General features: G+C 41.0%; 2 protein-coding genes and 3 non-coding genes across 6 annotated transcripts; 2 read left to right on the plus strand and 3 right to left on the minus strand.

The window, feature by feature from the left end:
- Nucleotides 1-43922: 43922 nt before the first annotated feature.
- LOC126023754 (U6 spliceosomal RNA) lies at nucleotides 43923-44026 on the minus strand. Its single transcript, XR_007500824.1, has one exon. It is a non-coding gene; the product is annotated as a U6 spliceosomal RNA (small nuclear RNA).
- A 51067-nt stretch (nucleotides 44027-95093) lies between these two features.
- On the plus strand, nucleotides 95094-168460 carry ELK3 (ETS transcription factor ELK3). Its single transcript, XM_049782834.1, has 5 exons — nucleotides 95094-95428; nucleotides 128115-128323; nucleotides 150066-150848; nucleotides 158646-158768; nucleotides 168224-168460. Exons 2-5 carry the CDS (start codon nucleotides 128117-128119, stop codon nucleotides 168320-168322), a joined length of 1212 nt encoding a protein of 403 aa, XP_049638791.1. The 5' UTR covers nucleotides 95094-95428; nucleotides 128115-128116; the 3' UTR covers nucleotides 168323-168460.
- LOC126023549 (U6 spliceosomal RNA) lies at nucleotides 98433-98536 on the plus strand. The gene has a single exon (XR_007500664.1). It is a non-coding gene; the product is annotated as a U6 spliceosomal RNA (small nuclear RNA).
- A 5053-nt stretch (nucleotides 168461-173513) lies between the features above and the next one.
- CDK17 (cyclin dependent kinase 17) lies at nucleotides 173514-217877 on the minus strand. 2 transcript variants are annotated; one of them, XM_049782813.1, is made up of 16 exons: nucleotides 217736-217877; nucleotides 209217-209381; nucleotides 201737-201870; nucleotides 200651-200776; nucleotides 191916-191972; nucleotides 190319-190433; nucleotides 189305-189399; nucleotides 189075-189137; nucleotides 187457-187580; nucleotides 185345-185465; nucleotides 183028-183125; nucleotides 181842-181947; nucleotides 180401-180443; nucleotides 178294-178384; nucleotides 175757-175834; nucleotides 173514-175223 (listed from the first exon to the last, which is right to left on the minus strand). In XM_049782813.1, exons 1-16 carry the CDS (start codon nucleotides 217851-217853, stop codon nucleotides 175186-175188), a joined length of 1572 nt encoding a protein of 523 aa, XP_049638770.1. In that variant the 5' UTR covers nucleotides 217854-217877; the 3' UTR covers nucleotides 173514-175185. The 2 variants fall into 2 exon arrangements, with proteins under 2 accessions (XP_049638770.1, XP_049638772.1); XM_049782815.1 differs by having other exon boundaries at nucleotides 173514-175576.
- Nucleotides 217878-258224: 40347 nt separating this feature from the next.
- On the minus strand, nucleotides 258225-258381 carry LOC126023302 (U1 spliceosomal RNA). The gene has a single exon (XR_007500475.1). It is a non-coding gene; the product is annotated as a U1 spliceosomal RNA (small nuclear RNA).
- Nucleotides 258382-288358: the final 29977 nt, after the last annotated feature.

A 288358-nucleotide genomic window follows, 5' to 3' on the forward strand; every position in this document is an offset into this window, starting at 1 on the left:
TGCTCATCACTCCAGCACCCATCAATCCCTAATTTTTTTTAGAAGTGTCTATATTTGTTTTCCCAAAAATGCTGGACCAGTCAATTTCCCACCAACATTCCTTTCTTCCACAAATATATGTCAACATAAGGTGTCACTACTATGAGTTAACATATCTCATTGTTTGTATATTGCATTTCCCTTGATGATAAGTGATACAGAGAATTTTTTATTGAGAAAGGCCTCTTTGAGGAAACTTCTATTGATCTCTTCACCTCATTATTTTTGTTTTGTTTTATAGGCCATGCCCAGCAGTGCTCAGGGGTTACTCAGGGTCGAACCTGGCAGTGCTCAGAGGACATATGGGATGCTGGGGATCAAACTTAGTTGGGAGACATGCAAAGCAAATGCTCTACCTGCTGTGCTATCACTCTGGCCCCTCTTCACCTCATTATTTTTGTTGTTGCCTTTTTGTTTTGTTTTGTTTTTTATTTTTGGGCCACAACAGGTGATGCTCAGGGGTTACTCCTAGATATGTGCTCAGAAATCTCTCCTGGTTTGGAGGACCATATGGGATACCGGGATTTGAACCACCATCCTTCTGCATGCAAGGCAAACGCCTTACCTCCATGCTATCTCTCTAGCTCCTCATTTTTTAAAAATAATTTTTATTTTGACCACAGTGGATTACAAATATTTCCTAGTAATATTTTAGGTACATAGTGACATTGAATCAGGGGCATTCCCACCACCAATGTTGTCCTCCCTCTACCCTTGTTCCCAAGCATGCATCCCCATATCCCCCTCTTTTGCCCCCCGGGCTGCTAGTATAAGTGGTCCCCTCTGTGTCTAGCTTGTTGTAGATTGGGTATCGATTCTGTTGTCGTTTGCTTTGGATTTGGTGTTTAAGTCTGATCATTTTTTATTTCTACTCAATGTTCATGCGACTGTTTGGTCTTGGTACCCTCCATACTTCTTCTCCCTCAATTTGTGAGGCAGAACAAGGAGTTTCAAGTATGTGCTTTGTTAGAAGGACAAGAAAGAAAGGTGGGGGGCAAAAATCAAACAAGCAAAAAATAAATAAAACCAGGAGGAGTCCTTCTAGAGACTATAAATATCAATTTAAGAGAAGGAAGGAAAAGAGGAAGAAAAACATAAGGGGATTTTCTTTACTTGTAAAGTTCTACACGTGCTTTTCTATCTTGGATATTAACCCTTCGTCAGATTATTTGAGCACAAATATTTTCTTCCAGTCTGTGGGAGTCTTTATATTCTACTCATTATTTCTTTTGTGATGAAGAAGCTTCTTGGTTTGATATAGTCTATTTTGGCTTCTGTTTGCTTTGCCAATGGTACTGAATTATTAAAGATCTCTCTAGATTCTATGTCATGAAGTGATCTACATATGTTTTCCCCAATATAATCTATGGATTCAGGTTTAATATTGAAGTTCTGAATCCATTTTCAAACATTATGCATGGTATTAGAGTTCTGAATTCATTTTCTTGTATGTGCTGGACTAGTTTTTAAACCATTTGTTTAAGAGACCTTTCTTTATTTCATACTTTTTGCTCCTTTAGGATTAACTCTCCATACAGCTGCATATTTGTCTCAATACTATTTCATTGGTCTGAAAGTCTATCCTTATTTTAGCGTCACACTGTCTTTATTACTACAGTTTTATGTATAGTATTAAGTTGGCAAAAGAGAAACTTTCTATTATTTTTCCCCCTATTCGGGAGGTTTTATAAATTTCAGAGGCATTTATTTATGCTTTTTTAAAATGTCATGGGTATTTTTATAGGGACTACATTAAATCAGTATACTGCTTTGGTTTGGGACAAGATCAATCATTTTTGACAGTATTAATCCTTCCAAATTAATAAAATGGGAGGAGCACAGCAAAAAACAAAGTACCCTACTAAGTAGCCTAAGTTCAGATAGATTACCTAGTGAGTTCTTCCAAAACTTGTACTTTTAATCCCTGTACTCTTCAGGCTCTTCAAAAAATTGAAGAAATAGAAATTGTCCCAATTTCTATGAGGGAAACATTGCCCCTGATACCAAAAGCAGATGAAGTTAACACAAATAAAAACAAAATTATAGAACATATATCACAGATGAGCAAAGATACAATGGTCCCAACAAAATAGTAACAAACCAAATACAATAATACATAAAAATACCATACATTATGACCAAGTAGGATTTAACCCATAGAAGCAAGTCAATCAATGCAATATGCCATATCAATACAAGGAAAATTAAAATTTATATAAACATATCAATATATATAAAGTATTTGATAATATAACACACATTCATGATTTAAAATGCTCAACAAAATGGGCATTAAAGAAAAATTTCTCAATAATGTTGAAACCATCTTACCCACAAGCTCACAGCAAATATTATACTCAAAGATGAAAAGTTGAAAGCTTCTCTCTAAAAATCAGGAATAAAAACAAAGTTGTCCACTTTCATCGACTAGTAGTCATATAGTATTTGGGAAGCCCTTATTATAGCATTAGTCAAAAATAAGAATATTAAATAGCTATCAGGTAGGAAAGAACACAAATCCACACTATTTGCAGAAGACAGGACACTGTACTTAAAAACCAAAGGATATGCAATAGAAAGTTTCTATAAAACAATAGGTTTATCCAGTAAAGTGTCAGGCTATAAAATCAGACACAAAAAATCCACGACTTCTATATATGCAAAATAATAACATATACGTGAGAAAAAAATTTAAGGAGCAACACCCAGTGAGGCTCAGAGGTTACTTACTCTGGCTCTGAGCTCAGAAATTGCTCCTGGCTGGGGGGGCCATATGGATGCTGGGGATCAAACTGAGGTTTGTCGGTGTAGTCAGCCAACATGTGCAAGGACAAGCCCTACCAACTGTGCTAATGCTCCCAGCCCCAATAAAGAGGAAATTTAAAAAAACAGTTTCATCCCATTTACACTGGTGCCTCAGAAAATTATGTACCTAAGAATCATCTTTAAAAATGAGGTGAAGGCCTATACTTCATTGCAGCACTATTTACCATAGCAAGACTATGGAAACAACCAAGATGCCCTTCAACAGATGAATGGCTAAAGAAACTGTGGGTACATATACACAATGGAAATTATGCACGCTGTCAAGAGAGATGAAGTCATGAAATTTTCCTATACATGGGTGTACACGGAATCTATTAAGACGAGTGAAAAAGTCAGGAGAGAGAGAAAAATGCAGAATGGTCTCACTCATCTATGGGTTTTAAGAAAAATGAAAGACATTCTTGCAATAATTATTTTCAGACACAAAAGAGAAAAGAGCTGGAAGTTACAGCTCACCTCAGGAAGCTCACCACAAAGAGTGATGAGTTTAGTTAGGGAAATAACTACATTTTGAACTGTCCTAATAATGAGAATGAATGAGGGAAATAGAAAGCCTGTCTAGAGTACAGGGGGGGTTGGGTGGGGAGGAGGGGAGATTTGGGACATTGGTGATGGGAATGTTGCACTGGCAATGGGTGGTGTTCTTTACATGACTGAAACCCAAACACAATAATGTATGTTCAAGGTGTTTAAATAAAAAATATAAAAAAGAAATAAAAAAATTACTCAAAAAAATGAGGTGAAAGACTTCTACAAAGAATACTATACATAACTACTGAAAGAAATAAAAACAGGCCTAACCTATGGCTTAAGTTCCCCCAGACCTTGAAGGCAATAAATGACCAATACTCAGCCCACAGCCCTGAAGAGAACCTGCAGGAGAATGACCAAGGGAGCATGGCAAGCTCCCCTTCAATCCTGCTCCATAGACACACACATATTCTCTAGTAAATGAACCCCAGAACAAAACATAGAAAACACCATGCTAAAAGGACACAACAGGGAAACAATGCAGAACATCACCATGCTTAGAGAATGATGACGGTAGCTCTGCAGACCCAACAAGTGCTGACTATATGTATGTGTGTATGTATATGTGTGTGTGTCTTCACCTCTCCAATAAAAACTTTAGAAAAGAAATGCTCAAAGAATTTAAATAAATCAAGGAACGAATTGAATGAACTACAAATAAGAATCACGAGAATATAAAAGTGAAATGAGAAAACTTCAAACTGAAATAATAGGACTGAAAAACTTGGTAGGCTAAATAAAAGCCTCACTGGAAAAACCTCTCCAACGAAATTACAGTGGTTGAGGACAGAATCAGTTAGTTGGAATATGAACACATAACAACTCCACACAACAAAATAGCTGAAAAAGAGCCTTAAAACAAACAAACAGATGATGGAAAAAATCCTCAGAGAATGTGAATAGACTAAAATACAAGTCTGGATAAACTCAATAGAAACAACGTAAGAATTAGTGGAGTCCCAGATATCCAGGAAGAAAATCCCCAGGAAGAATCAACAAAGACATAATTGCTGAGAAACTCCCAGAGCTAAAGAGTGCATGCAACCAAATTCTGAATGCCCAAAGAGTATCAGCTAAATGAAACTTGAAGAAAAGCACCTCAAGACATATTCTAGTCACAATGATGAATGTCACAGATAGGGATAAAATGCTGAAGACAGCAACATCAAAAACAGAAATTACATACAAAGGAGTATTCTTAAGATTCACAGCAGATTTGTCACAAGTAAACCTGAAAAAGCCTGAAGGCAGTGGTGGGATATAGTGACAAAACACAATGAAATTAATGTTTTGCCTGTTTTTTCAAGAGTGCTTCACCCAGCCAGACTCACATTCATGTTTGAAGGACATATACACAGCTTCACGAATAAACACTAGCTCAAAAACTTTAAACTCAAAACCAGCCTTTAAAAAATGAACTGAAAGGTCTACTTTAAGTCAAGACAGATTCAACAGATACACCATACTCTTACAAAAAGATGATCCCATGACAATCATCTCTCTCAATGTCCATGTACTAAATGTACCAGATAAGAAGCACAGAGTGACAAAATGGATCAAAAAGTTGAATCCAACGTTTTTCTGCCTACAAGAAACACATTTGAATAGTCAGGACAAATATAAACTCAAAGTCAAAGGTTGGAGAACAATCATTCAAGCAAACAACTTCCTTTAAAAGGCTGAGATGACCTTTCTAATATCAGGTGACACAAACTTTAGATATAAAAAAATTATAAGGGACATATACAGACATTTTATAATCAAGGGACATGTACAACAGAAAGAAATCACTCTCCTAAACATATATACACCCAATAAGGAACCAGCAAAATATTTTAAACAATTGCTGATAGATTTGAAGGAAGACATCAATAGCAATAAAATAATAGTCAGAGACTTCAATACCATCCTGTTACCCTTTGATAGGTCAACCAAGCTTAAGCCAAAAAGAATATACTGGCTCTGAAGGGAGAAATGCAAGAGAATGACTTAGTATATATATATATATATATATATATATATATATATATATATATATATATACACACACACATATACAGCTCTCCATCCCCAGAAAACATTCTTCTACAATGCACATGGGCTATTCTCCAAGACAGACCACATGCTATCCCATAAAACACACCTTCATAAAATCAAGAGGACAGAAAGTGTACTAACTAACTTCTCAGATCATGATGCACTGAAATTAGAAGTAAATTACAAACAGACACAGAGGAAAAACTTTAACACATGGAAATTAAACAGCCCAATACTGAACAACCAGTGGGTCAGAGACTAAATCAAAGAGGAAGTCAAAAATTGCTGGAAACAAACAAGAACAAAGACAAAAATTACCTGAACTTGTGGTATACATCATAAATGATACTAAGTGGAAAATTAAAATCTTTGCAAGCACTCATCAGGAAGGAAAAAGATACATTCATGAATAATTTAATGACAGAACTTATAAAATTGGAAAATGATAAAAAATGAACTAAAATATGCAGATAGAAGAAAATAATAAAGCTTAGAGCAGAAATTAATGAATTGTAAATCCTAAAATAAAACAATCTGAAAATCATTGAAAGTGAGTCAGTTATTTGAAAAAATAAACAAGATTGATAAGCCATTAGCAAAACTCAAAAGAAAGGGAGAAAGAAAAACTTAATAAACTGAATTAGAAATGAAAATGGGGAGATTACTACAGATACTACAGAAATTCCAGAGGCAATCAAAGATTTGAGAAACTCTGTGTCACAAAACAAGAGAACCTGGAAGAAATTGATACATTTTTGAACTCCCAAGTTTGAACTAAGATGATCTGGCATACTATAACTATTGATAAAATTAAAATAGTAATTAAAAGCCTTCTCAAAAACAAAAGCCCAAGCCCAGATGGATTTATAGCAAATTCTTTCAAACCTTTCAAGGGAACCTACTGTCAATTTTTTTCAGGCTCTTTCAGAAAATTGGAAAAACAGAAGCAGTCCCAAATAGTTTTTACAAAGTTAACATCACCTTGATACTAAAAGCAGACAAAGATGCTACAAGAAAGGGAACTACAGAGCAATAGTGTTGATGAGCACAGATGCAAAGATCTTCAACAATATTCTAGCAAATAGGATCCAATTTCTTATCAAGAAGGTCATACATACATCATGACCAAGTAATATTCATCTCAGAGATGCAAGGATGGTTTAACATATGCAAGTCAATCAATGCAATACAACATATCAATAAAAGGAAAAGTAAAAACCATATGATTATGTATCAATAGATGCAGAGAAAACATTAGATAAGGTCCAACAACCTTTCATTATAAAAACTCTCAACAAGATAAGAATAGAAGTAACATTTCTCAGTATAGTCAAGGCCATTTACTACAAGCCCATGACAAATATTTTACTCAGTGGGGTAAAACTGCTGAAAGCCTTTCTTCTAAAATCTGGTACAAGATAAGGCTGTCCCCTCTTGCCACTCCTATTCAACATTGTCCTACAAGTACAATGCCATAAGTAACTAAGCAAGAAAAAGATAGGAAAGAAAGTCAAGCTATCACCATTTGCAGATGACATGATACTATATTTAGAAAATCCTAAAAATCTCACTAAAATGCTTCCAGAAACAGTAGATTTGTATAGTAAAGTGTCAGGCTACAAAATTAACACTCAAAAATCAATGGCCTCCTTATACGCAAATAATGATAGAGAAGAAATGAACCTTATAAAACAATCTTATTCATAATAGTATCACAGAAACTCAAATACCTTGGAGTCAACTTAACTAAAGAGATGAAGAATCTATACAAAGAAAACTACAAAAACCTGCTTCAAGAAACGAAAGAGAAGGGCCGGGTACAATAGTACAGCAGTAGGGCATTTGCCTTGCATGCGGTCGATCCAGGTCAGACCTTGGTACAATCCTCAGTGTTCCATATGGTCCCCGAGCCAGGAGAGATTTCTGAGCACATAGCCAGGAGTAATTCCTGAGCGTCACTGGGTGTGCCCCCCACCACAAAAAAAGCAAAGAATAAAAAAATAAAAAAATAAAAAAGAGGACCCAAGGAAATGGAGACGCATACCCTGTTCATAAATTGGGAGAATTAACATCATTAAAATGGCAATAATACCCTAAAGCATTGTACAGTTTTAATTCTCTAAGGATACCCATGACATTCTTTAAAGAGGTAGATCAAACACTCCTGAAATTCATTTGGAATGATAAATGCCCACAAATAACTAAAGCAACAACCTTAGGAAAAAGAAGATGGGAGGCATCACTTTCTCCAACTTTAAATTGTACTACAAAGCAATAGTCATTAAAAAAGAATGATATTAAAATTAAAGATAGATTCTCAAATCAATACTATAGTATTCAGAAAATATATTTAGAGAATGAACTCCAGACATACAATCAATTAATCTTTGATATGGGGCAAGAAACGCAAAATGAAGAGGGGAATACCTCTTCAACAAGTGGTGTTAGAACAACTGGTCAGCCCACATGCAAAAAAACAAACTCAGATCTTTAACACCATACACAAAAGTCAAATCAAGTGGATTAAAGATTTTGATACCTGAAATTATAAGGTATATGGAAGAAAACATACACAAAACACTACATGACATTGAGACTACAGGCATCTTCAAGGAGGAAATACCACTGTCCAAGCAAGTGGAGGCAGAGATAAATAAATGGAACTATATTAGATGGAGAAGCTTCTGCACTTCAAAGGAAGCAGTGGATTGTGACTTTCTCTGCTCTAGGCTTGAACCATTTGGAACAGAAGTTCCCTGAGGGCACTTCTTCAGAGCTGAGTGTCCCACCCACTAAGGGCAGAACCTGATTTCTGTTGTGTGCTTTAGCACACAGCAGCCATTGTGACTTTCTCTGCTCAGCTGGATCTTGAACCATCTCATCCAGAAGTTCCCTGAGGGTACTTCAAAGAAAATAATGACTAGAGTGGCTGGAGAGATAGCACAGTGGTAAGGTGTTTGCCTTGCATGCAGCCAACCCAGGAGAGACCCAGTTCAATTCCCAGCATCCCATATGGTCCCCCAGCCTGTCAGGGGTGATTTCTGAATACAGAGCCAGAAATCATCCCTGAGTGCCCCTGGGTGTGGCTCAAAACCAATCAATCAATTAATAAATAAAAATATTTTTAAAAAGAAAAGAATGACTAGGATATAAAGGCCACCCATTGAATGGGAGAAACTATTCACTCAATACCCATCAGATAAGGGGCTACTATCTAAGATATATACAGTACTGACAGAACTTTAGAAGAAAAAAACTAACCTCATCAATAAATGGGTAAAATTAATGAACAGACATTTCCTCAAAAAAGAAATACAGATGACCAAAAGGCACATGAAAAAAAATGCTCCACATCACTAATCATCAGGGAGATGTAAATCAAAATAACTATGAGGTATCATCTCATGCCACAGAGACTGATACATGTCACAAAGAACAAGAACAACCAATGCTGGTGTGAATATAAAGAAAAAGGAATTCTAATTCACTGCTGGTGGGAATACTGTTTAGTCCAACCTTTTTGGAAAACAATATGGAGATTCCTCAAAAAAAAAAAAAAACTGAAAATTGAGCTTCCATATAATCCAGCAATACAATTCCTAGGAATATACCCTAAAACACAAAAGGTACAATACAAAAATGTCCTCTGCACTCCTATTTTCATTGCAGCACTATTTACAATAGCCAGAATCTGGAAACAACCCAGGGCCCAACAACAGATGAGTGGCTAAAGAAACAGTGGTACATCTACACAATGGAATACTATGCAACTGTTAGAAAAAATGAAGTCATGAAATTTGTCCATACATAGATAGACATGGAGATTATCATGCTGAGTGAAATGAGTCAAAAGGAGAAGAATAGACATACTCTCACTCATCCATGGGATATAAAAAAAAATAAATGTTTGGTAATAATATCCAGAGATAATATAGACAAGGACCTGAAGGACCAGTCCATGATATGAAGCTTACGACAAGGAGAGGTGAGTGTAATTAGAATACTAACTTCACTGACAACTATCATGACAATTATAGTAAGACAGAGAAGTAGAGTGCTTGTCCCAAAGAGAGGCAAGGGGCTAGGGAGTAGGGATATTGGTAGAGGGAACGTTCCAGTTACACTGGTGAAGGCAAGGGGTTAGGGAGTAGGGATATATGGAACATTGGTGGAGAGAAAGTTACACTGGTGAAGGCAGGTTGTAAAGACTGAAACCCAACTACAAATATTTCAATAACTGAGGTCAGAGCGGTGGCACAGCGGTAGGGCGTTTGCCTTGCACACAGCTGACCTAAAACGGACCACAGTTTGATCCCCCAGCATCTCATATGGTCCCCCAAGCCAGGAGCGATTTCTGAGTGCATAGCCAAGAGTAACCCCTGAGTGTCACCAGGTGTGGCCCAAAAAAAAAAACAAACAAAAAAACTTAGTAATAACTGTGCTTTAATAAAGAAATTAATAGAAAAAATAAAGAAATGAAAACAAACACTAGGAGATGGAAACAGACCTCTGTCTTTTATGTTGAGTTCCTGCGATTCTACTGGGAATCTCTAGTAGTCATTAAAAAAAAGGTCTAATAAATGAGAGTTTCTGAAAGTTAATCAACCTTCCAAGCTCAAGTTATATGGTTCTAAGTAAACCAACTTTCAAATGTATATTGGCAGTGATGATTTCATCCACCACCTACAGAAACTACTCCAATGAGAGACCAGAGGGTACAGCTTTTTAATTAATCCTGATATTTATCAAGCTTGATTTAGAAATTAATTAGCAAAAAACAAAATACAACAGTACAGTAGTTCAGATTCCTGGAGCATATGAATTAAAATTATTGAAGACAAGAGAGATAGGATGCAGCGAAGGTGTTTGTTTTACATGTGTACAAATCTAGTTCCATTTAACACTTTATACGTTCCTCAAAGCGCTGACTGGAGTGACCTTCTGAACAGAGTCAGAGTTAATCTTGAAAACAGTCACCTGTAGTTCCTAAATAAACAAAACAAAAATGATTGATTCAATAAAAAGGAATTTGATGGGGGAAGATGCTATTTTGGATACAATGTCTTGGTTAAGACTATGTGGAATATATATAAGTAGATCAAAGCAGCTTAGAAATATTCCACAAGTCACATTTCTTTCGCATTATCTACAATAAAGATGAACCAACAATATAGTAGAAACTAATATATGCCCTATGCTAAGCATATTCCAGGCAGTGTTCTAAGATCATTACAGTGTTCTAAGGTTATTACATAACCTCAAATAATCTTTAAGAAATGATGATTTGCCTATATATATGAAAGGGACAACTTGGACACTTGGAGCTCAGCGCTGGTCATTCATCTGAACCGCTTGGCTCCAGAGCATGTTATCTAGAACATTTTCAACAAGCCTCATTATTTCTCACTCTCTATCCTTTAATTCATTATATAAAAACCAAAATACATATTTCACACTACACACTTAGAGGGTCATTTATTTACAACAACCAAACAACCAAATACTTGCTTTGTTTATCTCTGTTTCTTAGTTAATAAATCTTTAAGTGATGTGTGTGTTTGTATGTGTAACTTGTCTGTCTCTGTCTTTATATATATATATATATATATATATATATATATATATATATATATATGAGAAAACATGCTTATTTTCTATTCAAAGCAAATCACCTTAATGTTATAAAGTTAAAGTATCAGTGTTAAGATGTAACTCACAATACCAGTTTGATTACTGTAACAAAAGTGAAAATAAATAGCATTCATTTAAACAAATAGAAGTTTGTTTCTCAGTCCAATAATAGTCAAAGCATAAATAATTTAAGGCCAATGTAGTGGCTCCTTTGGGTAGAATCAAGATCTTCCATCTTAATTCTCCATTGTCCTTTGTGGAGGACTCTTCCCTTGTAGTTGAAGGCAGCTGCCCCAGGTGATTTCTGCACCAGCTTACCTGAAAGGTAAAGAGATAGGGACGGTGGCAAAGAGCACCAGAAATGGTACATGTTACTTCTGTCCAAATCACTGCTGATGATATCCCATAAGTTAAAATTCACTGTTCATCTCACTAAAGTGCAATGGAAGCTGGGAAATGTAGTCTTTATTCAGTCTCAGGTTTGGATAAAGCCAAGGAGCTATATTCTCAGAAGAAGGAAGAGGCTAAGTGTTAGGGAGCATATAACTGCCACATGAACAAAACCAAATTAAAAGGATTTTGTGTACAATTTGTTTTTAATTATGTAATGATATTTTAATTATTTAATGAAATTTACTTCTCATTAAATATGCACAATATGTAGTGAATAGCAAAATCATAGTATAATACTAATTTTCCTCTACCTTTTAATAATAAAAGGCCAACTACTGTTTACTGTGCCATTAATGTGAATATTTGCATAATAACATTTTCTGACATAAAATGAAAAACTCAGCATATGTGAAGTCAATCTATATTTTTGCTACCACTTAGCATGTAAGATCAAAAATAGTTAGAAATAAATGCCTAGAAAAGTCTGAGTACTAGGCATATTAATTTTATCTGCACAATCAGCAAGATTGCATCTTCTTTACTCTTTACCCCCAACCCAACCTGCCACATTCAAATCAGATGTTGGCTTTCACATTAGTACAATAGTACACTCTGCAAAGAACAGGCATTTGGGGCAAATTCAAAACCTGGAACCACTTCCTCGCCTTGTTTGCTCTGGTCTGAAAAACTGGTTCAGGTTCAACTTCAAAGCATGTATTGGTATCAGCACTAAAAAATCCAATAGTTCCCAGGACTGAGTTACTAACCATTATGACTGATACAAGGCAGACCTAAAAACCCACAGACCTAATATAATTTATAGGTTCATATCCAATCTCAAGGGAGTAAAACAAATGTTATACAATTATAGGCTCTTTCCAAATGATTCTAAAACTACCAGTCAATTTAATAATCTAATCAATTAAAATCCATAAAATGGATCATTTAGGAAACTAGCTTATTTATATAGGCCATGCAGAAAGCCAATTGAATTTATCCTCATCAGCCAATTAGCTGGGCCTTGTAAAGTCATAGCAAAATAAATGATAAACCCAGAGGGGTTCATTTCTACATATGTCAGACAAGGTCCTGGCGGCTCTGCTGTCTGTAATCCTGGCACTGCCAAGAGACTTCAGCCACATTGTTGATGGGTATGGTTTAAACACTAAAAATTAGGGTGCAATCCCCAATTCAATCCAAAAACAAGCTCCATGGCCATCAAGTGTGACTGTGATCTGTAATGTGTGAGAGACTGTGACCCTTAGGGAGCATCACATCTCTGATGTGTGATCCTGATGAGTGCTGTGCAGGCACCATGACTTACTAAAAGGGCACAGACTTCTGAGAATGCTGGGGCTCCCTGTATAAGTGCAGTGACCTGAATGTGATTCACTAAAAGCACCACAGTTAAAAATGTGTGAGGGGCCAGAGCGGTGGCACAAGCAGTAAGGTGTCTGCCTTGCACGTGCTAACCTAGGATGGACCTCGGTTCAAACCCTCGGTGTCCCATATGGTTCCCCAAGCCAGGAGTGATTTCTGAGTGCATAGCCAGGAGTAACCCCTGAGCGTCAGCAGGTGAGGCCCCAAAACAAAACAAAACAAAACAAAAAATTGTGTGAGCACTACTACTACTAGTGTGTGTGTGTGTGTGTGCTCTTTCCCCCATCATTGCCACAACATCAATAACCATGAAGGGAAGGGGGTAGGGAATACAAACAAATAGAAAAAAAAAACATACTTTTTTTTTTTAAGTCAATTAACTTCTACAAAAAAGTGAAAAGCAAAGGGCTCAAGAAGTCCTCACGTCCTGTGCCCTGTCCATTGGTCAGGTCAGCGTGTAGGGCTATTTTTAGCAATCTTGAATAACGGGAATTGAACTGTCTTCCTCTGATGTCTGTTCCAGGGTCCAATTAGGAAATGCTTTAGTCTTCATAACCACCATTGTGCTGCAATCTCAGCCCATTTCCTATAATTTGCTCCTCCTTGGAGATGGGAAACAGCTGGCCATTTTTCTCTTTGGAATAACCTTTTTTATGGTCCAATCCAGGCCTACTCGGCCCTCTCTTTTCCAGGTTAAGAATCCCCAACTCCAGTCGCCTGTTCACAAAACTACCCCCAGCCCCACCCCCAACTCTGGATGTGGTTTTTCTATAATTATTTCCTGATATTTCTTTTAAAACATAAAGCTCTACCATTTATAGGGCCTTGCTCAGTCTAGGAATGCTGACTGACCCTGCCTTAACTTTCCCATCTCCTAGTCTGGACTCATGTTCAAATACCTCAAACTTGGCCACAGGCCATGTTTAAATGTCTGTTCTTGGGCAAGTCTTTGTAACCCTGAGTCCTGAGTCTTTCTTATTTTTCTCAGGAAGGATTTAATTCTGCTTTGGGAACCAACTTCTCTTGTTTGACAAGGATACTTAGAACATGATTTTCTTCCTTTAGAATGTTAACATGTGGGCCCCGGAGAGATAGCACAGCGGCGTTTGCCTTGCAAGCAGCCAATCCAGGACCAAAGGTGGTTGATTTGAATCCCAGTGTCCCATCTGGTCCCCCGTGCCTGCCAGGAGCTATTTCTGAGCAGACAGCTAGGAGTAACCCCTGAGCACCGCCGGGTGTGGCCCAAAAACAAAAACAAAAAACAAAACAAAACAAAACAAAAAGTTAACATGTCCACTAAACTGGTGTCCTCTGTGACCAATCACCATGTTATAAATGAATCACCACATCTCAGACTCAGCTTGTGAAAAGGCAGAATTAATTCACCAATGGCAGGTGAATCCTAGATACTATGGAAGGAACAACAGAGACCAGCTTTGGTCAAACTAAATGTTCTTCCCTGGGCACAGTTGATCCATGGACCTAGAAAACTGTGTCTTCTAACATGGTGACCTGTGCTGGTGGTCCTCCCCTCCCCACAGTGGCAGTTAAAGATGATGTCTCAAGACAGACCATAGATTCTGTTAAGAGCTACAGTCAACCCTCAGGTGAGAACCACTCTGTCCCGACATAAAACATTCCTCTCTGATTATCTTGTCTTTCCAGGCTAAAAATAAGTGTATTCAATATATTTGCTCATATAAGAGCTTATTTTTTTACCATTAGCACAATAGGAACTGATGTACTGAGCACCATTATTTTTTGTTTTGTTTTGTTTTGTTTTTTGTTTGTTTGTTTTGTTTTTTGGGTCACACCCGGCAGTGCTCAGGGGTTACTCCTGGCTCTAGGCTCAGAAATCGCTCGGGGGACCATATGGGATGCTGGAATTCAAACCACCGTCCTTCTGCATGCAAGCAAATGCCCTGCCTCCATGCTATCTCTCCAGCCCCTGAGCACCATTCTAATACCAAGGTATTTTTCCTCTGATCTGGTCTCATCCTTTGAGTTGCCTACAATCTCTCCATTGATCAGATGAGGAAGGGTCACCTATGAATTTAATGCCATGAAGGGCAAGAATATGACTCCAGACCAGCCAGCCCCAATATGCGGAAGGGTGTGTGAATCTCATATCTAAGATATCTGTCATATTCTTTTGTTTTGTTTTGGGCCACACCCATCAGCACTGTGCTATCTCTCCGGTCCCGTCTGTCATATTCTTAAAAGAGAATTTAATACTGTCATCTATGGTAGCCAATAAGAAAACTTCAGTGGAGAATCACCTGCCAGAGATAAGATCTGGGTTTATGTTATAAATGGGAATGGCAGTTCCCCCAATGCCCCTTTAAAACTCTCTTCTTCAGTTTCACTTCCTCTTGTACTTATCTCTCTTCACTTATTCTAGAGTCACTAGCTAGTCCCTGACAGATGGGAAGCATGACTCATTGCTGTCTACCTGACTGTATGTTTCCAGTATTGACACATCTGAAACCAGCCTGAGGGATCCTGGGTAATGGGGTGAAAAGGATGAAGAAAATAAATGTGCAGACAAGCCTTAGACCAGGGTTTCTCAATTAGAGGGGTGTTATGCCACTATGTGGGACCCCAGTGTTTTCCAAGGGGCCCACAAGTGGAAATTAGGAACATAGAGGGGCAAAGCTTGAGAGTAAGGGGGCTCCAATTGGCAGCAGAGGAAGCCCCAGCAAAGAAATAAAGTCAGAAGGGGACCACGGTCTGAAAACGTTGGAAAACACTGGCTTAGACCAGATAGCTGGAAAGTACCTGGATGGGGTCTGAAGAAGAGTATAACCCTGAAAGGGCCTCTCCAGCTCCCCAAGAATGTGATGCCAAATTCAGTCAAGCTGTAAAAGGGTGCCCTGTTTGTTCTCCAGACCTTTTGTCCCTCTAACTCTCTTGCCACTGGCAGTTTCTTTCTTTTTTTTTTTTTCTGCCAAAACCCTGAGCTTGAAGAAATGTACCTTCCTGTAACTCGCCTTCTTTATCACACTGATTTCTCTCCTTCCTTCCTTCAAATCCTGAATGTTATCATTTTACAGTCATTTCCACAGAAGTTCCTGGGGAAATTGTCCTCAAAGATGGGGAAAATGTAGATATATTAGTGGCTGGGTGGGACTCAGGAGAGAAGGAAAAATGGAAGACACTGGAGACATACCCCTTGTCTTCTCCTCACTCTTTTAGAACTTAGCTCTTTTAATATCCTTTATATCTCCAGTGTCTTCCATTTTTTCTTCTCTCCTGAGTCCCATTATTTATAATAGCAAAGGCACAAAGAAATAGTGGAAATGCCCAGTGAAGAATAATTGACTACTCAGCAATAGGAAAAAATGAGATCTTGCCTTTGGTGACCACTTGGATGGAACTAGAGGTGCTTATACTAAGTCAAAAAGTGAAAAAGGGACAGAAGTCATAGCACAGCGGGTAGGGCATTTACTTGCACATGACTGACCTGGATTCAGTCCCTGGCATCTTATATGTTCCTCCAAGCCTGTCAGGAGTGATTTCTTGGTGCAGAGCTAGGAGTAACCCCTGAGCACCATAGAGTGTGGTCCAAAAGCCAAAAAAAAAGTTAGATAAAAGCAAACATTTGATGATTTTATTTATGTATAAAATATTAAGAAACAAGCAAAGGACCAGAATAAAACAATGCAAAGACAATCCCTTGAACTCTGACAACATAACTGAGATTTTCAAAAAAGAGAAGGGATGTTAGAGCAAAAAGTTGAGTGACCAGTGGACCAGGGTAAAGAGCTGTTAACACCTTTGTGGTAAATCTGGTATGTAATAGCATAAACTTGAAGAAGTGTAAAGCCTGCACTCCTTTAACATAGTTTTATGAATTGTTACCTTAATTTTCAAAATAAACCAAGCAATTGTTCATAAGATTTAATCTATTTCTGCAGTTAAGTGCATAAAAAGCTAAAATTTTACAATTTTTAATTTTTCATATTTATAATATTCAGACACTAAATAGCCAGTAATTTTTCAGTTACATCTTACTACATTTTGAGAAGTTTGTGTATATTTTTACATCATTTTAGGTGAGTCCTTTATAAAGCCTGCTCTTTTAGGATATAATTAAAAAGCCAAGGCTTCTATGTAGTGAAAATAAAAAAATTATTTTTATAAGTATAAATAGGACCCTATGGAGGTGGGAAGAAGGTCATCAGTTAGATGAAGGTTGGCTGTTTGGAGAGAAGGTGTCAGCAGAGAGAGTTGAGAAGGACAAAGAGCACCAGTTCAAACTAAAGCCCAGAGCCCAGGCCCATCAAGAAGAAAGTGAAACCAAGGAATTTGTAGACTGGGAGGTCATCTTCATCAGGAGACCTGAGGGCTAGACTTTCAAAGCAAGGACAAAATTCAGCATGTGCTCGCACAAAGTGCTGCCCTAGGAAAAGAGAGTGGGGAGTCACCCACATGAGTCTGGAAAGACTTTGCCAGGTTTCTTGCCAGAATCACCTAAAATGGGGGGAACACTATGAGTTGCATCTCAGGAATCATCCTGATACCTCCCCTCTCATAATATCCTCCCTCCACAACCCCTCCATTTCCCCAGTTTTCTTTAGGCCTTTGCTGTCTCCTCAGATTTCTCACAGGGCTTTACTCTGCTTTCAGGAAGGACTTTTTCTGACTGCTTCTAAGAGTGTGTTTTCTTTCCAATCTCTTCAGGCATGCTCTGCATACCCTTCATCTTGGACTCCCAGAGTGGTTTACTAATCCTGCTGGTCTGGTGATCAGACCATGGAAATCAGACACTGGTGCTATCTGAGTGGAGAGAAAAATTCTAAGGTACATTCTGAGAACATCTGATTTCCCCTTATTGAATTGATTGCCAATTCCTACAGGCAAGAAAAAAAGCAAGTGAAGTCACTCTCTGTGGGTGACTTTGTGGAGGGCAAAAACTAGTAAGGCCCTCAAGTGGCACATCCCCTCTCTGTAGAGGAATGGGGCATGGTGCTGACTTTATCAACTTCAGGAAAGGATGTTCAACATTGTCAGGGCTTTTATTTTTTTTAATATCCAGCAGCAGCTAGAAATATTTTTTCCACAAAATCTCCCAGTTTTTAAGAGATACTTCATTAAAAAAAAAAGTGTAACTTGTGAAGGGTGTTGTACATTGCATGACTATTGAAACTCAAACATGAACAACTTTTATTTGTGAAAAAATATATTATAAACAACCTGTAACCATAAATAAAATAAAGTAGCGTATTGTTTTGTTTTGTTTTTAAAGAAAAGAAAAGAAAAGAACAGTGCAAGCACCTTGATAACCAAACCATTTCTGAAGGTTGTATTTTGCCTGAAATGTTGCCACTTGCCTGGGTTATGGTGTGGCCATGGCAGAGGGAATCAGAGAAATGTAGTCTAGGAAATTGAGAAGGGGGAAGAAGGGTGCAATCCCTCCACCCCTTGCCCTCCACTTTTAAGGTGAGACTAGCTACAATCCTAAACAAAGGTGTTCCCCCAATTTCTTCCTGGTAACCTCTTCCTTGATATGTAAAAGCTCACTGCATAGTTACTTTCGTGTTTCTCTCAACCTTCCCCCTCGTAGTATTGGGAGTTGGTTTGAAAAAAAGAAAGTTCTGGCTTTTGGCTCTAGCAAAGCAGAAAGGCTGCAAAGGCCACTTTTCATCTTTTTTTTTGACTGCTGGTATTATTTCTCTGCTGCTACTCTACTTTCTCAGACCCATCCACCTAAGGGGTTAGAAACATGGTGGCTGGGGCGATCTCATCACTCGTGTATTTTTATTTTACACCCACTAACCTCAAAAAATGAGCTAACAGCACATATGAAGGTTCTCAGATGTTTCCCAGTTCTTATCCTTTCATTCTTATTTTTAATTCTTGAGAAAAATCTGTTAAACCCACAGCACCTTAGTCAGTATGATTTAGAAAAATTGAAAAGTGAGAAATCAGTTTATGCTTAGCATTTGGGAAGCCATGGGTTCAATACCCTGCTCTCAGAACACCCCCAAGAGTGGATTCTACAAGCTGAAAGTCAAAAAAATAAAGGGGACCCCATTAGAGGTGGCTGTAATGGGGGAGAGGCAGCCACAGGAGTGGGGAACAGTGCCCATCCGGCAGAGAGAAGCAGGAAATGAGAAGGAATTAGCCAAGTCATGAGCCCGAGCATGGCCCCAGAGACGGAGTCACTGATGCCTGAGTTGCTGGAGACTGACACATGGAAAGTTCTTTACCGCGTGTTGCCAGGTGCTGAGGCAGCTCCTAAGAAAACACTTCAGTCTGATTCCTGTTGTGAGGAATAAGTGACTTTTCATATGCTCCTGTGTGCATATGGAGGCCGAAGAATCTCCTCTGTCAAGGGTGATAATTATCAAAGGGGACCTTTGGGGTGGGGATGAAGTGAGCTGGCACAGCTATTTCTGGGGACCCACACTGACTCTGCTCTTCTTTTCTGAGCACTTTATGAGTGACCTGACTCCATCTTCATTATGACCTTTGGGAGCTGCTACTATTATGATACCCACTTTATGATTGAAAGGAAGATGCAGTCTGAGGAAGTTTGTGACTTGTTCTAGATCATATGGTTAGTGATCCAGCACTTTCTGGGGTGCTATTGGGGGGTATGGATTTCCTGAACAGTGTTCTGAAAGCCTGGGGTGCCTTTTGGCAATTCTCTAACAACTGGGCTAGTGATTCAATGCGAGGGCCTGATGTTGTGATGCTGCAAATTTCCTGTACCTCCCTGGCTTGGAGGCCTCTAGGGCTGTACCTGATATATGCTGGGGATCCTGTGATGCCAAAGATTGAATCCTGAATCAGTTGCTTGCAAAACAAATAACTTAACTACTGTCCTATACCTATGATCACTAACAAATTCTTTTTAAATGATTGTTATGTTTTATTTTGTTATTGATATTGTTTGACCCATACCCAGCAGTGCTCAGGGTTTATTCCTAACTCTGTATTCAGAGTTCACTCCCAGCAGCTCCATATCTCCTCATGTCCCCCACCACCCAATTCTTGGGGTAGTTCAGAAATTAGAAATTTCACAACCCAGTCTAGTCTAACACAAACAAAATGCTCCTTTGTGAAAGTATTCACAATATTCCATCTCTCTTCCTAGTTGCTAATGGGTCAGCCACTCTTTTTAGTCCTTTCTTCAATCTCCATTGCTCACTCAAGTCTCTGTTTATGACCATGTATACAATTTTGAGGGCATTGGTGCACACGGAACAATCCTTAGGACTTTTCTTTTTCTGTTTGTTTTGGGGGCCACACTTGGTGGAGCTCAAAAATTACTCCTGGCTCTACACTCAGGAAGCATTCATTCCTGATGGTCCTGAGGGAACTGTATGGAAAGCCAGAGATCAAATCCAGGTTGACTGTGTATAAGGCAAGCACTCTACCCACTCTACTGTACTATCTCATTGGCTCCTCAGAGCTTATTCTTTGCTCTATAGTCAAAATTAACTCCTGTTGCTGCTCAGGGAACAATTTGGAGTGTTGGAGATTGAACCTAGGTGAGCAACTTACCTGCTGTGCAATCCTACCAGCCCCCAATGTACATGATACTTTTTAAAAAGGATCAGGTGAAGACCCAGCTATTACCACATATTGGCATCCCCCACTAGCCACATCTTGTACTCTCACCATGATTTGTCCATCTGAATATCTGTTGGTAAGCCTTCAGCTTAAGTTTATAAAGCACAGAGCAGTACATTGAGGCTCAAGCCAGGATTTGAACTCTTGTCTGCTTCCAGCTGTTATAAATGCCACACTCTACTGCTGGCTCTACCCAGCAGCAGAGCAAGGAATGAACAACTCTTTTGTCCTGGTCCTCAGAATCCTGTGACCATCCTTGAGGCTGTAGCCGTCTGCCTTCCCTGGCTGGCTCTATTACATTTGGCTAAAAACCATGGCAACCTAGAATAACCCAGGCCCCTGCAGCCCACATTCTTGGCATGTTTGCCAGGCCACTATGTCTCACTTATGCTGGTTACATCATTACTCTGGTTCAGAGCTGAAAAAGCAGAACCTTCTTTTCTCCACATTTATGTATAAACCTTTTCATTCAGTCTGTCAACATGAGTTTTCCTTTTTGCTTTCCATCTTCTGGAGCATGGTTTTCCTTTGGGCCAGGAAAACCTAGGGCTTTGATCAAATCCCTCTATTTCACTTGGCCTGCTGGCCTGCTCCTGGAAACATCTTTCTTTTTCATAGGACATAGGACCCTTTTCTTGGATCACATACCAGGAAAAATTGGAAGCATCTTTCTCCAAACTACTTGTCCATGGAGACATTTGGGTTATGCTCCCTTCTCCCTTCTGACAAAGATCCAGAGTGCATTGAGGAGATGCTTGTTGAGTTCAGATTAGTCAGTCTCAGTTAGGAACTGTGGACAGAAGTCAGTTCATTACTGGAGAAGTAGAGTGGAGTTGCGTGTGGTTAACCAACTTTCAGGGTTCCTTGGCCCAACTTTCCTCCAACTCTCTGTTTCTTGTTGGTTTTGTTTGTTTGTTTCTTAGTTTTATTTTGGGTATCAATCACATTCGATGAAGCTCTGGAGCTATTCCTGAGTTTGTGCTCAGGAATGATCCCTAGTGGTGCTTTTAGGTAGCACATGATTTATTGGGGATTGGCAAGCACTTTAACCCCATTACTATTTCTCCAGCTCTTTGGTTTTAGGCACCTTCTTTCTGATATAGGAAAAGGTATGCTCTTTTAAAGGCTCATTCCAATGGACCAAAAACATTTCTTCTTAGATACACTAATTTAGATCCTAACACTCCATCACTTAATTGGAAGTACTTTGATACAGTAGGACAAATCAAATAATGGTCAGAAGACTAGTCATAGCACCATTCTACTAGACAATCATGTGCTTTGAGGAATCACTTAAACCCTATGAGTCCACCTGTTGTTATTATAATTGCTGGTGATATCCTTATCTTGTTGCAAGTTAAAGTCATGAACACTGACAATGCAGAGATTAAATCAAATTAATTCACCCAACTTCCAGTCTTGAAGGTCTGCACTGAATACTCACTATATTCCTTCAAGTAGATATTCCTAAAGATCATTTTGCAAAAAGTAGAGTAGCAAGTGCTCATAATGAATTTTTAGATTCTCACTAGATTAGACCAACATGAATGCACAGCAGAATATCCATTACTAGGCAGCCGATGCAACTGTAATGTGATAAAATCAATGAGTTGTAGTTAATTAGTGAAAAAGAAATTGTTGGTCACCAAACTAGTAGGTGGGGAATGCAGTAGATGGTGAATTATAGGAACTCCAAAAGCAAATGGCTTACCCTAGATTTGTGGAGAAAGAAGAAAAGAAAGAAAGAAAGAAAGAAAGAGAAAAGAAAGAAAGAGAAGAAGAAAGAAAGAAAAAGAAAGAAAGAAAGAAAGAAAGAAAAAAGAAAGAAAGAAAGAAAGAAAGAAAGGAAGGAAGGAAGGAAGGAAGGAAGGAAGGAAGGAAGGAAGGAAGGAAGGAAGAAGGAAGAGAATGAAGAAAGAAAGAAAAGAAAGAAGAAAGGAATAAAAGAAAAAAGAAGGAAGGAAGGAAAAAAGAAAGAAGAAAGAAAGAAAGAAAAGAAAAAAGAAAAAGAAAGAAGAAAGAAAGAAAGAAAGAAAGAAGAAAGAAAGAAAAAGAAAAAAGAAAGAAAGAAAGAAGGAAGAGAACAAAGAAAGAAAGAAAAGAAAGAAAGAAAGAAAGAAGAAAGAAAGAAAAAGAAAAAAGAAAGAAAGAAAGAAGGAAGAGAACAAAGAAAGAAAGAAAAGAAAGAAAGAAAGAAAGAAGAAAGAAAAAGAAGAAAAAGAAAGGAAGGAAGGAAGGAAGAGAAAGAAAGAAAAATAAAGAAGAAAGAAAGAAAGAAAGAAAGAAAGAAAGGAAGGAAGGAAGGAAGGAAGGAAGGAAGGAAGGAAGGAAGAAGGAAGAGAATGAAGAAAGAAAGAAAAGAAAGAAGAAAGGAATAAAAGAAAAAAGAAGGAAGGAAGGAAAAAGAAAGAAGAAAGAAAGAAAGAAAAAAGAAAAAGAAAGAAGAAAGAAGAAAGGATGGAAAGAAAAGAAAGAAAGAAAGAAGAAAGAAAGAAAAAGAAAAAAAGAAAGAAAGAAAGAAAGGAAGAGAAAAGAAAGAAAGAAAAGAAAGAAGAAAGAAGAAAAAGAAAGAAGAAAGAAAGAAAGAAAGAAAGAAAGAAGAAAGAAGAAAGAAAGAAAGAAAGAAAAAAAAAAAGAGAAAAAGAGAAAGAAAGAAAGAAAGAAAGAAAGAAAGAAAGAAAGAAAGAAAGAAAGAAAGAAAGAAAGAAAGAAAGAAAGAAAGAAAGAAGAAAGAAAGAAGAAAGAAGAAAGAAAGAAAGAAAGAAAGAAAGAAAAGAAAAAGAGAGAAAAGAAAAAATAAAGAAAGAAAGAGAGAAAGAAAGAAAGAAAGAAAGAAAGAAAGAAGAAAAGAAGGAAGGAAGGAAGAAGAGAAAGAGAAAGAAAGAAAGAAAAAAAGAAAGAAAGAAAAAGAAAGAAAGAAAGAAAGAAAGAAAAGAAAGAAAGAAAGAAAAAGAAAGAAGAAAGAAAGAAGAAGAAAGAAAGAAAGAAAGGAAAGAAAGAAAGAAGAAAGAAAGAAAAAGAAAGAAAAAGAAAGGAAGGAAGGAAGGAAGGAAGGAAGAAGGAAGAAAGAAAGAAAGAAAAGAAAGAAGAAAGAAAGAAAGAAAGGAAGGAAGGAAGGAAGGAAGGAAGGAAGGAAGAAGGAAGAGAATGAAGAAAGAAAGAAAAGAAAGAAGAAAGGAATAAAAGAAAAAAGAAGGAAGGAAGGAAAAAAGAAAGAAGAAAGAAAGAAAGAAAGAAAAGAAAAAAAGAAAAAGAAAGAAGAAAGAAAGGAGATGGAAAGAAAGAAAGAAAGAAAGAAAAAGAAAGAAAAAGAAAAAAGAAAGAAAGAAAGAAGGAAGAGAACAAGAAAGAAGAAAAGAAAGAAGAAAGAAAGAAAAAAGAAGAAAGAAGAAGAAAGAAAGAAGAAAAGAAAGAAAGAAGAAAGAGAAGACAGAAAGAAGAAAGAAGAAAAAGAAAGAAAAAGAAAGAAAAGAAAGGAAGGAAGGAAGGAAGAGAAAGAAAAGAAAAAGAAAGAAAGAAAGAAAAAGAAAGAAAAGAAAGAAAGAAAGAAAGGAAGAAGGAAGGAAGGAAGGAAGGAAGGAAAGGAAAGAAAAAAGAGAATGAAGAAAGAAAGAAAAGAAAAGAAGAAAGGAATAAAAGAAAAAGAAGGAAGAAGGAAAAAGAAAGAAGAAAGAAAGAAAAGAAAAAAGAAAAAGAAAGAAGAAAGAAAGGGATGGAAAGAAAGAAAGAAAGAAGAAAGAAAGAAAGAAAAAGAAAAAAGAAAAGAAAGAAAGAAAGAAAGGAAGGAACAAAGAAGAAAGAAAAGAAAGAAGAAAGAAAGAAAAAGAAAGAAGAAAAGAAAGAAGAAAGAGAAGAAAGAAAAAAAGAAAGAAAGAAAGAAAGAAAGAAAGAAAGAAAAGAAAAAAGAAAAGAAAGAAAGAGAAGAAAGAAAGAAAGAAAGAAAAAGAAAGGAAGGAAGGAAGGAAGAGAAAGAAAGAAAGAAAGAAAGAAAAGAAAGAAAGAAAGAAAGAAAGAAGAAAAAGAAAGAAAGAAAGAAAGAAAGAAAAGAAAGAAAAAGAAAGAAAAGAAAGAAAGGAAAGAAAGAAAGAAAGAAAGAAAGAAAGAAAAGAAAGAAAGAAAGAAAGAAAGAAAGAAGAAAGAAAAAGAAAGAAAAAAGAAGGAAGGAAGAAAGAGAAAGAAAGAAAGAAAGAAAGAGAGAAAGAAGAAAGAAAGGAAGGAAGGAAGGAAGGAAGGAAGGAAGGAAGGAAGGAGAGAAAGAAGAAAGAAAGAAAAAAGAAAGAAGAAAGGAATAAAAGAAAAAAGAAGGAAGGAAGGAAAAAAGAAAGAAGAAAGAAAGAAAAAGAAAAAAGAAAAGAAAGAAGAAAGAAGGGATGGAAAGAAAGAAAGAAAGAAAAAGAAAAAAAAAGAAAAAAGGAAAAAAAGAAGAAGAAAGGGATGAAGAAAAGAAAGAAAGAAAGAAGAAAGAAAGATAGAAAGGAAAAAAGAAAAAAAAGAAGAAAGAAAGAAAAGAAAAGAGACAAAGAAAGAAAGAAAAGAAAGAAGAAAGAAAGAAAAAGAAAGAAGAAGAAAGAAAGAAAGAAAGAAAAAGAAAGAAAGAAAGAAAGAAAGAAAAAGAAAGAAAGAAAGAAAGAAAAAAGAAAGAAAGAAAGAAAGAAAGAAAAGAAGAAAGAAAGAGAAAGAAAAAGAAAGAAAGAAGAAGAGAAAGAAAAGAAGAAAGAAAGAAAGAAAGAAAGAAAGAAGAGAAAGAAAGAGAAGAAGAAAGAAAAAAGAAAGAAAGAAAGAAGAAAAGAGAAAAGAAAGAAAGAAAGAAAGAAAGAAAAGAAAGAAAAGAAAGAAAGAAAGAAAGAAAAGAGAGAAGAAAGAAAAAGAGAGAAAAAAAGAAAGAAGAAAGGATAAAGAAAGAAGAAAGGGAAAAGAGGAAGGAAGGAAGGAAGGAAGGAAGAAAGGAAGGAAGAGAAAGAAAGAAAGCAAGAAAGAAAGCAAGAAAGAAAGCAAGAAAGAAAGCAAGAAAGAAAGCAAGAAAGAAAGCAAGAAAGAAAGCAAGAAAGAAAGCAAGAAAGAAAGAAAGAAAGAAAGAAAGAAAGAAAGAAAAAGAAAGAAAAGAAAAGAAAGAAAGAAAGAAGAAAAGAAAGAAAGAAAGAAAGAAAGAAAGAAAGAAAGAAAGAAAGAAAGAAAGAAAGAAAGAAAGAAAGAGGCAAAAGCCGGCTCACTGTGTGTGACACCAGGCGGGGAAAATCCGCGAAAGTACACCGGCCCAGTGGGGCCCAACTGTGAAAAACTGTGAGTATGAACTGTCTATGCCTGTCTACTGTCCTCTTGCGTGAAACTCTTGCTCTGCTTCGCTACGCGGCCGTGCACTCTTTCTAAGGAAAGAACTCCATTTTAACAAGAAGGAAAAATCACACTAAGAATGGCGCTATATCACAGAAGCAAACATTTCTCTCCGGACTGTCTTCTCTGTTGCATGCTCGGGCCTAAGATTTGACCCAGTGTGAGGCTTCATCCACGGAGGACTACCCTCCCTTAGAGGCAAGTCAGCCCATCCAGAAAGGGAGGAGCCAGAGGAGTGTGCTGCCTGCTCATATAGACAATGAATACCACCACAACACGTAGAAAAACCCACAATACAAGTGTGACAATGGGGAAACAACGCAGGCCAGCATCAGACATAGAGAATGAAGATGACAATTCTGAGGACCAGATAATGACCAACCAACTAATCAACCTCTCAGATAAGGACTTTAGACTAGCAATATGGAAGATGCTCAACGGACTCCAAGAAACCATGGATCGAGTTGAACAGAACACTAATAAGAACCAAGAAAATATGAAGACAGAAATCACAAAACTCCAAACTGAAATAACATGTCAACTAACAGGACTGAAAAAGTCAGTAAACGAAATGAATGACAAAATGGATAAGCTCTGGGACAGGGTATCAGAAGCTGAGAATAGACTTGGTGCTGTGGAAGATGAGATACATAACAATTCTATACAGCAGGAGAGATTGGACAAAAACTTAAAGCAAATGAGCAGACAATGGAAAAATTAGTCAAAGAATGGGAACAGATGAAAATAGAAGTCTATGATAAGATCAACAGGAACAACTTAAGAATCATTGAGTCCCAGAGATGGAAGAAAATTTCCAGGAAGAATCAACGGTCAAGAACATCATTAAAGAGAAACTTCCAGAGCTAAAGAATATATGTGATCAAATCCTGCATGCCCGAAGAGTACCAACCAAAAGAGACCCCAGAAAAACCACCCCAAGACACATCCTAGTCACAATGACAAATCCCACAGATAGAGACAGAATTCTGAAAACAGCAAGATCAAAAGGGGAAATCACGTTCAAGCAAGCTTCCCTGAGATTTACAGCAGACCTGTCACCAGAAACACTCAATGCCAGAAAGCAGTGGTGGGATATTGTGACAAGACTGAATGAAATGAATGCTTCACCCAGAATACTATACCCAGCAAAACTCACTTTCCGGTTTGACAAAAGAATACATGGCTTCACAGACAAAAAACAGCTCAGAAACTTCACAGACACAAAACCAGTCTTAAGAGAAAAACTGAAAGACCTAATCTAAGACAAGACTACCCAAAAGACACACCAAATTTTGAAATAAAGATGGCGTTAAATCCCAGGACAATTCTTTCTCTCAACGTCAATGGACTAAATGCACCAGTTAAGAGACACAGAGTGGCTAAATGGATCAAAAAACTCAATCCAACCTTCTGCTGCCTACAAGAAACGCACCTGAATAGTCAGAACAAACATAGACTCAAAATAAAAGGCTGGAGAAAAATTATCCAAGCAAACAACACCCATAAAAAAGCTGGAGTGGCCATACTAATATCAGATAATGCAAACTTTATACTCAGGAAGGTTGTAAGGGACAAAGATGGACATTTTATATTAACCAAGGGGTACGTAGAGCAGGAAGAATTCACTCTCCTAAACATATATGCACTGAATGAGGGGCCAGCAAAATATTTAATACAACTGTTGACAAATCTGAAAAATAATATCAACAACAACACAATAATTGTGGGGGACCTTAACACGGCTTTGTCAACACTGGATAGGTCAACCAGACTGAAACCCAACAAGAATATACTAGACCTGAGGAGAGAAATGGAAGAAAGAGGCCTAGTGGATATATATAGGACACTCCATCCCCAGAAACCTGGATACACATTCTTCTCCAATGTACATGGGACATTCTCCAGGATAGACTACATGCTGGCACATAAAACATACCCATAAGATCAAGAGGATAGAAATTTTGCAGACTACCTTCGCTGACCACAAGGCTCTGAAATTATTTGTGAACTCCAAAGGGACTCAGAAGAAACACTTTAACACCTGGAAGTTAAACAGCCTCATGCTCAATAACCAGTGGGTCCGAGATGAAATCAAGGAGGAAATCAAAAGGTTCCTGGAAACAAATGACAATAAAGACACAAACTATCAGAACTTATGGGACACAGCAAAAGCAGTACTGAGAGGAAAATTTATAGCTTTGCAAGCACACATCAGGAAGGAAGAAGGAGCTTACCTGAGTAGTTTAATGACACAGCTAATAGAACTAGAAAATGCTCAACAAAAGGACCCAAGAATAGGAAGACAGAAGGAAATAACAAAGCTGAGAGCAGAAATCAATGAAGTGGAAACTCAAAAAACAATCCGAAAGATCAACGAAAGCAGAAGTTGGTTTTTTGAAAAAATAAACAAGATTGATAGACCACTGGCAAACCTAACAAAGAAAGAGAGAGAGAAACTTGATAACTCGTATCAGAAATGAAAAAGGAGAGATCACTACTGATATGACAGAGATTCAAAGGGTAATCAGAAACTACTTTGAAAAACTCTACGCCACTAAAAATGAGAACCTGGAAGAAATGGACAAATTCTTGGACTCTTATAATCTTCCACAGTTGAAGGAAGAGGATGTAGCATATCTAAACACCCCCATCACCATTGATGAAAAAAAAAACAGTAATAAAATGTCTGCCGAAAAACAAAAGCCCAGGTCCAGATGGATTCACTAATGAATTCTATCAAACTTTCCAAGAGGAACTACTGCCAATCTTGGCAAGACTCTTTCATGAAATTGAACAAACAGAAACACTTCCAAATAGCTTTTATGAAGCCAACATCACCTTGATACCTAAACCAGACAGAGACGCTACCAAAAAAGAAAATTACAGACCAATATCACTGATGAATGCAGATGCAAAGATCCTCAACAAAATCCTGGCAAATAGGATTCAATGTCTCGTTAAAAAGATCATCCACTACGATCAAGTAGGTTTCATCCCAGGAATGCAAGGCTGGTTTAACATCCGTAAATCTATCAACATAATACACAACATCAATAACAAGAAAAATAAAAACCACATGATCATATCAATAGATGCAGAGAAAGCATTTGATAAGTTCCAACACCCATTCTTGATCAAAACTCTCAGCAAGATGGGAATGGAGGGAACCTTTCTCAATATAGTGAAGGCCATCTACCACATGCCAGTGGCAAACATTATCCTCAATGGAGAAAAACTGAAAGCCTTCCCTCTAAATTCTGGCACAAGACAAGGCTGTCCTCTCTCACCACTCCTATTCAACATAGCACTGGAAGTACTTGCTATAGCGATTAGGCAAGAAAAGGATATCAAGGGAATCCAGATAGGAAAGGAAGAAGTCAAGCTCTCACTGTTTGCAGATGACATGATACTCTACTTAGAAAACCCTAAAGACTCTATCAAAAAGCTTCTAGAAACAATAGACTCATATAGCAAGGTGGCAGGCTACAAAATTAACACACAAAAATCAATGGCCTTGCTATACACCAATAGTAATAAGGAAGAAATGGACATTAAGAAAACAACCCCATTCACAATAGTGCCACACAAACTCAAATATCTTGGAATCAACTTGACTAAATATGTGAAGGACCTATACAAAGAAAACTATAAAACTCTGCTCCAAGAAATAAGAGAGGACACACGGAAATGGAAATGCATACCCTGCTCATGGATTGGCAGGATTAACATCATCAAAATGGCAATACTCCCCAAGGCATTATACAGATTTAATGCCATCCCTCTAAAGATACCCATGACATTCTTCAAAGAAGTGGATCAGACACTTTTGAAATTCATTTGGAACAATAAACACCCTCGAATAGCTAAAGCAATCATTGGGAAAGAGAATATGGGAGGAATTACTTTCCCCAACTTTAAACTGTACTACAAAGCAACAGTTATCAATACAGCATGGTATTGGAATAAGGATAGGTCCTCAGATCAGTGGAATAGGCTTGAATACTCAGAAAATGTTCCCCAGACATACAACCACCTAATTTTTGATAAAGGAGCAGGAAATCCTAAATGGAGCAGGGAAAGCCTCTTCAACAAGTGGTGTTGGCACAATTGGATAGCCACTTGCAAAAAATTGAACTTAGACCCCCAGCTAACATCATATACGAAGGTAAAATCCAAATGGATTAAAGACCTCGATATCAGCCCCAAAACCATAAGATATATAGAACAGCACATAGGCAAAACACTCCAGGACATTACAGGCATCTTCAAGGAGGAAACTGCACTCTCCAAGCAAGTGAAAGCAGAGATTAACAGATGGGAATATATTAAGCTGAGAAGCTTCTGCACCTCAAAGGAAATAGTGCCCAGGATACAAGAGCCACCCACTGAGTGGGAGAAACTATTCACCCAATACCCATGAGATAAGGGGCTAATCTCCAAAATATACAAGGCACTGACAGAACTTTACAAGAAAAAAACATCTAACCCCATCAAAAAATGGGGAGAAGAAATGAACAGACACTTTGACAAAGAAGAAATACACATGGCCAAAAGACACATGAAAAAATGCTCCACATCACTAATCATCAGGGAGATGCAAATCAAAACAACGATGAGATACCACCTCACACCCCAGAGAATGGCACACATCACAAAGAATGAGAATAAACAGTGTTGGCGGGGATGTGGAGAGAAAGGAACTCTTATCCACTGCTGGTGGGAATGCTGTCTAGTTCAACCTTTATAGAAAGCGATATGGAGATTCCTCCAAAAACTGGAAATCCCCGGAGAGATAGCACAGCGGCGTTTGCCTTGCAAGCAGCCGATCCAGGACCAAAGGTGGTTGGTTCGAATCCCGGTGTCCCATATGGTCCCCCGTGCCTGCCAGGAGCTATTTCTGAGCAGACAGCCAGGAGTGACCCCTGAGCAACGCCGGGTGTGGCCCAAAAACCAAAAAAAAAAACAAAAAACATAAAACAACTGGAAATCGAGCTCCCATACGATCCAGCTATACCACTCCTAGGAATATACCCTAGGAACACAAAAATACAATACAAAAACCCCTTCCTTACACCTATATTCATTGCAGCACTATTTACCATAGCAAGACTCTGGAAACAACCAAGATGCCCTTCAACAGAGGAATGGCTAAAGAAACTGTGGTACATATACACAATGGAATATTATGCAGCTGTCAGGAGAGATGAAGTCATGAAATTTTCCTATACATGGATGTACACGGAATCTATTATGCTGAGTGAAATAAGTCAGAGAGAGAGAAAAACGCAGAATGGTCTCACTCATCTATGGGTTTTAAGAAAATTGAAAGACACCCTTGTAATAATAATTTTCAGACACAAAAGAGAAAAGAGCTGGAAGTTCCAGCTCACCTCAGGAAGCTCACCACAAAGAGTGATGAGTTTAGTTAGGGAAATAACTACATTTTGAACTGTCCTAATAATGAGAATGTATGAGGGAAATGGAGAGCCTGTCTAGAGTACAGGCTGGGGTCGGGTGGGGCGAAGGGAGACTTCGGACATTGGTGATGGGAATGTTGCACTGGTGATGGGTGGTGTTCTTTACATGACTGAAACCCAAACACAATCATGTATGTAATTAAGGTGTTTAAATAAATTTAAAAAAGAAAGAAAGAAAAAGAAAGAAAGAAAGCAAAAGCAAAGAAAGAAAGAAAGAAAGAAAGAAAGAAAGAAAGAAAGAAAGAAAGAAAGAAAGAAAGAAAGAAAGAAAGAAAGAAAGAAAGAAAGAAAGAAAGAAAGAAAGAAAGAAAGAAAGAAAGAAAGAAAGAAAGAAAGAAAGAAAGAAAGAAGAAAGAAAGAAGAAAGAAAGAAAGAAAGAAAGAAAGAAAGAAAAGAAAGAAAGAAAGAAAGAAAGAAAGAAAGAAAAGAAAAAAAGAAGAAAGAAAGAAAGAAAGAAAGAAAAAAGAAAAGAAAGAAAGAAAGAAAGAAAGAAAGAAAGAATGACCTGTAGAGCACTCGGCCAACCCGGGACAGACCCAGGTTTGATCCCTGGTATTTCATATGAACCTCTGAGCCTGCCAGGAGTGATTTCTGGGTGCAGAGTCAGGAATAACCCGGGACAGGGAGATAGCACAGCGGAAAGGCATTTGCCTTGCATACAGAAGGACTGTGATTCAAACCCATCATCCCATATGGTCCCCTGAGCTTGCCCAGGGCGATTTCTGAGCATAGAGCCAGGAGTAGCCCCTGAGCACTGCCGGGTGTGACCCAAAACCCAAAAAACAAACAAACAAAGAAAGAAACAAAAAAACCAAACCAGCAAAGAACAACAACAACCAAAAAAACCCCTACTAAATGGGAGATTTTGGTCACAATAATCAGATAAAGAGTTTAACCAAGTAGTCACAAAACTTAGAAATTATAAAGTTTCGATGTCTCCATCCACAAACCAGGTGAGAAGATGTACAGACATTTTCCCAAGGAAGGCAAATGATGACCACCTACAGGTATACAAAAATGTGCTCATCATCACTCATGATCAGGGAATTTAAAACAATAATTATCATTTCAATTCCAATGAGAGATGAAACAGATTAAAAAATGTGGAAAAAAAGTTTGGAAACCTTCAATGTGGACAGCCTTGTGGTGAGAAAGGAACCCTTATCCACTGTTGGTGAGAATGTTGTCTTATTCAATCTCTGTGGAAAGTTATATGTAGATCTCTCTCCAAAATAGTGAATAGAACTACCATATACAACCAGCTATACTACTTCTTTGGCATCTATCCCTAAAAGACAAAAAATTCTATTAGAAAGGATGCATGTCATTGGTGAAGGGATGTACTTTTTATGACTGAAACCCAAGTACAAACAGTGTTTGTCCCCGTGGTGCTATAAATAAAGATGTTATTAAAAAATAAAAAAGAAAGGATGCATGCTTGTTTGTCACTGCATTTATTATAATAGCCAAGATATGGAAACACTCAAATGATCAAATACAGATGAAAAGATAAGAATAGTGTGGTATATATGCACAAGTGGAATAAAGTGCAGTTCCAAGAAACGACAACATCAAGAACACAGCAGCATGGATGGAGCTAGAGGATATCATACTGACAGAAACAAGGAAGAAAGAGATAGATGAAGAATGATCTGTCTCATATGTTGAACTTAAAGATACAGCAAAGTGGTTACATAGGGCCAAAGGCAACACAGCCAAAGAACAGATCCATCCACACTGTTAAGTTGGGAGAGGGGATGTTCAACAGAAAGCTTTTTGGAACTAGAAGCTAAGTTTCTACATGATTTAAGGTGCCCAAGGACACAATGCAGAAAAGGCATCTATACTCATATTCATTGCAGCATTATCCACAATAGCCAGAATCAAGAAAAACAACTCAAAAAAAAAAAAAAAAAAGAAAAGAAAAAGAAAAAAGAAACAACTCAAGTGTCCATGAACAAATGATGGGTAAAGAAACTATGCTACAACTACACAATGGAATACTAAGCAGCTGTTAGAGAAAATGAAGTAATTAAATCTACTTATACATGGATAGACATGGAGAGTACCATGAATTAAATAGAGTCAGAGGGAAAACATAGACTATGAAAAAGGTATAGGTATGGAGAATAATACTCAAAGGCAATAGAAATGAGAGTGGGTAGGGCAATTGGGACAGAAAAGAGTTTAACCAAGTAGTCACAAAACTTAGAAATTATAAAGTTTCGATGACTCCATTCACAAACCAGGTGAGAAGAGTGAGACAGACATTTCCCAAGGAAGGCATATGATGACCACCTACAGGTATTGTTTTTAAATTCCACTGTGACAATAGTTGTTGGGGAAATGATCAGATCTGGACAAGGAACTGGGGTGCTGAAAGGAGGTAAAAATGATTTGCATGATAAACTCAATAACAGCATTACAAATCCTGGTTCCTAAAAGGAAAACAGGAAAGAGAGAGTGAAGACAAGTACTGCCATAGAGATAGACAGGCAGGGTCGAGGTAAGGGGGAAGGAGGAAACTAGGAAAATTGGTGGCAGTAATGAACAATGGTAAAGTGATGGGTTTTGGAATATTATATGACTGAAACCCAACCATCAATAATTTGTATTCTATCTCACAGTGATCCAGTAAAAAAAATTTTTAAATGAAAGAAAAAAGAAAGAGCTGCATTGGAGTTCTTGAAGGAGGGAAGATGAGTACACTGTGATGGTGATAGATATTCTGCACACAAAGAAATCATTATAAATATGGAACTCAATCAATAAAATTTTTTCAATAAATATACATTTATTAGTAACTAAACCATAAAGAAAAATGGTTTAAATCATTGGGCCACAGAATTCACTTGAAAACTTAGAGTTTGTTTATATGCTACACTAATGAAATTAAAAACCAAAGCTTCTACATCTTCCACTCAACCACCTTCTGCATGTTGTCCCTTGTGTTTATATCACCTCATAGGTTACGAGAGGGCTGCCACATTTAAAGTGTCCTATCCCTAAGCTACAGTAGCTCCATGAAGAAAGAAGGAAAGGTTGCAAAAAAAAAAAAAAGAAAGAAAAAGAAAAAGAATAATTAAAATAAAAGATAAAGAGAAACAAAGAAAACAATTTTTCTCTATGTGACTCTCATCAGAAAGGGAAATATTTTCAAAAGTTCCCAGTAGACTTTTAATTATTTCTCATAGTCCCTGATATGGCTTACATGTCCTTTCTAGTCCAATCATGACTAAAGAGTGAGAAGCAGCCATTAAGATTCAACCCGGGGGCCGGGCGGTGGCGCGAAAGGTAAGGTGCCTGCCTTGCCTGCGCTAGGCCTTGGACGGACCGCGGTTCGGATCCGCACCGGTGTCCCATATGGTCCCCCAAGGCCAGGAGCAACTTCTGAGCGCATAGCCAGGAGTAACCCCTGAGCATCACTGGGTGTGGCCCAAAAAACCAAAAAAAAAAAAAAAAAAAAAAAAAAGATTCAACCCTGGGGCTCAGTGAATAGCAGCCCCAAGTGGCTGTTGGGTAGACAACCCACAGTGTTAGCCACAACAAAGCCAACCAAACGTGGGTTTACAAAAAACAAGGAATTTGGGTTAAGGCAAAGCACACATTATTCAAATGTAAAGTAGATTTATGTTTTATTTATGAGCTAGGAAATAAGAAGCAAATGTTTAAAAAAAAAAGTACTGGGACACATTAGGCAGAAAGGACATAAATCAGGGGGGTGGTGGAGGAAAAAAAAAAAGAAAGACATAGAACACATCTGTGGGCCCTAAAAGAAAGTGTCTGATACCTTAAATGGGTGAGACTTTTGAGTGGCTGTGAAACACTTAGGTGGAACCCTTGGGGATTGGAGAACAATTGACAAATTTTTCTGGAGATAGATATTGCTCTAGAGAGAAGACTTAATATCACCAACTGGCATAAGAAATTACTATGGTGCATGCAGTTGATGTCAGCCTTATAGTGTGTTTCCTTTGAAGCTCTGCCCTCAGAGCTCACCTCTGTATCCTTGTCAAGAATTCAACAATATAGCCTGGAGAATGGGCCACCACATGGCTGACCTTAGTACCTGAGTCAGAAGAGGGGAAAAAGGGAGTTGGAGCTCTCATTGCATGCAATGCCTACAAAGAAAGGTTAAACTACACCAAAAAAAAAAGAAATTGGGGAGGGGGCTGGAGAGATATCATAAAGGTGGGGCATTTGCCTTGCATGCAGAAAGATGGTGGTTCGAGATCCCGGCATCCATATGGTCCCCTGAGCTGTCAGGAGCGATTTCTGAGCATAGAGCCAGGAGTAAACCCTGAGCACTGTTGGGTGTGACCCCTCCCCCCCCAGAAAAGAAAGGAAAGAAAGAAAGAGAAGAAAGAAAGAAGAGAAAGAAAGAAAGAAGAAAGAAAGAAAGAAAAAAGAAAGAAAGAAAGAAAGAAAGGAAAGAAAGAAAGAAAGGAAAGAAAGAAAGGAAAGAAAGAGTAAGCTACATTGCATAGCTTTCTTTAATCACATTCCCTAATGCTTAAATTTTCACCTCCTCTTTTTGCTTATATATTTCTCCCATACATATGTCTTAATGTAGTTCATATGCTGACCACTATCCTAGGTTCCAAGATAGAGCTACAAACAGTCACAGTGATGTTCCTGCCCTCATGCAGCAGAGCTCGTGAGAAAGACCAAAGACAAGTAAGAAGATCAAATATCACTTAGTCAACAAGTGTTGTGAAATGAGTAGGGTGATGTGGCTGACATGAACTGAGGAGAGGAGAAAGTGTATTCACACTCTTATGTAGCTGGAGGTCTGTTTTTGTTGCAGGCAAATGCTTGTACAGCATACACAAGAAACACTAACATAGGACACTTATCAAGCCCTAAAATATTCTTCAAATGCAAATCACAGTATTATTTTGTGGATGGTGGGACCAGTTTAAAATAAATTTATGATCTGTTATCAGCAAATGTCTGATTTGTATGCCTATTTTGTATATTGAGGGTCACATAAAAATTTCTTGGCAAAAGGGGTGGCAAATAGAAAAAGTTTGAGAAACATTGCTTTAGATCATGTTTTGAATCTAGATCTCCAAGTCATCTCTTTATGTTTGTTTGTTTGTTTGTTTTGGGGCCACACCTGGTGATGCTCAAGGGTTACTCCTGGCTATGCACTCAGAAATCGCTCTTGGCTTGGGGGACCATATGAGACGCCGGGGGGATCAAACTGCTGTCTGTCCTAGGTCAGATGCATGCAAGGCAAACGCCGACCACTGTGCCACCACTCCAGCCCCCCAAGTCATCTCTTGATAAACCTAAATCTAAAGCTAAAGCTAAATCTCTAGCTGTTTTATGAACACATACTTAAAAAAAATCATCTATCATTGGGAAAAAGTGTTCTGAATAACAAATGAAGGTTTTCTGACCACTGCATATTCATAAGGAATTTTCTGGTACAAATCCAATATGTTTGTCTGGGCAGGATGAGTCAGTTGTCATCAGATGAGACCAGGGCCTGAAACTTCTCTCTGAAGGAGCACGTGACTTCCAATAAAAAAGGCTTAATGACCAGAGCTGATCCCTGAATACCTCTACTCAGTGCCTCTGTCCTAGAATTCTGACTTTGAAAATCTATTCACCCTATTTCATCATCTTCAATGCCAAAAGGTCATATTTGTTCTGTTCTTAATAATTTTTCAATTAATTATGGAATTATTGATTTAGAATAGGACAATTTTTTAATGCTTTGTGGGTGCAATGTTACCCACACCACATTCACTACCAGAGTGCCAATATCTCTCCCTCACCAGCCACAATGGCCATTATCAAGGGTCATTTGAAATTATCTGTACCTCCTAGAACTGATGTGAAAACATGGAATCAGAAAATTGAGGGTTGAGCAGGAGACACCTAGTTAGCCTAAAGTGGCTTTGGAATGATAACTGGGGGCAATGGATTTTATTGGGTCAGAAACTGCTTTTCATTTTGCTGACTTGGTAATGACGTCTAGTTACAGACATCACTGAACAAAGCATCTTAAGCCAACATTGCTTGTTTGCCTGTTTGTTTTTCAATATCAGTGACTGAACCCAGACCCTCATACATGCTGGGTAAGTACTCTTGCTTGTTAGCTGAGGAATAATTGAGCAGGAAGCAAAGAATTGAGTGAGGAGGTGAAGGGTTTTGTGCAGACTCTGCCATTAGGGGCCTAGGGACCATTAGAGAGGTTTAAGCAATGGATGCTCAGATTTATTTAAGAGCAAAGGTTCTTGCACTGAGTGATCACAACACTCTCCATGAACTCACCCCCCATGAACATGAGGATTACAAAAACATTTGACAGCAACAAAAAGTTTCTACATATACAGCGGCCAAAAAATGATTTCAAAAATTAAGCACATCATGAATCCATGTGGTTTTGGTGGTACACATGTTGTTTAATCATGAGATTCAGGAAGTGGTTGCCAGTGGGAAAAGTTTAGAGTCAAGACTAATGGGAGGGGAAGTGTCTGAAGATGCCAGGACAGGACTAGGAGGTATGAAAATGAGAGATGAAGTGAAAGATGAACAAAGCATAAATTAAGGCCATAGAAGCAAGAAAAGGATGTGGCCTTGGAGGATGGAGGAGATCGAGGTATCTTGGGATGTCCCAGAGGCAGATGAGGAGGGAGAGGACCAGAGAAGCTGTAATAGGAGTGAGAGAAATTGAGGAAGGAAGTAATGAATTTGGTTTTGTTTTATTTTGTTGGGTTTTGGGGCAGGGGGCACACCTGGCTGTGCCCAGGGCTTACTTCTGGCTCTATTTTCAGGGAATCACTCCTGGGGACCATAGAATGTACTGGGGATTGAACTCTGGTCTGCTACATGTAAGGTAGGCACCTTTCACCATGGTAGGTACCATCTCTCCTGCAAGAGGTTTGGGCCTAGACCAGTCCTAGGCTTATGAACCCCTGTATCTGGATGTGCAGCATGCCCCTTGCAGACTATAACATGGATTCTTTGAACTGAGAGATGCTGACTCTCAATCCTACTGAGAGCAAAGTGGAGAAGTCAAGGAAGTAAAATAGTGGTTTATATAAAGAGAACGCTTTTGGAGGTGGGGGTCAGGGAAAGAGAAACTCTTTGAAGCAGGAAACAGGAGTTACAGAAATGAACAGGTTAAAACAAGTCAGAAATAGACTTTCCTCTTCCCTCCTCCTCTCCCCTCCCCTCCCTACCTCTCCCCTCCCCTCCCTATCTCTCCCCTCCTCTCTCTACCTCTCCCCTCCTCTCTTCTCCTCCCCTCCACCTCTCCTCCCCTTTCCACCTCTCCCCTCCCTTTTCCTCCCCTTCTCTCTTCTCTTCTCTCCCTGCCTCTCTCCCCCTACCCTACCCTACCCTACCCTCTTCTCTCTTTCCCTCCTTTCCTCTCCTCTACTCTCCCCTCTTCTCCCTCCTCTCTCCTCCTCTCCTTTCCTTTTCTCCCCTCCCATTCTCTCCTCTCCCCTTCCCTCTCTCCTCTCTCCTCCTCTTCTCTTCCCTCCCTCCCCTTCTCTCCTCTCCTCTCCCCTCCCCTCCCTTTCCTTTATCTTTTCAACTTTTTTCTTCTTCCTTTCTTTCAGTGCTTTTCTTCTTCATTATTGCTTTCTTTCTTTCTCTCTTTCTTTCTTTCTTTCTTTCTTTCTTTCTTTCTTTCTTTCTTTCTTTCTTTCTTTCTTTCTTTCTTTCTTTCTTTCTTTCTTTCTTTCTTTCTTTCTTTCTTTCTTTCTTTCTTTTTCTTTCTTTCTTTCTTTCTTTCTTTCTTTATTCTTTCTTCCTGTCTTTTTTTTTTATTATTATTTTTGGCTCACACCCAGTGATGCTCAGGACTGGATCTGTATACTCAGGAGTTATGTCTACTGGTGCTTAGGGGACCTCTCTAGGTGCCAAGGATTGAACCTATGTAGGCTCCTTGCAAGGAAAGCATCTGCACTATTGTTCTAGCTCTGCTGAGTGCTTTTCAGTTTCTTCCAGCTCTCATGAGAAAGACTTGTCTTAATATTTGAAAGAAAAAAGTTTGTCATCAATAATGGTCAGCCTGATAGAATTCAGGCAAGAATTCAGGAGTGCCTCCTAGTTTCCTCAATGTCCTTTTGAAGCCTTTTAAAAATCTGCTTGTATCTCAACAATGTTGGGGGAGAAGCGCAGTAGCAGATATCAAAACTCCTGGTATTTTTCTTTATCATCTTCCTCCTCACCTTCCTTTAGGTTTCCCAGGTCAAAAGGGCAGAACTTCCAGTCTGAATTTTAAAGCCTCTGTAGCCTTGATTTTTGTTCCTGGCTTAATGATGACAAATTCCGACAAACAATTGAGCCTTGTGGACAGCCAGGGTGTGTGAAAAGACCCCCTTCCCGCCCCCCGAGGTGTTTTTATCAGCATAAGATAGCATTCTCAGTATGTGGGGGGAGCGAGGCTGGAGGATGTCTGCTCCATTTGTGGAGAGGAACCATCAAGGCTGAGCGTGTTCTGCTGCAGGGACATTCCTAAGTGAAAACCATCAAATAAAAAAAGAGGCAGAGTTGATTGCAAAGAGAGAAATAACATTCCTCTGAAACACTCCCCGGGTAACACTATTTCTCAACATTGGCGAAGTTATTCTCTAGTCTCAGCCTTTGTTGCTAGTTGGCCAGCCAGGGCATGGTGCCCAACAGGAGAGCTTTCTTTAGGAGCGTATGCAGGAGAAATCAGCAGACAGCGCGGGTAGGTGGGCGGTGAGTCCGACTGCGTGCTTCTGGCCCGGGTGCAAACCCACCTGTAGTGCCTTAGTCTAGATTCTCAAATTACTGTAGGAAAAAACAGAGATCCTGGTTTTCAGAAAAGAGGAATTAAAAAATCTCTGAAATTCCTTTTTCAGGAAAGCATTTTTCTCTACTCATATAATGACTTAGGCACAAGAAATATTCCGACAGCTACAGCCATATTTGCTCCCTTCATCAAGCCTTGGCAGTACAGAGAATACAAAAACTCTGACTCTCTCCTTTGTTTTTGCCTCATAGGTATAAAATATCACACTTATTATCATATTTATTGTGTATAGTATGTCATCTTAATGTGTTGGCACTTGTATATTTTTATGTATGTATGTATGTATGTATGTATGTATGTATGTATGTATGTATGTATGTATGTATGTATAAATCTGGGGTGGATTATACCCAGCAGTGTATGAGTTTCCTCCTATCTCTGTGCTCAGGGTCATTCCTAGTGGTGCTCAGGGAGCTGAACCATATGTGGTACTTAAACCAGATTGAACCAGATCTGCAGTGGGCAAGGAGTATATGCTGTACTATCTCTCCAGTCCCCAAACTAACTTTTTAAAAGTAGGTAACAATGATTTACAGGAATGTAAGGGTTTCAGGGTACAATATTCCCGTATCACACCCACACCAAAATACCAATATCCCTCCACTATTGTCCATTGGCTCTTCCTGTCTATGCCTGCCCTCTGCAAACTTCAATTCTCTAGTCAGAGCCTAAGTTTGTTTTTGTTGGCCAATGTTCCCTTGTTTTTTTTTTGTTTTTTTTTTGAATTATGAGAAGAAAAGATGCAAAGAAAGAGGACAAGATAAAGTTACAGTGGAAGGACAATCACCCATAACATAATTCTCAGAAGAAGTCCCCTTGCTGATATCTTAACTTTGAACTTTCAGCCAAAGAACGTTAAGATAAATAAAACAGAATCCATGTACAATTACTTTGTCCCTCAAGTCCCCAGATTGTAACACATTATAATATTTCTTAACAGCACACAAGGCAATCTAAAGCCATAAAACTTACATAACTTCTTAAACATTAGAGGCATAGTATTTTTTACATTTCCATGTACATGCATATTAGCTTAAGTTAACCTCAAATTTTAAGTGGTTTTTTTTTAAGGATTAGAGTCAAAGGAGCACAGTAAAAATGGTGTTAGAGTGGCAATTGTTGTTTGCATAGGCCCACCAAAATATGAGAGGCATGGAAAGGAATAACCTTGGCCTAAATACAAAGAGATCCTACCCCTGAAGTTTCCTGGCATAAGCCCAACTCTAGGCTCCAGGCAAGTTAGATTGTCTAATCCAAGACATTGTCCGTAGTGCCAACACACTTTTCTCACAGTCTCTGTTGTTGGTATCATGTTTCTGTATTAAAAATCCTGGAATCTGCATATCCTACATTGAAGTCATGATGTGGAGCGTCTTCTCGTTTCACCTCACCTTTAAAGGGCAATGCAGGAAGCCCTGTCCTGTAAGCAGGTCGTTCTTGTCTTCTCAGTGTTAAAGGAAGTCTCTTTTGAGCAGGTCGATGTCTGAGCAGTGGTAGGGTCTTCCGTGGTAGAGGATTGCTTCCAGGTGATGTTATAGACAAACCTCACCATTAAGGGGCAATACAGCAAGCCCTGTTCAGTAAGCAGGTCATTGTTCTTGTTAAGTCTTTTCAGTGTTAAGGGAAGTCTCTTTTGAGTAGATCGATGTCAGAGCAGCTGTAGGGTCTTCCCTGGTAGAGGAATGCCTCCAGGTGATGTTATATACAACCTTGGATGTTTTGTAGATGTCTTCTCTAGATCAGGGGTGAATGGAGAATGCCCATTCTTCTGAGGTCTGTGCCAGGTCTTTATGTCAATGTTCAGGGTCTAAGGTCCCTGAACAAGGGTACAATATTCCCGTATCACACCCACACCAAAATACCAATATCCCTCCACTATTGTCCATTGGCTCTTCCTGTCTATGCCTGCCCTCTGCAAACCTCAATTCTCTAGTCAGAGCCTAAGTTTGTTTTTGTTGGCCAATGTTCCCTTGTTTTTTTTTTTTTGAATTATGAGAAGAAATTGCACTACAAGATTTTTGTGTTTTTTTTTTGAATTATGAGAAGAAATTGCACTACAAGATTTGTGTGTTCCCATCTCTATTAGATAAGAACTTATTGGTATGTATAGTATTTTTCCATTTTAGTGTGCCTAAGCAAACAAGAAATAAAGCCATGTGGCGCTATCAGAGTATATGGGAGCGTAAGAACATTTCCAACAATACCCATGACTTGGTTCAAACATAAGCATTAAACTGAGGGATTCTTTCACACCAAATTCCATATTGAGCAGTTCACAAAGAGAAGATAAAAAAAAATGGGGGGGGGATCGTCACTGTATAAGAAAATATTCAGCAAAAGTTATAGCCGTCAAAGAAAACCCCCATAAAATGTTGAAAAGACATAAGTGTCCTTTTTATGCCTTTTAAAATAGTTGGGTGGGTGTTAACTCCAGGACACCACTTTGGTCTGTGACTTAGGACTCTACAGTACTTAAGTTAGAAAAGGTAAATGAGGGGCCGGGCGGTGGCGCTGGAGGTAAGGTGCCTGCCTTGCCTGCGCTAGCCTAGGACGGACCGCGGATCCCCCGGCGTCCCATATGGTCCCCCAAGAAGCCAGGAGCAACTTCTGAGCGCATAGCCAGGAGTAACCCCTGAGCTTCACAGGGTGTGGCCCAAAAACCAAAAAAAAAAAAAAAAAAAAAGAAAGGGGGGCCCGGAGAGATAGCACAGCGGCGTTTGCCTTGCAAGCAGCCGATCCAGGACCAAAGGTGGTTGGTTCAAATCCCGGTGTCCCATATGGTCCCCCGTGCCTGCCAGGAGCTATTTCTGAGCAGACAGCCAGGAGAAACCTCTGAGCACCGCCGGGTGTGGCCCAAAAACCAAAAAAAAAAAAAAAAAAAGAAAGGGTAAATGAGGAGTAATGATGATAGGGGTTAAGGAAGTTAAAGAGAAATATGATCTTTTGAAAGGGTATGCAAAAGGGCAGAGTACAAAATGGACATTCTGCATACATAAAAACATAATTCAATGATAGTGAGTACTATTAATGTTTCTTTTTTTTGTTTGTTTGTTTTGTTTTGTTTTTGGGCCACACCCGTTTGACGCTCAGGGGTTACTCCTGGCTATGTGCTCAGAAATCGCCCCTGGCTTGGGGGGACCATATGGGACGCCGGGGGATCGAACCGCGGTCCGTTCCTTGGTAGCGCGTACAAGGCAGACACCTTATCTCCAGCGCCACCTTCCCGGCCCCTATTAATGTTTCTTGTGCGCGCAGGGGCAGTAGCCTCCATGCGATTTTGAAAATATAGACTGGAAAGAGATTACCAGTGACTTCAAGAAGCTGGGAGGCCAGAAGTTCAGAGCCCCACCCAGACCCTCCCTAAGGAGCTGAATGGATAATGGGGGAAAGCCTAGGGTACCTTCAAGCTCCACCAAGGGGCCCAACTCACCGGCTTGCCCAGGCATGTGGCCCAGGGAAGGCCTGGAGATCTGGAGCAAGGTGGTAGAGGGGTGCTGGGGTTACCCAAGTCCCTCACCCCCCCCAGGCCTGGTTAAGAAGGCCTCCTGCCAAACCCCATACTGCTAGACTCCCGGCTCCCAGGAAGGAGAGAGATCCTTCAAGAAGCTGGGAGGCCAGAAGTTCAGAGCCCCACCCAGACCCTCCCTAAGGAGCTGAATGGATAATGGGGGAAAGCCTAGGGTACCTTCAAGCTCCACCAAGGGGCCCAACTCACCGGCTTGCCCAGGCATGTGGCCCAGGGAAGCCCTGGAGAACTGGACCAAGGCAGTAGAGGGGTGCTGGGGTTACCCAAGTCCCGAAACCCCCCCCAGGCCTGATTAAGAAGGCCTCCAGCATGGCGGGGGCCTGCCGAACCCCATACTGCTAGACTCCCGGAATGTTCCCTTGTTTTGAGAAGCACAAAACACTTGTCTAATTTGCGTGTCATTCTGGCACTGGGGCCACGGTAATCTTCTTTGAATCATTCAAATTTTAGCAGTTATACTACCTAAAGTGAGCCCTGAAAATTTTTTTTCATATCTTTCAAGTTATCTAGAAATGTAAATTTACATTTAGTTGTTGCATGATCTGAGGGAGGCATATACTTGGAGATGATAAATACTATCTTAAAAAAGAATGTTAGGGAACCACAGTGGGTAGGGGGCATTGCCTTGCACGCAGCAGACCCAGGTTTGATCCCCAGCATCCCATATAGTACCCAGAGCCTGCCAAGAGTGATTTCAAACCACAGAGCCAGGAGTGACTCCTTAGTGCTGCTGGGTGTGGCCTAAAAATTAAAAAAAAAAAAAAGAAGAACAGGGCCGGGCAGTGGTGCTAGAGGTAAGGTGCCTGCCTTGCCTGCGCTAGCCTTGGATGGACCGCGGTTCGATCCCCCGGCATCCCATATGGTCCCCCAAGCCAGGAGCGACTTCTGAGCGCATAGCCAGGAGTAACCCCTGAGCATCACCGGGTGTGACCCAAAAACCAAAAAAAAAAAAAAAAAAAGAACAACAACAACAACAACAACAACACAGGGATTCATTCTCTGTGCTTTTAGTTTTGAATTTTATTTTTTTTTGTTTTCGTTTTCGTTTTTGTTTTTTTGGGGGGGTCACACCCGGCAGTGCTCAGGGGTTACTCCTGGCTCTGACAGGCACGGGGGACCATATGGGAATCCAGGATTCGAACCACTGTCCTTCTGGATTAAGGCAAATGCCCTACCTCCAGGCTATCTCTCCAGCCCCTAGATTTGAATTTTCTGTTAACACCTTTGCTTAAGTCTGGGAATATTGTTCCCTGGTAAAAGCACCTGCTTCACAGGCATGAGGTCTTGAGTGGAATTCCTGACACCAGCCCATATGGTCAGGTATGATTCCAGAGCATTGTCAATGAGACCCCAGTTCCACACCATAAGCCCAATTTCCCACATACCTTAACCAAGTATGAAAACCCCCAGACAAGGCAGCAAAAGCAACATGAAAGGGAAGGGGAGGAGGGCATGTATTTCTTTATCTCACTCAACAAGTGCACCATGTATCAGATATCTGGGTGATGAAAAATCCAGTGACAGCTATAGTTAGTAGACATTGAGTATTTTCTGTGTATTCTGTTAAGCATTTTGTTAGAAGCATAATAAACATCAGTTACTAGATATTAATGTTTTAACAAATGCTTTTAACAAACACTAGAGTGTAAATGATTTTAATATTATATTTTAATATAAATTTTAAATGAGGAACCTAGGAGAACATAGAGAGGTTCATTTACTTGCTCCAAATCACACAGCTGGCTAGCTAGGAGCTAAGATTTAAGGGTCCAGAGACCCATATCTTAGCTTCTCTTGTTCATATAGAATTTTTTTTTGGAGGGGTTGGGTTACACCTGGCAGCGCTCAGGCATTACTCCTGGCTCTACACTCAGAAATCACTCCTGACAGGCTCAGGGGACCATATGGGATGCCAGTATTCAAACCACCGTCCTTCTGCATGTAAGGCAAACACCCTAACCCCATGCTATCTCTCCGGCCCCATATAGAATTTGTATTCCCAGTAACTCAAGACCTCCCAGGAGTCCATGCTCCATACAAACAAAGATGAGCATTGGCTTGAGTGTCAAGCCAGGTTTACTCAGTGAAGTCCAGTATTGTGCCAGCAGAACCCCCGCCCAGTCCCTAAGCATTACTGAGGTGTCCCTTCTACCTAATCTCTATTGAAATTATTTAATCTTTATGAGACTTAATATTATCACTGTAAATTGGAAATAATATCATAATTCTGATTGGGAAGTACTTATAAGTCCTTCTATTGGCATTAACACTAGGACCTTCACCATAGATGGAAGGAATTATTCTCATTTGTTATCAAACATAAGGACTTGGAAGGAAGTTGTTTCTCAGTGTGCAAACCTTTACTCATAAACCTTATAAACTAATTATTGTTAGTTCCAGTTACTGTTATTCCAGTTTTGTGTGATTTTGAAAAGTCCTCAAATTCTCAAGTCTCAGCTTCCTCATCTGTGACATGGAGAAATAATAGACACTACAAAGTTGTTGGGATAATTTGAAATCATCATGTGACATTTATTAGTTCAGGCCCCTAAACAAAATACCATAGTTGTGAAGGGCAGGGTAGTTGAAAAGTAGGCATGAATCTTTTATTTCTGAAGACTGGGAAGTCCAAGATTCAGGGACCAGCAGATTCTCTTGGCTTCCAGATGGCTTCCAGATGGCTGCCTCCTTGCTCACTTGGCCTAGAGGAAACAAAATCTCTAGTATCCTCTCTTATCAAGGCACTAATCATTTCATAGCAGCCCCACCCTTGTGATCTCATGTTAACTTCTCCAAAGTCCCATTTCCAAATTCTTTCACTTTGGAGGCTAGGACTTCAATTTATGATTCTAAGGAAGGGATACAATTCAGTCTGTAATACATGGAAAGAACTCAGCATAGTAACTGATCAGTGATTAGTAAATGTTTCTATTGTTGGAGGAAAACATCTAGATTTTTCTCCTTTTACCCAATCTCTAGTTAGGTTTGGGCTGCCTTTTAGGTTCAGCCTAAAGGCAGTTTCTATCATAGTTGTTAGCACTTTAGGAACACTCTAAATTAACACGAGCATATTTTAAAAGGGAAAAGTTTAAGAATTGATTTAGACTATTGTTTCCCAAAGGCAGATATGCAAAAAATTCTATACCAACTCCTAGGCCACTATCAAGTCAAAGTGAACTAAAAGCAAAATCAGCTGCCTGTTCAGTATAATCAGAGTAACATCAACAACATGAAAGAAGGTGCTTGCATTAACCTTAGTTACTGCTCACAAAGAGACTATAACTCTGGACTTTGAGGCCAATTCTTTCACATGCTACCCCCCCACACACTTTTCTAGTTTGTGCAGTGTATAAGGAGGTCACTTGGTTTTCATAAGCATCATTTATCAAACTCTTTTTTTTTTTTTTTGATTTTTGGGCCACACCCGGTAATGCTCAGGGGTTACTCCTGGCTACGTGCTCAGAAGTTGCTCCTGGCTTGGGGGACCATATGGGACACCGGGGGATCGAACTGTGGTCCATCCAAGGCTAGCGCAGGCAAGGCAGGCACCTTACCTTTAGCACCACCGCCCGGCCCCTCATTTATTAAACTCTTAAGATCTAAGTAATCCCGTGATTCTTTCTTATTAGCCAGGTATAATCTCCATGACACCATTTCATGCCAATTTAACTGAATGCAAATACAGGCACTGGAATCTCTCTATTTCCTCAGTTTATGGAACAGATGATCACCAAGAAATTCTGTGCTAACAGTTCACAAAATTTTGACCCTCAGGAATCTACAGAACTTGTAGGATCCCACTGACTTGTGAACAGTACCATCTATCTGGGTCAAATCCTACAGGGCCTTAATGGCACATGAGTGATCTTGGAAGCCTTCTCTCATTTAGTTATTCAACTACCTTGTGTAGTGAGTGCCAGTTACATTTCAGGATTTTCGGACACTCAGGATAAAGCTGGGTACAAAACAATAAAGTTCCTGCACCATAAAAACAGAGCCAGCAGTGTACACACAGAAAATCACACATACACAAGCACAGGTATACACGGGCACACGGAGAGATACAAGGCACACAAAGGTACACACAGGTGCACACACAGATGTACACAGGAACACAAAGGCACACACACACAAGACACATACTAGTACACAGACATACGCAAATGCACACAAAGACACGGAAACACAGATGCACACAAAGAGACATACACATGGATATACACCAAGACTTAGAGCAGGGGTCTCAAACTTGTGGCCCACGGGACATTTGCAGCCCTCTGTACAACATTTTGTGGCCCGTGGCCAGCCTTCAAATATCACAGTATTCGCGATTATTTGCTTACCGAATAATCACAATAAAAATCGCATTAGTGGGCCCGGAGAGATAGCACAGCGGCGTTTGCCTTGCAAGCAGCCGATCCAGGACCTAAGGTGGTTGGTTCAAATTCCGGTGTCCCATATGGTCCCCCGTGCCTGCCAGGAGCTATTTCTGAGCAGACAGCCAGGAGTGACCCCTGAGCAACGCTAGGTGTGGCCCAAAAACCAAAAAAAAATTAGTAAAAAAAAATCGCATTAAACATTTGCATACCCTGAGCAGTTCCGTTCGGGGTATGCACATGTTTAATGCGATTTTTTGTGATTTTTTTTCTTATTAATGCGATTTTTTATTGTGAATATTCGGTAAGCGAATAATCGCGAATACTTTGCGCCTAGCGCAGATGTCATTTCTGCTGCTCCTGCCTGCTGTCCCTTGCATTATCGGAGGCCTAAGGGAGAGAAGGGAGAGAAGTTTATTACAAAGTTAGATTTTGTCATACCTTCATCAAAGCCTGCAGTGAAGAGAAAGATTGATGACTAGCACAGACAATTTCAGGAAAAGTGGGAGACGCAGTATTTCTTTGTTGAGCACAGAGGCATCCCCACATGTCTTATTTGCTCAGATAAGTTGCAGTGCACAAGGAATACAACTTGAAACGCCATTATTCAATTAAACATGCTGAGGAATATGCAAAATATCAAGGAAATGAGAGAGTCAAGCAGGTTGCCAGTCTTAAAACATGTCTAATGAGGCAACAAGATTTCTTCAAGAAAGCAACCAAAGAGAATGTTGCATGAGTCGAAGCTAGTTACATGGTTAGTGAGATGATTGCTAAGGCAGGGAAACCATTCACAGAAGGAGAGTTTGTTAAAAAAAAAATGCATGTTACAGGATGCAAGTATTATCTGTCTGGAAAAGAAAAGTCAGTTTAGCAAAATCAGCCTTTCTGCCAACACTGTGGCAGAGGGCATTTCTGACATGTCAAGTGACATTTATCATCAACTGTGTGAGAAAGCCAAATATTTTGATGCATACTCAGTTGCTCTTGATGAGGGCACAGATATAACGGACACTGTGCAGCTCACAATTTATGTCTGTGGTGTTGATTGCAATTTTGAATTGACAGAGGAGCTACTCACAATAATTCCAATGCATGGCCAGACCACTGCTAATGAGATATTTCGGCATCTGTGTGATGCAATTGAGAATGCAGGTTTGCCATGGAAGAGATTTGTTGGAATAATAACTGATGGAGTGCCATCGATGACAGGGAGGAAAAATGAACTGTGGCACTTGTTCAAAAAACACTTGAAGAGGAGGCCATTGCCCTTCACTGAATTATCCATCAGCAGGCCCTTTGCAGTAAATGTCTGCCATGTGACAATGTGATGTCTGTTGTTGTGAAATGCATCAACCAAATCAGATACAGGGGCTTAAAACATGGAAGGTTCCATGCTTTTTTAGAGGAAATGGAGTCAGAATCTGGAGATGTGCTCTATTTCACTGAGGTACGTTGGCTCATCAAGGGAAATGTCCTGAAAAGATTTTTGAGTTGAGAAAAGAAGTGAAAGCCTTGGAGAAGGATGGGAATGCTGTTCCTGAGTTCAGTGATCACAAATGGCTCATGGACTTAGCTTTTCTTGTTGACATCACACATAAGCTGAATGTACTAAACAAGATGTTACAAGGCCCAGGGCAGCTTATCAGTGCTGCCTATGACAACGTGAGCGCTTTCTCCACAAAACTTGTGTTATGGTAATCCCAGCTTTCTCAGACAAACCTTTGCCATTTCCCAGCATGCAAGGAACTTGTGGATGCAGGCATACCATTCAGTGGTGAGAAATATGTTGATGCTATTCTTAAGCTAGAGAAGGAATTTGATCACAGATTTGCAGACTTCAAAAAGCACAGAGCCACTTTCCAAATTTTGGTGGACCCCTTTTCCTTTGATGTGCAAGATGCCCCTCCTGTGCTTCAAAATGAAGCTCATTGACCTGCAATGCAACACTGATCTCAAAGCCAAGTTCAGGGAGATTAGTGGAAAAGCAGACATGCATGGGCAATTTTTGAGAGAATTGCTCCCCCCACAGCTTCCCTGAGCTTTCCTGAATGTTCAAGCGCACCATGTGCCTTTTTGGGAGCACATATTTGTGTGAAAAGTTATTTTCCACATTGAACTTCAATAAGTCAAAGTACAGGTCTAGACTTAATGATGATCATCTTCAAGCCATACTGAGGGTCTCAACTGCTTCCTCTCTAAAGCCAAATGTGGTTCAGATTTGTGAGAAGACGTGCTGTCAAGTCTCTGGCAGCAAGGAATAGACAAAAGGTGCCATGTTCAGAAGAACTGTTCATGATCTTCACTCAATGTTCTATTCATGTTCAGAAGAAATAATGAAAAATCATTAATAATGATGTTTGAGGACTTTTTTTTTTTGTAAAATTCCTTATACAGCCCTGCCTCACCCCGACTTTGCCTCCTGCAGCCCCAGGTAAATTGAGTTTGAGACCCCTGACTTAGAGTGTCACAGAGAGACACTCATACAAGTGCACATAGGGACAAACATAGGCACACACAGGTGCACACAGGCTCACAGACACACAGGTATGCAAAGCAAGCCCTTCTATGCCTCCCTCCAAAATTGCTTTTTCAGGTGCCCAAGGCTTTCTGTAACCTGATAGAAGGAGGCAAACAGTGGAATTGGGTATGACTCTCAGCTATGTCTGCAGGGGCTCTGGAAGGCCTGGGTACAGGCATTCCCAAGGCACAGGACCTTGGGAATTTGGGAAAGTCCCATCTCCAAGCCCCAAGACCGGGCCCCTTGGAGCACAGAATTTATATACTTGAAGGTCTGGGGACAGAAAGTCCCTGGTGAAAATGCAGGCAGGTTGGTTTTCTTTGTGTTCTCTCTCCGGGCTTGCAAGCAACTGCTCCTTGCCCTGACCCCTCTGTACTGAGTAGATGTAAGGAAATGTGGGTGTCTCTTGTTCTTTTCCTGCCAGGACTCATGTCTTTAAGACTTTCTTTAACTGCCTTTTAGAAGACCCCATCTCAGAACACCCCATTCCAAGGTATGAGATAAGGGTTTCAGGCTATGAATCTGGGGATGTGGGGGCTTGATTCAGCTCTTACTAGTAATATAACAACTCAATAATAAATTATTTTATATGAAGAAGAGTTTTTTTTGGGGGGGGGGCTGGCTTTTATTGTTGTTCTCAGAGTACAAAGACAGTGCTCCAGGACTGTTCCTGACTCTGTGACCCCTGCACACAGTCAACCCTGGTTTGATCCCAGCATCCTAAGCGTGTGAGTCCCCTAAACCCTGCCAGGAGTGACCCTTGAGAGCAGAGTCAGGAGTAAGCTCCGAGGACTGCTGGAAATGACCCCAAAACCAAAGAGGAACAAAAACCAAATAAATCAAAGCCCTTCCATTAGGAGTGACCCCTGATGTGGTTCTGGGAATTAGTTCCATTCAGGGTAATAGGAATGACTTACAGCCCCATGCAAGTTTAAGACTCAACTCCTATACTGTCTCTCCACCTAGACACCATGTGGACTAGTACAGGCCCAGTTGCCAAGTTGTAAAGGTCAGTGATACCTATCACTGCTGGACCATGCTTGAGAACCACAAGCTTGTATTCCAGGAGGCAAGAACTAGTCTAGTCTCCTATGGGACACAGATTTTGCCTCCCTGGGATTCTTGTCAGGGAGTGGAGTTTTGTTTCTGTTCTCCAAAGGGCTTTTTGACCTTTTTCCTATTTGCAGTCTGGTGAGTTCCCACTAATTGTTCCCCTCTCACCTGCCTTTTCTTCTCTTCTCCCTTCTCCCCTTCAGTGAGATCCAGCATAATCTCTTCTGGAGCACAACAGCAGTGAAGCTAATGACAAATGAACTGGTCTCCATTCAGGTTGGATTTAGTGTGGCATAGGGGGAACCAAACAGTGCCCAGTGGTACCAAAGCTCACTCCTGGTGACCCTCAGCTCAACTGTGTGAGCCTGGTGGCTGAATAAAGATGTGCTTCTGGGGCCCAGTGATGATGTGCTTCAGGTCCCAGTGATAATGAGAGCCACCAGTGATGCTGGAGGATGGAACCCAGGACCTTTGCATGTACTTAAGCCTTTTAATTTTTAATCATAGGTTTGGGAGCCACACCTAGTAGTGCTCATCACCTTACTCTTAGACCTGTGCTCAGGGATTACTCCTGACAGTGCTCAGGGGACCATATGCAGGGCAGGAGATGAAACTCAGTCAGCAGGATGCAAGGCAAGTGCCTTCACCCTATACCATTTCTCTAGCCCTTAGTCTTTAGAATTGTTCTCAGCCCCTCTGATTTGACTGATTTGACTTCTGACCCTGCAACACCATCTGACCAGTGGCCTCTTTCCTCTTGAATTTAGAGGCTGGGAGGGGGAAGAAGAAAAAGAAAACTTATCAGTGAATGTATCTTCCAGACATGGGAAGACTTTTGCACAGCTCCTGGCAAAGTCATTTGAGCTCAACAATGTGAATCATCATCATTATTGCTAATGTAATTATTACTCTCATCAAAACCATAGAGGAAACAATGGAGTTTCTGGTCTGAGAAAAAGTACCAAGAAGAGGCCAAGTGGTAGCATAGCGGTAGAGTATTTTCCTTGCATGCAGCTGACCCAGGATCAACTTGAGTTCGATCCCTGGCGTCCCATATGGTCCCCGAGCCAGGAGTGATTTCTGAGCACAGAGCCAGGTGTAATCCCTGAGCACCACAGGGTGTGGCCCAAAAACCAAACCAAAACAAAAAAGAATACAGGGAAGTTGGTGTTGTAAGCAACATTGCCCTGAAGTAGAACTTTCCAGGGTAGCCTGTAGTCCAGTGAGCCTCTAGCCCAGGCTTTTGAGAACTTGAAATGTGCCTGATGTACGGCGAAACTCAAGTCATAATACAAGTAGCTACTACTATGGGCACAAATGGTTAATAAAAATTTTGTTGTACAAACAGGTAGTAGAAATAGTCGAACATTTTTATCCTAAGGAGCATAATAATCCCAATAGAGTTATGAACTTAACTTTTCTTCTCTGTCCATTTTAGAGGCAAGGCTGTAACTAAGCCAAATAAATAAATAAATAAAAATAAAAATAAGGAGGAAAGAAAGATTAATAGGTGAAGACTTTTGCATGTTGAAAAATTTTTTTATGGTTTGCTTGGTTTGGGGACAACACTAGGCAGTGTTCAGAAATTATTTTCAGCTCTTTACTCAAGAGTCACTCTTGTTGGTGCTTGGGAGGCCATAGAAGATGCCTAAAATTGGATCCAGGTTGAATGCATGTAAAGCAATGTAAGAATGCTGCTGTAAGATCGCTCTAGCCTCTCATGTTGAAATCTTGACATTTCCAAGTTCACACTGAATTGTAAAAATGTCATCAAGTGTTGCATCCTCTGGAGACTTCCTTTTGAATCACCCCTTCCCCAAGTTTTATGCATCTTCTTCCCAAAAGGAATTCAATAGGCCTTGGGTTTGTGCATCAGACAGACTTTCACACTGCCTCTCAGACCCACTGAGGGCTGACTGGCTGGCTGGCTTCTACCGGGCCAACATCTACCGGGCCACATTCCATGCTGGCTCCAAACTGCCAAGCTCAGTGAAAGTCCCTGGAGCATAATTAAGAGTTTTTACTAGATGCCTTAATGGTGTGCCCACTGGAAATGTGTACATTGGCACAAATGGGCCTCCAGACTCCTGTCACCTTCTCACTGCAGCAGAAGCTGGCATTACAGCCTCTGGAAAATGGGCACCTCTCATCAGTACATTCTGATGAATCGCCCCGTTCTGCTGGAGAAGCTGGGCTGCCCGAGGCGCCTGCAGACATAACAGACTAGCTGCTTTTCCGGCAGCAGACTTGTCTCAGGGGCTGGAAGGGAGCCTAGAGCCTCTCTTCCAGCTGCTGGAATTTTTCCTCCCTTCATTCTCTACCCTTTCCAAATTATAATTTCCAGTGCTTTAGAAATCTGTCACTCACACACCTTTGCGGATAGTCTCAGCTCTTGTGTGTGAGTCTCTGTGTGCCTTGAAGGTGTACATGGCAAATGCATAGAGCTGAAATCTGACAGTACCACTCTGTGAAAAGTGCACCATCCTCCTCCTACCCCCACCACCATCATTCACTGAATACAGGACAAGCTCTTTCATCAGAAGAAATGAGGCCCGTTATGATCTATGTATGCCCTCTAGCATGCTTGCCTTCACTCCTAATTTCCATATTTGCACAAGTAAAATCAAGTGATCCATAATGTGTTGATTAAGCTGTTGTTTCACTCTGCCACCTATTTGCCTCTGTTGTCCCTCTGCTGAGATCATACTTCTGTCCTTCAGGACACTTTTTCCTCTTCCACTCACAGAGAGACTCCTCTACAGTTTTGTTTTGTTTGTTCGTTTGTTTGGTCTCTTCCTTATGTCTCTTGTCTCCCTGCATTGTATTATATTTCCTTGCGCCTCTTTGTCCTTTTTGAGGTCACTATGTTCTTCTGTATCTGCACCCATTTCCATCTGAATTCCCAGAACCAGTCTTTGTGCCTGACTTGTCAATGCCAGTCAGAACCCATTGTTGAACTGTAACAAATAGGAAGAACCTATTTGTAGGAGACGGTCTTCTTTCCTCAATAAAGGTGTGTTGAATTGACCGGAATCTCCTTGGCTTTGATACAATTATCATCTGCACTTTCAAGCGTAAATCACCAACAAAATCCCATATGCCAAGCTCAACAAAGGAAAGGAAGTTAAGGAGAACGTAAAGCAGGAAGTGGGGGAAGAAAGAGCCTGCATGTGTGGAAACATTTGTTCAGGGTCAGTCCTAGAGGCTCCAAGGGACAAGTTGATTCTGCCAGATATCTCCATCCACGTAGGCAAATTCTGGTCCAGCCCCAGTTGTCTCTCACCAAAATTCTCCATCTCCCTTCCCCTCTATGAACTAAGTAGTAATGTGCCAATTCCCCCACCCCATTCCATCATACTCTGGAGCCCTAATACTCAATATAATGGATTTAGGAGATGGGACCTTTGGAATTGATCAGGGTTAAGTAAAGTCATGAAAATGAACCTCTAGGAAGGGGATTAGTGCCCTTATAGAAAAGAGATGACACAGGCTCTCTCACTTTCCTTTATCTCTCTTTCCTTTATCTCCTCTCTTTCTCTCACTCTAGCTCTCTCCCTGTCTCCTCTGTCCTTTTACCCCCAAGGAATAACAAGGAGACCATGGTACATATAAACCAGTGCTTGGGCCCTCCCCAAGCACTTGATTTTCAATCTTCCAGATATCATAACTTTAAGACATGCAGGTCTGTGACATTTGGGAGGAGCAGCCTGCATGGACCAAAACCCATTCCTCAACAACCCATGCTCTACTCATCTCTTAGAATCAGCTTTTACTAGTTTAAGTCAGTCCAAGTCATTCTGCCTCAACCACAGCAATCACTTCTAGCCACATTTGACTACAACCCATTCTCCTTTCTCCATGCCCAAAAGACCATCCACGATACTCCCCAATATGCCCAATACCAGAATTTTATCTTGTCCTCCCTCTCCCTTTGGCTCATTACATTCCAAACACATTCCAAACACATCACCTTCTTTGATCCCCTCACCACATAGACCAAACCCCATTTGCTGATCACTGATCAAAGAACTTTTCTACTATTATTTGAGTGACCAACTCTCAAAATATCAAGCCATGCCCTAACTCTCATATCTAGAGTCATTCCTGAGTCTGTCTGCATCATATCCCTGGTTAATGGTCTTCCTTGCATATTTCCAGATATGATCTACCTTCTTGGGCATTTCTTCCTTTATTTTCTGTTTTTCTTGTAGGCTTCTTGAGAACAGGAACCCAGCTTATTTCCTTCCTATTTTATTCTTTACTCTTACAACAGAACCATACTCAGCCAGTGCTCAGGAGTCACTAGTTTGAAAGATGAGCACCATAATCAGCTTATCATATAACCATTTCCAGTAATCATGTCCCAAAGGGTTTCTTGTAAAAATTAGCAGGGTCATGTCAATGACTTCCAATATTTTGCTCTACTTGAGGTAAGTTCATTCCTCATTAGTTTCTTTGAAGTGGACGTGAGTTGGAGAGTTCCTCACATCAAAGTTTTCACGGATGAATGCAAGGGCAGCAAAATGAATGGGGCCCAGAGTGGAAAGCACAGGAAGCTGCAACCCACTGTGCTGAGGTAGGAGGGGACAGAACCTGGGGGGGGTGGGATATGGAGGCTGCCCCCACTTCCACCCTGATCAGTCCAACTCTCCTGCTCCAGTAATGCCATCTGATGTCTATCTGCCAACAGATCAATTTCAGGACTGCCCTTCAGCCCCTTAGATGCTGGAAAAAGGGGTTTCTCAGAAACAAAATTTAGTAAGATGAGGATGTACTTTTAAAGAAAACACAGTCATGGTGAAGCCTGGAATTTTCTTCAGATGAAAAAGGAACCACAGGGCCACAGAGACAGATGGGGGGTCATATGCCTTGAATGCCACCAGCCGCAGTTTGATCCTCAGTTCCACATGGTTCCCCAAAAGCATTCCCCAAGTAAAGTAGCACCCAGTATTGTTGGGCATGATGTCCCAAATGAGTCAAACAATATACACATACATGTTACCAGATTGGGAATTGCTTTGAGCTCCTGATTTGGTCACTTACTTTCCTCCAATCTGTGTTCTTGTCTGTAAGAAGTGGTGCTTATTTTAGCCATCTATAATGGTTAGTCTAAAGATAAGAACTAAAATGGTCTGGGTGGGGAGTCACTCTGAAACTGTCATGCATGTAGCTTGTCACTCAACTTACTATCCAGCTTTCTATGTAATCAGAGAATGAGAAAATATTGGAAATATTTCATACTATCCATTTGGTGTGATCTTTGTGTACATATGTGTTTCAGTTTTTGTTTGTTTGCCTGATTACTTACTTTTGGTTTTGGTTTTTGGGCCATCTTTTGGCTATGCTTCAGGCTTGCTCCTGACACTATTTTCAGATCACTCCTGCCAGCTAACCATATGTGGTTCTGGGGATCAAACATTGGTCAGCTATGTGAAAGGCAAGCACCTTACCCACTGTACTATTATTCTGGCCCCCTGCACATTATAATTCCCTACATGGATTATAAAAATGTTACTTATTGTTTCTCTTCCTTTGAGAAGAGGGTGGTGATACACAAGCAAATAAAACAGCATAGAATGGAGGTTCACATGAACACTTTGAACAAAAGACTATTAGTGTTCATCTGGTGGCCAGAATAATGGAATTAGCCGCGGGACCAGCACCTTCCTATGCATCTAAGTGACCCATGGAATAACACCAAGGGCATTTCTGCGTGTGAATGGTAGAGGCTCTGAGATTTGGACCCCAGTGACTTGAAGTCAGTTCACTACTATGTCACTTCATAAAATGGTGACACCAGTTGTCTGTAAATTGAGGAGTGTCAGCTTTATTTCTCAGGATTCTTTCGAGGATCAAAAGAATGTTTATAAAGTACTTTGCATCCTAATTGATACCTTACAAATATTTACTATTGCTATTAGGTTTTTCCTCTGACCCTATCATTGTAGTCATATGTAGGGCAATTATACATGTGACTCTCATGGAGTCTCATATCCTACCCAATTAAGGCCAAAAATGTTAACCTGTTCTGAACACTGTGGAGACTCCTTTAGGCAAGACAGAAGCAGGCAATGAAGGGGGGAGAGCTGAAAATTTGGAGCACTTCCCTCAGAAGCCTAGGTCCTCGACCTTTCTTCTACCAAAGGTGGTTTGTGCAAGGACCTTAGCCCCCTAACCTTGTAGAGGTCACTGATTGGAAAGAAGCCAAAAAGAAAGCTCCATTGAAAGGGGATCAGCAGCCCCCAACCCAGGTTTTGGCCCAGACGACCTTGGCAGCCTAACACAGCAGAAGAAGGTGGAAATGAAGAAGCCCAGGCAAAGCTCAACTGTGAGGAAAAACTGTTTTTCAGAATCTCCTGCATCTTAACTGTGTTTCAGGTTAATCTCTTGACCCTATTTGCATTGGTTATTATCTTACTTGTTAAAATGTGTTTAACCTGTATGAATCTTACTGTGTGGTTCTAAGCCCCACTGCAAACAGAAAATTTTGTATCTAACTTTAGTGGTTAAATATTAGTTTGCACAATTCAGGAGAAATGCATACTATTGTTAGTTTTACGAGTTCTCAACTATCCTAGTGAATGTTTCCTAATTACTATGATGTTTTATTGTGTATCTTATGTAGCAACTTATTTTCAAACGGTATTATCTGCAAAAATGTTCTTGTTATTTTGTTTAGAGAAATTTATGGAAAGGAACTTGGATGTTCTAGACTTATTAACAGTGCTTGGTGTAATAATGCTAAGAATTTCAAACTATAAGTGTATCTGCAGAAAAGTTCTAATGTTTATGCTCAGAGATGTCTAGGAAAAAATTGTGATATGTATGGGATATGGAGAAGGCTGATTGTTTTGAAAGGAATTGTATACAATTTAAACTTTGATACTTTAAATTCTGATATGGAGTTCCCACCTCTGGCAGAGAACAGGAGAACAAAAGTTTTATAACTTTTCTCATTTTTTTTTGGTTTTGTTTTGTAAAAGCAAAGAAGGTGGAAAATGGAAGGTATCCCTCCCCCTTCGCCCTTACCTAAACTTCCTTTTGAGATGTTAATCCCACCTGGATGATGAGACCCATCCACAGGGTTGGGCAGGCTATTTTGAACAATAAGAGAGTCTGTCTGGGGAACAGGGGGAGGAGCAGAAATAGGCAGAGAGGCAGAAGAAAAGTATATAGCAGAAAGCTTAGCAGAGAAGTCATGTGAGGAAAAGCATATGGTGGACAGGGCTTTGGAATAACATGAGTTGACTCTGATGAAACTTTCACTGACTGTGAATTATTTCTCTGTTGTTATCCTACATCTTCAGACCCGTCTGCTGAAGGGGCTAGACTGTGCCATGCCATGACTGGGTTGACCTTACCCAACATGCTACCTCTGTACTGGGGATTGCTTGGAAATAGGTGAGGATGAGATGATTCAGCTAATCACTATTCGTCACAAAGGGATTCAGGCTGATTAACTTTTCACACCTGCAATGTTGTTGGCATCCAACTAGAGGCTAAGAGATGAATGGAAGGTCTTGCATTGACTTTTAAATGCTTCAGCCTGGGAGCAACATACATAGTCAGAATTGGCCACTTGATCCTTTCCAGTGCTCCAAAGCAAGAGAAGATCTGGGAATCCTTGAGAAGCATCACTATTACCATCTCCTCTCTATTATCTAAACTACTGTTTTCAGAAGATCCAATGATAACTAAAGAGAAGGACCACATGATACTGTGTGTTCAATATTGCTTCAAATTATTGACTAAAGATATGTCTGGAGAAACTCTAGTTTCATCATTCAAATCTTATGATATAGGCTTCAGACTAAGAGGAAAAGGATGGAAATGCTTTTGAAAGAGGTGGAATACATCCAAGAAATCAGTCATAGCAAATCCATTCTCTGCTTCTATTTCTGCTTTTCAATATCTTCTTTCTTGAATCATTAGAACTTGTGCAGAACTTTTATGGTGCATGTGCATTCTCTAATTAACTCCAAGAATTTTCCAAAGTAAAATGATAGCAATGATAACCATATTCATGATAGTGAACTCTGTAGTGCTATTTACCATGTGCTAGTGCTTTCCACATAATAATAATTTGTCTCACCAACTCTGTCAGATAGGTGAAACATCTCCTTTTTTTATTTTATTTTTAAATAATTTTTATTGTGACCAAAGTGAATAACAAATCTTTCACAGTAATATTTTAGGTACATAGTGACAATGAATCAGGGCCATTCCCACCACCAGGGTTGTCCTTCTTCACCCTTGTTCCCAGCATGTGTCCCATATCTCCCTCCTTTGCCCCCCAGAGTTCTAGAGTAAGTATTCCCCTTCTATGTACAGCTTGTTGTAGATTGAGTATCAATTCTGTTGTTGACTTTGGGCTTGGTGTTTAAGTCTGATCATTTTTTTATTTCCACTCAATGTTTGATATTGGTACCATTTATTTTTATTTTCCCCATCAATTCATGAGACAGAACAAGATGTTTCAAGTTGTATGGTTCTGTTGGAAGAAGACTAAACAAAAAAAAAAAAAGAAAAACATAACAAAAAACCAACAAACAACAAAAAAAGAAATAAAAAAAAAAAACAGTAACTACCCAAAAAAAAAAAAAAACACCCAGCATCTCCTTTTTATATGAGAAAACAAAAACATCAAACATCAAACATCTAAACTACCCCAAGATTCCCAAGTATTAAACTATGCAAAGAGGGATGCAAATGCTAAGGCAATTGGTGGAAAAAAATGTTCTAGAATTTCTCCTTTCCTCAACTGCAAGTATCTAAGCAACCTCAATTTACCTTCTAAATTTTGGAATGTTAAGAAAATGTATCCCAGGGGCTGGCAAGGTAGCGCTAGAGGTAAGGTGTCTGCCTTGCAAGCCCTAGCCAAGGAAGGACTGCGGTTCGATCCCCCGGTGTCCCATATGGTCCCCCCAAGCCAGGGGCAATTTCTGAGTGCTTAGCCAGGAGTAACCCCGAGCATCAAACGAGTGTGGTCCAAAAAACCAAAAAACCAAAAAAAAAAAAAAAAAAAAAAAAAAGAAAATATATCCCAGACCCAACCCATAACTGATTAATGTCAGCCAGTGTTCAACCCAGAGAAATTATGCCAAAGCAAGTTCACACTTGAGAAATCAATCACACTCTCCCTCTCACTGAGGACCTATTTTGTCTGTACTAAGGCATCTGCTCTCATGGTCACTCATAATTCCTAAATGTCTGCTTCTTTCTAATTTTTTTAAACTGACTACTTTTATCATTTTACCATGAAAAATTCCCTTTCATGCTGAATTACTTCTCTCCAGATAGTGACAGCCTTTGAAGCACACACTAGCATTCCTACACCTGTAAATGGAGTTTACACTCACTTGACTTCAAGCTGATTAGGGTCAGGGATGGATATCATTCCTGTGCTTTAATAATTGTTTCCATCTGAGGCCCGTGAAACAATTTATATACATTAATGAAGTCTCCCATCATGTCAGTGAGGCAGGAAAGTGCCAGAGGAAAGCACAGAGATGAAAACCGTGTGCCGTGACTTAAGGGCAAAGGGATTCCTCCTCTTAATAGTTCCCAAGTTCATCTTTTCAGTGTGGGACACGCTTAGTGTACCTTAGCATTAAAGATTTCTCTGGTTTCCCAAAACTCTCATTTCTCTAGTTTAAAACCGGAATTACTCAAGTTGGGCATATGGCTTAACTTTAGAGCATGTATCTTACCAGTTTAAGGTCTCATGTTTGACCCCCGATACTTCAAACAAACAAACAAGTAAACAACCTTCAAGTACTGACACTTGTTTTTGGGGAGCTTTCCATAACCCTCTGGACCCTTTGCCTAGACCACCAAAGAAGAGAGCTTTTTTAGGGCTTGTAACCAACCTATTAGTCATCCCTTAGTGACAAGAAGGTGGTCTAACATATCAGTTGCATGTAACGACAGAGAGTGAAGCAAGGTCAAGTATCTCTCTTTTTTTATGAGAAAGAACCCGAGCCAGCTGCATACTGGAACCCACTTCTTTTTTTATTTGTTTGTTGTTTGAACCCACTTCTAATATGTAATGCCCTAACTCACTCACAGTGGACATTCATGGTGACCCTGGGGACTTCATTTAATCTGTAACTCACTACTAGGAATAAGGGTGCAGGGGGTGTGAATTGAGGGTCTTAGAGAAACTCTCTCTGTGTGTTTGATGTGCCTATGAAGAAGAAGGCACCTATAGTGTTGAAACTGACACCCTAGTGATACTGACAAGATGATGCCTGCTACCAAGGAACTGGAAAAAGCAGGATCCTATTGTGAGGGGCATATGAACATGGAAAACCAGTCAGTCAATCTCAGGTTGAGGTGAAGGTCAAGGTTAACTTAGAAGCTGGAAAAACAACACAGAGTAGAGTGATGCAAATAAGCCAATCTCTATGGTTAATAGCTCAAAGATCTATAACACAGAAATGCAATATAGCTCCTTTCAGAAGGAGAGAGTCATAATGGGAGATGTAACCCATTTGGTTTGAGGGGTGTTATTTTGGAGCTGGTTTTATTCAACGTTCAGTTATGGATACAGGTGGTTTCCTTTCAGAGTACTACTCCACCCTCATTGGACTAAGTTCAATGGTGACAAAATTTGGAAGTACAGATAGTTGCAATTTCCATTAGTCAGTGAGTTCTCACTGAATATCTAGGTAGCTAGAATGCCTGGAGTCCTGTGAGTAGATATGAATAAAGCTGTTTCTGCTCATGTCCTCTTTTTTTTCTTTTTCTTTTTTTTTTTGAAACAAAAAAAATAAATAAATAAAAATCTTTATTTAAATACCGTGTTTACAAACATGATTATAGTTTGGTTTTAGTCATAAAAAGAACACCCCCCCCCTTTACCAGTGCAATATTCCATCACCAATGCCCCATCTCTCTTTTCCCACCCTGCCTGTATTCAAGACAGGCTTTCTACTTCCCTCACATATTGACATTGTTATGATAGTCCTCAGTGCAGTTATTTCTCTAACTGGTCCTTCTGAACCTCATCTCTGGGAATTATTTCAGTAATGTCTTTTATTTTTCTTAAAACCCATAGATCAGTGAGACTATTTTGTGTGTGTCTCTCTCCCTCTGACTTATTTCACTCAGCAAATAGATTCCATGTACATCCATGTATGGAAAATTTAATGACTTCATCTCTCCTGATGGCTGCATAATATTTCATTGTGTATATGTACCACAGTTTCTCTAGCCATTCATCTGTTGTCAGGCATCCGGGTTGTTTCCAGATTCTGGGCATTGTAAATAGCACTGCAAATAATATATACATGTGCATAAGGCATTTTTGTATTTTGTTTTTATGTTCCTAGGGTAGATCCCTAGGAGTGGTATAGCTGGATCATATGGGAGCTCAATTTCCAGTTTTTTTGAGCAATCTCCATATTGTTTTCCATTAGGGCTTGCTTTATTTAAAAAAAAAATTTACGGGGCCGGAGAGATAGCATGGAGTTAAGGTGTTAGTCTTGCATGCAAAAGGACAGTGGTTTGAATCCCAGCATCCCACATGGTCCCCTGGGCCTGCCAGGAGCGATTTCTGAGCATAGAGCCAGGAGTAACCCCTGAGCACTACTGGGTGTGACCCAAAACAAAACAAAAAAAAGTACAAGTTTTTTACAGTCGTATTTCAGTAACATAGTGATAGTGAATTACGGCTGTTCCCACCACCTGTATTGACCTCCCTCTACAATAGTTCCCAGCATGCATCCTGTACCACCACTCTTAGCCCCAGACTGCTAGCATAATAGGTCCATTTTGTGTTTAGCTTGTTATAGTTTGTTTGGGTCTCTTCATTTTACTGTCATTGACATTGGTTTGGGTATTTAGGCATGCCCCTTACTACTCTGTCTTGGCCTGCTTGATCACAAACTCCACCAATGTTTATTTCCCCCTCAGATTCTCCCCAATTCTTGAAGATTATGGGATAGGGCTAGTGAGGGTATAATTTTTGTTGTTCTCATTTGTGATATTTGTGCCAAATGTTTTATACGTTCTGTGGGTCTTTTCCATTTCCCTAATAGCCTGTGCTTTGAAACTCCACAGTCAGGAAGCATTTTTTCATGACTCTTTTCCATTGTAATATCCTTTCTCTGTGGCAGGCAGCATAGAATAGTCCAATGACTTCAAAGGAGCAGGTGCATGAGGAAAGCACCAAGGCATTAAAGGAGATATTGAAATTGAGTAAAGGCATTGGTTCATTTAATACAATAGCGGTAAAGATTTGTCTCCACAAATCCTATTCCTTAATGGCTGATCTAAAGTTGGATGCTTTACTTGTGTGGAAAATAAAGTAGCTTGGGGTGATTCTTAGCAGATATAATAGGTTTCTATATCTGAAACCTACTATTTGGGCATTCCAGGTTGAATACAGGAAGAGGGTATGGCTCTCAGCAAACATAGACAAAGAACAGAGGGACAGCAACCTGGAGCCACTTAAGACACATAAAAAGGAAATCTGGTTTTTCTCCCTGTTTCCAAATATTTTCACCTAGCAGAAGAGCCACAAATGACTGCCATGGGAAACAGTGGGGTTTGGAACTAGAAATTCTGTAATAATCCAAGGGAAGAGAAAAACAGTCTTGGATTGACAATGATTCAGCATGGGGAACCAAGATCTACTAGAATAGCATCAGAATGTTCTTTTTAATTCTCCCCCCCCCCCTTTTTTCTAATTCTTATGCTCATGAGGGTAGTTGAAAAATGGGTTGTTTCATAATTTCACCCAATAAATTCTGTACAAGCTACAAGGTAAAAAGGAAGTTGGAAGGAGAGCTCCTTCTGTTGCTTTAATATCATAGTTTGTAGAACTGTTATGTGTAAACTTCAGCTACATGCTGTAAAACAACTAAGTTCTTTTCAATTAAATCATTTAAGGTTGATATTTTTTATAGATGAAGCATTTAAATGGACTTGATTCTAGTCCAAAGTGGCTGAACTGTATGAAGAAGACCACAAAAAATACTATAGGATTCTGGAGAAAGTGACCTATTTTTTGTCTAGATTTTATGTTGTCTTTTCTATCATGTGCTCTCAGACAAGTTTCAAGGCAACTGTTTTATCAATAAATATGAAATCTATATAAAGTATCTCATAGTGTCTATGCCACACATACACGCACTCACACACACACACGCTGATTGTTCATTTGTCTGTGTCACCTCTCTATCTCTGTTTCTCTCTTTTTCTCTGTCTACCTCTCTTTCTGTCTCTGTCTCTCTATGTCTCTCTGTTTGTCTCTCTCTCTCTCTCTCTCTCTCTCTCACACACACACACACACACACACACACACACACACAGTACATGCACATGCATACACTCCTGTCTGAGTCCGTAGTCAACTTTCAAAGTCCCCAGTTGCACTTTCCAAAGAGACACTCATGAAGACAAAATATATCTAATGGAACAAGTGTGTGGGCCTCAGTGAGTACCACTATGTAGTTTACCAACATCACAACATGTGTGCCTCCAAGTCATTAAAGCAGCAAATAGGTAAAATAAAAAATATTTCAAATAAAAAAATATTTCACAGAGGGGAGAAAGGAAAGGAGAAAAATAAATATACATTTTTTAATTTAAAAACATTCTGTGAGGTCATTTACAGAATAGCCAATCTCAAAACTCCCCATGTAAATCTGACTCCTTTCCAGTTGAAAGATGTCATTTGTGTAAATCCAGGATACATTGGTTTTGGGGTGAGCGGAAATGTCCACAACTTCTGGTGGCAGCGGATACATCTGAAAAATGAAATTGACTCAATTTTGCTCCCAAGAGGGACAGGTAGAGGACTCCTATTTCCTGCCAATTCAGCTGGAAACAATGAGAGAGGGGAAAAAAATGGAGCCCTGACTTCTCTTTCTGGCCTTAGACATGAACTCTTGATAAGCTCCTGGAAAACAAGCAGTGTTTTTCACAGCCATTTGCCCTCTTCAGCTGAGAAAACAGCATAAGCCACAACGGGGAGAACTGGGGCCACTTCTATTGTGAACATGGCTGGGCTGCCTTATTGTCGCCAAGCAGCAAATCACAAAATGACTGAGATAAGGAGTATAATAACATTTTCACATGAACTTTACATTCTTACCTCCTCTATAAGAAAGGATTTCCCTGCAGGAAGGAGGAAGGTGGGGCCCTGCCCATGTCCTACAGCAGAACTGGGACTGCATTGTCCCAGTCTTTTGTAGGGACACAGGAAGAGGGTACGGAAGTTTCTACAGGAAAACAGAGAAAAGTTCAAACATAAACAGCATCCAAAAAAATTTACCAACAGTGAACTAGACTTCCTCTTTGGGCCTTCCGTGCTTCCATGCTCCACTGGGCTGGCAGATTTTAATCTTGGCTGTGTTCACCTTGGTAACCCCCAGCACATGTGATTGTGCTGTGTCTCTACTTAATAAGTTAAGAGGATGTGTTTTCTGTGGCATGGGAGACAAAAACAACCTCTTTCCAGAGACTGTATCCTGGCTTGGCCAGAGTCTGCTCTGTCTTTTCCATTTATCACTTCTGGGGAGGGCACAGCTTCCCTGAAGTCCCAAGTGGGACAGGGTGGCTCCCTTTCAGGAGGTTTTGAACAAAAGCTGAAAGGAGGAGCTAAGTCACTGCTTCCCACAACAAGGCAAGTATTCCTGGGGTTCAGCTCCCCCATCACAGCCAGAGACACGCCTGGAGAAACCAGCTGGCAGAGGAGGAAGGATCACAGGCTCTGCACCATTTTTCCCACTGTCCTTTGCCTTACCAGCACTCAGAAATCACCACAAGAATGCCTTCTGTCCAGCCCTGAGGTCACACCACTTTCTAGTTTTAGGGCTGAGTTAGGAAAACCACAACTATAACAGGGAGAAGGAATTTCCATGGTTCAGTGTAACAAAGAGAGGCCCAGATAAAAAACTAGAGCTGCTTTGGGGCTTGCCTGCCCCCACCTCAAGGGGACTAAACCAAAATCGCTTCCTTTGGCCCCCTTCTCTGGGTAGACACTAGGGACAAAGAAGGACAAGAAGACATTGCCAGAAGTCTGACCTGAGGCTTGAGGGAAAGTGTCTCCTCGAGGATGACCTCTGAAGTACACAGAATCTTTTCAATTGATTGAAATGCCTTCAGGTCAACCTAGGAAATGTGGGAGCCACTTCAACACTGACTCTAGTAGGTGGGCTGCCCAAGACTAAAAGGAATATTCATTATTTTTCAAATGGAGCAAATCACACACCACAGGGGCAAATGGTTACGATGAATAGGCCAACTTCCTACAAGATGCCTTTATAGGAAATTAAAGCACCCACCCACACACATACCCCAACTGCCAACAATAGCTCTTAAGCCAAAGTATCTTTCTTTGCTCCTCAGAAAAGAGTATTGAGAAGGCTGCTTTAACATTGAAGGTGTTATCATATTCTAATGGCTTTTTTTTTCTTCTTTAGAACACATCACCTCCATTATGTTCAGCCAAATGCCATTCTTCACTTCAGTTTGAAAAGCAAACTATGGTTTGCGTTCTGGATGGGCTTTCTTCTGACAGTTGGCCATCTGGGTGATGGAAACTGATTATGTAAGAGTCTGAGTACAAGTAATAGGGAGTCCTTACATTCTGAAAGCAATCTCAATGGCTGCTAAAGATGTATTTGGAATATTCTGCTGCAAATAAGGGATGCTACATTCTCAGGAAACAGTTTATGGATAACTCATTCACGCAACACAAATTTGTGGAACAGGCATTACCCACATGCTCTTTATAATTTATTTATTCATGTACTTATTCATTTAAATAATAAGGGCCAGGTGTTGGATTACATTTTTTTTAAAGACAGTCAGGGAGGAATTGCTTTTTTTTTTTCCAAAACATTTCTCAAAAGGTCTTGGTTCCTAGAGATCTTGCTCCTCCTCCTCACCCCACTCTACCCCGCCCTTTCCCGTACAATGCTGCCATGTACTAACCCCTGACTCACTTAGATATTTCAACAGTTTTGTAACCATTCTAGGTATGCTGTGAGTACCTGCTGTAGAAATCTCTGGTTAGGATGATGTTCAGAACCTAGTCTTCACCTTTTGCACATGGCAGTCCAGAAACTGCTGGTCTAAATCAGAAGCTACCCCTAGCTATTGGGTTTTGTTTATTTGGTTTGAGGGCCAGAACTGTGGATACTCAGGGATCACTCCTGGAAATACTCCTGCTGGAACCATTAGCAATGCCAGAGAGCAAAGCACAGCAGGCTACATGAAAGGCAAGCACCTTAACCTTTAGATAATCTCTCTGGCCCTACAGGTTAGCAATTCCCACTGAAGAAAATAACTGGAGCATGGAAGGGCCTCATCATTCAAAGTGCTGGTGGTAAGAAGGTTCTGAAAAATAAGGGTTTTCTGGAGCAGTGAACTTCAATGACCAATACACAGGCCCATGTGGGTTCTCAGATGTAGACAGGTTGAAAGCTACCGGTCTATTCCCTTGGTTATAATTACTGCTCTTCGGACAACAATTATGTTTAGGACAGGTCATTGGTCTGCTGAACTTGAGGATTTTGAACTAGGAAAGTATTTTCCATGCTCTCAATACTGTCCCAATTGGTGGGGATGTAGTTACTTGGGGACTCCCAAGCCTGTCATACTCCAAGACTGGCAGGTACTTGATGGAATCTCTAGAGCATCCCAGACACTTTGCTCAAATCTTCTACTGCACTGTTGGGATTTTCCACCAGCATTGAGATTTGTGTTTTGCTCTGTTTCTAGACCCTCACTCTCAACTGTTCTTTTTCATTCTGCCTTCCAATAAATTGAATTCAGAGCCCTTGATACCTGTCAGCCAATTAGCAGGCCCAGTACATATACCTGGCTCTTAGGTTTTCTACTTGCTCTATTTCCAGTATTCATTCTTCTGGCATGAATGAGCTTGCTAATAAACAGTCATTGAACACCTGTTATAACCAGGCATTCAGTAGTTATTGCGGATATAGCAATTGCCAGATGGACGTGGCCCTGCCCCCCAGGTGCTGTCAGGTTAAATGGCATGTGAAATGGTACTTAAGTCACTTGGCAATTTATTTTTAAATAGTCTATTTAAGTCTGATATTTAAAAACTAGTACTTGGTGAGATATTCATTTCTCCCCATGTTTCTTAGGCAAATAACTTGTAACATTTAACATATAAATCTATATACTATTGTCATGAACAAAATAAATGCTGATTACTGTTTTTAATTACTTATATTGAATATTTTGGACATAGTAATAAGTCTTCACAGAAAGTTCATCTAAACCAGATGTCATTTTCCTGAGGTTGAAGAAGTGAGGCATTATTTTAACCTGGTTGTAGAGAAGCTAAATAAATCATGATGGTAGCTTTTGGGTGAGAGAAGCACCATGTTTTAGCCACTGAGCCAAATGATTTATCTTATTAAAAAATTCCAGAGATAGCACTAATATTATCTGTCACATAAATAAGAAAATCAATTTGAACTGGAGAAATTTGTACAAGGGTTAATACATGTCTTGCTTGTGGCTGACCCCATTCAATTCCTAATACCAGATGGTCTTTCGACATCCCCTGTTTTAGCTCTCAGGGCTCCTGAGCACTGTCAAGATGGTCTGACATCTTCAACACTGTATTCTTGTGACTGTGCTAAACTGCAAGCCTAATTAACTGAGAGTCACTAAAACCCCCACCTCCCATTGAAGCTCCAAGAAGATCATCAAAGAAAATGAATTGGAAAGGTTAACATTTTAGGAGAACAAACCCCTTCAGGGTTCAACATGACACTTATTTGACTTTGCTACACTGAAGTGCAGATGTGGTTAAGAAAAGATTTAATAATCAATCTGGTAGGACACTAGCTAATGAGATCAAATGTCAGGCTAAGAACTGCAGCCAGGTCTGGGCCCACGGGATAGAAAGTCATGGAAGGGATTAGCTAGAACAATGGTATTTAGTGCCATTACAGAGACATTTCAATGTGCTCCTAACTTGGACAGCCATAGCTCAGGAGTCCTGTCCAGGTGGAATGGAAGCTTCCCCGTCAATGTAGGATACTGCCAAGAGACTATCAGTCTAATTATGGTCAAAGAGCTAGCAAAGATCAGAGTGAACTTCATAGCCTCTTCTGAAAACTCTGTGCTTTGGACTAGGCTGAACTGGTGAGTACAAATGTCTGCTTGCTTACTGTCTTACAGGGAGCTTTCACTCCTGATTAGAGTACCCAGATTGCCCATTCAATTCAGCCTGCAGATGTGTTTGATCTACCCCATAGAGTGATTTGTCATTTAAAATGATCAAAGCTAACATTTCTATAGTACTATTATGGACCAGGCATGAATATTCTTTGTATGTATATACTAAATTCTCATATCAGATTTGACTATGTAACTCAGTGACAGTGTAACTCAGTGCCTACCTTCTATGCATTAAGCTGTAAATTTGATCCCCCAAAACCCAGCACTTTAGTGAGTATGACCAGTGACTCTGCCAGTTATTTTCTCTGTCAAAAAACATGAACAGGAATGTAAACTCTGGATACTGAAACAACAAAAATGGGCATGGAGAGGAAAAAGAGCAAGCTATAAAGCTATAAAGAGCAAGCTATTCCATTATGATGAACCCCCTCCCCCACTATATAGATAAGAAAACCAAGACAGAGTGGTTGAATAAGTTGTCTCCAGTGGCACTGTGGATTAATAAATGGCAGAGGTGGAGTCTGAACCCAATGGAACTGGCTCCTTCTCAGGAAGGCCTTCTTGACTGTTATGCTACTCTGCCTTTCTGGAATGTTTGAATTATTTTCTAACATTTAGAAAGCAAGAGGAGTAAATACAAGGCCAGATTTGCATCTTGTCAACGTGGTAGACCAGAAATTCCAATAACTCTGGGCCTACAACTATCTGTGATGAGAACTAGCATCTTTACAGATATGGAGATTAATTTTATTTACTTTCCTCAGTCTCCACCATTCCCTAGTGCCTGCCAAAACTGTGTTGACAGTCTTTGTCATCAGGAACCATTTATTTTGTTTTTGTGGTGCAGGTGATTGAACCCAGAGCCTTATGTATATACAAGGTACATGATCTATCTTGGAGCCACATCCCCAGCCTGCTGTTCTCTTCTCATTTCTCTCTTTTATGTAACCTGTGTGCTCTCTATCACCATAGACATTTGTGACCCATCACCTAGACTCTTCCTAAAGACAAATTATATTTTTTAAAATAAATCTTTAATTGGAAGCTATTATTTTTATTTATTTTATTTATTTTGTTTTTATTTATTTTTATTTGGGAGTTGTGACCATACCCAGCAGCACTTAAGGGATACTACTGGCTCTGTGCTCAGAAATCACTTCTGGCAGGCTTGGGAGGGCCATATGGGATGACAGGGATCAAACCCTGGTTGGTCCCATCTGCCACAAGCAAGGCAAATGCCCTATGCTATCACTCTGGCCCTATAAATTGCATTTTTATCACTGATAACACATCTACTAGGAAAAGCAAAATTAGATGAAGAGCTCATTGTTTCTAAATGCCATGCAAATGAAGGAGAACTCTGAGGAGAGAAACAAAGTAATGATGGAAGAATTCAAAACAACTACAGGTGAAAGCTTGCCACAATTGGAGGGGAAAAAAAATCTATGGTCTCTCAAATTCAAATGATGAGATCTAAAATTTCTTTATTTTTTTTGAGATCTGAATTTTCTATATTAAGACCATCTATCAAGCTAAATTTCTTACAGTTCCAAGTAATTTTCTTTTACAATCCAATATGACACAAAATATTAATATATTGTCTTTTGAAATTTATATGCTGAAAATTTTATTAAAAGTCTATAAAAATAAGATGCAGAATGAGTGTAGTCTCTCACCTTCTGAACAATGTCCTTGGAATAAAAGCATCTTTTCTCATATTATTCAGACCAGAAAAATTTGGGGATGCCTCATGAGGACCAATCCTCAAAGCAATGGATGAGTCATACAATAAAAGTCAATTTAATTATTGTTACATTCACATTTTTTGGACACTTACTTTTTCCAGCATTATTCAGCTAACAAATGCTGTTCCAACATAAGTTTGTCAAAGGATGGCAAAGTTTGTCAAAGGAGGCAATTCTGTACATGTATTTACTAACAATGACATCATCAAAATAAGAATACAGCTTCCCAAGGCCTCCTCCTGGAAGGAATCACTGCTAATTTGAATGTACATCGTGGTTTGTTTGGGGGCCACACCCAGAAGTTCAGAGGTTCAGGAACACTCTTGGAGGGCAGGAGGGACCATATGGGATGCAGGGGATCAAGCCAGATAAGCCATGGACTTGCTATACTATTGCTCTGGCCCCTAATTTAAATGTATGTTTGCTGTGTTTAACAAGTCTATTGAGAAAAAAGATATCTAAATATATGTGTATATAGTTTGTTTGTGGGTCACACCCCTAGTGCTCAGGGCTTATGTCTGGCTCTGTGCTCAGAGATCACTCCTGGTGAGCTTGGAGGACTATAAGGACTTCCAGGAATCAACCCCAGGTAAACCATATACAAAGCAAGTGCCTTACATGCTATATTATCTCACTGCTCCCTTTAATTATAATTGAATGTGTGACCAGGTGTACAATAAATATATATTGAATAAAATGTTCACTATCTCCCAGCAGCATAAAAATAAAAAAACATGGACCCAGAGAGATAGCACAGCGGCATTTGCCTTGCAAGCAGCCGATCCAGGACCAAAGGTGGTTGGTTCGAATCCCGGTATCCCATATGGTCCCCTGTGCCTGCCAGGAGCTATTTCTAAGCAGACAGCCAGGAGTAACCCCTGAGCAACGCTGGGTGTGGCCCAAAAACAAAAACAAAAAAATATTTATTTTCTTCATTGACATTTATCTAATCAGAATTTAGTTCTTTGATTGGAATGATAACACTCTGAGAAAGGTATTTGCATTGGCCTTGACTGGCACAGACTTGATCTTAAGCACTGCATATTTGGGACCATTCAGTCTGGTCCTAAACTTTTCACACAAACAAAAAAAATGTTTTTAATCAAACTGTTTCAGTCCTGAAATTGAAATAGTTCAATATCTCAGAAGAAAATCTTCATGAGCCAATCCTTTAGATAAATCAGTTTTCTAAACAATGGCCTACTTTTGACTGGGGAACTAGCATCGAGTGCAATCCCAAACATGCAGAGAGAGCTGGGTGAAAGACAAAACAATTAAAGTGGATGCAGAAAACTAGAAGTTGAAGATATGTACTAGCCATTATTCATGTGACTTTGAAAAATAAGTCTGTAAAATAAAAGAATAGGACTGAAGGATCTCTCTGACCCTTTTTGACATATTTATAGCAGAGATAAATCATTTGTTTAAATCATGTGATAAAATATGCATGTTAGTCACTTCAACATGTGAGTCACAAAGAAAATGGCTTGTGTGAGCCAGCGAAGTGAGGAGAACTTCAGAAAGAATCTGACAAATGCTTCTGGTAGGAAGTTCATTGCTTAACCCCAGAGCTGAGCTGAGTTTTCTTTCTTGAAAACTCCTGCCTAAGGCTGGTTAGCTTCTGAGAAGATGGACTAGTTAGGAGTTAGGAGGAGGAGGTCACTGCTCAGAGTTGAGTGTCAGATACAATTTTTATGTCCTGAAGACAATAATCCTACAAAAGGTAGGCTTTGTTGAGGAAAAAGGAGGAGGAAAAGAAGGGAGCTATTTTTTGGGGGGGATGGAGAAGTGCACTTGGTTTTCCATGAAAAGGGGTAAACCTGGATATTAGGCTTTATTCAGTGTCATGTCAGTTGACAGAGATTATGTCACAGGGTCATGGAGACACAGAGGAGGGGAAAGGCAGCTGGGCAAAAGGGACACACCTTGGCTTTTGAGTCTCTCTGCACTGAGCAGAAGGGAGAGCAGGATCCAAGCATGATCAGGGTGAGAGTCAGAAGAACTAGTCAGAGACTTGCCTCTCATTTCTCCTTTGAACTTGAGAGAAATTGTCCCTGCGGGTGGGCCAATCACACTGGTGTGAATCTGATTTCCATGACAGTCTCTCTAAGGAGAAATGGAGATGGACCACATGATCTCTAGTTCTGACATGGGGGATGCCACTGACCCTTCCCTCACATACTGAGACATTAAGGCAATGGTGGCCCGTAGTGTCTATCCTAGTGATGGTAACAAGGGCTGAGCTAGACCTCAATGAGCAGAGTAAATGATTGGGCTCTCCTGGAGCATGAGGTGACACCTAGGTGGGAATCAACCTCTTCAGTTCAGAGCAGTGTATTCACGGATATGATCCTGGAACCCCTTCCTGCAAACTGGATCTTTCTTAGCAAGGAGTCCCTTCTCTCCCTTGACTCAAGATGCTGGAGAGAGAAGGAAGCAACCCAGATGAGTGCTGCAACTTTGAATTTGCAGATTATTGGGGGGCTGGGAGCTGTTTTAATCCAGAGAGGCCATTGCCTCTTGCTGGCAAGTAAAAAATTGTTGGTTTTTTCTTCTCACCATCACTAGTGGTGGGAGTGGATAAAATTCCATTCTAAAATTAAAAAATAAAACCTACCTTTAGGCAAGACCAGAGCTGCAGTGTGTATTCCCCCTCCCCTTACCATCCTCCCCTGCTGGGTAAACTATCCTGATTATTGGGAGTCCAAGCATACAGCAGTCCTAGAGCTTCATAGCAGTACCCAGTGATGCCTGGCAGGTGGCCAGTCAATTGGGGAAGAGAGCTTAGGACCAGGGCAGAGAAAGCAGGAGAGGTGGAGAGCTGGACATGCAGGTGAATGGGTCAGACAGAGCACCTCCTGACCCCCTTCTTACTAACTCCCTCCCATATGTTGTCAATCTCTAGGGTTGGAGCTGTAGGGTCACTGGAAGCAACCAGGCACAGATGCTATGAGGCAAGACAAGAGCAATTGTGTTGGTGATCTCAGCTAAGTATGCCATGGGATTTCTTAGAATGGAGCAGCCACCAGCACAAACACACCTGCAGCCCTGAGATTTCATCACTGTGATGCCTGTGGTTCCCCCACTCTTTGCATTCCCTCCAGCGATTTGCTCAGAAGCAGGTTTAATCTGCCCAAGGGGCTGTGCCTCACCAAAGGGACTAGGGAGGCAGGGAAAGAAATGAGACTCCTGGTCAACACTGAGGAGTCTCACCCAGGCATCTCCCCTGGTCAGTGCTAATGTGTCTCACCAGGGCCTCTACCCTGGCCAAGTGCCAGCTGTGTTTTGGGCTCAGAACTGGTGCCTCTTCTATAGTTCCTGGCTACTGGGAGCCCTGCTCAGACCATTATTCCAGGCATCTCCTGACCTTTGCGCTCCCTCTGCTGTCTTCATTTTTCTGAGAGCTATTTTTTACTGACTAAATCAGATTGTGCCTCTCCTCAGCAGAAGCTCCCTCAATGCCTCCCCTACTCCCCTTGATTCTAATACAATTAAAAAAAAAAACAAAACCTCCTAAGCCTGCAGGGTTCCATCCAACCTAGTTCCATTCACCTCTCTCTGACAATCTCGTTCTAGCCAATGCACATTCCATTCCTTCTGGTTTCTTGGATTAGTACCCTCACACGTTTGTCTCCTGTTCTAGGGCTGGGATCCTCCTTGCTCTTCTCTTTGTGTCTAAAGTCCTTCTTCAGGATATCATGGGTCTCTATTCTCTCTTAACATTATTCGGGGCCGGAGCGGTGGCGTGCAGAGCAGTAAGGCACTAGCCTAGGACAGACTGCAGTTCGATCCCCTGGCGTCTCATATGGTCCCCCAAGCCAGGAGGGATTTCTTTTTTTTTTTTTTTTTTTTTGGTTTTTGGGCCACACCCAGCGTTGCTCAGGGATGACTCCTGGCTGTCTGCTCAGAAATAGCTCCTGGTGGGCACGGGGGACCATATGGGACACCGGGATTCGAACCAACACCTTTGGTCCTGGATTGGCTGCTTGCAAGGCAAACACCGCTGTGCTATCTCTCCGGGCCCTCCAGGAGGGATTTCTGAGCACAAAGCCAGGAGTAACCCCTGGGTGTCACAGGGTGTGGCTCAAAAACAAAAGCAAGCAAGCAAGCAAGCAAACAAACAAAAAAACAAACAAAAACCTTATTTGGCCTTTTTATAGCTTTTATCTAGCTGGTATTTTTGCCTTTATTTATTTTTTGACTTTTCAATTTTTCACCAGTATTTAAATTCCTTGAGGACCATGACTTTGCCTTGAATGAAGCCTGGCTCCAATTAATACTTGTGAAATAAGTTTAGGAAGCCATGAATAGATGAACAAATAAGCCTCTGACCTAAGATGGATCAGTGTAATGGAACAACTAGACCACAAATGTCTTCGTTATATGTTTGGTGCAGAAAGGTTTAGTAGACAAAAGACAAAGAACATGTGGGATAGGTTCTCATTAGAAAGACTGATTTGCATGAGCTCTAATGGCATAGAGAAGAACACTTCAATAGTCCTCATGGAAAGGCAACAAGAAAGCTTGTGGTCTCATTGAAAGCATTGGTTTCAACTGATGAGTTCAAAGGTTTTCCTAGCTCCAGACTGAGTTCAATAGTTTAATAAATAGCAATTAACTGTTGACTGCTCTGAAAAACACAGGAACTAGTGAGATGAGCAAGACCATGTCCCAGTCTTCCAGGACACAGAATCTAGCAGAGAAAATAAACAAAGGCAAAGGAAGGAAGAAAAAACCTCTCTGTGCCTAAGATGGGTTACACCTGATAATCTTGTCCTTGGTAAAAGGAAAGGATTATAGGTCAAATATGCATTGAATGCCCCTAACATATTGATCAGCATGGTTCAGCCTACTTGGACATTTTTAGAACATGTCTGCTACATATAAAGTTGTACAACATAGCTAGCACAATGCCTAATTTAGACTGTGTTGCTTATCTCACGCCATTTATTGAATGCTTTACTCAGAGTGAAAAGTCTGCTGAGTTGATCCACAGTTGATTCCCCTCTGGAATTCTGGTTTGATGCCTCTGTTCAACATCTGGAGGGAGAACCACATAGTGTATGTCTAGGCTGGATAAAGCTAAGCACAGTTTTTATTGAATGTATATCATGTTTTTACTAACAAAAAAGTTGAGAAATCAAGTCCAATCTTCATTCTATAAGGTGATGATAAGCACAGGAGTAGTGAGAAGGGGTCTATTTGAGAAGATTTAATAAAAAGGAATGACTGACTCCATCAGGAGACAATAGGGCAGACATTGTGAAAGTATGGGCTGAGCTGTATTCTTGAAAGGAAATAAGATTTTACTGGTGAAAAAGGTTGGGGTAGTTGAGGACAAAACTAAAACTCAGCAAGCAGATAGCAGCAGCAGGTGTAGTTCTGGAATCTAGTATTGATTCTACTGTCCTGTCGGAGATTGGAAATAGGACAGCCTGGAGAAGAATTGTGGGAATCTTCAGTGTGAGCTAGAATCATAAAAGGTGAGGGTGATTCTTCAATTAAGAAGGATGGAGGGAAGAATCCACAGTCTGGGTGGGTGGGTGGGTGGAACCAGGGGTAAAGGCACTGGACCAATGAATTCATTGATGGACATAGAAAAGAAAACAGAAGGGAACAGATGCTTGGTGGATTTCATGTTAGGTTTTAAAGAGCCTAGAAAGGGAAAGGGAACAAGCAAAGAATGGTTAGAGAAATGGGAACAAATATCTGGAGACTTTTAACTCTTGTAAACCAAAGGTGGCTTTTTCTAGATATGCTCCCTACCTCCTTTTATTTATAATGACCACCCTATTAGGTCTACTTATGCAAGGCCTGCCCATCTCACTGGACAGGAATGTCCAGGAGGATACAAACAGACAGCAACTTCTGGGCTCAAGAGAGAAATCAATAGGCTGGAGCTCTTGGCTTGCAAGCAGGAGGCCCTATAACATGAACTGTACCACAGGTTTCCTTCTCCCATCCTCAAGCACAAGAAAGAAAACCTCTCATCCCTAATCACAAAAAATAGGAAGGGGAGGGAGGAGTGAGTGAGTGAGGGAGGGAGGGAGGAGGGAAGGAAGGAAGGAAGGAAGGAAGGAAGGAAGGAAGGAAGGAAGGAAGGAAGGAAGGAAGGAAGGAAGGAAGGAAGGAAGGAAGGAGGAAGGAAGGAAGGAAGCAAGAAAGGGAGGGAGGAAGCAAGCAAGAAAGGGAGGGAGGAAGAAAGGAACGAAAAAATAAAGAAAAGAAAGAAAGAAAGAAAGAGAAAGAAAGAAGAAAGAAAGAAAGAAGAAAGAAAGAAAGAAAGAAAGAAAGAAAGAAAGAAAGAAAGAAAGAAAGAAAAGTAAGTTTTTTTATTTATTTATTGCTCAACTGCCTCACCAGTTCTTTTTACCCTAATAGAATGCTTGGACAGACAAGTGAATATTTTCAGATTGTGAGAGTTAAAAGATGAAAGGTTATAGGGGCCAGATAGATAGTAAGTGGAAGGGGTATTGCCTTGCACATGATCAATCCAGATTTGATGTCCAGCACCAAAAATCTCTTAGGAATGATCCTTGAGAAAAGAGTCAGGAGTAAGCCCTGAGCAACACTAGGTGTGGCCCCTCCAAAACAAACCAAAAAATGAAAGACTGCAAATTAGACCATAGATTAGGCAATTAGACTCAAATCTGAAAGACCACTGTGAAGATTGGGAGTAGCAATCCTGTGCCTGTGAGAGTTGATCAAGCCAATATGGATAAACACTGAGTTTGGAGGCCAGCATACATGCATTTATGGAGACAGCATTTATATGAAATCAAAGCTCAATAAGTATTATATGATTATTATTAAACTTTCTAATAATCACTTCCAGAAATTATTTTGGTAGACAAATGTTTGATAGGCACAGTGTATCTAACAGATTGATTTGTAACTAACCAAGAAATAAGAAAGATGTGTGTGTTTTTTTTGTTTTTGTTTTTGTTTTTTTTTTTGGTGTTTGGGCCACACCCGGTAACGCTCAGGGATTACTCCTGGCTATGCGCTCAGAAGTCACTCCTGGCTTGGGGGACCATATGGGACACCGGGGGATCAAACTGCGGTCCATCCAAGGCTAGTGCAGGCAAGGCAGGCACCTTACCTTTAGCGCCACCGCCCGGCTGGAAAGATGTGTTTTGTGCCAGAGAAGTAGTTCAATGATTGAGTGCATGTGGGAGATCTGGGTTTGATAACCAGCACTACATAATCCCCTAAGTACCACCAGGAGCAATACCACTGAACCCCACAGGGGGTGGCCCAATAAAAGTAAAAAAGCATAATGCCTTTAAAAGTCTTCCAACTACAAAGATTACTTCATTAAATATCTATCGTGGAACCCAATGAAATGAGCTTTTGCAATCAAGATCTTCCCAGGCAACAAAAGATGAGGAAGAATCTCATTTCCTACTAAGGCGACTCTTAAAACTAAGTCAGCTGCCATTAACCCTGGTGGGAACGGGTCCCTGTGTATCTGAATCATAGAATTGCTAAATCTGAGATTAGTCATCCAGGGGAGGCTATCCAGGAGCTAGGGTGGCTTCAAGGATGAGCTCCGTCACTAAGTATGAAAGCATTGAGATACAGGAGACCTGGTCCTCATTCAGGATCTTCCTAGATTTAAACCTGACCCAGTTAACAGACTTGCCTATTTTTCAATTGATTAATTTGTCCAAAATGAGAATTACACACGCATCAAGATGTCTGACAGAAAATTAGTTGCAAAACTGAAACTATATATAGTTTCTTCCATCCCCTCATACTTGTCTCCCTGGCAATACAATTTTGACTTTTTCGGAAGTATCTGTTTCTTCTCTCCTTGAATCTGGGCTCACCTTGAGGCTTGCTTTGCTGAATAGCATACAGTGTAAATGACATTGGATTTAAGTTTAAGCGTAAGAGCTCTCTCTCTCTCTTAATAAGATGTGAATAAACCCAGGAGGAACTCTAAGAAGCAGCCTTGAGAAGAAAAGATCATGTGGAGAGAGGAACACAGCCAGTATCCAGCACCAACCACCAAACAAGTGTGGGACATTTGAGATCACTCTACTCCAGTGAAATTGCCACATGATTGATCCTAGTCAAGACCAGAAAGAGAAACTATTCCACTGGGCTCAGACCAAATTGCTGACACCAGAACCATGAGCAGATGAAATGACAGTTGCTTTACCAATACAGGGTGCTTTTCACACAGAACTAGAGTGATAATACGGTACCATTTAAAGCAGACATACTAGGATTTGACTGTAGTGGAAAAGAAATCAAGCCATACAATCTGATAGTTATGTGGGAGAGTATACTGTAAATCACTTACACTCAGACTAAAGGATTGTTTCATACCCTTCCCTTCCTCCCCTTCTTCTGACCTGAAGCTCCTCTTTTGTAGTCCAGGCCCACTAGAACTAAAATTTTTCACCTCCTTCTCACTCTGTTAGAACTTGGCCTGGAGGATAATGGGCAGATAGGAAGTGGCTCTGGACTGACTCAGCAGTCCTTCCTCTGAGTCAGAGGTATCTGTTCCCAGTCTGTGGTTCCAGAGGATGCTCATTTGTTCATTCATTCATTTCTTCAGCCATACCTTGGGAGCTGGCGTGTGCACAGTCATGCCCAGGAAGTGATGCAAAGAGGGAGTGTCTAGCTGTGATGAGTCTCTAGGTGGTTATGTACAGGCAAATAAAGAGGAACTCACCCAACTGCTTCTTTTCTCAGCATCTTTTTGTGGCATCCTACAAATCCTGGGCTTTTCTGGAAGTGGCTGGTACTTTAAATAAAGGAAATAAAAAGATGTTATAAATAAAAGGAATATAAATAAATATAATATATTATAAATATATGATATAATATAAATAAATATATTAATATATTTGAATAAATAAATATAAATAAAAGGAAATAAGGATTTTAGAGTGGCCAATGAGGAGAGGGGTAGACCCTAAAAGTGGCCAATAGACTCCCTCTTTTAAATGTTTTTATGAAGAAACTAATGTCTGAGAAGTTAAAGAACAGAGGTATTTTAGATATATTTTAGGTATATAACCTCCAACCATATTTATTAAGCACCTATGTGGTGTGTCAGGCATATCCTGAGTTTGAGAAATAGAGTGAAGAAGAGAAATGAGAAATCGGTGTCTAGGGATTCTACATATTCAAAGGATGCAAGACAACTAATATGATGCAAGACAAGAGTATATTTTGTTGTTAGAAAAACAAGACAGGTGGGGCCGGTGAGGTGGCAGAGGTAAGGTATCTGCCTTGCAAGCGCTAGCCAAGGAAGGACCGCAGTTCGATCCCCCGGTGTCCCATATGGTCCCCCTAAGCCAGGGGCAATTTCTGAGCACTTAGCCAGGAGTAACCCCTGAGCATCAAACAGGTGTGGTCCAAAAAACCGGAAAAAAAAGAAAGAAAGAAAGAAAAACAAGACAGGAAAGTGCGATAGGGGTGGCTGGATGTGGGGGAGAGTGATGAATGGCTAGGAAAAACCTCTTTGATGATATGGTCTTTGAACTGAGTTCGGACTCATGAGGAGCTAATAACACTTCAGAAAATTTGAAGAGTAAAAAAAAAAAAATAAATAAATAAAAAAAGAAAATTAGAACTGTAATTAAACAGCTAGAGGTGGGGGGGTTATTAAAGAAACAAGATGGGAAGCCTGGAAATGAGCAGTAAGGAGAAAAAGGGGATCACCAGGGAGAGAGGCTTGACCACCCAAGACTTTGTAAAACCATGATAAGGACCAAGTAATCTATATTTTGCAGAGTGCTTGTAGGGTAAGTCTAAAGTGATAAAGACATGATTGACAATGAGGAGGGTGGCAGGATATTAGGTCATATAAGTAATGCTCAGGACCTATTTTTAACTTTCTTGTTTGTTCTTGAAGAAACCATATGTATTGCCAGAGATCAAATCAATCTTAGCAACATGCAAGACAAGTGCCTTACCCCTAGACAATCTCTCCAGCCCCATGACTGACATTTACAAGGATCAATCTGGACTTAATGAAGACTGGATATCAAGGGTCAAGAGTGAAATGAGAAAGATAGTTTAGTAACTGTGAGAACTCTCACAGTTTATTAACATATGAGAACTCTCTATGATAGATTGCACTACTATGCCCGTTCTGTGGAGGAGTCCCCAGACTACAGAATTGAATATAAACATACAATCCCCAGACTTTTCAGTACAAATTCTCCCCACATAGTCCACAGTTTTGTTAAGATGCTCAGTCCTTTCCTATGTGATAATTTTCTTTTATTAGCATCCTATTTTGAATCATAAAGTTTCAAACCTGGAAGCTGTAGTAGATTGGAAGTTCCTTGAAGGCAGAAATGTATCTTATCATCTTAAGATTCTTAACCATTTGGATGTAAAATAGTCTCTAACATTTAGTCTTTTTTGTTTTGTTTTGTTTTTTGGGGGGCCACATCCGGTAATGCTCAGGGGTTACTCCTGGCTCTGAGCTTAGAAATCACCCCTGGCTTGGGGGACCATATGTGTCACTGGGGGATCGAACCATGGTCCATCCTAGGTTAGCACGTGCAAGGCAAACGCCTACCGCTTGTGTCACCACTCTAGCTCCAGTCTCTGACATTTAGAAGGTGCAGCTAACAACCTGATGAATGAATGAATCTCCAGTCACAGATATTTTTGTTCTTATTTTTTTCTTTTTTTTCTTTTTTAATATATTTTATTTAAACACCTTGATTACATACATGATTGTGTTTGGGTTTCAGTCATGTAAAGAACACCACCCATCACCAGTGCAACATTCTCATCACCAATGTCCCAAATCTCCCTCCTCCCCACCCAACCCCCACCTGTACTCTAGACAGGCTTTCTATTTCCCTCATACATTCTCATTAGTAGGATAGTTAAAAATATAGTTATTTCTCTAACTAAACTCATCCCTGTTTGTGGTGAGCTTCATGAGGTGAGCTGTAACTTCCAGCCCTTCTCTCTTTTGTGTCTGAAAATTACTATTGCAAGAATGTCTTTCATTTTTCTTAAAACCCATAGATGAGTGAGACCATTCTGCGTTTTTCTCTCTCTCTCTGACTTATTTCTCTCAGCATAATAGATTCCATGTACATCCATGTATAGGAAAATTTCATGACTTCATCTCTCCTGACAGCTGCATAATATTCCATTGTATATATGTACCACACTTTCTTTAGCCATTCGTCTGTTGAAGGGCATCTCGGTTGCTTCCAGAGTTTTGCTATGGTAAATGGTGCTGCAATGAATATAGGTGTAAGGAAGGGATTTTTGTATTGTATTTTTGTGTTGCTAGGGTATATTCCTAGGAGTGGTATAGCTGGATCTGGATCGTATGGGAGCTTGATTTCCAGTTTTTGGAGGAATCTCCATATCACCTTTCATAAAGGTTGAACTAGACGGCATTCCAGCAGTGGATAAGAGTTCCTTTCTCTCCACATCCCCGCCAACACTGTTTGTTCTCATTCTTTGTGATGTGTGCCAATCTCTGTGGTGTGAGGTGGTACCTCATAGTTGTTTTGATTTGCATCTCCCTAATGATTAGTGACGTGGAGCATTTTTTTTCATGTGTCTTTTGGCCATTTGTATTTCTTCTTTGTCAAAACATCTAATCCCATCAAAAAATGGGGAGAAGAAATGGACAGACTCTTATTTTTTTCTTTTCTTTAGAATAACAACTGATGGTGCTCAGGGGCTATTCCTGGTTCTGTATACAGGAGTGACCTCTGGTGGTGTTTGGAGGACCTGATAGAGCTGGGGATTCAAACCTGGGTTGGTAGAATGCAAGGCAAGTGTGTTAACCATACTATCTCCTTAGTCCCACAGAGGTTGTCTGACTTAATATCTACCCTCCCACCCACACACAACAGGCTAAACATTTTCAAGACAGGAAATGCCTTTCCCAAAGTCAGACAACAGAGTTTGAATGAAATGTAGGCATTTGAAATCTACCCAACTACTACGCCACCTTCAACTTATCTGTTTAAGACAGATTTCCTGGTTTTACCTTTCATTTAGTTTAACTGGCCCTCAGGGTTAGTCCCAAGGTCTAGTGTCTATATCCCAAGGTATAGTGTCCCAAGGTCTATGATGTTGGGAGTATGCAGAGCCAAATAGGCAGGTTCAACCTGAGGCTTGGAAATATGTTTTCACTTGGAAAATTAAATTGAGTAAATTAAATCCACATGTGATGGGAAGAAAAAATTCTGATGTCTTTTAGAACTTCTGGAATAGCTCTTTGACTAGAGTTTAATGTCTAAAGAAAGAATGTTCAGACTGTCCAGGGTGTGGTCAGGAGCCTTAAAGCACAGAGAGGCCATCTTGGGATTCAGCAGAAAATAATTTTGGAGGACACCATGGGAAATGAGCTTTCTGTTTCTAGTGAAAACCCTTTATAATTGGACAACCATCTTGTGGGGCTTTGCTCACTGACCACAGAAACAAATTTTTGTCCATGTCCAAACTTCTGGGGTACCCAAAGGTATATTCTAGATAGGAGAGACGAGCATTCCAGGAACTTTGGGGAAGGAATATGCTACTTTATAAATAAATTCTTTTGTGCTCCCTTATAAATGAATTAACTTGCTGATGTCTCAAGAAGGTTGTCACCAAGTCTTCCCAAGGGCTATGGTATCTCAAATCCGGTTTAACTACTGCCATCTTTGGAGGTGCTCGTTATAGTAATAGTTGAACCAATTTTGAAAGACAGTCATCAAACTTGTGACACAGGTGCTTAAGAGACAGTGCAAAGAGAAGCTCATGCTTGTTGTGTGAGGCTCGGAGTTGTCTCCCTTGGTATGTGAACCAATACCAGGAGATATTGCCCGTATAGGGTGCCAAGGACACTGTACTGCCCTACTGAATCCTAAGCACTAAATCTTCAGAAAGCACTGCTGTGGAGACCCCAAAAAACAAGCAAGCCAAATCACCACTCTGTAGTATATTTTAATTGTCTTATATCAATGATGCTTTTAATGAACAGAGTGGACTGAATTATATCCGATTATACCTGGTATATTATATATTATGCTTTCTCCTCACAGTTTTTTCTCTTTCCTCCTCCTTGTCCCCCGATTTCTTGTTTCCTAAAGCTATGTCAAGATACACTATGGGATCATGTGTGACTATGGGTATTGCAAAAATGTTTTTAAAATGTGTTTAAAAATATTTTTTTGTGATATGTGATCCAAAAATGCTTGCTATGTATACCTATTAAATACATTCACATACCAAGCATCCCATACAACTTTTTCTGGGAAAAGGACTCCCAAGGGGAAAACCTTTAAAAAGCCCCATTCTAGTGTAAGAAGGCAAAGAATTACAGAAAAAAAATTGTATATCAGGTGGAATTACAGTGAAGGCCTATAGAATATTAGTGCACTTCAAGTATGGTGGTTAGATGGCAGGGTGGAAATTTAAAGCAGTGCACAAGTCCAATTTTTTTAGCGTGTCTCTAACTGCAGGAATCAGATGGGTTAGTAATTGCATCAAGATTAAAGATGGGGTCTCATGTGGTGATAGTCTGGGTCAAAGAAAGAGGCTCCCCTTTCTGAACCTGTCAGTTCAGGCTCACTCCCAACTCCAACTCCAGCCAAATCTGCCTTCTTTGGTGACACTGAGCCTTGTCACGCACATTCTTCTTTACAGCATCACATGCTCCACCCATGGTTAGGACAGACCCTGGCTCTGCAACCTCTGAATACTCCCAAGGTCTGGAATTACTGACCAGAGTAAGCACGTTTACAGCATTTCATGTGGGAAAGGGGTTCCATGACTGGCAGGAATGTACTTAGTGAAGTAGTAAAAAAATATCAATCTGTCAGGGATGCTCAGAATAGAGACTCTCACAGATACAGTACAATAATCTTCACTTTAGACTATGCCATTTGTCCCAGTGGATCTCCCCTCTGGCTTCTGGGATTCTTACTTTTCATTCCCTGTGTCCACTATAACTCCCATTTCTAACTTTCCAATCTATATGTTCCAAACTGATCATGAGTTGGGAGACCAAATCATTGAGTTGTAACCAACAAGTTCCAGGGGTCTCAAACTCAATTTACCTGGGGGCCACAGGAGGCAAAGTCGGGGTGATCCTTGAGTGCAAAGTCAGTAGTAAGCCTTGAATATTGGGGGTGTGTGTGACCCAAACAACTAAAACAAAACAAAACAAAAAAAGATTCCTCTAGGGCAGTGCCACAAAGACCCCTGTTAGGCCAATACAACAGGGTAGATGGTATCAGATATATCACACATTGTAAACTATTTTGGGGGTGGGGGGCACACCGGCATTACTCCTGGCCTTACTCTGCCTTCAGATATCACTCCTGGCAGGCTCGGGGGACCATATGCGATGCGAGGGATTGAACCCAAGCCTGTCATGGGTTGGCTGCATGCAAGGCAGATGCCCTACCACTGTGCTATCACTCCAAGCCACTGTAAACTTTTTTTTAATGGTTTTATGAAAACGACTTCATTTTCATATAGGTATTGGGTTTCAGTGTAAAGTTCATTTCTGATATTGGGCTGGAGGAAACGATTTTAGTCTCCTGCGATAATTCTATGATCATGGGTGTCCCTGGCAGGCATGTATGAATAACTGCAGGCAGAGCTAGCTAATGCTGAGAGTCATCCTGAGTTCTCTCAGCTCTTCAGGCTTTTGGATTTTCTGTTAAACAATCTCACTTTGCAGTTTTATGGGAGGAAAGGCCAAGTCTAAGGACAGTAGATTGCAACAACAAAACAAAAGATGGTAGTACTTGTGCTTAACATTATTTCCCTCCCTGCCTTTCCATCATAGCTCTTTATCTTTCTTCCTCTGGTCTCCTGATGCATTGTTTCCTAAAGCTATTGCAAGAGTTTTTAAAATGTGTTTAAAATTATTTTTTTGTGATATGTGATCCCAAAATATTTCTATGTATACCTATTTTATACACTCATATACCCAGCATCACATAACTTTCTCTGGTGAAAGGGGTCCCAAATGGAAAACATTTAAAGAGACACCAATCTAGGGGCCAGAGCAATAGCACAATGGATAGAGCATTTGCCATGCATGCAACTGGCCTGGGTTCCATTCCCGACATCCAATATGGTCTCCAAAGCCTGTCAAGAGTGATTTCTGAGCACAGAGCCAAGAATAAACCCTGAGCACCACTGGATGTGGCCCAAAAACCAAGTGAGAAAAAAAGCCCCTATTCTAGGGTAAGATGGCAAAGAATTACAGAAAAAAAAATCAGCCAGAAAACCTGGGTTTTAAACATCACCCATTACTGACCATGTGACCATAAACAAACTGCCCACTAGCTCCTCTCTGCAGTTGTAAGTACTAAAAAAAGGTTACTCCATGGCCCATGAAGTTCATCTATTTCTTTCATGGCACTTTTGCATTGGCATGGCATCGGCAAATTTTCCTTTGCTTCTTAAATATCCTGACATTCAATCAAAAAATAAGCAGTGCTGGTGGACTAAAGGGAGGCGACTCTGCTCTTTTCTAAGATCTTTCCAGATGGAAGCCTAAGAGAATGAGGGAACTTCCAAGTCCAGGGAGGCACATCTGCTCCTGTTCTTCAATCTCTTCCTGGCACATTCAGGCCAACAAAAATATAAGGTTCCATCACGTCTCGGTCTTTTGCCTAATATCAAGTGAAGAATACAAGGTTCCATGCATGCTTTTTCCCCATCTCTGTGAGGGAGCCCCATGAAAGTCTAGAGCTCCCCTATCCAGAAGTTTGGCATGAGACAACTGTTCCGATTGTGCACCAGAATACCCCTTGGCTCCAGCTTCCAGAAATGCAAACTGACAAGCTGTGAAACTGGTCTTTGAGGCAGTATTGGGTCAGCATCTTACTCTACCTTGTCATTCTGGTCCCAGACTTACTTTTAAATTATTATTCTCAATTGCTTTTCAGAGTGCTTTAAACTTCACTATCACCCTCCAACTCCTTAGCTTCTTCCATTCTTAATGAATTGGTTCTGAACCCTCCCAACCTTCCCTTGACCATCTCTACATACATAGCACGACATCCTGCCCATCACACATTTCCTGAGCTTCCTGTAACTGTCTGATCATGCCTGATAAAGCAAGACTGCAATTTCCTACAAAGCCTTGTCCAACACCTTCAAGGATCAGAACAAGAGATAAAATGGTTTTTGATCTACCTATTTGAAATTCAAAAATAAAATCAAATAAAATTCAAAGCCAAAATTTGCACAGTGGGTATCACAGAGCAGGAAAAGGCCCAAGACCATTTGTATCTTTCTGGATGCACCAAATTTCCCTTTGGCAGAAGTCAATCATGACCAGTGACTTCCCAAGACAGTTTGTCCATTGTAGTTATCCTGAGATATCACAGCATAGACTCACAATTTTAGGAGATGCCACACTCCCAATACCCCTTCCCTTCACATGGTGTAAAATGGGAGTAGATATGAGTGTGAGCTAATACATATTCATGAATTTTAATCCACTGAGAATTAAAAATACAAAACTAGAATCAGTTTTGTAATCACTTAATTACAGTTACATAATCATGTAATTGATTGTAAATAATCAAAACTTTATTTATTGATTGATTCATTGATTGATTGATTTCTGGGCCACACCCAGTGGTGCTCAGGGATTATTCCTGGCTTTGTACTCAGAAATCACCCCTAGCAGGCTGGGGGGCCGTATGGGATGCCAGGAATTGAACCAGGTCTCTCCTGTATTGGCGTATGGAAGGCAAAAGCCCTATTGCTGTGCAATCTCTCCAGCCCCTGGAATCAGTCTTAATGTCTAGGGGCCGGGCGGTGGTGCTAAAGGTAAGGTGCCTGCCTTGCCTGCGCTAGCCTTGGACGGACCGCGGTTCTATCCCCCGGTGTCCCATATGGTCCCCCAAGCCAGGAGCAACTTCTGAGCACATAGCCAGGAGTAACCCCTGAGCATTACCGGGTGTGGCCCAAAAAACAAACAAAAAAAATGTCTCACCAATCTCATCCATTTCTCTACCTCCTGGTGATCTGAGGAGAAATGGCAGTTCTGCACATCAGTCTTTACAAACTATTGTGTAGGATTTCCTTTATTATCCCTAAGTGGATCAACAAATACTGGAAGCCTGAAGGTGGCAGTCGAAGGGGACAGGTATTACATATACAGAAATAAGGTGCCAGGGAACTAAATACAGAATTTAAATCCACATGTTCTGAGATTGAGGGTGCAGGAGAAATGGGCCAGATAGTTTGTCTACTGAATTCTGGAGGAAGTGGGCTTTGAGCCAAATCTAAAGGACAAGGAAGACATTGACAACAGCTTCGTAAAAAGAGAGGTTGTATGGGGGAGTTGGGAGACACATTCCTGTTCCTCAAAATTTCCCTAGTGAGGCCCTGAGTCTTTTGATCTGAATCAGCAGCTTGGAAGTGACAGGCGCAAAGGTTCAGGACTCCTTCGAGACCAGAGAAGGTCTGGAAAGACAATCTCGGGGGCTGAGACAGGGTAAAGGCTTCTCCAACTGAGCAGAAGAGCAAATGTAAGGAACTTAACGAGGCATGCTGGTTGGCTTCCTTTGAAGATGAATTTCCTGGATAAAACATTTGTTAAAGACACAAGCATTCTGCTGTACATGTGAGAATGAACCTTCTCCGGAACAAGAAAGAAAACACAATTAAAACCAAACTAAAGCTGCCTTTTCAAGGTGACAGAGGAAAGGTAATCCTGAAGCCTAGTTGCCTGGTGTCCTCTTTCCCCACCCTACCCTCGACTGGAGAAATTATAGAAGCTTGAGAGGCTATACTAGGGTTGGAGTTGGGGCTGGCATCAGGGTATATGGCCCAACCTCATCACTCACTGATCTCAAACTAGGACTGTGTTCAGAGACTAGAAGATTAGGTGCCTGGAGATCTTTCTTCTCTGAACATGAAGGAATCCGAGGTCATTGGGCTATGTGTAGGGCCACCCATCTCTAAAGAATGTTTTGAATTAGGAGTTTACACAAGCAGACACCTACAGGCTGAGGCATTGGTTGTCACTGGTAATGACAATGGGCACATGGGACTGGGCATGTGTGCTTCAAGTATGTAGCCGCTGGCCATATTTCTGACTCCTGTTTGCTGTTTGCTGGAGTGACAAAATGGGCAAGAACTTTGCCACTTGGCAAAATGGCATCTATGGGGGGCTGAACTGCTGTTTCATTCCCACTCCTGGGTTGTGGTCTCTGGGTGCAAGAAATGGCTGCTCCAGACCAGTATCAATGGCTGTACCTTGGCCTGAGCTTCACTGCCACCAGGCACCTTGTCCAAGGTCACCTAGTGTGCCATCTTGAGCTTACAGTTTTCTCATCCCTGGCCTCTACAAAGGTACTAGGTTTCCCTTCCAGGAACCCAGCACCCAGAATCTCCAGGTTCCAGTGTCTTGTCTAAGGCAGATGGCTTCCAAAGGTTGAAGAGACAGTACAGTTTTGGTGATAGCACATGCTACATATGCACCCAACCTGGTCCAATTCTCAGCACCATGTGGTTCATTACATGTGTACATGTGGTTCAATCACTGTGTACAGCCATGTACAGTTCTAGAGCTCCTGATCACCGCCACAAGGTGGTCTCAGTGACCCCAGAACCCTTGCTTCGAACCTCCTGCTCAGTTGGCTAAGAATCACTGGTGGGACCTTTGAGCCTCCTGAGCACTATATTTCAGAGGTCTTCCCCCAACAAAAGTGAAAGATCATCACTTTATATAAGAACAATACAATGAGCAAGTTTGGTAAAGAAATAACTAATTAGATAAGGGGCCAGTGAGAACCTATAGAGTATAAAGCTCTTTATTCTCTGTAGCCAGCCCCAGTTTCATCACTGGCACTGCATATGATCCCATGAGTACTTCTAAGAGTGACCCTTGAGTACAGAGCCAAGCTCCTGTGTACTTCTTGGTGTGGCCTCCCTCCAATAGAATAAGCAAATTTAAACCCTCACACAGGACCAAATCTTCTCAATCTCAAATTTCCTGGGACAGGAAGTGACAAACTTTTCTGGTAATGAGGCAGAAAAATATCTTTAGTTCTAGACACTTTAGCATTAGAGAATCCACCACCTCTGATCACCTCTGACATCATTATGCAGAAGTAGTTCTAGACAATGTGAAAATTAGTGGTGGGACTGTATCCTACCATGTCTTCATCCATGGGCAGTAGATGAAGGTCATTTTTATGTACCCCCAAAACAAAAATAATTTGGCTGGGTGCCTGTGCTCTATGACTGAGCTGCAGTTCCTGGCCAAAATCTTCTTCTGGCTTGCTTTTTTTTTTAACAACTTAAACCTGTAAATTCATTTTTTTTTGTATTTGTAAATTCTTATTCTGCACAATGGTCTAGAGGTGTTAGTAACCCAACTGTCCATCTGCAGATGAAGAGATTTAAATCAATATGATCTGTACAATTAATGGAATATTATTCAGCTTCAAAAAAGTCAGGAAATTCTGTCACCAGGTACAAACAGGAATATGCTTCGCATATGTGCTGCAAAGAGACAAACTAGTCATCTAGAGGTAAGTGCTGAGTCCATGGATATAAGACATCCAATGCAGTCCTGTTTATAGAAGAGAAAATAGCATGGCAGCTGCTAGCCCCTGTTGTGAGAAGGCATTGAGCTTATGGGGCATAGGGTTTCAGCTCTGCAAGACAAAAAGTAACAGAGATGAGTTGCACAATAATGTGAATATACTTAACATTGGTTAAGTTAAAATACTGTTTACTTAAAAGTGGTGAGGATGGTAACTTTTATGCTATGAGTTCTTACCACAATTAAAAAAAATTTAAAAGCAAATGCCAGTTCCTCATCATTTGAAAGTTGTGGGGGGGAAAGCAGTGGGCCCTGTGGATTACAGTTTGCCAATCTCTGGCCATAGGTGGTCAGTCTGAGGGGGAAGAAGATGGTCCCAACTGATGTTTCTCTAATGTCCCCTCTGAATGACCTACCCCTAAAGAGAGAACCATCTCCACAGGGGTCTGCCTGTAAGTCTATGAAAGTCTTTTAACATAGTCTGCAAATGAAATTCCTGGGCTTTTGGAATCACAGTCACCATTCATGTTGTTTTCATGTAAAATTTGTGTTCACTGGGGAAAAATCAGTGAACTGGTATTTGTACAGGCTCTGAGAGGGTGAGTCACTTAGTTGAGGTCGTCCAGCCAGAACAAATTAGGTGAGGGTCAGGATCCCTAAATTCTTGGATCCAAATTCCTTCTTTTCCATGAAGTCTTGACCTGGTTGGAGTTTTTCTTACCAGTACTCCCTGCTTGCACCCCGACCCCTTGCCCATACAGAAGTAATGACAAGTCACTTTTTACCTCCAATTCTTAAGTTTCAAATACTATTTGTTCTGTGATGTTCTGGAGCATTTTAGTTTGATATATTCTAAAAATTTATTTTCTTTTCTTACATTTTCTAATTAAATATATTTTAAACGTTTTATACCATCTCATTTTGTGGGACATTATGAAATGTTAAAAATTAGGAGCCAGAAAGATAGCATAGTAAGGTGTTTGCCTTTCATACAGAAGGTCATCGGTTCAAATCCCGGCGTCCCATATGGTCCCCCGTGCCTGCCAGGAGCAATTTCTGAGCATGGAGCCAGGAGTAACCCCTGAGCACTGCCGGGTGTGATCCAAAAACCACACACACACACACAAAAAAAAATGAGAGCACTGTCTTTGTTTAGGCACCATTTGTTTTTTTTCTGGCATCCCACTGTACTATGTGCTCTGAGTTACCTCTTCTTTCCCCTTCTTTTTCCCAGACCCACTTGACTGAATGCACTGTTGAATACATTGTGAATGAAGTGAGAACTTGCTAGTTCCATAGAGGTGTTAAGAGTCATTCTGAGGGGCCGGAGAGACAGCATAGCGGTGTTTGCCTTGCAAGCAGCTGATCCAGGACCTAAGGTGATTGGTTCTAATCCCAGCGTCCCATATGGTCCCCTGTGCCTGCCAGGAGTTATTTCTGAGCAGATAGCCAGCAGTAACCCCTGAACACCACCGCATGTGACTCAAAAACAAAACAAAACAAAAAAAAGAGTCATTCTGAGTCCTCTTTTACTGTACTCACTGCTGTCCTAGAGAACCATAGGTTCCAAGCTGTATCTGTCCCTTCAGCCCTGGACCCAGAGTAGAAAAATGAGAGGTAGACCTAACCCAGACAGCCCCTGTAATCTTGGAAGCTCCTGAGGGAGTATGTGCTTGTGATTGAGGGATTGTTTGTTACATAACACTCTAAGCAAAAGCTGACCAATACATTGTCTTCTTCTGAATGTCTTTTTTCTTCAACCATTGAATCTACAGCATTTGTCAAGGCAGCTCAAGTTTCCTTGAACATGTTTCCCTTAGAATACCAAGGCTAGAAATGGAAACACCTAAAAGTTATTCCCTGGACCTTCAGGAAGGGCAGTGTCAGATTTGAATTCATTTCTCATTCCTATGGAGAACTATGGAGAACTGGGAGTCCTGGGTTGGGATGACTTAAATACCTGAAAAACTGAGGCCAGACAAGACAATGGGAAGGCACTTGCCTTGCATAAACTGAACCCAGTTAAATTCCTGAAACCATATATAGTCCTTGAGCACAGCCTTAAGGGACCCCTGAGAATAGAGCCGGAAGAAAGCCCTGAGCACTGCTGGATGTGGCCCTTCCACACAAAATGCATCAGAAAAACTAAATAAGTCTTCACACTTTCCTGGAAACTATGGCCACAGGCAGGAGTTTCAAGAGTTCTTCAGAGATGGTGCTTCCGACAAACCGGGGGCAAAGCTCACATGCTCCTTTGCTCCTTTAAATGGAGGGTTCACCAAAGATTTGGATGTGAAAATAAAATCAAAAGCACACGAATCAGAAGCTTGTAATATACTTAAGCTCAACTTTAAATAAAAAGCATTCTTTAAAAAAAGCAACCTAGCGGGGCCTGAGCGACAGCACATCTGTAAGGCATTTGCCTTTTACGCGGCCAACACAGGACAGACCCAGGTTCGAATCCTGGCATCCCATATAGTCCTAGCTTGCTAGGAGCAAGGAGTAATCCTTGAGTGAGCACTGCCAGGTGTGACACCCCCCCCCCCCCCCAAATAGCAGCCTAGAGTTCTTAACACTGTATTGTGAGATTTTACGTTTATATTCTTCAGCCTATCCTGGGGACACTGGTGAACTTTGCTGAGTGACAAGGGAAATCCGGCTAGGGATTAAAATGACACTCTGTAAAGTGGAAAACTAGCTGTGAAGAATCAGGTGCTGATAAACAGCCGCCCAGGACCCAGGCCTGCTCCCTTGCCACCTTCTCCCACACCCGCATTCTTTGCACCGCTCAGCCTCTCAGTGAGCTATCCTTCCAACAGAAAGCCTGTGGTGCCAACTGAAATGTCCTCAGAGCTAGGAGCTCTTGGGAGGCAACCCAGAGTTGGGGGCCAGCTAGTAGGGGACGTCACACTTGCCTGCCCTTTGGAAGCCATTGTTTGAACCGGAGGTTTGTAAACTAATTACCTTTGGGAAAGATGGCAGAAGAAGGAAATGCAGTGGAGGGGCAAGCAGAAGAAGCCGCATGGCATGTCCTGCCCCAGGGAATCAGACTTAATTGGTTCATGTGGTTTGTGTTGTGTGTGTTTAAAAAGCAGCAAAGGTTTTCAAAATATTCCGCAGTCAGGGCTGGGATCTAGCCTGGAGGGATGGAGTATAGGGCTACAGAGGAGAAGGTGTGGAGCTGGAAGGTTCTAGGTGAACTCTTGAGTTGGGCTGGGGGCTGAGATTAGTTACAAACACGCCCCCCCCCCCCCCACCTCTCTCCTCTCAGCCTCAAGGAGTGAGCAGAGAAGGGATCCCAGCCTTGCTTGCAACCTCCCTAGGGAAGACTTGGGGAGGTCTCTGGAGCGAGAAGCTAGTCCCCAAAGCCCTTGACGGGTTCACCTCCAGCTTCAGGACAAGCGGGGAGGGCGGATTAGCACCCGATTTCGGACCCAGCGAACAGCCAAACGGGACTCTTCCCCCAGAGCATCCTGAACCCCGTTCTTCATCCATCCTCTTCCCCGAAGTGGGCCCCTAACTAAGTCTGAGTCTGGTTTTCCACAAGAATCCCAGATGGAAACTCCATCTCTCTCCGACTGCACAAGCCACATCTCATCCCTCCCAAGACCTCATACCCCCCACCCAACCAGAAAGCAGCTCCCTGCCTGGGTCACCCCAACACCCTGAAAAACTCCCCTGCGCATCCAACTCCTCCATCCCAGCTGACGCAAAAAAAAAAAAAAAAAAAAAAAAAAAAGCTGAGTAAAAAGTTGAGCAACCTTCCCATTTGGGGCCTCCCTCCCTCCCTCCCTCCCTCCCTCCCTCCCTCCCAGCCCTCAGGCCCACCAGGCCAGGCCAGGCCAGACACGACCACCCCTGATGGGGCCCGGCGCGGCGACTGTGACCCACGCCAGGCCCGGGGGTGGGGTGGTGATGGGGGGCGGGGGAGTCGGCCCCGTCCCCGTCCTCCGTGCTCCCCTCCTCCCCGGGTCCCCCCTACGCCTGGCCGGGCGGGGAGGGGCCGTGGCCGCGCGGAGTGGCTCCTCCCCGGGGTGGCCGAGCAGGAAGCGGGGCGCGCGGGGACGGCGCGGCGCGGCGCGGCGCGGTGCGGGGAGCGCGCGGGCTCAGCGGCCGAGTATGCGCGGGCCGGGGAGGACGGGGCCGGGGACGGGCGGGCAGCGGCCCCGGCGCACAGCCGCGGCCGGGGCGCGGGGCGGAAAAGCCTGTTTACACAGACTGCACACCGCCTGGGGAATAATGCAGGAAAGGAAGTGAGCCGGCTCGGCCCGACTGCTCCGACTTCCTGCTCTCACACACAGGAGGAAAAAAAAAAAAAAAAAAGAGGAGCGAGAGAAAGAAAAAAAAAAAAACGGGGGGAAATCAGGATCTCATTACAAGAGCCGCAGACCGTCTGCAGACGCCTGTCAGCATGGAAAGTTGGGGGCTTTCGCCCGGTTCCTCCTAGAAACCCCCCTGCAGCAGGAATCTTGAGCGTCCCCCCGCATCTGGGTAGGTTGGTGGCAAGCCTTGGCTGCCTGTTGCTCGGACAGTTGCAAACTTTGCCGGGGGTGCGTGGATCCGTGGGTGGGTGGGTGGGTGTCTGGGGGTCGGGCTCGCCAGCCTTTTGGGGGGCTGGTGGGGGCTGGGCGGTAAGCCCCGAGGGTGCGAGGCGGGATGCTGATGCGCCCGCCCCGAGCTCCTTCGGGCTGCGGCGTCCCCCGGCATCGCTGCACCCGCCCTGGGGCCAGCTCCGAGGAGGGGGCGGCTGCACGCGGCGCGGTGGGTGTGAAGGGGGAGGTGGCGACTATTGGGGACCCCGGAGGGGCGCGGGCGGGGTGCCTGGAGACTGGAGGGCCCGGCTGGGGCGCCCCTCGGAGTGGCGGTGGGAGCTGGGAGGGTCCCCCCGGGGCGCGGAGGGCGTCGCTGGGCAGGTGAACCCCCATCTGGGTCACCGGTGCCCCGCGGGGCTTGGAGGACCCGGTGTCGTCGTTCTTGGACGCGAGGTTTGGGGACAGGAGCTGGGCGCCCCGCGGCTCTTTTTTTGGGAAGGGCCTCTGCAGCGTCCAGCTGTGGGCTTGCTTTGCTACTGTAATTCTTTTAGGAAGGCTGGGAGGGGGGGGGGACGAACCTTCTGGAGGGTGGAAGGGAGCAAGCCCCCCCCCCCATAAAATAAAAGGAAAGGAAAGAGAAAAAGGTCTCTTTGGGGTTGGGTCTTTTTTTCTGGATCGACTCCTCTAGAGGACAAGCTGCAGTGAGGCGCGGGTGTGTGTGTGTGAGGGGGCGTCGGGGGAGCAAAAAGTGTTATTTCAGAAACTGCAAAAGGGGCTTTTTAGAAGGGGAAAAAAACGAGCGTCGGGAGAGTTTCTGGCTTGTCTGGAAACTGCAAGACTAATTGCCATGCGCTTCCGCTTTGAAACTGGCAGCATCTTGAAAATGACTCACTGGAGAAGCGCACAAAGAAACTGTGGTCCGCTCCTTCGCAGGTTTCTGCCTCCGTGCCTTTCGCAGTTTCCTTTGTCGTCTTCGAGGGGTTCCCCGGCCCCCCTGCCGCCCCCTCCCACCCTCTCGCCTTTGGAGAGAGCTCTTGGTGGGTCTTTAACGACACCTCCTTTCCTCCCTTTCGCTTTGCACCCCAAGCCGGGGAGGAGGGGCGGGGGAAGCTGAGTTGTTTTTGGAGCTGGCTGGAGAGAGGGGTAAAGGGATTCTGCTGCTTCAGGGGGAAAAAGTTCCTTGAAGTTTCCATTGGGCGCTGCAGGAGAGAGAGAGGAGGGAGAGAGAAAGAAGAGAGGGAGAGGGAAGAGAGAGAGAGGGGAGAGAGAGAGAGACAGACACAGAGAGATACAGACAGACAGACAGACAGAGACAGAGAGAACAGACAGAGACAGAGAAGAACGAGAGAGAGGGAGAGAAGAGCGAGGGGGAGAGAAAGAGAGAGAGCCCCTTTAGTCATTGCTAAGTAATGTCTGCACACACCAACTTAATCTCATTAGGAGTTTCCGCTGCTCTGCACAGGAGGGGTTTTGTACTGCGTCGGCTGCAGGAGGGGGAGACAAGTTACGGCTTTATTTACTTAGAGGGGCATTAAGAAGCCCTGCTTCCCTTGCAGTGGCAGCCTAGCGAAGAACCGCGACGTTGCTTTGCCATTTTTGCATTGCACATTTATAGGCTTGGCTTGGCTTGGGTCGAGGGGGAAGAACCAGTGTGTGTGCATATGCATGTAACAGGCGTACAACACATTTCTGTGCTCCCACCCATCGCATCTCCCCAGGTCTCTGCCTCGGACTTTGTTGAGAAGCAACAGGGTGTGGGGCTAGAGGTGGGGCTGGGACTTGAGAGACCAAGCCTGGTCCTTAGCCTGGTCCTAAGCCTATAGCTTAGTGTTCTCCAAGGCATCTCTGAACCTTGCTTCCCCCAGTCTTCCGACAAAGCACCCTGGGATGCTTTTCTCCACCCTGGATGCACAGATTTTGGGGAGGGAAGGTCACTGAAGAGATTTGATTTATGGGCATTTTACAGTTTTACATCAATTGTCTTAAGAGACTTGGGGTCAGACAGTTAAGAAGTTTTTAGTTTTTTTTTTTTTTTTTTTTTTTTAGTGTTTTTAGTTTTCAGTAAGGATCCTGCCTACAAAAATTCCTCCAGGTCTCTCTATGCCAAATATAACCACAACCTGGGGGGCTGCCCTTCCCCCTCCCCTGACATCTTTAAATGTTGGACATGTGTAGCGTTGCTAAAAAGGAGCCAGCATTTGAAAGGACCCGCTTGGGTCTGGAACTCTGGAACGCTGCCTGCATTGACAAAGACTTCTCATTTTCTTAAGGTCTCGGGCATTTCTTATATGGTGGCAGGGCATGTCCTAAAAACAGCCCATGGGGGCAGTGGGTCAGTGGACACAAGGACAGAACGTCCCTCATGCTGTGTCTGGCACTGGCTAGATGCTCAATAAATTGTTGCCTTGAAAGCTCTACGTAGGAGAGCAAACTTTATAGGAAACAGAAGAGCGAGATGTGCTCTGTGAGCCTCCCTTCAGAACAGAAAATGGCTGCTGTCTTTTCTCAGGCCAGCATTACTTTCAGAAAAAGGAGGTAATGAGCATTTTCTTTAGGATTATTTGACTGTAGATGACAGATTCATTTCTAGCCCTGCTTGCTTTCCAAGGGATTTTTGACAGTTTTGATGTAACTATAGGGGGCGCTGTTGGTATCTAGAGGTTGGAAGCCTGGTATGTTGTCTAAACAAACTCCCAAGGATAGCCCCTGCCCTCTCGAAATTTTCCAAAATGTCTGCAGTGCCCAGACCAAGAAACTTCTTATATCAACAGTGGTGATGACAGTTCTTTTAGGTGCATTTATTCAGCACATGGGTTTTCAAATGCCCTACATTTTCTGCCACATGTATAATACAGTACATGCATTTTCTTTCTTTGGGGTCAACCAGTTGCAGTAGAATGATGTGCAAATGATGGTGTTGTCGTGGTACATATCCTTGTGTACCAAGTTAAACCTTTGCTTTGGTGCTCGCTTCGGCAGCACATATACTAAAATTGGAACGATACAGAGATTAGCATGGCCCCTGCGCAAGGATGACACGCAAATTCGTGAAGCGTTCCATATTTTAAAAAAAAACAAAAACAAAAAAAAAAAAACCTTTGCTCTGTTTCTGCTTATGTTTTATTATACCATAATGGCTGTATCCCAGGTGGGAGAGCGGTGACTTTTATTTTGCCAGCCTCATTTAAATTTTAAAATTTATGGGGCATTTATGAGAAAAGACTATTTTTCTTATTTTTAAAAAATTAATGTTTCAAAACTAATATCTAGTAAATGTTACTCTGAGATCATGTATTGAAATTTATATTTATAATAACTTTGGGGAACTTGAATCTTTTCCTGAAACTGGTTTTAAAAGACTTCCAGGTAGCGTATATGAATAAAAATATGCCTCTTTTAGCTATCAGAGTTTTGTGTGTTTGATGCTATGTAATTATATTTATGTACATCCGATTTTTAAAAAACGCAGTAGGGTGCTGTGGAAAGTAACAATACTATATCAGCTCAAAATATTTACCTATTGACAAGCAAAAACACTAACTCAAAAATAATTCAAGGATGGGACTTGCTGGAGTAGGTCTTTTTGCTGATGGTGAGTTACTACTTCCAAAAAATAGCTTTGCTGTTTTCCAGCCCTAGAGGCTGAGTAGGACCCTGTATACTTTGTTTTCAGACTAAGGGTTCCTCCATTAAACTCTATAAGAAATGGGTTCTCTGGCCCTCCTGGCTGACCCCTGGCTGCAGGCAGTTAGTGTCTCCCTTCCCAAAGATTGTACCCCCCAAATCCACGCCAATGACATGACCATTTGAGCCAGTGATCCTTTACTTTTCTCTGTTTTTCGAGCCAAAAATTTTAGTCTTTATATTCTTTGTTTTTGTACATTGGATTTTAACATATTTGAAAGAACACTGGCATCACAGTATCTTCCATTTTATCTCTGTGACAAAAGACACTAATAATGTGTGCTACCTTTTAGGATTGATTCTGAAAACCGCAAAGGGAAAGATTTCTCTCCTAATCCTACTGTGAATGATTTAGTGTAGATTTTTCTGGGTTTTAAAGATGCAAATGTGTATGTATACACAAACATACATACACATGACACCGAGTTTTTAATTGGAAGCATACTATAGACTTTCTGTGTGTTACTGTCATTTACCATCTCCTGTAGCACAATTTAATTACTACCGGTCCTAGTGACTGAATTCGCCACACACAGAGCTTGTATTTATTAGTCTAATAAATGTGTTGGGTCCACACTAGATTGACATAATTTCTACATGGTCTTATTCAGTGTTTTTGTCTCCCTAGTGCTAAGTAATGTTCTAAGAATGCTGTCCTCTTGAAAGACTGAATTCATGTCTGCTATGAAATCTGGGATTTTGATGAGTTTCTCTATGACTTAAGAATGAGTCATGATTTGCAGTAGAATATCAAGATGTAGTAACAGGAAGTCCAGGGAACTATACATCAAAATAGAATGTGGAGTGATGAAAAAGAGAGAAACTTGTTAAACCAAAAATACACCTTGAAAATAGCTAAGGACGAGAGAGGCAGATGCCCTCTTGCTCATTTTGACAATTAGTGATTTATTACCGTTTTTATTTCATATAGGCAGAGTTTCCAGACTTTAAAATCGGAGGTTTCAGTTGACTTTCAACTCAAGACTGCTATATACTCCAGTCTAATGAGTTATCTCTGTGTGTATATGTAGCATGTTTACCTTTGTGTGTGTGTGTGTGTGTGTGTGTGTGTGTTTTGGGTCACACTCGGCTGTGCTCAGGGGTTACTCCTGGCTCCATGCTCAGAAATTGCTCCTGGCAGGCACAGGGGACCATATGGGACGCCGGGATTTGAACCGATGACCTTCTGTATGAAAGGCAAACGCCTTACCTCCATGCTATCTCTCCGGCCCCGCATGTTTACCTTTTGACCGTTTTTTTCTTCTTACTTTTGTTTTTGGATTAGACTATTCCTGTTGGTGCTCAAACCTTATATCTGACTCTATAGAGTCACTGGGGATTGAACCTGGATTGGCTGCATGCATGGCAAGCACCGTCCTACTGTACTGTGTCTCTGGTCCCTGTTTAACTTACCATTGTGTGTGTGTGTGTGTGTGTGTGTGTGTGTGTGTGTGTGTGTGTGTGATAGTTTTTATTGAGACTTTTTTTTTTTTAGAAAGATGTAAGGTGAGAGAAAGGAAGAAATCTCTGTTCAAGACAGAACAGAAGGGGCTGGGAAGGTGGCGCTAGAGGTAAGGTGTCTGCCTTCAAGAGCTAGCCAAGGAACCGCGGTTCGATCCCCGGCGTCCCATATGGTCCCCCCAAGCCAGGGGCGATTTCTGAGCACATTGGCAGGACTAACCCCTGAGCGTCAAACGGGTGTGGCCCAAAAACCAAAAAAAAAAAAAAAAAGACAGAACAGAAAATGGGCTTCTCCAGAGTGGAAATAGTCAAAGAAACATAAAGATAAGCAAGTGAGAACAGGGATTGAAGAGTGATCCTTTGTGAATTATCTTCAACCCTCAAAGCCTTCACAATGGTCTTTTTTTTTTTTTGGGCCACACCCGGTGGTGCTCAGGAGTTATTCCTGGCTGTCTGCTCAGAAATAGCTCCTGGCAGGCACGGGGGACCATATGGGACACCGGGATTCGAACCAACCACCTTTGGTCCTGGATCAGCTGCTTGCAAGGCAAACGTCGCTGTGCTATCTCTCCGGGCCCTTCACAATGGTCTTTTAACTCATCCTTTCTTGCTGAAATATGATTTAGCATAATTCCTTACCTCAACCAAAATAAAAATGAACTTTCTATTATTGGAAACGTACATATATATCAGCTGTTTTTTTTTTTTTTTTTAGGAGGGTCACACCCCACGGCGCTCAGGGGTTACTCCTGGCTTTGCACTCAGAAGTCGGTCCTGGAAGGCTCAGGGGGGCTATATGGGATGCTGGGATTCGAACCAGGGTCCATCCTGTGTTGGCCACTTGCAAGGCAAACGCCTTACCACTGTGCTATCGCTCTGGCCCCTATATAAACCATTTTAAGATAAAATTTGAACTGGTCTTTTTTTTTTTTTTTTTTTTTTTTTTGGTTTTTGGACCACAAAACTGTGCTGTGCTCAGGGGTTTCTCCTGGCTATCTGCTCAGAAATAGCTCCTGGCAGGCACGGGGGACCACATGGGACACCGGGATTCGAACGAACCACCTTAGGTCCTGGGTTGGCTGCTTGCAAGGCAAACGCCGCTGTGCTATCTCTCCGGGCCCTTAACTGGTCTTTTCAATACATTGTATTTTGGTTTGAATTACTACTGAGTATGAATTCAGGGACTGTTTTACATACACACACACACACACACACACACACACACACACACACACACACACACACACACATAAACTTACATTTCCTTAAAAGTATTATTAAATCATTCCAGAATTAAATAGGATTATTTTATCAACTGAATGGTCTGAGATACACACACACACACACACACACACACACACACACACACACACATATTCATGATGCTGGGATATCAAACCCATGAGTTTCAGACATGTAAGTGCCCCATTTTGATTTTTTAAATAATTATGATGATAGTTATACTAATGTAATCTAACTTCTACATTTGTTTTAAAAATGGATATTGGACTCCAGAGCATAGGAAGTGTTTTTAAAGTGATCATATTGAAAACAATGTCTAGTTTACTAAGTGTAAATATGGGAATCTGGAGTAGTTTATTAAACGCACTTTGCTAATGTATTTGGTCTTTTGGTAGGTTAAGTCCTTAACTCCAAGTGATGGAATAAAGAATCTAAGACTGGGCCAGAGCAGTGGTGCAGGGGTAGGGCGTCTTGCATGTGCAAACCTAGGACTGACCACGGTTCAATCCCCTGCCATCCCATATGGTCTCTTAAGCCAGGAGCAATTTCTGAGTATAGCCAGTAGTAATCCCTGAGCATCTTCGGGCGTGCCACTCCCCCAAATAAACCGAACAAATAAAAAGAATTTAAGACTGTTGGTGGGTTTTATTTTTAATTTGAGATATAATCTGCTTACATGTAACTGCACAGGTAGATCCTAAATGTTAATGTATCTTTCATCTGTTAACCCCAAAACCCTCCCCTAGTATCCAAATAGAAAAGATTTTTTATCTCTCCAAGATGTTCTCTGACTGTTGAATTCCATTATGGCCATTTCATGATTCTACCTTGTAGATTACCTTGGTAAGACACTGCAGTTGGACCTAAACGTTAACATTCTAAACTTAAATGGACCTGTTATATTGGCAGGCCAGAGGCAGAGGGTGGTGGTATAGGATGCACTCTGAGTTCATTTGTAGAGGGAGGTTGACACTGGTGGTGGGAATGCCCTGACTCATATATCTGAAATTCAACAATGAAAGGCTTTGTAAATCACAGTGGTTTCAATAAAATAAAATAAAAAGATACTGCAGTTTATTTAATCTGCTTGGTTAAAAAATGAATCACAGGGCCCGGAGAGATAGCACAGCGGCATTTGCCTTGCAGGCAGCCAATCCAGGACCAAAGGTGGTTGGTTCGAATCCCGGTGTCCCATATGGTCCCCCGTGCCTGCCAGGAGCTATTTCTGAGCAGACAGCCAGGAGTAACCTCTGAGCAATGCCGGGTGTGGCCCAAAAACCAAAAAAAAAAAAAAAAAAAAGAATCACAGAGGAAATATTTGTAATTTAGTATCATATAAACCAAAACTAACATAGTAATGTTAGAAAAAAAAAAATGGATTTTCTTAAAACTTACTCTGTTGTGAAAATATCACTTTAATCATCCTGGGCCTCATTTTCCCTCAAAGTGTAATAAAGTGAAGTCAAGAGACTGGGACAATCCTATCAAAACACAAATCCTGTTGTATTGCTTTGGGGGGATGAGGGTGGGATGGGGTGGATGAGGAACTTGGATTCTGCTAAGAATGGAGAAAGTAAAAAGTAAACCTGATTGGGGGCCACAACTAGTGATATTCTGTATACTTAGGTTACTTGTGGCTTTGTATTTAGGAATCACTCCTGGCAGGGCTTCAGGTGATAATATGGAGTGCTGGGATTGAACCTGGGTCTGCCATATGCAAGGCAAATGTCCTACCCTCTTTTGTATTAACTCCATCCCTGGAAAGTGAACTTTTTGCAGATATTCCAGACTGCCAGCTTTTACACAGATAGCAGCTTAGACAAAGGACTCTTGCTTTGGGGAAAGGGGTTCCCATATGTGCTACTTTGATCTCTTTTGATGTCCTTTATTGAATACAAAATCTCCAAGGGGTTTCCTTTGCTTCGCTTTTGAGTTTTATGATGAGCCCTACTCTTGTAGGAACTCACAGTTCTCTTAGTCTTGGGAACACCATGGACTGTGTCTCTGGTATGGGTTCCAGTTGGCCCCACAAAGATTCTGATAACCCGAACCCACTTCCCACCTCTTGTTTCTGAGAGTCTTGGAAAATGTTACCTCTCCTTTTCTGATGCTCCTGGTGCCTTACACTTGCTCTTCCCCCATCTATTTTTTCACCATCTCTTTGCTAGAACAGTCTTTTTGCTAGAACAGTCAGTGGTCCTGACTCCTTGGCACAGAATCTCTTAGTGGGGGCCAGAGAGAGAGAGAGAAAACAGTGAGGAAGGTACTTGCCATACATGTAACTAACCCCTAGGTCTCATACCTGGTACCCCAGATGTTTCCCTGAGCCAGCCAAGAGTTGACCCCTGACTGAACACAGTCAAGAGTAAGCTCTGAGCACTGCTGGGTATGTTCTCCAAACGGAAACAAAACAAAATTTTGGTCACAGTAGTTTGCACAGTGGTGATACAATTGTTGGAGATCACTGTCACCACACCATGCCCATCACCTCCATCTTCATCATGCACTATCTGGTCCTTTCTGTCAATCCTCCATCTTCTTCACCTCATTTCTGCTTTCAAATTCTAAGAATTTGTTTTCTCTGGATGTTCGAGAAAAATCCTTAATCTCTGTAGTAGGCTACAGTTCAGACAGCCAGTCCTGGAGTGCTGTTAGCCCTTTGACCTATAGGTTTCTTCTTCCAGTTGCTTGTCTTTGAGGATTTTCTTCCTTAGACTTTGCTCCCAGTGATGGCTCCCACTTTGTGCTAGTTTGTAGGTACAAGCACAATCCAGCCATTCTTGCCTTCCTTCCTGTCCTGGTGCCCCTTGCTCTTCCACACTATCCTCTGGCTTTCACAGCTCTGGCCGACATAACCACAGGTTTCTTGTGACCTGAGTTCTCCTTGGTCAGCTTTTTACGCAATAAAGGCAGGTGATTTGAGGTTTCTCATATTGCTGGGGGAGATAGGGATGGTGCCTTCCTTCATTCATACTGCTTGACCCTTGGCTTGGGAATCAAGTAGATTGATAGCACCATAATCCTCATTCTTGGCAGTCACTTCCAGACTCGTGACTGAACTGGGTGCAGAGCATGAGGGAAGCCCACATCTATGTGCACTAGGGAACCTTGCACATCAGTCCAGCACTTCCTCTGGAAGGCCCCTTTGGGCCTACTTCTTTTGTGGTTGTTTTAATCTATGCACTTAATACTGAATTAAAAAACCATAATGTCTTCCACCCCATTTTTCCACTGCTTTTGGTAAAAACACTTGGTTGTTACTTATAAACCATTTTCCTAGACACTTATTTGGGTTAATAAAGGCAAACTCTTAGTTATTAATCCATTAAAGGAAACTAACAAGATTCTGTATTAGAGGAGGCATCTTTACCCAGAACTTTTCAGCTTTTAGTTTTGCAAGAAAGTTAGATCTGTAGACACCAACTTTGTTAATATCTGAGAGGAACGACTCCAAGCTTTGTTGTTGGTATCAGTGTTGTATGGAGGACGGTCAGTTAACAGGCCAGTCATGGCATAGTGCTTCTTGGAAGAAAGCCAAAATCTGGTTCTTACCATGCTAAATTAATCATTCTCCAATACTCTTCATCAGTCCTTTATCAAGAATTCAGTGGGACAATTTTCATAGTTCCTGGATTGGGGTCTGTAGTTTTCTTTTGTTTGTTTGTTTGTTTTGTATTTTGGGCCACACCCGGCCGTGCTCAGGGGTTACTCCTGGCTGTCTGCTCAGAAATAGCTCCTGGCAGGCATGGGGGACCATATGAGACATGGGGATTCGAACCAACCACCTTTGGTCCTGGATCGGCTGCTTGCAAGGCAAACGCCGCTGTGCTATCTCTCCGGGCCCGGGTCTGTAGTTTTCTTAGCGAAACATTAAAGTCCATCATTTACACACACACCACTAGTGTGGTGTAGCTTTTACCTTAAAGTTTTGGTAATGAATAAGTAGCATTTGTGATTGGGATTTAGAATAAGAGGCTGTGTGTTATTATGAGAAGCTGAATACTTATTTAAGTTGTTTAGAGGGGAGTGGAGGGAAAGATCTGCTCTTAATTTCAGTTGTTAATTGTCCAGTGTTGATTTACCAGAGAGTATGTTGAAGCAGCTTTTTTCTCTTTGCACTTAAAGATCAAGGAAGATCTCTGAAAACAACAGCTACCACCATCACAACCAGAATTACAAAATAAGTCCTGGAATTTCTTCCTGCAATGTTCCTGGGTAACTCCAGGAATTCTCTCTAGGGAATCAGTTTTAGAAATCTTCACTTTGTACCTGCACACTATTATCTTTTAATGGATGAAAGTAAGAAGGTTCAAAGTAAGAAAAGGAGCAATAGATATTGTTAGGAACATGCAATCTGGTTCATTTAGGCAGTTCAAACTAAAAATGTTATCAAAGTTTGGGAGGTTTGCCTGTTGAGGCTAATGTGTAGACCAGAGCTGTTGGTAGATGCTGGTGCAGGTGTGACTGTACCTGCCTCCCTAGGCCCAGAGACTGTGTCCAAGAGAGCAGGACTTTAGTACGCGACCTCAGAGAACTCCCCTTGCTCTCCATCATCCATTTTAGGCAAGATCCTGCATCCTGGCTTTCTGCAAGGAAGGGCAGCATCAGGGAAGGTTGTTAAGCTTCTCCATTCCCGAGAATCACTGCTGTATTGTGAAAAAGCATAGAGAACTTGAAATTTTAGAAGATAATTTTGTGAGTGATGCAATTCCTGAAATTCTAGCCAGCTCTGTGGTGATCCTAGAAAGGAGAGATTGAGTGTTTGTAAGACTTGAGATGCAGCATCTCAATCTTCTTGAATGATATTGCTTGTTGAAATCCTCTGGAATCAAGAATTTATACATATCTCTGGAGAACTTGCTTTTGTGAATGTCCCTGCTGTTTCCCAAGTCCTGAATACTCATTTGGTCCAGAGAGCTCCAAATGTTCCAGGTGGCTTTCTCATCAGTATAGGAAGTGATGAAAGCGCAGGTAGGCCTCAATGATCATCTCTCTGCTGAGCATCTAATCATGGCTGGGGATGGGGAGAGCACCGAAGGCCCATTTATTACCACCATCACTACTCTGATTAGTTCTTTGTTCACTGAGGCCAAAGCAGAAGGCTGGTGCAATTCATTACTCTCTTTTCCCTGCCTTTGCCTTATTCATTTGGAGTGGCTTGAGCCCTTGATTCCAAATGCTGTGTCTGTGATTCTGGGACAAAGATAACCCCTTTGAAGGTGTTAACGTTGTCTTGCAAAATAAAGTTCATAAGACAAAAGTTTGATCAGAGATCTTGAATCATAAGAAATTGCTCCTGTCCCAGGCCTTGAATGCTGGGAGTAGGGGATATTCCAAGGAGGAGGCTGCCCCACTTTGATTTAAATCAGGGTCCAACCACAAGGTCTTTAACCTACCCTAATACACCCCCTATTTTGCCACTTCCTCTGCCTTTAAAAAAAAAAAAGAAAGAAAAAGCAAGCTATTAAGACCTACTAATTTGTCTTTAGGAAACTGGCAGCTTTAAAATGCTGATCTGGAAGATTAGAAAGATTAATCAGATGATTAAAATAGAGAGAGGGATGTTTCAGTTACAAGGGCAATGAGAGCAGGAACTGGCTTGTTTGCTGGATGCTGATATGCTCAGGTTGAACAGTTATTGGAAGAGGCAGATACACACATGTAACACACAGTTACACACAAATCGTGTGTAACATGAGTGCCAAAGTGAGCTGGTGGATGGCAGGTTCATGAAAGGGCCAGAGGAGCACCTAGTGGGAACCTGCACTTGAAGCTGATGCTCACAGCAGCCATTCTCTTCACTGCTCTTGGATGCCTGGTGGAAGGAATCACCGTGCACTGCAGGGATCCTGTGAATGCCCCTTTCTTGTATACTTTTAATTGATGCACATGATGATTCATTGAGAAGCAGATGTGAAGTATGAGACACCAGGAGAAGACAGGCTTAGAAATCCCCTCACTTAGTTCTTGCAGTACTTATCTTAGTATTTATCCAATTTGACAGGAACACTGAGGTATTTTTAAGTGTGTTCCACAGAGTAGTTTTTCTACCTCAGGCTCGACCTTATGCTAGATGCTCAGTGCAAAATGAGATATTTTGCTTGAGTCTCTCACCTTGGTATCATTTTATTTTTGTTAGAAAGGAACTTTATGAAAAAAAAATCTTTAAATTTAGAAGAAACTGGGTTGAGTGTAGAACTCATGCTCAGTTCCTGGATGTGTAGGCCCTGTCTCCTCTATCTCCTCTCTTTCTTTCTTTCTTTCTTTCTTTCTTTCTTTCTTTCTTTCTTTCTTTCTTTCTTTCTTTCTTTCTTTCTTTCTTTCTTTCTTTCTTTCTTTCTTTCTTTCTTTCTTTCTTTCTTTCTTTCTTTTCTTTCTTTCTTTTCTTTCTTTCTCTTTTTTCTTTCTTTCTTTCTTTCTTTCTTTTTCTTTCTTTCTTTTCTTTCTTTCTTTCTTTCTTTCTTTCTTTCTTTCTTTCTTTCTTTCTTTCTTTCTTTCTTTCTTTCTTTCTTTCTTTCCTCTCTCTCTTCTCTCTCTCTCTCTCTCTCTCTCTCTCTCTCTCTCTCTCTCTCTCTCTCTCTCTCACACACACACACACACACACACACACACACACACAGTACATTTAGAATATTTTGTGTCTGGCTCCATCATTGTTCTCTATAGTCTGCCTTCCTCAGACCCGTGGAGAATCAAGCAACCTTCATGCCTTTAGATGCAGCCACATTCCCCCAGATGGCCACCACATGAGCAGGTGATGAGCCTGAGAAGGCTGCACAGTCATTGCTTTTCTGATCTCTTCCCAGAGTGAATATATTATCATACCAGATTTGTGTGAACATTTATGCCTACTTTGCAAAAAAGACTTTAGCTAAGGACAGCACCAAAGGAAAGCAAAATAGCCAGTGATGCACTGTCTCTGGACACAGTAAAGAAATGGGTTTTTTAGGCCCTACCCCTGTGAAATGCCTATGCTCTTCTCAATCTCTAAAGACTACATTGCAAACACCATTAACTCAGCTTTTTCTGCAGCAACAATGTGTAGTCAGGTGACTTGACTGCAGATGAATCGTCAGAGGTATCCATTTTTGATCTTGATCTTGCCAGGATCTCCCACATTTTAAAAGATGGCAAAGCATAAAATGTTATTGACTGCTTGTAGATTATTCACACCCACATGCTCTGTTATCAGCTTGCCTCTCACACCCTGCACGTGTGTGGTCACCTCCATTTCCATGGCCAGCTGCTGAGAAAGCGGGGTCAGTGGATGGACCTTGACCGGAGGAAAGGTGACTTTCCCATGAGTGCTGATAAGCGCGGGGTGGGGGGATTGGCCTCTCGTGCTGTGCACACACAGTGGAAGAAGGGACCTTTCATTCTGCTCTACGGAAGTGGGAGAGTGCTTGGTTACCTGGCTCTTACAGCATCTCCACTTCCTCACTGCTTGCTAAGACTCCAGGTGCAGGGATGCTGTATACAAGAACCCCTCCAGTTCTGTCCTGTTCCCACAAGACCACTGGTGCCCACGTTTAGGCAGTCCCAGGGGAATCAAGGGCAGGAAATGAATGAGAGAGGTTATGGGTCTTGGGTGGGACCCAAATTATTGCTTGTGGGAGGGAGTTTTAGGAGAACCAGAGATGAGTACCAAAAGAGGGGGATGGAAATGGGCGTTGACACATTCCTGGATGGAACATTTTGGGGATGACCAGGTGGGGAGAAGGGCCAGTGAATACATGGTCACCTTTCTCTCCACATGCGCCTGGCCAGCCAGCTGTGGACATTTTCTGGCCCCTAATGTCCCTTGGGGATGCTTCTGAGAGGAAGGAATGGTGTCAGTACGCACACCTGATTCTCGGGGACTCCTTCCTCCCCAACCCTTCGGCTGTTGTGCGGTGGGTATGGACATAAGAAAGCAGGACCTCCCTTGGAAAAAAGCAAAAGAGATAAGATGATCACTCTCCAGGGGCACAGGGGCCAGTGTCTTTCTTAGTAGAGTTGAAACATGTTTTTTTCTTTCACTAAACCTATTTTCGTAGCTTTTCTCCCCCAGCCCCGCCTCCATGTAATGTTTCCACTGGGTGGTGCTGCAGGAATTCCTACCTTTTGCCTTGGATCTACCCTTTCCAGAAAGACGCCTCTGGAGCATAATAGGAGGAAGTCCTGGTTTAGAAAGATTTTACAGTTTCAACACAATAGACAAGTTTTGGAGGATGCTCTGGCAGGAAATGGCTCAATTTCTGGACATGGAAACACTGCCCTCATTCTGTAGTATGCATGAGTGGTCATTGCTTTGGGTCCTTACCTGCTTGTTACTCATGGTGAAAGACTCTCTCCAGTTGATCTGAGAGGTAATGGTTTCCTACTCATGGAGGTGCTGTATAAGACTACCATTCACTTTTCTTTTGGTAGTATTTTTTGTTTGTTTGTTTTTTGGGTCACACCTAGCAGCACTCAGGGACTACTCCTGGCTCTATGCTCTGAAATCACTCCCGGCAGGCTCGGGGACCATATAGGATACTGGGATTCGAACTAATGACCTTCTGCATGAAAGGCAAACACCTTACATCCATGCTATCTCTCCGGCCCCTGGTAGTATTTTCTTAAAGGATTTCAGCCAATGGTCTAAGTATCCAGAGATTCTAAAATCTTACCATTGGAGAAGGGATGTGTGTTGGACAGTATATGGCTGAAAGTCATACACTTTGTAACTGTGTGTCTCGATGTGATTCAATTAAAGCATTTATTTTAATTAAAGAAAATCTCAGCATTGGAGATGCTTGAAGGTCTGGAGTGTATCTTTGTGTATGCAAATCCCAGGTTTAACTCACAGTACCATACAGCTCCCTGAACATTGTCAGGTGCAATTCCAAATAATAACAATAATTAATAAAAGTTCAAATCTCACAGATAAAGTTTTATTTGAAGTTCCTGACTATTTTATTCTTCTTTATTTGTTATTTGTTTTTAGATCACATCTAGTGATGTTCAGAAGTTACTCCTAGCTCTGCAGTCAGGAATTGCTTCCGATAGGATGGATGCTGGTGATTGCTTTGCTCAAGCACCCAACTCACTGTACTGTCTTTCCAGACCAAATTCTTAGTTTAAAAGATTTTAGAATATTGGCCAGTATGGTAGTAGGCTTGGCATTTTTTTTTTCTGACTTCCAAAGTACTTTTAATTTAACTTTTAAAAATCATTTATATTTTGGTTTGGCCACACACAATGATGCTCAGGGATTACTCCTGTCTTCACTCAAGAATCTCTCCTGGCAGTGTCCAGGGGATCATATGGGATGCTGGGGAATGAAGCTGGGTTGAACATGTGCAAGACAAGCACCTTACCTGCTGAACTATCTCCCCAACCCCAGTACTTTTTTTTTGTTTTGTTTTGTTTTTTGGGCCACACCCGGTGACGCCCAGGGGTTACTCCTGGCTATGTGCTCAGAAGTCGCTCCTGGCTTAGGGGACCATATGGGACGCGGGGGGAATCGAACTGTGGTCCGTCCAAGGCTAGCGCAGGCAAGGCAGGCACCTTACCTCTTGTGCCACCGCCCGGCCCCCCCAGTACTTTTTATGATAGACTCATGGTGGGGGCTGGGCTGACTTTACTCCTCTGTGGAAAAAGAGGCAGAGCCCAGGAAGCAGGGGCCTGTGCCTGCATTTGAAGTTCCTTCAGGTTAGTCACAGAAAGAATTGACGTTCTGACTCCCAAAATCATTTCTTTCTGCACATGGAATTCTATTTGATTAACAACACTACTACAAGCATGCATATAAAAGTTGTCCTCCTACTCATATCTTCTTTGGTTTTTTGGAGGGGGAACAGCTAGGATCTCACCCTCTGTGCTTAGGGATGACTCCTGGCTCTATACTCAGAAATCACTCCTGGCAGGACTTAGGAGGAGCATATTTGTTGGTGGGGATTTAACTCAGATTGGTTACATGCAAGCCATGTACTTGCCTTTTGCCCTGGACGCCTCTCTGGCCCATCCACTCAGAGGTCTTTAAAGACCTAAGAACTGTCTGGAGCTGTAGCACAGCGGATAGGGCACTTGCCTTACCCAATTGCATCCAACCTGGGTTTGATCCCTGGCAATCCATATGGTACCCGGAACCCTCCAAGAGTAATTTCTGTGTAGAGCCAGGAGTAACCCCTGACTACTGCCGGCTGTGGTTTCAAAACCAAAAACAAACATATTTTTAAGAACCAGTGATAGAATGGGAGGGGAAAATCTACCTATTGGGAGCTTCATTCTTTTGAAATTCCAGGTAAGGAGTATGGGGACAATTGTACGGAAGCTGTACTGAGAGTGAAGCACATTGTCCCCTCATATGCACTTGTTGAGAAGATTCTGTGTGGGCTCCCCGGTGTTAGTTTTTCAAAACTGAAACTGGCCTTCCTTGGGAGGTGACTGTCACAGCACAGGACCCATTGAGGTGCCAGTATCCTAAATTTTCTGAGTTTATTCTCCCATGCAGGCTGAGCTCATGCCTCACTTCACTGGCACCTGATATCTGTGCGTACATCTGGTTGGCACTGGAAATATGTGCCTTTTTGGGGGGCCTCTTTTAAGGCTATGTTAGATCACCTGCATGTCATTTCTGACTTTTATCTCCTCTTTCCTCCTAACCTGTCCTGTGAACACACACACACACACACACACACACACACACACACACACACACACACACACACACACAATGTGGACCATTTAGGAAGAAAAGTAGGTCTTGAAAAAAATTCTGCTGGTATGGCCAGATTAATAGCACAGTGGGGAGTACATTTGCCTTGCATGCACCTGACCTATATTTGATCCTCAACATCCCATATGGGCCTCTTGAGTCCACTAGGAGTGATTTCTGAGCGCAGAACCAAGAGTGCCAATGGGTGGGGCCCCAAAACCAAAAGATAAAAAAAGATGTTGGGGTTGCTGGGAGATGCATGCTGAGTACTGAGTTCTGTCTTTATAATTGAGCACTGCTGGGGTGGCCCTGGACATCCCCAGCACCACCAACGCCCAAGCTGCTCTGGAGGACCCAACTGAGCAGACTCCATAAATGGGCTGGGTGTCCTCAGAAGGCAGCCCTGGGTCAGGAGCATCAGTTGGAGCCCCCTCCCACACCCAAATACTGAAGGGTTGGGCATGAGTTTTTACCTAAAGCAGAGCCTGGCTGTGAGGCTGGGGGCATGGACATGACAGGTGCATGCAAGGATACTTCTTAGCTTGCTTTCAGGTGGGACTGTGTGTTGAATGGCACTGTGAGCACAGGTGTTAATAGAACTTGGAACCAGGGGCCCCTAAAGCTGAGTTTCTGCCTTGTTATTCTCCTGCTCCCAGCATTGGACATTTTTTTCAAATTACTTTATTTAAACACTGTGCTTACAAGGTAGTTCATGATACAGTTTTTTCCCCCACAGTTTCAAAGTTGTTCATCATTAAGTGTATATAATGCGCATTATGTGTCACCAATGTCCCTAGTTTCTCTCCCACCTCCTTCCCTGCCTGCCTTCGGGGCAGACATCCCCCTCCTTTCTCTTTTGTATGTAACTCTCTGATATGTATCATGCACATCACTTTATCTCCTTTTAGCACCCATTTCTTTTTTTTTTCTTTTATAAAATCTTTATTTAAGCATCATGATTACAAGCATGATTGTAGTTGGATTTCAGTCATAAAGAGAATATCCCCCTTCACCAGTGCAACATTCCCACCACCAATGCCCACCAAAGGAAGGGTCAATCTCCTTCCCAATCCCTGCCTGTTTTCAAGACAGGCATCCTACTTCTCTCACTCATTAAGATTGTCATGATAGTTGTTAGTGTAGTTATCTCCCTAACTGCACTCACCACTCTTTGTGAGCCATATTGTGAGCCAGTCCTTCCGGCCCTCATCTTTATTGCCTCTGGGCTTTATTAAAATAATGTCCTTAATTTTTCTTAAAACCCATAGATGAGTGAGACTATTCTGTGTCTATCTTTCTCCCTCTGACTTATTTCACTCAGCATAATAGATTCCTTGTACATCCATGTATAGGAAAATTTCATGACTTCATCTTTCCTGATGGCTGCATAATATTCCATTGTGTGTATGTATCACAGTTTCTTTAGCCATTCATCTGTTAAAGGGCATCTTGGTTGTTTCCAGAGTCTGGAAACATAGTGCTACAATGAATATAGGTGTGAGAAAGGGATTTTTGAATTGTATTTTTGTATTCCTAGTGTATATCCCTAGGAGTGGTATAGCTGGATCATATGGGAGCTCAATTTCCAATTTTTTGAGGAATCTCCATATTGTTTTCCCTAAAGGCTGGACTAGATGGCATTGCCATCAGTAGTGAATAAGAGTTCCTTTCTCTCCACATCCCTGCCAGCACTGATTGTTCTTGTTCTTTGAGATATGCAGCACCCAATTCTTGTCCAGAGTGATCATTTTCAACTCTAAGAACTGACTTTTTTGTTATTGTTGTTCACACCTGGTGGCACTCAGGACTTATCTTTGGCAGGCTCAGGGAACCATATGGGATGCCGGGGAATCAAACCTGACTTGCTGCATATAAGGCAAATGCCCCTGAGCTGGCCTTGTGACTGAGCATTTGACTATTTTTTTCTAATAATATATTTATTTAAGCATAATGGTTACAAACATGTTTGTAGTAAAACCTCGCATTTGACACTTCAATAAAGCTACATGGGCCTCTTGAATATTCCGTGCAGACAGTAGTATATCTGGGGTAGACCACATAATGCACATCATAGTGATTTTAGGAGCATAAGCATAACTCCTCAGTTATGCATCTAAAAGATCTAAAAGATGCATAACTTAGCATCTAAAAGAAAAGGCTCCTCCTGAAAGAAACAATGGAGTTTGGCAGTTTGGAGGTATATATCCTGTTTTGAGAATCCATGGAACTCTCCATGTTGCTGGGAGGGGAGAAGATACCTGATATTTCTTCTCGAATAAGGTGTTTTAGTTGGGATTTATGTTATCTTTAGGGCTTTGTAAACTGTGGGGGTCATGTGTATTTTAAACGAATTGTCTCCCTTTCCCATGAGAAATTAGATTTCAAAAGGGTTCAGGGACCAAACACAGGAAGAAGGTAATGAATTGAGAAAGTGGTGTTGTGTGTGTTTGTGTGTGTGTGTGTGTGTGTGTGTATGTGTGTGTGTGTTATCTGTATGAGCTTTGGGTTGACTATATTCGCCTCTACTTGACCACTTGGTAGTCTGTAGAAAACAACAAATACATTTAATTCATCGTCAGAGTTGGTAATATAAGAAGAAAAATTGGAAACATACCAGGATCATAGCTTATAGCTGACTTTCATAGGTTCTTTTTTGTTTGTTTGTTTTGTTTTGTTTTTTGGACCATACCCAACAATGCTCAGAGGTTACCCTGTTTCTACACTCAGGAATTACTCCTGACGGTAATCGGGAAACAATATGGGATGCTGGGATTGAACCCAAGTCAGTTGCTGTAAGGTAAACATCCCACCTGATATACTGTTTCTGTGGCCCTTCATAGTTTTGTTGTGGTTGTTTTTGGGCCACACCTTATGGTGCTCAATGATTACTCTTGGCTCTGTGCTCAGGAATCAATCCTGACAGGCACTATATGGGATGGCTGGGATCGAACTCAGGTTGACTGTGTGCAAGGTAAATGCCCTACCTGCTGTAGTATGGCTCCGAACCCCTTCACAGGTTCTTTAACAAGAACCTATGTTACCATTTACCGGCAGCCTTGGAGGTGATATTTAACTGAGATAATGGTGTTGTGGTCTGTCCTTGGAAATAGGCTGGGGAATGGGTGAGTTGAATGGATCCTCTTAGCTCCACATGCTTTGGATCCAGGTGTTCTGAGAACAGCATCCTCTTACTGATTTCTTCCATGTTGGACTAGGCAGGTTAACACTCAGGGCAGGCCTGCCAACCCCTGGAGCCTTCTGGGGCTGTAAGAAGGGAGCCTGGCTATTGTGGGGAGGGTTAACCAGAGCTGACACACAGGCACAATGAAACCAGAGCTGCAGAGATAAAGTGGGACAGATGCCGGAGGCCAGCTTCCTGTGGCCCATTTTCCAGTTTCCTGCCTGCCTGCAACCTTCTGAAGAGGAAGCTGAGTGTTCATGGGTCTGAGCCTGGGGGTGGGGTGGGGCGTGTAGCACCCGGCACTGACACACGCGAACAGCACAGGCAATGAGGAGGAAAGTGGAGCGAGCCTGTTTCTGGAAAAGCCTCGTCAGCAGAGCTTCACTTCCGGGCAGCTGCTGGGCAGGGCGGGTGCTGGCTCTGGAGGGCCTGGAGGGGCTGTTGGAGCCTTTCGCATGATCCGATTCTGCATTCCCAGGGGAGGGGTCACCTGCAAAGCTTTAAAGCTTTTCTGACATGAGCAGTCTGGTTGGCAGCTTTGATCTACCAGGTGTGAGTGAGTGAGTGAGTGAGTGAGTGAGTGAGTGAGTGAGTGAGTGAGTGAGTGAGTGAGTGAGTGTGTGTGTGTGTGTGTGTGTGTGTGTGTGTATTTAACTGCCCAATAAAGTTCTGTGTGGTGTTTATTTTTTATTTATTTATTTTTGGTTTTGGGGTCACACCCAGCAGTGCTCAGGGGTCACTCCTGGCTCTACTCTCAGAAATCACTCCTGGCAGGCTTGGGGGACCGTATGGGATGCCGGGATTCGAACCACTGTCCTTCTGCATGCAAGGCAAATGCCGTACCTCCATGCTATCTCTCCAGCCCCTCTGTCTGGTGTTGTCCAAGAGGATATTTCACTGGGCCATGTATGATGAAGACTGTGGCTGAGTCAAGTCATGTGTATGGTTGTGTGGAGGTGCAGGGTTGGGCCGAGAAGTAGGTGAGCAATCCCTCTCCCAAAGCCAAGAGGAGTGGAGTGATCATTGCTCATTGGACTTGCTAAAGCCCTGGAGAGGGTCTCCAAGTTAGGGTACCACTAGCCAGACCTCACATGAAGGGTGAAGAAATTCAGAGCTGGTGCAGTTGAGATGCATTTAGATGCTTTTCTCTGGCACCTGCTGCTTGCCAGCCTCTGCTGGAATCACTGGACAATGCTAGTGAAATGGGGGAAGGCTTCATCTCAGGCTAGAGAAAGCAGCCTGTACAAGTGGCTATAGTGGTGCTGAACTCAGCTGTCCAACACTATCTCGTTTAAATGCCCTCGCTGCTCTGTGGTAGAGGCAAAATAGGGGTGTGCTTCGGGGAAAGCCATTTATTTCTTTTCGTGTGCTGGAGTCAAACTGGGAATCTCAAGGCATGCACTGTACCTCTGAGCCCAGCTCTGCCTAAAGCTAAAGTTACTTATTGTATTTTTGTGTTCCTAGGGTATATTCCTAGGAGTGGTATAGCTGGATCGTATGGGAGCTCGATTTCCAGTTTTTGGAGGAATCTCCATATCGCTTTCCATAAAGGTTGAACTAGACAGCATTCCCACCAGCAGTGGATAAGAGTTCCTTTCTCTCCACATCCCCGCCAACACTGTTTATTCTCAATACAAAAACCCCTTCCTTACACCTATATTCATTGCAGCTCTATTTACCATAGCAAGACTCTGGAAACAACCAAGATGCCCTTCAACAGACGAATGGCTAAAGAAACTGTGGTACATATACACAATGGAATATTATGCAGCTGTCAGGAGAGATGAAGTCATGAAATTTTCCTATACATGGATGTACATGGAATCTATTATGCTGAGTGAAATAAGTCAGAGAGAGAGAGAAAAACGCAGAATGGTCTCACTCATCTATGGGTTTTAAGAAAAATGAAAGACACCCTTGTAATAATAATTTTCAGACACAAAAGAGAAAAGAGCTGGAAGTTCCAGCTCACCTTAGGAAGCTCACCACAAAGAGTGATGAGTTTAGTTAGAGAAATAACTACATTTTGAACTGTCCTAATATTGAGAATGTATGAGGGAAATGTAGAGCCTGTTTAGGGTACAGGCGGGGGTTGGGGGGGGAGGAAGGAGATTTGGGACTTGGGTGATGGGAATGTTGCACTGGTGATGGGTGGTGTTCCTTTTATGACTGAAACCCAAACACAATCATGTATGTAATCAAGGTGTTTAAATAAAAAAAAATTAAAAAAAAACAAAAACATTAAAAAAAAAAAAACATGTACAATACCTTCATGATATGCTCATATGTCCCTGGATATATGAGTTGTTTTTAAATCCTGGCTATTGTATAAAGTGCTTAAATGAACATAAACAGTAATAAATCTTTTCAAATGACAAAAAAAAAAAAAATAAAGTTACTTATTGACCCTGTAGATTTATTTCTGTTGCTTCTCCAGGCCCCTGTCCTAGGGATGTTAGGAAGTTTGGGGACATCATGTGAATTATGAATCAAAGAGCTGACGGGCTGCAGCCTAGACTGGAGATAGATTCTTTCTCATCCTGTGTGGAACTAGCCTGGAAATGTAGGCTCACATAGGACTGAGTTGTGCGGTGGGTGCGGCGGGAAATGGCTTGAATCTACGGATGTGGGAGGAAGTCTAAGGGTCCAAAGACACTTTCCCAGCTGCAGCTCTTGTCACCGGCTATTTGCTTTTCCAGAGGGAACCCCCGCCCATCCCCATCCCCACTCCCCCCGAAAGTCAGCTCTAAACCAATGGAATGGCTAACCCAGCAACAACACAGGATTTCAGAAAGGGGGGGGGGGTGCAGACACCACTCTTAGGCCTAGGCTCTTGGATCTATGCCCTTACCCCTAAAGCCTCTTTCCTGAGGATGTTCGAAGGTCCCACAACATAAAGGGAGAGACTATGGAAGGCTGAGCCCGGTAGACTTTCTCTCTTTTTCCTGCTCGTTTGCACTTTAGAGAAGAAATGGTCTAGTGATTTGGAGTGATTTGGAGTCCATACATTGCTCACTAAAGGGAGTTTTGAGAGACATGAAGTTGACCACGCAGATTTTTTTCAAGTAACATGCTGTGGTTGGCTGACAATCATTTAAATAGTAAAAATCCTTGGAGAATGTTAATGATCTTAGTTCCATTACAAACATAATACAAAATGTTGCAGTGTTTCTGTGGGTCACTAAGTCACCACATGCAAACCTGATTTATTTAATGGCTTAAAGTTATCCTGTGCTGAATTGCTTCAGACCCTATGTGTGGTGCCAATGCTGGCTTGGCTTAATTCCTTGACTGAAGGATAGATGTCACTTTAGACGGTAAAGTAATTTCTTCTCTTAGGCCTTGCTAGTACAAGGGGATGGAGACATTGGCAGATGCTGCTCTAGACAGAATCTTTTTGTTTTTTGGGGCCACACCTGGCAATACTTGGAGGATACTTCTGACTTGTGTTCAGGAATTACTCCTGGTGGTGATCAGGGGACCATCTAGGGTTCTGGGAATCAAACTGGGTCAGCCACAAAGCAAATGCCTTTCTTATCCACTAGACAGAATTTTTTTTGGTTTTGTTTTGGGCTACACCCACTCTTGGCTCTTGTAATTCAGGGATCACTTCTGGCAGTGTTCAGGGGATCATATGGGGCATCTGCTGCATACAAGACTATCCACTGTGCTATTGCTCTAGCCTTAACAATCCTGAGAATATCAGGTATAAAATGTTAAGCTCCATCTTTGTTTCTCCCACCACGCAGACTTGAGCAAGCAGGAGCACATGTGCGAACTGCAACTGCTTTATTTCCTGAACAGGATTTTTTTTTTTTTACCTTTTCTTAAGCTCTTATTTATAATTTTTTTTGTTTTGTTTTGTTTTGTTTTGGTTCTTGGATCACACCCAGCAGCGCTCAGAGGTTACTCCTGACTCTGACTCTGCTCAGAAATCGCCCCTGGCAGGCTCAGGGGACCATATGGGAGGCCAGGATTCAAACCACTGACCTTCTACAAGCAAGGCAAACGCCTTACCTCCATGCTATCTCTCTGGCCCCTTGTTTTTATTTTTAAAATGCACTAATATTTTTCATTCTTTATACTAGAGAATATCAGATAATAATTTGGTCCCCTTCAACTCCCACCGTTGTGTGACTTTGAATAATGAAATAAGGAACACACAAAGAGAAGTTTTCAAATGCTGTTATAGGGAAAACAAAGAACAAGAGTCACGGAGTATTTTGATAGGCTGAATGGAATTAAAACCCTCCTGCTTTGCATTGTTGATGCTTCTCCTACTCACATTAAGGACGTCTTGCGCCACCTTGTGGCAGACAGGAAGAATGCCCGCTTCCGGGAAGGGCAAAGTCGTTTCTGGGAGAAAAAAGGTTTCTTCTTGCCACTGGGGCAAATCCCAAGTTTTGTGGAGGACTGAAGTATGAGCACTTTAGAGGAGTTCTTTTTGTATAAAAGAAAACCTGAATTAGTAATGAAGCATCATGGGCGCTCTTGGATTGTGCAAAGCAAAGATCCTTGAGGTTTTGCAGCTTCATTGAATCCCTCTTGGTGCCCGGGTGCCAAATAATGCTGGCCTTACCTCCACTGCGATGGCTACGCGCTCATTTGGAGGCTGTCCAGAGATACTGCGGCGCTCCTCATCCCAGCATCCCACGTTGACTCCTGCTTTGGTCTTTGCCAATTCCCCAATCTTTCCTTCCTGCTTATTGGGAAATTCTCTCTCCTCACCCTTTCAGATTAAACAAAAAATAATTGTTTTCTTTTTGGTTTTGGGACCATACCCTGCGGTGCTCAGGACTTATTCCTGGCTCTGTGCTCAGGCATCCCTTCAGATTTTATCTTTAGTAGAACCTTCTCCACCTGCCCCGACCAGTCCAGACCCTATGAAGTATGTGACCTGGTGATTACAGAGTGTGTAGGGGTGTGGCCCAAGGCATGTGCCAGCCCCAGTGGTTTGGTTCATGCATTTATCTGGCCAACTCTCACAGTACCTGCAATGACCTGGCCTTGCTGTAAGTTCAGGAAATGCCTTGGTGAGCTGGAGAGAGGTGGGGATTCAGGGAATTGGCATGAGAGAGAGAGAGAGAGTGAGAGAGAGAGAGAGACAGACAGACAGACAGACAGACAGACAGACAGAGACAGAGACAGAGAGACAGATGAGACACAGAGAGTAGAGAGAGAAGGTTTTCTCTTATCTATGAAAAAAGGAACCATTTCAGAAAAAATGTCCTACACATTGTGGACTATAATTTCGGGAAATACTTTAAAATAAGTTACTTTTAAAAAACATGAAAATAGAAAAATACATGTCTTGATAGTTTACTATAAATTTAACAAGCTTAATGTTACATGACAATTAATATAATTCTAATAATCATAATGGAGGGCTCATTGCAAAAACATGTGTTTCTTGACAATATCTGCAACAGCAGCACAAAAGATTACATTCAGTTTGGCAGCCTCTTGTGATTAAATAATTGTAACCAAACAAAAACATTTCACATGAAATAAGAGATTTCCCCATAATCAATACCCCAAAGATCTCTCTCCTTAAACAAAACTCATATTCATCATTGTTTTCTTTGAGCAGAGGGAAGATGGATTCTTGTATTGTGACTTCATCCAAGTTGAAAGCGCCATAACCCCCTTCTTGCACTGTTGATATTTATAGGCTTTTTCTGTCTTGTATTTTGTCCACTTATTGGGCAGGGTGGAATTGAGAGCATGTCAAAAACATTTCTGCAAACTAAGACATTCATTTGCTAATTTCCAAGTGAAGCAAAGATCAGATCGCAGCATTACAATCCATGGCCCAGGGACCAGAGCAGTAGCGTAGTGGGTAGGGCATTTGTAGTGACTTCTATGGTCCCAAGCACGGCTGAGTGCAAAGCTGGGAGTAACCCCTGGGCACTGCTTGGATGTGGCCTAAACCCCACCCCCCACAAAATTCAGTCCCATTTTTCACTAGCTGCCTGGGTCAATAGTCTCCCTTAGAAAGAAGAGAGTTAACCTTGCTATCACCTTTTAATGAAACCAGTCGATTCTGAATTTTTACACATTTGGTTTTTGGGAAGCAAACATCTGGCATCACCCTACATTCTCTCATCTTCCTGCCAAGGACCACAGGGTCTAGAACCAGCAAGGGCCATTGATGACTCATTTGGTCGTTGCGACTGGAGCACTGCAGCCGAACCCTCCATGCACTTATTATTTTTTGTTTGTTTGTTTGTTTTGTTTTTTGGGCCACACCTGGTGGTGCTCAGGGGTTACTCCTGGCTATCTTCTCAGAAATAGCTCCTGGCAGGCACGGGGGACCATATGGAATGCCGGGATTCGAATCAATCACCTTAGGTCCTGGATCGGCTGCTTGCAAGGCAAACGCCGCTGTGCTATCTCTTCGGCTCCCATGCACTTATTCTTGCTCTCTGCGCTTATTGGCGCTCACGTGAACATCTGTGTGTGGTGCCATGTTGGTTGGAGATTCAGAGGACTATTCTAAAAGGCCATCTGCTTTTTTTGCAAGTGGGCCTCAGTTTTATTTTAAGCAAAGTGGGGACACTTGTATGCCTTTAACTCTTAGAGTTATTCTAGAAATTAAATGACATAAAGCTGAAGAAAGTGCTTGGTAGATGGTAAAGGTTTAACGAAGCCCAGTTTGTACAGAGATGATAAAGATAGACCTTTTCTAATAAAAAAAATCAAGGATTAATGGGTGGTAAACATTAGGAAACCCTCCTTCAGTGCTGGAAGGCCCTCAGATGAATGTGTTTGCACAGTGTGAATGCCAAGTGTGTGGCTAGCCCTTTACGCCACCCCCGGACTAGTAACAGTAATGGGATGGGCGGATATGGCTCCTGGTGATTCTTAGCCAGAGAACCTGAGAAGTCAGTGCCCCTGGGGCCTTATAGTGCTGGTGATTACCTGGGCCATTTTGGCCATGCAAAGGCACCTCCCAGTCCACATCCAACAGTGCTTGGGGCTTCTGGGGCTACCGTATTTTCCGGCGTATAAGATGACTGGGCATATAAGACGACCCCCTAATTTTGCAGTTAAAACATAGGTTTAGGCCTATATTCGCTGTATCAGACAGAATGTTCCTGTGCTGCAACTGTATGTACCACAGTGAGCCAATCACAACAAGCAAAGGTTCAAAGGTTATACTGTAATAGACTTCCTCTCTGACTCTGGCCAATCTGAGCAGGCTTTTTACAGTGTAGATTCGGGTCCAGAACATTGTCTAATTTGCATGCATAAAAAGCCTGCTTGGATTGGCTTAGAGAGGTGGTCCGAGCAGCCTTGTGGTGATTGGTCCCTTATCATAGGCACCTTTTCTGGCAATTCCCTAGTGGCTCAGTTAATCTCCCCCACTACATGAACCAAACAACACACCATCCTCGGACCCTAGCACTGAACCACCAACACGGTTAGCTGGGTTTTGCCAGAAGTGGCCCCCAGATCTCCTGAGTACTGTTTGGGAGCCCCCAAGAAAGAGATTTGGAAACTCTGTGGCCTGATTTTTTTGTTTGTTTCATTTAGCGGCATATTGAAATATTTTTCGGGATATACTCGGCGTATAAGACGACCCCCCGATTTTTTGGTTGACTTTTTTGTTTCAAAAGTCGTCTTATATGCTGGAAAATAGGGTACATCCAATGATGCTTGGTGATATTGGGCATGGAACTGGGATTGGCCATGTGCAAGGCAAGTGCCTTAATCCTTGTTCTATCCATCCAGTCCCAGACTAGCATTTCTTAAACTGGAGTGAGTGAATATATATGGGCTCAGGGATCTGAATTTTCTACTGTCATTTAATAAAGAAAAAAATGGTTCTTTGGTGATAGTCTAGATACATATATCAAGTGGCCCAGGTGGCTACCACATTGTTGAGGATTCTCCCTGAATACCAGGGTTTCCAGGTAGGGTTCTTGCCATGAACCCAGAGGGACATAGAGTCTAACCAATGCCATTGTTTTGGCTCACCCTTGTGTTCTGGTATAATGTTTACCAATTGTTTTTAGAATATTAGGGGCTGGTCCTGAGCCACAGTATAGCAGATTAGGCACCTGCTTGGCATGCAGATAGCCTGGATTTGATCCCTAGCATCACATTTGGTTCCTCGAGCACCACCAAGAGTGATCTCTGAGTGCAGAGCCAGGAGTAACCCTTAGCATCACTAGGTGTGGTCCCAAAACCAAGGGAATAAAAGATAAGAACAATATCAGTGGTTGGAGAGGGGACAGAGGTTAAGGCCCTTGCCTTGCAAGTGCCCTACCCACTGTTATGTCTGTCCTGCTACCAGTGCTTCCATTTGTACCCAGGGCCAGCTGTCTGTCACCTCTGCTTATCTGTATTTCAGACTTCCAGGTAGAGCAAGAAGACTTCCCTCTCTTCTCTACTGCAGTGGAAGAAACAGTTGCATTTCAGCAAGACATAGCTGCTGTCTAGACTGTAGCAAACCCCTGAGCCTGACAAGACTGGGATTATCTGGGGATGTGGTTTTATCATCACGTGTGGTTAATTACACATAAATGAGCACTTCTGCGAGCTTATCTATAGATATGCAAATGTAACCTGGGACTTGAGTGGCATCTCTCCCCTTCTCCCCTCCCTAGTCTTCCTTGGTGCCTGCCTTCAGTGCACTGTTCTTCAGCTATATGTGCCCTTATTATTCAGATGATTTTCTGAACCTGTCATTCTGCCTGCCTCTTTCCTGCCTTGAATAACAAGTCTTTGACCCATCTTGGTTGTGTCTAACTGTCTGAGCACCCTCCTGTTAGCCTTTCTGAACATGATTTTCTCACCAAACTGGTCAACTAAGGCTCCTCTTCTCCACAAGCCTTTCAGGGCCACCCGGAAGAGGAGTCACACAGGTCCCCACACTTTCTCCGCGCTGGATGGAACATTTTATGTTCTCCTGACACTGATTTTGTTGTTTGAATTTGTTGTTAGTTGTTGTCATCTGTCCTTCTTCCTCTGGAATGCTAGAGGGCCTTGTTGCTTCTCTGGGTCTGAGCGTCCCCTATAAATACAGCAGGATTGGAATTTGTAGAAGAGGGAGAATTGAGTCGGTATCAAACAGATTTGATCTAATCGAACAGATTTGGGGGAGGGAGGTTTGGGCCACATCGGGCAGTACTCAGGCGTTACTCCTGACACTGCACTCAAAAATTACTCCTGCCAGGCTTGGGGGACCATATGGGATGCCTGGATTCAAACCACCGGCCTTCTGCATGGAAGGCAAATGCCTACCTCCATGCTATCTCTCTGACCCTGAGAGTGGCTCTTAATGAAAAAAACAAAAAACAAAAAACGGAGGTCCCTGTTCCTGCCCCTGTGTCTGTCAAAGGGAATGTGCTTTGTACTGTATGTTCTACAGATTTCCCACTCTGATCTGTACCCAAACTGTGGGGCTTGGGAAGGTCTCTCAGCTGTCCAGAGAGGTCTGAATGGATCTCCCCAGGGACTGGTGCTCTCTGTGGAAGTGGGAGACCACAAGACTTGCTTGAAGTGGGGAGACTGCAGGCCACTGAGGGGAAGTCAGGGCTGCAGGGAGAGCAGAGTGGGATCTGGGGCCTCCAAGATCTGCAGCTCTGTGATCCCTTGAAAGCGGAAACACACATTTTAATTTTCTCCAGAAAACCATGTTGAGCAGTCTAGCATTGCCTAGACACTGAGAGTCAGATGTGGTAAGGAAAGGAGAGTTCTTTTCCAACTGGTAACCATGTGGATGGGGAGTAGGGTTTTGTTGTTGTTGTTATTCTTGTTTTTTCTAAAGCCAAACCCTGTGATACTCAGGGAGTTACTCCTGACTGATCCAAGGAAACACTGCTGACAGTGATCAGGGAACTATAGGGGATGCTGGAGATGGAATCAGGATTAGCTATGTGCAAGGCAAATGCCTTTTCTGCCGGACTCTTGCTCAGCCCCTGGAGAATGGTTTTACAGGTCAGATGGCTTTCTCTCTTAGAGAGTTGCAGAGAATGAGATTAGGAAGCTTAGGCTGTCACTGATACATTTGGAGTTTTAGCCTGATACTTTTTAACTTGAAGCAGCCACTCCATACCCCCACACCCTTTGCAAGATAACTAGCAACATAAATTTCCAGTGGTAACACTTTCTGGGCATTCACTTTAGTAAGAAATGGCCCCAGTCTGCCTTCCGGATTATGGGTTTCGTTTGTTTGTTGTTGTTTGTTTTTTGTATTTTTGGGTCACACTCAGCAGCACTCAGGGGTTACTCCTGGTTTTACACTCAGAAGTCGCTCCTGGCAGGCTCAGGGGACCATATGGGATGCTGGGATTCAAACCATTGTCCTTCTGCATGCAAGGCAAACGCCTTACCTCCATGCTATCTCTCAGCCCCGGATTATGTCTTTTTTTAAAGCAGCTCCCTAGATGGAACCCGATTGCCTGGGTTGTGAAGATACCAGGCTTGATTAAGGAATCAGGCATGAAGGAATTTATTTAGGGGAATAATCACTTGGTGTTTCCAGGGCAAGACAGTCCTTTGGTATTTGCTGGTGCTTGCCTCTGGGATAGGTGGGACTCAGGCTTCTTTACTTTTGCTTCCAGCATTCCAGAGGGGCTGGTGTTGAGGCTGGATAGAAGCAGAAACCTGTTTGTATAAAAATCACCCTGTAAAAGGCAAACTTTGGATGGAGCCGGGGCCAGAGAGACAGTACAGTGGGTAGGGCACTTGGCCTTGCATGTGCATCCTATATGGCCCCCCGAAACCCAACATAGTGATTGATCTCTGAGCACAGAGCCAGGAATAAGCCCTGAGCCTCACCAGATGTATCTCCCCTCCACCTGGAATAGATGGAGGTCAGGAATGTAGCTCAGTGATGAAATTCATGCCTTTCATTGCTTGAATCCCAGGGCTGAATCCTGGCATGACAGAATGGTAGGAGTCAAATAGGTTGATAGTAGGATGAAATATAAGGAGGTATTTGAGAAATACAAGGAAATCAGAAGCAAAGAAACGCAGAGGGTACCCTGGAAGGGAGCACTGTCAGTGGAGGCCCCGCCCCCCATGGACACTCCAGTGATTAAAATTGAAGGGGTGGGAGAGTTCAGAGCCACCCTCCGGCTTTTGCCATGACCAGAATGTCTTCTGTCCTGGTGGGGGGCGGTACTTGTGGGGGGACATTCCTGTACTCATCTGAGTCCTGGTGGTTGCAGCAGGAACCAGCCAACTGAGACTCAATGCAAGGGCCATGGAGCCTTAGTTATCCTGGAGGTGCCGGGTCTCCTCCCTTCCCTAGTCACATAGTCCCCAGTTGTAACCCTGACTGAAAGCAAGATGGAATTTAGGGAATGTTATGCAGCTTCTTCCCTGCTGCACTGTTGCCCCAGTCACTCAGGGCCACCTTTCCTTCTCTAGGTATTGTTTCCCTGCTCTGGGACCTTTGGCAAAGGGTAAAAGGGCAGAAGAACAGAAGTGGGAAGGGCAGTGTACGTTGTATATTGGAACAGCAGCTGCCTTTGTGCACATAGTAAACTCCTGAGATGCAAGGTTGGTTTGATTTTACCATGAAAGGATTCACTGTCTCACTGATTTGAAGATGTGTCTATAAAAAGTCTCTTCTTTCAAGAGCTATACGTAAAATGCCCCATGGGCATTCGGGGGGAACATTCTGAATCTACCTTCCTTTAGCTGAGAAACATCATTGCTCGGAGAACTAATATGTGCCCATCTGGCTAATCACATGAAGGAAGTCAGGATATAGGTACTTGTTGCAGAAAAGATGATCTCCATCTATGGAGAAGGGAAGGAAGCTTCCAGGTGTCAGTCTGGAAGCTGTCCCTCGAAAAGTATGACTGTGAAGGTGACAGGGCTGGAGACTAAGAGCTTCTTTGCTTCTAAGATCATTCTTTTTGTTGTAGTTGTTGTTGTTGGGGCCACACCTGACTGTGCTCAGGGGTTACTCCTGGCCCGACACTCAGAAATCACTCCTGACAGTTTAGGGGACCATAAACGACCTTATATGATGCCGGGGATCAAATCCAGGTTAACGAATGCAAGGCAAATGCCTGACCTGCTGTGTTATCACTCCTGCCAGCCTGGCCCCTCCAGCATCATTCTTAACCACCTGCTGTGCCTGCCATTGCCCATGATTTCAGTGTCTCCTTCTTACCATGTTCAGGGTGATCCCTCATTTTCTTTGGGCATCAACCACCCCAGAGCTTGCCTTTGAAGCTTCTTAGTGCTAGAAGGCAGCTGTCCACCCTTAGTCACCCTGGGCTTCCTCAACAGGGCTGAGGGCATCTTGTCCCCTGTGGTGGTGAGGCAGATGTGGGAGTGGTGCTGCTTGCCAGGCCGGGCTGGCCTGGGATGGCAGCGGTGGTGGGTGGCGGAGCTTGGTTCTGAGGCTCTGACCTGGCCCTTTCTTCGCAGGCATGGAGAGTGCAATCACACTGTGGCAGTTCCTGTTGCAGTTACTGCTGGACCAGAAGCATGAGCACCTGATCTGCTGGACCTCCAATGATGGTGAATTCAAGCTCCTCAAGGCAGAAGAAGTGGCTAAACTGTGGGGACTCCGAAAAAACAAAACAAACATGAACTATGATAAGTTGAGCAGAGCCCTACGATACTATTACGACAAGGTAAACCTCAACTTTATGCTCAGCTGCTTTGGTTGAGGGAGTGCTGGGCGCTCTGGTTTATAGACAAAAACAGAGAATGGTGTGCCGGGGTTGGGTGCATGTTTGTGTCAAACTGGAAAAGAAATAGTACAATTCACATGGATTTTTTAGGGCAGAAAAATATTGAAAATTTTTTTTCCTTCTAGAGACTTGTAAGCTTTTAGAAGCTTCTATGGGTCAAGTTTAGCCCCCTCTCCATTCTTCACCCCATCATTCTAGAACTTCACCCACAACAGGAATGAGGTACAGAAGAGTTTTGGGAATTCCAGATAGTTTTATAGCTCCCATTACTCACAGCTTGAGTCATGGCATGTTACCATCTGAGAAACTTGTTTATCCTGCCTGGTTTGCTGTTTCCTCAGGAGGGCCTTGGCTGAAGGGAATGGTCACTTGGGGAAGTCACATAATTAGCCTCATTGTCCCCATGTTTCACAAGGGGTTCATACCAGTAGCAGGAAGGCTAAGAAAGTCCTTTCATGTTAAACACTTAGAGTAACCATTTGGTAACTGGGGTTTGCAATTTTGTGACAAACTTTCCTAATGAAAGGAAAATCCAGTTTTGAAATCACAGAGATGAGTTGGGGCTTTGGAGAGTGGTAACTCAGCAAAGCTGTCCACACTGGGGCAATTGATAGTTTTAATGCCTCTATGGACACATTTCATGTGCAGGCGGGGGTAGAACAGTCGCTATTTAGGGGCCATCATTTCAGGCTTGGAGTTATTGGCCATTTCCGTTTGGATCTATTGTTGCTGGATATTTCTTTAACCTCTTGGACACAAACACTTGGAATTCTGAGAAATGAGTAAGCTTTTGTGCTGGTCATACTGTTCCTATTGCAAAGTGAATTAAAAACTGATTTAAATATTAGTTCCTGGTCTATATTTAGCACCTTTTCTCTGCCAACCTCTTTGGAATTCAGGATAGAAGGATTACACACTTCAGGAAGTGGAGGCATCATTAATTATAAAGTATTCCTTTATATGATCGTAATTGCCTATGATTATGTCATTGAAATGTTAAAGGTGCTTTCCTTTAATGTAGCAATTAATTAATCCTGAATTAATGCAGAGCCCTGCTAAGATGTTGAAGCACTTGCAAATTGCAGTCTGAAAGCCCACAGATGGTTTATTGTTTGGCATCCCCCCTTCAGGTTCTAGAAGCTACTGTGGGAATTGGGACCCTCTGCAGAAAAAGCCATCATGTTGCCTGCTGGCAAAGCGCCTAAAAGCTTGTCTTTAGGCTGAAAAACAAAAAACCAAAAAACCTCATTGTTTTATGTCAAGGTGTCATAAAGGACTCAGTTTCACCCCCCAAGTACTGCTCTATCCACTCCTCTGGGGTGTAAGGACTGTGCCTACTCTTCACCAGGGTGCCCTGAACTGGAATTGATTCCTCCCCTAGGGCTGGAAGTTTAGACTCATCTGATTTCCCTCAGGTAGACTTTCGAAATCTCTAGAGAAAGCAGTTTGCTAAGCATGGGCCAACCAGCAGGATTGGGACCTTCCTGATTTTCCCCACCTCCCCGGCTTCTTCCCAGTTGAAGTGATGTCAGTCACCTCCTTTTCCGGGCTTGGGGAGGACTTGGGGACATTAGCAGGAAACCTGTCCGGGTTCCTGCAGCCAAGAAGTGGCAGAGCCCCCGGTTCAAACCAGGCTCATCTTTGCCCGTGTAAATTCCCAAACAAAAGGCACATGCCCTTCCCTTTCCAGATCATTTGCTGCCTTTGGGTTTGCCTGTTTTATTTCCTCCAGCAAGGTCCCCCTAGCAGTGGATGACTGCAGTCTTAGACATGGCCATTTATTATCAAACACCTCAGTGCTAAAAGAAACTGGCATACTGTGGGCATCAGGTGGAACTTGGGGGGGGGCAGCTAAAGGGGTCCTCCATAGCAGTTGTTCGTTTTCTGGGACTCATCATGAAGCGGACCGTGTGATTGAGGAATAGCCATCTGGCTCCACCGGGGTGGGCAGGGGCAGCTCAGCGCATTTGTCATACTGGTCAAGCCACAGGAGGAGTCTGCTCGTGCATTGTACGCATGCGCATGCAGGTAATGCATGTGTGTGTATGCACGGACTTCGTCCCTAGATACAGTGCACATGCGCACACTACTAAATCATTATAGCATGATATTCTAGGGCTGGAGCCCAGCGGGTAGAGTGGTTTGAGCTCTGGTATCCCATATGGTTCCCTGAACTCCGCCAGGAATAATTAAATTCCTGAGTGTAGAGCCAGGAGTAAGCCCTGAGCAGAGCTGGGTCCGGATCAAAACCAAACAAAAAACAAGAAAGAAAAATATGCAGTAATCCCATGTATGGAGTGATGATTCCGAGGGACCCCTGAAATCCTGCATAATTCTCTGCTTTTTCCGTTACACGGATAATTCCAGAAGTAGTTGATTATTCCAGTAACAAACAGGTTTGTCTGACCCCAGGAAAGCGGGCAGATGGGAAAGTGTCCAGGTACAAGCATGTCCCTGAGCCCTCACCCCAAGCACCCCATACCCTCACCCTCGCCCCTGGAGGTTTAACCTCATTGCTGCGGGCCACACTGAAATGGGACCTCCGTGTGAATACATCAGCCCTGCAGAAATGAAGAAGTAGCCTTAGAGAGAGGAAACCAAAGTGATCCAGAGACCTACAGATTCCCATAAACTGGAGCCATGCTTCTGTGGCCATGTTACCCAATCTTCAATGCTCTGATTCAGTGTAGGAACGAGGGTCTTTGTGAAGGCACAACCCCATACCCTATATTCTGCTCAGTCCCCTCCTGCACTGTTCCCTTGTTACTCTGCTGGGGTCACTCCTCAGCCCCTCTCCCCACCCTCCCCTTGACTCACTCTTTCTCCCTTCCCACTTCTTTTTCTTTCCTTCCTTCCTTCCTTCCTTCCTTCCTTCCTTCCTTCCTTCCTTCCTTCCTTCCTTCCTTCCTTCCTTCCTTCCTTCCTTCCTTCCTTCCTTCCTTCCTTCCCTCCCTCCCTCCCTCCCTCCCTCCCTCCCTCCCTCCCTCCCTCCCTCCTTCCCTCCCTCCCTCCCTCCCTCCCTTCCTTCCTTCCTTCCTTCCTCCTTCTCCTTCCTCTCCGTCTACCCCTTGCTCTCTTCTTCTTCCTCATCTGTCCTCTTTCTCCTGTCTCCTTTCTCCCTGCCCCCTATTTCCAAGCTCAGGCATAAATCACTAAGCCCCCTCCCTGCTTCCCCCTGCCATATTCCTTTCTCGCTTTTTCCATCATCTCTTCCCTCTTGGCTAGAGCTACACATCCCTTGATTTGTCCTAATAGGGAAGTTTTTCCTGCCAGAGTAGATGAGCACAAGAATATCGTTATTTTTATAGGTTTTAGGTCATATTTTTAGCTCATTCCAGAATATCAGAAACGGACAGAAGGGAGAAATGCTCCAGAGAGGGTCCTAAAAGGCAGTGGAGTGGGGGTAGGCTGGTCTGGAAGCTCTTGGCTCAGTGCTCCCCCAGACTGTACCTCTAGCTGGATGGATGGTCACATGAAGTACAGGCCAGAGGGTCTGGGTTTGAGTCCAGCTCCTCACTGTGAGAGTTGTAGATGCCCTTAGCACTCTAGGCCTCAACTTCCTACTCTGTACAGTGGACTTAACAGCAGGGCCCGTGTCTTTCTGGGAGCTGGCAGAGGCAGCTATGGATAGGGCTGAAACCGGAGCCTGGGAAGTTCTGTGCTGTAAAGTATGGGCTGGAATAATGCCACTACAGATGTTCTTTCCCCGGAACTTCCAGATGGGTGCAGAGAAAAGAACCTCTGTCCTAGTGTGCTTCAGCTGCCCCCACCGAGGTCGGGTGCCATGTGCTGGGAATTAATACCTGTTTGTGATTTTCAGTCATTGACCAGCTACAACTTGCTCCCCAAGTGCCTTATTTCATTGGTTTAGCTACTCAGAAATTGGAACTTGCTAGGGGCTCTAAAGGCAAAACACCAGTTTCTGGCCTTTGAGAAAGCCTGCCCTGCCCTCCGACCCCTTGTGTGCCCCAGATTCCTTCGGTGGCTCCATGGGATTGACACAGAGAGTCTTCCGTTTCCCTGACCCTTGAACTGATGCTGAGTCACCTAATGGAAAGTGAGTGTCTTGAGTACATCTCCACTGAGGACTGTGTGAAGTTGATGGGGACCCTACACTTGGTGTCAGACACTTGGGAGGGAGGTGGTCGTCTGCATGTGCTTGCCCTCCCACCTTCACTGTGTTGATGAAGCCTCATGTGGCTGTGGCCCATCTGCAGACAAGCGCCTCCTGCTGAGCCACATAGCCGTCTCCTGCACGCTATCCTGGTTTGGCTTACCTGCACTTATTTGCTACTTCATCCCATAGACCTGCCTCCCGTTTGTACTTGTTGCTCAGTGACCAGCAGAGCAAAAGAATAACGTTGAAACATGATACAGATGTGCTTCAAATGAAACAACTGGCTTAGTAGCAACTGATGTCCCAAGTGAGATGCCCGGCCCCACACAGCCCCTGTGCATTACCAGGAGTGATCCCTGAGCACAGATGTAGGAGTAGCCCCTGAGCCTTGCAGGGCGTGGTAAAATAAAACCCCTTAATACAACAGCAAAACAACACTATGCTCACCTTGAGAAAATTCCTCTGGTTCTGACGCTGCTCAGCTGCCTTCCTACAGCCCCACGAAGTAGGCGCCAGCAACATCAGAGCACTGTTGCCTATTTTTGAAGGTGGCGGTAAGGAGCCGAGTAGTAGTATCAGTGCCCTTCTCCCCTGATGCTCAAGCCAGGGCCCACTCTGGCAGCTTGTGGTTTGGGGGAATGGGCAGCATTACAGACGCACTGCCTGGTATCCCTGGCCTCTGGCCTCTCAGCACTGGGCATTCTCCCTGAGCATCTTTGTCTGAATTTCCCACCTTCGAGGACATCAACTTTATTGATCAGGGTACGGGTACTACTCCAATGACCCAAAAGCAAACTGATTGTGCAGTCTAGGTGGGAGGGCACACTCTGCCCATGTTGACAGTCTTCTCAGACTCTGGTCTTTCTCCCCTGATCTTCAGAACAATGAGAGCCTTAGGGCTGGTGTTTTGATTCTATCTGGGCACAAGGCACAGAGCTCCCTCCCCCAGGTGGCTACAGTAGCTCGATTCAAAGCCTGGTGCTAGAGCTGCCTCACATTTGTCTTGGTGTGGCCACCTGGTCTCCATGTGACTGGTGCAAACCAAGGGAAGGCCATTCATGCTTTGGGGGGTTCATTCCATCTCGGGGAGTTGGGCAGATCCTGGAAGCCCCAAAGCTGAGTGATTTCAGCTGCACTCCCTGATCTGGAAGAGCACATGGTTTTCCTGAGTAGAAAGGCTGAACTGAGGACTCCACACCTGGAGGAACAGTACTTGGTTGGCATTGGCTGTGTTGCCTCCTGGGTCAGAGATCGCAGCAGGGATGGGCTTTGAATAGGAGCATGGTCAACGGTCTACCTCCTCTTTCAAGAAGAGGCTGCAGTTAGGTTTTCTGCAGTTTTCCTGCTTGTTTGTTTAGTGCTCAGCACTGCCCTCTGCTGTTTTCAGGGCTTGCTCTGGCAGAGGAGACCATGCAGTGCTAGATTGAACCCAACCTAACCTTTGGCTGCAAAGCAGGCACTATAGCCTTTCGAGCTCATTCTTGGTCCCTGGGCCACTCCAGCCAAAGTTTCTGATGTAACATGTTGAATTCTCCAGGTATAAACTGGAGGCCCCTGTTTGGGGTTAGGGACAAACAGGGGCTAGAGGACCCTTGAGTATGAACATGGAGGCAGAATCTACATGTATGGAGAACGGAAGGAACATCAGCCCAAACCAGAACAACCTGATTGGTTTGCTCCTGTTTGTCCTGACCATCTGGTTTGGTGTCAGCAGAGAATCTTCCAGGAGTGTCTTTGGAGCAGAGGTCATGGTGAGGTACTGCAGGATTGTGTGTGTGAGTCTTTGTACTCCCTCATTCCTTAACATGGCAGACAGAACTGGTTTTTATTTCATTATTTGGTTTGGGGGCCTTAACTAACAATGCCCAGGGCTCACTCCTGCCTCTGTACTTAGGAATTCTCCAGGTGGACTTGGGACCATGTGGGGTGCCAGGGATTGAACCCAGGTGAGCTGCATGCAAGGCAAGTACCTTGCCCACTATACTAATCCCTCTAGCCCTAGACTTGATTTTTTTTTTTTTTTTTTGTGGTGTTTGGGTCACACCCGGCAGTGCTCAGGGGTTATTCCTGGCTCCAGGCTCAGAAATTGCTTCTGGCAGGCACGGGGGGGGGGGGGGGAACCATATGGGGCGCCGGGATTTGAACCGATGACCTCCTGCATGAAAGGCAAACGCCTTACCTCCATGCTATATCTCTGGCCCCCTAGACTTGATTTTTAAATCTTTGGGTGCAAGGGGAGTAGGCCCAGAGCAGACATGTAACTGGCCCCACTGTGTCCCTCCCCACCCCAGAGGCCATGTTCAAGAAGTCTGGGAGGGGCCGGGAAGGTGGCGCTAGAGGTAAGGTGTCTACCTTGCAAGCGCTAGCGTAGGACGGACCGCGGTTCAATCCCCCGGCGTCCCATATGGTCCCCCCAAGCCAGGGGCAATTTCTGAGCACATAGCCAGGAGTAACCCCTGAGCGTCAAACGGGTGTGGCCCAAAAACCAAAAAAAAAAAAAAAAAAAAGAAGTCTGGGAAAGACTTCTCAATCCTTGACATGTTTTACTTTTTGAACGCATCTGACTCTGGTTGGCCTGGCTCTCTTTTTTTGTTCAACCTTTCCTTCAAAAACCTCTTCCTCTGCTGTGTGGCCTAGCAGTGATCCTGGGTTGGACAGTCAGCGTGGAAACTCCAAAGGATGTGCTCCCAGCATCTCCTGGGAGAAAAGACTAGCAATAGCTCAAAGTCCTGACCTGGGTCTGCCACACTGAGAATGGGGGCCTGTGCTTGAACAGTCCAGGAGGGACCAAGGCAGGAGGGAAACTGCATGTTTAAAGGTGGGGAAGGGGCGGCCCATGTGTTAGCTGAAGACCCTTAGGTAAAGGAGGCGGGAGCAGAGAAGAGGAGGCAGAGAGTGGGTTTGGCTTCACAGCCATAGGGGTGGTAGGTGAGGGGGGGGGGCAGAGCTGCAGTGTGGAAAAGAGAATCTTTGTATTTTCTTTCTCTGCCTAGTATATCCCTGAGCACTAGGACCAGTTTCCACACATGGATTTCTCTCCGCTGTCCCAGTGGGCTGGCCTCAGCACCAGGTCCAGTAAGAGGGCTGACTGTGGCTGCTGGGCAGCTAGTGCTTGAGGAAGGAGACCTGGGAAGTCCCGGTCCCTCCCCCGCCTGGCCCAGCCTTCATCTTTGTTGATGTTGGCTGGGCATCCCCCTGGGAGGAGATGGGAAGTCCTGCCAGCCCCTCTCATCAGGAGATGGAAGTGGTGCAGGATACAGGTCCTCCTGTTTCCACAGCAACCTTCTGGCTTCTCCTCCTGGTGTGGCAAAAAGCCTGGCAGATACACAGAGCAAGTTTCACCTAATTGGATCAATTCGTTTACAATTGGGTGTAGAGTCACCACAGGGAGAGGTCTGTATTAAGAATGCTGGTCTGGGGACCAGAAAGAGCATGGAGGTAAAGCGTTTGCCTTGCTTGGAGAAGGATGGTGGTTCAAATCCCGGCATCCCATATGGTCCCCCGAGCCTGCCAGGAGCGATTTCTGAGCATAGAGCCAGGAGTCCTGAGTGCTGCTGGGTGTGACCCCCCCCCCAAAAAAAAAAAGAATGCTGGTCTAGTCTGGGGGCTGGAGCAATAGCACAGCATTTGCCTTGCACATGGCTGACCTGGGTTCAATCCCTGGCATCCCACATGATACCCTGAATCTCCCAGGAATAATTTCTGAGTGCAGAGCCAAGAGTATCCCAAGTGCTGCCGAGTGTGTAGGTATGGGCCAAAAGTCACCCCCCCAAAAAAAAAAGCCCACCCATATGGGTCTGCCTTGAGCTATTGCCAACATGCCTTGCCCTGGCAGAATTCTTTAATTCCCTCCAAATAAATGTGACAAAGAGAAAGGATAGACCACTGGATTCAAGAAAGAATGAAAAGTAAATAAAGTTCAGCAGGTATTTCAACCCCGCAACTTTCTCTCCTGGCATGTCCTAGAAGACACTTCTGATCTGGACTCTTGTCATGGGAGTTTGGCATTTGGAGGTGCTCAGGCTGTAAGGCTGAGTGTCAAGGCCTGGTGTAGATCTGTGGCCCACTCCTTTCTTAGCTGCATTTTAAGCAGACTTGCTAAGGTTTGAGGGTCACCAGGTGGCAACTGGGATCTGACTTAGGGGGAGTGAATGGGGTACAAGGAGACAAACGGGGTTTCTGCCAGTTTCTGGTCCTGGAAGCTGCTGGGGTACTAAGGGGTAGCTGGTGGCATGTCGGAGGTGTCAGTGGGGGCTGCTTGTCTGGCAAGCAGTTCCAAGCCAGCCTCCCTGTGACACTTGGTGTTCCCTAAAATAGGGCAGTTGCTAAGAAACTCCAGAATGCAGGAGTGCCATCAGCCCTGCGTGGATGGGCCAGGCGCCTCACCACACCCGCTGACGTCACTCCAAGCCTTCCCCTTCTTGTTTCTCAGCATGGCTTCCCTATTTTGGAGCGGCTGTGTAGACAGAATGACAAAACCCCCTAATGTGTGCATCACACCTCCCACACCCACCCACTGGCCCAGCTGTTCTCCCAGGCCTGTTCCCTAGGCAGGAGAGGAGGTTTGTCAGTGCAGAGGCTCAGTCTAGCCCAGTTCCTTGCACTGACTTATTTCCCATCGTGACACATGACTGTCATCATGGTCTCTATTGGGTGCGCCTGAGAGGTGTGGGCTGGATCCAAGGGCAGCGGCCAGACTATTCAGCTCCAGGCTCAGGGCTGGGAAGTGGGAGTGGGAGGACCGTTCTGCCATGAGGCCCTAGACCCAGGCTTTAGTCTCGTGTCCCGCACCTTGCTTATGGGGAACAGAGTTCGTGTTTGTAGGCTGAAATGACAACAGACTGAAGATGCTTTCCTTTCCCAGCTGGTGCTTCCTGCAGAGAAAAGCAGCCTTTGCTCCATCCCCAGGGGCCCCAGAAAGGACTCCAGACTCCCTTCTCCATCTGTCGCTGGCCTTTATATCCCTCCAAGTAGGCTCACCTTTTCCCAACACTGTCCTTAGGACCTGGCCCAAGTTCTCAGTTCCTCTGCCCACCAGTCGATGGTTCTGAGTCAGTTTCTTTGCTCTCTCCGGGGCTGGTGCTCCTCAGTCTGCAGTGGGGCCCAGTAGACCCTGAGTAGAGGTAGGTGGGTGAACCCCCAAGTGGCTTAGCTCCAGTCTACCAGCAGGACAGGAAGAAGCCAGCTGTCCCCTCTTGTCTTCTCCAGCCAGTTGATTATAGGAATAGAGCAGGACAGGACTGTCCTCACACTGGGAGGGAGCCCTCCTGCCTTCCTTCCTGGAGCCTTCTGTCAGCTTCCACCATCCCTGCCTGTACAAGAAGAGCCGGGCAGGATGAGGCCTCGTCCTTGGCACTTCGCTAACATTTCAGAGAAATTTTGTTGAGAAGTAGGCTTCTACATACAGAAAGAGCCAGGAGAGAGATCAGACTTGGTAGCAGCAGTAATTCTGGGTGGCTGGGGGATGCCCTGAGGTCCAGCCCATTCTAGCCTTGCTGCAGCAGCAGAACATCCAGCACTCTCTCCTTCATCCTATTTTGCCTGCTGGGGTGCCAGAGGATCAGGAAATCACAACCCAGCTGCAAGGAAACCTCCCCTGGAGGCGGCCAGTTTCCAGACCCAGTGGAGCCCTTGGTTGGCAGCTCTTTGTTTTTAAATGCTGGAATGGGGCCATTCTGGGGTGTGTGCGGTGCTGCTGCCGCACTCCAAGTGCAGGCGGGAAGGTTTGGAGCTTCGGGAAGGCGGTGCTACCCCACCAGATGGGCTTCAAAGCCTGGAGATGTAGTCGTGGGCTGCCGCAACCAGTCATAAGCTTGGTGGCTCCAAGTGACGCAAGTGAGCCTTTGGGATATGGATGCCAGAAGCCCAAATCGGGGAGCAGAGCCCTGTGCCTATGACAAGAAACTTCCTGGCTTTGGCCAGCTGCTCTGGCCCGACATCGCTGGTAGCCACTGGCTTGCACCTGCTCTACTCAGTCTCTTCCTCTACTGTCAGAGATTGTGTCTTGCTGTTCCCTGCTGCCACCCTCCTCCCCATCTCCCTCCCCAATCCTCCTTCCTAACCTCTTTCTTTCCTCCTCCCTACTTCCGCCTCTCCCTCATCTTCCCCTTCTTTCTTCTCTCCCTTCTCTTCCCCTCCTAACTCCTCCTCATTCCCTCCCCCATCCTCTTTTCCCTACTTCACTCATCTTCTCCTCCCCCCCCCCCCCAGCTTCCCCTCCTGTCCTCATCCCTTCCCCTCTGCTTATCTCCCTTCCCTTCTCTTTCCTTGCCTTCTCCCTTTCACCTTTCCGCCTTTTCTATAGGGGTTTTAGGCCACATTGGAGGTGCCTATGGCGTGTTCAGGATTCTGTGCTCAGTGATTACTCACTCCTGGCAGTTCTCAGGGGACCACATGTGGTACCTGGGATGGAATTGGGGCATCTTGCCTGCTGAACTATCTCTCTGCTATCTATCTCTCTGCTCTCCTTTTCTTCTTGTGGGCATCTCTCCAGCAGTGTACAGAGGATCCTGAAACGCTTCCTGGAACAGTTGACTGCATGGCCAAGGGTGCAGTACTGCACGGATCCTGCAGTGCGCGGCCACCAGAGAGCAGCTCTGCCTGCCCTGCTCCTGCCCCTAGAGCCCTCAGAATGCTTAATGATTTTCAGAGACTTTTAGGTGACGTAAATTGGCTCCGCCCTGCACTAGGAATCCCAAATGCAGAGTTATCTAATCTGTTTAAAACGTTGGAGGGTGACCCTGCTTTAGATAGCCCGAGAAATTTAACAACAGCTGCAAAAAATGAATTGGACATCTTCTTGAGCAGATTACAAAAATCGTCTCTCTCAAGATTCATCCCAGGAGAAAAGGTATTACTGTTAATCTTCCCTACTATAGAAACCCCCACAGGGGCCTTGATGCAACAGTCAGGACCTTTGGAATGGGTGTATTTACATAACAAACAACCTCGCTCAGTTGTCCCCTACTTGCAACTGATTTCAGAGATTATTATCAAGGCAAGACTCAGATCTATATCTTTACTAGGTTTTGACCCAGATATAATAGTTTTGCCAGTACCAAAAAAGGAAATTGAGTCAATATTGCCAATTAATGAATCTCTACAAAGGGCCCTCTCAGATTTCACAGGAGAAATATCCTCCCATTATCCAGCAGGAAAAATTTGGGACTTTTTAAAGAAAACTCAGTTTGTTATTTCTTCAATTGTTCGGGATTCCCCTATTCCCAATGCCAAGGTTTTTTACATTGATGGATCCCAAAATGGAAAAGGAGGAATAACTGGAGACAACATTAATATGACCATAGATACCAAATATAAATCTGCACAGAAAGTTGAATTAGCAACGTTAATTTACCTATTAGAAAATGTATCTGAAGCCATGAATATAGTTTCTGATTCTTTGTATGTGGTAAATTTATGTCTCAGCCCATGTGACCTTCAAATCTGGTGCCCGACCTAACCCTTGATGGTTTCATCTCAGCAACGGCCACTTGTAACCATGTGCGAGAACCCTAGCTCCACATTAAGGTGTATTCTGAGGTTGGAAGGGCTCCAATTACTGCAATTATCTGCACTTCTGCCATGCTTCAATTAGTTGCAGGGCTGCATGCTGCAAGGCTGCAATTAGTTGGAAGGGTTCTGGGTGGGGTGAGGTGCCAACCAAGGGACATCAATATGTAGCTGCCTGCTGATATATCCTTTATTAGTCTGCAGTTTGGTGAGAGAGAGAGAGAGAGAGAGAGAGAGAGAGAGAGAGAGAGAGAGAGAGAGAGAGAGAGAGAGAGAGAGAGAGAGAGAACAGAGTAGGGATAGAGGCAGAGCTGGCAGCATATTGCTGATGCTTTATCTCTGGCCTTTCAGAGAGAGAGAGAGAGAGAGAGAGAGAGAGAGAGAAGAGAGAGAGAGAAGAGAGAGAGAGAGAGAGAGAGAGAGAGAGAGAGAGAGAGAGAGAGAGAGAGAGAGAACAGAGTAGGGATAGAGGCAGAGCTGGCAGCATATTGCTGATGCTTTATCTCTGGCCTTTCACAGGCCAGCAGGCTCTACTCCAGTCTTTTCCCTAGGCCTCCTCATAACTGCCAGACTCTCACTTATAAAAGTGAGGGGGCAATTGTCAGTTGCAGGGGTCATGTTCCAGTCAAACTGCCAGGGTGTCCTAGCCCGACTGCCATTATGTGGGGGGATATTCAAAGGGTATGTCCAAGTTTAATTCCAAGGGTCCAGGGGGCATGTCAAGGTCAAATTACCACTATATCAATGGGAGTGGGGTGTATGTGACCAGGGAACCATTCCACTCACTGCCAAGGGCAGAAATGGGCCCAGAAGCAGCTTGCAGGGTCCAGGAATCTGACTTAGCTACTCCAGGTTGGAGGCAGCAGGGGTGGGATGAGCATGCCCAGCACTCAGAGCCTGCCCCATACCAGTCCTGGGCCTCATGGGCACAGGCAGGGACCCCACAGGCCGGACTCTCTTCTTTCTCTACCCTCAGCTTCTCACAGAGACTCCCAAGAGGAAATTGTCCAATTGCACCTGTTGTGAGGATGCTTGTGACAGCGAGCTCGGGATGTGGCACAGACAGTGATGACTTGTTCGAACTTGGAGAGAGGACAGCCAGATTATGCCTAGAAAGTGAGCCACACTGGGGTCTGGCCTGGAACTGTCAGGGAGAAAAGAGGTTGGATAGGACGCCACCGGCTGGGTGAGCTGAGCCCTATTTTCCTTGGGAAGTTTCCTGTTCCATCAGACACTCCCCTGAGACAGAGTGAAGTGAGGCCTCTGTGGAAGGATCTCGGATTACCTGGGTTAGAAGGAGATGGACTGAGAGTGACATAAACTGGGACAAGGGACTGGTAGAGAGATAGAATAACAGGTCAGGCACTTGCATTGCATGTAGGCGACCCAGGTTTTATCCTTGGCACTACATGAGGTTCTCTTTAAGGAGTGGTCCCCGATCACAGAGCCAGGAATGAGCCCTGAGCATCTCCAGGTATGACCACAAAACAAAAACAAAAACAAAAACAAAAACACAGGCTGGCTGAAGGTTAGATCCCTATTGGTTGAGCACAACAAAGGTCCTTGAGATCCCTGTTGGTTCCCTGGGTTGGTTTACTGGCATATGTTGCTCTTGGAATAAAGAAAACGGAGAGGCTGGTAGCTCAATGGGCTGAGCACTTGCTCTGTGTGTAGGAGGTCTGGGTTCAAGCCCCAGCAAGGGAAGTTTCCAGAGTCTTTGAAAGGAAGATTTGGGATCTGAATTTGATTCCTTCCCCCCACCCCAGTCCCCCACCAGCTGGATGGCTGGTCCATCCAGCTTCTCCTGAATTTCTGACAGGCCAAGTAGCAGTCGTGGCCTTGCCACTTGGCCAGTCAGACACCAGGCCCCAGATTTCCCATGACCCTTGTCATTCAGATGGGGGTCAGGAAACCCGGGGTGCCTGGCATCTGTGTTCAATCAAATAGGTACCACAAATCAATCGTTCCTTCCTTCCTTCCTTCCTTCCTTCCTTCCTTCCTTCCTTCCTTCCTTCCTTCCTTCCTTCCTTCCTTCCTTCCTTCCTTCCTTCCTTCCTTCCTTCCTTCCTTCCTCCCTCCCTCCCTCCCTCCCTCCCTCCCTCCCTCCCTCCCTCCCTTCCTTCCTTCCTTCCTTCTCCTTTGTACCTCATCCAGTGGTGCTCATAGCTTGCTTAGAGTATGCACAAGGCAAGAGCCCTACCTGCTCTACCTGGCTCCAGTCCCAGCATTGTTTTTTCTAGTGAAGAACTGGTGGGGTGCACCAGAGAGAGAGCCGGCGTGCAGAACTGAATACCACAACAATGTGTGCAGTAGGCTCAGGTCCAATCCCCACCACTGCATGGTCCCCTAAGAACCACCACGGTATAACCCCCACCAAAGCTGAGCCAGAAGAGAATAGGCAGGGGAAGCCTGACTTTCCTCACTGGAGCAGGGCAGTGCTTCTGCTCAGCACCAGGCTGGCTCTCCTGGGCACACCCCTTGAAAGCGGAGCCTGGACAGATGAGCAGCAGGAATAGCCTCACATAGCAGCTGCTTTCTGAGAGGGGCACCTCCCCCGCCCCCGGGTTGTGACGCCTCCCTCAGACTTGTCTGGACTCTGACCAGACCATGACCAGCTGTGTGATCTTGGACTGGCAGCTTCTTTATTTAGGCAATACTCAGGGCTTTAGTCCTGGCACTGAGCTCAGGGATCACTCCTGGTGGGTTCCAGCAATCATATGGGTATCAGAGATTGAACCTGGGCTGAGTTCCAGGCAGGCACCCTACCTGCTGTACTATCTGACCTCAACATCTTATTTTTATTTATTTATATTTATTTATTTATAAATCTTTTGACTTTGAGCCCACATCTAGCAGTGTTCAGGGCTTACTCCTGATAACTTACTCCTGGCAGTGCTCAAGGGATCAAACTGGATCAGCAGCATGCAAGGCTGAATAATGACTTGTATAATCTCTCTGGACAGCTTTATAGAGTCTGCTTCTTTCTCTCTGTAAAAATATTGGGGCCGGAGAGAGAATGGAGGTAACGCGTTAGCCTTGCATGCAGGAGGACGGTGGTTCGTCCAGGCATCCCATATGGTCCCCTGTGCCTGCCACGGGCGATTTCTGAGCGCAGCCCTCTTCTTTTCCTTTCTGTCTCTTTATTATTTATCTCTGTCAGCCTCCCCCCTTGTCCTGTTTCTGTCTGTGTTCCTCTGTCTATGTCTGCCTATCTCTCTTTGTTTCTCTCTGTCTCTGTCTCCCTCTATCTTCTGTCTCTTTGTATCTTCTCTGTCTCTAGCTCTCTCCTCTCTTATCTCTTTATCATCTATCTCTTTCTGCCTCCTGTGCCCTGTTTCTGTCTGTCTTTAAAAAAAAAAAGAAAAAAAATTAGATTACTGGGTAATTAATACAGCTTAAGGTAAAAATGTAGAAAAGCAGAAATACTATCACCAGCACCATTACTTGTTTCTGACCGCCTTTGTTATTTTGAGCATCTTTTGAGGTGGATCTTTCAGACTTTAGAGTTGTGTTATTGTTGTCTTTTTTTTGGGGGGGGGCACAGCTTTACTCAGAAATTACTCCTGGATCTGTGCTCAGGGATCATCCCTGGTGGTGCTCTAGGTCACCCTCCCTTTTAAAACGCTCCAGTTCAGAGCTTCTGACCTTTACTAAATAAGCATGATTACTTCATTGAAATTATGTCATCCCATGCTTGCTGCATTTTCCACTTAATGTGTAAAGTTTTCAGTGCATTTAAAGGCACAGGGAAAGATGAACAATATCTTGATCTCACTGATTTTCAGCTGCTGGTCTGCTCACCCTGCTAGGCTCCAGACCCCAGGAACTGGATGGGTTTCTCAGACTGAAATGCCTGCTTCCTGCTGGAGAAAATAATTTATCTAACTAGTTATTTGTCAACTGCTATTTTGTTACTTTAACCTTAATAGCCTTTAATAATATCAGAGGGAAGGAAGTAAATTCAATCGCACAAGCACCTCATTATCCACCAACTAACAGGAAGTCACTGGAGAGAGAAAGAAACCATGCGGACTGGCCAATAGCACAAAGAACTAGGCCCCAGGTTCCATTCCCAGTACTGCAAGGAGCCTCACATGTTACTGACATGTTACTGGGTAACTCTGGTAGCCCCCCGACTTCCAAATGAGGCAGAGCACTGACTATCAGGCTTCCAAGGCAGTGATCATCGTTGGGGGTGGAGCGGGGGTTTAAGACTCCCTGGACTTCTCAAAAGCCCCCAGAAAAGAAAGAGAAGCCCAGAGGTGAGCAGAGTCCTCCCACTGTGTGGATCCTGTCAGTCCGCCTTTTCTCTGTAGGGGCCAAGGTGGAAACACACTCACATACCCTGACTTAAACATCTGCTTACAACCTTGTGGAGCAACAGAGGGGCAGGGACAGCATCTTTCATGGGGAATCTTGAAGACTGAGGCTGACCCTACATGTGAAGGGAAACAGCTGGGCCCAAGTCCACACCCCAGAACTCCTGAGCTCAGCCAGACCCAGACCATGTGTGACTAGTTACCAGGCAACAACTAGCAACAAATAGTTGAGTGTCACCCCAGACTTTTCCCTTTCTTTTGCCCAGTATCTTCATCACTTTTCAGAATAAGAGCTAGGCCGCAGTGATCTCATGCCCCCACTGCCAGGCTCTGGAGTCAGACAGCTGAGTACTAGCTTGGAGCTGTGTGTGCCTGCAACTTACCTATTCCAGGACCCGCTACTGAAGCGATCGAGCTGCTCTGCATCCTCAGTCCTGTTCTTCATTGCAACCTCTGTGACCAGGAATTGCTGCTGTGGCTCCCAGATCCCCCTGAGCAGATACTCAACGCTGAGGTTATCCCTAGGCACAAAAGAACAAATAAACAACAACAACAAAAACAAACTTCAGTGATGCGAAGATTCATTTCTGGTATCCAAAGTCCAGTATGCTTACTTGCTGGTTTGTGAACCTGAAATGCTTGTGTGTGGGCTTAGCAGAGATCACTGTCAACTCTAGAGACCAAAATCACTGTCAGAGACCACCACCACCCCGGAGACCACTGTCACCCCTGGAGGTCACTGTCACTCTTGAAAACTACCATCATGTCTGGAGACCACAATCACTGCCAGAGATGACCATTATCCCCAGAGACCACAGTCACCCTTTGAAATCATTGTCACCCTTGGAGACAGTCACCACCCCTAGAAGTCACAATCACCACCAGAGACAATCACTCCCAGAGACCACCATCACGACCACAGTCCATGTCCAGTTCCCTGAAGCTCTTCCCCCAACAGTCAGGCCTCACCCTATATACAATAGTGTTGGGTGTCATTTCTGACACAAGGTCATGGGATGTAGGGTGGGAGATAGTCCATGTTCTCCTAAATTCCTTGGTAAGAGCATGATTTTCATTGAAGCCACCATTTAAGGGGGCAGCTCTTCACCTTTGAGGCCTTTTTACAGAGTTGTATTGCATCTATCACCACGCCAATTTTAGGATTTTTTTCACGGGCCCTACCCCAAATTCCTTGCCTTTGAGCTCTCAATTCTCTAAATCCCAGGAAATGACAGATATGTTGTGTCTCTAAAATAGTCTGTTTGGGATGTTTCACACAATCAGGACCTCATGGCAGGGCAGAGGCTGCCCCCGTGCCTCTTTGGCACGCAGGAGCAAGGCTTGCTCTTCTGTCTTGAGTGCTGAGGTGGCTGGGTGCCCTTCAAGGGCAGGACTCCTTACCTCTCTGCATTTGTGTATCAAGTGTATGTGTGGTTCTTCTGCTTTGTGGGCATGTGAGAGCCCCCAGCCCGCTGCACAGTTGTCTCAGATTCCAGCTTGTTTGGGGCTCAGGGGACCCTTCCTGGTCATTCTAGGACACAAAGAGCCAAAATTTTAAACTGTGAGATTCAGAGAGCCACACCACGCAGTGACCTGCCAAAACAAACACTCACACAAAAGCATATAATTTTAACAATAATATATTAAACACATATTGCATCTTGCTATTTTGAGTGAGGGTCAAAATCTCGCAGTGATGGTGAGGGTGTGCTGCATCCTCCACACTAAGAACTAACGGCCAGATGTGACCCAACATGTGCCACATAGGTTCCCCGTTCGCTGGCCTGTGCAGTTGTTTCCGAGGGATGGGAGATGGGATGACGCGCTCGGAGATCTCTCCTCAGAGGTCCCTCCTCAGAAGCAGCAGAACAAAATCCAAACTTGGCAAAGTGCCACAGTATACAAAATAATGGTAAGAGGCAAAGAGCCGCATTCATTTTGGCATGGAGCCGCATGCGGCTCAAGAGCCGCGTGTTCGCCACCCCTGTTCTAGGCCAACTGGTCCTACTGTTCCATTCAGGACCATTTTGTGCTGGGACCACCAGGGCTGCACCCAGTGATTCTGGGAAGGACTGGGGAGCCACATACCTGTCCTGTCACCCCAACCAGTTTTTCAGGACTGGGGGTGCTACCCTCACCTCCATACAAAGTATAGCTCTGCCCCTGGAGCCACATTCCCAGTCCTAGTTCCAACTTTTTTTTTCTTCTTCTTTGGCTTTTTTTTTTTTTTTTAATTTTTTTAAATTTTTGTTTGTTTTTTTTTTGGGCCACACCCGGCGATGCTCAGGGGTTACTCCTGGCTATCTGCTCAGAAATAGCTCCTGGCAGGCACGGGGGACCATATGGGACACCGGGATTCAAACCAACCACCTTTGGTCCTGGATCGGCTGCTTGCAAGGCAAATGCCGCTGTGCTATCTCTCCGGGCCCTCTTCTTTGACTTTTGAGCCACACGTGGAGGAGCTTAGGGGTTCTCCTGACTCTAAACTCAGGATTTATTCCTGGCAGTCCTCAGGGGGCCATATAGGGTGCCAGGAATTGAACTTGAGTTAGTGTGTGGAAGGCAAACGCTCTGCCTGCTGTACTATTGCTCTTACCCCAAATTCTTTTTTGGTTCTGAGGTTAAGAGACATTTTAATTTTTATCATAGCCCCAGCTATACATCTTGGGCTGCTTATATGTATAATCCCTGCTCAGCCACTGTACTCTAAATACACATCACAGAATTAAAGGTTGCTTTTTTGGTTCTTCTTTAAACAGTTTCATTTGTGTGTGTGTGTGTGTGTGTGTGTGGTTTTTGGGTCACACCCGGCAGTGCTCAGGGGTTACTCCTGGCTTCATGCTCAAAAATTGCTCCTGGCAGGCACGGGGAACCATATGGGATGCCGGGATTTGAACCGATGACTTTCTGCATGAAAGGCAAACGCCTTACCTCCTTGCTATCTCTCCGGCCCCTTTTTAATTTTTTTTTTCTTTAAACAGTTTCTAACCTTGCCAGAAGTGATTCAGGCTAAATGCTTTCTCTTTTCTTTTCCCTTGTACTGTTATTTAGGTGCTAATAATTAGTGTTCTCCATAGAGAAATACTATGAGTGAGAAATAAAAATGCCTTAAAATTTTAGCAGAGGACTCCTTGATCCTCACTGCCCCAGGCAAGCAAATTGCTTTGTATAGAGCTGGGTCTGGATCAGGTCCCAGGACATTCTTTTAGACAGGAGCTGGTTTTCCCCCAAGGTACCCTTCACCACACAATGCAGTCCTGGGGTTGCCTTACATGCAGCCAATCTGGGTTTGATCCCCAGAATCCCTTATGGTTCCCTGAGCATGACTAAGAGTGATTTTTGAGTGAAGAGCCAGGAGTAACCCTGAGCATTTCCAATGTGCCACCCCCAGAAGCCAAAATGACAAAAAATAATGGGGTGGCCCTTGGCAGAAAAATGGTCAGGGGGCCCATGCTGAGCTTCCCAGCATTTCTGGCTGCTCAGAAAGTGTTTGCTGCCATGTTGATGTTGCATAGGTGAATGAGATGGGTCTCATTCATTGTCTTTCCATGCAAGGCCTGTCCCAAGTTCTTTGCTGCTGCAGAGGATTGTCTGGCCACAGTTAATGCAGCTGGGATTTCCTGTGTTTAGAACAGGGACTTCTGGGGCCGGGCGGTGGCGCAAAGAGGTAAGGTGCCTGCCTTGCCTGCGCTAGCCTTGGACGGACCGCGGTTCGATCCCCCGGCGTCCCATATGGTCCCCCAAGCCAGGAGCGACTTCTGAGCGCATAGCCAGGAGTAATCCCTGAGCGTTACCGGGTGTGGCCCAAAAACCAAAAAAAAAAAAAAAAAAAAAAAAAGAACAGGGACTTCTGGGTCCTTCTTCTAGGTTCCTCCCCTAAGAACTTCCAACTTGATCATCTTTGTGGAGCAGTAAATGTTCCCTTTCCTCCTGACCCTTGGTACATCTACCTGTAGGATGCATTGATCAAGGAAGAAGGAACTGGATCAGACCACAGGCTACCATAATGCAATGAGAGAGGGAGGCAAAAGTGTCTCTCAGCTAAAGTTCACAGGAGCATCAACATTTCATGATACTCCACTAGCTTGGTATTTGAGGCTTGGTAATGGTGTGGGCCTTGAAAGTTCTCATCACATGGAAATGATCCATAGTTGAGTGAGCATTGAGATGATGTAAACCTTAGCCTTCTCCCAGCCATCATTGTGCCGTGGATAACAGAGACATGTCTCAAGCCAATGTGAATGTTGGTGAGAGCTCAGTGAAGACACGTTTTGTCTCTTTGAGGGGTTCTCTCATTTTTGCGCCATGTCTTTGAGGACAAACACTTAGGCTTTCTAATTAGATCTTGGTGGGTGCTGGTGACAGATGGTATCCCTTCCTTGAGCTCTCTTGTGTCTTAAGGATGGTTGATGCCTTGCACCCCACTGCACACAACACCCAGTTCTGAGTAGGCATCACTGGTAGCTATTTCTAAAGCTTTTCTGACCTGGGTTCGATTCCTGGCATCCCATAGTGTTTCCTGAGTACTACCAGGAGTGATTCTTAGTGTAGAGCCAGGATTGAACCCTGACAGTCTCCCGGAGTGGGGGGAAAACAGCTTTTCTGCCATAGATGATTTGAGAAGGGACATATTCACACCTGAGATTTGGGTGCAGCAGTTCCTAGGAAACGATGCTGGTCTCTCCCTCAGGATGATGCTAACTGCTGGAGAGAGACTGATTTGGTTTCCTCTTGCTCCCTAAAAGCATTTGATAAACCCTGGATCATGTATTGATGGAAGAAACCTAAAGGCTGTTGCTTGCTGCCACATAATGTAGAGTCCATCTCCCAAAGAGGCGTGAAAACTTAATGATGGTGGTTTCATTGTCATTTTAATGCTGGGAGGCAGATGCAGATCCTAGTGACTTGAGATACCTGGACGCTATTAGGATCCAGTAGCTTTATAAGTAGAAAACAAGAAAGGTGGAGATACAGCTATATGATTGAAAGTTAGACATGGCTATCTGGTTGAAAAAGACTCCATGGTCCTTGGTAGTGTCCACTCATCTCTAGTCCTTCTCAATATCTGTTCCCAGGGTTATTTCATGGAATGTGTGCAGATCCAAGAGATAGATAAGAAAATGCTGTATTACAGGGGCTGGAGCAATAGTACAGCATACAGGGCATTTGCCTTGCAAATAGCTGACTTGGGTTCAGTTTAATCCCTGACATCCCATATCCTTGAGCCTGCCAAGAGTAGTTTCTGAGTGCTGAGCCAGTTGTAACTCCTGAGCACTACCAGGTATGGCCCCAAAACAAAAAACAAACAGAAAACCTACTCCAGTTAAGGAATCACTGTCACCACTGAGCAAGTGAGTTAAGTGCTTTAACTTTTCACCTGGGAGCAACACTCCTTAGGATTGCTCTGAAGATGACTGGTGATAGATCATGCCTGAGCAATGTCCATTGTGTCATAAGTACTTACAACTGTTTGTATATTATCAGATCTAAAATGCCTCACCCTATAGATGGAGAAATGGAAAAAGGCAACCACTTGCCCAAGGTCCCCTATGGGATGTGATTCTGACTCTCCTGCCTCTGGCCCCTGTTTTCTGGTCCCTGCCCCTGCTGTGTTCAATAGACATGTTTGGGGCTCTCCCCTGGCCAAGACCCCTCTTTGCATCATTTTTTTCTATCCCTTCCTCCCTTGAGCACTAATCTTTTTTTTTTTTTTCCCTGTCTCCTTTTGTACTCACAGAACATCATCAAGAAGGTGATTGGGCAGAAGTTTGTGTACAAGTTCGTCTCCTTCCCAGAGATCTTGAAAATGGACCCGCACTCAGTGGAAATCAGCCGTGAGGGCCTTTTGCTGCAGGACAGTGACTGCAAGACACCACCTGAGGTCCGCGAGGGACACAGACACAGCTTGGCGGCCCTCAAGAGTGCCAGCCGCAACGAATACATCCACTCAGGCCTCTACTCTTCCTTCACCATCAATTCCCTGCAGAATGCACCTGAGCCCTTCAAGGCCATCAAGACAGAAAAGATGGACGACCAACCGGAGGACGGGCCCCCTGTGGAAGAAGTCAGGACTGTCATCAGGTTTGTGACCAACAAAACCGACAAGCACATCAGCAGGCCTGTGGTGTCCCTGCCTGCCACCTCAGAGGCCTTCCTGGCCTCATCCGTCTCAGCCAAGATCTCCTCGCTCATGCTGCCAAATGCCGCCAGTATCTCGTCCTCCACCTCACCCTTGTCCTCTCGCTCCCCATCCCTGTCCCCCAACTCACCGCTCCCTCCCGAACACAGGAGCCTCTTCCTGGAGGCCGCCTGCCAGGACTCGGATTCTGTAGAGCCCTTGAACCTCTCTGCAGGCTCCAAGACCAGGTCTCCATCTCTTCCCCCCAAGGCCAAAAAACCCAAAGGCTTGGAAATCTCGGCCCCTCCGTTGGTGCTCTCTGGCACTGACATCGGCTCCATCGCCCTCAACAGCCCAGCCCTTCCCTCAGGCTCTCTGACCCCTGCCTTCTTCACTGCCCAGGTAAGAGCCTTCCCTGGCTTCCAGTCGCACCCAGGTGAGGCAGCTGAGCCCAAAGGCAGGAAAAGCCTCTTTGGAAACTCTGCCCTTCCAAAGTTAAGACCCCTGGAATGGCATGTGGTTCCAAACATGGCTGGCATGTGAGGTCCTGCGTTCAATCCTCAGCACTGCATGTTATCCAGCCAGCAACACAGGGGTGGCCATTAGCCATTAGGGCTGCGTTTGAGAGATAGTATTAAGCTAAGACATTTGCTTTGCATGCAGCCAATTCCACTTTGATCCCTGGCACCCTTTAGGATCCCGAGTACTGTCAGGAGTGATCCCTGTGTGCGCAGATTCAGGAGTAAGCTCTGAGTACCACAGGGTACAGACTCAAAATGACAAAAATTAAAATATATTAGAGAGATAGAGATAGCATCAAGGGCTGGAGCGTTTGCTCTGCACGCAAGAGGCTGGAGCTCATCACTCCTGCATGTGATTCCCATGTATAGAACTTCCCAACCTCCAGCACCACCACCTCTACATAGATGCCTGTGTGTGCATGTGTGTATAAAATATTGTATAAAAACATGGTAAAGAAACAACAGATACTCAGAGGCAACAAGAACTAAAGACTGACTTTAATAGGATGGTTATCACTGAAGGGGACTGGCATAATAGGGTGGAGTGGGGAGACACAGTGGACATGATGGAGGAAAGCTGACACTGATAAGAGTGTGAGGTGTTGAAATGGTTTTTGCATGAAACTACCATTATCAATATTACAAATCATGGTGCCTAAATAAAATTTAAGGAACAAGCCAAAAGGTCAGTATAGGCCTATGTATGGAAGTCACATGAACATGCATGTGTGTGTGTGAGAGAGAGGGGGGGGAAGAGAGAGAGAGAGAGAGAGAGAGAGAGAGAGAGGGAGAGAGAGAGAGAGAGAGAGAGAGAGAGAGAGAGAGAGAGAGAGAGAGAGAGAGAGAGAGAGAGAGAGAGACTAAGTGAAGGGCAGTCCCTATCCCATCCTGGGTATACCTATGGGAGAGAAGACTGACTCTTAGTACCAGGACCTCTGTGGTTGGCCTCGTGTTTTTTGTGGCTCGAAGTGCTTCCAGGATGGAGTGTGCACACTGCCCATCGTACAGATGCAGGAACAGGGTGAGGGCAGCAGAGTGGGCCAGGTGATGTTCCCAATGGCAGTTGGGCTTTGTGAAGATCAACCACGGGCACTTGATAGCTCGCCCTATGTCTGCTAAGAAGAAATAAGAGGTGAGGCTGAAGTGGTTCCCGGGAGGGCGCTGATCCCAATTCCCAGCTCTGTGTGTTGCCTCAGTGCTCAGCATGGACCCATGTAGTAGTGAAAGTAGTGTAGTAGTGATACCTATAAGCATCATATACCTGTGCCCTCCCAGCAAACCCTCACTCAGCCTGCAGCATCCTCCATGACAAAAGTTCTGACTTTTGTCCTCCCTTACTCTCTTCTGCCACTCACTGTGCCTACTCTTTACATGCAAACTTTATTTTTCAGCCCTCTCATAGAAGCAGCATATTCATTTGCTCCCTTAGGCAGTTTCATTCTTCCAAAGTCCCCCAAATCATCCATCCTTGTTTGAATCAGGCTGCTGGGAATTTCCAGAGATGTTTTGTCAACTTTCATTGGAGGATAATTTTGTCAGTGCTCAGGGCTTAGGGCTGGGGTGGGGGGCGCAGATGTGATATTGGGGATTGAACCCAGGAGCAACCATGTGCAAGGCAAGTGCTGTACCCACTGTGCCATCTCTCTGGTCCTGTTGGCAGTTTTTCTTTTAAATTCCTATGAAGATGTTGTCCTGAACAATGTGGGCCTCCTGGGCAAGGCAGATGAGGGATGCTCATTGGGGAAAGAACCATCTGATATCAGGTCACATCTTCCTTTGATCAAGCTGCAGTGACTTCCTAGACCCAAATCTCCAACTCTGATGAGCCACAAAAATGTCTGACTCAGCAGCTCAAACATTGCCTTTTTTTGCCAGCCAGGTAACAAATGGTTGCCACTTGCTAATGAATTCATTGGGGAGTAATTATGTGAAGCACCTGCTGTTCTTCCACAGTCCTTGGGGACATAGCACAGGTAGACACAGCTTCTGCTCTCAGGAGCTCTCAGATGGCTGTCCCTGAGGCCAAGGATTACTAAGAGCTGTGTGAGCTCTGCTCGCATCCTTAAAACCAGCCAAGGAACCTTATTTGTTTTGACAGAAAACTAACAGCTGCTGAAGATATGAGTCAAGAGAAACCCAGGTCCCTATTAGAACTTACCAGCAATTACTGAGCATTCTTCATGAGAAGGGACAGGAGGCATACAAGTGCCTATTTTTAGGACCATAGGACCTCACCATGACAACAGGGAGGCGACCACATGTGGTGAGAATCACATGCTGGAGCCAAAAACACACCTTCCAAATGGAAACAGGAATGTTCCTGGAATTGGTTCAGCTCAATAAACAGGAATTGAGCACCTGACTGCTGCACGATGGGCTAGAACTCAGGCCACAAATGAGTGAAGGCGTCAGCCCTGAGCAGCAGGAAGCCAGTTGCTATAGTAGCCAACAGCAGCCCAGAAATATTTAGCCCACGAAAGAAGGCATCTGCTTAGCTGGGGAGGGGAAAGATGCTGATGGGGCTTCTAGAAGGACTGGAGCCAGTTGGAGGCTGGAGGCGTAAGGGGCTGGACCCAGAGAAGAGTGAGCTGAGCCTGAAGCAAAAGCCCAAGATAGGAGTTGAGCCCATGCATGTGCAGAGGTGGTGGAGAGACAGCCAAAAGCCATGCATGGTACTGGGAGGGGGAGAATCCATTCTGAAGCAAGGGAGCAAGATGGTGGGCCAGCAGTTAGGGTTGGGGGGTACAACAGAAGGTTGGGCAAGTTTGGGAGACATGAACACAGAGTTTTGAAGACAATCATGCAAGCAGGAGAGATGGCCCAGGGGGGCAGGTTTCACCCTAGCTTCCTTTGGGGGCTGGAACCTTAGTAAAAGGACTGGGAGGTGCCTGACTCAGGACTTAGCAAGGAGAGGGTTCCTGGTAGGAAATCAGGGAGCACCTGAGACAAGGAGCCTAGGAACTTCAGCGGGTCAAGGGGAGTAAGCTTTCCACCCCCCAACCCCAGACAGTGGCTTTTTTTTTTTTTTGGTTTTTGGGCCACACCCGGCGGTGCTCAGGGGTTACTCCTGGCTGTCTGCTCAGAAATAGCTCCTGGCAGTCACAGGGGACCATATGGGACACGGGGATTCGAACCAACCACCTTTGGTCCTGGATCGGCTACTTGCAAGCAAACGCCGCTGTGCTATCTCTCCGGGCCCCAGACAGTGGCTTTTTAATGTTGTGGTGGGCAAGGGGATCTGGCTCAGTTGGCTGAGCACTATACAAGCTGTAAGGTTCTAGACCAGGAGTCTCAAACTCAATTTACTTGGGGGCTGCAGGAGGCAAAGTCGGGGTGAGGCAGGGCCGCATAAGAGATTTCGCTTACCGAATATTCGCAATAAAAAATAGCATCAGAGGGGCCGGCGAGGTGGCGCTAGAGGTAAAGTGTCTGCCTTGCAAGTGCTAGCCAAGGAAGGACTGTGGTTCGATCCCCCGGCGTCCCATATGGTTCCCCCAAGCCGGGGCGATTTCTGAGTGCTAAGCCAGGAGTAACCCCTGAGCATCAAACGGGTGTGACCGAAAAAACAAAAAAAAAAAAATCGCATTAGTAAGAAAAAAATCGCATTAAACATTTGCATACCCTGAACGGAACTGCTCAGGGTATGCAAATGTTTAATGCGATTTTTTTCTTACTAATGCGATTTTTATTGTGATTATTCGGTAAGCGGATAATCGCGAATACTGCAATATTTGAAGGCCGGCCTCGAGCCACAATTGTATGCAATCTCTAAGGAGTTGCTCAGAAGTCTCTGCACCATGGGCAGAAGCGAAGATGTCACAAGGAACACTGGTCTTGGAATGAACATGGGAGGGGACATGCCAGATATAGGGAAGATCAAGGGGATCTGTCTGGTATTGTTGAGCATTGATCATTTCAGCACAAGGATTCAGAAGCCAAGGATGACTGGAGCAATAAAGATGAGCATAAGGACAGACCCTAAAGGCTGTGGAAGTAGGGGGCTTCATAAACAAGCCAGTCAACACTGCAATGCTCAGTGAAGCCAATGCTAAGGGCAAAAAGGGGGCAGGGTCAGAGTGATTATTCGGTGGGTAAGGCACTTGCCTTACATGCTGCTGATCTGGGTTCAATCCCTGGCACCCCATGTGGTTGCCCCCACATAAGTATTGCCAGGAGTAATCTCTGAACACAGAGCCAAGAGTGACTCTGGGCATGGGCCCCCTATCATAATAAAACAGACAGAAGGGAAGTGCCATCTGTGGGAGGGGCAATTAGCAGAGTCTTTCTAGGAGGTGGCATGTTGATGGGCAGAGGAGGGGTTTGAGGCCATACCAGGGCAGACTGTGTTTGGGCAGCCCCAGTTCTCCAGGCCTCGATTAGCTATGTGGGCCTCTCAGGCAGTTCATGCTAGGCTGAAGATCCATAAACTTGAATACCAGAAGAGTCTTTCCTCTGGGAAATGCCCATAGCCCTTGGGACCTTGGGCCTAGCAGCTTAAGGAATCAGAGGCCCTGGGTGCCCTCCTGTGGGGTCCCGGTGTTCCGACTGACATTCTGGAGAAAGGAGGGAAAAACAGCATTTTGCTTGTGGCTCTGCCGGCCCAGCCCAACTCCAGGACTGAGTGAGCCTGGAGGCTTTGAAAGCGTCCACTGTCTGGAATACAGACTGGCACCAACAGGCTTGGGAGAAACTCACTGCCAAAGAACAACCAAGCTGCTTTTTCTTTAAGGCTACAGGAGCTTCAGGGAAAATGGGTCAGGAGAGACAGGAGCAGATGAGGTCATTTCACAGTATTAGTTTGCATGTATGATAGAAGACATTCCGAGCCTGGTGAACAGGGCCAGCAGACACGCATTGGTAACCTAGCAAAGCCAGACACAGGATTCAGCTTCAGACTGGAAACCTAATGCCTTCCCTGTGCAGGGCTCAGTTTCATCCTTGGCACCATGGAGTCCCCAACCTAGGGTAGCCTTGGCGGTTCCCAAACACCGTTGCATCAGGTCTAGACTACCAGGAGTGGCCTTAGTCACTGCAGAAGACTCCTATTTAAAGAGTGATTTCACAGAGACATCTAGAACCATGTTTGGGCAAATACCTATGTACCAGGCCTACTCAATCAGTTGCAAGGAAGAGAACGCTCCCAAATCATCATCAACCCAACATCAGCTCCCATCAACTCAGAAACCCTCAACAAAATATTAGCAATATTCAGCAGTAATGAGTTAGTATTCATGGTTATCCCAGAATACTAAAAGTGGTGTAATAAAAAACTTAACCAATGTAATTTGCTAAGTTAATGAACTAAATAAAATATTTTAGTATGTTAACAAATGTGGAAAAAAAAACAATTCCACTTATTCATGATTAAAAAGTGGTATCAGAAAAATAGTGACAATGAAACTGAAACTCTTCTGAAGAATTCTGTGTCTTAGTGAAAAGCACTTACTAGAAACTTATAGGTAACATTATACTTCATGATGAAAATAAATCCCTTCCCCTAAGACAATGAACAAGACCAGAATGTCTTGTCATCATATTCCAGGCAGTAGAATTTATAGTCAGTGCAGAAAGACAAGGAAAAGAAATAAAAGTCATGCTATTTGGAAAGGAAGAAATAAAACTTATTGTTGTTTTATGGAAAGTTCTAGGAATCCTAAAAAAAAAAAAGTTTCTAGGCACAGTAAATTCATCAGGATCTTGGGCTACAAATATACATTTTATATATATATACATCTATCTATCTTGTTATATGGAAATACAACATATATTTGTTGTATTATATATATTTGTACTTCCATGTAACAATGAAAATGTAATAGAAACATTAAAATAAAAATAACATTGCTGTTTACAAAAAGTACATAATGAAAGGTTCACACCTTATCTAATGCTCAAAAGCTTAAAGATAAAGCAAAACTTAGCTCAGTGGCTAAGCACATGCCTCACATGTATAAGAGCTGGGTTCAGTTCCCAGCACTGTAAAAACAAATAGGCTTAAAATGGAACAGACACATTTATGAGCTTAGCTGAGAAAAAGCTGTTTTTAAGTTTCAAACTTAAATTTATTTTTGGGCTACAGCCAATAGTGATCAGGGATTAATCCTCACTCTGCACTCAAGGATCACTGCTGGTGGTGCTTGGAAGACCATATGTGGTTCTGGGCATCAAGCTGGGTTGGCCACATGCAAGGCAAGCAACTTAACTTGTGTGCTGTCTCTCTAGGCCTCACCTGAGTAATGTTTATACGTCAGAGACACAGGGATACAAAGAAAACACCCAGCAGTGTTCAGGGATTATTCAGGATTTATTCATGGCAATACTTAGGGGACCATATGAGATGCTGGGGATTGAACCCAGTTTAGCCCCCTGCAAGGCAGACACCCTACACACTGTACTGATACAGCCTCCAAATCAATTTATTTTAAAGTGATCCCCATATTTAGTTATGTGATCCCATACAAAGTCATAATACAAAGTCATCTTTCAACATGTAGAAAATGCTGGTTTCCCAAAGAACTAATATAACTTAGTTTACCTCTCAGCAGCTCAGAGTGTGAGAGCATTTGGATGTCTGTTTCAGACATCCTTTGAACTCAGGTTAAAGCTAGATGTCCTCTTTGGTCCAGGAGGCTGCTGGCACCAGCTCTGGAAGCCATTGCGGGGGACTAGGGAGGGGTAGGGATATACCATTTTCAGCATTCAGCATGTGGGCACCTTTGCTGTGGTCTTCTAACACAGAGCCCCTCATTGTGTCCACAGAATGGTGACAGACTCCATCACATCCCAAGGGTGCCAAGTTATTCTGCAGTGTTTGGGATGGGGTATTGGCTTCCACTGGAATCTGTGGTGGCATGGGACATGCAGACTTTGAGGGGGGCTGACTGCCTTCCAGACGGCTGGCTCCAGGTCTCCTGCTGTGTGTATGCAAACAGAGGAGGGCCTGGCGCTCTCCAGGGAAACCCCAAGTTTTGGCTTTCCACCTACTCTCACAAGAAAGGATTTTTTTTCTTTCTTCCTCCGGACCATGGCCAAGGAGATGAATTCTCTTCAGCCCCATATCCGGAGTGAAATCTGGAAAACCCAGTTTAGGGTTTATGAAGGAGCAGCACCAAAGGAGTTTAACAGCAGATCTTAAAGTATTAAAGGGCTGTTGAGAGAAAATGAAAGCTGGGAAGATCCTTCACAAATGTGTGTGGCCTCTCACTATGTGCAGTCAGCTGCCCCTTTCTCCCCCACACCCAACCCTTCATTCCTCTATCCTCACCATCTTTTTTTCCTAAATGAAACCATTCAAATTTTTTTTTAATAAGTGCATGTGTGTATGGTGGTGGTAGGAAAATAAGTAAACATAGGTAGAAATATATAGATTATTATACACACACACACCTTTCTTTATATATATAAAGGTCTTTGCTGATTGCATCTTCATGAGGGAAAGGAACAAATGGATGAAAGCACCTAAAAAAAGATTTCTCGCCCCTTGGAATGTCCAGGGGAGGGAACAGTTCCACATTTGTAATAGTGAATGTAGTTACAAGGGGGTGGGGGGGAAATGACACCGAAATTTAGTACAAACAGCAAAGTGCTCAGACATTTCCAAGCTGGGACCTTTGTTTCTGGGTTAGTGGCAGGGCTGGTATCAGATGTCTCAGAACCTGGCATTGTGCTTCCTTCTCAGACACCCAACGGATTGCTCCTGACCCCAAGCCCACTGCTGTCCAGCATTCACTTCTGGAGCAGCCTCAGTCCAGTTGCTCCTCTCAGCCCTGCCAGGCTGCAAGGCCCAAACACGCTATTCCAGGTAAGTCTCTGAAAGTAAACAACCTACATGCCAATCCTTGAAGGGTTTCCTATGAGGTGGGCAAAGAAAAGTACATTCTAACCTGATGCCTTGTTGAATGTTCCTTTAAAAAAAAAAAAAGAATAGGTGGTATTAGGATTCAAAAGGTGGGCTTAAATTTAAGGCAGAAATGGCCTCATATTCATCGGAACAATTAGTTTAGACTCGCAGGGGTCTCAAACTCATGGCCCACGGGCCGTTTGCGGCCCTCCATATAACGTTTTGTGGCCCTGCCCTAGAGGAATCTTCTTTTGTTTTGTTTTAGTTGTTTGGGTCATACACCCCAGTGTTCAAGGCTTACTACTGACTTTGCACTAGGATCACCCTGACTTTGCCTCCTGCGGCCCCCAGGTAAATTGAGTTTGAGACCCCTGGTATTTTTCACTCCATAAGACACACCTCTTGGGGCCGGGAAGGTGGCGCTAGAGGTAAGGTGTCTGCCTTGCAAGCGCTAGCGTAGGACGAACCTTGGTTCGATCCCCCGGTGTCCCATATGGTCCCCCAAGCCAGGGGCGATTTCTGAGCGCATAGCCAGGAGTAACCCCTGAGCGTTAAATGGGTGTGGCCCAAAAAACCAAAAAAAAAATAAATAAATAAAAATAAAAAAATAAAAAAAGACACACCTCCGCTCCCCAGGTGTGTCTTATGGAGCTAATGCCACCTGGAGCTGAAGCCTGAATGCAGGGGAGGAGAGCATCAAAAACTACGTCTTATAGAACAAAAAATATAGTAGTTCTTGAGGGGAACAGTCCTTAAAAGTGCTTTTAATTATTTTCATTGACTACGAAAACAGGACATTGAGAAAAATTTAGGCTGAATATTTTATCCAAGCTCATAAAAGACGTCTTTTATGTAAAGTATGGAAGTAACTAAGTTACTTTTTCACATATTTCAGAGTGGCTGGGCAGACTCATTATTCCTTACACCCTGGAATTTTGCAGTAGCATCTATCTCTTCTTGCTAATGGCATGGAAATGTTTCTTCACTGAGGCCCAAAGATAGTTACTAACCAACCAAGAAGGTGCTATTTGACTATTTGAATGTAGAGTATAAAGGCTTCTAAGAAGAGAAGTGAAACAAAGCTGGTTGAAGGTGCAAACATCCTTTCAGTTTAGCTTTATACTTCACTCACCATGTCTTCCCCGCTCCAAAAGAGTGAAGGGCAGTTCTTTTGTTCCCGATGCATTTGGCCACTTTGGTATGATAATTGCCTGTTCATCTGGCAAGCGCCCTCAGTGGTCCAGAAAGACTAGAATTGCATCTTGTTCACGGCACTGTGCCCCTGGCATCCATCACACTGCTTGGTGTACAAATGATATCCGGTAATTACTGTTGGCCTCAAGAAGGGATGTAGTCAGGATATGTCAAGGAAAACAAGCACTAGAAAGGGTCCTTTTCGAAGTATGTCATTTTTTGCTTGTCAAGGTTAATATTTGCTGAGGGCCTCCTCTGTGCCAGGACAGCACCTGCTGGGATTTAGGGGCCTACTGGAAGAGGAGGTGGGGCTAACGAGGTTTTGATTACTATCTTGCTTCTCTGCTTGCCTAGTAGGGTTGAGGCTGGGTGTCATAATATATCCCTAGAGTAATCAGGTTTCTCTTCCTTGGCCCTCTTCCCACCCTAAGATGGGAAGCTCGGTTATGCACAGCCAATATGTTGAATCAGCCTTTTAACTCAGGCAGTGCAGGGGAGCATCAAATAGATGCAAAGAGCAAGCAAATACAGAGCTCCAGAGTTCTAATTGAAGTCATTTTAGGCAGAGAGGTGCATCTTTACTAAAGAGTCAGCCAGCTTGTGCTCTAGCCTTAAGCTGTAGAGTAGGGCTGAATAGAGCTGTGGATCATATGTAAGGGGGGAAGCTGCAGGACTCCACTCATTCTGGCATCAAATTTAGGGTTCAGGGGGTTCTTGTGAATAATGAGTTCTCATTTCTCAGATATGGATGACCTCCAAGGAAGTCATGAATAATTATTAGTTGGGAGGTCCTAGGATCCTTATCTGAGTTACTGGCCTTGCCAGCCCCCCAGTTTCCAACAGTAATAATGGTCCCTGACCATGTGATTTGATGTATCAGTATATCCAGAACTTTGGGAATTTGGGGATAGGCTCTTCTAAATGACCACTGTGGAGTTAAAGGACCATATATTGTGCCGTGTATCAAGCTAGGCTTGATTTTGTGCAAGGCAAGTGACCTGTATTATCTCTCTGGGCCATGCAAGTTTCTTAAAATGCAGATCATTGGGCCTCACCTCTAGAGTTTTGGATTAGGAAGGTCTGAAAATGACAATCTTTCAAATTCCTGGTGGTGCTGCAGACCATCGGTTTATTTGGGGGGGGGCAGTCATACCCGGTGGCAGGGGTTGCTCCTGGCTCTACACTCAGAAATCACTCCAGGCAGGCACAGGGGACCATATGGGATGCCAGGATTTGAATCACCATCAGTACTGAATCGGCTGCATGCAAGGCAAATGCCCTACCACTGTGTTATCTCTCTGGACCCCTGACTATCGGTTCCTAATGTATATTGAAAGCTCAGAATTTTAACTTGAGATTAAGAGAAATTAACAGTGTGCTTCTACGTAAACAGTGATCACCAAACTAACACATGCCAAGAAGAGATACAATGGAGTTCTAATTGCAGGTTTTGATATGAAAGATATCCATTAAGAAATGATGGATCTCGGGAATGAAGCTAGCATTTGGAGTATTATTTCTTAGGACTGACAGTTTGTGGTGCCAGGGATATGGTTCCAGTAGTAGAGCACATGCCCAAATACAAGCGTGGTCCCAAGTTCAACTCCTGGTAGCATTAGGCCCCCGACACCCTACAACTTGACACCCTAAAACCTGGCACCACCAGAAATGCCTTCCAGCCCCAGCACTGAGTGTGGCCTCTTTGAAAAAGAAATTGTTTTGTTTTGTTTTGTTTTAAAGTGAACCACTGCACCTTACGAAAATTTTTTGACATCATTCAAATTCTAAAGCAACTCAGCAAAACTTGTGTCACCTGTTGATTAGGGCTTTCATTGTCTTTACTTCCCGCTCTCTTCCTCTCTCCAAAGACTAGTCATCAGGGCTTAGTGGACAATCAGATGGACAAGCTGGTATTTGTAAATTCCTGCTAAAAAGGAGAAGGATCTTTGTGTCAGCTTCAAGAATGGGGTCCTCTAAAGACAAGGATCTGTCTACTGTGTACACTAAAACTAAGACCTCCCCCCCCCCCCCCCCGGCCCAAATCCATGTTCATAGTCCCAACAGCACCTTTGGTTGAGTTGATAGTTGGCTTAACCCTTTTCTAGGGACCCCTGGGTGATCTGCTCCAGGCATTTCCAGCATCCAATAGTCTCTTAATGGTCTTCATGTAGGTTGCCAACGATATGAAAAGATGAAATATTCTGGACATAGAACCAAATAGTCATCAGTTGTACTTTCCACCAGTTCACCACTGCCTCACTCTGGCTCCATTCATCTCCCTTTTCCCCCACCTCTCTCAAACAATACAGTGGTAATAACAGCGCCCAACTTCAGTCTGCTACACTAGGAGATGCATAGCTGGGTTGCTGTAGCTGCTTGCTACATTAGTGTAGCATTAGTGTCTTGGGCTCTACCAGGTTTTGCCCTTCACGGAGGGACACTTGTGTTTCACAGTCAAGTGCAGGATAGTTTCCATGAAGTCCTTCCCTTCCAGATGTGGCACTCTTCAAAGATCTTTTCAAGATGTCATTGTGGGCAGAGCTTCTGTCCTCATCGAAAACTCAGGTAGTTGTGACGGGCTATACCTGAAAGTTCCTCTCTTGTCTTTGCTCCACACCAGCTGTGCACAGGGGATCACTAATGGCAGGGCTCAGGGGACCATTTGTGGTGCCAGGTATCAAATCTGGGTCAGTAGCATGTCAGACAATTGCCTTAGTCCTGTCTTCTCTCTAACCTTAGAATTCACTCTTGCATCTTTTGTTCCTTTGTCCTCCCAGTGATAGGAAGGCCCTATTCACCTGTCTTTAGAAGGGTAAGAAGTTGGGGGCAAATGTTGGCTTCTCTAGTAGGGACCAGGCCGGCTTCAGCTTGTTTTTCCATTTCATCGAGAACACGAGCTCTCCATGAGACTCCGTAGCTCTAGTGATCCACTATGGATCCAAATACCCTGGGGCAAGGCCTGCTCTCTGCTTTTCTTCTGTGGCCTGCATTTCGCTCCCTTATCTTCAGAAGCAGAAGCCATGGCACACTCAGTTTCCTCTGATATATCTGTCTTAGCTGTTATTTGGCAGTAAGGATGGTTAATCCAGATTCTCTCTGGGTCTTCAGGCCTCAACTGAGAAGCTTATTCACTTTCAGGGAGGGAGAGGCTTCACCTGGTGCACCACAGTGGTCAAGAACCTTTGCTACCACGTACTTCATGTTCCTCTTCTAGCAACACCTCTACTTTCTTGTCTGGTTTCTTCTCCCTGGCAGCTTTCTGTAAAGGAGCAGTGCTTTGAGCAGTGCTCAATAACCACGTGGAAATGGGTGCTATGCTACTGGTGCAGCATATTGGGTGGCTCAACAAGACAGCATCAATCCGGGTGACTGCGGCTGAATCCCCACTCAACTCTACCATAGGCTCAAGGCAATTTTTTTGTTCCTGGCACTCTACAATCCTTTTATAAGGATTTTCAATTTTTTAAAGAGCAACCAAGTGTGTTGATTGGAGTCAGCAGTTTTGAAAATGGTAAATAATAAAGCATAGTAAAAGTTTTGATATTTTTAGTTACACCTCTCAAGTGATAGATTTTCAAAACTTTGGTTACAAATTACTTTGATTAATTAGTATCAATAAGTCCCCTTTAAAAGTAATGAAAATGAGTTTTATATTTGACAAATATATGTGACAAATATAAATGTGCTGGAGGACTGTATCTTGTGTTATGGAGGATTAGAAAAAAGGCTTGGCCTATAGTGAACTTAAATGTTTCCAGGGGTCAGAATGATAGTACAGCAGGTAGGGCATTTGCCTTATATGTGGCCAACCCAGGTGCAATTCCCAACATCCTATCCCATATGTCCCCTTTAGCCCCCAGCACTGCTAGAAGTAATCCCCGAGTATAGAGCCAGGAGTAAATCCCCCAAGAACTGCTCGATGTACTCCAAAAACAAAAACCAAGAAGACCCAAACAAACAAAAAATGTTTTCCAAGTATCTTATGATGATTGGAAATTACTGGAAAAGTAGATCCAAACCTTTGGGGTAAGTGACAGCTATTAACGGAGCTAGGGAATTTTTGCACAGAAGGGCCAGAGAGATAGCATACCTGGTAGGGTTCCTACTTTGCATGTGGCTGACCTAGATTCAGTATCTGACATCCCACATGGTACCCCAAACACTGCCAGGAACAATTCCTGAGTGTAGACACAGGAGTAACCCCCAAGCACCAGGTGTGACTACCACACAAGTTACCAATAAGACTATTATAGCAGATTACAGGAGATAAGAAACTGTAAGAAAGCGAGAATAACTGCTAGTCTTCCTGGATTTAGTGACAAATGTAAAATAAATGTAAAAGATAAAACCTCTGTAATATTTTAGTGAAAGATTTTTCTTGCATTAAGTCTGACTATATAACTTTGAGTGCTTGCTTCGGCAGCAAATATAGAGAAGATTGGCATGGCCCCTGCACAATGAATATATAACTTTGATTTACCAGTGAAACAAGGCCACTTGCAGGTGGGTAATTTTGAGCTTGTCCACAGGATGTTTAATTTTTAGGCTGATTTTGATCAATCTGGAATATATTTGGTAGATACAGATGCAGCTGAACTAACGTGGAGCCAGTTAAATTTTTAATTGAGAATGTTTTGTGCAACTTGCAATTTGTTGAATCTAACCCAGCAAATACTTGCAGTCTGTTTTGAGGCAGGGACTGTAGGGGACATACAATATAAATAAAGATGTGTACACAGATAGTACAAGAATCCAACATGAGTAGTTCTTTCCAGCAAATGCGAGAGAACAACAGTGACATCTGAATTGAGGAAGGGACAGAATTTCAGCAGAGGTTGAGCACATTTGGATTTGCTATGAAAGGAAATGGACTGGGAAGGAGCTGAATGACAGATGATTAGAATGGAAAAGCAGCAATGGGCTTTTAATTGTATACAGGATTTTCTACCCTAATCTCTTAAGTGATAACCCTAAACAGGTTTTTTGGAGGTTTTTTTTGTTTGTTTGTTTTTGGTTTTGGTTTTTGGGCCACACCTGGTGACACTCAGGGGTTACTCCTGGAAATGCACTCAGAAATTGCTCCTGACTTGGGGGACCCCGTGGGACGCCGGGGAGGGGATCGAACCACAGTCCATCCTAGGTTAGTGCATGCAGCAAGGCAGACACCCTACTGCTTGTGCCACTGCTCCAGCCCCACTGGACAGGTTTTTATATGAAAGCTATCTTTCATTTGTTTTGGTTTTGGAGCCACACCTGGTGGTGCTCAGGTCTTATTCCAAACTAGAGCTCAGGGATCATTCTGGTGAACCTGGGGTAATCATTCCTGTGCAAGGCAAAAAACCTACCTGCTATACTATTACTCTGGTCCCAAGATCTCAATGATAATGGTGTTAAGGATCAGAAGACGTGAAGAAATGTATACTACTACAAATACTAACTCAAATAGGATTGTCTGGATATGCTGGGGTTTTTCTTGAGGGGGGTGGGGACACATCTGAAGGTGCTCAGGGCATACTTCTGGCTTTGTGTTTAGGGATCACTGGGGAGGTCTGGGGGACCATATGCGGGGCCAGAAATCAAACCTAGGTCACCCGTATGGCAAGGTCTCACTGTACTATATCATTCTAACCCCCAAAATGATCATTTAATAACTTACCTTGTTAAATATTGGTTTTTAGATTTTCATGAAATGATGCCAAAACATTATATGGGGGGGTGCATATTCTTCAACCACTCCATGTCTCCGCTATCTGAATAAATTGAACTTTGTAAAGCTCAGAGTAGCAGATTGTATTATATTACATTTGATTTCTGCCTTTCATTTAAAAAAAAAAGTCACTATGTTCTGCTATATTTCATTACTTTGGCACTGGGAAAGGGTGTTTAGGAATAGAATTGAAATCTTTTCTTTTGATTTTACAAGTATAAGGGTAGTTTTGAGAGTTTTATTTTTTATTATACTGATGGGGGTTTGAATAGAGAATTTCCATGGTCTGGTCTAGATACAAAAAAATTCAGAATCAGTTGGATTGTAGCAAAGAATAATTAAATATGCATTTCTGATATTTTAGTGTTCTGTACTCATTTTTTTTTCAGTCATAAACACAACACCCCCCCTCACCAGGGCAACACTCCCACCCCTCCTTCCCAACACTTGTCTGTATTTGAGACAGGCATTCTACTTCTCTCAGTCATCAAGATTGTCATGATAATTGTTAGCATAATTATTTCCCTAACTACATTTACCATTCTTTGTGGTGAGCTTCTTGTGAGAGCCCGTCCTTCCAGCCCTCATCTATATTCTCTCTACGCATTATTACAATAATGTCCTTAATTTTTCTTAAAACCCTTAGATGAGTGAGACTATTTATTCTGTGTCAGTCCCTCTCACTCTGACTTATTTCACTCACCATCCACATATGTACATCCACATATAGGAAAACTCATGACTTCCATCTCTCCTGACGGCTACATAATATTTCATTTTGTATATGGACCACAGTTTCTCTAGCTATTCCTTTGTTGAAGGGCATCTTGGTTGTTTCTAGATTCTGGCTATTGTAAATAGTGCTGCAATGAATATAGATGTGGGGAAGGGATTTTTGAATTGTATTTTTGTGTTCCTAGCGTATATCCCTAGAATTGGTATAGCTGGATCATATGGGAGCTCAATTTCCAGTTTTTTTTTTTTTGTTGTTGTTGTTTTTGGGTCACACCCAGCAGCGCTCAGGGGTTACTCTTGGCTCTTTGCTCAGAAATCGCTCTTGGCAGGTTTGGGGGAGCATTTGGGATGCCGGGATTCAAACCACCATCCTTCTGCATGCAAGGCAAATGCCTTACCTCCATGCTATCTCTCCAGCTCTCGATTTCCAGTTTTTTAAAGAATCTTCATATTGTTTTCCAGAAAGGCTGGACTAGACAGCATTCCCACCAGCAGGGAATAAGAGTTCCTTTCTCCCCACATCCCCACATCCCTGCCGGCACTGATCTTTCTTGTTCTTTGTGATGTGTGTCAATCTCTGTGGCGTGAGATGGTACCTCATTGTTGTTTTGATTTGCATCTCTTTGATGATTAGTGATGTGGAACATTTTTTCATATGCCTTTTGGCCATTTGTATTTCTTCTTTGACAAAGTGTTCATTTCTTCTCCCCATTTTTTATGGAGTTTTGTTTTTATTTCTTGTTAAGTTCTGTCAGTATCTTGTATATCTTCAATATTAGCCCTTTATCTAATGGATATTCGGTGAATAGTTTCTCCCATTCTGTGGGCCGCTTTTGTAATCTTTTTTTTTTTCCCTCACCTCCTCGTCCGGCTTTTGTAATCTTGGCACTATTTCCATTGAGGTGCAGAAGCTTCACAGCTTAATATAGTCCCATCTGTTTACCGCTGCTTCCACTTGAAGAGTCCTGTTTCCTCCTTGAAGATGAGTTTAGTCTCAAAGTCATGGGGTATTTTAAGTATGTGTTGTTCTATATTCCTTATAGTTTCGGGTCTGATATCAAGGTTTTTAATCCATTTGGATTTGACCTTTGTGCACGGTGTTAGATGGAGTCTGAGTTTGCTTTTTTGCAAGTGGCTGACCAGTGATCCCAACACCACTTGTTGAAGAGGCCTTCCTTGCTCCATTTTGCAACTTTAAAGTATCTTTAAAAATTCATTGATTTGGGGCCAGAATGGTGATGCAAGCGGTAGAGCGTCTGCCTTGCACATACTAACCTAGGAAAAACCGTGGTTCGATACCCCCCCCAACATTCCATATGGTTCCCCAAGTCAGGAGCAATTTCTGAGTGCATAGTCTCTGAGAGTCACCGGGTGTGGCCCAAAAACCATAAAAAAAGAAAAGAAAAATATCACTGACTCATAGGTTGGCTTATATGATTGAACATTTTAACTTGAAACTTTTTACATAAAGTGAATATCTATATTTATATATAAAATCCCAACAGCTTAGTATATAAATCTGGGCCTTTACCCCTTTGCTGTATACACGTGTGTATATATATATATATATATATATATATATATATAGTCATATATAGTCATATATATTGAGTCAAGTTCATTGTTATCTTTGTTATCTCTTCAGTGAAATAACTGACAACTGACCTCTGATACAGGGAAGATGAGAACAGTGTTCCATCATGGTCTAGTAATATAAATATCCCCCAACTTCTCCCAGGAGATTTGCAATGCTTATTTGAAAATTCTTTGTACCCTACAGTTCCCGACCCTGCTCAACGGCCATATGCCAGTGCCGATCCCCAGTCTGGACAGAGCTGCTTCTCCAGTCCTGCTTTCTTCCAGTTCTCAGAAATCCTGATGACATCTGGCTACAAAGAAAGACTCATTTGCTGATGAAACAAATTTGTCCCCATGGGCTGGTTTACCTGTGTCATGAGAAGGACATTGTGAAACCCTGTTAATTTGGTTTGCACTTTTCATACCTTGGATGGTCTAGATTTATGCTAGCATTTTAAAAAACTTTTTTATATTCAAGTATATATAAAATCTGTTTTGCATTAAGTGAATTTTAATTTTTATATCCTTAGCTCTTAAGTGTTGAACACTGTTGACAGTGAAGAACTTTTCTTAATAGTTTTCAGTGTAACTAATAAGGATGTGAAGTTTTTTTCTCTTTAATCCTGAATATGCTGAATGTGCTTCTATACATTATAGCCAGCTGTGCCTTCCTTGCATTTAGTTTTATGTAAATGATTTATATATTTTTAGTATTCTGAGAAAATGTCTGAAAGAGAAAAATTAGCATCAAACAGCTCTGTTGTAGAATTTTCTTATTTTTTTCCATAAGTAGGCAATATGAAAGCATAGTCATATTACGTTTTCCCTTTGCTTTCAGTTGTATAAGAATTGCCTTAGAACTGAAATTCAGTAAATGTAATGACTGCATAATATTTTTGTAAGAATATAACTAAGCCATAGACAATAAACACTCATAAAAACAATGTTTTAAAATGCATCCTTACAAAAGAATAGAACTTTGAATTGGTAGCCTAAAAGTCGTTAAGAATCTTTTAGGCTACATTAAATTTAATTCTATGCATAGAATTCTAATACTAAGTATAATTCTATGCTTCTAGAGCATTGTTTCTGAGGTTAGCTAAAATCTTTCAAAAATTAGCCCCAGTTCTCCCAAATTTCCTTAGAGAATCCATACAACTCTCTGGCTCATTTTATATCCTATTATGATTCAGGGTGTCTCTAAACACTTAAAAAGTATAATTAACACTTTAAAACCTAATGCTCTGGGTGCCGGAGAGATAGCATAGAGGTAAAGCGTTTGCCTTGCATGCAGAAGGACGATGGTTCGAATCCTGGCATCCCATATGGTCCCCTGAGCCTGCCAGGAGTGATTTCTGAGTATAGCCAGGAGTAACTCCTGAGCATTGCTGGGTGTGACCCCAAACCCCCCAAAATCTCCCCAAAAACAACAACCTAATGCTCTGGAAGAGGCTCACAGGCTGGTATTGAATACAGATAACAAAGAAAAAATTTTGTAACCCAAGTATGTAGTATAGCGTTTCTTGAGGGCTGAAAAGCAGGATACACTACTTTATTTTTACTAAGTTGTGGTAAGAATGAAGGAAATAAATAAAATAAAAATAAAGCATTACAAGTACCTCATCAGTGTAAAACAATTGATAATAAAATAATTTGCTGGAATATTCAGAAGGAAATGCTTTCGTGTAGTGTACTTTAGAGTGGTGATTTGTCACAGAAACCTAATTTCTGCTCCTTCAAAAAAAGTTAGACACCATTCAAAGGCACCATTCTGTACATAGTAGGAAAGGTGTAAGATAACAAAATTAATTAAAGATTAGTTTAGTAATTTTAATTTAAATAATAAACCAATTTGAAATGTGGTTAAAATTTTTCAAGTATAGGGCACAGCGGCGTTTGCCTTGCAAGCAGCCGATCCAGGACCAAAGGTGGTTGGTTCGAATCCCGGTGTCCATATGGTCCCCCGTGCCTGCCAGGAGCTATTTCTGAGCAGACAGCCAGGAGTAACCCCTGAGCACTGCTGGGTGTGACCCAAAAACCAAAAAAAAAAAATTTTTTTTTCAAGTATAAATTTTCTTACGATAGCTGACAAATTTTGATGCAGGATTTGAAAATTCTGTTTAGGGATGGATAATAAACCTCTTTGGAAGAGAGAAAAAAGCTAAGTACTTCTATGCATTTCACTACAAAATAATTGGAGACTGATTCCAAAATCTACAAATAGACATCACAGCTGCTCCTTCATAGACTCTAGATAATTCTTTATTAAAAGGGCTGGTCAAAAGAAGTGGTCAAACAAAATATTAGAGTTAAAAGGGACCTTTTACAATGCATATATCCCAGACCTGCCACCACTATTTCCAGTTAAGTACAAGTGCACATGAGTAGTTGGGTGCAGCCTGAAACTACACATGTGGATCACTGAAGGTAGAACACTGGTGCTCCGTCCTGTCCTGTTTTTCCAGGCTAAGCTAAAAGTATATTACTAATCCAAAACTGTTAGAAGAAATAGAGCATTATAAACCAGAAGAATGCATCAAAAGTACATGAAACTAGTTTATCAATGTGTAAACATCTCAACCCAAAACAAATCAGTATAACTGATAGGAAATATTCAAATGACTTTAAATCTGGAGTCTTGCATTCCTTTCCACCAAATAATGATTAATATAAAATGCTCTAGCCTTATCAGACAGAAAAATATTTCTAATGGATCAAAACTCACTGAATAGGCCAGAGCAGTTCTACAGTTGGTAGGATATTTGCCTTCTACACAGCCCACTGGATTCAATCACCTGCATCACATAAGTTATCCTGAGCCTGCCAGGAGTAAGTTCTGAGTGCAGAGCTAGCAGCTGAGCGCTGCTGGGTGTGGTCCAAAATCCAAAACCAAAACTCAAACTAAAACGATTTCACTGTAACAGAACTGAAGGCTTTAAAGTAGAACATAACTGCCTCATTCTCTGTGTATGTATGTGTGTGTGTGTGGTTTTAACAACTTTTATCAACTAAAATAGATTTCAAGAATATATTAAATAACTCTTTTTAAATGTCTGTTTGATCAGTGTTAAACTGCTATAGCTAATGTTTTACAAAATTAAAATGGCTGTTTTGTACACATCTTTTCTATGACTGTAAATTTTCATTCACTTTCTTGTATGCATCATTTTTACTGTTATATTATTTTTGTTCAATAAATACTTTGTGATAAAAGATGTTGAGATAAGTGGCTGATTTAATTCAGATGATCCAAATTTCACTTTTTCGCATGGATTAAGGATGAAAATGCATCTTATTATCCAGCATTAGTTATGTTACTAATAAAAACATGCTATGAATGTATACAAATTGCTTTAAATCTACCTAAGGAAATAAATCTAGGTAGTAAAGTTAAATTGAGGGAAAAGGAACGGTTTCATAAGTGGTCCTGAGATGGGGCCGGAGTGGTGGAGCAAGTGGTAGGGCATTTGCCTTGCTCTTGCTAACCTAGGACAGACCTCAGTTCGATTCCCCCCCACCCCCCATTATGATCCCCCGAATCAGGAGCACATAGCTAAGAGTAACCCCTGGGTGTCACTGGATTTGCCCAAAAATAACAACAAAAAGTGGTCCTGCTATACCAGACATAGTGACCAGCCCACCTCCACTTGAGATACCACTTAACTCCTTTTAGAACCAATTAAAAAAAAGTGTTGCCAAGAATAAGAAAAATTCACAGAAAAATCATCTGATGATTCTTTAATAAGTTAAATTACTAAATTCCATTCCTACATAAATAAAACTTAAAACAATAGCTCAAATAGATGTTTATATACCAATATTCAAATAACATTGTTTTTCGATAGCCAGAAATTGGGGTGCCTCCAGGACTCATCAATAGAAGAATGGACAGGCCAGAGTGACTGTAAAATGATTGGTTCTTGCCTTGCATGTGGCTGACCTGGATTCAATTCCCAGCATCCCATTTGGTCCTCCAACCACTGCCAGGAGTGATTCCTGAGTGCAGACCTAAGAGGATCACTGCCAGGTGTGACCCAAAAAGGGGGGGGAAAAATCCGAAACTGAATGGATAAACAAAATGTGACTCATACAAACAATATTATAGAGCCATAAAAAAAAATAAAGTCTAGATATATTATAACAGATTACATTGAAAACAAGTGGAATAAAACATGCAAAAGGACACCCAAGGTATAATTCCATTCATAAAATACACTAGGCAAACTTTAACTAAAGTTTATGTCACAGGAAGGGTATGGGAAATAGGTTCTTAGTGGATAACGTTGGGAGTGATAAAAAATAATTCTGGTAATAGTGTATAATATTGTGAATGTAATTAATGTCATTAACAGGTTAACACCAGCACTAAAGTTTGTGTTGAAAACAGTAATGGGACAAATGTCATCTATTTTGTCACAACTAAAAAATATTTTAAAACAAGGCTGAAGATATACATTTTTGGAATACTCCCCAAAATAGACAGAGTGGTTATGGTGCTTCCTTTGTATCTGGCTAATCTAAGTTTGATCCAGCACCCTCATATGGTCCTCCAAACCCTGCTAGAAGTGATCCCCGAGTAAAGAGCTATGAGTAAGGCCCGCCAAAATAATAATAACAAAAATAACAAAATTAAAAAAAAAATTGACCATATGGATTGCCTTGAGTCACCTAAGGTAGTTTTTCAATATAGGCTGATAAAAGTACCAAAAAGAATACAACCATAATTCTAGTGAAAGCAATGTGTATTAACAACACTACCTGGAAATAAATCAGCAAAAAAAGACCCTCTTACCTTTGAGAACCATGTCATTTTAAGATGAATTATAAGTAATCCAGGTTCAAAACTTCCAAGTTTCAATGATCTTCATGGTAAACTTGTGAGGATCTAAATGGTGCTCAATTATCCAAAAACAGAATAAAAAAAAAATCCACCAAATTTCTTAATAAAGAAAAATTTGGGGACTTTCTATTAAGAATTTTTTATAACTACATTATTATTTTTGCTTTTTACATGCCCAAAATCCAACTAGTAGAAACTTGATCAAATTTTCTATATATGTAACCTCAAATGAGAAAATCTGACACTTTTCCTAATTGAGATTGAGTGTACCACCCTATACCACTATGGAATGAACTGCTAAATAAGTGGACAACACACATAAATATCACTATAAGCAGTCAGACTTAAAAATGTCTTAAGACTTAAAAAAGATGGGGCTAGAGAGATAGCATGGAGGTAGGCATTTGCCTTGCATGCAGAAGGATGGTGGTTTGAATCCCTATATCCCATATGGTCCTCTGAGCCTGGTAGGAGTGATTTCTGAGCGTAGAGCCAAGAGTAACCCCTGAGTGCTGCCGGGTATGACCCCAAAACCAAACCAAACCAAACCAAAACAAAACAAAACAAAAAACATCCTTTTAAAAAAATCCTTAAAAAATATCCCATTCCGCTAAGCCTTCTTCTCCAAGAAAGAACTGAGGACAAAGCCACATTTTAACAACATGAAGATTTTGTTATTATAAATTTCAAAACAAAATGGAGGAATTTCCACATAATATTTATAACCCTCAAAGTACAATATTAATACATGTCTGTCAGTTAGAAACAACAGCAGTTAGGTTATAAGATTTAACATAAAACCAATTTACATATTTGAAAAGCAGTAGTGGTCCAATATTCACCATTACACATGAATCTTGTTTCAGAATTTTTTTATAAAAATTAAAATTTCAGTATCATGAAATATTAAAATAATACCCAAACATGCCACAGTCACTATTCACAAATAAAGTTAAAATGAAATATACAAAAATTCACTTAATACTGTTAAATAACAATAAACTACAAGATTTCCTGAATAGAAATGGTAGGACCCCTGAATGTTTTACAGTGAATGTCAGGGAAAAAATTTAAGTTATGACTATTTTCATGATATATAAACCAAAAAATTACATGACCATTTCAAAATATATCAATTGAAATTTGCGATATGTAAGATGCACTAAGCAATCCTTTAAAGTGAACACAAATGCTTAAAACACTGTTACCAACACCAAGGCATGTTTAAGATGTTCAAAGAGGTGCATAATTAAAACTGTAGTATTCATTATCTCTGGTAAACAGATAATTCCTACACAATCCTTTAAAAAAATCCCCAAAACTCATTTCTTTCATCTATATTTATCATGGCTCATATCAAAGATACATTACAGCTTTTAGCTGGTTCCATGTGAGTGTTATTAAAACAAACACACATGGCCCCCAACAGAAAGAAACTATCTCCATGAAATATCATCCTTTCTAATCAAAGAAGCGTATTTAAAACAAAAACAAGACTGTTCATGTTTGACTGGATTTGTATAATTTAGTTTTAACTAAAGCACAACATAAAATATGTAAGTATATTAGTCTACAAATATCCAATAATATGCAGTAAATATTTCTAAAAATGAGGAAAGGTAAAATAAATAATTTTGGTGCTTTAATTTATTGGTATCTATCAGGTATTCACTTGCTTGAAATCAACTTCTGCATCACATGCTTTAATAAACATAATGTGCTTATTAATTTCTTAGCTATCTACCTGCTAATGTTCAATAAAAAATGATGTAGCATGAACTTAAGAGTGTTCAAGATGGCTCACTTATTGTACTGTTAAAGCAAAGCTAACTTTACATTCCAGGAAACACTGCAGTTTAATTTTAAAAACAAACAAACAAATGCAGCAGTATAACAATTGGTGAGGAGAAACAGATGCATTCACATATAATAAAGCCACTGCAACTTCTTCAGGCATTCAATTGTTGTGTTAAATAAACAGACAGTAGTTATTTAGCAGCAATGATTCCGCAATAAATAATGCACTGTGTTTCTCAGTCCTGCACAAAAATTGCAGCTACAGTTACATCAATAGCTGTAACCTACTGGCTCTAATGGCAGAGAAGACCTTAAAACCAACTGTACAAAAAAATTGTCACACTGTGACAACGAATATAAAACAATCTGTAGGTCTGAAATAAAAAGACTCCACTGTGAAGAAGGACAGTGTAGACAAATGAAGATTCCAAGTCCACCAAAAGAAATAATTGCCTTCAGATCTGAGTCCTTGATTGATAAGAAAGGCTGGGGGGAGAGGGGCTGGGCTTGAAATCATGTTATCAGACTTAAAAGAGCATGCTCTGTCTTCTGTTCTTCCCATGTCCTAAAATATAAAGTCATCTTATGAGGCAGTTCAAGGTTCAGTTTTATCCCACATACAGTATTGGGTGACTAGGAAGCTAATGTTCCCACCAGCAAAAGCTAATATTCCATGGTAAGGGTGATCAGCACTGTCTTAGAATAACCCTTTTGTTGATGGGGTCAGTCTATAGCTTCTATGCTTCGAAGTGTTGAACCTGAAGACTAGGGAAGCACAAGACGTGTCTTCTGCTCAGGTGCCAGGGATGGCGTCTGCAGAGATCAAGCCAGGCCACTTGTAAACGGTTTTTGTGCCATCTGCAGCTTTCAGGATCCCTGACTTGACTGAGTCAGATTTCTCTCGGAAGAGTTACTGAGCTGCCCACATCATATAGAAAAGTGAGTACGTGCAATGCTAAACATACACAGTTGTGGAATGCACTGTACATTTTAATTTTTTTTTTACATCATTAATTTTACTGATCAATTTATAAACCCAAAATTTGTTTACACGCAAATTTCATGATCGACACGTGAAATGATTTATGACAAACACACCTGTCTCTGGATAAGAAGAATTTCGAAAACCGGGGTCCTTTTGCAACTGAATCTCTTTCAAACTGAATATTGATACACCTAAAAGGCACAGACAAAAATAATCTGGTTTATTAAAACTGATGTAAGCCAACAGAAAAAATGCCTTCGTATTTACTACACTTATAAGGAAGAGGCCTAAAAATATTCTTCCCTTTGTCCAAGAACTTAAGAAAAAAACAAATTAATGTATTTTCAATAACTTGCTCCCTCACGGTACCTCACGGTGTTCTCTGAGAATATACACTGTCTCTTACTAAGACTTAATGGGCTGGAAGACCAAACACAATACACTACATCAATTTTATTCTTTTTCCTTATTTATGATGATATGAGGGTATGAAGTCCTCAAATGAGCTTCAAAAATTAGGAGCAAAGGTGCCAGGGAAAAGGTGTAGTGGCAAGACGCTTGCCATGCACTTGCCCAACCTGGAAACACCAATCCCTAGAATTCCATATGGTCCCCTGAGCACTTCCAGAAGTGATCCCTGAGTGCAGATCCAGAAATAAGCCCTGAGCACCACTGGGTGCTCTGACCCCAAAACAAAACAGAACAAAATTACAGAAAACTAGGGGTCTGTGTTTCTCATCTGTCACCAAGGCAGTTTTTGAAAGAAAAGGAAGGAAGGAAGGAAGGAAGGAAGGAAGGAAGGAAGGAAGGAAGGGAGGGAGGGAGGGAGGGAGGGAGGGAGGGAGGGAGGGAGGGAGGGAGGGAGGGAGGGAGGGAGGGAGGGAGGGAGGGAGGGAGGGAGGGAAGAAGACTAGATGAAAGTTTAAATTATTTTTATGTTTGTTTTTTTGTTTTTGGGCCACACCCTGTGTGCACTCAGAAATCACTCCTAGCTTGGGGGACCATATGGGATGCCAGGATCGAACTGAGGTCAGTCCTAGATCAGCCACATGCAAGGCAAACACCCTACTGCTGTGCTATCACTCTGGCCCTTTAAGTATTTTTTTAAAGCAATTTACTTATTTAGGTTTTTGGGCCATACCTGGCAGCATTCAGGGGTTACTCCTGGCTCTACACTCAGAAATTGCTCTTGGCAGGCTCAAGAAACCATATGGGATACTGAGAATAGAACTGAGGTCCACCCCGGGTCAGCAGCATGCAAGGCAAATACCCTACCACTGTGCTATCGCTCTGGCCTCAAAAGTTTGAATTCTTGATTTTAATTAATTTGAAAACCTTGATAAAACAATATTCTTTGGTCAAGAGATCAGAAAGTTAATGACTATTTGTAAAACTCTCCATTATTATCAAGGCTCTAAATAATCTCTAATCCCATTCACTTTACTCAAAGTTTTTGTTGTTGCTTTGGCAATGCTCAGGAATCACTCCTGATGTTGCTCAGAAGACCATATTTGTGTTGAGGGTAGAACCCAACTGGTTGTATGTGTACAAGTTACGAGCCTGCTCCACTGTAATCTCTAGCCCCATATTATTTAATTTTAAAGTAAAATATTGGGGCAATAAAAAATGCTATGAATAAGATCTAGTTATTTTAGGCATGAGAAATCAGCTGTTTCAGTTACTATCAATATGTTAATTTCTGATCAAAGTTAGAGTGATCATCAGCATCAAAGTCAGAAGGAAAATCACCGTTATTTTCCTGAAATGGAATTCTTTCACAAAGAAGTAATCTCCTATTTTGGTTGTGCTTTATTAATCTGTCAAGCTTAACAACAAAGTCTCACATCAAATGTTATCTTCTAAACCCACTAAGATTAATAACCAATGTTGAAGTAGCAGATTTCTTTTGAGAACCCAGGGCTAAACCTATAGCTTCATCATACATACAGTGCAAGTTACCCTACCTGAGTTACAGTCCTGGCCCACTATGGATTTCTTACCAAAAAATCTAGTTTTGAATGTTAAGAAAAATAAAAATGGATGGGGCCGGAGAGATAGCACAGTGGTAAGGCATTTTCCTTGCAAAGCGGCTGACTTGGGAGGGACCTGATTTGATTCCAGCATCCCATATGGTCCCACAGCCTGCCAGGGGCGATTTCTAAGTGGAAAGCCAGGAGTAAACCCTGAGCTCCACTGGGTGTGGCCCATAAACCAAGCAATCAATCAATCAGTAAATAAAAAAATAAAAATAGGGCCCGGAGAAATAGCACAGCGGCGTTTGCCTTGCAAGCAGCCGATCCAGGACCAAAGGTGATTGGTTCGAATCCCGGTGTCCCATATGGTCCCCCATGCCTGCCAGGAGCTATTTCTGAGCAGACAGCCAGGAGTAACCCCTAAGCACCGCTGGGTGTGGCCTAAAAACAAAAAACAAAACAAAAAAAATGGAAGTATATATGTAAAAAAGACATATACCTCCCCTTTAATTAATTCTGGTTTAATTACCAAAAGGCTCATTATAAGCTTAAAAAAATCATTAACAATCTTAATTTACCTCTTAAGTTCTGACTGAATCCACCTGCTTCCAGCTCTGGAAAAATAAAAATAAAGAAGAGGAAGGGATGGGATAAGAAAACATTTTAAAATTTCTTACTTTCAGGTAACACATGTATTCTTGGTCCCAGACTTCGAAAATATACGTGTTTCATGGCCTCTTCTGCTGACAGTCTTTTCTTAGATTCATACTGTGAAAAAGTGAAAAGTATTTAACTTTATACATTTAATATGTATAATATTATATATACTATAAATAGGGTTATAAAGTGGCACTCAGAGCCACTGTTATTTTGATCAGTTAATATAAAAACTATTTAAATTTAGAACCTATTTGGAGTACTCCAGATATACTCAAATCTGAGTTGATATTGAGATTACACTATTACAATTATAGCTCAGTTCCAATTTCCAAAATAAAGCAGGACTAAAACTTTTTTTTTTTTTTTTTTTGGTTTTTGGGCCACACCTGGCAGTGCTCAGAGGTTACTCCTGGCTCTGTGCTCAGAAATCGCTCCTGGCAGGCACGGGGGACCATATGGGATGCTTGGATTTGAACCACTGTTGGTTCTGGGGTTGGCTGCTTGCAAGGCAAACACCATACCACTGTGCTATCTCTCCAGCCCCTACAGTTTTTGATTCTTTGTAGATCCTGAATAGATGACAAATATATTTGACCTGTTACTTTTCTCTATAAATATCAAAGAATCATTGGCCCAGGGACATCCATGTGTGTGATAAGCTGGGATTCCATTGCTCTGCAAGATTCCCAAGCACCTCACTGGGAGTAACAGCCACAAACCAATACCAAAACTAGTAAGAGATCAGTGGAAATACAACCAATACCTTTATGACAGTCACTAGTAAATGAGAGTCAAGAGGCATTTCCCTGAACTCAAAGCAAGGCCTAAGTCCTCTTCATCACTGAGTATAGCCTCCAAACAACAAAAAATTCATTGATTCATTCTCCTTGATAACAACAACTAAATTTATTTAATGGGGGCCGGGTAGGTGGCGCTGGAGGTAAGGTGTCTGCCTTGCAAGCGCTAGCCAAGGAAGGACCGCGGTTCGATCCCCCGGCGTCCCATATGGTCCCCCCAAGCCAGGGGCGATTTCTGAGCACATAGCCAGGAGTCACCCCTGAGCGTCAAACGGGTGTGGCCCAAAAACAAAAAAAAAAAAAAAAAAAAAAAAAAAAAAAAAAAAATTTATTTAATGGGAGCTAGCTGAAAAGATGAGTGTGCACAGGGAGGTCCAGGTTTGGTTTCAAGGAGTTAATGGTACCTTGAACACTGTAATGAGTTACCCAGCATCATGCCACAGTAGCATCCAAGAACTGTTAAGTGTGGTCAACAAAAAAAAAAAAAAAAAAAAAAAGAAAAGAAAAGAAAAAGAAAAGGAGAAATTGTGTCCATGTGTCTGTCTCTAATCATGAATCATAACTCTTCCAACTCTGATCATGAACTGTTAACTGTTTTAATTTAAACTAATTACAACAATCTTGTTCCATAATTTATAATAGTGTTCCGGCGTTCCTAATGTTCTTAGGAAGAATCCTTTGCTTTCTAAGGTTTTCTTAGGATACTACTAAAGGACTAATGTAACTGACATACCCTTATCCTCTCTTTTTTCTGCTTTGAATAAAAACATGAATATATCCAGAGGTTCAGCAGTCTGTAGTAGGATAGAAGGAAAGCACAAAGGAGAACAGGAACTGCATACAGTCTGTCCTTAATGGAGCTGAACAACAGCAGCTCAACACCTGTCTCTTCGAGTTCTGCTCTATGTCACAATGACACAGCAGATATATTATGATAAACCTTACTTTTTTTTGTTTTACTTAAGCATGTGTTTTTTTTTTTTTTTTTTTTTTTTGGTTTTTGGGCCACACCCGGTAACGCTCAGGGGTTACTCCTGGCTATGTGCTCAGAAGTCGCTCCTGGCTTGGGGGACCATATGGGACACCGGGAGATCGAACCGTGGTCCGTCCAAGGCTAGCGCAGGCAAGGCAGGCACCTTACCTTTAGCGCCACCGCCCGGCCCCTAAGCATGTGTTTTAAGCACACTAAATAACATTACATTTAATCCTAACTGTCATGACAACATTTGAAGGAGGTTATTACCAATCCCATTCTATAGGTTAAAACATTGGAGGGCTTAGAGATGTAACTTAATTACACTTAATTACAAAGTAAGGTATGACTTACCTGAAGAAATCTTGTTATCAACTCAATCCCTTCAGAGTCTAACCTAAAAACAATAGAAAAGTAGTTATTCTCTCTTATTTTGACTGAAAACTACTTTTCAGATGAGACTATTTTCCAAGTACTTCAATCTACTGAATTAAGAGTGTCCAATAGACACAAAATTATTTTATCCTCAGATTTATACTGACACTTAAGAAGAGACCAAAAATAATTTCAATACACAAAAACAAGTACATCACTGAAACTACAGAATATTTTGAAAAGCCATCAATATGTTTTTGAGGAAAATTCCACTACTGAGAAAACTCACGAAAGTATCAATTTCTAATGTTTTACTGAAAACAAAAGAGAAAAGCACCATTTCTCTATCATACAGGTGAAGTTATATATATATCCCCAAAATCTAGCACAGTGGTTCAAGATATATGCAATAAAAGAAATTAACTCAAAAACTGTTTTACAGTGTAGTTTGCTGAGTACTGAGTACTAAAAATTACGAAGTTTAAATATGCATTAATAATTTCAATAAATTAATCATGTTAATCTAAAAGGGCTAACCAAATCAATGATATATAATCAAGGAAGATAAATATAGCAATCATATTTAGTTTAGTGATTATCTTAATGTGATCTTTAGTGATTATCTTAAAGATAATCTTTAGTGATTATCTTAAAGACAATCTTTACCAGAAAGGACAGGTTCTGGGGATGGAGTGATAGCAGTCAGGAGGACGTTTGAACCCAAACAAAAACAAACCAAAAAATACCAAGACAAACACCCAAACAAACCCAGAAATGATACTGCCTCTCAAAGACTAAACAAGTAGAACCAGAATATGGAAATACCTTACCCACATGCCTGAGTTAAGTGCTCTAGTGGGAGCTGTGTACACTGTGTTCTAGACATTCTCTGGACCAGTGTCGCTTAGGTTTTTGGACATTGGCCTCCTTTTGAGCTTGTTTCCTTTCTATGCATCCTTCCCTAACTGTTATTGGCTAAACCCCTACTCTTGTGTCATAGACCCACATTTACTCAATTTTCTCATCTGCAGCCACCTTAGAATATACTGAGGTCCACAAGGGCCATCTGGCCCCCCCAGTTCAGAAATTGCGCATTAGACTCGAGGTTCTTAAACTCTGGGCTTAAGCTTTTCAACCCCATGCTGGGTAGTGTGAGTAAATGTGGGGGTGGTAAAAAAAAATTGGCAACAGCAAAAGGTTTCTGAATATGCAATGATCCAAAATTAATTCAAAATCAACCTGATAATGAATCTGAGTTGTTTCTAGAAGTGCTTGTTTCTGTTTGATTCCTCAGGAGAAGAGGGCTATATACTATAGGTGGAAATTATCTACATGCTTTTTTCCTGAATCCATGTTAAGCCTAATACTTCTAGAGACTGAAAATAATCCCCTTTTTACTTAAAGGTAAAAAGCTAAGTACCTGGGTGCGTGATTTATTAGAGGCTGTGGTTTATATTTTGGAAAACTGTAGTTCTTAAACTCATCATTTGAAGAAACACCAGGCCAAGTTTCCTGAGATGGAGTTCCTGAATTTTAAAAGAAAATAAATATTTATAAACATAAAAATATATAAGTAGGCAGAATAAAGTTATTAATAATTTATATTTAGATGACTCAACTCTTTCCACTTTTAAACTAAAATGACAGAGTAAACATAGACACTTTCTTGGACTATGTAATAATACCATAAAAATCAAAGTGTATAATTGACACCAAGCAGAAATAATCCTGTTTTCATTTCTTTTATTACATTAATTTTTTTTCCATTTTCCCTCAGAGATGTTAAATCAGGGGTCCTCAATCTACCGCTGTGGGCCACATGTGCCTGCCAAAGACACTTATCTGGCCTGCCTAGTGTTTTTGCCACCTTCAGTACATATATGTGGAATGTGCACTGCACTCTGACTCCCCTCCTCTCTGCCTCTTGTCTCTTCCTCTCAGACCTCTCAGTCAGGGGCCCTCAATCTACAACCCATGGGCCACTATTATTCAGTTTTTTTAACTATAGTTTGGCTCTCCAATGGTCTGAAGGATAGTGAATTAGCCCCCTGTTTAAAAATTTTGAGGATCCCCGTTAGACTGTGAAGAAGGATCTTTCAGTCCCTGCATGAACTCAAATTAAGCTCAAGGCCTCATCATTGCCCTAGGGGCTTTCTATATCACTGCTCCATCTTCTGAGTCTCTTATTGCATAAAATCTTTATTGCAAAGGTAGAAGTCAGTAAATAAAATGTTGCTTAGATAGATCTACCAAAATCGTGCTAATTAAGGCTGGAGAGATAGACAGACAGGGTGTTTGCTTTGCACGCAGCCAACCCAGGACAGATGGTGATTCGATTCCCAGTTTCCCATTTAGTTCCCGGAGCCTACCAGGAGTGATTTCTGAGCACAGAGCCAGGAGTAGCCCCTGAGCACCACCGAGCGTAACCCAAAAACCACAAATAAAATAAAATAAAATAAAATAAAAATGCTAATTAAAAGTAATAATAGCTATTAGCAGTCACATCATCATTTCACACATATATTAAAAATATACCACCTTATATACTATAGCTAATCAACTATATCATAAATGACTAATTGCCTGGAAAAGATTTCTTTTGTTACCTAGCAGTCGGAAAATTAAATGCAGTTCATCTTCCACTGTTGATCCTGGGAACAGAGGTCTTCCAGAAGCCATTTCAAAGAAAATACAACCAACGCCCCTTCAAAATATATCATAAAAAAAGTGATTGCTTAACTTACAAATTTTGAAGTGCAAAAAGCCTAAGAATATCAGATTTATTAAACAGTCTTTCTGCAAAATTTTATACTGACTTGCTACAAAACCTACGATTTTTTTTTTCAGAAATAGCAAAACTCATTCGTTAATATTTATTTTACCCAAATGCCTCAACCTCCATATTGCTATACCTCATTTTTTCCCCCAACTTAAATGTCTAGCTTTCCATGGGAAGTGGAGGCTGGAGCCACAGAGGGTAGAAGAAAAAAGGAAAAAAGAATCTCAAATTCCTCTGCATGATCCTTGAAGTAAAACAGTAGCAATAGCTAATAGTGATTTAATGTCTAGTATGTGAGTAGGATAGGGAGAAGCAATGACGTAAGATGCTTAGGAAGCAGAGTGATTACGTAGACGTAAAGAATATGTAGAAGGAGGGAAGAAAGGGGGAGGTAGAATAATAGATAGAAGATAAGCGAATGAATATTGCTTATTGTATTCTATTGTCTATTGTATTCTATTAATTAATAGAAAGTAGAATAATGGAGCCATTAAAATAGCTCCATGAATATAAAAGGATGAAGTTCTCTCAAAAAAATCTAAATAGAATTGCTATATGTCTAACACTTAAACTTCTAAATTTATGTCAAAGACTTGACAGGATTTTGTTTACTTCCCTGTGGTGCCAGATGGAACTCAGCTCCTTATACATTCAAGGCCAAGTACCCTCTCATTGAGTCACATTCTCAGAGTCAAATAAAAAAAATCAAAATAAGCTCTCAAAAGAGATATTTGTACCACCTATGTCTAAAACACTGCATTACTCAAATTCAAGGAATCTGTGTCTATCAGGAGATAGATAAGTAAAATCTATCATATATACATATGTAAAATATGCATAATTGTTATTCAGCCTTAAAAGAGGAATTTCTGGCATAAACTACAATACAGAAAAACATTGAAGACATTTAAGCTAAGTGAAATAAGGCAGTCACAAAAGGATAAATACTGAATAAGTCCATTTGTGTGATGTATTTTCTAAGTCAAAATTATAGACAAAGAAAGTAGAATGGTAGAAAAGTAGTCAGGGGCTCAGAGGAAAGGAAAACGGAGTTTTACTGAATATGTGAGAGTTTGGGTTCTGTAAGATAAAAAATATTCTGAAAATGGATCATAGTAATGGTACACCACAATATGAATTTACTCAATAGAACCATAGATTTAAACTGGGTCAAAATGATAAATTTTATGTAAACTTTACCAACTTTAAAAGTAATTTTAAAAAATGTCTGAAATCAAAATTATAAATTTTCAACCTTTAACTTCAGTAGAAAATATAACATTTATTAGTACATAAAGTGTGCAGGCAAAAAAAAAATGCAGCCACAGAAGCTGGCGAGATAATAACAGTGGGTAAGACTCTTGCCTTCCACACGGCTGACCCAGGCTCAATCCTTGATACCCCATAGGGTTCCTTCAAGCACCACTAGTACTAATTCCTGAGTGCAGAACCAGGAGTAACCCCTGAACATCACTGAGTGTGAATATATGTAGTATAAAAGAAAAATTACCATCTAAGTATCCAGAAAAAATTTAGAAAAGCAGTGTTTTGAAGTCTCCTGGGTTCATGTTCTACTTAGAGAAGTAAGTAGCTACTACAAATGTGTAAACTGGTATAAACTCAGGAACAAAGGCAGGAAAGTCTAGGTTATGTTAGAGCTACTGTGGGTAGCCCATTTGACTACAAGGAAACACTTGTCTATAGTAATAATCTAAAAATTAGAGTCTTGTTGAGATCATCAAGTACTAGAAAGTTGAGGGTGTGTACTTTGATGAATAGTAAGTGATAATTAAAAATAATTTTGTTTTAATTTACTTTATAACTTAAAAATTAAATCAAAAGCTACCTTTTTAAAAGCTTCAAATATACTAGTTCAACTGATCATAACATTAGCCTTTTAAACTAATTGTTAATACAACATTTTTAAAATGTGAAAATAGAGGCAGATCTAGTCATTTGAGTGAAATTATTAGTTGTAATAACAGAATCGGTATTTCAACCTTGGCTACCATCTATCAGAACTCTTAATTACTACTTATTCTGTGTCTCTTGAAAATATTAACTCCGATTGTTAAATACCTCTGAGTATGCCCTAAACAAATGGCTATATTTTTTCAAAATTATTAACATAACAACATACTTACCACATGTCAATCTGGGTGGAGTACTCTGAGGAGCCGAGTAGGACATCAGGTGGCCTGTACCACAATGTGACAACTTCATTTGAGTAGGTCTTTGTGGGAACTGACTTGGCTCTAGCTAGTCCTTTAGACGTAGGGAAAAGAAAGCAAACATGAAGTATTTTGGATTACTCTGTTCATATCCTCACCATGAGCACAGTCAACCTGAGCAGGCTGTGCTCAGGTTTTCTGTTTTGTTTTTTTGGGGGGGGGGGGCCACACCCAGTGATGCTCAGAAATCGCTCCTGACTTGGGGGACCATATGGGATGCCGAGGGATAGAACCGAGGTCTGTCCAGGGTCAGCCGCGTGCAAGGCAAACACCCTACCGCTGTGCCACCTCTTTGGTCCCAACTTTGTATCTTTTAAAAGGGTGACAAAATTCATTTCTGAATTTTCTTTGAGTGCATTGTGGTCTTAGGTCAATAAGCAGTTATGCAATTAGGTAATTACATAACCAGAGGCCATGCTTACTTTTTACTCATGAATACACTGATAAAGGAGCTGCATTAACCCAAACAAGTTGCTTCCTTTTGGTCTCTGAATAATTACACCAAAATGATGAACTTACATTTAAAAAGGCAATGCCACTGAGATGAACTACTTGCCATCTCTTTGTTCATTTTCCTTTTGTATTTTAATTTTTTTTACAGAGCCACACGCAATGGTAGTGAGGAACAGGCAGTAACAAGGACTGAATTCAAGTTCACACACATGCTACAGGCATGTGCTGTGCAACTTGAGATAGCTCTTCTTGGTACCAGGAAATGTTTACTAAAAGAATTAGATCTCACAGATATGAAATAGGAAGGAGGAAAACTATTATAACAAGAAGACTTTTCTGATACATTATGTATACTGTACTTTGACATTTGATAAAACCTAGAAAATATTTAGAAGTTCATGTAGAAGCTAAAATTACATCTTATTCTTTTATATAAAGTCCATTGGTCAAGGTTTGAGGAGCTAGTTCAAAAGGCTGTAAATTCAGGAGTATTGACCAACCATTTAGTTGGATGAAGCCATGGAACATCTCTGAGTGTGGCCCCCAAACAAACCTACTGGCCTAACCCTGAATTTTAGATGAATCTTTTACCCATACACGATTCTATAATCTCATATAACTGGTCATTTAGAATAGTAGTTTCTGAGTTAGATAGCCATTTTAAATGTTTACCTTTTTAATAATTTTATATTTGGGACTAGGGAAATAGCTTAAAAGGGTGGAGCTTGAACAAGGCACTGGGTTACACTCCCATTACCACAGTCCCTCGAGAATCCCTGAGTAATGCATCGGGTGGCTCTGGTGGCTCCCAACCCCTCTAGGCCTAGACATTACCACATCACTGTGCCCAACCACTGAAGAAGTCCACACATCCAGTCAAGTACCACTGGAAACAGCCCAAGCACTGCTGAAGAGCACCATCCTACCCTCCAAATAATATTTGTTAATATTAATTATATGACCAGAAAAGTCTTTAAGTATCTTTAAATACTGGTAAGGTCTGAAGCTCAAAGTAGAAAAAAACAAATGTCCAAAATGTAATTTTGTTTGGAAGCACCTATTTTACTTACTGTGAGACTTGCTTTATTATGGCTGTTAAAACTAAACTTTAATAGAATTATATCTATGAAGAATGTCATAACATACCAATAAAATGATGTATTTGATAATATACTAGAACCTCTCAAACGAACTCAAGACCCTTAGTGGCATAAGGACCATATCCACAAAACTGGTACCTTTTAACATTCACTAACTTAAGTCACCCACCAAAGTTCTGTAAAATATCTTATTCCATTGGCTCTAGGTCAAATTTCCACACACAGATTCAACAATTATTCTTTTATTTATGTTTATATTTTGGTTTTTAGCCCCACCTGGCTATGCTCAGGGGTTTCTCCTGGCTCTGTACTCAGGAATCACTCTTTTACACTGGTCAGCCGTGTACAGGGCAAACTGTACCCAATGTACTATTACTCTGGCCCAACAATTATTCTTTTTTTTTCTCCCAACAATTATTCTTTTATACTCAAGACCTATAGCTATTTATAAGCATCTTTAAACATTCCATACCAAAATCTGCGAGCTTTAATTCTCCTTTTTCATTAATGAGAAGGTTCTGTGGTTTCAAGTCTCGGTGTAACACCTTTCTTCTATGGCAATAAGCCAAACCACGTAGAATTTGATATAAAAACAACTACAGAAACAAATAAACAAATATTAATCTTGCAGAGAGACAGATATATTTTGATGAAAGCTGGAAAGCAATTGGTCTACAGAAGAGGGGAAAAAAGCCCTTTACAGGTTGTTTTTTTTTTCTTTACAGGTTTTAAACGTTTACAATTTATTGTTCTCTTTGAAGTACTATCTATATAGTATTTATGGAAAGAAACTCTTAGTATTTGTCATAGAAAATATCTAACATATCCCTATAAATTGTATAAATTTATATAAAGGCTTACTGTTTGATTAGAGCATTTTGGGAAAACCACCAATTAATCACTATCCATTCATCAACTCTAATAAAAACAAGGTATAGGACACAAACTTTAAAATAAGGGATCAAAATTGGTGTTGTTCTGAAACCCCTAAAGTGTCAATGAGAATAGTGCTGCTCAGGTAAATTATGTGCTATAAAAATAACCTAACCCACCCTCTCTCACTACCTTTTAAAAACAAATAGAATAAACCTTTAATTGTATTTTATAATTTAAGAGAATCAGTGTAAAATGTGAAAGAAATCATGACAATGATAACAATAACTTTGTTTGTTTGTTTTTTGTTTTTGGGTCACACTCGGGCAAGCTCAGGGGTTACTCCTGGCTCTATGCTCAGAAATCACTCCTGGCAGGCTCAGGGGACCATATGGGATACCGGGATTCGAACCGATGACCTTCTGCATGAAAAGCAAACGCCCGGGCCCGGAGAGATAGCACAGCAGCATTTGCCTTGCAAGCAGCCGATCCAGGACCAAAGGTGGTTGGTTCGAATCCTGGTGCTCCCATATGGTCCCCCGTGCCTGCCAGGAACTATTTCTGAGCAGACAGCCAGGAGTAACCCCTGAGCAACGCCGGGTATGGCCCAAAACCAAAAAAAAAAAAAAAGAAAAGAAAAGAAAACGCCCTACCTCCACGATCTCTCTCCAGCCCTGATGACAATTTTTAAGACTACATGAAGCTCTTTTACAAAGACCTTATTCTAAGCGGCACTATGATAAAAAGTTTTACATATGCTAGTTCAGAGGACAGTATCTTATTTTAAATGTCAGAAAGGTCAGGAGATAGTCGAGATGTAAAATTCATTTCTAACATGTGCAAAAATCCTAAGTATAATTGCTGACACTCTATGTGATGTATGTCAACCTCTTCTATTCCTAACACTTCCCATCAATGAAAGGGGACCCAACACGTCTCCAAAACAGCTAACAGTGGTTCCTATTTTCAAGTAAAAATGCCAAACAGAAACTTCAGAAGCAGAAGTCATAGGCTGGTGCTTCTATCATTACATTATGTATTCATCAATGCTGAGTGTCTGCCTCTAATTTTTGGCTGAATTAACAACACTGTATTTTAACATTACACAAAAGCTTCATGTGTACATTATAATAAATCAATGTTTGTATACATTAAATATGCCACTGAAGGTTCAATTCCATCCTTTATCAATTTAAAAACGACATATTAAAACATACCTTTACATTGTGCATGCTCATGATATTTCCACAGTCATCCATGTACTGCTTTAGGTCTTTATCCTGGAAAAACAAATAAACCACGTTTATCATGGGGCACGTGATTCTCATGAGGCATCACTGATTTTCTTATTGTTTAATCAAAAAAATTAAGAAATAGTGAATGCACCACAATTTAATTAAATATCAAGAACTGGAGCTTTTTAAAAAAAACAATATTAAATACTTACCAAATACTCAAAGACCAAGGTCAAAGATTTATCTGTGTGAACAATGTCATGTAAAGTCACTATATTTGCATGTTTTAGATCCTTTAATAGTGAAACTGCAAAAAAGAAAAATAAATCCACTTTAGGTGGTGGTCAGTCTTTACAAGATCCTGAAGTAACACACGAACTGAGTGAGAGTAAGATTTTCTAAGTGTAAAACACTAATTTACCAACAGATTTATAGGAGAAACTTTAATAGAATTAAAATTCTTTTGTTTCTGAATTTGATATTTTTAGAAATAAAAATGATCCCCAATAGTCCCTTCTCATATCATCTTCTAATTTTTTTCTTAAATGTTAAAATTCTAAAATTCACTTAGAAAAAAATGCACAAGGTATCTTTATACCTAACTATTCTACCCTTCACCTTTATTCTGGCCAAACTGCTCAGTTGGCTCAAACCCTTTTCTGGATAATCTTATCTTTTTAAAGAATAATATCAATTAAATTAAGTTTAACTTAAAATAAGTTTCCCACTAGACATTAACATTCAATACTTCACAGTGTCAAATAATTATTCCTGACAAAGATTTAGTAATATTTTACTGTAATCTATGTGATAATTCCATTTTGTTGACTATGTTGGGCTATATTGGTTCTCTATAATAATTTCTAATACTAGCTCTCTAATAGTCTATAAATAGCTTCTTGTCATTTGTTATTTCTATATCCAAGCTCTTTTTTTTTTTTTTTTTTTTTTTTTTTAGTTTTTAGGTCACACCCGGCGGTACTCAGGGGTTACTCCTGGCTGTCTGCTCAGAAATAGCTCCTGGCAGGCACGGGGGACCATATGGGACACCGGGATTCGAACCAACCACCTTTGGTCCTGAATCGGCTGCTTGCAAGGCAAACGCCGCTGTGCCATCTCTCCGGGCCCACCAAGCTCTTTTTATAGTAAGTGATAAGTGAACTCCTATCATGCAGCTTTAGTTTTACAATTTTCATACATATTGTTCACAAAAGATCAAATGATACCTTCTCTAATAGCTGTGCAAGGTGCACCTTCTTCATGTTCTAACCGGATCTCTTTTAATGCCACCAAGTTCTCTGTCAATTTACTCCTTCCTTTATATACGGTTGCATATGTACCCTATAAAATATAGTTTTGAAAGACAGACAAAGCAAATCACAAGAATTTATTCTGAAGTTTACATGTATTTAAAAAAATACATCATTCAAGGAAAACAGCACAGTAATTATTTTCATTTAGCTAAGAGGGCTTCCAATTCCATATGCACAGCTTCCATACATTTATATAACCCTAGAGAGTACCTCAAAAAGTATAAAAATAAGGGCATTTATTTAATTTCTTAATAATTTGCATTAAAGACGATAAATTCCTAGGTCTAGGAGTTTTTAAATCTGTAATGTTACCAAATTAAAGAAAGTTAAAATGAAAATTACATTATAAAATTGTGAAAATTTTTTTCAGTAATTTAACTCAAAAAAGAGTATGTCCCAAAAGAAGGGCCAGAGAGAGTATACTTGCTTTGTAACCAATAGTTCTAGTTCTACTACTAGCACTACCCAGCACCTTTAGCCAAGCCAGGAATGATTTCTGAGCACAGAGCCAGGAATAAGCCCTGAGCACAAGGTACGGCCCCCAAACAAACTGTTCTGGAGAAAGCTGCCAAGACAGAACTTAAATTTCCTAATAGCCAAGTCTAAACTTATGTTTCGTTTTTGTTCTTACTTATCCTGAGAGGTAGGCCACTGTGAAATCAGAACTACTGGTAAGTTAAAGAAAATCAAAGTCTATTTAAGGCGAGAATTTCCTTCCCATTCAAAGGTAGTATTTTGATTTTTCACAGGTTTCAAGTCATGCAATTGCCCACATGACAGCATAAACGGGGCCGGGCGGTGGCGCTAAAGGTAAGGTGCCTGCCTTGCCTGCGCTAGCCTTGGGCGGACCGCGGTTCGATCCCCCGGTGTCCCATATGGTCCCCCAAGCCAGGAGCAACTTCTGAGCACATAGCCAGGAGTAACCCCTGAGCGTTACCGGGTGTGGCCCAAAAACCAAAAAAAAAAAAAAAAAAAGAATGCCAGGAGGTTAATTATCAAATAATGGCTCTCTATTGTCTTTATTGTATTACATAATGTCTCAAGAAAACAATTCTTTGTGTTTCAGGAAGGATTATCAAGTTACAAAAGAGTGATTTCTTCTCAGGTAGGGTAATGTCAAGAAATCAAGATCTGCCGGAGAGATAGCATCGAGGTAAGGCATTTGCCTTTCATGCAGAAGGTCATCAGTTTGAACCCCAGCGTCCCATATGGTCCCCTGAGCCTGCCAGGAGCGATTTCTGAGCGTGGAGCCAGGAGTAAACCCTGAGCACTGCCAGATGTGACCAAAAAATAATAATAATAATAATAATAAATAATAATAATAATAAAATAAAAAAAATAAAGAAATCAAGATCTTTTTCTTCCTTCTAACAGGCTATTGCCTTTTGGGAACAAGATATAATCTTTCAGACAGCAATTACTTACATTTGTTCTAAGCTGGCAAAAATTGGGCCCCAAAAAGGAGTTGAGATACTAAACAAGAAAAAAATTTAAAAAATTATTTACTTACCTCCCCAAGCTTTTCCAGCTTTATGTATGTTTCCATTTTCCCAAACCCAATTTCTGACTGAAAGCAAACAATTAGAAAATTAATATTCTTAAAAAATTATCTCTTCTTTAATTTCTAAAACTATATTCCTATAAAAAATTATCAACATTCAAAACAAACAAAACCAAAGCTCACAAAATTGTCAGGCCATCTTTTACTGTAGATCACTTAACATTCCTAAACCTTAAAATTTTTTGAAATACCAAAGTGTTTCTGTTTTGGTTTCTGGGTCACACCCAGAAGCGCTCAGGGGTTACTACTTCTGACTCTGCTCAGAAATTGCTTCTGGCAGGCTCGGGGGACCATATGGGATGCCAGGATTTGAACCACTGTCCTTCTGCATGTGAGGCTAATGCCTTACCTCCATGCTATTTCTCTGGCCCCAAAATACCAAAGTTTTAATTTTTTTTCTAAAATAACATGATTTCAAGTCCAGAGAGATAGATCAATAGGCATCATTTGCCTTACATGTGGAAAACTGGAATTTGATCACATGTGTTTCCCCGAGTCTTGTCACAAGCAATCCCAAAGCAAAGAGCCAGAAAAAAGTACTCAGCACTGTCAGGTGTGACCCAACACTGAACCCACCCCACTCCCACCCTCTGCCCCCAAAATAACCATTCTAAATGTGCTGACAATGCAGCTGATTGTGTAAGGAACTGGTACCATCACACACACACACAAACAGACACACACACACATTCTCAACATTCTCATTCTCTCTCTCTCTCTCTCTCTCTCTCACACACACACACACACACACACACCAACTACCTATACATTATTTTGTATATGACTATTATTAAGTTCTTTTAATAGAAAAAAATAAACTATTCAGAATAACAAAGTAAAGCTACAAAAGATACTTTCCAAATAAAAACAGAATGTTTGTTTTGTTATTTTTTTTGTTTTCTTGGGCTTGGGCCATACCCGGTGACGCTCAGGCCATACCCGGTGACCTCATATAATGCCGGCGATCGAACCGCAGTCCATCCAAGGCTAGAGCTTGCAAGGCAGACACCTTACCTCTACCGCCACCGCTCATCTTTAATATAGAAAATGAGGCAAGTGCCACTTCCTGATACATAAAAACCATTCATTTATTTATTTATTGTTTGGTTTTTGGGTCACACCTGACATCGCTCAGGGGTTACTCCTGGCTCTATGCTCAGAAATCGCTCCTGGCAGGCTCGGGGGACCATATGGGACGCCAGGATTTGAACCGATGACCTTCTGCATGAAAGGCAAACGCCTTATCTCCATGCTATTTCTCCGGCCTCATAAAACCATTTCTATAATAATTTTTTAGCTTGATTCTGCTCAAATAGGCCATCTAAACATATAATCTTAAACATTTACTTTAAATAAAGGCTAATTGTGAAGGCTGCACAAATTTTAGAGATTATATTATATACATATACTTTTTTTGGCTTGGTTTTGTTTTGGGGCCACACCCAGCAGTGTTCACGGGTTACTCTTGTTTCTGTGCTCAGAAATCACTCCTGGCAAGCTTGGGGGACCATATGGGATGCCAGGAGTAGAACTCAGATTCGTCTTGTGTCAGCTACATGCAAGGCAAATACCCTACTGCTGTGCTATTGTGCCAGCCCCCAGAAATTATATTTTCTTGTACCTATTCTTTGGAATTCAGGTGCTTCAATTCACAAGCATAAAACTAGGGGCCGGAGCAATGGCACAGCAGTAGGATGTTTGCCTTGCACATGGCTGACCCAGGCAAACTGTGGTTCAATCCCCTGGCATCCCATATGGTTCCCCCAAGCCAGGAGCAATTTCTGAGCGCATAGCCAGGAGTAACACCTGAGCATCACCAGGTATGCCTCCCCCCCGCCAAAACAAACAAACAAACAAACAAAAAAAAACAAAAAAACCCCACAACTACTGTACATTTGTCATGAATTATAAATCTTACATCACAACTTTTTTAAAAACTTTTATTTATTGATTGACTGTTGGGTCACACCCAGCAGTGCTCAGAGGTTACTCCTGACTCTGAACTCAGAAATCACCCCTGGCAGGCTGGAGGATCATATGGGTGCTGAGAATTGAACCAGGTCCCTCCCAGTCGGCTGCTGTGCTATCACTCCAGCCCCTTACATCATAACTTTTTTTTTTGGGGGGGGGCACACTCAGCTGTGCTCAGGGGTTACTTTTACTGATTAGAAATAGCTCCTGGCAGGCACGAGGCACCATATGGGGCACCGGGATTCGAACCAATCACCTTAGGCCCTGGATCGGCTGCTTGCAAGGCAAACACCACTGGTGCTATTTCTCCAGCCCCACATCATAACTTTTTTTTTTTTTTTTGGTTTTTGGGCCACACCCGGTAACGCTCAGGGGTTACTCCTGGCTATGCGCTCAGAAGTCGCTCCTGGCTTGGGGGACCATATGGGATGCCGGGGGATCGAACCGCGGTCCGTCTCCTAGGCTAGCGCAGGTAAGGCAGGCACCTTACCTCCAGCGCCACCGCCCGGCCCCACATCATAACTTTTAAGAAAGAAAAGTATAGGGAAAAAAAAAAAAAGAAAAGTATAGGAGACTAAATGGAAAACTAATATGAATAAAACAGCATGCCTCTAGGAGAAAAAAGTCATCATTTATGACAATAAGAACCAAAGAAATGGGGCCGGAGAGATAGCATGGAGGTAAGGCGTTTGCCTTTCATGCAGGAGGTCATCGGTTTGAATCCCGGCGCCCCATATGGTCCCCTGTGCCTGCCAGGAGCAATTTCTGAGCCTGGAGCCAGGAATAACCTCTGAGCACTGCCGGGTGTGACCCAAAAACCACAAAAAAAAAAAAAAAAAAAAAAAAAGAACCAAAGAAATATGACAATCTAGGAACTTTTTCCTATCAGGAATTGAGAAATTTTCTTACTATCTTACAAAAAAAAATCCTTCAAATACATGCTAGCCCACCCTTAAAATAGTACACAGGTTCAATGGTGACTGACAGACAAACACAGGTCTGCTATAATTAATATGTGGGTCAACTACATGTTCAAGCTTGCAAAAATAAAAGAGGAAAATGTTACCAAGATTACCAAATAAAGTATATATATACGAAACGTAATGTAAGGGTGCATCAAAAAACAAATCAAAACTATAAAAGGTTACTGTTCAGAAAAAAAAATTTAGTAGTCATTAAATAATTTGGAAGTCTACTTTTAAAAAAGTAAATCCTATAAATATTACACCCAATTATCAGGATTAAGTATTTAAATGTTACTAAACAGCCCATCCCCTGGCAGGTAGAGAATCCAATTGCAAATTGTCTATTATAACCTAATTCAGAGTAAAATGGATCCACCTCGCCACCCATTTAATAATTTCCAATTTGGAGAATGTATCAAGTCCTTAAAATGTAAGCAACCTTTCTAGAAATTTTAATATGCTGAACACGACAAGATTAATAATAGGGGCTAGAGAGATAGCACAACAGCAAGGCATTTGCCTTGCATGCAGAAGGACAGTGGTTCGAATTCCGGCATCCCATATGGTCCCCCAAGGCCTGCCGGGGGCAACTTCTGAGTGTAGAGCCAGGAGGAACCCCTGAGCGTTGTCGAGTGTGACCCAAAAAAAGAAGAAAGATTAATAATAATCATAATGACCGGCTTGTTGATATGCTACCTTACAGAAATTACTCAGAGGTCAGAGACGAAGTTCATCTATTCAATATTTACCAAGCGCAATGCTAGTTACTTGGAACACAGTGAAGATATATACTATTTGTTTCAAAATTCACACCTCTATTAAATTCCACCTTAGATTATTTTAAAATATTTTAAGTTTCTTAAGGATACTCAGAAATAATAGCTTAAGGAAAAGAACAAAACTGATTTGATTTGTTTGTTTTGGGGCCATATCTGGCAGTGTTCAGGGTTTATTCCTGGCAGACCATAATGGGTGCTGGGGATAGAACCTGGGTTGGTCAAAGCACAAGGCAAGCACCCTGCCTGCTCTGGCCTCCAAAATTTTTTTATTTTAAAACCTTTAATTTGGCTTTTATTTTTTGCATGCTTCTCTGGGGCCAGACTTAGAGGTGCTCAGAACTTAATCCTAGCCATGGCAAAGGAACATATGTGGTGCACAGAAAACACTTAAGCCCTGGACTATCTATTTGGCTCCAATTCTGCTTTCTAAATAAATGGAAGACAACTTTTTCTAAAATCTCCCTACTCGAAGAGAATACTTAGCTTTGGCAGTCCCTTGCAAATAGCTACACTATAATATATAATTTACAATGGATATTGATCTTTATTTTTTTCTTTTTGGGTTTTGGGTCACACCCACCCAGTGGTACTCAGAATTTACTCCTGGTTCGGTGCTCAGAAATTGTTTCTGGCAGGCACAGGGTACTATATGGGATGCCGGGATTCGAACCATGGTCTGTCCTAGATCGGCTGCGTGCGAGGCAGACACCCTACTGCTGTGTTATCTCTCTGGTGAATACTGATCTTTTTTTTTTTTTTTTTTGGGGGGGGGGTCACACCCGGCAGCGCTCAGGGGTTACTCCTGGCTTTATGCTCAGAAATCGCTCCTGGCAGGCTCGGGGGACCATATGGGACGCCGGGATTCAAACCGATGACCTTCTGCATGAAAGGCAAACGCCTTACCTCCATGCTATCTCTCCGGCCCCGTGAATACTGATCTTAATGGAAAATTTTCTTGATTATTCTGGTTCTGGCAATCTAATCAATATATTACAGAGGTTAATGATAAATTAACAAGTTGCAATGCAGTTCTTTATAATTAAGCATCCAATCAAATATATAAAATGTACATATAAAAGCTCAATAGATGTCAATTAAAAACCAAAGTGTATATAAAAAATACTGTAGGAAAAGGAAAATGGTTTTCAAAACCCACTTGTCTCCTTGTGAAAATTACTGCTACTGTTAAGATATGTTCTATCCCTTTAACAAAGATGAGGGATAGAGAAAATAGCATTGCGTCTTAAAAAAACTTTGGTTATTCTGACAGTGTACATGCCCATGGATAAACTGAGTTGTGGGTGGACAGTGATTTTTACTTTTACATGTGAATAACTTATAACTTTGCTATAATGAGACATGTTTATAGACAGACTTTCACCTACTCAAAGTCATACTCAGTAACAGTCTCACAAAACTTTCACCGTTGGGGCTACCGCAATAGCACAGCAGGGAGGGCGTCTTGCCTTATGTGGGACTGATCCAAGTTCAATCCTCAGTAACCCATATGATCCCTGAACCTGCCAGGAATAAATTCTGAGTGCAGAGTCAGGAGTAATCTCTTGAGTACTGGTGGGTTTGTCAACAAAACAAAGCAAAACAAAACAAAACAAAACACCTTCCTCTGGGTATTCCACTGTTGTACATGCAACAATGAATCTTAATAACAAGAACTTTTTCATTAATGTTTAATTAAACATACCAAGAGTCAGATAGTACCATAGGTAAGGTGCTTGCTTTGCACCTAGCAAATCGAGCTGGATCCCCAGCACCACATATCGCGCTGGATCTGATCAGCACCCCTGAGCAAAAAGCCAAGAATTAATCCTTAACACCCACACCCCCTCAGATGTGTGACTCAAATATAAGAAGAAGTTGCGTTAGAATATTCTATTCCTTTTTCTTTTTGTGGGGACGGAGGGGGCTTGGTTTTTGGCCACAATCAACAGCACTCAGGAGTTATTCTTGGCTCTGCACTCATAAATTACTCCTGGCAGGCTTGGGGATCATATGGGATGCGGGAAATCAAATCCGGGTCAGGTGCATGCAAGGCAAACACCCTACTTGCTGTGCCACCACTCCAGCCCCTGAATATTTTGTTTCTTATTAACTAGAAATGCATTTTAAATTTGGGGCTGGAGAGACAGCATGGAGGTAAGGCATTTGCCTTGCATGCAGAAGGTCGGTTGTTCAAATCCCGGCATACCATATGGTTCCCCGTGCCTGCCAGGGGCGATTTCTGAGTGTAGAGCCAGGAGTAACTAACCCTTGAGCATTGCTGGGTGTGACCCCAAAAAAAAGAATTTTAATTGGTTCATTTTAAATATACCAATCCAACAACCACTATCTTTAAGATGAGATATGACAATGGTATGTATTCTGGGTGGCATCCTAGAACAGTAAAAACTGGGAAAATCTGAATTGAAGTATGGAGTTTATAACAATGGTTAGTCCTTAACTGTGACAAATGTACTTAAGTAATTAAAAAATATAAACAATGGGAATAACTGGACATATGGTATTGAGAGCTATTTATGTTCTCTTTTAGAATACCTAAAACATTCATTTCAGAACGATGTAAATATAAATTAAATATAAAGTCAATTGGAAGAGTTCAGAGTTAAGAGAATGATACTGAACACATGAGAGTATACTAGGGATAACAAAGTTAAGCATCCTGAGCCAATGTGAGAGAAAGGATAATTTCTCAACCCTTTAAACGGTAGAGTAAGAAAAATACTGCAGATTAGGTAAATCTCATATTTGTTACAGAGGAAATGTAAATTTCTAGCTAATTGACTTCTCTAACTTGTAGAAAGAGAGACCATCTATTTTTTTTTTTTTTTTTTTTTTGGTTTTTGGGCCACACCTGATGACACTCAGGGGTTACTCCTGGCTCTCTGCTTAGAAATCAATCCTGGCAGGCATGGGGGACCATATGAGATGGCGGGATTCGAACTACCATTGGTCCTGGGTCAGCGCTTGCAAGGCAAATGCGCTACCGCTGTGCTATCTCTCTGGCCTGAGACCATCTATTTAGAGTTAGAGAAAGACAGAATAGCTAAGTATCAGTAAGAACTCATTTGAAGTTGATGAACACAAATTACTAAAATTATGTTTTTCTTCACTAGAAATAATTCCGTGACTTGTCTGCTAATTCTACCCAAGTGATAGTTTTTACTATAGTTACTGTACACTGCATTAACATTCTTATGCTTTTAGAAGGCTATCTTGAAAAAGTATTATTTTTTTAAAATAAAGACTATATTATCATGGGCCTGGAGAGATAGCACAGCGGTGCTTGCCTTGCAAGCAGCCAATCCAGACCTAAGGTGGTTGGTTCGAATCCCAGTGTCCCATATGGTCAGTCCCCCGTGCCTGCCAGGAGCTATTTCTGAGCAGACAGCCAGGAGTAACCCCTGAGCACTGCCGGGTGTAACCCAAAAACAAAACAAAACAAAAACAACAACAAAAGACTATATTATCAGTGGAAATTGACAACAATTGCAACAAATTGTAACATATACGAAGTGTATTTTTCTTTTCCATGTATTTCCCAAACCTTCTATGTCATACACAGAAACCCAGAAGTAACTTTCTGGGCAACTGTGATGATACTACTGCAGGTAGGGCACTTGCTTTGTATATACCTGACCACGGTTTGAACCCTAGTAGTACATCAGTAAGCTCCTGAGCATCAAGAGTGATCCTTAGGAAAACCAGGAGGCAGGGGTAAGCCCTGAACACCATCAGGTGTAGCCTCAAAAAAAAAAACCAAACGCAAAGAAATCCTTTTCTGTTTCAAGGGAAGTCATATTTCAAAAATGATAAGGACACACACATACACAGACATAAAACACAGCTGACAAGATAAATCTTAAATCTCTATGTCATTTCAGGAAAATACATAAATAAAATAAGGAAGAAGGCAAGAGATATAGCTGAGATACATTGCCTTGCATGTGAGGCAATCTGGGTTCAAACCCCAGCACCACCCAACAAAAAAAAACAACAACAACATGTAAGGTCTGGTGTACAACATGGGGTACCCAAGCTGAGCACAAGACATGACTCAAATAAGACAAAACAATGAACTATAACTACATTCAATAACCCAAAACAAGTATAACACTGAGGAAAATTAGCCTATTATAGGAAGAATGTATTTGTATACTTTAAATATCAAATTCAAAATTTTAAATAATATATATTCAAAAGCACTTTAAATATGTCAATAAATGAGAATGAAAAAACTTTCAAATAATTAAATCAAACTATAAACAATATAATAAAAATAGTAAGGAACATAGATAAAATTAATATTTGGCACTAGAATATAGGGAAAATGATATTAAATATTGGTTAAGTTTGTAAAAATTCAGATGGACAAAATTGTTTATATACTTTTTAGCACTTAATAAAAATAAATTATTTTTTTGTTTTTTTGCCGGGGTATCGAACCACGGTCGGTCCTAGTGCTTGCAATGCAGATGCCTTACCTCTAGTGCCACTGCTCCGGACCCATTAATGAAAATTATTAATATATTCTGCACAGCCAACATATATCAATAACTTACCCCCAATAAAACAGAACATAGCTTAAATCTTATTGCAATATCGTTAACACTTACATACGGAAAACAAAATCCAGAAAGCAATGAATAGAATTTATTCAAAAATTAAATATATTTATAAAAAAATGTTATACCCAGAAAGATAAAACAAGCAGACCTGATAATATAGGTATAAGAGATGGGGCCTGAGAGATAGCATGGAGATAAGGTGTTTGCCTTGCATGCAGAAGGACAGAGATTCCGGCATCCCATATGGTCCCCTGAGCCTGCCAAGAGTAATTTCTAAGCATAAAGCCAGGAGTAACCCCTGATTGCTGCCGGGTGTGACCCAAACAAAAACAAACAAACAAAATATATATGTATGTATGTATATGTATAAGAGATGACAAACTTACTAAGGAAGCTCGACGAGACCTTCGGCTCATTGGCTGGTCAAATGGTGGACTATTTATCTGCAACTTTTCAAGATACCCATCAGGTATTCTGATATCTGCAGGCAGTGATAGCCTCTTATTTAAATCCTTTATGAAGAAAAAAAAAGACAAGGAAAATATCATTTGTAGGCTAACTACAAGAACAACAAGAACCATTTGGATTCATAGGTTCTACATTGTTTTTTAGTTATGAGCAGTATTAAGTATTGTTGCTATTATAGAAGGCAGGAATAAGCCCTAAATACAAAATTACCTCAACTAAATAGCACTGAAAAATAAGCAACAATATTAGTATTTCAAAATATATTCACTTTTTCAAAAAGAGAAAATAATTACAGTCTACAATGTAAATACTGAAATGGCATTCATAATCATCTAGTACCATCAAGATATATGTAATGTTGACTAGGAAAAGAAAATGAGCTTTTTTTCGGTTTTTGTATTTTTTTTTGGTTTTTGAGTCACACCCAAGAGCGCTCAGGGGTTACTCCTGACTCCACACTCAGAAATCGCTCCTAGCAGGCTCGGGGGACCATATGGGATGCTGGGATTCGAACCACCGTCCTTCTGCGTCTAAGGCAAACGCCTTACTGCTGTGCTAGCTCTCCAGCCCTGGAAATGAGCTTTTATATGAAAATTTTGACATGTAATATATTAGTAGGTATGGCTAACAAAGGTAAAAATAATACTAAATAAAAAATTTAGAGGATGGCATACATTTTGTACTTTTTGAAACTGAAATATTTATAAATGTGTCCAGATAAATCTCAAAGATATAATTAAAAAGTTTTCTAAAAGGAGGGCTTCACAATCAGATTTCTGGAATCTAAAAAAATATTCACATTTCCCCTACAATGAATCTGCTATATAGTGTTTTACAGAAATATTAATACAATTAGTATATATTTGCTTTAGGATAGTAGGTATTAAGAAAAATAAATTTCTAAGATTATTCTTTATTAATGTAAAGAAACTATCTTTACATCAGTATGCATGCAAGTCTATACAAAACTCTCAGCTAAGCATACTTCTATATCTAACAGTTACCTCCATTGAGATCCGTCTGTGTATGCGATTTCTAAGACAGACACCTGTAGGTGACTGAACTTCATCAGAAGATGTCCCAGAAGCTTGGTCACTCTCACCATCTGATCCCATTTTGAGGTTTTCGTGAACAATATCTGTATAACAAAATGAAACGTTACCAATACCAAAAAATATGCTACCTTCTCACGATTTTTACTATCATCATAGACAAGATGTTGAGAGCTAACAGGAAATACACCAGAGCATAAAAAGTATTACATTCTGTGAATCAGAGACCTACAGATAACAGATAAAAAACATAAACTCTTTTAGTCTCAAGATTATTCTTAAAACTAGCATTCACATTAGTATTGAGAGCTGAGTAATAAAATTACCTATTGAAAGTAACATTTGACAATCAGATCTTATTTTCCAGACATGGGAAATGAAACCTTAAAAGGATAAGTGAAATCAAAGGTCAAACATTTATTTACAGGCATAACTAAAATAGAAATATTGTCTTTTGCTTTCTATTAGTTTATTATTTTTCTATTGAATACTTCGTTATCATTGATTCTACATTCAAATAAGTAAATTCTGGGTTTTATTTTAAATTTTGTCTAAAGCAGATTATGTTGCTTCTCCTTATCCCAGTGTAAAAAATAAAGCAACAGTTCAAAAATTATTTACCAAATATCTATTTTGTACCAGAACTACCTAAAATCTAATGGAAATGCTATAATTAAATTAGAATACAAGGTGGATTGCATAATTTTTTTAGTTACACAAAAAATACGAGATTATTTCCGCCTGGGTTTCTTAATAACAAACTTGTGTATTTGTATAGCTCTTATGTATTTTGCATTTGTCAACTGATCCAGTGGGGAGGAGGGAGAAATGTCTTTCAGAAAAAAGTGCCATTAATCTCTGACCATTAATCATATCTATATAATCATTCACTTACCCTAATGCATCGAGTGTTTCATGCTGCTAAGATTTACTATACTGCCTTTCTTATCTTCAAGAAATGCTTTCTCAATTTTATCAGTCTTGTAAACTCATTATTATTCAAAACTAATCTTGTATCATCATTCTGTAAAATTCTTTCTAACCACAGATACAAATGATTCTTATGTATGCACCTCCTGTATGGAAGAACATTTTTTCCATTATGTGCTTTTACAGGAAGACTTCTGAGGATCTTATTACATCCTTTTATAGGAGTCTAATATAAAGGATCCCTCAGATTCACTCTTTCATTCTGGAATTTAAATGTCCCTGGTACAAGAGGCTCAAGAAATAATCCAATGAAGTGACGAGTGATTAAAAATCAAAGAATTGGGGCCGGAGGAATACCACAGTGGTAGGGTACCTGCTTTGCAAGTGACCGACCTGAGACAGGCCCAGGTTTGAGACCCAGCATCCCATATCATCCCCAGAGCCTGTCAGGAATGGATCTCTGAGTGAAGAGCCAGGAGTAACCCTAGTGTTGCTGGGTGTGCCCCCCCTCAAAAAAGGATTTTAAACAATTAAAAATTAGGTAAGTGGACTTTACTTTTTTCAGGGGAAGTGGTCATCACACTGGTGGTACTAAAGAATTATTATGTCCAGGGTACCATATTCGATGCCAGGAATTGAATCCAGATCAGCTGCATGCAAGGTAACCACTATTGTTATTTCCCTGACACCATAGTGGCAAGGGCTTTCCCAATGTCCTTATATTATTTCTAGTTTGTATCTTCACTTCCCATTTCCCTGGCTCCTGCTACTCTCAATTTTGTAATGCAAGGCCAAGGGTTTGTCATGCTTCAATATTGTCAATTCTTTGTGTTTTGTTTCTCCTATGTGTCACAGAGGAATAAGATCATTGGTATTTGTCCTGTTCCTTCTGACTCACTTCACATAACATGACACACAAGTTGTAGAGAACTGTAAAATTTCACCTTTTCATGTAGTAGCATAGTACTCCATTATATATGTATATATACCACAACTTTATCTGATGATAAGACCTTGAAGATTATGTGACATTTGTAAATATGTTATGTTTAAACATTGTAAATGTTTCAAAAAAGGCATCTTAAACCTAAAAATTTAGACATTCAATGTACATTATTAGCTTTAATTTGAGTATTTAGAAATCTTCAAGGACCTAACATTTTTGTTTGTTTGTTTTTGGGTCACACCAGGCAGTGCTCAGGGGTTACTCCTGGCTCTACGCTCAGAAATCGCTCCTGGCAGGCTCAGGAGACCATATGGGACTCTGGGGATTCGATCCACTGACTTTTTGCATGAGAGGCAAACGCCTTACCTCCATGCTATCTCTCTGGCCCCAGGACCCAACATTCTTAAAATTCATACAGTTCTATATTTTTCATTAATATACCTACTGAGAAAATTTTTATTACACTGATAAGCACTTGTAAATGGTAATGGATTATCATAGTTTAACAAACAATTTAAAATATACTTCAAATTATATTTTTATGAATATCTGAACAAAAAATAGGTTGGTATCAAATACTAATGTACAGGTGACTGATCCCTAATATAATAGTACCCAACATTTGAAGCCTACTATTATGGTCTGCAATTACTTTAAAATGTTGACAACACAGGGCTGGAGCAATAGTCTAGCAGGTTGGACATGGCCTTGCATGCAGCAGACCCAGGTTCAATTCCTGGCACCCCATATTTTCCCATATACCACCAGGAGTAATTCCTGAATGTAGAGCCAGGAGTAACCCCTGAGCACTGTTGAGTGTGTCCCCCAAACTAGAATTTAAAAAAATTAATGACATATCGCATCGGCTATAACAAACTGAAACTCTTAATATATCCAAAAATATAGCAATTATGGAACCATATCTCTGACCCTCTGCTGCTGCTCCTCCAACCTTCCAGTAGGAGCACAACCAGTTCACCAAGCTCAACAGCAAAAAACAGTAACACATAAGACTGTACTAGTATAAGTCAACTATCAATTTAGAGAATGATTTTAGTGACACCATGTTTAATCAATTCAAAACAAACAAAATTATGGCACCAGGTAGCACAAGAAAGTGTGGGAGAGAAACGAGAAAGCTATAATCAGAAGTGAGAAAACATAAGTATGGTAGGTGATGATAAGCAGTAGTAACAGCAGGAAATGAGAAATGATCAATGAACTCAAGATGAGCTATGAAAACTTTTGGAAAACTGAGTTTGAAAAAAGCTTGAAAATAAATGAATAAGACACCACAGAACTAAAAGGTGAGTTCAGAAGCAATGTAAGAATCATTAGAATCTGAAAAACTTAAAGGTAAATTCTGAACCACTAAGGAAATCACATATACCCAGAATTGAAGAGTACAGGTATTGAGATCCAAAGACCTGAAAGGTCATAGCAATAAATCCTCAAATAGAAATATTCCAAGACTCAACTGTAATCAAAATGATCAAAGCCAATGACAGGGACAAAATGAAGAAAGTAGTGAAGTCAAAAAAGGAGCTGACAGGGGCCGGAGAGATAGCATGGAGTTTGGGAGTTTGCCTTGCATGCAGAAGGACAGTGGTTCGAATTCCAGCATCCCATATAGTCCCTGGAGACTGCTAGGAATGATTTCTGAGTGTAGAGCCAGGAATAACCCCTGAGTGCTGCCAGGTGTGACCCCAACCCTCCCCCCCCAATAAGAAGCTGACAAACAAAAGAAAGCCTGTAAGATTCACAGCAAATCTTTCAAATGAGACTCTCTACAAGTCAGAAGAGAATGGTGGAATTAAAATGGTGGTTTAAAAAACAAACTCAGTATAATAAACACTCATGAAGACTACTCTATCCCTCTGAATTAACATTTACATGTGAAGAAATGATAAAGAGCTTCACAGACAGACAATAGCTTAAGGAAATCATAGCTTTGAAACCAGTTTTGCAAGAAGCTCTGAAGATTGCTTTAACAGACAACAGAAACCTCTCAGTATTTTAATCACCTAGTATGGCATTCATCCACTCTCTACTAGATAGGTTTATTATTCTTAGCTTGGTAAATGATTTCATACTTTTCCAGTAAAGAATATTTTGGTTATATTGAATGCTCTATACTATAGAGTCTATATAGAGCTGATTATTCTTTTACAACTATAGAAATTTAATCTCACTCATTAACAGAGACCTTAATCAATCAAATATTTCATTTTTTAATTAAAATTTTTTTGAAATCATTGTGTATTACAAGTCTTTCACGGTTGTATTTCAGGCATATTGTGATAGTGAATTAGGGCCATATCCACCACCAGTGTTGTCCTCCCTCCACCACAGTTCCCAGCATGCATCCCATACCTTACCCTTAGCCCCTGGATTACTAGTGTAACAGGTCCATTTTGTGTTTAGCTTGTTACAGCTTGGCTCTCTTGATTCTATTGTGGTTGACTTTGTCTTGATCCTGAGACCACTTGGCCCCTGGATCCCATCCACTTGTTTTTTGTTTTTTTTTTCAATCAAATATTTCTAACATATTGCCAGTATTCCCCTTTCTGAGATAAGACAAATCTTTATAGTTTTATAGGTCTGTTCATATTTTCCTGTAAGTTTTTTTTAATTCTCCTCTCCTTGCTCTAAGTAAACTGTATCTTCTAGGATTTTGTACTTCATGTAAACTTTAAACTGAATAGCATAAAGTTAGTAACAGTAATAATTTTTTAATTTATGTACCTATAAAAATGATACATGGTATTTGATTTCTTTTTTTAAAATCAACTAAGCACTAATTTATAATTGTGTAGGATTTTAGAAGCTTAGGTTTATGTGTAGTTATCACTGCTTCCACAACACAGAAACAACCACGGTCATATGTAGGAAATAAAAAAACACAATAAAGAAATAGCAATTGTTGAGTTAACCGGTTTCCACCTTATTCGGAATATGATTTTACTTAATGGTTGGAAGCACCTTTGGATGGAAGCATTCTTGCCCTACCTGTTCTAAACCCAAGGGTGTTTTTTGTGCTTCCCATAAAGAACCTGGGTCACAGAGAAACCACCTGTAGTTTAGGTTTTATCACAACTGAGCTATCTGCTTTTCAGGAGTGAAAGGCTTGAGTGTGGATTATTTCCTGCGTCAGTGTTTGCTTCCAGATTCGTGTTCCTCCAATAGGGGATTGTTCCAGAGGGGAATGGACATGACACTTCTGCTACACAAATAGCCAAAGTCATCAGACCTGAATATTTTGTTTACAAAACTCATCTACATGAGAAGGCTCCTTGGGGCATTGGTAGAGGCAAGCAAGCATTTTGGTGATAGGTGTGGTGTTGGAATAATATAGTCATGAAAAATATAATTAAAAGTACTGTAAATCACAAAACTTCATAAAAATGAATAGTCTTCAATAAAAAGTTAAAGGTATGCCTGTGCTTGCAGGAATGTATACATAATACTCAAAAAAAAAAAAAAAAAAAAAAGACCCTGATCCAAAGATGAAGGAAAAAAAAAAGCTGTTAGACATAAATTATCAGTTACATTCTGAGTTGCTGATGATTTTGTAAAGGTGTTTGGATTTAGCTGCCAGGCTGGGAATAAAATGATCTCTGCTCTGCTTTTATGTGAGAGGTTCACATAAAAAGGCACAAGACTATACAAGTGCTAGAGCTTCCCGTACAGGGCAAATTTTAAGAAACAAACCTAACTGCGTGAGAACTACAAAGGAGCAAATGAGGTTATAGTAATTTAGGACCATGAATAATACTGAGTACACTTCGTCATCCAAGAAATTGATCATCATTAAAATCAATTATGACAGATATTGATGAATTTTCCTATTAATAGACAAAAGTGATAGAATGAAGGCTTCTATCAAAACCTTGATCATTTGTCACTGGGTAAACAAGTTCTTTGCTGAATCAGGTAGAAGGAGGATGGGTATGTACTTTTTAAATAGCTGAATTTTTATGCCACTCTTTCATTTCCTTTCATTTTTAAGTATCATGCACTGAAAGAAACCAGGGACTTCAAACATGTAGACAAATACTTTACTGCTAAATTACAACACCAGCCTATGCTACACATTTTAAATTTTAATCTGGGGGCTGGAGATTTCATAGTACAGATGTTTGGATACTTACTTTCACATTAATGACCAAGGTTCAATCCTATGGCCCCTTGATCCACATCAAGAGTGATCACTGACCATAACCAAGAGTAAGCCCTGAGCACTTCCAGGCATGGTCCAAAACAAAACAAAACAAAACAAAAAAAGCCAAACAAACAAAAAAACCAAGCAAAATAAAATTATTTTCATCTAATTACTAATTTTTTTCACTTTATGTTTAGACCAAAGGATAGCAAATGTAAACTGACCTTACTTAGTCTCAGAGTTCATAAAGGTTGTTGTATCTTTAAAATAGTTTTAGAAGAGTAACCAGAGATCCTATAGGACCTATAATCACTTTAAAAAATTACTATCAGACCCTCTACAAAAAAAGGTTGCAGATCCTTGGCCTGGAGAGACAATCAACGCAACAAAAAGTCAAGTCCTGAAGTGCTTTTCACTTCCAATAGATTAAATAGTCTCTATATGGTCATTTTCTAATTAGGAAAACAGAACATACATTTAGGGAAAAAGTGCATACACATTACAGAAACGTAAAAGAAAATGATAAGATGACAAAGATAAGATAGACAAAATAAGATGAAATAATAACTTGAGTATTCATTACCTTTGTTTTAAACTTAACTTTCTTAATTTTAAGTTTACATAATTTGAATTTTATAAGGCACACAACCAGCTAATTCCTGAAAATGAGAAGTCATTTCTTATTAACTAGTGTTTCTCAACTGCAACACATCAATCTGTAGTGTTATTTCATTTATATGAGGACAGAGCCATAGTTCATGAGCTCACACAATAGATGAGCTCATACTTCTGAAGTTAACAAAATACAAAGAAACCATCTACAATGGAAAGAATAATCAGATAAAGTCATTAGTGAAATAAACCCTCAGAAACTTCAGTAAATAAATACACTATGTTGTTAGACTAGACTAGAACCATACTTAATTTTAAAATTCAGAACGTAAATATTAACAAGAGGGACACAAAAATAAACAAAAACTAGTAATATTTAGATATTTAAAATGACATAATGGCGTAAGAGTAACAACTCTGGTGACAATCATATATATTAATTATTGTACTGATGTATTATTTAGAAATAATCTAGAATAGTTAAGAACTGAGCTTAAATTCAGCAACATCTCAACGTGTCAATTATCTTGATACTTTCTGTTCTTTATATCAAGGTTTTTGTTTTCTTCCTGGGAGAAAGATTTACAACGTTATTCATCTATAGCTACTTCTCTAAAATTGTCCATCTTTCTGCCACTTTCCTAATTCTCAATATGATTTTTTTATCTTACAAAGAAAGCAAGACGAATCACAGTCATAGCTAAAAGAAGTTATGTATGTTACCTACATTCAGAAAGTTGAAGGAAAAAAAAAAAAGGAGGATACTAAAGTAATAAAATTACCTAATCTGCTTCCATTTCTGGGCATTGCCATAAAGGAGCCGAGGCTCCCTCCAATAACGCTATGTGGTCTCCGCAGTGGTGGCTTCTTGAAGGACCCTGTGTATTGGTGGAGGAAGGAGTGCATACTGTGAGAGGTTGGAGGCCTGCCATTCTTCACAATAGGCTCTGCGGTTCAGAGTATCCACCCAGGTTGAGGATCACATGGGAAGGAGAAAAAGAAAGAAAAAAAAAAGAATCGAACAAACAGAAGGTTATTTATTGTCAGAGATGTTTCTATTTAACCTCATTTTGGGGGTGTTATTTTTACAAAGCATTTGAATTTAAATGATTTCTATAAGAAAAACAACCTTATAGAAAATAAGTTCTTAAAACTGACCTAACTTGCCATTTTACATAATCAAATTAGCAATTATAAAACTTATAATAACATATAATTATAAAACTTATAAAATTATAAAACTTATAATTCAACGTAATGGAATACTACGCAGCCATCAGGAGAGATGAAGTTTTCCTATACATGGATGTACATGGAATCTATTACGCTGAGTGAAATAAGTCAGAGAGAGAGACACACACAGAATAGTCTCACTTATCTATGGGTTTTAAGAAAAGTAAAAGACCCTATTACAATAATGCCCAGAGATGAGGGCTGGACCGGCTCACGATATGAAGCTCACCTCAAGGAGTGATGAGTGCAGTTTGAGAAACAATACACTAACAACTACCAGGACAATGTTAATAAGTGAGAGAAGTAGAAAGCTGTCTGGAATACAGGCAGTGGGTGTGGGTGGAGGGCGATGGAGTACACTGGTGGTAGGAATGTTGCACTGGGTGAAGGGGGGGGTGTGTTCTTTTTGTGACTGAAACCCAACCACAGTCATGTATGTAATCATGGAGTTTTAAATAAAGATATTAAAAAATTAAAAACAATAATACAGCACAAAGATTTTTTATTTCTTTTCGCTTTTTTTTTTTTTTTGGGCTTTTCCACTCTACTTGGTGATGTCAGCACAGGGGTTACTCCTAGCTATTCACTCAGAAATCGTTCCTGTCTTGGGGAACCATAAGGGATGCCAGGGGATCGAACTGCAGTCTGTCCTAGGCTAACGCATGCCTTACCACTTGCACCACCGCTCCTTTGCTTATTTTAATATGATTCAAGAGTATTTCCTTACTTTTTCTACATAATGGGCATCCTCATATATATTTTATTATTAATTAGCTATGTTTTAGAAAACAGTTCCCAAAAGTATTTTGCCTACTGTTCCTTTCCAGAAAAACAAACAGCAAACAAACAAATAAACCAACCATGGAGCACCGTATTTCCCTGGAAACTGATCCTTTTTTAAGGAAACAAACAAAAATGTAGTAATAAATTTACATTCTTTTCATTTATCTATATTCATATTTCACAGTAAGCATTACTATTACATAATAAAGAATGATGTTGTGGGCCCGGAGAGATAGCACAGCGGTGTTTGCCTTGCAAGCAGCCAATCCAGGACCAAAGGTGGTTGGTTCGAATCCCGGTGTCCCATATGGTCCCCCGTGCCTGCCAGGAGTAACCCCTGAGCACCGCTGGGTGTGGCCCAAAAACCAAAAAAAAAAAAAAAAAAAAAAAAAAAAAAAAGAATGATGTTGTAAATAAGATACTTTTAAGTTTGACATTATAACTTTATTAAAACCACACTTGTCGGGCCCTGAGAGATAGCACAGCGGTGTTTGCCTTGCAAGCAGCTGATCCAGAACCTAAGGTGGTTGGTTTGAATCCCGGTGTCCCATATGGTCCCCCGTGCCTGCCAGGAGCTATTTCTGAGCAGACAGCCAGGAGTAACCTCTGAGCACCACCGGGCGTGACCCAAAAAACCACACACTTGCCTAGCACACAGCCAACCCAGGTTGGATTCTTGGGTGTCCCATATGGACCCTGGGCAATGCCAGGAATACTTACTGAGTACAGAGCCAGAAGTAGCCCCTGAGCATAATTGGTGTGTACCCCTCAAATAAAAACAACCACAATCACATTTACATTACACGGAAAATTAAAATCAAGTATTAAAGAAAAAGCTACATATAGTTAGGATTAAAAATCATACTAATAAGGGGCCGGAATGGCAGTGCAAGTGGTAGGACATTTGCCTTGCATGCATTTACAACCTAGGATGGACCGTGGAGTTCAATCCCCGGCATCCCATATGGTCCCTCAAGCCAGGAGCGATTTCTGAGCACATAGCCAGCAGTATCCCTAAGAATCACAAGGTGTGCCCCCCTCAAAATATATCATACTAATAAGAAAGATGAACTTGGTACGCTACTACCAAATTACTAATGTTTGACTATTTTTAATCAACAGTTTTCTTTGTTTTATTTTTGTTTTGGGGTCACACCCAGTGGTGCTCAGGCATTACTCCTGGCAAGCTCAGGGGGCCAGTTCAGATGCTGGGGATCAAACTCAGATCAGCCACAAGCAAAGCAAATGCGCTACCTGCTGTGCTATCGCTACAGCCCCTCAACAGTAAATATGATAATTAGTTATTTTTAGTTAGCTTCATATTTTAATTGATTTGTGACCATATTGAACCCATGAGTAATTAATAAGGATGCAATCTAAGACTTCTGTAAGGTCACCAATACTACAGGAGAAAATGTAGGGATCTAGCTTTGTGGCTAGAACTGTTGGTAGTCATCTTTAAATGTTAACTATAATTTATCTGTCAGATCTCACAGTTTGGGGAACTTTTCTAACTTGAAAACGGGTTCCAAAATACAATCAGGAATGTTCATTTTAATGAATGTTTCATTTATATCCACATATGGAACAGTCAGATACAGCAGAGGAGTCTGGCTTGCATGTCCAACCTAGGTTCAATTACTCACATCTCCCTGCCAGGAGAGAGCCCTGAGCAAGTTGGATGTGGCCCAAAATCAAAAACATAAAATTTTCAAATCACTGTAATCAGATGGAGAGTGCCAAGCTCTGAATAGGTAAAAAGCCTCCATGCTGTTTATTTACTGTTAAAGTAAATTTGGAAACCGGCTGATATTTCATCATTCTAAACTTTATTTGTATAGTAGTAATTTTGTCAAAAATCATGAAAGAATAGTTTGTTGTTTGTTTTTTTGTTTTGGTTTTTAGGGCCACGCCTGTTTGATGCTCAGGGGTTACTCCTGGCTAAGCGTCAGAAATTGCCCCTGGCTTGGGGGGACCATAAGGGACGCTGGGGGGGGGGGGATGGAACCACGGTTCTTCCTTGGCTAGCACTTGCAAGGCAGACATCTTACCTCTAGCACCACCTCGCCGCCCCCTGAAAGAACAGTTTTAAATTTTGATTAAATTTAGCTCATTAGAGGGAGCAAAAAAAAAAAAAAAAAATTTAGCTCATTACCTAAGACGGATGGCGAACACTCTTATCAGCGGGGGGGGGGGGGGGGCCGTGTGTCACATGTTGTGGCACATCTTGCCATTAGTTCTTAAGTGTGGAGGATGCAGCACACCCTCACCATCACCGCAGGATTTTTACCCTCACTTAAAATGGCAAAATGCAGTATGTGTTTAATATATTATTGTTAAAATTATATGCTTTTGTGTGTTTGTCTGTTTTGGCATGGTATGTCTCTCTGACTCTCACAGTTTAAAATTTTGGCTCTTTGTGTCGAACTTGTTCGCCCACCATGATAAGAGCTGTAGATTCATTTCATTACATTTATAAACAAAACTGTCAAATAAACTATCATTTTAGGAAACAATCAAATTGGCTCATGAAGCATCATCATCTTTGTTTTCTAGAAAGTCTAGTATTGAGTCAAATAATTTATAAAACCAACCCAAATACTCATCTTTTAATTGGCAATAATTTCTATATATGAAGGGTTAAACTATTGAACATTTTCAATACGAAGTACTTAAAAAAAATTCTGACATTGGGCCCGGAGAGATAGCACAGTGGTGTTTGCCTTGCAAGCAGCTGATCCAGGACCTAAGGTGGTTGGTTCGAATCCGGGTCCCATATGGTCCCCCGTGCCTGCCAGGAGCTATTTCTGAGCAGACAGCCAGGAGTGACCCCTGAGCATTGCCGGGTGTGGCCCAAAAAACAAAAACAAAAACAAAACAAAAAAAAATTCTGCCATTATTACTTGCTTTAGTAAAATAACGTAATGACTTATGTAGGCATTCATTCAGATTTCTGGCAACTAAATATTGACAATGAATGACATATGTAAGAAAACCCAATCACTGCTGAAGTACACGGAAGCAACTGACATATTACTCAGGGGAATTTCTATTTAAATTAAAAAAATAATTCAAATGAAAGAATGTAAGTTTGGGGTCGGAAAGATAGCAGTAGGGTTTTTGCCTTGAATGTGGCCGACCTAGAATGGTCCTGGGTTCGATTCCTGGCATTCCACATGGTCCCCCAACCCTGCCAGGAGTGATTTCTCAGTGCAGAGCACTGCTGGGTGTGACCCAAAAAAACGAACAAAAATTATATATAAATATATATACAATATATAAATAATATATATGTGTACTACCAATGTACAACTTTTTTTTATTTTTTGGGCCACACCCGGTAATGCTCTGGGATTACTCCTGGCTACGTGGTCAGAAATCACCCTGGCTTTGGGGGATCATATGGAACACCAGGGGATCGAGCCCAGGTCTGTCCTAAATTAGCTGTGTGCAGGGCAAATGCCCTACCACTGCACTATTACCCCAGCCCCTATGTACCCATTTTTAGTAAATAATAAATCCCGGTATTTTTTTTAAAAAATAAATTACATGCATGCTAAAAGTGGAGCTTCATTCATTCAATTCGTGTCTTCTTTGGTGGGAGGCTTTTTAGCCATACCTGAAGTACTGAGGGTTTACTCTTAGTTCTATAGCTCAAAAATCACTTCTGGCATGGCTCAGTGGTAATATGTAGTGCTGGGGATGGAACCCAAGCTGGCTGTCTGTATACAGCCTTATGAAATCTCTTTGACCTCTGGGATTTCTTTAACATCTTAAACATCAATTCTTTAAAACACTGATTCTTCTTTGCACTGTACTATTGCTCGAAGACATTTCCTTGGTAGTATTAGACAAAAGGCTTGTGAGTACTATGTGTTTTGCTGCACTTACAGCCAGTATTAATTCTTCAACAATATAGTTTCCTGATTTAGCAAACTAATAACAAAATGTTATAAGAATCATGCAATCCATTATCTTGTTTGGATGCCTCAGGAAAGTTTTGCCAATACTGGCTATCTCAAAAATTGTTCTCCAAGTGCTTGAAAATAAAGTAAATCTCTATCTTTCTTATCAGCATGAACTTCTGGTCAAATGTTCTTGTAGTCTCTTATTGCTTGTGACTTGGATTTATGTTTATTTAAAAAATAATCAGTATAGTGTGTGCGTGCACACATGAATGAAGAGGTGGACAAAACAATTCTTTGAGACTATAAAATTAGCATAGATGTGTGAGTGGAAGGTGTTTCTGGGGGGGAGTCTTGTGAAAAAAATTCTTTCAGATGAGAAATCAAATGGAGAAGATTATGATAGCAATACGAACATGAATCTATAGTGTTATAGAAGCAAATTTAAATTGTCATCTTCATAAAATTCAATAATTTCAATGTTTAATTAAAACAGTAAAAGGTACCTTAAAAATGGAAAAAAGAATAAGTTCAAGCTAACTACTTTAAAGATAAAATCTTTGGGATGGAGAGATGGAAGAGGGGTTAAGGCACCTGCTTTGCATGCAGCTGAGTCCAGTTAGAGCCCTTGCACCACATGAGTACCCCAAAGCACTGTCAGGAGTGATTCCATAGTAAAGAGCCAGAAGTAAGCCCTGACTACTGGTGGTATGGCCCAAATATTGGGGGTGGGGGGTGGGGGAGAGAACCTGCTGGGTCATATGGTAATTCTGTTCAACTTTTAAAGAAATAAGATAATTTACTTAGGGAAATCATAGACCATATTTTTCCTCCTCTTGACGCTAACATGGTCAATATACAGGGTTTTTTGTTTTGTTTTGTTTTGGTTTGGTTTGGTTTGGATTGGTTTTGGTTTTTGGGCCACACCTGATGCTGCTCAGGGGTTACTCCTAGCTATGCTCAGAAATTGCACCTGGCTTGGGGGACCATATGGGATGCCGGGAGATCGAACCACGGTCCGTCCTAGGGTAAGGCGAGCAAGGCAAATGCCCTACCACTTGTGCCACCGCTCCGACCCCAATATACAGCTCTTAAACACAAACTACTTCTTACTCAAACTGGACACATATTGTATGAAGATAACTTAATTATACTATGATTCCCAACCATTAAGTTGTAATTGACTGTGGTTTGAGTAAATTACCTGTCTCAGAAGCTTTTATGCTCTAAAATGAATTTTCTAAAGAACAAATAAGTTGGAATCTGATAACAGGCATCAAAAGATGGCTCAAAAGGCATAGGAACCTTATCAAGATGTTGGCAAAAATCCACATGTTGATAGGCACAGAAAATAATCTAAATAAAAACAGTCTACCAGCATTATCAACAAAGAAGAATCATTAGCATTATGACTATTTCAAATGCTGTCTTAAGTAATTAAGACCAAGAAAATCAAGAGTTCCTATCTCTTTACTATGTATTAAATTTACTATGACAAAAGTTTTAATGTCATAAAATTATTGAAATAAATATTTTCAACATTTAACTATGTTTTAAATACTTTAAATACATTTAAGCATTTTAAGACAATACTAAATTATTCCAGAAAATAATCTAAATTTCCCTCAAAACTGGGAACATTGGTGACAGGCAGTGTATACAGATGAAAGAATGAGTGTTGGAGCATTACTATATGACTAAAATTCAATTAAAAAATAATTTGGGGCGAGAGAGATAGCATGGAGGTAAGGCGTTTGCCTTTCATGCAGAAGGACAGTGGTTCGAATCCTGGCATCCCATTTGGTCCCCAGTGCCTGCCAGGGGCAATTTCTGAGCATAGAGCCAGGAATAACCCCTGAGCGCTGCCAGGTGTGACCCAAAAACCAAAAAAAAAAAAAATAAATAATAAAAGTTAAGGGGGAGGAGGGATGGCATGAAGGTAGGGTGTTTGCCTTGCATGCAAAAGGACGGTGGTTTGAATCCTGGCATCCCGGAATATGGTCCCCCATGCCTGCCAGGAGCGATTTCTGAGCATAGAGCCTGAATTGGCCACTGAGCACTGCCAGGTGTGACCCAAAAACCAAAAAAAAAAAAAAAAAATTGCTTAGAAAAAAAACTTTTTAAGAAAATATTGTTCCCCTCGAAGGTATGTTCAACTCCAAGACTCACTTATTTTTGCACAGTACATAGACTAAAACTTTTTAACAAGCTCTTTTTACTTCAATGTAAAAAAAAAAAAATGGTCAAAGCAAGTACAATATTATAACCCTTCTTACTACTCCTCCATAATATTTCAATATATTTACTAATATAAAGAAAACAATAATATTTACTGAAGTCATGAACCTTGTCATCTAAATGGAAAACATGCACATAAAATATTGTAAAACAATGATGAAGCCTCAAACAGGAATTTCTCTACACTTTTAAGAAATACTAAAACCTGGGGCCGGGCGGTGGCGCTGGAGGTAAGGTGCCTGCCTTACCTGCGCTAGCCTAGGAGACGGACCGCGGTTCGATCCCCCGGCGTCCCATATGGTCCCCCAAGCCAGGAGCGACTTCTGAGCGCATAGCCAGGAGTAACCCCTGAGCGTCACCGGGTGTGGCCCAAAAACCAAAAAAAAAAAAAAAAAAAAAAGAAATACTAAAACCTGGGCCGGAGAGATAGCATGGAGGTAAGGCGTTTGCCTTTCATGCAGAAGGTCATTGGTTCAAATCCTGGCGCCCCATATGGTCCCCCGTGCCTGCCAGGAGCAATTTCTGAGCATGGAGCCAGGAATAACCCCTGAGCACTGCCGGGTGTAACCCAAAAAAAAAAAAAAAAAAAGAAATACTAAAACCTGAACAAATTTTAAGAACAAAATATTTAAATAGTAATTTTAAAAGCCACCTAGCAACTAGAATAAAAATACACAAGACATTTTTAGAAACCAGTGGAAAATAAAAATGAATGCAACAGCATAATTCATTAAGATTAGACACCAGATAAACTAAATACCTTCAAGTAAAGCAAGCATAGTCTGTAGTTCTTGGTATCCTAAAATTCATAAGATGTTATTAAAAAACTCAAAGGAATCTATTTGGAAATAATCCGAAAATTCCTCTACATTGTATTTTTTGTTTGTTTGGTTTTTCGGGCCACACTCGTTTGATGCTCAGGGGTTATTATTCCTGGCTACGCGCTCAGAAATTGCCCCTGGCTTGGGGGGACCATATGGGACGCCAGGAGATCAAACCGGGGTCCTTTGCTTGGCTAGCGCTTGCAAGGCAGACACCTTACCTCTAGCGCCACCTCGCCAGCCCCACCTCTACATTGTATTTATAAAATAATTTAAAAGGCAAAGAATCCCCCTCCTTTTCCTTATTCCCCAGATATTTACCATTATCTTTACTGCTGTTTTCTTCAATAGTCATTTGTTCAGCCAATTCAGACAATGATTCATCAATAGTCTGACTTCCTCTAAGTGTGAGGGACAATCTTCTCTTAAATTTTTTCATCCTATCAACTGAATGTGACTTGGAAAATCCTGAAGAAAAAAAAAAGAACAGAATAACCAAAATTAAAGCTATCACAGGTTTACAGCTCAAGCAAAATGGTATTCTCCATTTATACAGTACATTTAAAATGGAAATATAATGAACTCTTCCTTCCATCAACAACCATACAATCCTACCCTCTTAGTGAAGATACACTCACTGGAACTAGAAATTCACTGGAACAACAGAGATAACTCTGTTGGCTAGCACATACTCTGCATATTTGAGGCATCGGATTCAACCTGTGGCACTGAGCAATGCTGTTTTTATTATAGTAGTATCAGAATTCTACAGAGTAAAAAAAAAAAATTCTACAGAGTAAAAAGTTGAGATTGTTATACATAATTTTAGAATTGGATATATATATAAAAAAAACAACAACAATATGAAGCGTTGGTTCAGCTGTTAGAGGTAGATGCCTAAGTTTGAATCCCAACAAAATGTGGCCCATGTGGTTGTGAACATGAACACCTTGAAAACATGAACACAAGTGAATATAGCCCTGGAGAACCCTCAGCATAGCCAGTATAACTATGGTGGCCTCCAGCACCACCAAACCAACCTAACACTACACAGCAGGACTGACAGAAGTAAATCACCTGCTGAAGCACTGAACAAAACCTGACCAAGTATCACCAGGAAAGATTCCTGAGCCCTAGAGCACTGCCAAGGAGCCCTCAACCAAAGCAATAATTTGAAAATATCAAAACTATTTTGATGTAGAGGTTCTACCATTAAAAATATTAATCACTTCATCTAATCTAGTCTAAAAAAATCCAAAATGAAAACACAGAGATGAAGAGGTTGGGGAAAGAGAGAATAAAGAATGTCACTCCATAGAATTTACTCTATGTTTCTATTGAGTCAATATGTTTTTTTGTTTTACCTTAGTAAGCTGTTAGAATTCTCTTCCCAAAGACACATTTGTGCTACTTTTAGGAGGAGAAAGGAAAGCCATACAGGTACCAAATGCCCACCCCAAACCAGAAACATATGTCTATTAATTCATTTAATTGCCCTAATGGTTTATATCATCTCACTTTTATAAATAGGTTCAAAAAGCTTCCCTGGCTGAAAAAAACAACATAAATGAAACTTCAAACTAGGGAAATTATTTACCTTTTCCCAAACAATGATATTATCTTATAATAACTGCCAACTTTCTTTGACTTAGTAGTATATAAAGTAATGGTACAATTCACAGTGACAGCTTTGATATAATAAAATAAAATATATACTAACTTGCTCTTCAAACCAATTTCTCAGTCATCTAACCAACATTTCTTTTCTACTTAATTATTTCCAATTGTGGTAAATTATTTAATCAGATTATCAGTATATTATAATCGCTAAGCTATCTCAGAAAAAAAAAGTCCTATTACTCCCTTAAGCTAAAATACATATTTATCATTCAGCTCAGAATATTTGTCTAGCATTTTTAAGTATGCTAATTCTTTTCCTCATTCTAAGGCCTTATTCTTATTGCCTTACTGTACTAAACAAGTGAGCACTATGTATTATTTCTGAATAATTCTTGTGTATTCAAAGGCTGAGGATTTTACAAATTCCTAAGTGATGATACATTTTACTAACTTCATACTATGTTGGTTACTGATCCTGCCCTAATCAATAATTGTAATCCACCCTAGGTGTGACCTGGTGATTGGATTATTCCTTACTTGGTATCCTGCTCCCACCCTAGGGTGGTACCTGATTCTTGTCAATAAAAGCAAGGGTCTGAGGAAGGCTTGGGCTCATTCTTCGATCTTCTTCCCCTGAGCTGCACTCCATTTTAGGAGCAGAAGGATGGATTACAATTATTGATTAGGGTAGGATCAGTAATCCAACATTACTACATAAATATATAAAAAGAAACCCAAAGGGCCCAAAATATAGTTCAGGGGTAGAGTACATTCCTTGTATGCCTAAGTTTCTGTGTTCAATTCCTAATATCAAGGCATTGATTTAAAAAAAAGTTTGATGAACCACAGATATCACAGTGGTTATGGAATTTGACTTGCATGCAGCTGACCCTAGTTCAATCTCAACTTCATCCACATCTAGCTCCCCAAGCACGGTCTGGGGTCCATATGAAGCACACTGCCAGGAATAGCCCTTGAGCAGTGCCAGTGTGGCCCCACATCTTCTACCAATGCAGTAAAACAAAACAAACAAAAACCCACCAAATTTAAATTATCTTAAAATAGCAAAAGTTAAAATCCTGTTCTAATTAATTAATCCAAAAATTCTAAAACAAGAGATATAATCTGGTGAGATGTTTAAAAGTTTCTAATTTTTTAGTTTGGCAATAACACCAAATAAGACAAATAAATGCATGTTCCTGAATATTTTCCAACTTAAACTTCCATATTCAAGGTGCATTCAATATGCAGTTAAACCTATGAGTTGTGTTCTGTAAATTACTTTTATTTTTTTTCTAGAATTTCTATGGTCCTTTATAGATACTAGTTCTCCACTCCTCGTCATCTAATTTTAAAAAAAGACTAAAAAATTTTTAAGTTAAAAAAATTTTTTTAAGTTTTTAATCTAACTTCAGAGTACAACCTTCTGCTACCCTGCATAACCAGTTTCTATTGCTGATTTTTCTGTTGGCCTGATTATTAAATGGCAAACACTGTATGCAAATGACTACATGAAATAATATCCAGAATAGAGTCTAAGTAAAAACACAGAACAATACTGAAAAATGGACACCCTGACACTGAAATAGAGAAACAGTTACAAAACAATGTGAGAGAGCATGCAGGGCACAGACGCCCAGACTAGAAGAGAGGCAGTGACAGGTCATGGACATCATGGTAATTTTGCATATCAAAGGCATAAATATTAATGTGATTTATCATTTCCTAAGCAATATTAAAAAATTTGTTAAGGAAAGAAACATCGGTGGCTATCTATTGGACACTGGTCAAGGAATAGGTGTTGGACATTATATGACTGAAACTCAATCATTAACAATTTTATAACTGTCTCATAGTGATTAAGTTTAATTTCAAAACTTTTTAAAAGACTAATGAGAAGAGGAGCATTGTTTCAAATAACAGCATTGAATTAAAACCTGGAAATTCTAGGGGTTAGGGTTGAGGAGGCGGAAGGCGCAATGATGTGAATAGGAAGCAAGGACACTGAATAGGGTGTAGGCATGCTGGTGATGTCAAAGTGAGGTAATAACTATAGGCATCCAAATCATAGCTGTCCTTCAATAAATAGTAAAAGGAGAAGGGAAAAAAGATGTAAGCAGAGGTGATGTAAGAACAGTGGTAAAAGTATGATATAACTTTGAACAACAATACTGTAAATTTAAACACTATTGTAATCATACTGTCTAAATTGTAATTTTTAAAAATTAAAAAATGTGTTTCACCTAGATGAATTTATAAAAATAAACAACCTAAGAGTTTACCCCAACTAAGAAATTTATGAACTGTAGAGTGATCCCAAATACAAGATTTTTGAGTTATCAAAGACCTCATATGTAGTTCTAATTCGACAATAGTAATCCATGCGATTTGTGTACTATCTATATTAGGTATATGAGGTGAACTGTGCTACTATCTATGTCACCTGCCTTTTTGTTCTGTAAAAATCTATGCTACACCAGCTCCTGTAAAGCTCCAGAAACACCCTGGGGGGTATCAAATTGCTAACTGCAAACCAAGGGCAGAGGTTAGAAATGATGCATCAAACAATATATTACCAAGAAAACTCTTGCCAATGACAGACTCCTAGGATCTAATCTCTAAATTTTGGGAATGCCCTGCCTAATAAGTTTCACTGTATATTTTATAAGATCTTGGTCATACCACATGCTTTATGTTAATGTTTGAATTAAGGTAAATGCCTAGTTTTGCCTAATTGAAGCTTTAAGCCACATTTTATCAATTTGAATTCTGGGATCAAGACAGAGTAGCAAAAGATGGTCCCTTCCTATGAATGCTTCCATGCCCATATAACTAAATCCCAGGGAAAATCCAGGACATCTAATGCATCTATTGTTTGTTATAAGGATGGCTGAAAAAAAAAAAAGACTGCAACATCAGGACAAGAAGCAAGCTTAAAAACATGACTAGTGTCTGTTGGACTCTATGTTCATAACCCTTACTTTGTTAACTTTAATCTACATCCTTTTGCTGTGCTAAATAATATCTTAAATTTAGCACCTTTTCTAATTTCTGTGTCCTTAGAACAAATCATCAAGCTGGAGGATAGTCACACTCCTTGCAACAAATACTCAAGCCCAAACAGAAACTCCCAAGATGATAGCTCATCATAACTACCAAATTTTTTCCATTCAATTTTCTCTAACAAAGGTATCTGTCACCAATGTCTATTCAACTATGCTGACCTTATCACTCTTCAGATTTTTAAGACACCATTTTTTATAACTTATTTTATTTTTACTCTTGGTTTGTTTTAGGGTGCCCCATACCCCCGGTACTACTCTGGTGTGATCAGGGAACAGCTGCAGTGACAGGGATTGAACGAAGGTTGGCTGTATATAAAGTGAGTGCTTTAATCAATGTCCTGTATCTCAAGCCCCTAAACAAGATATAAATAAAAATAAAGTGACAAACTTCAATACACTAATTCTATTGCTTTAGATGATAACGGAACAACTTTGTAACAGTATATCACAGTGATAATTAAATTATTTTTAAAAGTAAACAAAAAATCTATTAAGTAAACATCAAAAACATTTTACAACAGACCAAATATATACAAATTCAATACCTATTATAGCATACAACAGCTAACCGAAACAGAAGAGTCACACATAGCTATTAAGCCTTGAAAAGTTATCAGTCCAAATTGTATAAAAATATATAGTTAATATAAATACACAATCAATTTTGAAGTAGTATTGTCTTTAAAAAGATTAAAGGTCAATCACTTTACATGAATAACATGAAAAGTATTTTCGTTAGACAAAATGTATTACTAAAACCAACCACTATTTTAAAATATAACTGCAAAAAATCACTTCTTGGCCTTTTGGCTAAGATCAAGTGTAAAATATAACTGCAAAATAAAACCTTTTTTAAAAAAGCTTACAAATTTTTGTGCTATTTTCAATTTTTTATATTTTATCTTTACTGAGTTACAGTGCTTTGTAATTCTATTAATGATGGTTCCATGTGCATATCATTCCAACACTAAACCTATCAACAGCAAAAATATTTTTGGGGGGTCCAGACCCCCCAAAAGATGCTGGCTTTGCACTCAGGAATCACTCCTAGTATGCATGTAATAAAACCTAGGTCAGCCATGTGCAAAGAATGTATCTTACCCATTGTACTATCTCTCTGGCCTCCCAGCAAAATACTTTTTTAAAATTAAATAGCATATACATACTATATTTCTAGTGCACAATGCTGGTATAACATGTCAAAACTTCTGTTTACCTCGGACTCAATTCAAAAGTAAATATAATCTACTAAATAGAAAAGAAAATATTTGCAAATAATATATCTTAGATAGGTTATTATCTACAAAACATAAAAAATGTTTTAATTGGCAAATGAACGAAGTTGCTATGGTACAAGAAGTGGGGCCAGAGTGACAGTATACTACGCAGGGAGCTTGCCTTGTATGCAGCTGACCCGGGTTTAATCCTCAGTCTCCATAAGGTCTCCTGAACCCCACCAGGAGTGATACTTGAGTGGAAAGCCAGGAGCAAGCCCTAAGCAATTCAGGAAGGATATGGCCACAAAACCAAAATAAATAAAATTAGCAAACAAAATGAATGGCCAAGAAATGCATGAAACAAAGTTCAGCATTATTAACCATTAGAGTAATGCAAATAAAAATGAGACCCTACTTCATGCTTACTAAATGGTTCTTATTACAAAGTATTGGTAAGGACAAGGGCATTTTATATATTGGTACAAAACTGGTGATTTCTTTTTAATGATTTTCACTGTGATCAAAGTGAATTACGAATCTTTCACAGTAATATTTAAGGTACATAGTGACAATGAATCAGGACCATTCCCACCACCAATGTGGTCCTCCCTCCACCCCTTTTCCTAGCATGCATCCCATACATACCCCCCTGGACTGCTAGTGTAACTGCTCCCCTCTGTGTATAGCTTGTTGTAGATTGGGTATCGCTTCTGCTGTCATTGACTTTGGGTTTGGTGTTTTAGTCTGATCATTTTTCATTTCCACTCAATGTTCATAAGACTGTTTGGTCCTGGTACCACCCATTTTTCCCCCTCAAAAAAAGAAGAAAAACAGAACAAAAATAAAAAAAAACTGGTGATTTTTAAAATGTGTAGCCATTGGGGCCGGAGAGATAGCATGGAGGTAGAGCGTTTGCCTTGCATGCAGAAGGACAGTGATTTGTCCCCAGTAGCGATTTCTGAGCGTAGAGCCAGGAGTAACCCCTGAGCTGAGCGCTGCTGGGCGTGACCCAAAAACCACAACCAAAGAAAAACAAAATGTGTAGCTATTATGGAAAACTATTGGGAGTTTCTTTAAAAGTTCATCATAGTGAGTCAAAGAGATAGAACAGTGGGTAGGACACCTGCCTTGCCTTTGGTTAATCCAGGTTCAATACCCAGTTTATATTCCCCAAGCCCACCAGGAGTGATTCCTCAATCCAGAGGGAGTATCCCATGTGACCAAAAAAGCCAAAAACAGCAGCAACAACAATCACAACCAAATTCATCATAGTAAAGCCAAAGAACTAATCTCAAAGGGTTAGTGAATACTTTGTATGAAGGAGGCCTTTGCTTGCTTGATCCCAGGTACTGCACTCATTGAAAAGCAGTCTTCTTTTTTTTACCAATAAAATAAACTTTATTTTTTGTGTACATGCATTGCATTAATAATACATATATAATACTTTTTTAAAAATGTTTCTCTTTATTTGAATATCTTGATTACATAAATGATTGTGATTAGGTTTCAGTCATGTAAAGAACACCCCCCTTCACCAGTGCAGCATTCCTGCCACCAATGTCCCAAATCTCCCTCCATCCCACCCCATCCCCACCTGTACTCCAGACAGGCTTTCTAGTTCCTCATTCATTCACTTGATTATGGTAGTTCTCTGTGTAGTTGTTTTATTTTTATTTTTATTTTTTTTGTGGTTTTTGGGTCACACCCGGCAGTGCTCAGGGTTTATTCCTGGCTCCATGCTCAGAAATTGCTCCTGGCTGGCACGGGGGACTATATGGGACGCTGGGATTCGAACCGATGACCTCCTGCATGAAAGGCAAATGCCTTACCTCCATGCTATCTCTCCAGCCCCCTTTTAGTTATTTCTATAGCTGTACTCACCACTCTTTGTGGTGAGCTTCATGGAGTGAGCTGGTGTTCCAGCCCTCCTCTCATTGTCTCTGAGGATTGTTACAAAAATGACTTTTATTTTTCTTAAAACCCATAGATGAGTGAGACTATTCTGCGTCTCTCTCTCTCTCCTTCTGACTTATTTCACTGAGCATGATAGATTCCATGTACATCCATGTATAGGAAAATTTCATGACTTCATCTCTCCCGATGGCTGCATAATATTCCATTGTATATATGTACCACAGTTTCTTTAGCCATTCATCTTGGTTGTTTCCAGAGCCTGGCTATTGTGAATAGTGCTGCAATAAATATAGGTGTGAGGAAGGGGTTTTTGTATTGTATTCTTGTGTTCCTAGGGTATATCCCTAGGAATGGAATAGCTGGGTTGAATGGGAGCTCAATTTCCAGATTTTGAAGGAACCTCCATATCGCTTTTCATAGAGGCTGTACTAGACGGCATTCCCACCAGCAGTGGATAAGAGTTCCTTTCTCTCCACATCCCCGCCAGCACTGATTTTTCTCATTCTTTGTGATGTGCGCCAATCTCTGTGGTGTGAGGTGGTATCTCATCGTTGTTCTGATTTGCATCTCCCTGATGATTAGTGATGAGGAGCATTTTTTCATGTGCATTTTGGCCATTTGTATTTCTTTTTTATCAAAGTATCTGTTTATTTCTTCTCCCCATTTTTTGATAGGATTAGATGTTTTTTCTTGTAAAGTTCTGTCAGTGCCCTGTATATTTTGGATATTAGCCCCTTATCTGAAGGATGTTGGGTGAATAGTTTCTCCCACTCAGTGGGTGACTCTTGTATCCTGGGCACTATTTCTTTTGAGGTGCAGAAGCTTCTCAGTTTAATGTATTCCCATCTGTTAATCTCTGCTTCCACTTGTTTGGAAAGTGCAGTTTCCTCCTTGAAAGATACCTTTAGTCTCAATAATACCGACGTGTTATTCTATATACCTTATTGGTATCCGGTCTGATATCAAGGTCTTTAATCCATTTGGATTTTACCTTTGTACATGATGTTAACTGGGGGTCTATGTTCGCTTTTTTGCAAGTGGCTAACCAGTTCTGCCAGCACCACTTGTTGAAGAGATTTTCCCTGCTCCACTTAGGATTTCTTGCTCCTTTGTCAAAAATTAGGTAATTGTATGCCTGGGGAATGTTCTCTGAGAACTCAAGCGTATTCCACTGATCTGAGGGTCTGTCTTTATTCCAATACCATGCTGTTTTGATAACTATTGCTTTGTAGTACAGTTTAAAGTTGAGGAAAGTAATGCCTCCCATTTTCCTTTTCCCTAGGAGTGCTTTAGCTATTCGAGGGTGTTTATTGTTCCAGATGAACTTCATAAGTGTTTGATCCACTTCTTTGAAGAATGTCATGGGTATTTTTAAGGGGATCACATTAAATCTGTATAATGCTTTGGGGAGTATTGCCATTTTAATGATGTTAATCCTGCCAAACCATGAGCAGGATATGTGTTTTCATTTCCGTGTGTCCTCTCTTATTTCTTGGAGCAGGGCTTTATAGTTTTCTTTGTATAGGTCCTTCACGTCTTTGGTCAAGTTGACTCCAAGATATTTGAGTTTGTGTGGCACTATTGTGAATGGGATTGCCTTCCTGACTTCCATCTCTTCCCTATCATTATTGGTGTATAAAAAGGCCATTGATTTCTGTAGGTTGATTTTGTAGCCTGCCACCTTGCTATATGAATCTGTTGTTTCTAGAAGCTTTTTCGTAGAGTCTTTAGGGTTTTCTAAGTAGAGTATCATGTCATCTGCAAACAATGAGAACTTGACTTCTTCCTTTCCTATCTGGATTCCCTTGATATCTTTTTCTTGCCTGATCACTATAGCAAGAACTTACAGTACTATGTTGAAGAGGAGTGGTGAGAGTGGACAGCCTTGTCTTGTACCAGAATTTAGAGGAAAGAAAAGCAGTTTTCTAAGCCCTGCTTGGAAGGACCCCAAATATTGAGCCAAGTATAGCCCACAAGAAGTGACCAGTTTGGCTCAAAATAAATAAATAAACAAACAAACATCCGATCCAACAAAATGTCATAATTAGAAATATAAAAATAATACTTAAATGGGCTGAAGTGATAGCACAGAAGGTAGGATGTTTGCCCATCCAAGTTTGATCCCTGGCAACCCTCCTGAGCCTGCCAGGAGTAACTTCTGAGCACAGACCCAGGAGTAATCCCTGAGTGCTACAGAGTGTGACCCAGAAAACGAACAAACAAAAAGAAACAAAAAATGTTAAATAGGAACTCAAATAAATACCTGTACACTAGTGTGAAAAGTAGCATTAATTACAGTAGACAAAAGGTGAAAACAACATTAGTGCTCATCAGTGATGGATAAACAAAATGTGGTCTATATATACATCTAATATAATATTATCTGGAACAGATACTTCCTACTATAAGAAGGAATGACATTCTGATATATGCCACAAGAATGAGACTTGAAAATAACATACAAAAGAATATTGCATGATTCCAATTAGATGAAACATTGAAGAATTTGAAAATTCAGGGAAAGTGGGATAGAGGTTACATGGGGGTAGGAAGGAGAAGAGAATGAAGTCATTGTCTATTGAGTGCAACTTTTTTGTGGATGAAACATCTCAGACAATGAAGACAGTTGTACAGCAGTTTGAGTGTAATTAATATCACCAAACTATAAACTTAATATTTAAAATGGTAAATTCAAAAAAAGGCAAATTCTATATCACTAAAATAAAATATAATTTTAAACAACCATGACAACAGTTATTAATATCAGCTTTTCATCAAGACTAAATGATTAGTATTTCATTTTAGTAGAATTTTATTAACAGCACTGGCTAAATGACTCCACTGTGAACAGTCTAGCTATCCCAATTACTTACTTTGAAAATAGCAAAGTAAATATTAGGATTACTACTTTGGTAAGATATAAAAAACTCAATAAAGAGTATTTGGGCTCTCATTTCTAAAATAAGAACAAGGGATCAGACTATACTGTAGTTAAACTAGAATCATAAATGGAATTTGTCTTTTTTGTTTGTTTGTTTGTTTTGTTATTTTTGTTTCTGGGCCACATCTGGCAATGCTCAAGGGTTCCTCCTTCTGGCAATGGTAGGGGACCATATGGATGCCAAGGATCAAAACTAGGTTGGCCTTGTGAAAGAAAGGCCTACCTACTATTATCACTCTGGTCCAGGAATGAAAATATGTCTGGGTCATGGTGAAAAGAGGGGTAAACCTGCTACAGAAAGGGAAAAGTAGTGCAATTTCAATCTTTCTTTTTCAGGGTGGGATCACACACAGCAGTGCTCAGGGCTTACTCCTGGTTGTGCTCAGGTCATTTCTGGTGATGCTCGGGGGATCATTCACAGTGCTGAATCAAACAAGTTGGCCAGCCAGAGCAATACCATAGCGGTAGAGCATTTGCCTGGCAAGCCGCCGACCAGGGACAGACCCAGCTTTGAGTCCTGGCATCCCATATGGTCCCCCAAGCACCTCCAGGAGTAATCCTGAGTATAGAGCCAGGAACAACCCCTGAGCACCGCTGATGTGGCCCAAAATAACAGCAACAACAACAACAAAACGAGTAGGCTACATGCAAGGCCTTATCCTCTGGATTATCTCTCCAACATCAACATCAATCTTACAAGAGGTATAAGATAGACTGAATTCTGGAAATTCTCATTCAGAAAGCAAACCTGCACTTTCTCAAGAGAATCCTTTCAAGCATTAAATTTACACCACAGAGGAGTGGAAGAATGGAGTATAAAATGCTGGGACAGCAAAAGAGCAAAGATGTCCATCCCTAAAGTCACAGATGTTCACCAGGTACAGGGCAAAGCCCACTACGTGAAGGAAGGCTTCAAGGCAGACAAGACAGCCTGGTGATGGCTTCCAAGAGGTGAAGAAAGTGAGAAACAGACTGAAATAGAAAAATATTCCATCCAGGCTGGAGTGATAGCACAGCCTTGCATGCGGCTGATCCAGGAAGGACCTGGTTTGATTCCCCCAACCCCCAGGTCCCACATGGTTCCTGTAGCCAGGAGCGATTTCTGAGTACATAGCCAGGAGTAACTCTTGAGTGTCACCAGGTGTGGCCCAAAAACCAAAAACAAAACAGAAAAATAAAAAAAGAAAAATATTCCATCCACTTGTTTAAAATTGCAGAAACTAGACTGTGAAAGAGTTTGAACTGTTGGCCAAACTAAAGCATAAAATGATTTCTCACGATAGGACCAGAGCAGTAGCACAACAGTAGGGCGCTTGCTTCCCATGCAGCTGACCCAGGATAGACCTCAGTTCAATCCCGGTGTTCCATAGGGTCCCCCAAGCCAGGAGTGATCACCGGGTGTGGCCCAAAAAACAAAAACAAACAAACAAAAAATAGATTTCTCACAAAAGCTCATATTCGAAGGCTTTAATGAAAAGAAAGTCCTGATTCAAACATTTGTCCCCAGTAATGACCAAAACAGAACTAAGTGTCTAACAGTACTAACCTAAATTTGGCTGCTTTTCTATCCTTAAAGTCTCTCTTACTGCTATATCATGGAGACCCATTTTTGCAAATGGATGTAGTAGCAAAACATATCCTTTAAAGTAGCAGTTTGCTATTCCAATGTATGGTTGTACCATACTATCACAGAATGTTTTATTTTACCTGTTTTGTCATACCAAATATTAAGAAAACAGTATCCAGGGGAAAGACTGAAAGAAAAAGTTTTCTCCTTTGAGCACAAGTGAAAAGCTCAAAGGTTTGGGTAATTGTCATGCATGTAAGAGGTTCAGTTTTATCCTCAAGTCACATGGTCTCCTGAGCACAGCCAGAAACAACTCCAGAGCACCAAGTCAAGAGTATGTCAGAGTGGGCCTGGAGATAGCACAGCGGCGTTTGCCTTGCAAGCAGCAGATCCAGGACCAAAGGTGGTTGGTTCGAATCCCGGTGTCCCATATGGTCCCCGGTGCCTGCCAGGAGCTATTTCTGAGCAGACAGCCAGGAGTAACCCCTGAGCACCGCCGGGTGTGGCCCAAAAGACCAAAAAAAAAAAAAAAAAAAAAAAAAAAAAAAGAGTATGTCAGAGTGTCTCCAAATGAAGCCCCCTGCAAAAAAAAAGGGGAGGCGTAATCCCAGAAAACTAGTGCTTCAACTAAAACCCAAGCATTTGTTTCTTTCCCTATAAGAATGGCTCTGGCATGGCTTGAAAGATGGTGAGAAATGGCTACTATTGTAAGTAGATAAAACAGATGTTTTAAAACAGATAAAACAGTAGTTCCCGAAAGAATGGACAGACAGAAATGATGATAAATGAAAGGATATTAGAGACAAATTGAAACGATCAATTCATTTATGATTAAGAAAAGTTTAAAGATACTCAAAGGGGGGAAAAAGAGAAAGTGATTTGGCTAAGTCTATGAACTATGAAAACTTACTCTTCTTAGAGTCAGGTCTAAGCAATACCAATTCCCTTAGAACAAAAATATTCAAACAGCTGCAAAGCACCTTTTCCCTCTTTAACTACACAATGATTAAATCCAGCATCAGGAAGTCTCAAAGAGAAAATAACACATATAAATGCACTCCCTCCAAGCTCTGCTCCTACAACTATAAATAACTCTAACCTTCTTAAGTTGTGACTTAATATGGTTATCTTGAAATTTTTGTTTGAAAACATACATTTATTATCAGTAAATGCTTGGTGTGTATGGCTTTTATGTTCCTGGGGTCATATAAAATTTTATATTAAGATATATTCATTATATATAATTATATAAAAATATATTCGTATAAAAATATAAAAATGTCTCCAGTAAATGGGTTCAGAAGAGGAAAACATTTAAGAAGCCTGGCACTAGACTCTAACACCTGCTCATCTTTTCTCACAACTGACAATCAATGCATGACCAAAACCTATAGGTTCCTCCTATAAAATATATCCAGATTGACCAATTGTTAAATTCCTGTTAAACTCCATCACCTCTTTACCGAGACTAAAAGTTTTGTTTTTGAGCTGCATTCATTTAGTGCTATTCGAGGGCTACCGCCAGCTCAGGGGGGGCCATTCAGTGGTGGTGGTGGTGGTGGTAAATCCAGGCCTTCTGCTTGCAAATCAGCCCTGCTTCTCTGGGCCTGGCCAGTCTCCCTTCTTGAGACCTCATCTGAGACTATTCTACTTCCATCTAATCTACTCTACTTGCATAGCAACCAGTCTTCTTGCTCAGATTATCTATGTACTTGTTCTTTTTCTGTCTAAAATAAACTCCGATATTTATGGCATACTTCGTTTTTGGTTCTAATGAAATAATACTTCCCTCAATGAAAAGATGACCATTCTAAATCCAGGTTACACTACACTTCCCTGACCTGTTTGTATTTCCTCCATAGCCTTACTGCTTGACATTCTAAATACTAGTATAATGCAGTTTCCTTCTACTATAGCCAATCTTTAGGAGCAGTGACAATGCTTTTCTTCACTGTTATGCTTAGAACTATCCAATGTTTAAGCACAAAGCCTGGCACTTACTAGAAATCATAAGCACCTGCCAAGTTAAATGGATGGGATTAAATAAGAAAGATCAGTCATTTTTTACCATCTAAGGTCATCCTCCCTACCTAAACAACATTAAAAGTCACTATCTCTGCTTAGGTTTTCAACCTTAAGTTAGTAAGTTACACTAACTCGACAAATATTCAGAGACCATACAACATGTTAGGCAATACTGGAGAAAAGATATTGACAACAAAAAACTAAATAAGATATAAAATCTGTCCACAAGTAACATGGTCTTTGGAAGGTTTATAATTTGCAGTGTGGCTTAGTATTGCAAGTGAGTTGGTAACTGTCACAGATGTCAAACAATTCATTAATCAAATTAAATATTCAAATTATACTTTTTATTTAAATGATTTAATAATTTATATTTAATTCACATAGCTGACTTAAGATGTAAAGATCAACACCTATATACAGTTCACTATATTATGGAACCTTACAGGTACATGAAATAGCATCCTCATTCAGTAGTAGTGCCTGGATTTAACTGCAATAATTGTACAGCAACATCTAAATTAGCCACTGAGAAGTCTCTTACAGGCTTAGTCACATTAATAAATTCATGGGTAAGGTAATGCACTGACCCCGCCTGGCTTTTAGAGCTTCTTTTTTTTTCACTAAAATGTTTTTAATTATTTTCTTTGATCATGTATTTCTGCATACATTGTTGAGCAAAGTTAAAATTCAAAATGCAAGTGTAGATACTTGAATAATCATAAATAATCATTGACTGATTTGCAGATGATAAGTCCCAACAGAAAGGGCATTGTTTGAAACAGCTGTTCTGTTTCAGTGAATTCAGAGTCATCTATTAGAAATGTCATCTGATCTTTTTGAAAATAATGGTCTTACTCAGAGTAGAACCAAGACAGCAATTGTAATCACTTGAGGTAGTGTCTCATTTTGACACACAAACGGCTACATACAAAAGCAGAAGGAACACTGAAAGAATAGCAAAAAAGAAGGGATACAAAATAGTATATAAAATTAAGATGTTATTAATTTGTATTTCTTTGTAAGTGATCAAACTCTTATATTTTCCCTAAAATAAAAGCCCTTTACCAAATTCTAGTAAAATTAGAAAAATATAAATAGCTTTTTGGTCTTAATTTATCTATTTATTCTTTCGGTTTAGGGGCCACAGCCATCAGTGCTGAGGGGCTGCTCCTGGCTGAGGTGGTGCTCAAGGATGCTCAAGGAACTAGGGGTTGAATGGAATCTCAGGGATGAGAAGCATGTGCTCAGCCCACTGAGCTCTCGCTCTAGTCCAAAAGAGCTGGGTTTGGGGCTTGTTTTTAATGTTGTTTTGGGGCCACACCTGGCAGTGCTCAGGGCTTACTCCAGACTCTGAGCTCAGGGAACACTCTAGGCAAGGTTCAGTAAACCACATGGGATGCCAGAGATCGAACCCAGGTGGGCCACATGCAAGACAAGTGCCCTATCTGTTGTACTATGCATCTGACCCCTAACCAAAGAGCTGTTTCTAAACTATCAGTTCTGTCCTAATCTTGAAAATCATTCACTTTTGCTGACTAGTGAGACATTTATACTAATTTTTAATTCACCTATTGAAATTCAAAATCAAAGACAACAGCAAACTGTCATTTTGTATTTCAGGTAAGTGACAGGAGTCCATAGTCTGTATTTCTTATAAGCATTGGAAGGCTATAGTGAATTACTTATTATTCTGACTTTCATACCTTTTAGGTTTCTCTTTTAGATATTCTCTTTTAGGTATCTCTTTGTACATACTTTGAAAAAAAAAAACAAGCTTTATAAACAAATATAAAAGTGGACGATAGGATTTAGAAAAGAATGACAATGAATGAAACAACTTTTAGAAGGCTGAAAAAAATTCAAAACTTTAATTTTGATGTTGACTATACAACTATGTTAAAAATTACTAACTGGTATATTTCAAACAGACATTTACTATTGTACTTTAATCAAACTGTTGGTTATATTTATAACTTTCTACTTTCTCACATCAAAGAATTGGATATGAAATATTTATAGTACACATTTAATTTCAAGGAAAGGGAGCTGGGCTACATTTGGTGGTACTTGGGAGTAATTTTTGGTGATACAAAGGGAACCCTATCCAGTGCCAGGGATAGAACTGGAAGGAGGTCAAACTGGGTAAGCCACATGCAAGATAAATCTTTTCACCCCTTATACTTTCTCTTTGGTCTCATATTTAATTTTTAAAGTCTTGATACTAAAACTCTATTAGCAGTTTACTAGTTTATATGTCAGCAAACCTTATAAAACTTTCAATAAATATTTTAGGATTTCTGGATCACAGAAACTACCATTAAAAAATCTTTAAAAGGGGCCGGGCGGTGGCGCTGGAGGTAAGGTGCCTGCCTTGCCTGCGCTAGCCTAGGACGGACCGCGGTTCGATCCCCCGGCGTCCCATATGGTCCCCCAAGAAGCCAGGAGCAACTTCTGAGCGCATAGCCAGGAGTAACCCCTGAGCGTCACAGGGTGTGGCCCAAAAACCAAAAAAAAAAAAAAAAAAAAAAAAAAAATCTTTAAAAATAAAGCTAATCAAAGCTCTGAGATTTATTGACCCCTATTCTTTTTTTTTGTCACACCCCGCACTGCTCAGGGGACCATGCCAGAATTTGAACCACAGTCCTTCTGATTACAAGGCAAACACCCTACCTCTTCTGATTACAAGGCAAACACCCTACCTCCATGCTATCTCTCCGGCCCCATTGACCCCTATTCTAATAAAAATATTTTTTGGTATTGGTTAGGGCCACCAGAGGTGGGGAACCAGGCCTTGTCAGGGATTGATCCTAGGTCTCTGCCTTCAGCAATGCAAAGACTAGACAAGTTACATATCTCCAATGCCATATGGTTCCCCAAGCACCAACAGGATTAGCTCTGAGCTCTTCTAGCCCCCCCTCCACACCCAAAAGACTCAGGATGTTCTACATCTCTGTTCTCAATGATGCCATTCTACAGGGAACTGTGGGAACAGCAGGGGGTTTGGAGGTTGTCCGGTTTGGGGGGAGGGAATTTTTTTGGTGTTTTTTTTTTTTTTTTGGTGCAACTGGGGGAATACTTCCTGTTTTTAAAGACTATTTCCAGCAGAGTATGATACTGCCTGAAAATATTCTTTACCTGATGGAATTCTTTAGTATTTTCTGCAGTACAAATAGATCAATGGATTTCTCAGTCCTTATTTATCTAAAACTATTTTATTTTGCTTTCTGAAAGGTGTTTTCACTGAATATAAAACTGATATTCAGGCTTTTCCTGCAGCAGTTTAAAGACATCACCTTTTGGCTTCTGAGGTCTGTTGAAAAGTCACATTTCAAAATTCGTATTATTTCCCTTTAGATACCCATCTACCCTGATGGCTTTTTTTATTTTTCTCTTAGAAGTGAATTTTAAGCACTGTCCCCCGAAACTGTGTGTTGAAGAAAAAATAGCAACATTTGTCTGACACTATACTAATTGCTAGCATTAAGCTGTTTGGACCTAACTACTTAATTAATAGAATAGCTAGTAATTCTTTTTGGTTTAGTGGTGCTCTGACAGTCTCTGAGACAATGAGGCTAAGTATAGTTTTCTTTGTTATTTATCCTATTTTAGGTTCACTGAAATCCATCGCCCAGTGATGGTTCTGTTAACAATTCTTAAACACAGTTATTATTTCTTCAAATACTGTTTCTGCCTCTTCTTTCTCCTATCCACTTTGTCAAAGTCTGCTCAGTCTATTGAAACAAAATACAGCATGTTAGGTAGCTTATAAACAAAAATTTACTTCTGCAAGCCAACGAATAATGTGCCAACTTGGCTGTGTGAGTGTCTTCTGGGTAGTACATTTCTCCTGTCATCACTGGCTAGAGTGGGCTAAGGATGCCTTTTGGGAGAGCTCAGGAGAGGAATCTCTTTCAGAGGAACGTTAATTCTATGTTGCAGGTTCTACTTTTATCACCAAAGCACCTCACAAAACATCTCAACATCATGTGGATGTCAACAGTATTGGGTTGGGAACACAATACTCAAACTTAACAATCAATGAAGTTAAAAATAAAAATCTGTTACTTTATCTGCTGGTCTCCTCTTCTGTTTCTTTACAGTATATTTTTCCTTCTCTGCTTTAAATTTATTCTCACAGCAACTCTCTCAAGTGGTTATGACCAAGAAAGACAGCAAATGTTACAGGAAAATCACTGATTTGTTCGGCTCTCTACTTTACTCCTTAAAATAGAGAGTTTAAAATATTTTTCTCTTTTACAATTGAGCTTTAAAATCTGTCTGGAGGGAAAAAATGTGGTTAGCAATGTTCCTCCCTTTTATAAAGTGGGTTGGGCATTTGGCAGACTTTCAATTTCACTTGTGGAATAAACTATTCAGTAACCTTCAGGACTTATGAGGTCACTGTAAGTATGGGAGAACAAGGTACATAAGGAAGGTGTGAATTTGCAAAATGATTGCTTGATTATGATTAAATATTTTTCAAGCACCAAGAGTTTTGTCTCTAGCATGTTTTTGCTAATTTAATAATCTTTTGAATGTTTACACTGTATTAATGTCACGTAGCTCTAAAGATTAAATAATCTTTTTTTTTTTTTTTTTTTTTTTGTTTTTTGTTTTTTGTTTTTTGTTTTTTGGGCCACACCCGGTAACGCTCAGGGGTTACTCCTGGCTATGCGCTCAGAAGTCGCTCCTGGCTTGGGGGACCATATGGGACGCCGGGGGATCGAACCGAGGTCCGTCTCCTAGGCTAGCGCAGGTAAGGCAGGCACCTTTACCTCCAGCGCCACCGCCCGGCCCCAGATTAAATAATCTTAAATGTATTCTCTCTTTTTTTTTTTTTTTTGGTTTTTCAGGCCACACCCATTTGATGCTCAGGGGTTACTCCTGGCTAAGTGCTCAAAAATTGCCCCTGGCTTGGGGGGATCATGAGACGCAGGGGGATCGAACCACGGTCGTGATCTTTCCTTGGCTAGCGCTTGCAAGGCAGATATCTTACCTCAAGCGCCACCTCACCAGCCCCTTAAATGTATTCTTAAAGATATCATACGATATTAAACAAAAATATAATGTTTTCTCCTCAAATATATGTAATAACCACAAAAATGTAATTCACTCATCAATATACCATCAACATAAACTGTTACGTACTAGAACTATGGGATTTACTTGTATGTATTATTTTAATTCTTAGATCAAATCTGTAAGGTAAAAAATGTATTATTCTTTTCTACTCAAGAGATATTTACCGGGGCCGGGCGGTGGCGCTAAAGGTAAGGTGCGCCTGCCTTGCCTGCGCTAGCCTTGGACGGACCGCGGTTCGATCCCCCGGTGTCCCATATGGTCCCCCAAGCCAGGAGCAACTTCTGAGCGCATAGCCAGGAGTAACCCCTGAGCGTTACCGGGTGTGGCCCGGTAAAAAAAAAAAAAGAGATATTTACCATACAAAAAAGAAAAAAAAGAAGCTAACAACTTAAATGATTGACCAATTAGTCATTAAGCTACTATAAGGAAACCTTGATGAACCCCAAAAAACAAACCTGATGTGTTCTTTCTAATAAAGCACATTAATATTACATATTTATCTGACATAAAATTTGTTACATTTATATAACATAAATTGTTACATGTGCAGATTTAGGAGTAATACACAAACTATCTTTCCTTCTAATGCTTATGAGATTAATATTTTGTGTTCACCTTGGGAACATCTGAAATTTCTTACACGTTGAAACATGTTTATGAACAATTATTTTAAAAAAAAAAGCAGGTTCAGTGTATTCTGACAATGTCATTCTCAATAATGAATGGGAGAGAAGATCTGCTTTATAGCTTATGGCTTAGAAACTGTTCACATTTCTCACACCACCTTATTTCTACAGTGACTTAGCCTCAAAATGTAAAATTTATGCAGTCATAAAGTTTAAATCTTGAGGAGTTCGGGGGCATGATAAAAATCTTTACAGTGACTAGCAGAAGTATTCAAACAATAGTGAGAGATCCAGAGTTATCAAATAAAATTATCTAAAAATTTATTATCAAGGCTAAGGATTCATCTAAGTGACAGAGCACATACCTCACATGTGTGAGACCATGGCTTCCAATCCCAGCACAAGGGGAGGGGGTAAAATTAAATCAAAAAACACTGGTGACTACAATACGAAGTAGTCTCAGATCTTTTTCTATAGAAATTGCCTAGAAAGAGTCCAACTGGGGGGGAAGGAGGGAAAGGCAAAGAAGGGATGAAATATTCCTCTGTTCAATTAAAACAGAAGATGAGTGCTGCTGCTGTTGTTTTTTAAGCCAATGGAAATCTATAAAGATCATATTCTAAATCCACCTGTATGAAATCAGGAGGTCACAATCTCTAGGTTTAGGCTCTGCTCGCAAGCAATTTTGTGGTTAGAAGTTAGGAAATGACTGCAAAGGTAGGAAAGGAGAAGTCATGGGGAGAACAGATTCTTCGAACTAACATGGATCTTTATTGAAATTGTGTTAACTTGAACTACTTCAGGTCGAAAGCAATTATGACCAGATCAATGTGCTCTGCAGCTCGTTAGTCACCAGCCTCGACATAGGCAGAAGCAAAACAGCACTGGGGCCTCTCTAGTGGAGGCCAACCCTGTGGCTACTAACTAAATATAAAATATATTTTAAACTGCCTCAAGAAGCAAAATAGCATTCTCCTTTTAATTTCCCAAGTAAGAATTGTTGAAATGTGGTACACATTTTAGTCTAAAGTTAACTAGAAAGGCCTTCAGCTTGCATGCAGAAGGAAGGTGGTTCGAATTCCAGAATCCCATATGGTCCTCCAAGCCTGCTGGGAGCAATTTCTGAGCATACAGCCAGGAGTAAATCCCTGAGCATGCTGGATGTGACCCAAACACCAAAAAAAAAAAGAAAAGAAAAGAAAAGAAAAGAAAAGAAAAGAAAAGAAAAGAAAAGAAAAGAAAAGAAAAGAAAAGAAAAGAAAAGAAAAGAAAAGGAGTCTGAATACAAAATTTTGTGGCCACTGCAATAATGATGAAGTAGTAGTACTATGAAGTCACATTATTTTACTATAAAGTCTATCCTAAGTTTGAAAATTGCTCCAATCTATCATTCATTTCCTTTCAAATGAAAAGTTCCAGAAAAACATCTCTGTAGAAAGTACACTCATTAAAAATAAGAAATGATGGATCAACTAACTTAGGACCAGTTCACTGTCACATTTTTAATTTAGGAAATTACAAAAATGAAAAACTTTCAATTCTATCCATAAAGATGTTAATTTTGTGGTTTTGCTTTAAGAACATACCACAATCAATGATGCTCTCAGTTTTATGCTCAGGGTTACGCACTTGCAGTGGAGATCAAGCTCGGTTTCCTGCACACAAAGCACGAGCTCCAGCCTGTTGAGCTTTCTGTGGGTATAGGTTTTCACCTTTAAACTTTCTACTGTGTTTACCAATCTTTTGCTTTAACACAAAGAACATAATGAAGTGCTTTAAATAAACCAAATGCCAACAGGGGACCATGTGGGATGTCGGGATTCGAACCACCATCCTTCTGCATGCAATGCAAATGCCCTACCTTTATGCTATCTCTCCGGCCCAAAAGTAAGTTTTTAGGGCTATGGCTATAGCTCAGGTGTAAAACTTATCTCTTGAGGTAGGGCCAGAACGATAGCACAGCAGTTGGGCGTTTGCCTTGCAAGCAGCTGACCTGCGTTCAATTCCTGGCATCCCATATGGTCCCGAGCCTGCCAGTGCAGAGCCAAAAGCATTGCGGGGTGTGGCCTAAAAACAAAACAAAAAAGTTTATCTCTTGGTTTGATTCCCAAAAAATTATGTAAATAATAAGTATTTATTTAATGACTTGACCCGATACCTTTTAAAGCCAGAAAATTAAGTTCTTTTTATACTTGGAAAAAGAACTGAGTTCTTAGACTCTTGAGTACACATTGATTTGTATGACTACTTTCATTAACAGACAGCTAAGAATTTAATTAAATTCTAACTCGTACCAGGTGCAAATAAAAGGTAAGAAAATCTAACTGCAATTCATGACTAAATGATAGGAATATGGGGATGCTCCTCACAGTAGAGAATTTATTTGCACGTATAAATCCGTAGTTTGATCTCCAAATTCTAGTGGGGAAATAAAATGGAAGACAATAAAATGGCTTTGAATTCATTATTACAAGCTCCAGGATGATTTTCTAATGTTTACTGAAATATTGGAGAGATAAATCTTTTATTTAATTATGGCAAATAAAAAGGTTCAGCTTAGGTTTGGGAAGACAATACCAAACTGTAGGTCTAGTGAATTGCATGTGGGAGCCCCATGGTTGATCATCTGGCACCATATGGCACTACTCCCAAGGACTGTCAGGAGTGACTCAAAAGCACTGAGGCAAGAGTGCTTGGTAGTTAAGAATATCAGTTATTAAGAAATAATCACAAACTAATCATTTTTTATTTCACTATTCTATTTCTCTCATAGTGAAAATATATGGGGTTATGCACTTAGTTTGCTAACATCTTTCATATAGCATCTACTTGTTTAAAGACATATATTACAAACGCTTTGTCAGAAGACTGTTTTGCTATTGTGTTTTAAAATCCCATTTCCAAATTAAAGATTCAAGTCACAAGTCATTCTTTATAACAGAGCTTCGTAAAGTCTTTTGCCTGAAAAATGTTTATATGGCATTGAGTATATAGTATGTAAAACAGACTTATAAACAAAATACTTACTGATAATCATAAAAGAATCGATTCTAAAAGATATGCCCCTTTCTCACATGTGACCTCCATATGGGTCAAAAAAGCTTGCTCTAGAGTAACTTGCAAACAAGAGGCTGAAGGCTAGAGATATTGTATAGTGGGTAGGCACTGTCCTTGCACACAGTCAACCTGGATTCAATCTCTGGCACCCCATAAAGTCCCCTAAATACATCCAGAGTAATTCTTAAGCACAGAACCAGAAATAGTCCCTGGGCACAGCCAGGTGTGGCCCCAAAATCAAAAAATTCAAAATGAAAATAAACGAGACCCAATCTTACTGATAGTCTACAAACTTAAATAGTATAAAATGTATGTTCAACAAAAATGTAGGTGCATGTAAGCTAATGGATTTTGTAAATCATATTAACATAGTTTATTAGTAACTTTAATTATCTTATTTAATCCACAGAATTTTAATTTTTTATTTCATATTATAACACCATGATTTATGAAATTGTTCATAATTATTTCAGGCATTCAATATTCCAACACCAATCGTACCACCAGAACTTCCTTCCCTCTACCAATGTCCCCAGTTTCCCATTCATGACCCAAGCTAGCAACATTAGCGGGCATAAAAAATGCTTCATATTGCCTTTTTAAAACACAAAGTCAAATGAAATTATCAAGAAATAGATCAATAAAAGTCAATTTGTGATCGTTGTTATATCTCATGATGGTGTTAACCAAAGTCATTGAGAATTTACTGAGCTGACTGGTGCTCTCTTAATTTTCTGTATTGTTTTAGTTCTAGCTTGGTGGTCTTTTACAAATTTTCCTATCAAATGCTGTGGTTGTACTGGCCTGTCAGTTCTATGAAATTTGGAGGTGTTATGCAGTTGCATACACAGTCATGTGCTCCAGAAGCTATGAGGCAAGAATGAGTGGCCTGGTGGCTTGATGAGATGCAGTTGTGGAATAGGGCCATTTCTGTTGCAGGTCCAGTGTGACTGAGGGCTGCTGTGATTTCAGGCGGAAAGAGGAAATCTGCCCATCCCGATTCAATGAAGGCCTGAATTTTCAAGTCAGATCAGTCTACCCAGGAAGAGTCAATGGCATCATGTTCTTTTCAAGATTAATTTGTAGATTATAGACCTGTATACATACATACATGTAAGAACATGTATATAGGGCTGCAGGGTTTCAAGGAACAGAGATTAAATAAAAATGCCTGCCCTAATCTGAGAAGTTCCCAACATTTCAGACAGAGTAGACTGATTCCACCTGGATTCCCAGAAAGTTTTATAAAATTGAAATTGCTTTGTTCACTTTAAAAATAAAAAAAAAAACAATTAAAATAATTTTAATGAATTTGCCATAAGTAACAGCTGCTAATTTGCCATCTCCAACTGGTGGTGTCTAAGTGACTTCAAAAAAAATAAAATAAGAAGTGAGAAAACAGAAAGATCAAAACCTACACCTAACACAAGACTATTCATAGCATAAACTATCCAAGAGTGGGGCCAGAGCGATAGCACAGCGTTAAGGCATTTGTGCACTCAGTCGACAACCCAGGACGGACCCCAGTTCAATTCCCGGGCATCCCAAATGATCCCTCAAGCCTGCCAGGAGCGATTTCTGAACTCAGAGCCAAGAGTAACCTTTGAGCAAGAGTGTGGCCCAGAAACAAACAAAACAAACATAAAAAGATATCCCAAGAGTATATTTAACCAATAGACTTCAATGAATTACTACTGTATATATTGACAGAAATAATGTCTAAGAATATCTGATTAAGAAAACTAGATAAAAGGCAAGATTAGGATTCAATTTCACTTTGCAAGCATTAGTTCTTTAACTGTAGTCTGTTGAACTTTTACAGGAAATACAGAAGCCAAAAATATTTTTTTAAATAACAGTAATAAGTTGTTTGCTTTTTTGCTTTATTCTCACCAGTGTGAAGTTTTCCAGAAACTACATTACAGAGACTACTTCAATAGACCAAACACAAGTTAGAATCCAACTATCTTCTCTTAAACAGTAGTTCTTCTCAATAGTCTTTTAAAGTGTTTTTAATTTTAATAAATTTTATTGAATCAGTGAGCTAGTTACAAAGTTGTTGATGACTGAGTTTCCCTTCACTAGTGCAAATTTCTCACCACAATGCCCCCAGTTTCCCTTCATTTCTCTTCTTAGCCTTCATCAGCCTGCCTCTATGGCAGACTCCTTCCTTCCTTCCTTCCTTCCTTCCTTCCTTCCTTCCTTCCTTCCTTCCTTCCTTCCTTCCTTCCTTCCTTCCTTCCTTCCTTCCTTCCTTCCTTCCTTCCTCCCTCCTTCCCTCCCTCCCTCTCTCCCTCCCTCCCTCCCTCCCTCCCTCTCTCTCTCTCTCTCTCCTTTATTTTTCTTTATTTGGGGGGGGACCACACCCAGCGTTGCTCAGGGGTTACTCCTGGCTGTCTGCTCAGAAATAGCTCCTGGCAGGCACGGGGGACCATATGAGACACCAGGATTCGAACCAACCACCTTCGGTCCTGGATCGGCTGCTTGCAAGGCAAACGCCGCTGTGCTATCTCTCCAGGCCCTTTATTTTTAAATTTATATGTGTTAATTTGTAATGTTTCTTAATACAAAAAGGTTGAGACAAGATTACAAAGCCACCATTTTAAAGTCATTCTCAACCAATCTTCAAACTATTCTACTAAACTAATTTTAATCATCAGGATTAAGTGGGCTGCTATGTTAACAGTTTTCACCATATTTTGTACTCCTTCAGGACAGAAACACTGTTTTTAATCTGCCTGACCCTCTCTAAACCAATTACATCAGCCACATGGAGGAAGGGAGGGACTGGATTATTCTCATTGTCTATTTCATATTTTAACTCTAAGTATCATAAAACAATCTACAGTATATCACTACCTTAAACTGAAGATGAGCAACAGAGACAGTGAAAAGGAATGAAGCACATGCCATGCATGCTTGTGCTGTGTTTGATTCCCAGAAGAGGCCTCCCCTAGCAATAAACTGGGAGTGGCACCAGAGAACCATCAGATGTGACTTAAAAACAAACAGAAAAGGGTCCGGAGAGATAGCACAGTGGCGTTTGCCTTGCAAGCAGCTGATCCAAGACCTAAGGTGGTTGGTTTAAATCCCGGTGTCCCATATGGTCCCCCGTGCCTGCCAGGAACTATTTCTGAGTAGATAGCCAGGAGTAACCCCTGAGCACTGCCGGGTGTGGCCCAAAAACCAAAAACAAACAAACGAAAAAGTAAACACAGATGTCAACCTACAAAACTGAAAAGATCAGACTCTACCAACACATGGTGACACATGATGCCTATACCAACATAAAGCCTGTTAGGTTCAGGAAACTAATGCTTTAACCACCTAACTCCAACAAGAATAATAATTCAAAAAAGAACTTTATGGAGCTAGGGAAGACAGTACAGGGGTTAAGGAAAGTTCCTTTTCAACATCTGACTCAGGTCAATTCTCGGCATTATTTGGCCCTTTAAACATTACCAGGTATGGCCCTGGAGGACCCAGTCACTGCTGGGGTGGACTTAGAGGTCCTGACACTTGTAGGGTCCAAGCAGCAACAGAGTGTTGGGCCTTGCTAGGAGAGGCTCCCTGGTCCTTTGAGCACTTCTTGGGAGGCCCAGAAATAAAAAGTAATTTGTGAAACATAAATACACATTTAGACATTTAACATTATTAAAATGCTATTTTATGGCCATGAAGAATGAATCTATAATTCACTTGAAAATTAATTTCTCTCATGCTCTTTTCTCACAATTACCATGTAAGGGCTTATAAATCTTTTAGATATATTTGAATCATAAATCTCACAAAATCTCCAGTTTCCTAAAGATCTGTGTTGGTTTCATTTAGAATGTTTTTAGAATACTTGGAAGAAGCAAACATGAATTTGCCCTTCATTTTCAATAGAAACAACAACGTATATAATTATCAAAGCCTTTCAGGCACTTGAACTGGACAAATTGAATGTGCTATTTTGTTATTCTGTATTTATGACACTAATAGATATCAGTTTTGTTTTGTTTTGACCCAGGGGTATCAGGGGCTACTCCCAGCTCTATACTTGGGTTCTTCTTAGCAGTAACTGGGGAACAATGTGGTGCCAGAGAATGAACCCCAATCTCCTGAATCACACAGCATGCTACATTCAACCCCTTGAGCTCTATCTCTGTCCTCAATTTTTTTTTAACTAACACTTCATCATTCAAGGTTTCATAAGACTGACTAGTGGCTAACTTTCCTTAGCAACAATGATAGACTGAGCATTAAACATGCCAGTTTATTTTTCTTAATGTTCTTTGGCTGAAAATTCAAAATTAAGGTTATCAGCAAGGGAATTTCTTCTAAGAATTCTATTTATGGGTCATTGTCCTTCCACTGTAACCTTACCTTGTCCTCTTTCTTTGTATCTTTGTTCTCATAATTAAAAATTTAAAAAAATAAATTCTTTTTAAAAAATGCCAGTACTGAGACGAGTGACAGTACACTGGTTAAGCCACTTGCTTTGCATGCAAACGACCCAGGTTCAAATCCTGGTATCCCTTTTGGTACCATGAGCACCTCCTGAGTGCAGAGCCAGTAGTAATAACCCCTGACCACCAGGTATGACCCAAAAACAAAACAAACAAATAACAGTACAGTACTCTTCAACCTTCTGGTAGTTTTCTTTGGGAAATAAAAGGTTTAAGATCTGGGAAGAAAATGGTAAGTTAAAGCTTAAGAGAAAGTTCCATAGGCTGAATGACACTACGTGGTCCTGAGTATCTCAGAGCTAAAAGTAGGTAAGCCTTTCAGCACAACTGGGTGGGGAACCCAAACAGAACAACCTTCCCCAAAGTCACTAGTTTTAAAGATACCGAAAATACCCCTCCAAAAGCATTTTTTCATATTTTTTTAATGGTTTGGGTTTTTTTTGTTTTGTTTTGTTGGTGGGTTTTTTGGGGGAGGGTCTTTGGTGGTGCTCAGGGGTTACTCCTGGCTCTGCACTCAGGAATCACTCGTGGCAGGCATCGGGAACCCTATGGGATGCCGGGATTTGAACCTAAATCAGCTGCATGCAAGGCAAACGCCCTACGACTGTGCTATCTCTCGGCCCCTGTTTGTTTTTTTTAATAGAGGTTTTACTTTGGACATTCCCAGCTGACCTCAAAATTTTAATTGTTCAAACCTTCAGAAAGGACTTACAGTTTTGGAGGAAGAAAAAAAAATGGTCCCTTGTCATATTACTTGCTAAATGAAAAATGAATGACTGATCACTGAAATGAAGGGATATGTTAATGAGGCATAGTTTACTGTAAAAAGTCTACAGTAGAGACAAAGACCTTAAGTTTCTTAAGGTTAAGTTTTAACCTTAAGGTTAAAAAAAGAATTACATAGAACAGAAAGATAGTTCATAGGGTAGGGCGCTTGCCATACAGCAACTTACCCAGGTCCAATACCTGGCATGAATGTGGTCTCCCAAAACATCAGCATGAGTGACCCCTGAGTGCAGAACCAAAAGGAGTAAGCCTTGAGCACTGCTAGATGCGATCAAAAAACAAATACAAATCCTCTCACTAAATTCTAAAAATCCCACTTTGATTCTTTTCCCAAGAAGGATTTCATTTTTATTTCAAAAAATTCATTACTAAAACTATTGAAACCTTTAGCATACCAGAAATAGGAAATTTAAAAATACTTAGTTAACAAAGTGAAGAGGGCAAAAAAAGATGCCATAATGCACTACAAGTCAAATTTAAAAGTTAAAAATTAATAGCTAGTGGAGAAATAGCTCAAAGGGCTGGATGGAGCACATGGAAGACCTGGGTTCCAATCCCTGATATTTCTAGGAGGCACCCCATCCGGACCAACCAAGTATGGCCCAAAATGTAAAATAAATAAAATTCAATTAAAAAAAAAAAAAAAACCACAATGGGCCGGAGCGATAGCACAGCGCCTTGCATACAGCTAACCCAGAACAGGCCTGGGTTCGATCCCTGGCATCCCATATGGTCCCCCAAGCACACAGCCAAGAGTAACTCCTGAGTGTCACCAGTAGTGGCCCCGCAAAACAAACAAAAACTCACAGTAATCTGAATTAACCAGAATTCTGCCATACAAGATATGTTCTATTTTGAGTATCTCCATTAAGTAAAATTAAATGAATTTTTATTAACCAGAGAGTCCAGTTCATCAAAGATTGGATATATGAACCTAGACCCTCCTTCCTGTGCTTGTTTCATTAATGCTTACTAATTGGTTCCTCTTCATCTTCAGAATCTGCAAGGCACTATATTCCTACAGCTAATTTAACACCTGCAATGAAATATCAATTACACACAAGTTTGGCACTAGTTGATGCAGGGGTCTCAAACTCAATTTACCTGGGGGCCGCAGGAGGCAAAGTTGGGGTGATCCTTGACTGCAAAGTCAGTAGTAAGCCTTGAACACTGGGGGGTGTGACCCGAACAACTAAAACAAAACAAAACAAAAAAAGATTCCTCTAGGGCAGGGCCACAAAATGTTGTATGGAGGGCAGTTTGCGGTGCAGGCCGCAAGTTGAGACCCCTGGAACTTTAGAATATGAAAGAAGTACTCTTGGTGTAAAAGAAATCTTGAGTAGGACCAAAGAAAACTGGTGTATAGGAACTACATTTTTCGTGCATATACCATATTCCTCCAAAGTTCCTATCTCCTAACTCCCCCTAACATTTCCTAAGTGTTGAAAGTAATAAAGTGCCTTAATGAAGGTCATTTATAAGAAACACCTGAGGATGTGGTGGTTGCCAAGAGAACCAGCAGGCAAAAAGTAAACTTTCAAGTCCATTCTCCTGACCTCCAGGGAGAAGAAAGCAGATACATGTTGAGTGCAATAGCCAATGAGTAAATCAATCATGACTGTAATCTTCCCCCCCAAATCAAAGATCAAGGAACTTCCAGGTTGGGAAGCACATGGAGATTTGGTACCCTCAAATAGTGCACCTGAGGAGAGCAATGACAGTTCCACACTTTTCCCCCATACATTTTTCCTCTACTGGGCTATTCCTATATTATATCCTTTGTAACGTAGCAATGATGTAGTCAATAAAAAGTTTCCTCAGTTCTGTGTATCATGCTAACAAATTAGTAACACCTGAGAAAGGTAACCTTCAATGTATAGCCAGAAACAAAGACAGTAATCTGGGGTTGCAGTGGTATCTAAAGTGTAAAGATTTGTGGGTATCTCCAGTTTGTAGCAGTGGGGGTCCTGCAGGTTTTGGCCAGCATCTAAAGTAAAAGGCAATCTTGAGAGATCTAGCCTCTCTACTAATATTCTCTCCACTGAGATTGTTAGAGCTGAACAGTGTTCTTGCTGATGTGGAGAACTCTCCACACTGGCTAGAAACTGGTTCCAGGAATCCAACAACAAACACTTAAAATCTTGGTTTCTACAGATAAACACTGGAGAGAATGAGAATGATAAGAAAGCCAAGTTCGTTTGCACTTTGGTGAAGGGAATTAATTACCTTAGAACTATATAGGACAGTGATGGCTAACCTTTTTGAGCCCGAGAGCTCAAACTGCTGCACAATGCCCTGTCCTCCCAATGGCCAGTCCTGCCCTGTTACCAGGTGAGCTGCAAAGCAGACACCAGCACACTCACCTCCTGCTGAAAGCTTGCATAGTATGCACAGAACAAAGGTAAGATACCAAATTATAAACATCAACTCTATGTACTACATATAAATTTGCAGGCTATAAATCACTGGTCCATTTAAAAGAGGTGATTACTTTTAATGGGCTAATGGAGGAACAACTTGATAAAATTTTGTTGTTGTTGTTTTGGTTTTTTGAGCCATACCTGGCAGTGCTCTGAAGTTACTCCTAGCACTCAGAAATTGCTCCTGGCAGGCTTGGGGAACCATATGGGATGTCGGGGATTGAACTCGAATCCATCCTGGGTTGGCTATGTGCAAGACAAATGCCCCTAAGAAAATATTCTTTTTTTTTTTTTTTTTTTTTGGTTTTTGGGCCACGCCTGTTTGGTGCTCAGGGGTTACTCCTGGCTATGCACTCAGAAATCACTCCTGGCTTGGGGGACGATATGGAATGCCAGGGGATCGAACTGTGGTCCGTCCTACGCTAGCGCTTGCAAGGCAGACACCTTACCTCTAGCGCCACCTTCCTGGCCCCAAGAAAATATTCTTAATTTCAAATAATTACCTGGCAAAATAAATTCCCCAGTAAGCATTTCCTACGTGAAGATTGCGGTAACAAACTTCGTGAATCATATATATTTTACTCACAAGAAAACTGAGTAAAATTCATTTCTTGGACCAATAAGTATTTCTCAGATATATAGATATTGATATGCACCATTTGTGTTCTAAACCCATTGCTTTTCAGTTGTGTCTCCAGAGATAATACATCACTGGCCCTTCTTTGCAGTTATACATGTGTGTGCACAGCACACAAGAGACACACACACACTACAGAACCCTTAAGTCCCAAGCACTTTTCTTCTCACTATGATTCCTACTTTGGCAAACCCATCTAAAAGTATACATTCAGTCACTTCCAGTTTTCCAGCTCTGATCCCTTTTCCTTGCTTTTCCCTGAGCTCCAGGATGATAAATTCAGTGCCTAGTAGAATGTTTCAGATACCTTAATTGTCAGTTAAGCCTCATTTCTCAGAGGGGAAAAAAACTGCCACTATCAAATAACTCACCAACAGAATGTACTATCTTAGTAAATGGGCCTAACAATTAAACTTTTTACAAATACATCGTCAAAGGTATCGTGGTTTCGAATGAAAGCAGAACTGAAACCATCTGCACCCACATCTGCAGTCTACATTAACATCACCATTCAACAGTCTTCAACAAAATGACTTTACTATTCCAGGAAACTCTTGCCCTGGCAGATAAGAGTTCCAAATACTTTATTGTTCATTTCAGGAACTTCCCCCCAAAAAACTTAATTAAGCCAACATCAGACTACTAAACTTTTCAACAAATAGCAAATGACTGTTCACTTTCCAAGACTGAAAATCTCACCTCAAAATGCTTGTTTTGCTGTTTAGCATTCATAATCTACTCTATATCAAGAGTTTTACTAATTCAATCAGACTCCTATGTAAAATAGCTGCTTTGAAGACTCAAAATCCTCAACAAGTATCCCAACTTTGTTTCCCCTTCCTACTTTGCTATTTTTACACTCACCTCGCCCTCACACACACATGTATTTCCTTCTCTAGCAACTCTGTAAAGATGGTACTCGACATAAATTTACCAAATTTATTTGTGGTATCTTCCACAAGCCAACATATCACAGAACACTACCAGTTTCCTAAATGTCTGCTAAAATTCAGATCAGCAATACTAATTTCACCACAAATTAGTGTGATAAATATCTTTACAAAAGATTCTGAGAAAACATTATCCTATATTACACAGCATTCACTAACACTATTGATTCCAGGTTCTTTTTTTTTTTTTTTTTTTTGGAGGGGGCGGTGTTTGGGCCACACCTAGGGGCACTGGAAGTGATTCCTATCTCCTATCTCTGCACTCAGGATTACTCCTGGTGGTGCATGGGGGACCAAATAGGATGCCAGGGTTCGAACCCTGGTCAGCCGCATTCAAGGCAAATGCCTATCCACTGTGCTATCACTCTTGCCCATGTTCCAGATTCTTTTTTGTTTTTTTTTTGTTTGTTTTTTGTTTTTGGGCCACACCCAGTGGTGCTCAGGGGTTACTCCTGGCTGTCTGCTCAGAAATAGCTCCTGGCAGGCACGGGGGACCATATGGGACACCGGGATTCGAACCAACCACCTTTGGTCCTGGATTGGCTGCTTGCGAGGCAAACGCCGCTGTTCTATCTCTCCGGGCCCGTTCCAGATTCTTAATGAATTAAAAATAGTTTATTGGAGGGGGGGGGGGAAGAGATGCAGGCAGCCAACCCAGGTTCAATCTCAGCATCCCATATGGTTCCCACAACCCACCAGGAGTGATTCCCGAGCACAGAGCCAGAAGTAACCCGAGCAGCACCAGGTGTGGCACAAATATATTATATTATTATATTATATTATATATTATATTATATTATTATATTATATTATATTATACCATATAATATAATATAGTATAGTATAATATATGATATATAATATCTAATAACAAAATAATAAAATAAAATGCAATACAAAAATAGCTTATTAATCTATCAAAATTATAGTGCCAAATTAAAAGATTACTAATATTAAAAGGAACATAAAACTATGAAAGGAGCCCTAAAGAGGAATGAAATTATAGGTAAATTCAACAATTTAACTAGGAATCTGAGAAGAAAGTTGATTATTCACAGTATGTATAATCTATAGAAAAAAGTAAGTACTACTAAATATTTTAAGTTTAGTAGTGAAAAGAAGCTTTAAATAAGTTTGATGGCATAATATTTAAGTCATATTTAATAAGATAAATTGTCAAGTATGTTTTCTAGAAGTTACTAATGCTTCAAGTATAACTGTATAGCCACTTATTTTACTTCAAATCTCTTAAAATATTTAAAAAGCCAACTCTTGGCATTTAGAAAGTTTCAATACATGGCTGAGATAGTAGTAGAGAGGGCAAAGTGCTTGCCTTGCACAAGTCAGACCTGGGTCCAGTCCCAGCACCCCATTATTTTTCCCTGAGCCACCAGGAGTGATCCCTGAGTGCCAAGCCAAAAGTTCCTTCCTGAGCAATGTCAGCTATCAAAAAATTAAATTTAAAAGGTCTCAATAATTTACATGACTGAAACCCAAACACAATCATGTATGTAATCAAGGTATTTAAATAAAATATATTTAAAAAAGGTCTTACTAAGTGAGAGAAATGATTCATTTAATTTTTAAAATCTAAAAGAGGGGCCAGCGAGGTGGCGCTAGAGGTAAGGTGTCTGCCTTGCAAGCGCTAGCCAAGGAAAGATCACGACCATGGTTCGATCCCCCGGCATCCCATATGGTTCCCCCCCAAGCCAGGGGCAATTTCTGAGCACTTAGCCAGGAGTAACCCCTGAGATTCAAACGGGTGTGGCCCGAAAAATCAAAAAAAAAAAAAGAAAAAAGAAAAAAAAAGAAAGAAAATAGAGATAATTTTTTATAAATCTTGGAAGTGGTAAAGACTTTTGTATTTTAAGACCCAGAAACATAAAAGAAAAAAAAAAAATACTACCACACAGAAAAGATAAAAAAATCAAACTATGTACGTTTTCAACCTGTACCACATATAAAAGGTGACTTTCTCAAATAAGAATTTCTATCTTGGGGCCAGAGAGATAGCACAACGGTAAGGCATTAGCCTTGCATGCAAAAGAATGGTGGTTCAAGTCGGGCATCCCATATGGTCCCCCGAGCCTGCTGGGGGCTATTTCTGAGCGTAAAGCCAGGAGGAACCCCTGAACGATGCCAGTGTGACCCAAAAACAAACAAACAAAAAAATTTCTATCTTAGGGGCCGGAGAGATAGCATGGAGGTAAGGTGTTTGCCTTGCAAGCAGAAAGTCAGTGATTCGAATCCCGGCATCCCATATGGTCCCCACAATAGATTTCTGAGCATAGAGCCAGGAGGAACCCCTGAGCGCTGCTGGGTGTGACCCAAAAACCAAAAAAAAAAAAAAAAAAAAAAAGAATTTCTATCTTAAAACCAAAGAAGGGGGGAGGGAATGGTAGCACAGTGGTTGGGCATTTGCCTTACACACAGTGGATCCAGGACGGATGGTGGTTCAAATCCCAGCATTGCATATGGTCCCCCATGCCTGCCAGGAGCGATTTCTGAGCACAGAGCAAGGAGTAACCTGAGTGCCACTGGGTGTAAACCCACCCCCACAAAAAAAAAAAAGGATTTCTGTCTTGGTCCATTGGTGGAAGGAGGTTGACACTGATAGTGAGAATGGTCCTGACTGTATATCTGAAATTCAACTAGGAACAACTGTAGATCACAATTGTTTCAATAAAATAAAATGTTTAAAAAAAAGAATTTCTGAAGAAAATCATGAAGAACCAGACCAACAAGCTCAAACATGAACAATGAACATGAGTTTGGATAAAGGTAAGGAGGGAAGGAATTCTCTCCTTACAAATATGAATAAATGCTCAACAATTTCATAATAAGGTGAAATAGTCTAAGTTATTACAGTTTTCATTTATCAACGTGCAAAATTTCAAGAGCTTCACAACACTTTCAGCTGGTGTATAAACTCTCATACAGTTAGTTGTTCAAACATCGTCACTGGACATATCTAACAAAACTACAAAAAAACGTTTTGAGGGGCCAGAGCAGTGTGCAAGGGGTAGGACGTTTGCTTTGCATGCGCTAACCTAGAACAGACCTGGTTTGATCCCCAGCGTCCCACATGGTCCCCAAGCCAGGAGCAATTTCTGAGAGCATAGCCAGGAGTAGCCCTGAGGTTCCATACGGTTCCCCAAGCCAGGAGCAATTTCTGAGCACATAGCCAGGAGTAACCCCTGAGCGTCACTGAGTGTGGCCCAAAAACTAAAACAAACAAAAAAGACCTTTGAATGTTCCATATTTATGTTCAAAGTATTATAAGCTAAACATATACTTTAAAATGTAGTATATTATTTATGTTATTAAACTTGTCTACATTATCTGAGGTACTATGTTCCAGGTTTCTCCTTTGTCAAGTAACCCTTACCCCTATTTCCAAATCCTTAAGTGGAAAGATTTGTTATACCTCCTTGAGGACTAAGAGTAACAAATTATTTTAGAATTCTTTTACACAAATGTGTCTACCACCCCTTATGTCATATAGATCCAAGGATACGTCATAGTTATAATTCAATTCTAAACTTTTCAATTTCTAAATTTTTGAGGGGTGGGGATTCTGGGACACACATCCTGGGTGCTTAGGGCTTACTCTTGGCTCTGTACTCAGGGATTACTCCTGGAGGTACTCAAGGGACCATGTGAGGTGCCAAGGATAGAACCCAGATAAATCATGTGCAAGGCAAGCACTCACTAGCTGTACTTTCTCTCTCTGGCCCTTCAAATGTCTAGTTGCTCATATTACACTAGGAGCTGTGTTTGTTCCTGTGTTTTTTTTCCCATACCCAATTCACCATTTTGATCTGAGTTACTACTTTCTTTCCAGCACTGAGATGCTCCAGGTTTAGCTGTGTACTGATTTCCTGCCCAATGTTAGCATTGGTCCTGGTTCCAAGAAGCCCTGGCTCCATTTAAGAGAGAACTGTATTAGAAATCAAGATGCACTAGGTATGCTCATTGGTACTGGAACCATTTATTCTAGGCCCAATCAGTAGACAGACCAAGGAAATACAATTTATGTACAGGGCCTTTAGTATTTGGCCCAGAGATCCTTGTTTTTTATAATAATCACATATTATCTGTGTAAGTACAAAACATAACATATGTAATTCATTTGGCACTGTAATAGCCAACTGAAGTTAGAAAACAACTCTAGTGACCGCAGAGGGTCAAGAAACAAAGTTTTTACACATCCACAAAATGTATTTCTACTCAGCTATAAGGGGTCTTTACCTAAATATTAAAATGGAGAAAATAAAACTCTAAATTTATGAATACTTAGAAAAATTTAAATGCTTACAAAAGTGAAAAGATGTTTAAACACCAAGAATGGAGGGTGAAAAGAAAAATATACATCCTCAAAAGTAACTACTAACTGCCAGGAGCTATTTCTGAGCAGACAGCCAGGAGAAACCCCTGAGCACTGCCGGGTGTGGCCCAAAAACCAAAAAAAAAAAAAAAAAAAAAAAAAAAATTGAGTTATCTTAAAATCCAACTTAAAGTGCTAAAATACATATTAATAGCGTAAATGAATGTTATGTGATCGCTTACATTAGGTACAGAGGCAAAGTTTAATAAAGTACAAAATCATTTTGATGTACAATTAGTATGTGCTGGGGTATTTTTTGGGGGGAGGGGGGAAATCACACATACCCTGTGCTCAGGGTTTACTACTGGTGAGGCTCAAGGGTATAAGATGGGTTGCCCAGGACTGAACTCAGGTTGGCCTAATACAAGGCAAGTGCCCTCCCTACCTACTGTAATATATTGCCAGCTCCCAAATATGTACATTATTGACTGGCATAATGATTGACAGTTAATTTGGGGGGGGCACACCCAGTGATGCTCAGGGGTTACTCCTGGCAATGCGCTCAGAAATTGGTCCTGGCTGTGCTTGGGGAACCATATTGGGACACTGAGGAGAAGGGGGGACACATCTTACCACTAACACCACCACTCCAGTCCCATAGTTAATTTTTTTTTAATCTAGTAGCAGACTGTAGACAGAGAATATCAGTTAAAGTACTTGCCTGGCATATCACTGAGGCTTGTTGGATCCCAGCAACAATAGAATGTTGGTAGTAACCCCCAAGCACTGTTAAGTGTGGCCTAGCCCCCCCTTTACTCAAATTCCCTTTTATTTCCATATGCTCTAAATGTACTACTTTTATTTATTTATCTTAACTTATGATTAAACTCTAAAATGTATAAATATTAAAAGATTAAAATATTAAAAGAGGACAGTGGCTGGAGCGATAGAACAATGGGGTAGAGTGTTTGCCTTGTATGCAACTGACCTGGATTCTATCCCCTATATCCCATATGATCCTCAGAACACCACCAGAACACCACCAGGAGTAAATAAATCCTGAGCAGAGCCAGGAGTAACCCCTGAGCACCAACAAGTGTGGCCCCAAAACCAAAAAAAGAAGTTTTATTTATATATATATAATATATATGTATGCATGTTTATATTTATATGTTATTCATATACTTATTTATATTTATATATCAGAGGACAAAAGCAAATTAAAGTAAATCTCTAAGAGTCTCCAAGACACAAAAGTAGTTTCATGTGTCTGAACTGAACCAAACCAGAAAGAAAGGCACAAATGCTCTTTTTAGCATTTCCAAAGTAAGGAATCCTTTATGACATATGACAGAAACTGTCCCACATTCATAAGTAGCTCATATTTAGCTGCTTCATTATATACTGCCTAAAAAATGTTCAATAGAGCAATTCTGTACATACTAAAAAAAAACAAATTCCTCAATAGGAATATCTCCCTTTCTGATCTCATTGCCAAAAGCAATCTTTTATCTCTACTACTTAGTAGGTTGATATAATACAACAATTATTTTTAAATAATGTAAAGTCTTTATCTGTTTATATATTATTATTTTATCCAAGGGAAGTGCTTTTCTTTCCTCTTACCTATTTGTAACATTAACTTTAGCATCACCTATGAGAAGAAATGTAACCAATCCCTTTGGTTATGGTACTCCTTTCTTCTCTTCAGGACAGTCATTAATTTACCTTTGATGATTGCACAAATTGGGCCAGAGAAATAGCTCAGCTATAGGGCTTTTGCCTTGCACACGACTGATTCAAACAAATGGTGGTTTGGTTCAAATCCCAAATCCTGGCATCTGATATGGTCCCTGTGCCTGCCAGGAGCTACTTCTGAGCACTGTCGGGTCTGATCCAAAAATGAAACAAAATAAAACAAATCACAAATTACCTAAAAAAATTTTAAGCAAAGTACTCTTTATTCCTGATGCAGTTTTTAGAAATATGAAGACATATGTTAGGTTCAAGTATCAAAACAAAAAGATAAGTGTTGAAAGGAAAAATGTAAATATCTATTTCTACAGTTTTTACTGACCTGTTATTTATATAAGTAAAAATACAGATTACTGGGAGAATAAAATTAGTATCTTGCCAGATCAAGATATAAGCTGTGATCATTAAAATATGCTGGAGTTAAATGGATCACCACTACAAATCCTTAAATGTTATTAAAAAGCCTTCATATACAATAATTTTTTGTATTTTTTTTTAATTTTTATTTTGATCATATTGGCTTACATATCTTTCACAGTAGTGTTTTAGGTACATATTAACATTGAATCAGGGAAATACCCGTCACCAAGTTTGTCCTCCCCCCATTCCTGTTCCCTTCCTGCAACCCATATCCCCACCACCACCCCCCAGGCTGCTAGAGTAGGTGGTCCTCTCTTTGTCTAGCTTACTATTAGTGATCATTTATCTGTTCGTTCCTAGTACCCTCCCTTGTTTCCCCCTCTATTTGAGAGGCAGAGCTAGATAATTCGAGTTATGTGGTTTTGTTTGAAGGAAAGAAAGGCAATAGAATGGGGTAAAAAAAATAAGAAAAAAATAAAGAAAATAAAAAATAAAAAAAAAATCAAATAAGCTGAAAATGGGCGAGTCCTTCTAGAGGCTTTCAACCTCAGTTTGAGAGAGGACATGAAAAAGGTAATTGAAACACCACAACAATACAGAAAGAAATATCAAATTAAATATCCAGTGAGCACTACAGCAATAAAGACAAGCACCACACAATAGTCTTGGTTCTGAAATCGAATCATGCTGGAGTGCAAAAAGAAAGAGAAAATAAAATAAAATAAAATTGGAGACATTAACTTCATTATCTGCACCAAAATAAAGACGTCAAAAAAATCGATCAATCAATAAATATATATGTGGAAAAATTATTGTTTTGTGCTTTTATTTTCTTTTTCCCCCTGCATAGGCAAAGTAACTGTAACTATTGGGGATATTATAGAGGGAATTCCCTTGGCCTAGGAGGTACAGGGTTTCTCGCCCCCTGAAGTATACTGTCATGGGATTAGCTATAGACTCCTTGCATGATCGTTTACTCCCCCCTCGGTGTTTTCCGTGGTGTATGGAAGACTTCTGCTTCATCTAGGATGGTAAAATCAGAGCTCTGTATCTAGAGATCTTGGTGTCTGTACAGCTCAAGGAATGGAGCTTATGATGAAGTCTTTCTTTGTGGTTCTAGCAGTTCTGCTTCTTCAGTGTCGTTTTAATCCATCTTCTGTAGTTGGTGGTCTTGGTCATTATGTTGCTCCTAGGATGGAACCTGAGATAGAGTCTTTCCTTATGTTTCCGGAAGACTCGTTCAGTTGCAACTGTCTCAGTCAGACCTCTGGGATTGGAGATCTTGTTTGTTGAACAGATCGTAGATCAAAAGCTAGGCTAGAGCTTTTTGTTGTTGTTGTTGTTGCATATACAGTGATTTTACATAAAATAAAAATGCTACAGAGTAATGAAAACAAAGATGTCATGAAGAGGGAAGAGATGTATTTTAGCAAAAAAATATATTTATTTTGGTTTTGGGACCAAAGCTGGCAGTGCTCAGAGGTTTACTCCTGACACTGCCCTCAGAAATTACTCCTGGCAGGCAGGGGGTTGAGGTGTGTAGCATGTAGGATGCCAAAGATCAAATCTGAGTTGGCCACAAGCGAAGCAAATGCCCTCCCTGCTGTAATCCCTATCTTCCTATCTTAGCTATTTTAAGGTGAAAAAAAAAATCTCTGCCCCCAAATACATTTAAATAGAATGACATCTTTCAGAAAATTATCAAAAGCAAATAGTTTAAATATTAGCATTACTAAAAGGAGATGTTACGTTAATAGTGGCAACAATACTAGTAAGAAGTAACAAAAAATGTTCATAGGATTTGCTCTGGAACGCCCACTTCTGAATATTCCACTTAACTGAGGAAGTATAAAATGGAAGTGAGATAAAGGTATGTCAAAGGCTTGAGTATGTCACAGCACAATTAAAATATTTAAAATAATAAAAAGTGAAAAGTAGTAATCAAACACTTTGGAATGGTTACATTTCTTTGGACAGTCTGGTATATCACTGAAAATAAGAACTATTTTTTTCCCCTCAGGGGAGAGCGGAACTACTACATATTATGCAGTTGAGTTTCCCACATTTGGGGAACTCGCTGGGGTCAGCACACCAAGTGCAATGGATAAACTTCGCCCTGGGTCCACTTTCATGATCATGGTTATCTCCCCTGCCAGGTAAGTATTAAAAATAAGAACTATTAATAATTTGGTACTCAGGAAAATTTATTTATGAAAAGTATTTAAAAATATTAATTTATATATTTAAATTAAAACATTAAAGGATAATAAAATATCTATAATATTTAGATTATGGCCTATTCAACAATATAGATCTGCTATCTTTTTTTTTTCCTTTTTTGGGCCAGACCTGGTGACACTCAAGAGTTACTCCTGGCTATGTGCTCAGAAATCGCTCCTGGCTTGGGGGACCATATGGGACACTGGGGTTCGAACCCCCTGACCTAGGTTAGAGCATGCAATGCAAACTACTGCTTGTGCCACCGCTCCGGCCCCAGATTCTGCTACCTAAAAAAATTTTCAAAAACATAACTGATGTTGGAACACTGTATTCCTGTAATTCAATAATGGGTAAATAAAAAAAAATCTATATGTCAACTAAATAAAATTTAAAACAAAAGACATATGGCTATAATGCTTTGATAGTCTATAAAAGCAAACCAAAACTTAAATCCAGAGTCAATGCAACTTAATCTAAAAAAATGAAACTTTTAAGAACAACCCATCACCACCTACCTACTAAGCTTCCCAAAGAAGTCAAAAGCTTACACAGTAGCCCATCAAGTAATTTCCTCACTTTGCTAACATGTATTCTCTGTGAAAACCAGATCGGCTTGGCGTAGATCAATTCAAATGGATATGCTCAAACTTGAAAATATTTAATGTGCCTTATCTTATAACAAAATAAAATAAAAAAATACAAGACAAAAAATTACTATAATGATAAAAAATAAAATAACGAAAACAAGAGTTTATACAAAGCCTTAAGAAAATGCTCTATCATGCTAAAATTATATTCAAAACAATAAAAGGAAAAAAAATAAGATGTGACTCTTTCATCACTTTTTCTTTACTTTGTTTACTTTCTCTATAAGTGTTCCTCTTTTAACTGCATTAAACACTAGAACTGTGTTTCTAAGATTCCAGAAGCCATCAAGAACTGACTGAAAGATTGTGGCTAAAGCAAATGTACCTTAGGGAAGGCATTTCCTTTCATGAGGCAGCTCCAGGTTCAATCTCTGGCACCCCAGATGATCCACAAAGCACCACCAGGTGTGATCCCTGAGCACAGAGCCAGAAGTAAACCCTGAGCACCATTAGGTCTTCAAAACAAAAATAAACAAAAGAACTGACTGAACATTAAGTAAACCAAAACCCAAGGGTAGGGGATTCAGTTCAGTGGGAGAGCACATGCCTTTCCTAGATGAGGAGGCCTTGAGTTAGATGCCCAGCCCTGAGGAGAGGAGGAAAGCTCAACCCCAGAAACTTCAATTTAGTTGTTCTAGGGTAGAGTGAGATTTTTAGATGTAGTGAAGGGGGGGGGGGTCCCTAGGTTTTATTTTTACTGGTCAAGACCAGTGACTTAGAACTTAAGATAAAATATACAATAAGAATTAGCTTCAAGCACATTTTATAACAAAGGATAAAACACGATCAGAACCAGTTTTTTTCTTTTGTCAGAAAGTTATACTACCTTTTAAGTCTATTTTTATATTAGAAAAGCCTTAGTCATACATAAAAGCTGTTAACAAGTAACACATATAGTCTAAAATCTAACTTTTTGTATTGTGGGTTGTGATCCCATAAAAGGGCCACAAAGAGGGGCCAGAGAGATAGCACAGCAGTAGGGCATTTGCCTAGCATGCTGCCACCACAGGACAGACGATGGTTGGAATCCCGGCAGCTCATATGGTCCCCTGTGCCTGCCAGGAGCAATTTCTGAGCTCAGAGCCAGGAGTAACCCCTAAGCACTGCTGGGCGTGACCCCCCCCCCAAAAAAAAAGTAGGGGGGGGTGTCACAAAGGGGCCAGAGAAATAGTACAATGGGTAGGGCACTTGCTTTGCACACAGCCAACCCAAATTCAATCTCCAGCATCCCATAACGTCTCCCAAGCCCATCAGAAATGATTACTGAGTGTAGAACCAGAACTAATCCCTGAGCCTTGTCAAATGTAGATGCAAAACAAAACAACACCCCCACCTAAAACAGTCCCAAGCAGTATCTAAAATAAAGTTTCTTCATAATCATCAGTAAATGTTTGATTTGTATACCTATTTAATTTAGAGATGGAGGGTTTGGGTCACACCCAGCTGTGCATAGGGTTTTCTCCTGGCTTTATGCTGAGGGTTCATTCCAAGATAGAGGAGCATATCAGGAGTTGCTGCATGCAATGCAAGAGACTTAGACCTTGTACTATTCTATCTCTCTCTCTAGCCTCATATACCTAGTTTATATAGCTAAATAACCAAGGTCAAATAAAAATGTCTTGGGTAAAAGGGATTTGCAAGTGGAGAAGGTTTATGAAGCCCTGGTCCACTTTTAATATATTAGACAATAGAACATGAGTCTGAAGGAAAGGAAGGAACAGGGAAAATGGTTACAAGAAAGATTTGACTGGCCCTACAGACAAAGCTTATCAATGTGTTCTTCAGAAGATTATGACAGCTTTGCTCTACTGATCATTATAAGAAACACCAGTGAAACCATGAATATCCTATGCTACTTATCCCCCCCTAAAGCAGGGGTCTCAAACTCACAGCCCGTGGACCGCAAACGGCCCTCCATACAACATTTTGTGGCCCTGCCCTAGAGGAATCTTTTTTGTTTTGTTTTAGTTGTTTGGGTCACACCCTCCAATGTTCAAGGCTTACTACTGACTTTGTACTCAAGGATCACCCCGACTTTATGTCTCCTGCTGCCCCTAGGTAAATTGAGTTTGAGACCCCTGCCTAAAGGATGCAACAGACAAACATTACACTAACATGACAATTCTCAAATCTGATGAGAACAGGAAGCTTATTGGAAAATTCAGAAGGCCTGTATAGTTTAATAAACCAAAGAGATTGTTTGATTTAACTTCCTTTTAAATCACTGAGACAGGGGCCGGAAATAGCACAACAGTAGAGCATTCACCTTGCATGTGGCCGACCAGGAAGGACCCTGGTTCGATCCTAGAATCCCATATGGTTCTCCGAGCTTGCCAGAAGCGATTTCTGGGCGCAGAACCAGGAGTAACCCCTGAGTGCCACTGGGTGTGGCCCAAATCCAAAATAAACCACAAACATAACATGTAAATATGGATTAACTAAAAAAATTCTAGTAATATCATAGTTCTTCCCAATATAGTAAATAGTAATAAAAATAATTGCTGTGAGGGATCACTAGAAGATATTTTACAAAGTGCTTCTTCCTTTTCACTTAATTCCCACAATACTATACAGTAGTAGGCTGTCAATCCCCAATTTTATAGAAGAATTTAAGTGAATAGCTCAAGAAAAGGTTATCTGTTATTACTGAAGTTTTAATGAAAAACAGAACCAATTTTAAGCTTTATATAAAGAGTTAAGTTTTTCCAAAAATCATACCAAAAATAAATAATATATCAAACTCCTGGCTGATCCACCTGTTGCATTCTCAGAAAAAATAAAAAGAGAGCAAATTACCCTTTCTGCATAAACTACAGCAGCCCAACACCACCTCCAATATCCTCCAACAGAAACAGCCCAGGTGCAGACTTCACTGTTATCAAATTTCCAAGCCAAGTTTGTTTTAGATCTGTAAGTCCTGGACAGAATGGCCACATCTGGTAGAGGGATACCTCAGTCTTATAGTAGTGTCAGCCCAGTGGGATTATAGGAAATCTGGTGGGAAAGTTATATAGTAATCTACCAAACTCAGTGAGCCTAAACAAAAACACAGGAGGCTCAACTAGCACCAACCACAGACCAGCAAATCCTAAAACACTGATTTTATTAACACCATGGAGAGATACAGCAATCATTTCAAATTTAACCCTTGTTATCTAAGTTTTGATAATTCCATTTGCCTTTGTGTTGTAATAAGTAACGTGAAATAAATTTGTACCTGCATGGATATAGACTATGGTAAATGGGAGATAGGGGACAATGGTGAAGGAAGGTCACACTGGTGATAGGATTGGTTTCTGAATACTTAATGTCTAAAGAAAAGGGGGCAATATTTAATGTCTGAAACAACTGTATTATAAACTTGATAAATCATGGTATTATAATAAAAATTAGAAAATTGTGTCAGGAGCCGGAGAGATAACATGGAGGTAAGGTGTTTGCCTTGCATGCAGAAGGATGGTGGTTCTAATCCTGGCATCCCATAAGGTCCCCCGAGCTTGCCAGGAGCGATTTCTGAGCGTAGAGCCAAGAGTAACCCCTGAGCACTGCCGGATGTGACCCCACCCACCCACCCCCCAAAAAAAGAAAAGAAAATTGTGTCAAACACTTCATAGCTTCTTGGAAAGAGAAAGAGATCATAGGAAAACAGAAAAGTAAATAATATAAACTAATTAGACTATTTGAAGCAGACAAGGGCAAAATTCCATACTCATGAAACTAAGGGCAAAACACATTGTAAAATATAGTAATTATAGGTCCTGTAAATATAGGTAAGTAATTCAAGACTTAAAATGTTAAATGAAGAAATGGGGACTGATACAGGGATTGGAGCCCAACCCAAATTTGACACACCCCCCCCCCCCCCAGTAGCAAGTTGCCTCCCAAGTATCACAGGGCAAGTATTGTGGCCCTGGATACATCCCTCCAGCAGATCCTGGTTTTTTTGAGCAGCACTTTTCCAAGTCCCCTGCAAAAGTTAAACAATATAAAAAGTATTAACATTTTAAGACCAGTAAGTAGGAGAGAATGAAAAAAATATCAAATCTCACAATGTGAAAATTTATGACCAAATATTTTGTTTCAAGTAATCTTAATAAATAAGATGCTATCAAGTTCTAATATGTTTTTTAAACTAAATCTCATTCTAGGTTTAAAGTGATAGGATAAGAGTTAAGGCCTTGAATGTGGCAACTCAATCCTCCCCGGTTCAATCCCTAGGTATGATCAATGGTGCTAGTTCAATCCCTAGCACCACTAGGTATGACCAAAAATATAAATAATAAAAAAGTATAAGGTTTAACTTAAAACTCAATTTAAAACACCTTAAAGTAGAACCAAAGAACATTTTTTAATTAATCACTAGAAAAAAAAATGTAAGCATAAACTATCAAGGTAACAGCGATGACATTAAACAGTTCTAAATATCTGAGTGCAACTTTGCACTTTACTTCAGTAAATACACTTAAGGCTATTACTACTCTATAGCTAAATTTCATTAAAATTCTATCAGTTAAAATTTAAAAATGGGGGGAGCACACCTGACTGTGTTCAGAGATCACTCGTTGGCAGTGCTTGGGGACCTGTATAGTACTAGGGATCAAACTCAGGTAGCCTGAGTATAAGGCAAAAACCTAATTTGCTGTACTAACTCTCCAGCCCATATTTTATTCTTAATACTGTCCTATTTGGTTTTAGACATTTAGGTATGAATATTACATATTTCCAATAAGCTAAAATGTTGCAATATACAGAGACAGCATCTCTTTTCTATCCAGGATTTTCACTAACAATTTAAATTTAGCACAGCTCATCATTAAAATGGTCCATAATACCAATCTGACACTCTCCAAGTTGGCCCATAAATGACTTCCAGAAAACTGATACAAATCCCACCCATGTGTAGCTACAATACTCAAAACTTCCAATGTCTTTTTACTTTCAGTAGAAAGTCTCAATTTTTTTTCTGGGGGGGGGGGGTCACACCCAGCAGCGCTCAGGAGACCATTTGGGATGCCAGGATTTGAACCACCGTCCTTCTGAATGCAAGGCAAACACCCGACCTCCATGCTATCTGTCAGGCCCCAAGACCGTCACAATTTTTTACATTTTCTGAACCAGGACTAATTAACCCTATTTTACTAATTCAGTATAGTTTCTTCTAATACTATCACTTCATTCATTTAAATAATAATTGGGAGGTGAAGCAATTGCACAGCAGTAGGGTGTTTGCCGTACATGCACCTGATCCAGGATGGGTCTTGGTTCAATCCCCAGCATCTCATATAATCCCCCAAGCCAGGAGTGATTTCTGAGCAGATAGCAAGGAATAACCCTGAACCCTGCACATCACTGGCTGTGGCCCCAAAACCAATAATAATAATAATAATAATATTGGGAGAAATAACAAAATTAATAAAAAAAAATGTGGTCCCTCTGGAGCAGACAGCTTATCAAAACAAGAAAATGAGGTTTGTAAATAATCCACTGTAATACAAGTGGTAGGAACTATTAGAGACATATAAAAGGCTACAGCAGAAGCATCTTAACTTAGCCAGAGCAGATGAGACTTCAGAAGAAGTAATGGCCTCTACAGCCTGTATTCTAACACAAACGTCCTCATCTTGTATTCTAGCACCTATCAGACTTACAGAGAAAGAAGGCATTTCAGTATGGGGTTAAGGGGTTGGAGGAAGAAAACAAGAGAGGAAGGGAGGGAAGGAGGGAGGGGGGAAGAAGAGGAAAGAGGAGGAATGGGAGGAAGAAAGAAAAGGGTTGGAATAGGGGCCGGACCGTTGGCACAAGCAGTAAGGCATCTGCCTTGCCTGCCCTAGCCTAGGATAGACCGCAGTTAGATCCCGGGGTTCCCATGTGGTCCCCCAAGCCAGGAGCGATTTCTGAGGGCATAGCCAGGAGTAACTTCTGAGCATCACCGGGTATGGCCCAAAAACCAAAAAAAGAAAAAAAAAAAAGAAAAGAAAAGGGATGGAATAAACGACTGTCACATAAATCGCAAGTATGATTAATTGTTAGATCAAAAAAGGAGGGGGGCTTCCCTCCGTACTCCAGGGGGGAGGTGCATGGGGAGAAGGGCAGGCAGATATCGGCTTCCGGTTTCCTCTTGGATTCTGGAGGCCAGATCTTGCCAGGTATGGGGTTTGGGAAGGCCCCATGCCGGAGGCCTTCTCCTTCAACTGGGGAGTGCTGGTAGGCTTGGCAGGCCCCCAGCCATCCCCCTCTTTCTCCCCTGGATTCCATGCCTTCCCTGGGCAGTGGTCCAGGTGGACTCTATAGGGGTCATCAGGCTTTCCCAATACCTCTTCCTACACTAATGGGAATGCGCTTTGGGAGGAGGGCAGGCTGTTGCAGCACTGGTTTATGTTGGGACAGTCACTGGAAATTTTTTTTCCTTGGTCTCCATTTCCAAAACCATGCGGGGGCTAGTGCCCCCATGCGTACAATATATATTGATAGTATTATATGCATATAGTTTATATATGCATAATATCCATCTTGTATTGTGACCTTGATATTGCCCTACAAAGCTCATTTCTAATCATTTACTGCCTCAGTCCCAACCATTACTTCCCCCCATTTACCCATGTAAGTGCAGCTCATGACACGAAACTCACCACATAGAGTGATGAGTGCAGTTAGAGCAACAACTATACTGAAAACTATCATAACAATGTGAATGAATGAGGGAAATAGAAAGCCTGTCTCGAGTACAGGTGTGGATGGGGTGGGGAGAAGGGATATCTGGGAAATTGGTGGTGGTAATCTTGCACTGGTGAAGGGGGGTATTCTTTATATGACTGTAATCATACAACTACAATCATATTTGTAATCACGGTGTTTAAATAAAGATAAAAAAATGTGGAAAAAAAAGGATGAGGGCAAAATTAGGAGTCATTCAGATGAAACATTCCAAAACTCTGGCATATCAAAGTGGCAACAGGAAGTGATAAATGTAAAAGATATTTAGTGACTAAAATGAACAAGACTGGGTGTGACTGACTGATCTAGAGGAAGGGGAGCATACAATAAATGACTCCAGTTTTCGATTTAAATAACTAGACTGATGGGGTGCATCCAATGCATCTGGGCATGGACATAGAGGAAAAGAAAAGAATTCACTTGAGAGCACTGAGAAGCTCTCGTAAAGGGGTAAGAAACTCGGAAGAGCCTGAAATAGAAATAAAGATGTGGCGATCATCAACATACAGATGTTAAGAACAAAACACTCAATATGAATGAGAAGGCTAAGATTATATATAAAAGAGGATAAGAGGACTTCATTCACACTGAGCATTCCAGACAAATATTATAATTTCACATTATAATAATGCCACCTTAAATTCTATTTTTATGACAAGTATAATGATGACTGCAATGCCAGAAAATCAATAAAATGGGTTCAAGGTTGCCCTAAAACAACTTAGGTGCCAAAGCAAAATTACAGGTAGGGCATTTGCTTTGCATGTGGCTGACCCTAGTTTGATACCCCTATGTGACAAGGAGCCCACCAGGAGTAAACCCTAAACATCACTGGGTGTTTAACCCCCCTCCCCCCAAAAAAGAATAAAAAACCTACAAAATACTGAAGGCAGGGAGGCAAAATGAGGCCAACTAAAATATAAGGACACTTATGGAAAGGATTTGGGTACTCTGGTGGGGTGAGATGCAGTAACGACCAAAACTGTTAACATACAATTATAAACATGTCACCCTAGCTACAACAATAAAAATAAAAAAAATTTTTAATTCAACTCAATTCAAAGCTTCTTTTCTAGGAATGGCAATATAAACTAGTAACTAAAAATTTAAATATGAAATGAGGGCTACACTTAAGACTTTTTTGGGGGGGTCCATACCCGGCAGCACTCAGGGGTTACTCCTGGCTCTATGCTCAGAAATTGCTCCTGGCAGGCTCAGGGGACCATATAGGATGATGGGATTCTAACCACCATCCTTCTGCATGCAAGGCAAACACCTTACCTTCATACTATCTCTCTGGCCCCTCAATATTTTTTTTTAAATAATACTTAAAAAAACATCTTAGCTAGTTAAAGCTACTCTGAATTTGGAGAGTAATAAGCTTAATATTGTTAACTGATTTTTTTCATAAATGCCTAACTTCAATTTTTACCAACTTTTGTTTATATTACTAAACATTAAAATACTAAGAAAAATATTAATGTATTATGATAGCATAAAATACATTTAAGAAAATCAAAATGAGTTAGTTTTCTCTAACTTATTTTGGGGCTTTTTCTGATATCAATATGCTTATAAAATGTGGAACATTCATGAAAGTATATACACTTTCAAAATGTAGAAAGGGAAATAATGTGTATTTAAAAGTTGACAAAAAATTTTATGGCAGTCTAAGGAGTAAAAGAAAATCTTTTGATTGTGTTCTTCCAGTTCAACACACTCTAATATAACAAGATAAGAAAAATCACTATTTCCTATTCTTTAAATCTAAATAGAGAATAAGATATATACCAATAGTACTAATTTGTCATTTTTATACCATAAAGCTGTTTTCAATCTGAAAAAATGTACATTTCCTTTTTTTTTTTTTTTTTTTTTTTTGGTTTTGGGTCACACACAGCAGTGTTCAGCAGTTAGTTACTCTGGCTCTATGCTCAGAAATCGCTCCTGGCAGGCTCAGGGGACCATATGGGATGCCGGGATTCGAACCAATGTCCTTCTGCATGAAAGGCAAATGCCTTACCTCCATGCTATCTCTCCGGCCCCTGCTATTTCCTTTTTTCAGTAGTATTTAGTCACATGTAAATAAAAACTCAAGATTAAAATTAACTTAATTAAAATATACAATATTCAAACCAATTAACAATGTAATGTGTGTATACATACAGTTACAAGCTCTGTCTCCCTTAGGGCAAATTCCCCCCAATACCAAAAAATGTATACAGTATGAATCTGAACTAGTCTCCCTTTCCTTGCATATACATTCAAATACTGACAAGTAAAATAAATTCAACAAGATTTGGTGTCCAACTAAATTTTAATTATATTTTCAATATATGTATAACAGGAGACAATTTAAAAATACACAGAGTGAAGAATAACTTCATATGCTGGATTTAACATGTCTCTATATGAACTGTTGCATTAAATTCATTGTGTAATTATCACCATGAAAATACAAAACTATATAAAGGAATACTATAATGCTTTAATTTTTATAAACACTAGAGAAGTGCAATATGCATTCAACATACAATGTCTCCTTCAGCACTATAAGACAACAAAAAAATACCAGAACAAAATTTTTGTGCTCATAATTTCTGTAAACAAATACGGTCACTATCCTCTTCACTTTTAAATAGCTCAGTTGTCAACATATCTTTCATTGCTTACAATAAAATATTGCCGTTTTTGGTTAATATTTCACAAAAAAGCAAGGCAAAGAAAATATTAAGGGAAAATAAAACAAAAGCATTACAGTTTTTTAAAATATATGCTCTCTAAACCATCACTGTATGATTAAAACGAATATATCTATGAATTTATTAAAATCTAGTTATTCAGCACTGCAATTGGAGCAATAAAACAGAATTTCAAAACAAAGTGTTTTATAATTTGTTTTATAAAATGAATGACTTTTTAGACCTGATTAGTGGTACACAAGGCTACCTCCCCAACACTTAATGTCTTAATAAAATGTAAGCCATTTTATCGTTTCTTTCTATTTTATCTTCCATTACTAAGTAATATCTTAGATAACCAAAGTACATTGAGTGGATTGCATTACCTAACACTAAAAGTTAGGGCCCAAATCAAAGAATGAGATTAACCACACAATTTGTAGAGGCTCCCTTTGTTATTAAGACTTCAATTCTGCATACACATTTTGACTGTAAAATAAGATGAAAATCTGAATAATGTGTTTTCTATTCTCCCATTAATTCCACCACCCAGAAGCCTTTGTTAACTTAGCAGAATTTTTTCCAGTGAGAATCCGATTATCCAATTCAACATAAATATAAAGGAGTGGGGGAATCAATGCAGGCTCAATATAGCCGCTTGATACTTTATGTAAATCATTTTCTTAAAAATCAGAACCTGTTAATTTCATAAAAAATATCTAAGTTTGTGCTATGTGTGAAGGGATTTCCACAATTCAGAGACTGGTCTCTAAACTGAAATTCCTTACACAATGTTTAAATTGTCATCCTTTTAACGACAGCAGCAGACAGCAAGATAATGAGCATTCTTACGGAGGTAACAACGATGCCACACAACATACGGGCTGGGCTTTACTTTTACTTTCCATTCACTTCAATGTTTTACATTTTCACTGTAAAAATGAAAATACATTATATTTCTATATTAATTCAAAAACTCAGATTTTTCATTTGAAGCCCAGCATTCAAACTGCTAGTGTTCTGGCCTAAAGACAGTTTTACTAAATATAAAAGAATAATACTTTTATCTAGCCCAATATTCTTTCTCATACCATACCACCAAAATAGCGTCACATATACTTATTTATACTACATGTAGACTTATTTATATTACTTATTTTATTCCACATATAAAGATTCTGATAAGAAGAATAAAACAAGTGATGTACAGCTAGCGATCAGCAAATATTTTCCTTAAGATTTGCTTGAATCTTCATTCCTAGCTTCACAGAGGCTTTCCTCTGCTGAAGAAGTCTAAAATCCCATTCATTTCCTCTACCCAAAGGAACAAACACAACGCAGATCTAAAATAACACAATGATTGGGATTTGGTACTTGGACTAACACTGGACCCTTTTAACAGAAATTCTTCAACAAAGGCGCTAGAAAGAATCTGCAAAGTTGGAGGCAAGAATTGAGCCTGTGCTCGAGTCCAGCATTTATTTCCTGGGCTGTGACAGAGGACAGCCAGCCTGCAGTACTTTGCCGACACTTAAGAATAGCCAAGGCTCCCTCTCCCTGCCACTTGGGTATCCTCAGAAATGCATCTCCCGAAGCGGAGGCAGGCTAGAAACTGGACCAAGCTACCAGTCTGGGGAGAAGGGGAAACGCACGTTGAACACCGAGGCGGGAACCCCCACGGATTTCAGCTCACTGTTTTTGCCATTTTTGCAGAAGAAAAAGCGAATTGTTAAGGGCCATGTGACATGATGAGATCCCAGAAAGGAAAAGGGTGGGAGGAAGACAGAAGGGAGTTCAAGGCAGTTCAGGGTCAGAAGCAGCTCAGGCATCCTGTCAGGGGCAAACATTCTCCCCAGCTGAAGGCAAAAAAAAAAAAAATACTGCTTACCCGAAAAAAAAAAAGAAAGGAAGGAAAAAGAGGGGGCGAAAAGAAGTGGGGGGAGGCGGAGAGGAGAAGCCAGAGTCAATGTGGCAGGGAGCGGCGGGTGATTCGGGAGAAAGGGGGGGTGAGAATGGGAGAAAGGGGGGGGGGGACAGAGACAGAGACAGAGACAGAGAAAGGAGGGAGAGAGGGAGAGAAAGAGAAGAGAGAGGAAAGAAGGGAGGAGAGGAGAGAGAGAAGACGAGTTGGGGAGCAGAAGCTAGGGGGTGCAAATGCTATGAAAGGAGAGAGGGAGAGAGAGAGAAAGAGATGAGTTGGGGAGCAAGAGCTAGGGGGTGCAAAGGGTATGAAAGGAGAGAAAGAGCGAGAGAGAGATGAGTTGGGGAGCAAGAGCTAGGGGGTGCAAATGCTATGAAAGGAGAGAGGGACAGAGAGAGAAAGAGATGAGTTGGGGAGCAAAAGCTAGGGGGTGCAAATGCTACGAAAGGAGACAGACAGAGACAGGACCTGGGGAGCGAAAGCTAGGGGGTGCACGCGCCATGAAAGAGCAAGCCACCGCGCCGGGGACCATCCCCGGCAGCCCCCTCCGTCCCCGGCACCCCGTCCCCTCCGCGGCGGCGCCGGGCTTGCAAGTGCGGAGCGCGAGCCGCCCGCGAGCTTTGTCTCGGCCGCTCGTGGCCCACGCGAGGGCCTTGGCCGGGCAGCTCCGCCCGGCGCGCTCCCTCCCCGGGGAGGCGTGGGTTTCCAAGGCGCCGGGCCGAGGCCCCTTCCTTCGGGCCTGGGGGGGGGGGGCTCCGGGCCTCTCCCTCCCGGCCACCCCCCCCCACACCCCAAGCAGCTCCCGGCCTGCCCGCGCCCCGCCGGCACTCACCAGCCAGCGACGCGCGTCTCGCCTCGCCTCGCCTCGCCTCCGCGTCCCGTCCCGCAGCCTGCGAGGCGCCCGGGGAAAGCGGCCCGGCCGCCGCCCGCCGCCACCGGATGCGGCTCCGGGTGCGAGCCGCGCCTCGGGCCTCGGCTGCCGACCCCCGCGACGGAGCGAGCGCGCTGGAGACGAGCGGCCGCGACGCCTCACGCGTGGCCGAGCCCCCCGGCCAACATGGCTCCGGGCCGGCGGGCGGCAGAGCCCCGGTCCCCGCGGCGCCGGCGGGCGGAGGCGGCGGCGGCGGCGGAGGCGGAGGGCGCTTCCTCTCGGGGCCGCGGTTCCAGGGAAGCGGGGGCTCCGGGCGTGCGAGTCGTCGCCTTCGGGCCGAGGCTCGAGCCTCCCTTCCTCGGCGAGCCGCTTGCTTCCCCGCGGGAGCGAAAGACTCGGCCGGACGCGACGCGACGCGAGCGACGCGACTCGACTCGACTCGACTCCACTCGACCCAGCCCGGGCGGCGAAGAAAGGCAGCGGCCGCCGAGTGCCCCCGCCTCAGCCGGACCAGCCGGGCCAGCGCGACCCCTAGCGGCGGCGGGTTCGGGTGGGAGGCGGGCCCTGCGGGGCGGGGCGGGGTATCCCCGGGAAACCCCCGGGCCCGGAGGGGCGCTGCGTGCGGCCTGCTTGGCTCTCGGGGCTGCGGGAGCCCGGGAGGCGGAAGCCGCGGGGCCCGCCCGGGGCAGAAAGGATCGCGCTCACTTTGGCAGCACCGACGCCAAAAGATGGAATGATTATGTAAATCTATATTAAAACAGAAATATGATGTATCTATATAGTATATGATGTATATATAAATATAGGGTATATGATATGCGTATAAATATATAAACAAAATATAAATATAAATCATATCTTAAAATATAAGTGTAATATATTTATATAGTATATAATGCATATATAAATATATGATATATACATAATATAGAAGTATAAATCATATATTAAAATACCAATATAATGTATGCATATATTATATAATGTATTCAGATATAAACATATATAAATATAAATCATATATTAAAATAGAAATATAATACATTTGTATATTATATAATGTACATATAAACATATATAATATGTATATCAATATATAAAGTATAAATATAAATCATATTAAAATATAAATACAATATATTTATATAGTTTATAATGTGTTTATATATAAACATATAACAATAAAATATAAATCATATATTAAAATATAAATATGATATATTTACATAGTATATAATGTATATATAAATATAATATACTTATATATTATGTAAATGTATATAAATATATGATATATGTATATCAATATATAAGCAAAATATAAATCACATACTAAAATAAATGATTCTATAATATTAATGATTATCCGGATAAATCAGCCCCTTTCACCTTCTTCCTGTCTCTCCCCCAACCCCTCCGCCTGCCATCGCCACTTACAGAATAAAAATTCGCGCTTGAATTTCCCCCAGTAATTATGTAATTAAGCGATCAATGTCGTCGTAGTCGTTTTGTAGAGAATCGATGCAGAGGAAGCACCTCTAAGCTTATTGATTAGTGCGACTTCTTCCTCTTTATGGTGTGTTCCGGAGGGTTTTGAGATGGAGGAGGGATGGAGGGTTCCCACCCCAACAACAACATCCCTCCAGCAGCAGCCCTTGAGGCAGGCAGCTTTCATTATTTGAGATTTTCAGATTTTATTCTTGGCAATATACTAAGTCCTCAAAGGCTAGGGAGTATAGCTGAGATATGACAGCTATCCAATAGTCATGTAGAATAAAAATCTGAGCTTTGTGAAAAAGCAGATACAAGGTGCAGAGAGAACCACTTACTTGGTTAGGTGTTGTTTTCTTAGAGGAAGGGCCCTGGTGGAGAGAGAGATTGGCCCAGTTTCTGTCAACGTTTTTTTTTCTCTTGGCTTCCCCAGAGGCAAGTCTAGGAATGAACCCCAGAGTGAAAGTAGAGACAAACTGAAGTAATACTGACCCATTTTTTTTCTCCCATTAATGAGGATAAGAGCATAAAATAAAAACAAACATAAACCCCTAGGGAGATGATGAGAGAATTGAAAAGAGAATGTTAAGGCCGGATGTAGGCAACCTAAATAAGAAAAAAATTAAACCACATAAAAGGCCCGGTAATATAAATATTTTTTCATTTTAATGTCCAGAAGCAAGCTTAATAAATGTTTGATGCAATTTCAAATCACATCATGTTCTAAAATTTTCTGACAATTATCTTAAGATTCCCGGGGTGAAGCCTTTTTCTCTGTAAGTTGTGCTCACTGATTTATTTATTTTTTTTTTTTTTTATGGATCATACCCAACCATCTCAGGGATCACTCCTGGCTCTACGCTCAGAAATCGCTCCTGGCAGGCTCGGGGGACCATATGGGATGCCAAACCACAGTCCTTCGGCATACAAGGCAAACGCCTTATCTCCATGCTATCTCTCCGGTCCCAATGCTCACTGATTTCTTTTGTTGAGCAAACTTAAACCAATTTCATGTTTCAATCAGAGTCCTTTCATGCCTCCAAAATGACGAGGATCATAAATAAACGGTGTTTATATTTATAGGTATTAATTTGGTTTTGGGTTTGGAGCATCACCCAGCCAGGTTCAAGGGTTACTCTTGGCTCTGTGCTCAGAAATGACTCCAGGCAGGCTTGTGGAACCATACGGGAAGCTGAGAACTGAACCTGGCTGAATGCAATTGATGTAGCCCAGATTTTCACTTACATAATAAATAAAATAACTGAAATGATAAAATTTGTAGAGCATTTTTGAAACTGTAGTAGTTTTGTAGTCTGAACCTGACTAACACTTGGTTGGGAAAAGGGGTGAATAAGCACCCCAAGATCAAATCCACTTAGAGGAGGACTTGTGCTTTATCTCCCTTTTAGAAATTCATAATACAGAGATACATATTAAAAGCGCTGAGAAGAGGGGCCAGAGAGATAGCATGGAGGTAAGGCATTTGCCTTTCATGCAGAAGGTCATTGGTTCAAATCCCTTATGATCCCCCGAGCCTGCCAGGAGCAATTTCTGAGCGTGGAGCCAGGAGTAACCCCTGAGCACTGCCGGGTGTGACCCAAAAACAAAACAAAACAAAACAACGTGCTGAGAAGATCTTAAATAATAAGTAATACCCCTTTCTGTTAAGCCAATGTATTCCAATATGGTTCTGACCATGAGTTTATCGCAGGATATCACAAAAATACTTAGGGATACATTTTTTTTTTTTTTTTGGTTTTTGGGCCACACCCGATAATGCTCAGGGGTTACTCCTGGCTATGTGCTCAGAAGTTGCTCCTGGCTTGGGGGACCATATGGGACACCGGGGGATCGAACCGCGGTCCGCCCAAGGCTAGCGCAGGCAAGGCAGGCACCTTACCTTTAGCGCCACCGCCCGGCCCCAGGGATACATTTTAATGAGAGCAATATTCCAAATTAGTCTTGGGAAAGGGGCTCTTAGAGACTAAAATTTGAAGAACATTGACCTTTGGGCAGAGAGAGTAGAAGGGGGTGGAGCCAGAAAATCTTTGCTGTGATTCACACTTGGATAGCCTGGGAAACAAATGTTAAACAAATGTAGGCAAGATATGAAAAACAGACACAAACTGGTTTTGAATTGTTCTGCATTAGTTGTTCTCAAATGACAGCTCCTGCAAAAGCAATACCTGAAATACTACTGTGAATGATCTGTAATGCACTTTGGTCAAAATAAAAATTATTAATATAAAAAAAGCAATAGCACCATATGAACCAAAAATTTCTTTGAAATGAAAATTCTTAGGTTCCACCTTAGATAAGCTGAACCATACACTTTAAAATGGAAACCAGCAAACAGTTTTATCAAAACCTCTTGTTTCAGTTAAATAATAAAAGTTTGATTGCCAGTGTTTTATATAATATCAGTACATAACTATCTACTTGCAAAACAATTTTCCACAAGTCTGATAAAATCTAGGTAGCTTCTTATCTCAAATGGCCAAAATTCTTAGAAAAATTAGTTAACTTTGAAAAAATTTGTTTGCCTCTGTCCTCCATTTTGCTAGACTGTAATTTTGATTATGTAATTTTGACCCCCCCCCCAATAAATAGAACATATCAATCTAAAGACAGCAATAATCTTCCCACTAATATTGCTTGAGCAAAATAATTTTATATTTGGTAAAAATAAAGCTATAAATAAGAAGTGTATTGCAGAAAGGTCTTTTTAAAAATATGTTTTGAAAACAGCAGTTACCTTCAACCTAAAATGCTAAAATGTATTCTTTTGGGGTCGGAGAGATAGCATGGAGGTAGGGCATTTACCTTGCATGCAGAAGGACGGTGGTTCGAATCCCAGTATCCCATGTGGTCCCCTGAGCCTGCTGGGAGCGATTTCTGAGTGTAGAGCCAGGGGTGACCCCTGAGGAGCACTGCCGGGTGACCCAAAAACAAACAAACAAACAAACAAAACAATAAAATGTATTGTTTTCAATATAATGTATTTTCCCAACGTTTAAAAAATAGCATTATGGGGGCCAGAGAGATAGCATGGAGGTAGGGCATTTGCCTTTCAAGCAGAAGGATGGTGGTTCGAATCCCAGCATCCCATGTGGTCCCCTGAGCCTGCCGGGAGCGATTTCTGAGCGTAGAGCCAGGAGGAGCCCCTGAGCGCTGCCAGGTGTGACCCCAAAACCAAAAACCCCCCAAAATAGCATTATACCAGTACATCCAATATGGTTGTACGTCATTACTTTAAATATTTACTAGAAAGATTTTACTGGGGCCAGAGAGAGGAAGGTAAGGCATTTGCTTTTCATGCAGAAAATCATTGGTTCAAATCCCAAGTATCGCATATGGTCCCCCCAGCCTGCCAGGAGCAATTTCTGAGCATAGAGTCAGGAGTAACCCCTGAGCGCTGCCGGGTGTGACCCAAAAATCTAAAGAAAAATAAAAAAGAAAGATTTTACTGAACGATGTGTATTGAAAATCATCATCAGAATTACATACTTGGGAAGGGAAATTTTTTCCTATTTTAACTTTGCAGTATTGGATTTAATACTAAATGGTTGATAACATCCAAGACATTTTGTAAAGTTTAAAGAGTACTATAAAAAGCTTTCAGGAAAGTGATTGTAAAGTGCCTTTACAAATAAAAGGAATCCAGAAGATATACTCTGTATTGGCAGTTAAGAAGATCATTTTAAAACAAAATGTTTTAAACTTTGCTTTAAGTTTTTTGTTTTGATACTAAATAGTTCTCTAGTTGCTAACAAAAGGTTTTGGGAAAGTTAATCTCCTGGCTTCCAGTAAGATTCCACAAGGCTCTTTTAAAAGTCTAAAAAAGAACTTTTTTCCTTCCTTTTTAAAATCTTGTGATATTTGAGACTTGTAACTGGACTGATGTAAAAGAAAGAATGAAAAGAAAAAAAGAATGGTTTTAATAAAATAAAATATACTTAAGCTTATTTGAGCTTCATGAAAACTTTAAGATTTAACAAACTGCTCTGGGAAGTAAAAAATTTTCCCACTGGAGCTTATTGAGGAGGATGGGGCAATTAGTCATTTTCCCAAGGGCTTCTTGGAATGATCATTGGCCTTTTTCATCTTTTCAAAGAACGAGGAGGGAGAGAAGAACAGTGAGGGGTCTGAGGCTTTTGATAGTTAGTCGAATGACTTGTTTGTAGGAAAGTTAATCAGCCTAATTAGTAGGTGTAATCTTTGTTTTGAGCTCTCAGTTCAGAAGGGCCAGTTTTTCAGTAAGTCAACTTAGTCTTGCCCAAGTCAATATGACCCAGGAATCATTTAAAGTTGAAAAGACCCGTGAAAAAGAGACTGAAGCAAAAACTTGGTATTTAATATTGAAAAAAATGGGGAAATATCTTTATTTTTATTTATTTATTTTTGTGGTTTTGGGTCACACCCAGCAGTGCTCAGGGGTTATTCCTGGCTCCAGGCTCAGAAATTGCTCCTGGCAGGCATGGGGGACCATATGGGACAACAGGATTTGAACCGATGACCTCCTGCATTGAAAGGCAAACGCCTTACCTCCATGCTATCTCTCCGGCCCCTGGAGAATATCTTAAATAATGTAAAATGCAATTACTATGAGCAAGTAGAGAGCAAGGCAGAGGGAGAGAGGCTTGGTTCTCAGAAAGACACTTTTATTTCAGCAATAAAGACACAAATGTTGACAAAATTAAACTGTGTAGTAGAACGAATAGAAAAGCACAGAACTGAACAGATCAGGTTTCAAGTCCTGAAATGTATTGCACTGGAATTGAGCTAGCTTTGATGGGAATCCTAGCTTTTATGAGAATTTGATTTTGGTCAATTCTTTTTTTTTTTTGGTTTTTGGGTCACACCCGGCGGTGCTCAGGAGTTACTCCTGGCTGTCTGCTCAGAAACAGCTCCTGGCAGGCACAGGGGACCATAGGGACACTGGGATTTGAACCAACCACCTTAGGTCCTGGATTGGCTGCTTGCAAGGCAAACACCGCTGTGCTATCTCTCCGGGCCCTGATTTTGGTCAATTCTTAACTAGCAGTTTTCTTATATGTATCTAAGGACAATAGCATCACAGTCAGACTGGCAGTGGTCCTCAAACTATGGCCCGCATATTGTATATGTATCTGTTTTGTTTCTTCATTGCAAAATAAGATATATGCAGTGTGCATAAGAATTCGTTCATAAGTTTTGATTTTACTATAGTCAGACCCTCCAATGGTCTGAGGGACAGTGAACTGGCCCCCTGTTTAAAAATTTTGAGGACCCCTGCATATGGACTAAAAGAGTTAATACGTATTAAACATCTTTTCCTCCTTTGTGGCATGAACAACAAATCAAGTAAGTTACACACACGCACACACACACGCGCACACACACTGTACATACATTCACTCTCAACACACACATACACACACACACACACACACACACACAACTGAAAAATCCCAGGGCTGGTGCAGACTTCAGAGGCAGTTTAGTCAACAACCCATGCAATGCTATCAGGCCTGGTTTCTCTACTCTTGCTTCTTCTTTGGCAGCGTTGGCTCCTTCCCCCCCAACCCCATAAGGAACATCAAGAGACAACTGCAATATTTTGTTTATTTTTTGGGCCAGGACTTTGCTCAAGACTTTCTCCTGGTTCTGCAATTAGAGTTTACTCCTGGTGGGCTTAGAGGATCGAGTGGGGTCTGGGGATCAAACCTGAGTCAACTGTGTGAAAGGCTTTGGCCCAAGATGACTGCAATATTTGTTAGCATTATATTTTCAGGAGCGAATTCTGAGCACATAGCTAGGAGTAAACCCTGAGCATCACCAGATGTGGTCAAAAATAGAAAGAAGGAAGGAAGGAAGGAAGGAAGGAAGGAAGGAAGGAAGGAAGGAAGGAAGGAAGGAAGGAAGGAAGGAAGGGAGGGAGGGAGGGAGGGAGGGAGGGAGGGAGGGAGGGAGGGAGGGAGGGAGGGAGGGAGGGAGGGAGGGAGGAGAAAAGAGCACAAACATAAACTATTTAACCCAATTTGGATTACTGAGAAATTCTTGTGTCCAAGACAGTTGAAAGACTGATTCCAAGAGCTGATTCTTGTATCTATGGAAGTTGAAGGACTTAACTGTACCCTTAAACCCATAGTGGAGTTAGCTCCAAATGGACCATAAATGTTCTAAATGTAGAGGAAGAGAGCTCCCCACCCCCCTGCCCAGCATAATGAGAAAACTCAAAAGTAGAGTAGCAGATGCAGGACTTTCACTTAATTGAAATGTCTAAAATTCAGGGATAAGTGAACTTTACCATCAGCTGGATCCAGAAGACTGCCTCAAAATACAAATTGCTGGGGACAGAGCAATAGCACAGCAGGGGGGCATTTGCCTTGCATGAGGTTGATCCAGGTTCAACTCCCTGTATTCTATATAGTTCCCTGAGGAAGAAAGGAAGGAAAGAAAGGAGGGAGGGAGGGAAGGAAAGAAAAAGAAAGACCTCTATTTTTTTCTATTTTGGTTTTGTTTGGGGCCACACCTTTAGCTTTCCTATCTTTTTGCTCAGTGATTGCTCCTGAGAGCACAAAGGAGGGACTGAAAGACCATATGTGGTACTGAGGATTGAACCTGGATTGGCAGCATGCAAAATTCTACCTTCTGTGTTATTTTTTAAGACTCTCTTTAAGGCTGCTCTGGGATCCTACTCTCTTAGAGTTCTTAATCCAATGAGCTTCCTTCAGAAAATACTAATAATGAACTGTGATTGACTCAGATTGGGCCATAGATATTCCAACTCTCTATAAAAGGCTTCATCATACAACCATTAGCACAGAGTGCTATTAACAGAAATGAAGAGAAAAGAGATACACGTGGGAGTTTGCTATAACCATGGGTAAAAATTCCAGTGCCTGGATAAATGCCAAAAATATAATCAGAAATTGCATGTCACGGGCCGGCGAGGTGGCGCTAGAGGTAAGGTGTCTGCCTTGCAAGCCCTAGCCAAGGAAGGACCGCGGCTCGATCCGCGTCCCATATGGTCCCCCCAAGCCAGGGGCAATTTCTGAGTGCTTAGCCAGGAGTAACCTCTGAGCATCAAACGGGTGCGGCCCGAAAAACCAAAATAAAAAAAAAAAAAAAAAGAAATTGCATGTCAGAGAAAGTAATTTTGGTAAGAAGGGCACAGTGAACCGAGAGGGAGGACATGTGGATTAGTCAATACACAGATGTTTAAGTGCTGTATTCTTACTCAGTGTGGGATACTATTCAACAGTAAAAAGAAATGAATCATCTCTATATCCAACAACATGGATGAATCCTCAAATAATTAAGTTGAATTAAAGAAGCCAGAGAGAAAAAAAGAGTAGGCACAATATAATTCCATTTTTATAAAATAATAGAAAATACAAACTAATCTAGAGTGACAAAAGGCAAATTGCTAGCTTGAGGTGGAAAGTGGAAGGGAAAAATTAAAAGGTGAATAAGGACAAGGAAGAGAAGAAAATAGACTCTGATTGTGATGGTTTCATGGGTATATATGAAAGCAAAAATATCTAATTATATGTATAACATATGTGCACTTTCTTGCATGTTAATCAGACCCACATAGTACTGTTAAAAGGAGAGACTGTGATCCCTAACACTGGTCTGTTTACTACATTTGGAACTATTATCTGACCTGCCCACACAAGTCCCAATTTTCCAACAGTGTTATAAATATAGGCTTTCTGTACATCTATCTCTATAGATGTCACCCCACTTAACCCATAGGTGCTTTTGAACCTCAGGGTCAAAAAGAAGAGGTTAATACAAGCTATAAATATGATTCTTTCTTGACAGCTTGCTTTCCATGATGAAAAGGAGGGTAGTGGTGAGCTATCATCAGTGAGCATTGTCTGAAACGTACTTGAATCAATATAAAATAGTCACCTGGGAAATCCAGAACATCTTCTTACTATAGATCGGACTATACAATAAATGTCAACTCCCTTATCTCTCCTCTCCAATGTGAAGATAATCCAAAGAGTTTGAAATAATGTCCATGCTGTGTTTATTTAGAGCAAATATTGCCTGAGATACTCTTGAAACGTAAATTATCCAAACAGTTAAAGGTGCTTTTCCTCTGGGCAAAGAAATAAATCATTGATCAGGACATCCTTTTTCTCTGGGTACTCTGGCACATAAGGCCATTAATTAGAATTGCTCCTAATAATTACTTACCTTTAATTTTTAGTTTGATAGGAAGACATTAGAAGTACTAAATATTTCATTATTACCATCCATCCTCCTACAAATGCAAAATAGTTTTACAAAGGTTGCTTTTGTTATTCAAAAGATATGATTTTCATAAAAACATTTTAGTAATGAGTCTGATATTTTTGAAAAGATGTTTCATTTGTCTTTATAGTGAAATGATTTTCTATAGTTCAATTATGAGAGCAATATGTATCTCTCTGCATCTATCTATTTTTTTTCTCTACATTCTATATATTATTAGGCATGATAGATTAAGCCAACTCAGGTTCTTTTTGTGATGCTTGGGAATAACCCAGTTTGTTGCTGGGACCTAAGAAATCCCAATGGGTGCTAGGGATCCAAGATCCCCAATGTTTCATGTTCTCTAGCCCTTTGAGACATTTCCCCAGTTCCATGATCCTTCTTTGTCTTGCATAAATGTTCACAGAAATTTTAGGCTGATGTCATGGGAAGACTAGATGATCTGAAATGAAAATAGGTTGATCTTACCTCCACAAAATATTGTGAGACCATGTGAAAGATTGTTAATCCTTCCAAGTCTCAGTTTATTTTTTTGTAAAATGGGCATATCTCTGTACCTTTCCTGAGGATTCAATAAGCAGAAATTTACAAGTGCTACAATGTTTGGCATTTAACAGGCAATGAATAAATATTAGTGTTATTCCTCCCACTGCTGCACACCATGACTATAAAAGTCATGGAAAAATACTTTTATGAAAGTACATCTAGGAAAACAGAGATCTATGTTTATAATACTCTGGAAAAGTAATCGGTTATCTAAGAAGAAAATGGCAATATTTAGAAAAAAGGATGGAGACAAGTATTTTTGCTAGGAGATTAGCAATGCTTTTTAGAAAAAATAGATATTTAGATTTATTATTCATCATAAGTGCTGCTTAATATTCTGCATAGGAAACGTTAGTAATTGTATGAATTAAATACAGGTAGTTTGTAATCTTTAATATTTTTTCTGTGAGGAGCATTACATTCAGGAGCAAAAATTCTTATTTATCTACTTTTTTACCTTGCACTTACAGGTACTTCAATTTGTTGTATTAGAGATATCCAAGCAGTATTAGAGTTGAGAACTAGAAGGAGGCATCTAACCCTGCTTATTTTCACTATCATTTCATTCTAGCATTCTTTAAACCAATCTATATTTGGTGTTTATAATGTACAACATACTGTAAGCAATAGAAAGATAACAGGTAATATTTTAGGCCTCAAGACCCTAAAGTCCATCAGAGAAGAAGAAGCTTGGTCATAACTCAGAAAAATTTTAAGGTATAAAATAGAAATTCAGGATTTAGAGAGATAGTACAGTAGGTAAGGCACTACTTGCCTTGCACACAGCTGATCTGAGTTTGATTTCTGGTATTCCATATGGTTAATATGAGCACACCAAGCATGATTCCTGAGTGTAGAGCCAGAAGTAACCCCAACCACAGCTGGGTGTGGCCCAAGAACCAAAAGCCTATATAAACAAATAATAAAATAAATGCTAAAGAAATGGAAGTTCTATCATATGTGTCTTAGGGAGAAGACTTCTAGCAGAGATGAGGAGTGAGGAAGAAATCAAGGAAGGTATCACAGCTTACATGAGACAAGTCAAGTAGTTACAATTAGTGACTAATTAGGAATGTAACATTGAGTGCCATATAGAATGCAGAACTACCTTAAGAGGTAATTTCTGGCTTCATGTAACTCTCAAGAAGTTATATCAAATATCCTAACACTAAGATATTTGCAAGGTAAGAGGGATGTCTTTTTTTTTTTTTTTTTTTTTTTTCTGGTTTGTGGTTTTTGGGTCACACCCGGCAGTGCTCAGGGGTTACTCCTGGCTCTATGCTCAGAAATTGCTCCTGGCAGGCACAGGGGACCTTATGGGATACCAGGATTCGAACCACCGTCCTTCTGCATGAAAGGCAAACGCCTTACCTCCATGCTATCTCTCTGACCCCTTGTTTTTGTTTTTGTTGTTTGTTTGTTTGGTTTTTTGGGCCACACTCGGTGATGCTCAGAGGTTACTCCTGGCTATGCACTCAGAAATCGCTCCTGGCTTGGGGGGGCCATATGGGACACTGGGGAATCGAACCACAATCTGTCCTAGGTTAGTGCGTGCAAGGCAGACATCCTACTGCTTGTGCCACCACTTCAAATGCCAATTGATGATTGATAGTAATTATGTAATTTTGATATATGTTTCACATGCATAATGTTTAAGAGTATTTCATTTATAAATAGTAACCCAATACCTTAAAACAGCGAATTTCTTATATACAGAGACCAAAGACAGGTGTTTCTTTATATAGGTGACTTAAAAAATAGATAATTAAAAAGAAAAATATTAATATATTTTGAAATAATTTCCAATCAGTCCTTTGTTAATTTCACAAGAGGCATGCAATTACTATAAATTCTGACTGTGTGAATGTATTTTGAAAACCATACCAACCCTCCAAAATTACCACCCTTCTGATAATTTTGCATTGGGTTGGAGAGATGGTGAATGTGGCCAATCCAGGTTCAATCCCCAGCACCACATACGGTGCACACAACCAGGAGTAAGTTTTGAGTGCTGTTGGGTAAGAACAAAATAGATCAATTCTTCATTACTGAAAAACATGAATTTCTCAGCATTTTAATTGTTCAATTTCTCACCCTAGTAACTGTCTCATACCAAGACACTACCAGATATCCAGTTACCATTCACTGCCTTTCCCAATCTCTTCCCCTACTCCTTTGGTAACCATCCCTCTGACCATCAAAATCTAAGTTATTGCTTTTTTTCCAATATAACTTTATTTACATACCATGTATTACATAATTGGTATAGCTGATAATAATACATTTGTTTCCTGGTAAGTGAGAGCAAAATTATTTAAAAAAAAAAAAGAAAAGGGGCCGGGAAGGTGGCGCTAGAGGTAAGGTGTCTGCCTTACAAGCGCTAGCCAAGGAACGGACTCGGTTCGATCCCCGGCGTCCCATATGGTCCCCCCAAGCCAGGGGCGATTTCTGAGCACATAGCCAGGAGTAACCCCTGAGCGTCAAACGGGTGTGGCCCAAAAACCAAAAAAAAAAAAGAAAATAATGAGTACAGAAACAAGAAAATTTGTGAAAATTATTTTTTCTCTCAATGAAGTTATTAAGTCATTATTAGAAGGTTTGGTAAGCTCTTGATGCTAGTTGCTCACTACATAACTTCTTTAGTTTCTGAACATTAAGTTAGGTTGTTTCAGATACACATTGGTGTCTAAAATTGGTGTGTTCCTATGGTAATGACAGTTTTTTTTTTTTTTTAAATGGAGCTGTCAAATGTGGCTGTGTGTTCCAGGAATTCAAAGCACTATTGCTGATATTGCCAAGTTTGTGAAGTGAGGTTTTGGCGTCAGGGCTTCTGGAAGAAGGAGAGAAAGGGTGCCCACACTCACTCCAAAAAAGAGCTGGTGATGTCAACCCAAATCCCAACATACCTGGACTTTTGTTAAGATTAATGTCTCTGCAGAGAGTCATAGAGTACTGGTGAAGCAGGACCATTGATGAAGCAGCATTTGTGGATAATGGGTGTAGAAAGAGTGGCTTTAGCAGAGCAGGGACTTGGCCCAAGATTGCCAGCTTTCAGCTGTTTGGCCAGTGTATCCATAATTTTTCATGGCTTTATTTACATCTCTTTGGAGAACAGAGTGAGTCTATGGAGCTGGCTGAATGCAGACATAGAAACAGCAGTTTCAATCTAAGGGTTTAGGGGAAAAAATTTTTTAATTTTGCTCTTTTTTTTTTTTTGGTTTATGGGCCACACCCAGCATTGCTCAGGGGTTACTCCTGGCTGTCTGCTCAGAAATAGCTCCTGGCAGGCACGGGGGACCATATGGAACACCGGGATTTGAACCAACCACCTTTGGTCTTGGATCGGCTGCTTGCAAGGCAAACACCACTGTGCTATCTCTCCAGGCCCTAATTTTGCTCTTTTTCTGGGTTCCTTCATATTTTAGACAAAGTCTTTGTGGTTGTTGTTGTTGTTGTTGTTTTTGGGCCACACCTGGCACTCAGGGATTACTCCTGGCTCTGCACTCAGAAATTGCTCCTGGTTTGGGGGAACATAAGGATGCCAGGGATCAAAACTTTGTCCGTCCTGGGTCAGCCGCTTGCAAGGCAAATGCCCTACCACTCTGCTACCACTCTGGCCCCTAGACAAAGTCTTATATTTAAAATATTTCATATAATAAAAAGATATTTACAGAATTAATGTGAAAATGTGACTTGTATATTTTTAAAATGAAGTCATTTTCAATTAGCTTTCCCACTCTTTTTTGAAACAAGGTCATAAGGCATAAAGAATCATAAAATAAATATAATGTCACAAAATCACACTCACTTCAGAACTCATTCACTTCTACCATATGCTATTTGCAATAGACTGAACATCTATGTTCCCCTTTCACCTCATATGATGGAATTAGAAGTGAAGTCTTTGGTAAAGGAGAAGGGCATGAGTCAAGAGCCCTTGTTAATGGCATTAATTTTCTTACGCGAATCCTACAGAGTTCCTACTGAGTGCCATGTGAGGACACAGCAAGAAGACTGCTGTCCATGAACAAAAAAAGACTCTGGCTCAGTGCTAAAACTGCCAGTACTTTGATCCTGGAATAAAGTTCTTTGATGATATTAGTACTTCCCCAAAGGAGTGAGGCAATGTTATAGACAGAATTGAAACAATAGCAAAATGACACAGCAGGGAAAACCCAAGTTTGGGTGTAGAGCATAAAGCCATTCCCAGCTGAGGCCTTCTGTTGATTAAGATGCTTATGTCTGCTGCTAGTGGCATTGAAACTGGGACATCTGTCATTAAAGAAGAAAAACAGGCAGGGACAAGATGGGGTAGGTGGCAAGTGGATTTTCCAAGCAGCTGGCAATCAGCACAGGTCTAGACAGGTAGCAAGTTAAGAATGGGAAAGTCTATACCAACACATTTGCAGACAAAGCCTGTATTTTTCACAGTTACTGTTTTACCTGGTTGGTCAATTATTGTTGTTTTTGTGTTTACTGGTTTGAAAGAACTTTCTAACTTGACTGTGAAAGATCTACTGAGGAAATATAATGACTCCATAGCATAGTGGCCTTAGACACAAGAATGTTGAACTCAAATTTCATTTCTCACTATCTCATTAGCTGTTTGTGGTGGGCAAATATTTCATTTTGTAAAGTTTCCATTTGATCACTCTCTGGTGAAGTGATTCATAGTACTTAGAGGGGTCATACACTCCTTTAGATAATAGAGGATATAGATATTTTTCACCCAATTGCACATTAATATTCCCTCAAATTTTGACACACATTTATTTTTATTGAATTACAGAAGAAAATTCTTTCACATAGAAAGCAGTCCCTACAAAATGTTTCCTTTCCATCACTCCTTTTCATTCAGACAAATAAATTTGAAGTGTACTAACACAGAAGAACAAAATTAAAATTCTTCCCTCAAAGCAAATTTAAATGAGATGATTGTCATTGTCTGACTCAAGGAGAGGAAATTGTGGAGCAGTATTTACATTATAATATTTGTTATTTGTGTTGCTCTATCAATTTTCACTTTTAATTTTTGATAGCATCAAGTGAAAGATAACCTAAATTAGCAAATTAGATTGTAGCATATGAATCGTTTTGTCTTAACACACTAGATTTCTTAAGAACTTAAAAAAAAAACTGGGGCCACACCCTGAAATGCTCAGGATTTATTCCTACTTCCGCACTCTGGGTTCACTCCTGATGGGGTTTGGAGAACTATACGGAGTGTCAGGAATCATTCCTGAGTCAACCTGATACACCTACCTAGTGTAATATTTGCTCTGGCCCCCCACCTCACATTTAAAGTCAATGAATGTAACTAATCTTTGGTGAAGTCTTGCCTAGCTTCCAGGTGTCCTCAGATTTCTGCCTAATGAGAATTTGACACGTTTAATGACTTTTGAATAGTCAGGATAACCTGAAGTACTGCAAAGGTTCTTCAAAGAGTTCTTCTAATTTGTCTACTTCACAAGGTTTCACATATAGTGAAAACTTGGCAAAATACACATGTGTGTGCTCAGTATCTTATGCAGAAGAGAAATCTTACTGTATTCATATAAATCAACACTAAATAATTCAAATGAATCAACACTAAATAACCTTTTCTCAATAGAATTATCTTGGGAGTGAATTCAATGAATAACTTAATATCCTGTTCTCATTCCTTGGCAATAATTTTCTTTAGTTGCTCATGAATCAAAAGCTTTATATCTGAAGAAATGGGTGACTTCTGCAGAGAAAGTCAAAACTTCTTCAGGAATTCTGGTGAGTTCTTTGATGCCTATGCAAGGTGATGCAGAAAGCTGTGATTCATGATGACATGTTGCGCTTCTTTCCTCATCAAAGCAGAAAAACCAGAAATGTTGCCAAACACTACTTGTGCACCATATTTCCAAAATTTTGTTTGCAATAGTTTTCACTTGATGAAGTAACTCTTTGTCATTCCAAATCATCTAGGGCATTTGAGGTATCATAAAGGGCCAACAAAATGAAAATATTTTTTTGTGTGTTTGTTTTGGGCCACACCCATTGACGTTCAAGGATTACTCCTGGCTATTCACTCAGAAATCGCTCCTGGCTTGGGGGATCATATAGGATGTCAGGTGGTCCATTGTAGGCTAGTGCTTGCAAGGCAGATGCCTTACCTCTAGCGCCACCACTCTGGCCCCAAAATGAAAATCTTTTTTTGTTTTGTTTTGTTTTGTTTTGTTTTAGGGCCACACCTGATGGCACTCAGGGGTTACTTCTGTTTCTGCACTCAGAAATAGCTCCTGGCAGGCTCGGCGGACCAAATGAGATGTCAGGGATAGAACCTGGCTCTGTCCCAGGTTGGCCGCATGCAAGGCAAATGCCCTACCCACAGTGTGATCACTCTAGCCCCCAACAGAATAAAATTCTTTACATTGTTCAACACTTATTTAACAGATAAACATCACCAAATGACTGGCACATTTTTTCCCCTGTGAAAATGGCATAATTGCAATTCATCTATATTCTGGTTTAAAAATAACAGATGGAATGTCAGGAAATCCACATTGAAGTATGTCATTTGACAAAGGCACTGATTCTATGATATTTCCTTAATCCAAACCATAATTTGCCTTCACCATTTAAAGCTTGGTCTGGCTATGATTATGCAGGTTGAAGTCCTTACACAAGAAGAATGGGAATAAGTTCAAGTTTGGGGAAATTCCAGTCTTTTCAAGTGAGTCTTCCCAAATAAAACAAACATAGCAACAACAAAGCCAAGTCTTGTCTCATATTTTCAGTACAGAGATATTACTATCTTCATTCAGCTCTCT

This window comes from Suncus etruscus, chromosome 11, assembly GCF_024139225.1.
Source record: "Suncus etruscus isolate mSunEtr1 chromosome 11, mSunEtr1.pri.cur, whole genome shotgun sequence".
Taxonomy (NCBI): domain Eukaryota; kingdom Metazoa; phylum Chordata; class Mammalia; order Eulipotyphla; family Soricidae; genus Suncus; species Suncus etruscus.

Coding starts and splice junctions, on each gene's coding strand:
- ELK3 (XM_049782834.1), top strand. CDS start 128,117: ATGGAGAGTGCAATCACACTGTGGCAGTTCCTGTTGCAGTTACTGCTG. Junction 150,849..158,645: donor CTGCCTTCTTCACTGCCCAG/GTAAGAGCCTTC, acceptor CTTCCTTCTCAG/ACACCCAACGGATTGCTCCT. Junction 158,769..168,223: donor GCCCAAACACGCTATTCCAG/GTAAGTCTCTGA, acceptor TGTACCCTACAG/TTCCCGACCCTGCTCAACGG.
- CDK17 (XM_049782813.1), bottom strand. CDS start 217,853: ATGAAAAAATTTAAGAGAAGATTGTCCCTCACACTTAGAGGAAGTCAG. Junction 189,138..189,304: donor CCTTGGTCTTTGAGTATTTG/GTAAGTATTTAA, acceptor TTGTTTTTCCAG/GATAAAGACCTAAAGCAGTA. Junction 181,948..183,027: donor TTTAATTTTCCGACTGCTAG/GTAACAAAAGAA, acceptor TTTAAAATTCAG/GAACTCCATCTCAGGAAACT.